The sequence below is a fragment of the Wasmannia auropunctata genome, unplaced genomic scaffold (genome assembly GCF_000956235.1).
Source record: "Wasmannia auropunctata unplaced genomic scaffold, wasmannia.A_1.0 LD336053.1, whole genome shotgun sequence".
NCBI lineage: Eukaryota > Metazoa > Arthropoda > Insecta > Hymenoptera > Formicidae > Wasmannia > Wasmannia auropunctata.
In genome coordinates this window covers 1,223,829-1,512,186 of record NW_012026837.1, presented here as the reverse complement: position 1 = coordinate 1,512,186, position 288,358 = coordinate 1,223,829, and the positions used below count along the sequence as shown (strand labels likewise).

The window sequence follows — 288,358 nt, the reverse complement described above, 5'->3', positions numbered from 1 at the left end:
ATAAAAATATGAATATAACAATTAAATATAAATATAAACTTGTATATTCCTAAAACATTTAAAATCAAGAGCAAAAAAATTTCATTAAAGAAATTAAGATATCTTCTGTAATATAGAATATTTTTGAAACTAATATACTGACATGACATATTTTTATATTAATAAGTGATTAAGTAACTAAATGCTCGTGACAGAACGTTTAGAAATATTCAACACAATGGGTTTATATCAGAGAACTGTACATCTAACAATGAGAAAGATTGTTTCTGTCAGAAGCGTGTAATCTTACCAAGGCGAGTGAGACGATAGAGAGTGATTAATATTCTTGTTCAACGTTTTGCCACATTTGCAATCCAAATTAGATATTCCGTATAGAGTGTTCCGGAAGCAAACGGGTTAATTTCATCGCAAAAACTTGAGGCCAAGGTAGAAAGGAAGGTAGTTACCTAATTATCGAACGGCTAATAATTACTATTTAATAGTGAAACCAATAATCTTATATGTAGGTTAAGCTTCTACAAAATAGAAAATGGATAACCAAAGATGTTTTTTTTTTACTTTAATTGTGATTTTACGGTATTATGTTTCGCTTTTTGTAGAAAAACATCAAATTCCTTTCAATTATTTTGATATTAATATAATATAATTTTTTTATATAATAAAAATTGTTATAAAAATTAGAAATTTACTTTGTGACAATTTTATCAAAAGATTTTATCTTTCAGAAATATTTAAGAATGACTTTATTTTACAAAGAATTTGTTACAAGATTAGTCATCAACTCATCGTAAATTCCAATAATTTGTGCGCAAACACATTTTCCCTCACAATTGGCTTATTTACATATAAGCTACCTATTTAATACGTGATAATTAGAGTTTTTCATCGCGTTACGTGCTACGCCCCCCAGTAAGAATCCATTTATGGTAACATAGAAACGGTGACGTAAAGTCATCGACGAGCGGTCACCGCCGATCGCGGAAGAAGAAAACTTTGGACAACTACGTCATCATCGCGTCCCAGTCTTCGCCGTTCCTGTACTCCGTGCGGTTAGATAACAGCAGGAAGCCGATTCAGTTGCATAATATCGATGTTGCGCAATCGATACCTTCACCTTATGCGCGCCTTATATCGTTATGTCGAGAGAGAAAATTCTGTCCGGAGAAAGGGAACGGCGATGAAGGAGGATATGTTTTGGAGAGGATTTTGCCAAAATTTAATCTTACATCGATTCGGGAAAAATTATTAGTCAGACAGTTCACGATCAAAGGACGATAAATTTTTGAAAGATGCAATTAAACGATAAAAATTGAAAAATTTAATATTATTTAATATACTAAGAAATATAATATTATTCTCTAGAAATTTTATATTGAACATATGGTAAAGCGAATATACTATATTCTTTTTTCTTTTTATTTGGTTTGAATTTCAATATCATCTTCTGCTGCATTCGATCGTCAATGCTAATAGCTTGAAAGTGAATTAAACGCACTCTGATTTATCTGACGGATCTAATCATTATTAGTTGAGTTTAACAATAAGTCGGATTAGATATTAAATGCGCATACTTCAAAGTATGCGATTATTGCTAGTTCGAAATTGTTGTATTACCGCTACCGTTAATGATATTCGAACATAGAGACTTATTTTAATAGACGCGCATGTTATCGCACGACCACAATAGACTAGCTAATATTTAAGCAGTGCGGAATAACAGCGATACTGGAGTGACTAGAATTGATATTCGCGCTCTGCTTAAAATTCCGCTCGTTCTCGCCCGCTATACCCCGGTAAACTAACAAACGTTGCGTTAGCGGACCGCCCTGAATCTCTGATATGAATTCTTGTTAGCGATCGATTCAAATTATCGCTACTTTCGTCGACCCGAAACAATATCGAGTGACTTCTCGGAAATCCCATTAAAATAAAATTGCTTACATCGATAATGGATCTTTTATTTTGATTAAGTGAATATTTTTGTATTGTAAAAAATCTGATGATGAAATTCGGTTTTTAAAAAAAACGAATCGTTGCGAATTGCAAGGTACGTGTTGTAATAAATGTGTTTGAAAATTATTTCGCGAAAGAAAGAGGTGAATTTTTTCCCTTTGAAAATAATTGCGATCTCTTCTCGCGCTTGCAACCGGTGTCACACCCGAGCGAGCATTATTGATAGTGTTTTCTCTGGCGTGTCTCGAAGGTGGCACGGGCACGTGGGCAGCTAGGCGTGTATCGATATGTTTCCGAGATATCGTGTCTGCTGGAAAAGCCGAACGCGATGAGGTAATCAATGCGGGAAACCAGTGCTAACAACACGCGTACGGAAAGCGATGCAATGGATTCGTTTCTTTTTAACTAGACCCGACAGCCTCGAGCTGTCGAGTTGAACGACTACGAGCATCAAAAGTCAATTATCTACAATTTAAAAAAAAATGCATTTTTACGTAAGAGAAGGTGGATCAAAGATCGTCCACGCGGATTATGTCTGTCAAATTTATTTAAAAAATTATAAACGTGAATGACAACAAGCCACAGTTCAATATGAAATATCATTACGCAAACGCGGCAAACGGAGTACGCTCTTGAAACACACCGCAAGCCTTGCGAAACGTCCTACGCAATCCGTATATGAAGTATCTATCGAGCAAGGATATGTCAACCACTGTTGGGATATCAACGTGCAGCATAAAGAGCGAGAAAACTCACTTGGTGTTGTGCAACTATCCAAGTCGTACATTTTCGATGAATCGTTTCAGAAAATCTCAGAATTGGCGAATGAGAGGCCCAAATGCAAAAAAAAATCGGAAAACGTGCGAAAAAAAGGAGGAAGGAGAAAAAAAGAAGCCACGGGTCAACGGCATACGCATCGGGTGTGATATAAATCAACCTCTTGATTACGCAACGTTGATTTATCGTTGGCGTTGGTCGCGCTCGTTAGACGTCTCTCTCTCTCTCGACCACGTGTGTTTGTATGTACAGCGCTCGCGAGTCGCGTGCACACGCATTCGCTCGCGTAAATATCGGTTGGGTATACGCGGTATCGTGCGGTGCATACCGGTGTGCAGGCAATCCGCGTGTGGACAGCTAATCGGCGCTATAACATCGTCGCGAATAAAAGAAGGCTATTAACGCGCGCCAACCAGCGTCGTTTACCGCGCGTTTGTTCCGGCTCGCCGGTGGCTCATATATGAATTTTAACGTCTGTTAGTCGTAAACAACCGCGCAACCGGGAAAGTCGCATGGGACTCTGTATAACAAAATGAACGTTACTGCAAACTTATTGCCGATACAAGTATTTTGTCGAGAACGAAACTCGAACCCCATGAGATTCCTCCAAAGCGTTTTTTCGCTTCTCAACGCATTCGTTGGTTTGTGTCTAACGCCGCATCTAAAATTCGCGAAACAATTTTTATCTCTGTTCGGCTATTCGTCAGATGTGTGAGCGTTTGATTCGATTGAGAAATTTACACGGCAGTAAAGTCCTGCCATTCTATTCACGTATATATCTATAATGAGTACAACAATTAATCATGTTGCAAAACGATTGTATAAGGCAAGCGGTGTCTTCGATTTTTAATGCGTTGTTACGGACGTGCGTTTTTTTTGCGCGCAAAACTATTTCTATTTGATTGTTTTTTCGCGCAAGATTCGTTCCGGCATCAATCGTTCTCTAAGCGCTCGCGGAAGTTCCGCTGTCGTTTCCTTTCTATTTGCTACGGTTACCGCCGTGCGCTGTTTCGGAAACTGTTCGATATTGCATCCTTGGTAAATGGACCTCTCTTTGTAAATCCGCTGCAGATCTTATCGATGTATCACTAGCCGGAACATTGTCTATGATTTAAATGTGTCTATCGCAACATCGAGATAACGTGATGTATATAATATTATGAATTACGTTTTTCGAATAATATACTTGTGCTTTCTTTTTTAAATAATTAGAAAGTGAAAATTACATAATTCATTATTATTATATTTTTCTCTTCCGTAAACTCTTACATCTCGGAATAAAATCACGCGATTTAATTTTTCTGGCTCACTAAAATCACGCACTACCGGAGAAATTCTTGATTTGTCAAAGTCACGTAGTTTACATTTCGTTCCTCTCGGGGCGTAAATATTTGACAGGAAGTAATAATCAATTAAATTACATAAATACTTTCTCGATCGAGATAAAATAGATCGTGTTCTTGAAATCTATGTTAGATTCAGTGTATACGGTGAGAGAGATAATGCGTTTGCCGAGATTGATTTCGAACACGAGAAACAGAATATTCTTGGTAAAATTAAATTCTTTAGTGTCAGCTATATTAAAATATATATCGGACGGGGCAGCAAGTCGATTAGTGAACGGTTTTCATAATTGTGTACTACGTTGTGGCGCGTTGTTGCGTACACAAGGTCACTGCGCTACCATTCGCGCTCCGACGCTCGAGCAGGCAGGTAGTAACGGCTGCTCGTGTCCGTATTATATTCCCGAGACGCGCTTATTCTTCACAATCGATTAGAAATCTGTCTGCTCAACTATCTAATTAATTCTCCGCGTGATTACCGTTTCGTATACGTGTGTCAGGCTTATGGAGATTCTCGAAGTTAGATATTTCGTGGGACTTGTTCCCTCGGAGTAAGAATTAGAGAAGATAAAGGATGGAGTTTTAAAGGCCATTTCGTGATATTTGTGGGATACCTCTTCTATTGACGCTTGTATTCGGATCGTATCGATTAATAGGCGAAAAGCGCGCGAGAGGCATTAGCGTGAAGTAACGCCGAGGCCGAGTACCGGTTGTAACGGTACGTTACTGTATTGTGCATTATCTATAAATTGCGTTTCTCACTGTGTGTACATGCATAGACAGCGCGTTTTTCTTCAGCCTTGAGAACACCGCGGGTCCGTTATGCACACGCGTGCTTATCTGCGTCTCAATCGCTATTACTGCCGGTATGAAAGTGCGAGTCCATAGTGAAAAGTATGACACGCTAATGACATAAGACCTCGACCGGGCGGGGAGGGCGGGTTTACTCAGGAAATTAACGCGTCGCAATTAATTCTAGCACTACGAAACTCAGGAATGCATTGTTTCGAAACTTTAACGACACATCAAACAGTTCCGTCTCTTTCGATATCGCGATTAAGAAGCTGCAAGCCGCGTCGCTTCGCGCCTTGAGATCTCTGAGATATTGCGGTGTTACCGGTACTCTCCGAGAGATTCCTTCTTAAAATGCAAATGAGAAAGCTCGATGTCGCTTGCTTTCTAATTTCCTAATTTTCATTCTAAGTATTTTAGCAATTAACCGCAGTATTTTAACTTTCTGATACAGTCGTTAGATGCACTCTAAGTGTTCTCTTGTCAACTACGTTTTAAATTAAATGGAAAAATTTGCAAATTGTTGATGAAAAATATACTCTATAAAATGGAAAATTATTAAATATTAAAACTATGAAAAAATATACTCAATGTTTCTTGTAAAAAAAAATACATGAAACAATATTTTGAACTTTATTCAATTATTTTAACACCACTTTAAGAAGTAGATCTTATATTTTTACGAGATAAACTTAGTTCGTATAAACTAGAGTTAAACAGAGGCTAAATTCTGCTCATTTACATTTTCTCGCTTTTATAAAAAATCTTATCTCTTTCTACAATTCGATGTGACTTGCGTTGTTTCCTGTTTAACTTCTAATATTCCTGATTGAAAAAAGAGATATCCGCAGTTTGTTAGACTCTAGATAAGACGTCACCGAGAGAACGAGCCACGCATAAACGTCGCGGGCGCGGAGAAAGTCGGCTTAAATAATATTGCATTCGTGGGTTTTTTTTTTTAACAAATGCGCCGCCAGCATTACGTCAGGGGTGCAGTCGCTCGAAGTACGCGCACGTAATGCATCCGTGGAAGCGTGGGAGCCGCGGGCCGCCGAGTATGAGTGCGAGAGCGGCTTCCTCTCACGGCGCGGCATCGCAGCCGCGCTTTATCTCGCCGTTTATAAATAAGGCGACCTCTCTCTTTCTCTCGGTAGAAGAGAAGGAGGAGAAGGTACGCGTTGCTCAGTTCCGGCTTCCAGTCGCCCGAGTCTCTATTAATACTCGATCCCCTTAGTCTCTCCGTTCTCTCTCTCTCTCTCTTTCTTTCTCCTCTTCTCTTCCTCCTCCTGCTTTACAGCCTCTCTTTCACCTCGTCCGTCGATCCGTTATTCAATCCTTCTGTCTTCCCGCCACTTCGCACGCGCGCTTCTTCCATAGGTAATTCCCAAGGAAGTCGTACAGTCGAACGGGTCCGTTTTGGACGAGAGTCTGTGTTAGGATTTAGCTGCTAAATAAAGGCATTTAGATATTAAGGAACGAACAGTTGTAATAATATCTTCTCATTGTTCTCTATAACTTTGTTTGTCGTAGCGAGTTGTAGACTATAAAGTCCTTTTCCAATTCCCTTACAGTTGAATAATGTAGACGATCTCTTTTATGAACTATTAACAAAATAATGGAAAATCGTAATTTAGACGACTGAAAGAAATGAAATAAATTTTCATTTTCAAGTTTTATTTCTGTAAGAAAACATTAGGATGTCTAGTTTTAAATATCGACGGTTTATATATATTTTTTATATTTACCTATCGCGATGATCCATTTTGTATCGCTTTATTTATTTTAATTAATATTTTATAATATCAAGTTGATATTATAAAATAAAAACAAAAGAGAATACTTGTCCTTTTCTCTGATACCTCCAGAAATTTTCGTTTGCGGTATATGGTGCCGGCTAGGTAAGCGCATAATCGGGTTTACGGTCCAACGCACGCACGCACGCACGCATGCACGCACGTACGTACGTACGTACGTACGTGGTCCCGCCGTATAGATAACACTGTTGTTCGACACCATTGTAACCAACAGGCATTTGCGTGAGGCAGGAATGTCCACGGTCACGTCTAATCACGGTTAATCGGTATTCTAATCACGCGGCCGCAACCAAATCGAGATAATCGATCGCGGTCAACGCAGCGATCCCGCGCTCGTGCACTCGAAGCAAACGCTCGAACAAAGCATCGTAACGTAATTAAGTGATTACGATTAGCTATGGGCGTTGAATAATTTTCTCCTCCCGTGATTCACGATACAAACACTTGATAGCCATACCATATGCTCGACATCCGGAAATGATTGTAAAGCGGAGAATCATAACTCATTATCTCTTATTTTTTAAGTTTGAAAACATCTTCAACAGTTTTGTTACTGATATCATCGCTTTTCCTACTTTGCCGGCTCGTCTTTAATCGCTGATCACAAATATCGTATTTTTATTCTCTTTATTAACATTATTTTTTATTATATATTTTTATTATATATAATTAAATATTTTTATTCAAAATATGTCGACACATAGCTTCTAATGTTTTCTTTATTTTGAAAATTTCTTTTCTCTTAGAAAAATTTGAAAAGAAAATGTGTTATACGTATATTTAAAAAAAACTATGTCAAAGTCAATAAAAATACACACTAGTCGAGTGATCAGTCTAACAGTACGTGTTATATACATATACTACAACTTTGAATTAGATAATATCACTGACGCCACTTATCTCTAATCTTGAGCACTAAAGATCCCGCTACTTCTTACCGCTTTACTCTAACATATTGGAGCAAGTACGTTACAATAATACGACAGTGAAAGCGATTTCTATAATATCTTAAACACATGTAAATCTCAGATGAATATATGCATTATATCACGATAAGCTAACAAATGTTACTCTAATCCTAACGCGTCGCGCGCATATTTTTTTATTATCGGAGAATCTTCGTTTATTTTAGAATGTCGGCAATAACGATGGAGTGTGAAAAATGTAATTCCTTTCGCGTTGAGAGAAAGAATATAAATTGCACGTAGCGCCGGCAGTCGTGACTTCGCTAGTAAATCACGGTCGATTTATGGATTAGCAGGATGTCATTAAACTAGTCCTTTCAAATTAGTCTCTCCTCTGTTAAGGTCGCAAATCGACCTCGAACGGATAAAGAAGATAGAGAGGAACGGATAAAAAAAAACGTGAACTATTGGCGAATCTTATTTTATGCATTTCTTTAAGACGACAAAAAAGTCATAAAGCAATTTTTTTAAATAAATTACAATATATATGTAAATAAATCAAGATAATTCTTATACATAAATGAAGACATGATGATGTTTGCAATAATGTGTATGTGTGTTATAGATATTTTATCGATTGTAAAATTAAATGAGATACAGATATATCGTTGTAATATTCGATGAGTATAACGTGCAACGCATTTCACCATCAGGATTAAATTATGAACCATTCGTTCGTCGAGCAATTTTTACAAGGAGGCATTTAATGCATCTGTTAGCATTTAAATGGTTAATAATGTAACGAGCATTCGTTTATATTAAATTTAAAGAAGTCGGATGTCGTAAACTCTTTATTACAATTACAACACGCGTCAGTAAGGACTAATTTTCTTGGAAAGGATATCTAAAGTACGCCGGGGATAAAACCGCGTTCCGGACAAGCACGTACAAAATGTTTATGATAATTGCAAATTACGAGAGAGTATGAGTATCAAGATAAAGAGCCGGCGTGAAATGCCGACGACAATATCTCGCTTCTGCGTTAAACACGTGCTGGATCACGTTGTTTTAAGAGCTTTCAGGAATGGCTCGCGCATTATAATTCTAAAGAGTACAGAATAAAAGGTACATTAAAGACGATAAATTCTCATTATAAATTTATCGCTTTGCACTTGTTTATTTTGTTGAAAAATTCCAGATATTAATCATCTGCTTGCATTTTGAAAGTAATAATTCCTCTGTTATAATTTATTGTCACATTTATAAATTCAACATCATTCTTCTGACTGCTTGTCGTCACAATCTGCACATTTTGCATATTACAATTTTATCTATCAAACGCTATTAATATTTAATGTTAAAAGACGTCTTTCTTGAATTTTAAAGAGCAGCTTACGCGAAGAGAGCAAAGTAGGTAAATTAAATACGTAGAAAAATTATAAAATCTTTGTTAATAATTTCTATTAATTAAGAATTCAGTATTTTTTTCCCCGGAGGAAAGATCGTTAACGTTATAGAGTGCTGGAGTTTAATTATATTTGTAATCTAGAATCATAATAACTGAAATCGTACCATGAAGGCTTAAATTTTTCACAAATATTTTACCGGGTTCCAAAGACACAGAGCTCGTACCTGAAAGGTATGCCGCGGTAACGGTGAAAGGCGAATAACACAAGTGCCTCCGAAGTCGCATAGTTTCCGTCTAATAACAGTGGCAACCGCCGAGACTCGTTATTACAATTATTTTAAACGTGAACCTCTACCGACGTCCCGTCTATTACCATTTATCAGTCCGCCGTGTAATAGTCATCGGTGCGTAGAGAAGGCAGCCTTCTTTCATTCTTTTTCGATTTACGTAACGAGACCGCTTGTGGGGACAGTCCGATAGCCCGACCGCCGTTATTGCGGTTCATCAATAATACAAATCTGTTGCGCTAAAAGCAGACCTGTCCCATTCCCGCGACAGCATCCGCGCGCGCGGAATTGATCTCGTTATACTCGACGCTGCGAGCGAGATCCCTATTTACATGTCGCCGCGAAATAGCATCATGAATTCACGCTATATCCGGCGATCGTTTCCTACTCCTCTCTCTCTTGTTTAACGGATTCGCCTATTTAGCGTTTCATTTTATAATTATTGCGAGTTATGACATCCGTCCGGCGCGGTGAATCACGATGCGACATCTTGCCGATATCTGTGAAAAGTTGTTCGTTGTAAATAGATTTTGCATAGTCGAACGTAAAATATTCTCGGTTCGGCGAGCGGAAAAATTTCGGATTAATCGTGTAAACATATTAGAATCGATTCTCTCAGCAGAACAGCCGAAGCTCGATACGCTCCATTGTAGCGGTTTTCAATTTTCTATACACGATCGGTTCTACTCTGTAGCACTAAGCTCCAGCTGCTGCCAAGACTTGATATCGCCCAAATGGATACATTGTTCTAACCACGGTTACAATATGAGAGCATTCGATATTTGATTTATCCGAGATCAAACTTGGAAACGTTGTAAATCTTCGAAGCTTCGTCACGTGAAAATTTTTCCGATATATTAATTTTTGTTAATAAAATAAACTAGATCTACCAATATCAACTATATAGATTGTATAATAACATTATAACATTTTTATCGTATATTTTCAGCTCAAGAATGAGCCACGATAGTCGAGGCTAATGTATATCCTTGAATACGATATTGAAAGGCTATAGCATATGTATATTATGTACTTTGAAGTAGCGCGGTTTAATTGAGAAGTAGATATCGGAAAATTTTATCGCGTTACAAGGATACAATATTAATCAATTAGGAGAACGGCTATGTCGTAAAAATTATGCAAAAGAGCGCAATTTTTCGTAATGCCCGTTTTTAAAGGATTAAAGAATTAAATAAACGAGAAATTGGCGATTTGTCTAATGTATAAGAACTCTACATTATTACGTTATTCCTTTTAAAGTATCACGATTTTTAATATGTTAATTTTTAATATTTATTTGTGATTTGAAGCCAAACCAACGTCTTTTAAATCTAGATGAAATTTTAGAAATTCCAGTCAGGTATGCTTATGATGACATTTTTTCACGTTCGTCCTACGTTGAGGTTGCGGGATTCGATGGCAGGGCAAAGATTAGACGAAGGCAGGGAAATCACATCGGAAGACGTTATTAATAGGCCCGATCGTACCGCGTGGGAACCGAATCACTGCTGGAACTAATTGTCACGGGTGTGTGCGACTCACGGTCGGTCAGGGTCGGTGAGCGCGGAGGAGTTCCGTCGCGACCGGAAGTCTCCGCGGGCTTTTCAACGATGCCGAGGAAACGGAGCAGCTCGCCACGACGAATAATGCTATCGTGTCATCGGCACGTCCGTTTCACGATATCGCTCATGGTTTTCTCGTGAGTCAGAAAGAGGCGGTCAGTACGTACTGGTGGATAAAGATCGCGAAGTGCCCAACCGCAGCTTGACATAAGCTTGATGCGCGTGCGAAAAAAAGACCGATTTTTATCAATTTCGCAGTTGCACAGCCCGCGATCCTGTGGGAAGAGAAGATTCACAATGGATGATATCTTGCAATGTTCTGTTATGGATATCTAAAACACGATCACTTCTTTCTTAATTTTAAAATGGAATCCAGAGAACAATTAGGGAAGTTTTATTGTAATTTATTATTATATTACACCTATAGATTATTGAATTTTAATTAAGTACATCAATTAAAAATATATAACGTTTTATAGACTTGACTTTTATAGACTAACACACTTTTACAATTATACAATATTGGGGTATCTTTTGTTTTTTGTATACATAAAATTAATAATTAACATAATATATTACATGAAGACTCTCTTTTTTCATGTAATATATATAAATTTTTCCTTTGTTCTTTTTGATTTGTAACGCTCGTGGTTAGAATGGCGAGTTCTTTTTATGGTCGCTGCCACTCGTTGCGACGGATAATTTGTCCGTTAAGAGCATTCTCGAATTAACTCATGTTCCCTCTTACTTACGACGAGCTCGCGCGAAACTATTTTCGCTACGCCTCGGGTACGCGCGCAGGAAGCAGCAACGATTTCCACAAGATGACGTAATTTCTCGCAATGAGTCCGACAATGAGCGACGAACGAAGCCGACGCGAAAATTACGAAGAAGAGGAAGAAGACGACAGCAACAAGACGACAGCGAAGTACGACGACGACGACGACGAAACGGAGAAGGAAGTGACGCTGCGCAGAATCACGCGGACTTACCGGAAATAATCTCATCGGAAAATAACGCGTCATCCATGCTGGCTTTGCAAGGAGCACGACTCGAGGCACGAACGTTGCAAGTGCGTGCGCGTGTACGTCGCGTGACGTTCTCTTTTCTTTTTTCTTTACAGCAATAGCAGCGACGACAGTTTTTTGCGCGTCGAGCGTTTTAACGCGCTATTGCTCTTATTTAGATAATGGCGACGTAAGTAACCGCCAGTGGCTTGACGGTAATAAATGATAGTCCGCTTAGCCGTCATAAACTTGCTATGAACCGCCTTTTAATTTTCGCGAAACTTTTTACATAAAATAAAAATAATGTGTCTCTTGTTCTAAAACTGCAGTGATTAATCAGAGAAATGTAAGTCAATTTATTATGATTTTATAGGTATTTCTTTCTACCAAAATATACATGGATACAAATGTTTGTGCGAGATACATAGAAATATATATAGGTGTTTCATATTAGTAAGAAATGATATTATTAGTGAATAAACAGTCGGACGGTTTCTATTCAATATGGTGCCGGACCTAATCTTATAGTGTGCAGTCAAAATTCGCCAAAAATGAATAACGTAATGACAAAACATGAAAAATTCCATCAGCGAAGGAAGGAAATCGTAAAATGCGAGTGATGGTTACACCCATCATTATCACTATTATCACGGTAGATGTTATCGCCATGACTACCATTAAACACCGCGACGACGAGTCATCGGAGTCGGTTACTCAGCTTGCGGCCGTGCGACTCTGACCGACCTCTCCCTCTTTTTTTCTTTCTTCTCGTGGATAGAATTCGAATGAAGAACTCGATTAACCGGCGTCCAAACTATTCCGGGAAGAAATTCCTGCGCGCGGACGGAAGTCGGAATATCTTCGTTCGCGCGCGGCATCATCACGTTCGCCAGATACACAAAGCGACGTTTACCGAGAAACAAAACGTCGCGTTCGTAAAGAATGACAATTAGAGATGTCACTATTTTTCCGCATTTTAATTATTGGGTCAGATAAATGCAAATGAAGTTCTCTCAGAGTAGAAGCGAGTACGTACTTTGAAGCGAAAAATATATTTTACATTCCATTTGAAAAATCTTTAATATTATTTATAAAATAAAAATTTAAAATTACATAATTGATTTGTAAAAATAGATATCAGAAAGGATATTTTACTGAAAAGAAGTTTCACATTTATACACTAATGTACCTACATTCATTCATGCTTGAATCGCTGAATAATATGTTTCGTAATAAGTCCCGTATTTTTTTTTTCATCGTACGTAACGTTCTTCTTTTTCTTTTTATTTTCATATCTCTTGAAATAAGCGCGAACGAACCGTCTCTCGAGACCCTTCCCTCGTTTTCTCGTACTTGACGCAAGTTCGATGCTACCTCACTCTACCCCGGTCGCCACCGCCACCATCACCATCACCACCGCCCCCGCTCCCGTCCCTCGCTATGTTCCCTGGAAAGAGGAGAACTCTGGAAATCCTGGCGAGGAACGTTGGTTCCGGTGGGCGGGAGGCGGCGGTAGAAACTCACGAGGGTGGGAAGGGCGGCCTCCCCGGCTGGGAGGCATTTCATTTCCTTGGCGACTTCCGGCAAACGCGACGCTTCCGCCATATCGGGGCCGACGCCGACGCCACCGTCGACGTCGAGTCTGTTCGTGTTCCTGCGCTCCCTGGTTCCGGTTCCGGTCTCCCTCTCGTCCGCGTTCACCCCCGCGGTGCCCACCGTCGTCTCGACTCGAGCTTCCACCCACGCCCCCGGGCGCACCGAGTCCTTCCGCTCCCTCTCTCCGACGTTCTCCTTTCGCTTCCGTTCGTGCCACCCCCTGCACCTCTCGGCACCACGCTTTTCCACCGCCCCGCTGGCGGTGCTCTTCCTTCCAACTCGTCTGCGACACCCGCTACGCCGTTAACGTTACTAGCACTATTACCGTTAATAGTGTCGTCGCTGATGTGGTCGGATCGAAAACGTATATCGTTTAAAATACGCTCCCTTTCGCGGAAAAGTGCTGGGCGATACTAATATGGTAAATCACTCTGGTAAACCTTTATATTTCTTGGTAAATCTATTATTCTCGTAATATTATTATTTTCAGTAATATTAATTCAGACTTAAAATTATTTGTTAGTAACTGAATATTTAATAATACATAGAAATAGCAGGCAATTTTTACTATGGTTTTTTTCAAGTTAAGTGTGTAATATAATTTTAATGATATTGATTGTTAACAAATAATATTCATTGATTTGCGTGTTTGCGGTAACGAAAGAACAGCCATTATTAGAATGAAACATATATAACAACGATGTATCTTCAATAAAGAAATGAATAGAAAAATTGATTATTTGGAGAACCTATTTGCCTCGCGATGGATTATCATGGTATGTCTTTTCGAGATCAATTGGGGGTGGGAGGAGGGAGAAAGGGAGAAAGGAAGGGTGGAAGGAAAATCTCGATCAATATGCGACACGCGTGTTCGATTATTTCGAGATCCACTTAACTTCGCCGACGCCGACGTCGACGCCGACGCCGACGCGGACGCCGACGCGTTGACGAGAGCGCGGATATACCTCCTGCCCCTCCGGTTCTCCGGCGGTATTTCGTGTAACGGGAGAAATTGGTATGCCCGCGCGTGTCGCGGGATTACGTATTCCCGATGAGAAACCGAGCGGTTCGTGCACTTACCCCGGATGTACGTGTGCGCAGCGACACACCGCGAGGAACGGGCCTTAAGCACCTGTCGCGCGCGACGTTTTCTTGACATCGCGATGCCAACGAACTCGCCACGATACACCCGGAATACATTTCGCACTGGGAAAAGGATCGTTTCTTCCAAGTCGAGTTTACTCGAAAGACCGGCTGTCGACAGCCGTTGTCTTCCCTGGGAGGAGTCTGCAATCATCACTAGAGATTGGAAAAAAAATAGGTTATCGATGAAGTCACTCGCGCGTCTCATTTGAAAGGGATACACACGTATCCCTTTCTTTTATCAAATATATGGAAATAAAAATAAAAACCGTTAACTAAAGATTATATCATTATATCATATCTGTAATTTTTCTGTGATAAAAGAATGTTATTATAAGAAAAATATATGTTTAGAAAAATAATTAACTCTTTGATTTAAATAGAAGTAATATGTATAATTGATATCTAAAACGTTTATCTGACAAGTAGGTGGCCTGCGCCTTTTAAAACACGTTAGGGACATTAGCAGTAATTATTTTTATGTGAACGTATTAAACATCGTTATATTTTCTGGTTTTTTTTTATACATAAATTAGTTTGTATTTTTATATTGATTTTACTACAAGCTCATCTAAGAAATTAATTAATTTTAAATTATGTTATGCCATGCACCTAATTATGCGTGAAAGAATAAATGTCGCTTGGATTATGTCGTGGAATACAAGTAATTCTGGACCGAGTATATAGGATTCCGTCGTGACGGAATTAACGACAAGATATAGTAAGCGATTAAATTACGTCGATTTACGCACACGCGAAGCGAGATGAACGCGGGGGGAAATAAACGAGACAAACGAGAACCTGTCACTGAGAAAGTCGTTGTTTTTTTGTGAGAGAAGTCAGAGAAGTAATTATCGAGGAACAGGCGCGCAAGGGAGGACGGCGAACGCGAAGGAACGCACGTGTGTCGCATTCACCCTCGGCGCGATGGGGGTAACCTTTCACACAGCCCGGAGAATATAAGTTTCCTCGAGAGCGGGGGAAAGAGGACGAGGGAGACGTTTCGTCTCCGGAGCTCCGGGCCCGTCTCCTGTTCCATAATGTCCTCTCTGTAATACGAGAGAGAGAGAGAGAGAGAGAGAGAGAGAGAGAGAGAGCACGAAATTGAGGCGTTTATATCTTGCGATTAAGAAGTTTTGTAATATTGTATTTTTTTGCACGACGTCTCGTCGATCTCTGTCAAAGTGACGCTTGCGAAACATCGCGGGGAAACCGCGGCCGAAGTCGCGCATTATGTCAACGGTGCTTTTTGCCGCTAAACTTTCGCGCGACCATCGCAATCGTGATATTGTTACATCGAATTCTAATACGTAATATTTCAAGAACTTTGATTTTAAAGCTAATAGATTTTTCGGTGAATATCGAGTTGATTTTTTTTTCTAATATCTGAAAAATCTAATTAAAATTATGACAGGCAGAAGTGTTCTGGGAGATTCTTTGTCTTAATTGTACAGTGTTTATCATTATTGAAACGATACTTGCTCACTTTAAATTTTCTGTATAAATATTTTATTTCGCGCTTTTCCGATTGTACTCGTTTTCTTTAAATCGACTCCCCATAGACTTCACGTTCTAAAACTCGTCGATAGGTGAAGTGAAACAGGGAGTCGTATATATTTACCTTGGGGACCCCGTGGTAGGTTGTCGCAGGTGCAAAGAAAGGAGCCATCCTCGAGAGGAGGAAGCCTTTCAGAAATGTTGGGCGGATTCTTCCGACCCTTCGCAGGATGGACATTGAACACGTTTAAATTCCAGTGAATCGTTCGAACAGGTATCGCCCCTCGCGTGGTCGGGGCTGTGGAATTTCTCGATCGAAACACAATACGGAGATCACATCACTTTGGCCATATCGCCGGCACTCTTTTCGTATGAAAGGCTATCTTGTATTAAAAATGACCAGAAAAGCTGGCGCAGATATAAAAAATTATCTTTTCTGAATTATCAAACGTTTGATTTATATTTATTTCCATTTTTTAAGAATTTATTAGATTAATAAAAAATCGAAGCAATTTCTATTCAAAATATGTATATAAAATTGTGGATGTTTTTTTTTTTTTTCCAAATAGTTTGAGTTCTTGAAATTGTATCTGGTGTTTAAATTAAAATTTCTAAATTGGAAAATTTTATATAAAATAAGAAAAGAAATAATATTCTATATGACAATCGATCATTAGGCGTTTATCGCGATAGTTGAGCATATTACCTATGTCCTATGATACCGAGATTTTTCCGTCATTGTGTTTACGGTCGTCACGCATCGGTAGACACAAAATACATCATTAAATTATACAACGTGGTCGTAAGCCGAACTCGAGTCGGCCAACGAACACCGAAATCTGGAAAGTATTTTTCGATGATTTACGAGGGACGCGTTATACGTGCCGACTTGGTTTCCGGGCTACGAAGAAAGCACCGAAATTTTGGCCGATACTGTGGACGTTGCGTCTCGACGACTGCTCTAACAGCAGTTAGAAAAGTTAACGATCGGCCGTGAGTGATAAACGACCTTGTGAAGTTTTAAGACAGCGGTTCGAAAAGAATTAGATTTTGATGCCACGTAGGGACTTTAGAAAATTTACAATATACGTTTATAATAACTTTATTCGGATTATCGTCTGCGATTGAATCGTTGTTACAAAAATCAAAAATCATATTTCGATCATAATTCTTATTTTGGAAATGAATCCTTTCTTTAGCAGTTGCATTGCTTGTCATCCTTCTATAATGTCTGCTTATTAATTATCTAGAAAACTAAATTTAAAGTTAAAGTTGAGTAAAATGCATTTAAAATTAGAAAAATTATTATATTGAATGCAATCAAAGAAGAATGCTTTCTACTTTGTCTCTTACGATTAAACTTGTACAAGAAACTTCTGTGAAGAGGGGGGCGAATATTCTCGCGGGAGATAGTTTCGCGCGCGATGAGTTTCGGCAAAGCGGCATTGAATTTTCCGTCACGACGAGCGCGACGTTGTGTCGCACGAAGACAGGGGGGTGGTGTAACGGCAAGTGTATCGACCCTAAAGTGCACAACCTGCGACACCCTGAGATCAGGGTGTTTTCTTCCACGGGGTCGCCCGTAAAAATGGTGGAACGTCCCCGGCAAGAGAGGAGAGCAGCGCAGCGGAGTATACGTCATCTGACACTCTCGCAGGTCCCCAGGGTGGGTTAAACGGTATCATCCCCATATGGAAGGGTCCGTACCACGTCGTAAACCACACGGGGCACCATCTGCGCTCGTTTCAACGTCCCGCTACCGCCTTTTCCATGGCATGAACCTGTCCGCGTTCGTAAAATGCGTCAACGACAAAGTACACGCATGATGCAACACGGATACGTTCAGTAGCTCGCACACGCAGGACAGATTTATCATCATACATCTTCAAAAAATTTTAGAACAACAGCATTGCGCGAAGATAGGGGAAATACTTGGTGTTTTATAACGGATATATTCGATAAATGTGACATCACTTATTGCAAAGAATAGTTGAGATTATTCTTTTTTCTGTCAAAGTTTAATTTTACCTGAAAGTTATTTGATAAATTTTAACATAGCGTACCTTAATAAAGCGGCGCTGAATAACAAAATTAAATTGGAATTAATTATAAAATGAGATTTTGCTACTTATTTTGCGTATTTATTTGCATTTCTTTGCAAATAAATACGCAAAATTTTTAGTTTCAATTTTAGTCTTAGTAAAAAAAAATTTTTTTTGTTTGCTATCTCGATTTTCGAAGAGTGATGTTTGTGCACCGAGTCATATTACATGTGCTCCCCTAAACAGGCATGCATGTGCGTCTTTGCGACAGTAAACTCCAGGAGGTCCGACGTGTAGGCAGGACATTCCGCGGGCTGTGGTACACGTGGGACCTCCCTGCATGTTGTTGGAAAAAGGGCAGACAAAAACCACGGTTTGTTTAAAGATCACTATTTCCTTTCAGGCACTTTGCCATGCTCGTTCTTTTCCCCTCATCACTTTCGTGATGACGTGATCTGTCGATTTTGCGAGCTTGTTACTTTCCTCGTTACGATCTCAATCGACAATATAATATAATCAATATTTGAAGTATACTTGCTATACACTCGAATCTTAAATTTACGTTTTAAAAGAATGAACGTTATGCCGGATGAAAGGACTAGATTTTCTTAAACACGCGCTATGAAACCAGTTTTTAATTCAATTTAATTTCGTTATCTCCCTTTGATAGACGGGTCGCTGAACGACACTCTGATGACGAATAAATCCACGAACACGACGAGATGCGTAACATTTCGAAATAATTGACTGACGCCTGGCTTCCTGTCTGCGGTTGGCAGGATCCGGCATGTCCTGAACGTTTGAAACGTGACTCATGGATCATGTCGCAATCGCAATCGCCATTATATTGTAACTGCAACATGACTGACGCCGATGCAGATGTTGACACGGCGCCTCATAAGAGACCCTGTTGTGTGTCGCGCATAAGCGGACTCTCGCGCTCTTTTGTCGTCAGATTTTATGGCGTCTAATTCACCGCGTTGGCATACTGCCCTACCGCCTGATGCATATTTCGCCTGTGTAGAACGATAATGTTACGTTGCACCACGATGTTGCAATATATATTCACCCAATTGTAAATTAGAGAGCAAAGATACATGTATAAATATTTTATATACATCCAGATTTTATATATTTCTTGAGTGTAAAATGAAAGTTAAATTATGCAAAAGAATGCGTTAAATATATATATATATATATATTTGATAGAAATTTTATCTATTATAATTTTATATTTTGTTTAACACGAATATTTAAATTTTAAAAAGTGTGCATGCAATATTGAATATACATACTGTCACGTGCATAATTACACATATTCCATTATATTGACGGTTAATTCAAAAATATGATATGGTTTCCGCAATTAGTAAATATCATGTTACTAGGGAGTAATCTATACGGAGGAAAACATTATTTTCCATTAGAATCTCTCAGTGCGGATTGAATTGCGTGGAAACGTTGCATATATATCTTTCTCGGACGAAACCCAGTGACGGTGACGGGATAATGGCGAAACAGAGAGAGGGACACCGCGTCGGTTTTTCAGCGACTAGAAAGGGCGTAAGTCCGCCTCCGCCATGTGTTACACGACATGCGGAACGGGAGAGAGATGGTAAAAAAGCATCACAGCGCGGCACGCAGGGGTAGAGAAGGCAAAATGGATCGAGGGTGTTGCGAGGGGTTGAATTATAAAGATGAAAGCCGTTGTCAATAGGGAGGTCCACCGCCACCCTTCTCTTTATCCTCTTTTGCACCCTCTACGGGACCGAGAGAGCGTTCTGTCTCTTTCCGCCGTCTCTTTTTCGCATGCAGAGTGCTCTCTTTTTTTCCCCTCTTCTCTTTTCCATTTCTCTCGCCGCGCGCGTATACGCTCGTCCGCTCTTCCACCAATAATAATACGACCCGCGTCTCTCAAAACCGGCGCCGGAACCGTCGTTCCGATAGCGATGAGTTTTCAGATCTGTCTACTGGAAGATAAGATACGCGCTGCAATAATCAAACGCGGCGGCTGAAACTTTGCAACTGCCGGTTCCTAGCTTTACGCGCGAGGTGCTGCTCTCGCATAAATACGTACGTGTCGAACAAAGTTCGGATAGCACATTGCTCGTCGACGACTCGTTCTTCCGCTCCACGCAGCGTCGAGTATTTTTATCGCGTGTTTTCAGAGTTTCTTCTAAAAATAGTATCGATAAGCAATTATGTATTCTATTCAATTTCTTATATTTCTAGTGAATTTTCAATTATATATAATTGAATTATGTTATACATAATGCGTCATTAAAGCGAATTAAATCCGATTCATTTTTTTTAAGACTTGGTAAGCATTACGAAAGTGGCGAATTTACTTCGATGAATTAAACAATTATTCATTCGACAAGCTATTGTGTTTCCCATATGAAGTCGCGAGGATTAAAGGAGAAATAGTTAACGATAGGTAACTTCAATGTTTGATGAAATCATGCGATAATGAATTAAAGCGACAGCATCGTGAACAGGATGTTGAAATAAGCATAATGCGTGTAACGCGATATTCGCACTTTGTAAGAGGTCAACGAGATAGTTCTTTCCATGACTTTTCCATCGCGCACGTGATCCCGGCAATAGGTCAGGCTACAAAGACCGGTTCTTTCCGAGATGTTCGCGCGATCGTAGATCACAAGAGGATCTCGTTGAGATCGTCGCCATCGTTCTCCGACTACAAACGAATCTCGTTAGAGATCGTTGCCGCGAGGCCGAGTCTGTAATTCCTATCTGTAATTTCAGGGCCGTACTTGGCCACACGCTTTTCTCACGACTTTATGCATATATATCCGACTTTGATTTTCTTCCAGTATATCCGGCTGAATATTTTTATATTCTACTTTAGTCTCTGCGACGAGTTATTAAATAGAAATTTTACTACGGTTAAATGTCGGAAAAATTGAAGTCACGCTCGTTCTTATAAATTTTGAGTATAACAATGTAGCACGAGTAGTCATGATAGTTATTTAGATTCTTCAAAAACTAAAAAAAACGTTTATATGAAAAAAAATAAATCTTTTTAAATTGATCCCCTGTTTGATGCTGCCCGATGCTGAGCGTCAATTTCGCGTGGTTTATTTTTTTTTCGCCGATGCAATAATAGCCAACTGCCCCTTTGAGGGCGTGATGCACGCAAAAGGGAGGACGATCGAATCGGTCATTCGTTTCAACCCTTGACACCCTACCGACTCGGAAAACGAGGCGCGCATCGCGAGACGGATCGGTTCGCGACGCGCGCCTCGAAAATCGGCGTGTAATTCCAATTGCCGGTTCGAAGCCGGCCTGTGTTTTCCGACTCTAAAGGGGGAAGAAACGCCAGCTCGGTGGCGGCATTGTGGCGGCATTGTGCCGGCGATTATGCGTGTGCAACGCTGTCCGGGGATACGTGGGAGCGACCGGGTGCGAGCCGCGAATCCGTGACGAATTTACTTCGGTGACGTTCACCCTAAACGGGATATTCGTAAAATCGCTAGTTGATCTGCGAGATTACGATGGAGTCAAACGTGATTTTTCTTTTACAGAGAATTGTATACACATACATATCACTACGAACTATTATTTATTTAATTATATATTTATTTAATTATAATTAATAATCGAATTAATAATGTATGGTATTTTTTCATGTTAATATTATATCAGTCTTCTGTCACATATTCACTTTTATAAATTTTGAATATGTTATTTCAACATTTGAAGTAATTTCAAACAAATTTAGATGTATTAAAAAAAATATATATATATATACATGTCGAAACATCAAATTATTAACTTAATAATAAGACATTTCAGTGAATGCTTTATTAATGATTTTTATTATGTCATTAAAGCTTAAACTAAAGAAAGTTTAAAGATATCTTATTTTAAGTGTTTATATGAAGTGTTTCGTTGAGCAAAAACGATATCGCTAGCTTCGTCAACACTTAATTGTCCGGAAAGTCAGACGCACTGTCGGAGGAGGAGTTCGATCTCCGGATCGTACTCTCAGCGGAAGGAGAGTCTGGCAAAGTTCGTTAAGGGAGAGAAGACTCGCGCGAAAGAGGGAGGGAGAGGAAAAAAGAGGAAAAAAAAGAAAACGAGCGACGGGTGAAATCTCGCGGGAGAGAATAATGACCCGTCGATCCGATCGACGATTATAAATTGCGGCACGCAGCTGGAACTATCGACGCCGTTGCTCGCGTACGGATGGACGAACGATGTACCGGTCTCTTGCCGGATCGATCGATCAGCTGACCGTCATCATGGATCCGTCGATGTTTCTCCTCTGTCATTAGATGGACGAGGAATTTTGCATGAATATCATTTGACGGACTGTGTGTGTAGCGTTTAGACAAAAACGGATTCTAGAATGGAGCGAAATCAAATATGATAATTTGTTTTAGTCCGCAAGAAATTGGACGTGGAATATTTTTCTTGTGTCAGCGTCGCAAATACATCAGGAAATGTTTTACTAAAAATTTTGTTTCAATTATCAGATATAATTTCGTAATTAATTTTCGCTTATTTATTTCGTCTTCTTCCCATTTTCATCGAATTCAACACGAAGTAGTAAGAGGATATGATCTTTGACCTATCTTTTTAAGAACTGTATCAGTATATTTATATCTTTTATAATATAAGTTATACTTTTTTAACGATCAGCGCGTGCTGAACGTTTTTTTGCCATCCACGGTGGACGTATTATACGAGTGTCGTCGATTGCATACACAGGACGCTTTTAGTAAATTGAGCGTTTGCGCGTCGTTCGTGCTCGTGCGTACAAAAATCCGGCGAGGCCCCGTTAGCCTAATTAGCCGGTTGCATCTCCCAGCCAGAAGATCGTCGCGTCGCGCCGCCCAGCTCGAAAAGTGAGGAGGTGATTCGAGCGGAGTCGAGCGTGCGAAGAGGTCTCATTCGAAACAATTGCTGCCGGTCCATCAAGCTTCATCAGGGTGATTAGCGAACGACGTACCCCGCGGGTCGTCCCTTTAGATTAGCCACAGCAGTGTCCTCCCGCTCTCTCCCGGTCCCTCCCTACCCCCCTCGTTCGCTGGCCGCCGCGCCGTCGTCTCCACCTTCTCTCCTCGCCTTCGTCTTCTTCTCGTTCTCATCTCGTGCGATCGTGCCGCTCGTTCCAGCCACCAATGAGCGTTGCATGTCGGTCAATGACACGCGCGAACACGCGGACAAAGTGGCACGTCGACGTCACGCAGAGGTTCCTTCTTCCAAGCCCATTCCTCTCCTTCCTCTCTCTCTCTCTCGTGACTCCTCTCTTTTTCTTCTTCTTCTGGTATCATCGTTGCCTTTTTATCGTCCGGAGCGTGTTTAAATTAACGATAGGAACGCCGAGATGAGAAGAGAGAGAAGAGGAAGCGTACATACGGAAATCATAGGCTACTCCTCCTTCGAGAGAGTCGTTAAAATCCGCGTCACGATAAGATTGGTTTCATCAAGTATTACATCATTAGGATTCAACTGCTATTATTGCACTTATCCGTAATGCGGTGATGACTTTAACCGATATTTAATCGAAGTCTTACAATTAAAACTCAATGGGAGCTAAGGCTAAGAAATATTTGTCGAAGAAATATTGACCTAAGATTTCTTCCTGAGTGGAGATTTTTCATTATAGCATATGCGTTATTGCTTTTTGGGATAATAATTTATAGAAGTAGCCTGTCTATAAAAACAAAAGCGCACTTAATTTTCCTCGTTTCCTGAAATCATCTCAACCACTGTCTATTTAAGTTAATAACTGCGATGCGATGGCAGGATTGGAGAGGAAACGAAAGTATCTTCCGCATGCAAGAGCAACATTGTAGACTGTAATGCGTTCTTTATTTTTGCACTTCTTTATTAGTATGTCGCTCGTCCCGTCGCTGTCATTATCCCGTTAATAATGTATTATCAAGATAGGAATATCCGTCCATATATTTTCTTTTCCATTTTGATTTTTATCCGCTCGAGGACATGTTTAAAAGACGAGCAATTATATTATATTTACATAAATACGATTACAGTAAAGCTAAATTAAACGTTTTTATAATAATACGTTTTATACAGTCTACGTACGGATACATAGATAAATCCTTCTGATTGCTGTTTCCACTATGATTAAAGTAACGATGGGAAGTTAATAGGAACGGAGGAAATGAAACGTATGTAAAAGCATATTATATTATCGATCATTTAGTTTTATTATATATCTGTTCGCAAAAGTGCATAACGTTGTGAATTGCATTTTATGCCAAAACAATTATCTTAATCTTAACATTTTTTTATCTGCAACATATGACATGCTTTCTGGACAAATAAATTTTTTGTTCAAAAAGGGTTAATATATTTTACTATAGAATTACTTTTTTAATACAATATAAAGATATTCATATATGTTTTATTCATATATGCTTTTACGTCTAAATTCGAAGTCGATTTTAATAAAAAAGGTTCTGGTACATACATTCGATACTGTCGAGTAGTGTCGTTATTCAATAGAAGGCGACGAAGGGCGGAATCTCTTTGAAGAAACCTAAATTAAACTTTATGAGTTCGAAGAGTCGGTTATTGATGTGGGAAAAATCGCGGTTAGATCTCAATGATAGGCTTCGTGGATAAGTTACGTGGAATTAACCGCATACCGCTATGTGATCCGTTTATTATATAAATTAAGCGTTTCCAATTTAATATTTTATTAGCACACGTCTTTTCATCTAAATAATATAATGTAATAAAATACAATTATTATTTATTATTATTTATTTATTTTTCGATGAAAATTACCTGCTCGAGAGAACATGAAAAACATTTCTGCTTTTTAATGATGCCCTTTAATGTTCAAAATGATGCTTGTCACACGTCGTTTCTGACGGGGCTTTAACTGTCCATCGGACAGGCATTATCAATGCACCCCGATCGATTTTGGTGGTTCGATAGTGCGACGCGGTCGCTATTTCTCGGCGGGAGCCCAGTTTCCTGGACCAATGACCACGCGCGAGAGGGAACAGGGGAACGGCAAAAATCCATGGGGTCTCTGCCGACCAGGCCGGGAATAGTCCAACTACCCTCCTGCAGGATAAGCCGAGATTGATTTGGCGTTGCGAGCGAGAGAGGGGAGAATGACGACCGGCACCCCCGGGGGACCGATCCCAGCTGCGCCAGGAATGACTAATACGCGAAACGCTCTCGGGGTGCGTTCGCGTCTAGGGGGCGGTAAGCGAGAGATGCAGGGGGTGGATGCACCGAACTTGAGATCGACAGTTGAAGCGGACTTCGCACCCTTTTCTCAATTTTTGTTGACGAAGAGGTCAAAACTCTATCTAAATGGACTCCAGTGGAGTCATAATTTTTTGCGTATAACATTTAATTGTTAGTTACACGATTAATTGCGAAAATTTAATTTTGTTGGGAAAATCTTATTAAAAAAATCTAGAGATTTCTATAGAATGCGCATTCCTTATCTGACATTTTCTCTACTTGAATTCAAGATTATTTGCAACGTAACAGTTTATCAGCATCGACGCTTGTCCGATGATACTGCATGCGGTCCCTTCTCTAACGTTCAAGTGGCAAATGCTTCGGCAAGAAGAAAGATATCCCGATGCACGAGCGGGCGACGCGCCACCGAGCACGTCGGACTAAGTGGGAACGTCTCTCCGACCATTACTTCACCTCGTGCTCGAGCGGATTCTGACTCCACGGGTTAATTCGACGGGATTGCGGTGACGGGGAGGGGCGGTGAGGGCAATCAAACGACCGATTGACAGAGAGGAGAACCGAGATAGAGGGAACGTGCGCGTGCACACGAGAGAGCCGACGGTTTAGAGCGAACTCAGGGAACGCGGAGGAGAGGAGAGAAGTAGAGAGAGGTTTGCTCTCGAGATATGTGGGAGCCACTCGGTCTCTTCGTACACACAGATAGTTTCGAACAACTTTAATTGATTTTAGGGGGACACGCGATCGTACCGGAGCGCGACAGTCGATCGTACTCGTTCTTGACCATACGAGTCACGAACGCGCACCGACGGACGGACGAACGTTTTCGGTGAGATAAAAATCTGATTGGCTTTAGAAACAGTGAGATATTTGCAGCTCGATAAATTTTAGCGAACTCGAATTGTCAATCATGTTACCAATCTCATCTGTAATATACTTTATGAGATGATTGATTTATTGATTACATTTTTCAACGCGGTGTAATCAAACTTTTCGCATTATCTCGTGAAATATTCTAATTAGCCACATTAGCAAATATTTTCCTTCTTACATCCGATGTGCTTGTTTTATTCCGAGTATGATGAACGCACGTCGTCGCGCCGACATGAGCCAAAGCTCCCGATTTCTCTAGAGACGCCGCGGAGCGTTGAATGGGCAGCGTTCGTAGGTTCAAAACTAGAACGGAAGCCGGTGCCCTATAGTTCTCCCCACAATCGATATGAGCCAACGCAGACCGGACTTCCATCCCCTGGAAACGAGGTCGCGCGACTCCCAAAGGGTGACATAGGGAGAAAGAGACGGGAGATGTGTCGAGAGGGGGCCCGATGAAGGTTCGGTCGAGGGCTGAACTTGTTTGTCGGAAGCGTAGGTTCCCTGCTAATGCCCTGGTTAGTACTCCGGTTTCCTTTGTGCCACCCCACATAGGCAATGGCATCGTCCACCCCTCCGGACCCAGGTCGGTTTCATCCCCCGCGCGCGTTCAAACCATGTGGTGCACCCTTCCACGCGCGGCCACCATGGTAACACACCCCCTGTTCTATGCAATCTAAGTCCCGTCCACGCGCCCTATTTAAGCGGACCACGTGTCGGGGAACAGGGGAAAGAGGGAGGGTAAAATCTCGCGCGGAGAAATCGATTTTTCAAAATTTCCTCAGTAATGGCGTAGCGCAATATAATATGCAGTAATCAAATGTAGCTCTGTATTTTTAAGAATCATCTGTCGCGCTCATCATTATTACTGCTTATTTAGATTAATTAAATTTTCATTTGTCCATTCGTATGTATGATTAGGCATGTATTAGGCAAATTCTAGCAATTTCGTTAATTTCAGATTAATTAATTTAATTTGTAACTAGTACTGAAGGCAATACAATAATATTATCTTATTCATTACTCTGCTGTACTCCAGAAAAAATTAATATTTTTTACATGCATACAGAATAAGCTTATATCATTTATTTGATTATTTTTAACAAATTATTGATCATAATTATTTTGTATTTATTGTTTATACGTAATTGGGGAGGGGGAAAGGGAGGAGAGAGATCCTATTTCGTAACGAGACACGCGTGCCGCGGTCTTCTCCGAGCGAAAGGGTTTCTACCTTTCAGAAGAACGTCTTCTCCCCGTCTCTGTTGGCCGTCCGATGCCTGTTCCTATTGTTCGTAAACGGGCCTTCACACCGGCGCGGCGCTTTACATGCCGCACCAAGCCACTCTAAATGATGAGATTTTCGCCGGCAGTCGAAAAAGTGGGGGGAAACGGGGAACGTGAAGGGCCTGGAAAAGGGAATGGAGCGAACGAAGCCGCATTAAAGTATTGCTCCGTCCCGCTTTTGCCACGGCTTTTGCGTCGCTTTTACGGTCGCGTGGAACAATGACGAATCCCCGACGTCATTGTGGCCGTCCCTGGTGGAGTCTGAGGAAAAGCGCAGGAAAGAGAGGAAAGCGTTGAAAGGAATTCGACGGGGGCGAGCGCGGAAGGGAGGAGGGCAAACGCCGCGGAGGCGGCGGAGGGTTGCGGGCGGGCGAAAAGGGGGTACGCTGAAAGAGTTGGTGTACGCGTCGGGTGACGATCACTCGCCGCTGATTACATGGACCATTGTGCAAGGACAACGGCTTCGGCACACGTAGGAGTGAAAGAGGATAGACCGAGGAAAGGAGCGCGGTACTTTTGCGCGATTCTTTGGATCGGAAGGGTGATGAAAGACGCGCAGAAAGGGCGAGTCTCCGTTACGCGAGATATTGTCGTCGTCCGCGTGATTAAGACGCGCGAGGAGATAAAATTTGACTCGAGATGTGAATCTCATTAATACGTTTAGCTGACGAACTGATATACAATTGCAGCAATATTTTAAAGTGTAACATTTTATTTACTTTATTTATTAATAATTTATTCAGCTTAAAATGCAAATTTTGCAACGTTCAATTTTTGTGCCTTGCGTGAATTCTTTTTCTATATAATTATCTATACATGAATGTTATATACAAACCTTATAGTCGTTTCACACACACACACACACACACATTGCCTCTTCTTCCTCCTTATAATTTGTATTTGCGACTTTAATAAATCAACAAAAAATGTTGAAATATTACAAAGATTAATTACATGTTCACTGCTGTTATTACGATATTTCTTAATGACATATTTAATTGAATAAGCCCTTAATCAACTAATTTTAAATATTTAACAGAAATTCTATTATATTTCAAATTTATATACTACAGATTTGTACAATTATAGACGTACCCAAGTTAAACTAGAATAGGTTTTGTTTGTTTCTATTATTTGGTTTTATGGCATGACTATCGCAATCGTGGCGACATCACGTTAAAATGGCATCGATCGTCGCGCGGCAAGAGGAAAATCAGATCCTCTATCGGGTATCTTGATTGGAAGGGCGTGGTTTCCGGTATTTAGAGTGTTCCCCGATCCTCGACGTGCGTACGCACTTGCGTAACGACTTGGAGGAGGAAAAGAAGGACGACGACGACAACGGCGGCAACGACGGCGTTTTTCTCGAGCGTGGGAATACTTATGATCATCGCGTTGCGCTCGAGTCGGAATTGACTAATGTTAATTAGCTTTATCAGTCTAATAATTTTTGCCTGACTGTCGGCAGATCAATAATCCGCCGCGTCCTTCTCGTTTCGAAAAGCCAGTATTTCCGTAAAAAACATAGGATGGCTTTAGATATTTCGAGACGCAAATATCGGAAAAGTAATAATTACGATGAAGTAAAATCATTATATATTCACAAAATTTCTCGAATTATGTTAATTAGCTTTATCGCGCTGGCAAAATACCGATAATTTGTTATTGTTAGGAAACCACCTCGATTTTAGGAAATTAGTGGAATTTCCGCGAATAGATTATTTCGAGATTTAATAGCTATTTGAAGAAATAAATACTGCAAATATTGAGATTAAATGAAATAGTTGAATAATAGAATTAGCTATTTTATTTCGATATTTCCGATTGAATTGGTTTATCTCATTAACCACAATAATATACTGACTACATATTAATAATATAACGTTATTTCTAGCTATTTCAATAAATTAGAGAAAAAATTTTTATTTTAGCCTACTTATAACATAATTTATATAATGTGCAAAAAAGAAAAAAAAAGAGAGATATTTTATCTGAACAACATGCTCTCAGTGCGACCGTTCGCAGATTAGTGATATAAGCAATGAGATATCAGATTATTGATCATCTGGAGCTACTGCTAAGATATCGAACGGTACACCCGTACATCAAACGTCGCAGCCGTTCGCAAAGAACCAGTCGCGAAGAAACCGGAAGCGAGTCGGATTCTTACATGGAAACGCCTCGATCCAACGCGGCCGGGCAGGTAGGACAAGTAAAACGGGTGGGGCTTCCGCCGCGCGAGAGATCGTCGAGATCGAGATCGATCGCATCGATCGTGCGCCAGCGGCAAGAAACACCCCGATAACTGAACGAGCTATATCTCGGGTGACGCGAGCGTCGGCGTTGCTCGTTCTTCTGCCTGTCGTCGATTTGCCCTGCTTGTTTTCCGATCGGGTGGGAATCGTTACGGCGGCGAACCGCCGTTTGTAATCCAATTAAGAAAGCGCGAACTGCGTGCATGACGTAACGGAATTACTTTCGTTACGTAAACGCGCGCGTCTTCATTTCCGCGCGTCTGCAAGTGCGCGGGATTCGCGATGGAAAGAGAGAGGGAGAGGGAGATAGCGGAACCGAATTCGTTTATTCCCTTCGATACGTTTCGCGATATCAAGAGGGTGATAAGTCTCCCTGTTACATGCGCGAGTCTGTTACTTTCGTCGATTGCGAGATCGTTCCTGTGGCAATACGATCCGTGTAACGCGCGCCGTGCAACACGTAATCGGAAAATCGCGGCTGTTATATATGGTCTTTTACACGTGGATTTCTATTATATATGTATGTATATTTTCACTTTGCCTGGAATAGAGGAAGAACTTTAGTAACACCCGCACATTTTTCTAATTGGTGCACGGAGATACCGCAGCGCGATTTATTATACATACATTACTGAATTATATGGCTAATCAATAATATCAGGCGCATGAACGCTCAATTTCTTGAAGGGGAATCGGCGAGATCTCGACCTCGAGGTTCTTCGTATCCTGGGGAAAAGATTCGATATCGCGTAACGGCTTCCTACAACCAGGTGCCACTTCCTCGTTCTCGGAGAATCTCGTATAAATACACCTGCACGCAGGTGGACGCGAACGGAGGAGTCAACCGGGAGAAGAAGGTGCGTCCGTTGTTAATATTCTGACAACGCTAGCGATGGAAAGATATGTAGAAAGCGCGATCAAACATGACAAAATTCGTGTCTTCTTATTGAGGAAATTATACAAAATTTAAAGTGACTTAAATTGACATAAGTCTTTCCGCGTATATCTGAATGCTGCATATATTATATTTAAATTTTTACAAGTATACTTAATATTTTACTTCGCATTCTAACATTTTTGCATGATGTACCATTTATTTTCTTCCTGTCCTATCGAAATGTATCACGTTTGGTGCGCAGATTTTTACAGTTTTTGGAATTATCTCACGTTCCATATTTACGCATACAATACATACGGTTTTATCTTCCTCGAGAGATTTGAAGTGAAAAAAATGTATAGTTACTTACATTCCACAACGTAGCTTTCTCCCAACTTCTATATACATTTTTTTCTTTTTATTATTAGCTCTACCATGTCATTTCGTTTCGCCGCGTTAGAATTTTCGCGTTCAGGTGTAAGCGGCGCGGTTACAATCGCGAGGTGAAGCGATAATGCCATTTCGCCAGTAAAGGAGCGCGCCGGTCTTGCCTTACGAGGCGTACGTGGCGCGGCGATGTACCGTACACGCGTTTAGGTCGATCGGCAGAAGCGCATAGGAATCCGGGAAGCGGGACCCCGGGGGCCCCGGTGTCCCTCATATCCGCGCCGCACCGCGCCACGGCCTCCCAGCCGCGAGGGTTGGCGGAGGAGGGCACCGGGTACCGTTCTGTCCCCGGGAACCTCGGTTCACCGGGTCGGTTCTCCCGGTGCCTCTGGCTCCCCCCTGGCAAAAAGCAGCTCGTCACCACCGTCCCTCGTCGCCGTCGTTCCCGCGAACCACCATCCTCGCTTCGGCCGACGTTCGAGCGGATTTTGCCCCTGAAGGCGCGCCGACGCGCTTCTCACCCGTTCTTTCCGATCCCTCGTGAGGAGGAGACCCGTGTAACACGAACGATTATGAATTCGTAATGAGAACGTGAGAAGAGTACGGATGGATTGCTGTTAAGGCCGATCCTGCTTGAACGTGGCATCGGTTGTTAACTACCGTGCTTGTGTGCGACTCGTTATCACACATACCTATGCACTTTTTATGAGTTATAATACGTTATTCACGTAATATCTTGTCCAGTATTATAAAAGCATGCATATTATTTTAAAAATATAATTTACATAAATTTTTCTTCGAAACAAAAGGGCAACAAAAAAATTAAGTACAATATATAAGATTTAAACTGTCTTTTATGTACAAATTTATATTCGCAATTTAACTTTGTAGTCGAATAACTTTGCTCTTGGCGAAGTTTAAAGTAAATGTCAATATATAGAAAATACATTTTTATGCTATTAAGAAATAATTAATTTTTATATAGTGTTATAATTTATTTGCATGTATAAGAGAGAGTTTATTTGTTTCTACAATTTAATTTATTTAATTCTTTTTAATTAATTATTCCCTCCGTAAAAACGGACATATTTCTATTTTAATTATTCAAAAAAAAAATTGCGCGATCTTCGAGGAATTCTACACGTATCTTATGTCGATCCGGATCAAGAAATGCGAGATATTCAGCGAAAAAGAATCCTCTCGTAGGCGGTGGAACTAATGGCGACGATCGCGACTCGAAAGCCTCCCGAGGATCAGGGGAACGCGGGTCCCCGGGTCATTCCAACGGTGTTTCCTCACCTCTTCATGGTAGGACCGTTCGATTCCTATGCTCGGTGAAAGCAACGTATTCCCCGTAATGACTTCCCCGGTCGGCGCGGTAACTATACCGTCCACCCGGCGGAGTAATGTCTGGTAACACTGGTAGTGGTTACTAGCAATCGTCGTTACGGGACTCCAGACGTACGTATCGGCGTGCTACCGAAAGAAGGATTTCTTGTAACTCACCTCACCTCGCCTCGTCTTGTCCTGCCTCGCTTCGCCGCCGCGATCATCGCGTACTTTATTTGCCGCGAGCTTCCGCGAATTCTCGCGACCGAACTGTGACCATCTGAGACCTCGTGGGAGTCGCAATAATGATGTTTAGAACGTATGATCAAGAGTTCCGTTAACGTAATTATTTGTGCAGTAAAGATGTCGCGACGATATTGATAATCGATCATCCTGAAAATTTTCTCAAAAGTTATAATTTGTTTGCGCGAATTTGAAAATAAATACTATAAAATTCGTATAAATTCGTGTGAAAGAAAGGAGGGGAATATTATTGGAGAAATTGCATCAACAATATTATAGGAGCGAGAAGATATTTTGTGCAAGTACCGCACATGAGAATAAGAATAGGATAAATTCCTGATGTTGAAATATCGTTAATTGCATCGGCGGACACTTCGCTATAGAATATCGATGACCGATAGTCATTTTTATCGCAATATCGATTATCTAAAAGCGTCAGCTGGACGGTATTAAAATTGCAGAGAAATCAAGACGCGTCATTTCGCAAGCCGTGAAGATTATTAGCGTCGACAAAAATCAAGCAGTACTTTAAACGATCTGCGCGCGACTGAAATATGTTGGCTAGACCGATAAATGTTGAATATTTTTGCAAGTACGAAGCTGCCACTTGTCAAGCACTTAATAAAATATCGCATCTTAATTTTAGAAAAATCCGTCAGTGTTTTATACCGAATATCGAATGATCTATTTTCTTGGCTATACAAGCTCAATCTGATTTAATAGAAAACTAATTAATTAGCTAACACAAAATTTGATAGTCACAAATTATATTTTTAAATTTGAAATAAATAAATTTAATTGAAAGTCGATAAATTAATATGAATACATAAGCATTAATGTCATAGATACTTTGTTTCTTTTATAAATACAAAATACTGTGATACTTTTATTCTTGTTATTATTGTTTCACAATACATGTTTGATGTGTAAAATTACATTATTAGTAATATTTATACAATATACGGACAATGTTTTCTCAAGTTGGTTTTTCTTTGCGAAAGACATAGTCATCTATCGCGATATAAGATAAACGTGGGTCGATCGTCTCGCTCGAAGAGAAATAATCGCGCGAGAACGACGCCGGCCGGCGTCTTACCGGAAGTGGCCGCTACTCGATCCACCTCGTAGTACTTGGGAGGGACCACCACCTCCGTCACATCACCTCCATCACCATCTCAGAGAGACGGAAACAACCGAAGACGAGCATGTAGCTTTTTATGCGAGCAAGAGCGACGAAGAAACCGGGGGTCCGACGTGAAGTGAGGAGAGGGCACCGGTACCGGGGGAACCCGGACGGGAGTTGTGGAGGGAGAACGCCACGCGTGATCGAGTTACCTGGACGAAGTGGCGTGGCACAGGTGAGGTGAGGTTGGTGCACGGACTGCGGGACAAAGAACCGCAAGAAATACCGATACCACCTTACTCTCCGCGGCCCGTAAAGTCGTTGTCGCGCTCGAAAATCGGGCATCCTCGAAGAGGCGCGCGTTCGTTGAAGTTACAGAAGAAATTTTTAACTTTTTGCTTTTCAAATTAATACATCGATATTTATGAAATCCGGATTTACCATAACATTAAATTAGAGAGATTTAAAATGAATTTAAGTTTTTAGCTGGCAATCAACTTGATCATAATAACATAAGAAATAATTTTGATTGTGACAGCAAAAAAATTAATGATATTAATAGTGATAATAAGATTCATGTTAATCTCTGAAATCTTATCTTTATCTAGAATATGTTTGATGCGAGATCTACAGCGTTATTAAAATTAATTTCTGCCTTATAAGAGGAGAGAGGAATATTCGTGCGCTGTGTCTAAGCTTTAACTTCATTTTCTCAAACTGGAAAGTCAATGTAATTAAGATATTTTTCGAAATGACTATAGATATTTAAGGGCGTTGATGTTATAACGCCGTTCTTCAACGATGCGTTCGTACCGAGATTGTGAGCGCGCCTTTATGGGTCTGCTGACACGCGAGCCGACGAAGACATCGATACATCGAAACATTGATACCTCGACGGCGTTCCCTCATCCTCTCTTCTGTGGTTTACATACCAGAAGGGTAGCCCTGTATCGTGTCGCGACCATTATGTCGCGAAACCTTCGCCTTACCGCGATTCAGTGAAACATTATTCTTTGAGACGGTTCTCGGCGCGATGGATTTTCGAAATACGAGATCGAAGTTCGGTCAAGTGACTTAGTCTTTTCCTGCTTCTCTCGAATAAAAATTTTCTTGGACGAGACGCGACTTTTTACATTTTTATAATATTTGATTTTAAATATTTTATTAATTTCTGAACTAAAACAACAAGAGTAAGATTTGTGTACCCATCTGGATAGAAAACCGTATGGTCTTCAATTTATAACAATGCGGAAGTCATTGGCATTTCGTTTTCGTTAAGGAAAAAGTCAGATTGGTTGAAAAATCTTATTACACTCATCGTGTGTGTGTGTGTGTGTGTGTGTGTATATATGTGCGCGGATGCATATGGCCATTTTGTACGAGCGGCGGCGTCTACGTTCCGTTATCGTGCTCGGGCTCTCTGCGCGTTCTTGGCGCGTTTTTCGTCAAATAGCCGAAGGCGGTGGCTCCTCGTTACCGATTCCGTGCACCCTGTACGAGCGCCCGATCTCTCGTTGCGCGCCTTCTCCTTGTTACGGGATCGCATGTACATGTACTTTGTTGCACCGTGTCCTTCTCGTCACGGCACCGACAAAGGACCCTTCAATTTTCCCCCAATCACGTAGGAAATTCTCTCGCCGCGCGCCCGTCTCGCTTATATCTCTCATTGTACCGGGTGCGTCTTTTGTACCGGGCACAATTATCGCCCGGTTACATAAAGTCCCTATACACGCGATAAAGCCTTTCTTCCCTCGGACGCCCCGGCGTCCAACGAGATCCTCGTTGTTTCTTTTCGTGCCTTCTCACTTTGCGAATTTTAGGCGACGTACGCGCCTTCCCTCCTCCTTGGCTTGGCCTCCACGTTCGTGTTTCTTCGTGACACGCATTGTGCCGGCCGGAGGAATTCGTGCCTGTCGCGAGAGACGATAAGTATCACATGTCAAGCGAACGTCCTGACTCAGGATCATTAGGGCTACAAAGATACTTTAATCCTCGCGCGGATGGGCGCGTTATTGCACGAACGCATATTCGAGGCCTTTTAAGGCACCTCTTGTTTTACATTAACTATAAATCTGTGTTTTACATGATCATACTCAAAATTTCTATCCTTTTTATAATTATGCAGAAGTAATACCGTTTAATTGTTTTTTTTAATAAATAAAAACTGCTATCTTTTATTGAACTATTTTCTTATTTGTGAATTTATAGAAAATCTTTCCGGAAAGCGTTATTAAAAAGGGTCAAAGATTTAGATTTTTTCTTTTAGAATTTAAGTATTTAAAATTTATAAGTGAGAAAATCAAAGAGATTAATCACTCTTACAATCACATCTCGATTAATTTCATTGTCCTTTGTATTTATTCTGATCCTTGTTCTAAGAGAGATATAATATCTATTATGCGGTATTGCAGATTATTGCTCCCGCTATCGTCTCGCGGAGCGAAGCTAATCCACGCATGCAAGTCGGAATGATCGACGTTTTGAAGCAAGCTCGCAGGTCGGTGGCAAAAGTCACTGCTATTCGAGGGCGTAGAGTGAAGGAACGAGAGTAAATTCAACGGGTGGGAGAGGCGAGAAAAGAAGTGTAATGAGAGAGCGGAGAAGTGGGACGAGGGAGGAGAGAGAGGCACACAGTCGCAAATTGTCTGAATTAACGGGCACGGGTAGGGTCGTTACGGGGGTCGCGTGGCGATGAAACTTTGACGTACGACGCGACGCGTCGCGCGTTCGATCGTCGATCGGATCGCATCGCGTACGTCAGATTTCTGTCATCGTCGCGATCGCGCGAGGGGACTTTGCGACGATACGAGGACGCACGTGGCTCCACCGATTCCGCGGAGCCGCCGAATCGCACGAATCGCGCCGGGTCGGTCAAAACTTTTGCGGTTATCTCTAAATTGGCGCAAACCGAGTCGAAATGATCTCAATTAGAGAGTTCGGGCTCGCGAACAGGCCCGACGAATCTTCCTCCGGTCGACTCGGAGGCGGCGTGCCGGGCTCGAAAGAGGTCGTCGCGTAATTGGGCGAGAAGTTATTTTCAAGCGGGTGCTCGCTCGACCGATGCTCGGTGCTTGCTAGAACGTTGAAATAAGAGAGACGATGAGAAGGGAGGCGAGATGGAAAAGCGCGGGGTTTCCATCGACAAAGTTTATTTCGGCTCGGCGGATTATCGAATGTGGATGTTAGGTTGTGTGAATTATGAAATTATATCTATGTAGCGCTTGGCCAGCGCTCTAAAGTCTAAAGTATGTAGGTACATACTTTAGATACGCTAGAACATATTCTGCCCTATATCGAGATATTTTTTATATTGCTATCTCGGTATCTACGTGGTCTACCTAAGTAAAATATTTTTTACGTTATTAATAATTTCTTTTAATTTCATTTACCATTCTCAATTGAAGTATGTCTGTTAATTAAATATTGACGAATAAGTATTGTTGAATAATCATACGAGCGAATTTTTCTTCAATCGCGCAAATCACGTGGAGAACCGCAAAGCGCTAAGAAAGCCGACGTACAGATCAAGCTTTCGGCTCGACTCCGTTTAGGAAGTAGGCTAGCCCCCTCCTAATTGCAGTTAATTGCCCATTCGTTGGCACTCGCTTGCTCGCGATCAGCGGAGGTTATGTAGGGCTACTCGATGCTTACGTAATGACCTCTCAGCCAATATCCCTGAACACAACCTCGCATCACAAAGCACCGTGTTTCAAATTCGATGGAAACGAGCGGTTCACGAGATTTACAGGCTTACAATATTCCATTTCAATATTCTTGTTTTTCGAATTATGAGAAGTCCGAGATTGCGAACTCGCTTTTTCGTAAATCTTCATCGAATTTTCATGTGGATTGACGTCCAGCGGAAGTAAGTTTGTAGCGAGTTATTGATGAAAATGCAGATTGCTCGCTGCTTGATCAGAAATCCGGATGCAAATAAAATGGAATGTGGCTTTATTACAGTTTAGTATTAACGAAATGTATTGAATATAAATTACATTTAGCCGCCTTTTAAAATTGATCACTTTTGAATAACTGATTAAAACTTACTTTAGATTTTTTTTATTATCCCTGCGTTTATAAAATAAGTACCTTGCGAGATAAATTTTTGTTTCCTAGAAGAGATGGAAAATTATTGAGGAGTAAATTGCAGTTACATAGTAAATACGTTCTTTCCGTTTTAATATTTCGGGGTTTGCAGCGCTCGACCGCGGAATGCGAACTGACGCGCCGCAGCTCGGGTTAAATCGCGGGCCTTCATTGATTTTCGTCTCTCCGGGAGGGCGCCGGGGGTGTTAAAGCGCTACAGGCAGTTTTAGAAGCCGGAAGCAAGTTCTAGCCAACCCGGAAATTGCCTCCGCGCGGCGGCCTCTGGCGCGAGAGATAACCTTTGGAAAACCTCTCGCCTCCTCGTTCCTTCATCCTACCTGTCTCTCTCTCTCTCTCTTTCTCTTCATCTTTCTCTCTGCTCGACGGGCACACAGATAAGGTGCATCCCTACGGATGTTCTAAGTTTCAAACGATTTGTGTGGAGATGATGTGATCGAAACTCTACTTAACGAAGTAAATTTGCAATATCTGCAGCTGCCACGAGAGATTTCTTTGTGAAGATAACTAAGTTATTTTTTTTACTGTTTCTACGCGTGTTTCATCCTACATGAATATAGTAAAAATAGACTTGTATATAAACAAGTAGTACCTCTAAAGGAATTAATCTATAATTAATAATGCAATTTTTATTTAAAAAAATATTATGGCATGACAAGATAGTACGTCATTTACCTTAAAAGTAAAACGCTTGGTCGCGCAATAGAATTTCTCAAAGAAGTAGAAAAGCATTTCAGATACATTAATACTTATTTTGTATACTCATTTAAATTTTACATAATTTTACATTAGACAAAATTTGCAATGTTATATTTCTTCATTATATTCTTCCTTGAGAGGAAAGCAAGAAGAATGCGCACGTATAAATTTAAAACGTTCTTATTATCAAGAATTTAAACCAGATTGGTCAATCGGGCCGCAACCAATCGTTCTCGGGTTAACCATAACTTCGGCACGGCAATTCATCGAATTAAACTCTCGTTATTCGTGCGAGAGAAGTTCTCGCTTCGTATACCGCTGTCTTTCCATCGCTCCTTTCGATTTCTATCCTTTAATGCCCTCCCCGACCTCTTCTCCAAGGGTTACTCTTCCGAGAATCGTGGTCGTTATCGAAAATAAAGTGGATTTGATCGAGCGGACCTCGTATCTCAAACGAGGAAGGTGTGCCTGCACGAGATTTGTTTTGCTTCTTCCACGATTACTTTTTCTGAGTGAAGGAATTACATCGCCAAAATGACGCGGTGAAAACGAACGCGCGTTAATTCCGAGCTACAGCGAATAATATTCGTAAAATTTAATCTTGACGAAAGCTAAAAATGTTTCTAAAATAAATACGTGCTTAACGTACACTTGAGAAATTTCTTAATACTATAGTAAGAATCTACGACAAATATTTAGTTTAGAGACGGACAATTATTATACACGGCGTAATCGATATGTCTCATTTGAATCGAATTTGATACGAATTTATTAATTCAATTTCTTTTTATAGCTTTATAATTATCGAGTTTTTCAAAGACGATCCTCAGTTAACGCGAATACTCTCTGGGGTAAGGGGTGAGTTTATCGGTCGTGACGCGCAAGGAGACTGAGAAAAAAGCGAAGGTGAAAGACAGAGAGAGGGGGAGCGCGAAGCATTTGGTCGAGGGAGTTTTCAGCCACCCTCCGGCTCTTCCTGGTCGTTCGCCAGGGATGCCGGAAATTGAGCAGAGTCCCTCGCGCTTCCTACTTCCGCATACGTCATCGATTCATCCCCATCCCCCGCGCTACGGCCCAACTTCCTCCTTCCACCTTTCTGCCACTCTCCTCTCGGATACCCTCGGAGTCTGGATCCCTCTCCTCTCGTCGACGACCCCCCGCGTCGCTCTCGTCCTCGTCCTCGTCGCCAAAACGAAAGCTTTGGCAGCGACCGTCGGAACTTGGCAGGGATCGATAATCATGGCGACGGCGCCGTGTTCCCGTCGGATTTTCACCTCCTAAGCTCGCCGCCGCTCGTTTGCACGCAAACACCCCCAACATGCTGCTCTCCCCCCGTCCCCCACCCCTCCTGCTCCCTTTTTCCGCCACCTCCTTCCTCGGATCACCCAAGTGCGGTTTATGGCAGCAAGTGTACGCGCGACCACCTACGTCGAAATAACGACGGGTGATTTTATCCGTGGACGAGTATCAACTTACGAGAAAATCTTCGGGTAAACATCGCTGATTTGTTTCCGATCTTTTGAGAGATTGATTAAAACCTTCTTCATTAAATCCAACACTATCATATTACTTATGACTAAATATTAGTTGGCGAAGCGCTTTCTGTCTTTTGCAAAAGATTTCATGTTATCCGACATATCAAATTTCTTTTTCATATAAAAACATTAATCATTATTTTTTAGCATGATTATGATTGATTTTAATAATACTGTGCCTTGGATTTCTCACGTTAATGAAACAATGAAGCTCTTGCAAAGTGCGGAAATAAAAATTTATGAGCGTGAAATAAATAATTGATATATTAATTTAAAATTCTTGCAGAGATTCATTTTCTTTTGGAGGAGTTATTTATAGCCGTCGAGACGCGCGCGCACCAATTGCAGCGAGTAATATATCCTGTTGTAGGAAATAGCTCCAATAATATGGTTGCAATAATATCTTATCATGTAACTCGTTTCTTTCGCAATCGCGCCGTCACGGTGAACGAAAGAAATCGACCGCACGATGCGATCGATTGGTCGCGAAATCGCGACCAATCGGCGCAAGAAACTCGTGCGCGTTCCACCGCGCGGTACTTCCGGTATTTCCGCTTACGTCAAAGCCGGCTATATATCTACACCGTCCCCTTTTGCACGCACACGTCTACATGAACACACGTACGTATACACACACATACCTCCTCGGTTCATTTTCCACCGACGGCTCTCTTCTACCCCCTACTTCCATCTTCTCGGCTAACCTTCTTCCGGGTGCCACCCTATCCGTCACGATCACTCAAACCACCTGCCTTCGCTTGACTCTGTATTCATATTCTTGCATGTGTGCATGTGTGAGTGTGTGTGTTTAAATGTGTGGATGTGTACGCGTCGTCATACAATAGCGCGCAAATCTGCTTCAATAAAGGTGGCACGGAATCCTCGGAATATCACGGCGGGTTAAATTGAACACCTCTCCTAACATGGCTACAATTACACGACCTACTTTAAGCGACACGCAGACAAAAGATTGGAGCGACGGCTATAAAATATGAAAGCGATATGAAAAAAAAAATTCTGAATATTGTTTCGTGCATTTCCACTGTGTGATTCTGTGTGATTCAAAATATGAACATTTGTATCGAGAAAAAAGTCAATTCTAAAATGACCAAAATATCGACAGAATCTGTAAATGAATCGTTCTATGTCACATTTACTCAAAAAAGAAAGATCAGATGCTTTAACTTTACTTTTGCGAAATCAATGTTAGTTTAAATTTCTTCAAAGTATTGAAATTTTTTTGTCAATTCTAATTCGATATTAAGAGAGAGAAAGGATAACACAATCTTGCTGATTACTTCTTATCCTCTCGCGAAACTTCTCGCGATTTCACAACCCACGCCAATGTGCCCGCGCTCGTTTGCAAGCGCTTCGATCCGCGACTGCTCCCGCATACACACGGGACGAGTAATCGATAATAAGTTAATGGCTACGTTCGTGAAGCACACGGCGAATGTCGGGGCTATCCAATCGTACCGATGACAACTTCCGGTCGCCGTAACGACCATTCGACACGCGATAGCGATCGTGGGGACTCGCGGCTCTCAGCGAGAGATCGCCCGATTACGAGGACGAGTGGTCGGTTGCTCCTGGCGATGCCGGATCTTGAAGTAGCTGACTGGATGCTGCAGCATCAAGTTTTGTATATGTTACACAGATTATAAACTTGAGAAATAGATCCCAATCAATCCAGATCTGCTTCGTTCGCTTAACGATTGGTTGTATTATAGTTGCTGACTGGCAAGAAAAAACATTTTTTCAGCTCGTTCTCTCTTATCATATAAATCGTGTTTCATAAATTATGTAAAAATAAATATTTGATTGAAACAATTAAATATTGAAACTTTATGATATTTTAGATGTCATAGTCGAGAAATATATTAAAAAATACGAGATTATATAATTTATAAAATATGTTATTACAAATAATTTACGTTTGTATCGTCATTTAACTGTTGATATGAATACAGTTTGAAATATGTATAAGTTCAATGAGCATATAATATATCGTGAACGCGGTATTTTAATTCTTCTTAAACTGTCTTTGATACTTATCTAGTATCAAAGTATCGTAAATATCCTCGCGAGCACATCTGGCGATCCACTTTCGGTCAGGTGGCTTCCACAGCGGCTTCTTCCTACCGTTCGGGATTACCAAAAGTGGTTATGCGCGAGCGCAACGCCGCTGGAAGACAAGAAAGAAGAAGAAGAAGAAGAAACGGCGGCCGGAGCACGGAGGCAAGAAGGAGAAAACGACCGGTGGAAGAGTGGAGGACGTTCCGTTATCGCTCACCTCCGCATAACCGTACCTCCGTAACGGAGGGCGCGATCCCAGATCACCTCATGTCTCTTCACCGAGGAAGGCCGGGTCATCTAGCCGTAACCAGTGCGGTCCGACCGTCTCTGCTTTTTTTCGCCGCCGTCTGCCAATTCTCTTTGTCTCTCTTTCCTTCTTTCGCTTTCTCTCTTTCTCTCTCGGCTCCTCGAGCCAAGTGAATCGATTAAGAGTCGTAATAGCCAGAGACGCGCATCTCGACCGCGTGTATTTCTACTCGACATGCCAGGGAAAGAGAGAGACAGAGGAGAGAGAGGACCGCATTCTCGATGATCACATTTTCCGGATCTCCGGAATGCCTCCCGGGGCCGACCGATCTCTTTCGCGCAGGGCGCGATCCTTTCCTTTCGCGCGAACAGTACTTCTGTGTACGGATTACGGTACGTGTGATATTTCAATCGCCAGTCTCTCGGATCGTCTTGATTCCGTTGGCCGTACTTCTTGCTGGAACTTTGTGGGACGGTTCGGAGCGGTTCGAGTTACCGAACGAGAGAACATTTTACTTCCGTGTATCGTCCACTTAATGAGAATTCCTCCCGACTTCCAGCAATTTTGACGTCTCCTAGCTGTCTCGGTCGATGCCGAGTATACCTTTGGTGTTTTGATGCCATGCATATTTGGCCCCAAGTAAATCCGGAGTAGACGTAGCACTGAATATGCAAAATGTCAAAGGAATAGCGATGTTTTATCTCGTATGCTGTAAGACGCTTGCAGGGCATTTTTAAAATAAAGAAATTTGCGTTTATTACAAGATTTGAAGAGAAATTAAAGTAGCGAGAAATTCTTTTTTGAAAAATCTAGTATCGTCGATTCTCACGAAGAAACGACAAAATATTGTTGGTGAAAAATCTTTTCCAGAATGCATTCTCTAAAACTTCACGAATGACGAACTCCCTCGACAATCGATGTCGTTGTACTCGAGATAGACGCTATTGTTTCCGGCGGATTGTCGAATGTGGCGCGACACCCCCGCGACTGCCTTTATGTCCACATGTAACGGCTCTCCTCGTGACGTTCGTTTGGCTTCCGGGACAAGCGAGGGTCGCCGAAGACCCGGAAGTTCGTCCAACTCGGCGCATTAACCGGCCTCTCGTCCCCTTCTTCTCTCCCCTCCTGCACGACGAACGAAGGCGTTATGGCGCCTTTTAGGCCTTCGGGAATCCGACGGCCTCTAGCACCCGGAAGTGGACGAGAAAACGATCCATAATACCAGACCCGGTACGCTCGTAACCCGAACGTTAAGGAATTTACCGCCGAAATTATTCTCAACCCGCAATTACGCCCGAGCGAGCCGCTTTTGGACTGTACACTTCATCTGCCTCTGTGTGCGCGTGTGTGTTTCTGCCGATCGTGTTTTAACTTGCCGAGACCCTGCGTATCATGCACGATACATTAGGCGAAGTAGTCGTTTCTTCGAACGTGTTAAAGCACGGAATTGTGATATCCAATCTCGTTAAAAATAATCTCATATTTTAGACTCCCTTTAGACGTCTCTTGGATTTTCATGTTGTTTTTCGAAAAAAAAAAACCATTTGAGGAATATTTGCACGAGAAAACAAGAAAAGATATTAAGTATAAAGTAACAATCATAAATTCATAAAACAGTCATCATTATAAATGTCGATTTAAAGAGAAGGGATACATTATTAAACACTAGATTAGATATAAATTTTCATTTGAATATCATGCAGTATAAAATTTTTAGTGTTTTCTACATTTATCGATATTTTTCAGTTCTAAAAATTCAGAACACTGAAAGCTCTTTATTATAACGACGAATGTTTAAAGCGCTTAAATATAGTCCTTCTTTTCACTCGCAAATCCAATCTCGAAAAGCGATATGCTTCTGATGGGTTTCTTTAAAGTCTGAAGACGAATAACAGAATCTGGAGACTCCGACGGTGTTTTATTTCTGACATGGCGCATATAGATTTTGTCATTTCGACCTCTCAGAGATACGACCTCTTTATCGGGCGTGGAACCGAATCACAAAGTTGATTATTTGACTTCGGAGGTTTTTTAAACGACTTATTTTCGTCCACAAATGACAAATTCAGTAAATAAATCAATAGTGATATGTAATCAGCGTTAAGAGGCAACCCAATGCAATCCGACATCAGTTAAAGTTTTAAATGAAGAAATATTTAAAGCGACATCGTCGTAATCGATAACCCCACATGATGAATAAGATAATAATTAATACAGAATCTCCCAAATTTATCATTTCTTACTTATGAATTCTTTGAAATTTATTTTTTATTAATAGAAATATTCCGAGATTACAACAATAATTCTTTTAAGTGATTGGAAATTGATGATTTTAGAAATAGATGTTTTGTTCGATTCTAAAACATATATATTATTTTATAGAATTTCAATTCGATAATTACCCATTAATCCGTATGGAGTCTGCAAAAGAGATAACATTTAATCAAATTTTTGTTGATAAGAAAATGTTTTTGTAGAACATTTATGGGTTAGCGAATGCGTAGATGAAAATTAAGGAAATATATTCTATTTTACATATCTTATAATTCGATTTTTGAAAATTTCAAATAATTAGTGCCTTGACATTTTTACTGACTATTTTAAATTGATCGTAAAATCCGTAAGAAAGCACTGGGATTTAGGGAAACTTGCGTAAAAAGTCAATTTGCGGACGATTCCGCAAATTGATCTTGCGCGATCCGCGAGTCGAGAGGATCGATGAAACCGCGATGCTTCCACGGCGGCGATCCGAGAAGTCGCGATGTCGAAAGCCCGAGGAATCGGATTGGCTCACCTACTAGGGATCTCGCCAATCGTGGTGGTTACCGAAGACCTGGTCCCCATTGGGAAAAATCTTTAAGGTCGCTCCGCAGGAACAGTTAGTCGATCCGGAAAGCCGTTATATCTCCCAATACCACACGGCGGCGGCAGCGGCAGCAACGGCAGCGGCAACGGCGAGCCTTCGTGCTAGCTTCGGGGAACTTTCCTCGCAGATGACCTTCGGCTCGCTGCGTGTGAACCAGTCGGCGACTAGGCGCAAAATTCCACATCGCTACCACTCAAATTTCCTCGCGTACCTATATACGTGCCGGGAATGTTCTGCAACTACGGCTCGCGGCTATTCCGTAAGGTCGAAAGGCCGAAAAGTAGCGGATCCGTAAAATTCCGAGCGACAAGCGGCTCGATGAGTATAGGAAAAAACAAAATTTGATAAGAACTTTATTTACGAATGGCTGATTTTGCAAGAAATTAATTTATTTTATCGATGTACTCATTTAGAACGTCAATTGAAACCTGAAATACTCTTATCCGATTTAATATTTTTGGAAACTATAATGAGCCGCGTTAATGCATGCGAGTTAATGAATAATAATGTCACACGTCTCCTCGGAAAGACAGGAAATAATAATTATTACTTTTCAGCCATAAAAGTTGCTTGCGGGCATCAGACCGGTCGTCTGATTTAGTTAGGAAGTTGCCAGAAGTCATTGATCCTATCAATCAAGGACAACAGGAAACGGATCGAGATCCTTTTACCGCGATTTTTTTAATGCGTACAAGCGAAAAAGTGTGAATGTCGCGAAACTTGTGCATATTATTAAGACGCTTTTGCTTTTTTTTACACAAAAGAAAATAAGCACGCAGGAGAGAAGTTGAGAGAATCCGTTGACCTTACTCGATGCGACCTTCGAATTCCAGCAACGTCAGCAACGATATCCTCGATACTTTTTCCTCGATGTTCCCATTAGAGTATCGCGAAAGAGATATGTATTATATATATAAATCTCACACAGAAAATCTCATTTTCACAGTTATTTTTCCGATGGAAGTTCTTAATGCCCGTCCGGTTTGCTGTGGTGACATTAAAAACAGCAAAGACAAAAACATATTCAGGTTATATTTAATACTACGATTTATTAACAGTAATAAGGATAATTACTTGACGATGTAGATACTTAAAGATGTAGATTTCAAATATAGTTTAATATACATATATCAAATAGATACACGTATAACAGGTTTTGTTTATGCTTCTTTTATTACATTGTCGATTACCATCATTATCGACGTGATTATCAGCCGACATTTGGAAATTGTGTTAATTTTTCATCATTCTAAATAACTTTGACAAATGCAATTGATATAAAATATTCTATTTTTATTTACTTTATTTAATTTTAGGTGGCTGCAAGCGCGTGGTTAGACTAGCAGCGCAACTTAAATTAAAATCGCGAGACGAACGGTAAAATTATGGGATGATGTTACCTAGCACGTGCAGAAAGTATGTCAAAGAAATTCGACTATGAGACACTGTTGCGTTACTCGATTATTATGCTTTGCTTGATGTGAATTCTAGGCGCTATAATCGGTTGCAAAACCGATGGTCATCATTACCAATAGTTCTCATCGCTTGTGTCTAACTCCTCTTGCATTTTTTTTATATCGCTTTACGCGCGTAAATATTTCTTTCTAATGTGTATATCTCGATACTCAGTTTATGTTGAAGAGTCACGTATATAATATATATATACAGAGATATACTTTGAGATAGTTGAGCTTTGCGAGAATTTGCGTCGTTAGCTACTTTTGACGATATGTGTTTCTTCCGTTAGCCGTGTATAATCGAATTAATTTCTAGATTATCCTAACTTTATCATTTAATTTAAATTAAATTTATTAGCGAAATTTTCTTAGCTAAACTTTCATTTAATGATGAAATTTAATTTGATAATATTTCCTAAGCTTCCAAATTTACTCGTTTTACTTCAGATTTAACATAATTTACGTTTTTGATCATAGAAATCGTATTAACTAATTTCCCATTAGAGATACGAAACATTGAATTTTAGTCCGATGAAATAAAATTTCGTTTATTATCTAATGGAGTCCTCTGACAAACTCTCTTGAAAACTATTGAAAACTTTTCGTACAATAATATCGAGAAATTACAGACAATTTCCACAAATTAATTTCGCAACATAAAAAACACGCGTTTCTTTTAGCATTTTTGTGCTTATACATATGAATTATCAGGTAACAGTTCTCCTCTTCATGATGTTCAACAGACTCAGCTGCACAAGTTAGGATACGAGGTGTAGTCCGCGTTCGACCTAGCAAGTGACAAAGCGCGACGAATTTCACTTGGCGCGCCGCAATAGATACGGACGGACGCGCACAGACGCGGCAAGTAGATAGGAGCACCTATATGCGCGACCGGTGAAGTACCTGTTACCGCGCGCGGCGCCCGCGCCGAAGCGCGCGCGCTTTGCCGCGCCGCACCGGGGCTTCGGGCGCCTCGGAGAAGGCAGTCTTCACTCGGGCGTGGGAAGCTGCGTTGGCGTTACGTTACGTTACGACAATTGGCCCTAACGCGCTAGACGCCGAGCCAATTAAGAGAGGAGGCCTCTCCTCTCGTCGATGACGCCACGCGGCAACGATCGAGAATGCCGGGTCGTCTCTCGCGGATACGCGAGAAGCGATCCTTTCACTTTCCAGCCACGAGTCCGCACGCGAGAGCCGATAAGGCCTTACTGTCCTTACCGGAGGAAATTTCAACAGCTAACGGTTATCAATACGCTACTCTCTCAGCAGGTTACTACGAGGAGTTTGTTCAAGCTCCGGCTTTTGATCGCGTGAGCGTATAAGAAATTGCACGGTTTCGTCGATTATAGAAAGGTTGCGGAGCATTTTGTTATCACGTTTTTTTCTTTCTTTCTCAAGAGCGTTCCTTTGTCTGCGCCAGATTGCTACTTAGAAACGAAATGCATGCATCTCACTTTTGAAGAGAGGATGCAATTCACAACTTAGCACGCGATAAAATAATTTTAATACTTTCATGATATGCGTGCGTTATTACCGTGGTACATGTACATACGTAAGTAGATATACACACGATGAATTAGAGAGGCAAATAACTTCTCACAGTCGGAAGGAAGTGGCGAACAAAGCGTCGTTTCGCGTACCTACACAAAGGTGAGGGAGGACAAGACGAGAGGATAAAATTCTACGTGCAAAAATGGAGAAAAAGTCCTCCCAGGGAATTCCAGCGAGTTCCTTCCTGGTAGCCGTCACCTCTCCCTCGGCCCTCGTTTCTTCCTGTAACGAGGAGAGGACGCGAGAGGAAGAGAACGGCGACGGCAGGGTGATGGTGGAGGAGGGCCGGGCTCGCCTCGTGGGCGACTCGTGCGTTCCTAAACTGCATTCCAGCCTGCGTTGCCACGTCTCGTTTCACACACGTGGACACGCGTGCACACATTCGAGTTTCACAACACGTTCACGCGACACATACGCACACATAATGTATACGTACAGCGACTTACACGCGGAGGATCGCAACCAGGAGCGACTTTTGGGTGGGGGTGCACCGAGAGCTCCGACTCCTCGTAAATATTCCGGCCAATATATCCCCCCTTTCTTCTTTCGCTCTCTTGTTCCGCGCCCTCCTCGCGTCTCGCTTCTCTCCTTCCGTTTACCGCCTTGTTCTTTCTTTTTCGCGTCGTCACGTCCGCGAAACTGCACCGTGAGTCGAGCCAATTTCGCGTCGTCGTCGCCCGACACAAGTGAATTCTGGGACGCTTTTGAGCGGAAAAATTTGGAGCGCGCGCGACGGAAATGTCTCCGCGGCCCGTCTTCGCGAACGATCTTGCGAAAATCCTCCCGCCGTCGTCGTGCCGTGCGAAAGTTGCCACACGATACGAAAACCTCGTGGTGCCTTTATTTGTTATTCTCCGCTCAGAAAAAAATATCAGGTGATAGTATAGTCAACGCGACAAAGAAATAGGGATTCTCTTCTTTGCGTCTTTTTTAAAAAAGAAAGAGATTGTAAAGATTGCACAAGTTTTCTTTCACAGAAAAGATATGGACAATTTTGCTCTTTCTTCCATAATATAATTTGTATTTTATAATCTGCATTATGAGAGAGAAAGAGAAATGATTTGTTAATAAAATTTTTTATAAAAATTTTATTAAATTTTATAATCATGACATTGATTTAAAAAGATAAGCACAATGTCTTATAATATACAAATAATTTTTGGATTGCTAGCAAGAAAGAAAAGAGCATAAAAAATTTAATTTATACATGCTGTATGCACAATTTATTAGTTTGGAGTAGAATGTACCTTGGTAATTTTAGTAGAAATTCACACAATCTCTGTGCGTTTCAAAAACGTATACATCTATTGAAATTGAATTGTCGCGTATATCTAACTGCGCTCTTCGCCATCGCGGAAACATTTTGAAAGTCGATCGAATGGAATTTTAATGGCGCCGGTTTTGTCTAGTCGAGACGACGCTGAATTAGTCATATTTCCATAAGATTTGCATATGCGCTGCGCGCGGAGAGAAAGGGAGAATGAGAGAAAAGGAAAAAAAGAGGGAAATCGATATCAAAAGGAAATAAAATAAACTCGCGAAACGGCGGTAAACAAAAGGCTCTCTTTTTCTTCGCAAGTAAATCGCGATACTCCGTATCTCACAGATTCGGTATATTGAAAGCAAATATCTTTCCCGGTTAGAAGCTTTTCCGCTTATTTACTTCTTTTTACGCGTCTCGACGTATCGAACGTAAATGTTGTCCTTTGATAAAGATCAAATTGCTTTCTCGAAATTGTTACAATAGAAAATGATTTAATGTCTTTGATGCGGCCGACAGACTTTTTTCAAAATTATGAAAATTGTGTTAGAGATGTTTCTTGATTGATTCGCGCTTTGAAAGTACGTGAAAGTACTCCACGTACGTTCGTAAGAAACGTCGTTCTACGATCTCAAGGATACCTCGGGACGGCAAATGATAATAATCGCAAACACATCCACATTCGCAGCTTGTGCGGATCTACTTTCAACGCGCACGTGACGATGACGAATCCCTTAAGCGAACTATTATCGGAGACTCACCGAGCGTGACAGGATTCGCAGAGACAAAGGCTAAAGACTCGGTAGCACGACGAGGTGTTCGAAAGCAGGTTCGGAGAGCAAGGTGAAGGAGGTTGTTCTAAAATCCCTTTAGACTACGAGAGGATAGTCGATCGGTTAATTTCGGCCTGTGTTCGATGATACTCTAAGGAGAGTATCGGAACTGTGTTGGTTCCGTAGCGGTTTTGCGGCGGAAGGATTACGGATAGATGGCCGGAGGTCAGAGCGAGTCGCTCGGTCATCGCGCGCGCACGAGAGAGAGAGAGAGAGAGAGAGAGAGAGAGAGAGAGAGAGAGAGAAGAGCCATCGAGAATATTACTCGCCGGAGAGTTCGTTACACACGAGCTGGCCTCCAGGGTAAAATTATGCCGGAAGAAGTCGGAATCCATCTTTTTTCCTCTGTCTCTTATGACTACGAACACAAGCGCCGACGGTTGCATTCGTTTCGTTGCGCGAGCTTCGGAAACGAATACGACGTCGGCCTCGAAAAGCCTTCCCTTTCTTTCCTCTTCCGCGAAGAACCAGCGCGGATGAGCTGGTTTTGATTAGAGCGCAGACACATGTTGCTGTGAATTGCTCGCGCGCTTTTAAACGAGAATTATCATCCAAGTGGCAAATCGCACTGTCAGAATACCTTTATTCCACACGACGATACGGTATAAAATTAGATAAGTCTTTGCGCATAAATCAAATGGCCGTTGGCGCTCGACGTGTTGAAGAGTCTCGACTACGCTTTGAACTACCAATTAGTCTCATCTATTTCCGTTCGTATCCGCAGTATCTTGCCAAAACAGCAATGCTGGAGTCTCTTCTCCAAATGAAAGTACAAAATTGACGATAAAGACCGAAATACATGCTGCAAATTGTTAGCTATTCCCTTTTAGAGCTGTTGTAAGTAATTATTGCAATAACGAGACCAATGTCGCAATTAATTTCCTAAGCGACAATGGCGCAAGATAGAATTAAAAATGCTAACGCAGGATTGACCGACGCATCAACTTCAAAATTCCTTAAAGTTGCAATTATTTCTTGTGGAGCAATAATTGAAGCAATAGAGCTCTTAGTATCGATCAGACAATTAATTAATTACTTTATAGATATTGCAATTTATTATTAATTTTATTACGTTACAGCTATTATCGTTGTATATAGCATGTGTAAGCAATCGTTTGACAGTTTCAGTGTAATATATATTAACATCATGTTATACCTCTTCATTATATTCTTTACATTGTATTTCATGTTATACATTATATCCGCGTGATTGAGGCTTAAAGTTTGCACGTATAGTTTTACCAGTGCTTCCATCTATCTGCAAGACCGATGACTGGTTTCTGAATCACAATAGAGCATAATATTAAAATGATTGTATTAGGTATAAATGTTATTGTACGTTGAGCGCACGTTAAGGAAGCATTAACAAATTTTGATTTATTTATTTTCGGATGACATCCATATGCTTGCGACAAAAGTACGATTTACAATTAGTTTCAGCTTTGAAATTTGTATCATTAAACAAAGCGTTCTCTTAATATGAAGTAGTAAATGGAAAACAAGATAAATCATTTTTTTTTATATTTTGATGATTCGGCAAACGCGCCATAGATGAGCTCGTCATAACCGAGGATCTTTTGGAAAAATTAACAAACAAGTTCCATAAAATCTTTATTATTCAATTACGTGATAATTGTAACAACAATAGCGAGGGAAACAGTATTCAGATAGCGCAATTAAACAGGATAATATCCGCTCATAGTGTGCAGATGGATAGATAATAAGTTTATTGAAATCCGTGGGGAATCCGTGAGAGATTCATAAGATTCCCCCCTGCTAGACAATCCGCAGCAACAATAGCAACAGTAACAATGTGCGAAAATAGCGTCAATTAACGTCGAGATTAGGGCCGATGCCTCTCACGTGGCCATCGCGCGGAGATCTACGATGCTCATGCCGCGCTTCCGCGTTCGCTAATCGGCGGATCTAACCCATCGATCGCACGATCCGGGATGACGCACACTCGCGTAATGCGTTTGCAAAGATCGCGACGCGTCAACGTTCTCGGTAAAGAGCTAGAGACGGTTCGCCGCAGGCGGATATTTGTCACGACAAACCCATTGCAATAGGCGCGACTTCTCGACGAGACGAGCCGTGTTATGATCTCACCGTAGCTCACTTTCTTAATGCGCAATTTTGCACCGAATTCTTCCTCGTTCTCGCTGCAAGACTATAATCGCCCACATCTCACACGCACGATCCCGCGATCACGTCAGACTGTTCCGATGAGTGCGTATTTAATATTAACGTTTATTTGCGAGGTATCATAGTCCAGCTTAGCATGTGCTTTGATCCTTTCAATTACGGGACATTTGTGGTATGGATGGTGCGATAACAAAAAGTTAATAATAGCCTTATCGAAGCACTTTGTGCCTATAAGCTGTAAAAAAAGGAATAGGAGAAATCCACTCACAGTTTTTTCTTATTCATAAAATTAAGCTTGTAATTTTATAGATTATGTACATCGTATCTTTATGTTTTTAGATTACTTAGACGTATTCCAGCGAAATGGACATAAATTATACATTCAAAATTTTTATACTTCTGCAAAAGAAGTCACTCTCGTGATAAAAATCTCTATCCCGTTTCGTACATTTTTAAATAAAAAATAATAATAATGTTGTCGTAATTAATACCTAAAATCTCTAGAAAACTTATACGATTGATTATTTTAAAATTAAAATTAAAAAATAATCAATCATACAGTTTGTCGTCAAATTCGAATAAGTTTCTTTGTCACGTTCTTTTGAAAGCGTTATTTTATCAGCTCGCTTCAAGCTAACAATAAGCAAAGAAACGAGTGGCAATAGCGACGCAGCTCTTAGAATGTCAAACCGCGACGTGCGTACGCGGGTGGTGTGCCGTCGGTGGTTTCGGGATGCACCACAAGTAGAGTGCATGCGCCGTAATGCGGCCGCGACTGCGGCCGCGTCGTCGGTCCTCCGACGCTGTCGCGGCGCGCGGCGGCCAGTAGCGATCGCACGTAGCCGCCGCGACCGTTTATTTTGGATCTCCCGCGAGTTCGATGACCGACGACCGCCGCGAACGGCGACGACCGCGAAGAGGAAAGGCGCTGCTCCCAAGCGTGTGCACGCGCTCGCCCGTGTATAAGCCCGCGTGCAAGCGCGACGACTGGCATTCGTAATTGTCGTCCGGCCGTCCGCGGGCATCTCCGGCGTGCCCGAGCGCGAAGAAAGGCGCGGACGAAATTTCGCGCGAGCCGAAGTAGCGAGCTGGGAATCCGGCGAATTGCGAAGCGGTAATTTCACGAATGGCACGAATAACGGAAATCCACAGATATCTTTCGCGAATCTCGAAAGATAACCATCTCAAATGTTCTTATTATTAATACAATCGCGATCGAAAGCGTTCTTATATCAGAGATTTTTTTCGTGATTCTCTTGCAACAGATCGAATAATTTGCGAGATGTATTTTTTTTATAGCGACTGCACATTTATAAATTTTTATCGTAAAACTTTATAAACATTAATCGTAATCGAATCTTTTTCGTATTGAAATATACTTTTTACAATATTTAATAGAGTTTATATTACATTTTCAAATATTTTTTTATTTAATACTTGGTATCTGAAACACGCATTTGCACGCGGCATCTCATCCGATCCGGATCAGGGTGCATTCTGAGAGAAGACACAGCCGGGGTCAACGAAGGGCCCAACATTTTCGGCATGAAATCTCGAAACGGGATCTCGAGCTGTCGAGACGTGGCACCGGCTTGCTTCAGAGACGGTAATCGTCACCGATGATTTGAATGACCATGTAATTCGACGCCGCGGCACAACAGGCGGGCGTTTGTTCAGGTTCGTCCGAGGAGGAATCCTGCAGCTGCAACTGCGAAATTCAAGAACAGGCGACAGCGACACCACCGACGTCGTCGCCGGGGTTGGCGGGGGGGGGAGGGGAGAAAGGAGATTGCAGCGGGTGGTGATGCCGATGATGGTGAGGCTCTGACGAGTTGTGGGAGGGGTAGACGAGGGGAAAAGATTTTCAGAGGGCACGCGCACTTGCGACCAACCCAACCGTTGGAAGCCGTTGGGTGAAAGAACAAGACGAGAAGAAAGAGCAGATGCCTCTGTTATTACAGGTTTCGTCTTTCGTAACGCTACACCTCCACGCTCACGAGAGTCTCTATGAACCTTTCGGTATCTCCTCCCTTCCCCCTCCATATATTTTTGCAGCGCGCCATTTCAATTCCTTTCTGCTGAATTGACCTAGTGCCGTACAAATTGAAAAAAAATGAGAGACATTCTTCATCGTCGTTCAAACATCGGTCCCCATATTTTATTTCCTCCCGAAAGTCCTGATATCTTTTTGTTCAATATATACCTTTACTCTTTTCATACTATTAATTTTGTTATTTATAATCAATTTTTATCAAGGTTATCTTCTAACAAATTACCTCTATTAGTAAGATCATTTAAAGTACCTTTTTACGAGTTCATAAAATTGAATTTAAAACATTTAATGAACACTAATAAAAAGACGAAGTTGTTTATTCGTTTTGATTAAAACTCCTTCAAGGGGCGGAAGTTCACGTTATTAAGCGAATCTCATTTTACTCGTACAGCGATCAACATATCGGATACCAATTAGCCTCGATATATCAGTACCTGTTAATCGATCTATCAGGCTGCGCTGCGTCTTTTCACGTGACAGTTCCGGCGGCAACGCGAGATCGACTGGAGTGACCAGTTTTCCATTTAATCTCCGACTCGTAAGCATATAGCGGCCAATATCGTGGAATATCGTGATGCCGAGATACCGATAAGTCGGATAGAAAGGGCATAAAGCGAGAAAGGAAAGAAGAATCGGTAGGGTGGCGAAGGCACCGGGATTTCGTGCGGGCATTCAATATTTCGATCGATGGAAGATTCGATCGACGGAGGCAGCCTTTGATCTTACAGTACACACGCCGCCCACGTCTGCCCACTTCTTCCCAGGTGCACGGTGCATCTTCATCCTCATTCAAGATGGCAGTTCTTTTTTTTCTGTCCAATCCGAATACCTGCGCCCGCTCCGCCTCCCCGTCCGATATCTCGGAAGATCTACGTGGCTGAAGATACGAGGAGCGATCTATGACGAGGAACCGATTCTATGGCTTAATGCCTTCCGCGCGCGGCATCTCTTTTTGTCGAGGGTGTCGCTTTTTCGAGGAGACATCGGGGAGTATCCGAGAAAAGATTTCATAGTCACAAGAATTTAAGAGAGTTTTGAATATCATTTATTAGATTACGTATATTTCTTTGTCATAATTAATAGACGTAAACAGCGATATTCTATGATAACTTATAATTCGCGTAGAAACAATATTAAATAATATTAAAAAGAGGGATTAATATTTAAAATTAATATTCTTACTTATATATTATTATTTAGAAGCTTTACTTGATTCTCTGAATTAAATGTAGTTTCATATTTGATGGAAAACTCTTTTCGAATTTATTGAGGAATTCATGTCTACTGTCAAACGTCGTTTTTTTCCATGCGGGTGCATTTTTCCCTAATAACTTTCGTAACAGTCAATCCGCGTCTTCTCGATTATATCGTGAGGCACGTTAAAAATTCTCCAATGTTAAGAAAACGTTCTCGGGAACGTGACTCGGTGAATCGTGATTAATACACCAGCGTATCCTACGGGTCCTTTAAATCGGGCATTAGCTGGCTTCCTCGAGCGTGTATCGCTGCTTGGAAGGATTATAAATAATTTCTGGTTGCGAGATATAGAAGGACTAGAGGTTGGGAAGGGCGTGTAGGAAAAGAGGGTAAACGGGAAGAGGAGCAAAGGATACGCGCCGAAATCAGGTCCAAAATATCCCGGCACGCCCACAAGAGCCCCATGGTACGATCTTGTGTTGGGAGTTGGGATAAGGTGGATTACCGTCTCTGGAATCTCGCCTTGAATGCAGGTGTCCTGACATCGCGTATTTCCTCAATGGAACAACCGTTGGGGAAATATGCGAGGTTTCGACACACTGCCGAAATTATTCTTTTAGCGTATTATGCGCGTAATTAAAGAATGTTTATTTGCCGAATTTAATATTTAAATACAAATATATTTAAATGCAATATAATATATATATGTTTTATATATTTAGATGAAATAAGGCTAATATAAGACTAATAAAACAAGATCATTTCTTATTAGACAGGAAAACCAGTAGTATTTAAAAACCATTAAATACAGTTGGTTAAATAACATTTTACTTAATTACTCTCTAAAAAAACTCCATTATTCACATAAATCATATTATTACTTATGTTACGTAAAATTATATTTAATCATTTATGATTTTTACGAATTTATATCACAGTCGTATCTCGCAGGTCTAAAGATTGTAATTTATATTACGCGTGATCTGAACCTGTTTTGTACGATTAGCCGACGCGAGGGACTCGCCACGTCGAAGGTGATCAATCGTCGCACCTTTTTCCATCCTTTCTTTTCTTATTTCCCTCGTTTATTTTCGCGAAGCGCAGTCTACGTCGTCGCGCGACTCGAAACGTACGCGACTCGAACATCCTGTTCGCGTCGTTCCGCCGCCTGTAGCGCATTCAGAGCTCTCGTCCTTGTTTTTCGCTGTGGCAACATCCGCGGAATTGACGTCTTCGTGGGTTAAGGCAGGCCGATAAGACCACGAAAAATGGAAAAACCTGTTCCTCTTCCTGTGTCGGGGATGAGACGGCGATCATTACATGCTCGAACGCACACAGGAGTCTTGAGCGCGCACAGGATACCCGCCTCCGTTCAGGTATCTCAGATATACGGACGGAGGATACAAGCGGAATCTTGATGCGTCCGGAAGCGTGTACCGGATTCGTTTTATTTCCACGGTCACTTTTTGCGCCTTTTGCGCTACGCGGTTGGTCGAACCGAACCGGCCACTGGCCACGGTGAATAGAGAAGGTAATTTCCTGCAGTTTTCCGAGGATGTTAGACAAGAGAGGGTAAGAAAGGTGCAGGTGGAGATCATTCTCGGTCTCGGTTATAACTATAAGGTACGTTATAAATGTAAGGTACGGAAGAAAAAGCGGTACAACGAATTAGGAATCTGCTTCAAAAACAGAGCAAATTTTTCATATATTATACATCCGTGAATACACACGATATACAATAAAGCAAAAATTTGGAATAATGAAACATGAATAATTCTATTTAAATAAAAGGTAGATTTTAAAACACATTTGTATTTAATCTTAGATATTAGTTATTTTTTGTAATATTGTTATTACGCTGTACTTTTTAACTTTTTAAAATGAAATGACAGTGCATTAAAATTTTCAACAAAGATTGGAAGCGAAGAGAATCTATACGAAATTGTGAAAAGACACAGATAATGTAACACTAAAAGATACGAGACCATATTTTTTCTGTTAATTCGCAATCACAAGCAGCATCGACAAACAATATTCGCAATGCAAATCCTCTCGACAGATTCACCGTCCATTCGACAGTTATGCGATAAGAAGTGAAACAGATAAAACGAAAGGCGGAGTCCAAAGCTAATCCAGTGCGGGGCCTAAACGCCAACGTGGATTGAACGTTCGCGATGGGTAATGATAAAACTCTTTCCTACTTTCCCAGCCCCGATACCTGTAATGATCGTCGACCGGCGGCGAGCGCGATTACGCGGCATTAAGCCACCAGTTTCCAGTTCGTGGCAATTATTTATAGTCCCGCATCCCTGCCCGGCTTATCTGCATATCGTAAAACGCCACGGCGAGCCGGCCGGAGACACTCTGCAAGCCCGGACCGGATGGCTCTCGCAAAACGGATGCTGAAATCCGCCGGGCCGCGTGCGTGTACGCATAAATATGAGAACACGAATGTGTATATCCATGTAAAGTCGGAGTGGCTCGTAACTGCGCCGACGATGAGGGGGGACCCTTGAAAAAACGGCACGGTACGTTAAATTATGTTTCTGTGAACATTGTAGTGAGCTTTAATTCATACTACCTGTTGATAGGGCGTTGAAATTTATCGTGGTGCATCGGCACTCACGATTGTTGAAGAAACGCGAGATTCAACTAGGAAAACTACACTATCAGTTATTTCTTCAATATCTTTAATATTAATGAGACGATCTTATCACTGACTTCCGAATAAACTCATTTAATTCTTTGACAATCATTTAATTCTCGTTAATCAGATAAAATTTGTTAAATGTTTGATATATCGTGATGAAAAAGAGATGCGATCAATATCTTGCATAGCTAGCGTAATTTTCATAGAACTGTCCATAATCTCAACATATTATGTATTCGATTTTTTTTCCTTTTCTCGTTATCATACTGCAGTGTTTATGAGCAAATTGTGACATGTTTGATAACTCGATTCCTGAAATCGTATTCTGTAAAATTATGCCTTCGATAAATTAGAATTTAGATTGTCAACGTCGACATGATTTTAATATTCCACATAGATTGATGTCTTTTAATGCTAGTTAATATCGTGCATAATTCTCGTACGCAGATTTCGACTTGACGCTCCATTAGTTCGTCACTGCAGTGCTAGCATGCTTGGGTGATTTGGATCCTAAGGCGAATCGGGCCGAGGCGCGCAAAAGCCGCAACGCAGAGCTGCGACTAAGAGGCCGTTAATGAATGGCTGTAGTTATGTATATGCGCGAGAGAGTTCCTCGGAGAGCGATTAAATCGCAAGCGCAAGGGAAATAATATCGGATCTGTTCCGTGAGTACACGTAAAGAAACGAGAGCGCCTCAAAGTTGGTTTTACGAGATCTTAACGCGGAGTTAATAAAACCGTGATAATGACGATCAACATTTATGAGAGTCGAGCGGTGATTTAATCAACTAGCAACGGCACGGCGCGGCGCGGCGCGGCGGCGATGCAGCGCGACGAGGCGAGAAAAACAAGATCGCCCGCTCGCGCGCGGACAGATCCGCTAATCTCCGTGCGCGAACACTCGATCTAATTTATTCGACCTCATAGAGTATTCTGAAAAATTGAAAGTAACTTAATGGACACGGCAAACGGTCGTTTTCATAACCTGATTTAATATCAATCTGCGGAAGCATCATTTATGTAGATAACGTATCTTATTGCACGAGGTTTTAACTCGATCTGAATTAAAGGCAGACAGACTGCCTGTATCGTTTCTCATCGCTTGTTTTCATAATGAATTGATAAAATTAGATTACATATTATTTTCGATAATTTATAAAATTTGCATTGGATCAGATATGATCACGGCATCGGTGCTGTTTTATTGAAATATATATTCGTGCAGTTTTTTTTTATTTATATATAGATTTACTTTTATTCAAATGTATTTGTACACATCCGCCCGGGTTGCAAGGGTTGCAAACGACTCAATAACAGAGGAAAACTCATTATTGTCCCTATCCCGTCTCGTTAATCGGTGTCGGTTAGCAAAGCCGTTCCGCCTCAGGTAAAGTCCGCGTTAGAGCTACCGTCTCGAGAAAGAAGGACGAGATACACACGCCCGCGGAGTCGCACCGGCTAACGAATGAACCAACGTCGGGCGAGAATACAGGCTTTTCCCAGGGCGATTATAGTTCCTGAGCGACAACGTGCAGTCGCACGGCTTTAAAGTATCGTTATGCGCCGCGGCGACGGCCCTCGATTAAGCGCCCGCCACCGCCACCGCCACCGCCGCCGCCGCCGCCGTCACATTCCGATCCTCCCCTTCTCCGCTCTCTCTCTCGCCGAAGAAGCCAACCGTGCTTCCCTCGGAACGGTCCAGGGATCCGGTATTACGAGAGCGCGCATTATCACGCGTAACAGCCGATATCCGTCATCCAGCGCGATTAAACGCGAGACGATGCGCCTCCGACGTGACGCCGCGAGCGACCATCAGCTCGTCCTCGACGAAGAAGACGCGCCGGCTACTTGTTAAAATAAGAGCAGTAGCTCGCCCTTCTGGCGAAACATGCGTTAATCGAAATTAATCATGCTCCAATTGATTTCCCGTTTAGTTCCGAATAGAAAAATATTGCACCTAATCTGTTAATACACGAAGATTGAAAAACCGATGGATAATTTTAACTATCGATTAATGATAAACTGTCACAAAAATTTTATTTATCGTGCGTTATCGATGCCAACAATTTTAATTATTACTGCTGAAATTCATGTAGTATAATCCCTGCGATAAATATCATGGAGATACAGAGAGAGGTGTAATTACACGACTTGTTGCAATGCCGATTCATCAAGTCTTAGATCTTTCCTCGTCATTCGCAAACAATATTGTTGGCTTTCGCGTTTAATTTATCGGCATTGCTCGGCTGACATGAGTCGCGTCTTATCAGCAATTATAATCGCGCGAGCGATCCCCGGGAGCGAGTGCGCGGGCCACCGCGGGTGCTCTGCATGCATAGTGTAGCCCGAGGTCGAGGACCCTGCGCGTCTCAAGTTTACCTGCGACAGTGTGTTTACAGCAGCAGCCGCGGGCGTATTGAAGGAATTTATGCCTAAAAGGAAGCGGTTGGCCGGTCGGTCGGTGCCCGCAACTGTTCGGAGGCCTCTGACCGAGACGATCGCTCCTAGTCGTGTCCTCGAGATTGACTGGGCGTTGGCTCCGAGGTCCCCGTCCCGAGCTGCCGCTCTTCCTCGTGTAATCGGTCTCTCCTTCTACCTCCGGGGAACGAATCTCCGTATCTAAACGATTCGCGCGCCGGACCGGGCCTTCCGCTTCCTTCTCGCGGCCGATTATCATCGATCGACGTCTAGTTAAGAGTATACGATACAATCGCGTCGACGTACGATTGTATTCACACGCGGGACGTTCCAGGAGGAAAGATTGATAGGCTATTTATAATTGATTAATATTGATTATTCTAACTCGAAGGGAGAATCCAATTTTGAATAGACCACGTATGTCGTTAGTATAAATTTAAAAAATATTACCAACAATTAAAATAAAAGAGAATCACTATTTAATATTCAAGATTTTAATATCAATGTTTTCTTGACAGTTTGGATAGTAAAACAGAAATAGCATATTTCTCTATTGAAGTTTTGATAAGCTTTCGATCTTTTTGAGCCTCAATGTACTTTGAGCCTCAATGTACTTTGCAGCTTTGCATGCAAATTCTGATTACTTTATTATATCTTGTTAACTCTTCTGAAAGTATACCTGCGCTTCCAGCCATTTTCTTTACGATATCAGCTCCGAGAGAATTTTAGTGCGCGTAAAATATTTATAATTCTCTCTCGTTACGCCGTTACTCCTTTCGATCTTTAAGAGCGCGTCTCGCACGATTGTTGGTAAATTGATAAATCGCCCTGAGGCTTAGGATGAGAGATACTGTCAAGTCGTCAAACAAACTGCTCGGACGATTTACCGCTTAGTTCAATCCTACAGGCTTGAGAAGGGGTTGAGCTTGTCTTCTAGAAGATATGTACGAACGTCACTTCGCGGTCACCACGAGTGTCGTCAGGGAATAGTTTTGCTACTTCTGTACATAGATACTTATACAATTGTACAGTCCTTTTGACACAAGTAAAATATAGAGTGAAATAGAGAAATTGTTGATTATTGTAGGAACAGTAAAAAATTGTAACGAAAAATCGTCTAATAGTAATGCATCTCACATTGTGCGAATATTACACGGATTAGTGTTTATTGTAGCTTTATGATCTTATACTACATTTCACAAGTTATCTAGATTTCCGAAAAATCACGGGAAATTATGTCCGTTCGATTTCCAAGTTATTTGTAAGAGTTGCATGTAAAGGATGTAAAGGACTGTTGCTAAGGTGCATCGAAGATTCTTTCAGTCGCAGGTATTCGATCATAATGCGGTCACGTGGCCGAGGCATTTAAGAGAGGTCTTGGGGGTATACGAACTATGAACTGCCTATAGAAATCGTACAGCCTACAGAAATGTTCTCTCCGGATCCAAGCAGGTGTTCCATCAGTGTATGGGAAAATCCGGCAAGATGATCTCTACGATAAAAAAAGAACTCGGACGAAGATGTCTTGAATCAGTGCGCTTCAAATATTTTCGAAACTCGAGGATTCACTTTTTTTCTGGCTAAAAATTGACGAATGTGAAACAACGATTGAGAAGAAAACGACAAACAGCGACAAATAGCGACAAGCGTCGCTTTAAAAAAAAGACTATTCTGTAAAAAAAAAAGGCTATTCAATGCATCGATATTTTTTTCCGTCGGAGAGGAGAGACTACAGAAAAGAAAATGAAAAAAAAAAGGACCGCTGCAAACTTTGACGAGAACTCCGCGATTCGGCGAAATTACGCTTCCTTTGAAACGTGATTACGGCATAGAAATCGCGCTCTCAATGCGTCTTCTTCGGACCGACTCGAAATTTCATCCCTGACACCGAGGGCTGCATGCCGGGAAGCGCAGTCTCTTTTTTCCAGACAGTACAGAGATCAGTGCAAACGGCGTTGCGTAGTTGTGAATGGCGACTCATTTGCATAAAGTTTCGTGTGTAAGCCGGGGGTGCGTGAAACGAGTCCGCGCTGCCGCGCTTCGCGTATATATCGAGGGGGCCACCAGTTCGCAAGATTAATGGCGACGTGCGGCAACGGTTAGCGAGTAACCCTCGGTGACTTTGCGTGGCTTGAGTAACCAGCTGCAGTAATAAATAATCAGCGAAGTAAAGTGCCGTCATTGAATATTTAGGAACATGATTATTTCGTCGACACAGTAATTTTGTGGAAATAATAATTTCATGCCAAAGAACATACGTCTCTGATGTCCAATATAAAAAAAAATAGTCGCGTAGTAATTATTACCCGATGAAATACTCCAATTTCAATAGATTCACTATCTTATTTATAACATTACATATTAGAATTTATTTTATTACTTGTAACACTAAATTACACTAAAATTTATTTTATTACTTGTAACTAAAATATAATGCTATACAACTCATGATTTCGGACAGCTTTCCGGGCAATTCCCATTGCACCGCGCTATATTACACCAATAAGGGAGAGTGTGGGTTTGTGCCGGAGAAGGGTGTCTCACTGCCGAGTATCAAAACGCGGTAAATCAGACGTTTCTCGCCACCGGCAACCGGGGTGGAAGAAATCCTCTCTTCTCGTTCATTCTGCGTCATTGCGGGAATGTACGAGCTGAGGGACGAAAGGGGCTGACGAGGGGTCGTAACCAGGGCCAACCCTGGTCGTGTGTCGGACAATGCGTCGACTACCCCCCCCTTATCCCGTCGCCCGCGCAAGCACCTTCGGAAGAAGAAGCCTACGAGATCCCGCCGACCGCTTTCCCACGACTCCTCCTACGACCGTTACAGGTTTCCTTTCCAATCCCTTTTTTGCCTCCACCTCGGCCTTTCTCCCTCTCCCGCCGCGTTGTCGGCTTCTCTTGCTCCACGTGCAAGATCGGGATGAACTTACCCAAGCTATACGAAACGCACGTGTGCGCACGCATCATCTCGTTGGTTGACGAAAAGAGAGAAAAAAGAGATACCGAGGGTTGAAGAGGAGGAATTTCGAGTTCTAGGACTCGTTCGCCACTTTACATGTGTCCAAACGGCGAAGGGTTGATCTTAATCGCATGCGCCATCCGGAAATGATGGAAAGGAGATCTGGAGTAAAAGAGCAGTCACTGATAATGATACTTTTTTTGAACATTATCATAAAAAAAAAGGATCAGTTAATTGTAATTGTGATAATCGTTTTAATAATAGGGCTAATTTTTATTGGTCCATTGGACTATATTTTAAAAGAGATGAAGAAGATTCCTGAAATTTTATTATTTGTCAAATGTACAAATGTTATTAATTCTATTAAGATGTTTTTTTAATAAAATATAGAAGAAGAAAAATACATTTTAATTTCAAGAATGTAAATTAATATTTTTCTAAACTGATTCATAATCTTCATTAAAATACTCATTGTATTTACTATTCTATATACTATACTGTAATGTGCGTGTATAGTATTTTTGCGGAAACGAGAAATAACTAATTGTTCCATGAAGTTTCGATTACGCACGCAAATTCGTCAGCCCAGCGTTTTGTGTCTGTTTCTTCGTCATCGAGAAAGCGTAATCCATTCACGAAACTGAATGTCCATTCGAAACGTTTCTCCATCTCGTGTAGCAATGGCGGGGAAAGAAAAAAGTCGCGCGACTCCCGTGACACGCGACATCCCGTAATTTCGATGGCACGCCATTTATTGGACCACTTTCACTCTATTATTGTCAACAAAAGAGCCCATTCGTTATTATCGGCAGCATCATTATTCACCTTATTGCACATTAAGGCTCGATTAGGACTCGCAGGTGGTCGCCGTCATGGAAATTGCTTCTACGAACTTTCTGGGACGCACGTGTACGTTAATGGTGATCTTCGTTTCTTCACGAATTCGTTTTTTGGAATTCCGTAGGAGCTTCCGCGCGTATTTCGTTGCTAACGAGAGTACCATATTTCTGATTTCTGATTTGACGGGATTTCGATAAATGTAATACGATATTAACAATGGAGACATCTCGTTATAAATTGTATATTTCAAGACTAGACCACACGATGCCTGAAAAATGTACAATTCTAAATTTCTTCTTGAATTTACAATTTAAATTTATCGTTTTTTTTTTAATTTTGAATTAATTATTGAAATTAATTATACTACTTATTGAATCAATTTGAAATAAATGACTAAGCAACTAAATGAGATTTTTTTGAAATGATCGATGATAGTGATGTAAAATTAAAAAATTTATTAAAAAATTTAAGAATTAAGATATTAATTTAAAAATTAAGAATTAAGATAAATCGAGTCGTGCACAAAATCAATTCAATGCTAGGAATTCGGGGGAGGGGGATGGGCGAGGTTATTGATAGCTGCTCGACGTTATATTTATCAACCACAAGATTTTGAAACTTTTTGGATCGCGGTCGAACGACATGCCTGCTGGTAAAGGCAAGCTACCTGATCGCACGTCGTAATACACCGAAGAAAGGTGCGGCGAGTGGCTTAGGGAGGAAAAAAATTTACGGGTAAGGGAAACACCATGCGGGAATAAAAGGAGGCACGAGGATGAAACGTGCCAGGATATATAATATACATTCTAAGTGTCCTTTGTGCCTCTCAGGGTTTGCGCAAGAGAATTTTCTCACACAGAACTAGAAGGTTATTGGCCGCGAGCGATGCCCTATCCCAACAACAACAGGAAACTTAGAAACGGTCCTTCCAGAAAGCGTTATTGTCCCGTTTCTTCAAAAATCAGGGATCATCGTCTTTCCTCGTTTTTTCCATTTTTTTTCGCGCGTCTTTCTCTTTCGTGCTCTCTCGTTTCCACCCTCTTTTCGACGTCAATGACATTTTCTTGAAGTCCGCTGAACCTTTCAGGCAAACGAATTGTTTTGCATCTTTTTTTCCTCTGCGAAAATGCAAAGGAATGGTTCCGATACTTTGATCCGTATCTTTGACATGAGAGTTAAAAAGGGGATTAAACCGATTCCCAATGAACGAGATGAGCGATGAAGTGAGTAGCCGTGAGACGTAAAGGCGTAAATCATACAACAAATCGCGAGAACGTCGTCCTATTAGTATTTACGGAGAAAATGTCAAAGCGACACAACCGATCGCGGACTCTTCGCGCTTCCACCGCACCTTTAAGCCGCATTCACGTCACTTACGTAACGCGATGAACTCTCGCGGAGCGTCCTTTCTCTTCCTTTTGACTATCTCCGTCCTTCGTCAGTGGCGTCGAGGCTGCGAGATCGGAAGAGACGACATATCTCGCAAGAATTATCCTCGGCAATATAAGTTATGCTTGATATCTAAGAACGCTATACTAACATAGCAGATGAAATGTATAGTTATTCGCCACAGTCTTTCTCTCTTTATATTTAAAGGCTTCCTACACATTATGTATACCGTGCTGCTGTTTTTATTTCGAATTTTGCTCGAATTCTTTGAGCCACATTTGTGATAAACGGACTCCATTTTCGTATTTTTTAGGAAGTTTAAAAAAGAATGAGAGAAAGAAAGAGAGCGCATCGAAGTAGTATAGAAACGTCTTCGCCTCGTGCGTCTGAAAAGATTTCACTGATACCGAAAATACTCGTCGTGTCAAGTGCAACATTTTTTTCTAAATTTTTCCCGTTAAATTCCTCATCAATTACGGGGATGTAATTCAATACGCGAAGATATACTTTCTCTCTCTTTCTCCATCATTTCTACGCCGTTGCGCCGCGTTCCGCGCGGTCTTCCTTCAATTCTCCGAGGTACCGTCTTCTCACCCACGACGCGGCTTGCGCAACTTTATTCTGTTACTTCACGAGGATTTGCTCGCACGAAGCTAACCTATTCCCCTCCCCCTCCCCGCCCCCCTCCCCCACCTGCTTATCCGTCGGAGCAGAGATCGGCGCGGGTGCTTTGCCGATGTTGGGTAATCCGACAGCAGCAAGAACATCTTAAAGGATGCATCCCGGATAGATTTATCGATAGCGTTATGTAGACGTGCCGTGTTCGACGCGCCGCGGATAGAGTCGCAACACGATTGAGCAGCGTGAGTCGTTGCTTTTCGTGTACCAATACGAAGAATCTGACAACGTAGCCGTCTCGCAATGCACAAAAGCGTCGTGCCACGTAAAGATGAAGACTTCATATGTACGTCGAGCGAGCTTGCGCTCAATCCACAAATGGTAAAGCCAGGTCCCTCGATAAAATCTGATTTTCGCCATTTTGAGCTTAGATATCTAATTGTAATCAATACTCGCGACGTATCACTTAATTAGTAGGATTGTCCCAAGGCATGATGTGCGCGAAATCCCTGAAGAAAGTTGTGTTCTTCGTTTCGGCAAAATACATTCGCGTCGACAGAGATTAAAAATGTCGCTGGGACTCGCCTTCAGTATTAGCCACCGGATGTGTCGCTAGAAATATTTGATTCGAGAACACGTTGTTGAGTTCACTTTTTGAATGTCGATCGACGACAATTGTTATACGAGCGAGGCGAGCGGTTGACGCGGCTCACCTGCGCTCATCCTTACAGCATCCTTTCCCTTTCGTCGCCGCGAGGTGCGAGCGGACCTTTAGCCGACCGAGCGCGGATACCGATTCGCGATGAATTATTTCATAAGCGTTCTCGATACGGAAAAGTTCATCGTTCGCCGCTTGTATGCGCGCGAGCGGGGTCGCGACGATACGAGGGGGTTGCGCAAAAGTCGACACTAAGAAGGATTCTGGAGGGAGGTGACGCGGACGGTGACGGTGATGGCGAGCACGCGTAAAAAAGCGGAAGTCGGGGGGAGATTCACGAGGGACACGATCGCGGGACCACGCAACGTTTCTCGAGTGACCTTCTCTTTGTTATTTTCATTTGTCTACGGAGATCGTTTGTGAAGATCTAATTCCTTCGTGGCCGAAAAAGAGGAGCGGGTGAACGCTCGTTTTTGACCCCTTCGCTCGCGCACTTTGCAGTCACGGATATAGCTCGTCTTTAAAAATAGAAAAACGCAGATAATTTTGTAACTACTGCAATTTTACGAAATAGTAACTTCTCTTATATCTGTGCAAATAAATTGTATTTAGAGATAATAATTTTAAAATGACGTCACGTATAAGTTTAGTTCGACTCTGTGTGTACGTGATCGTACATGATCCAAATTAAATTAATGAAGTATTAAATCGCGACAGCGAATAATTTTACATATGACCCGTTCGACAGGATCGTTTCATCATGGAATCAATATCTAATTACCGATGTCCGATTTTAGTTTTGATGCGATTCGAATTAATCACATACACGAACGTGGCGTTCGCGGTGGATTTGATTAAAGTTCGTTAGACCGCCAACAGATTTTGCTAGAGAAATCATCGCTCGCTCGTGGAGGCTATGTTTAACGGCTCGGAACGAAATATCTATAATCGATGCAATTAGGTGTCTTTAGACTGCAGTTCGATGCAAGTGACCTCGTTATAAGGAGCGTCATATTTTTGCGGATGCAAACCGATGCGAGTAACAACGTTCTTCGCATATCGTCGTTAAACCAAAAACATTCGATATCGAAACGTAGCGTATTTTTTCAATTTAAAGAATTATTAATTAAATACATCTTGAGTACATCTTCCGATCAAAATTAAATTTGTGAGATATTGGGTGTTAATAAATAGAAAATTGTGACAGAAACTGCCATTTAAAATGTAATTTTTTCTTTTTAAAAAAGAGGAAGTTAAAAAACATGTACCTAATTACAAATCAATTTTTCTGTTCTTTTCTGATTCAACTTTGAAATCTTACGATACAGATCGGCAACGGGAAATAAAAGTTTCGCGATCGCAGAAATATTTCACGAGACAATCATTTAACGAGATATCTTGCAAAGTTTACGGAAAAGCATCCGGAACATAGGAATCGCGATCGCTTGTGGCTCCTAAGGAGGGCCCGATATCATTATCATCATCAGCAGTAACAACATCATCATCATCATCATCATCATCATCATCATCATCATAGTCGGCATCATCGCGCAGCGGCGACCTGGACCGATTCGCACGCCATCCACGCGCGAGGAAGTACCGAACGGGACACGATCTTCCTCATCCTTCTCGGCCGCAAATTGCTTTTCAAACCGCCTCTTTCTGCGTGCGGTCCCCACCTCTGCGTTTGCAGTCATTCTCTTCTTCTTCATTTCCAACGCATCCGGTGATTTGCGTCCCGTATCTCTCGCACACAGGACGATCCTGACGCGCCGCGTGCGCTGACCGTTCCTTCGGTTTCCGTAGAATAACCGAACCGCGCTTTCCGATAATCTGCTTTATTATTCACGCAACGGAAATTACGAGATCGATTTTTTTGAGCTTTCTAAACTGATGCAATTATGTAAAAATATTTAATAAATAAACGAAAATTAATTCGTGATCATTACAAGTTTTATATAGATAAAGTTAAGAACCGACAGAGATTTGCATACAAATCGACGCAATAATATCGTGAAAAGTATTGCTTTTAACGTCTGCTACTAAAATTGTAGCAATTGTTGACTTTTGATTTTTCAAATTCATTAAGTTTGACATTTTTTTTTGTCCAAAGGATGCTGCCGTCGTCTCGTCTAAGATCGGTATAGTGTCGAAAATGAGGAGGATCATTATAAATCGTTAACGAGACATCATCCGTGGAAAATACGCAGGATACCGGAAGAAGAACGGCAACGGGAAGAGAGGTGAGAAAAAGAGAAAGAGAGAAAGGATAATTGGCGAGACGATTAGATCGACGAACGACCGGGCACGCGATTACGTCAGACGTTGCTTAATATCTTCATGCGAACCGGTACTCGGCGAAGAGGTCTCGCGATTGCACCAGGTGTAGACACGAACGAGAGTCGTGCCCCGTCTGCTTCTCTTCTCCTCATCCTCCTCGTCCTCCTCCTCCTTCTCCTTCTCCTCTTCAAAAGTCCGTGCACGTTTTCTCCGGATGAGAGATCGGCTAAAGGTTCGACTCCTCAGTGCGCTCGTCGTTCCGTGTACTCGCGCACTCGGGACATTTATGCGAGAGGCGAGATAAATGCATCTCGTCTGGCGTCGTGTGGGTGCCGACCGGATCTATCTTTAAGCGGCGTTGCACAAGACAAGACGGCGTGATTAGATCACAATTCGAGGCGCTCAAATGAGCAAAAAGCAAACGCTAATTATTTTTCGTAACGACGAATTTTGTCATCTTAAAAAGTATCAACGAAAAATCATCATTGCTCGACAACGAAGTTTCTTCTTCTTTTTGCCACGCTTATATTTTCAAGATAGATACAGATACAGCCTGCGCAGGTATTTGAAAGATTATCACGCATTTTTTTAGCTATCTAATATATAATGTAATAAAATTGTAGAGTTACCGAAAGAGTAAACCAATATTCGAGATTGACCTTTTCTCGGCGAAAGTTTAATAGGACACCGCTTACATATCATATATGCTGAATTTTCAACGCTAAATATTTTCGTAACTTTTATCAAAGCAAAAATCGTTGAAATTATCATAAATCCATGCATATTTCTGATAATTGAAAGACTAGACGATAAAACCCATTAAAATCGACGTTGTAAAAAGCGAAATCAAATTTGCGAAACGTGTTCAGCCAGGCTCCGACGGGAATATGTATACATATACGCGGTGACATAGCGAGAGACGCGCGGTGGGAGATAAAATCCGCGACGGGATCGAGAGAGAGAGGAAGCGAAGTTTCTTCGGCTGACCCGACGGAACGAGCTCGCTCACGCGTCCAATTGCACAAGTCCCGCTTTCCTCGTGACATAATATTATTTAACCCAGAATAATGCCGGCGTGCCAGGCGCTTCTTGCGCAACGCGGTCGCCGCCGCGCCGCGCCGCACCGCGTGCCGGTATTTCGCGAGACTGCGGTATGTGCGTTTGGAGCCGAGGCCCTCCCCTCTTCCTTTCCCCCCCGATTCTTTTATTATATAAACCCGCACAACACACCGGCTTCCACACCGCACCTCGAAGAAAAGGGGCCCGACGTTTCGAAGGAGAGAAAGAGGGGACCGTCGTCTCCTCCCTTTCGGTATTAGGAAGTCGAGCAAGAGGCCGCGATACCGCGAGAAAACTCGCGGGGTTCTTTCGCTCTGTACTCGATTGGATCGATTTGGCTTTAATTATAGAAACCAATTTATATAACAGCGGTATCGAAACTCCGAATGATCTACCACGAAAAGAAGTCTTAGAATGCGTAGAGAAGTATCATTTTTCTCACCATCTTATTGCTTACAGCGAGGAGATAAGTTATTATCCCAAAGATCCGAAGGTGTTTCTATTTTAATTAATTGCATAATTATTTTTTACTTCCCGACTAATTTTTAGATTAATAATTTGTTCTCAAATAAACGTTGTGGAAGTGTTAAAAAAATAGAATATTCAAAATTCAATATCAATAAACGTGAGAATTTTACATTAGATCTTAGAACGTAGACTACAAATAAATTATCCTACTTTTGTGTAGATGTTGCCAAGATATTATATAGCGTTTGCTCAGCATATTCACGATAGCGCTGCAACGCCTTTTCATATAAAAATCACGTAATTTCGCATTGCACTTCGGGATAATATAGGGATTACATCAAACGTATCTGCGTGCTGCAGAAACGACGATAAGCGCAAATAGCTTTCGGTAACGGGGTTGGCAAAGGGCGCGTCACGTGATAATTCTGATAAAAAGGGCTGCGTATCCGGATAATGACGGCCCAGAGCGAGATGCTTGAGACGTCAAGTTGTCTAGCCGGCGATATTCTCCAAGTAATTCCTGATATTAACGCGTTTATTCGCGTACAGCCGAGCGACCGGCGTGATGGTAGGTCATGTCGTAGTTTTTTCACAACACAGTCGGCTGTGTACGCGCGCAAGAAGATCCTGGATCCTTCCTCGGAGCTCACGGCTGACACGATTCTCTCCGCGATCTCTTCGCAAATGAATTAAAAATGATTGCGGCTCTCGTTTATTTTAAATTGATGAGAAATATTATAATTTTAATATCTTGTCCTAATTTATTTAATTTATTTTACGGTTTGACTTTTAACACGGCAAAAAGATGTAGTTGACGAACCATTACCAGTTCTACAACGTAATTATCACGGTGACATATATGTTGTTTTCTGTACATCATATATTTTTGCAAGTATAATTATTGTATCGAACAAAAAAGCACAAGTGAAAGGTTTCCCTTGATAAGAATGCTTTAAATCACGACATGTCATAATGCTATTAGCATAATTAATTATTTAACTAAAAGTCATGTAACGGGCAAGATACTTGATCTGCTGTTAGATAAATCCCGGAAGGATTACGTTAGGTTTTTGCTTATCGCGTAAGACAAGTCGAAAACGAAGAAGAACGAGAATGAAGAAAGATTGTTGCGTTTGTTTCGGTTTTTATCGACCCGCTATTTATAAAAATTTTTTAATTGCAGATTAACGCCGATGATAATTTCCGGTCTCTTATGAACTGAATTAGCAATTTTAAACTACGTGCACGTTCGAAATTTCAACATTAAGACCGAATCACCTTTTTAATAAAACAGTTATAAAAGGAGATAATGATATACTTTTCGTAAAAACTAATTTATTGAATTAGAATCGTATAATTTGCTAATAAATGAAACGCGAAGAGAAAAATAAAAAACAAAATTAAAAAATGAGAAATGAGCTAAAAAATATCTATTGATCTAAATGACAGTTCTGTTAAATTTGACAATACCAATTGTTACTATTTCCGATTTGCCGAATTTTGTTTTCCGACGGACCTCTTATTGGCAGCCATCGGTCGACTGTGTTATCCATCCTTCATTAGCATTAACTCCTCGGACCGGTGTATGACCTTACGAGGATAAAAGACGGATTTTACGCGGACGACCGAGCGTGTCCCATAGCGGGGCATTAGTATTCCAGCGGTTGTGCGTGCCTGGTTGTACGGTGCTAGTACTGGCGAGGATACGTGCACGCGTGAGCGGCGTGCCAGTGCGTAGAGCTGTGCGTGCATCGCTAACGCGATGCCGTGACTCGTCGCGTGTATGATTCGGCCCCCAAAGGTCGGCGTGCGGTACGAAACGCGAAGCGTTTCACATAACAGCGAGCACCTCGCGAATTTTCACGAAGCTTTAAACGCGCATCTCGAACGAGCGACGGTGATAACACGACGATTAAAAACTATTCTTTAACAAATAAATAGGTAGAAATAATCGAAATAGAAATGGGACGACGCGCCGTACGTTTCATTTTTTGTTTATTTGAAAATTCATTGATAAAACTAATTTTTTTTATATTGCTATTTTCTAAACAATGCTGTGTCGAATATATATATCATTCTTATCTATAATTAGTATTGATGTCGCGGATAATTAATATCCGTGAGCTATTCAGATGAACTAAAGAATTATTAAAGAATATTTCTGCGCTCAAAAAATGGTCAGCTTTATAATTTCTTTCGCAGATAATAAAGTAATAAACAATAAAATAAATTGAGACTAAAATCGTGCGATATGAAAGAGCGGTACGTCTTCATCTCTTTCATCGTCATTTCCTTTGTCCCTTCAATCGAAGGAGCCACTTACTCATTGGTCACACGTAATAATGCGTCGCGGGGTTTGCGTCAGAACACATCGTCGCGAGAGTGTCGCGACCTTAAGGAAGGAAAAAAGAGAAGAAAAGAATCTAGTTTATTTCGCAATAAATTCCCCGTCGCGAGCCGAGCCGAGTGAGCGCGCGGCGCGATGTGATTTGTGTCTCGTGCCGGCCCTAAAGGTCGAGAGTGGAGGAGAGATGCGGTTGCATCCTTCTTGTGCAACGATCCTTTCTCGATTTGCGGATTTCTGCGAGAATCTCCGACGCGGGACGACCTCCTCCCGAGAGCAGGCAAGTTGTCGAAGGTAGGCGGAGATCGCGTGATAGAGATAGGGCACGCGGGTGACTTTCTTGATTTAGAGTCGCGCTAATACCTGCTCCCGAATTGCCGAATTACTATCGATAATTTGTGGTTGGACGCGATCGAAACGCGAGATAATTTTATTGCAGACACGTCATTAATCGTGTAAATGTCGAGATAGTGAAACCTTTTTGGTCAATAAGACACCTTACAATGAAAGCGTTCAAATAATATATTTGCATCGCGTGCATGGAAATTAAAAATGATGGTACAAATAATTGTGTATATATGAGCATAAATAATATATTTATAATAAATTGTGTCTGGTAATAAATATACTGATAACCCATATGTCGGGATGAATATAAATATCGGATTGAGAACAAATTTCTTATAGGAAAATATTCAATTAAAAGAACTCTCTCTTTTTAAGAAGCATTAATTTTGAATAACAAAATTAATTCCTTTATGTAGGTTCGTGATTTTCGAAGATTAGAAACTTGTTTCATAGAACGAAAATTCTCACGAATTCCTTTGAATTCGCTCATTTTCCGCAGGGTATGCACTCTTGACGTAATCAAAGCGGTTAGATACGAGCCTTCCAAAGACGGAGGAGGCGAATTACCGTCGAGTTGATATTTGCACTAATCGGATTCACGAGCGAATATAATCCTAAACGAACACGTGAACCGTCCCATTAAACTCAAGCGGAAGTTGAAGCAAATTTCATGATTCGGTCTTTCACCGTACAACATTTCGTCGTACTTGTATTCTATAATATTATCGATATTAAAATTGTCTCCGATGATGGTAAACTTATTTTGTCTTATGATACCTACATCAAAAAAATCTCGAAACCGAAAACAATAGAAATGAAATTAAAAAACATATCGCAGACAATTTTGACACACCGAAAATTTTTCGTTATAGATAAAACATGAAGCTTCAAACGAAAACAGCGGCAATTTGATGAATCCGTATAGAACCCAGTTGCCCGGGACGCAAATATTATGTCTTGAAATAATCCGATCGATACGCGCAGACAGTTATTTCTGAGTCTCGCTTTGGTATGACATAATTTGATAATAAATTTCATATTCGCGCCATACGGAGGAATCAAATCACTGCTCTAATTTCAGCGAACTCGCTCGCTGGCTCATCATAGAGACATATGGCAAAAATATACCTGGCTAGGTCAAACTTAAATTTTTCATTTTACAAAATTATTATTAGAGGTAAACAACATCGCGCCGTGAATATTTTGCTCGAGACTTGAAAATTGAAGATAAGAGAAAAAGATAATAGTGCTGATCGAATCGAAGCTGAAAACAAAAATTAAATTTTAATTATTCAATGATGATGTAAAATATTTGTAATATGAAACGAATGAAGGATGATGCGAAATCGTACATCACAGTAAAATGTAATAATTATTTATTTATGCAGAATAAGGCATTTAAATTAATTTCGTTAGGCATGGCCACGGGAAACGCCACTGAGCGAACAAGAAACCGATGAAATCCAGGAGAGACTTGCGTTACATGCATAAACTCCTCGAGGCCTTTGAAACGAATGAAGGAACGGTCTTGCAATTACGCGTTGACGCAATAGTGCGAGGGGCGCACCGCGCTCCGAGTTCTCGCTTTCTCTCATCTTCCGAACGATCGAGCGGCTGGTACGTTGGATTTATCGAACGGGGACGGAACGAAGGACCTTGATCCTTCCCCGACACCGATCCTCTCATCGTTTTCTCTTCCTTTCTCCGTTATTACTTTTTTTTTTGCTTCCTCGCTCGTCACTCGAAGCGCGCGACGACAGACGTGGACGTCGCTCGGTTTTTCACCAAGCTGCGAACGCGTTACGTAAAGTTGGGGTTAACAACGAAATTCTCGATTTCCACAGCCGCAGTCTCTGGTGAACCGCGTCGAATCGCTGGGGATACGCGTACAGATATGCAACGTGCTCGTTTCTGCGGTCGTGCGCGACTCGCAGTATCGCTCGCCAGAAAAGAAAAAAAAAGAACACGCTGCAAAACCGCATCGACGGCGCTTCCGGAGAGTATGTTTTACGTCTTGTTTGCGGCTTGTGTTCATTTTTCTGGAAGATAAAAGGGACAAGAACGAGTGTCCTCGACACTTTTATCGCGATCCTGCGCAAGCAAGAAATTTGACAATGCGACGTAAACGCAGAGTGCTCCATTCCGCTGCGATGTTTCGAATGTTTGGAGTGCCCACTTCTCCTTTCGAAATTTAGCGATGTAGCTCTTTTCCGCACATTTCTTTATTTACAGATGCTTCACGAGAATTAAAAATCTTGACTGAAATAAAATCTTCGAGGTTTCGCTTGATGCTCGATTTTGCTCCTTCCTTTCCCTTTGAATATTTTTCGACTCTCTTTTATTTCTAATAACTCCGTGTTTCTTCCATTAAGGATGCACGAGATGGATCAGGCGGGTCGCGGGACACGGGCCTGATTGTCTGTCCATCGCAAACGGGGCACAGGCAGCACACGTAACAGGCACGCCGAACGTGTACCGGATGGATCGCTCCGTGTTCCAAGTATTACAAGAGCGATCTCCTGCGTGTCAAGACTGCCGATGTGACAAGAGGCCGTGCGCGGGACACACGGTCTCTCTCGTCGTTCTTCGTGTGCCACCTTCGCCAGGGAACGCCAGGGTGTGGCGCCAGAACCCGGAGAACGACCTTAGAAACGACCTCGTCTGAGACTGACAAAAGCCGTCGTCGTCGTCGTCGCACCTCCGGTTTCGGCAGCTGAACGAGTTTCCGCGCGGGAGGAACAAGAGCCCTGCATTCCATTTGTAATTGATCACCGATCGATATACCACAGGCTGTGCAAATGCGTAGCACACTGTGTGTTAACTCGTTTCAAACAGTTGCATATGTCTTTTTAAAACGTTCTTCGTAACTGTCATACGTGTCTATTCGCTGACACTTAATCGATCATCGTAAATAGAACAGAATCTATTATCTCATTATCGATAGTAACTATAGTAACTATGTAAAACATTCTAGTTCATTTTTTTTAAGCTCTTTCTTCGGACAAAATAAATTCCAATAAATCTTCCGTTGACTTTTTAATATTCACTTTTTGAAAATATTAAAATTATACGAAAAAAAATGTATTTATGTTAAAAAATTGATCTGGATCTTTTGGAAGTTGGAATAATTACGATTTCTCTTACGATAAGTATATTTAATAAATTAATTCTACGAATGATTGCTGAAATATAATCATCGGACGATTAGTAGCATATCCGAGTACTCCAGGTACTTGCGACTTCGCCGTCGGAATACGTTTCGGTTGCGTAGGCGATCGATCCGCTTTGGGACTCGCACCTCGCACAGCGGGCAGACAAGTTTACAACGCTACGCAACGGCCGGCGTGTCCTGTAAGTGTATCGTCGAGTACGTAACAGGAAGTAACGCGGTGCGAATATTAACGAGCGGGCGCGCACCACGAAAGCGTTTACGGCTCCGCTCTCCGCCGCTGTACACGCGCCTTCGCATTTTGCAACACGTGCAATACGCGCGCGCGCGCGCATCGATGTTTTCGCACCGCGCATTAGCTCCGATAGCGCTTCGCGGAATGGATGGAAACAATAATGCTTTACCTCGCACATTCCGAAGTTGCGAAAATTATAAAAGAAGGAAAATAGATGTAAGAAAATTTTGTATTTGCGAAGAAAGTAACTGCTACATATTTATATAAATATTTTATAAAACGAGATAAATATCTTGATTGTCTTTCTTGCGAATTTTGGAACTTGGAATAAAGCATCTCGTATATATTTAGAAGTAATGTATCGGCAAACTAAGAGATGTATTGGAATCTCCAAAATTTGGATGACAAATGTGTTATGTAAAGACAGAAAATTTTTAAATTGGGGGGGGATATCAAAATAATAAGACAAAATAAATTTTTAATGTAAAATCTTAACAGTATAGTGAGTTTTTAGAAAACATTTTAATACTTAAAGTTGTTGAAAATAAATTGTCAACCACATTTGTGAGAGACGAAACAGACAACTCTTACGAAGGTAAAGATCGCAAGGAAAGAATATTAATAGATATACACATTACTTTGACATTGGACTCACATTTTATGTGCAATTGCTACAAAATGTGCCGTGGATTTATGCTCGCTTAAGTACATTATTTCTCAGCTGCGCTTAAATTTGTCTTGGAAGGGCGGCAAGTCCAAGATCCTAGCTGTGCCGAGAAGTACTAGCACTGGAAACGAAATTATCGTGTAAACATCGATTGAATAAGATAGGTCGACATCGATATACTTTATTGATAAAATTTGCGCTTTGAGTGTAGGGCGCCGTTCGGCGATATTCCCGCTTCCCGCATAGAGTAGAATAAAGCCGTAGTGCGATAATCACGCTTGCTCGAAACCAACGTACCCGAGGCAACCGAGTACATAGCTGCCTTTCCTACTTGTTTCTGGTACTGTTTGGAGTGATGACAGACGTATAGACCGGCGGCGACGAGGCCGCCGCCACTCAGCAGTCTGCATTCGAGGCAATCGCGATTCCTGTTGCTGATCATACTGTTTACCGTGTGTACGTTCGTCATACTGCGATTTTAGACACGGCTTGCGGAAGTGCCGCGCGTACAACAAAGCCAACTTCTTTCGAGGAGGTTAGAAAACCGGAGCCGTCAGCCGTGCGACGTCTCACCAGCTGTAAATAGCCACTTGTCGATTATTCGATCATCGATATAATTATATACCTAGAAACGAAAAATTCACTCTCTCGGACGCGATCGGGGACGTTTCGCAACGCATCCGAGTGTGTCTAGTGACTTTTCGGAAACCAAATTTCGTTGCTAGATGTCACCCGCGTTCCGAAACTCGTCATGGTAGCGTTCTCGATTTCACGTCGACTGTGCACTTCTTTGAGTTTTTCGTTGTTTTATGCCTCGATTCAAAGGAAGTGTGTGTGATCGAACCGGAAGTCACGTGACGAGAATCTGATTCTCAGTTTCCGATCCGTAACGCGTTCTTCTTCTCGTCGTGCCGTTCATCGTGAGTGAGTTTTCGACCGATTGCCGTAATTCGAAAGACTGAAATATCAATACGAAGGGAAGGATTGAAGACGTTTTCACGCGGCAATAATGGCGGCGACAATGAGATGTCTTATGAGGTTCAATGTGGGATTGGCGAGCAATGTCCTTCTAAGAAATAGCATTCTTAATTGTACGTAATATTCGATCTAACCTCACATTCTCTCTCGCGGCGCGGCGACTCCGAATATCGTCCGTCCAACACATTATTAGTACATATCGGTGTACGCAATGTCATAATTTTCAGTTAATACTTCAGAATATTATATCGGAACGGATGTATATTATATACTCGATTAGAATTTAACGCGAGACAAGCGTAATTAAAATGTTTTTTTACAAGTGCTATTTTACACGTTTAAAGTAATTGTTCTTTCTTTTTACACGTCTAATGATGCATACATCTTTCAGCTGCAGCTTGCAGATTCATATATTCGGACGTTAGCCTGGGTCTACAGGGCTACGAAAATGCACGATTGAATTTTCGCAATCAGTTCTTAAATGTGGAGAATACATTCCGCAGCAAAATGGAGGAGGTGTGCAACGCAGACTCGAGTATGATCTTCACAGAAGATCTGAAGTCCATGCTGCATTTAGCCCAGAAAAAACCCGAAGACATTGAGCTTCTTATTAAGATGTTGACAAAGTTTAACAGTCAATCCAAAGAGATGAGATTTGGTACTTTCATCTTTGGTCCCGTGGTGATGCGCACCTTCTACTACCTGGACGAACCAAACCTCGCGTACACTGCTTTCAAGGATCCTAAGTTTGAGAATTTCTTTGATCAATTAATCAGTTACCAGATTCTCTTGACTCTATTATATAAGCATGGAAAGTACCCAGAAATGAGAGATGTGTACGATATAATTAAGAACAAACCAATAGATCAGGGATATGCCAGAAATTCTTTTATATTGGTTATGGCTGCCTGTTATAAGGAGGTAACATTTGTGCGAGGAATGATGATTAAATTTTATCATATATAATAATATAAATGAACGAGCTTTGTCTTTACATAATTATTCTTAATGCTTGTAGAATACACCAGAGACGTTAGAGTACGGCTTGCATCTATGGAAAGAAATAGATGAAAAGGGACACACAATCATGCGTAGAGCCACCTCATTTTTAGCAGCTCTAGCAATTAAGCAGGCTTCACCTCACATAGCTGTAGAGATCTTAAGTTCAATAAGAATGGCCCGATACATCCATGTGAGATGTTTGAAAGTTTCAGCTTATACAGATTTGAACAGATTTACTGAGATAGTGCCTATACTTAGGGCATCATTAGAGCATGACAGACCAAATGTCAACAAAGAAAGTTATTTTGGAGATGTGGTATGTATTCAGTTTAAAGTCCTTGTTTAGCGATGCAACACACGTCTTATTTTTATTGTATTTTCAGATTGAAAAGCTGCAAGTAGCTATGGCACAGGAGAATATCCCTCAGGACTTTGAACTTTACAAGTTGCTTAATTTATTGAAATCCAACGATCAAATCTTACCCGAGGTAAGTTAAAGTCAAGATAATCACTCCTATATTAATCATTGATTATTACTGATTTATCGTGTCTTTTTTTTACCGGAAATTTATTTTATATCATTTTATTTCTTTATTTTTGTACAATGTAAATATTTTGTATATGCATGTGTGAATGTGTAACAAGTTCAACATCGTTCAACATCTATTAGAACAAAAGATTCAATATAAAATCATATTTCTGCAGACTTTGGAAAATTCTCTCTGCGCGGAAATAAGGGTGGATAGATCGAAAAGGAGAGATTCTGACATGTCCAATCGTGGCTTCTCACGACAAAATTTTGGTCAAAATTTTGGTCAAAATTTTGGTCAACAGCGTCAGCAACGACAGCAGCAAACGTTTTCGCGTAATAGTAGATCCGCAGTGCAAAATATTCTTTTGTAAGTATTGTTTATGGAAACGTATCCATACAGAAGATGTAGAATGCGTCTCGAATAATTCGCGCGATAATTCATTTACCCGAGACAGTTTTAAGATTAAACAAATGAATAAATAAACATGATTTGTTTCGATCGATAACGGACAGTTTGTTTTTTATTAAATATAGTAATTTACTTACCTTTTTCAATCAACGCCCATTTCTATAAATTGATACATTTTTCACACAAATGAATAAATACACATGATTTGTTTCGATCGATGATGGTCAAAGTTTGTTTTTTATTAAATAATTAGTAATTTACATATCTTCTTCGATCAACGCATCTTTCTATAAATTGATACATTGTTCACGTAATAAGAGTCAATAAAAGATTTACAATTACTTCAAGCTAATTTAGATTTATTATACACAATTTTACAACATAGAAAAAATACACTACATATTTTTTTTACAAAGAACCATAATAAAATATTTTTAATTCACGTAAGCTGCGAGGTTTTGTTAGCTTCGAGATTATAGTAAAGTTTTTTCTCGTTATGAAGTAACCATTGTGATATATTTTCGGTAGTTTGAAATTGCGATTTTATTATTGATATTAATGACAATACCCACTGACTGTTAATTGGAGTGCAGTCTTTATTTACACATCTGTAAACGAAAAAAGATATATATATATATATGTTGATTGATATTGTATATATATGGACTCACAGTCGAGAAAAATAGGATCAATACCAACCTGAATAAAAGGGCTGCAACAAGACCAGCCCAGCTCTCAACATTACTGGGATATGTAAATACATTTTTCTGAGCTTGTCTGAGACCCTCTTTCGTGCCGAAATGACTGTACGCTGATGCGCAAGCAACATGTACAATATCAGTCATGGATGTATTTCTGCTTAGCGTCAATGCTGCTGGAGCACATTTACGGAAAATATCCAAATTTCCATCCAGCAATGAAACTTGAACTAAACGCACCCAATATCTAACATCGTCTACAATATCAATGTATACATTCATTATAAAGAATAAATTTACAAGTTTTGTTGTTTGATAATACATGGTAATATATATATATATATATATAAATGAATGTTACTTACTAGGATGTCTGAAAATAGCCTTGGTGAGTATTCGAATGGCTTGGGCGAGATTTCCCTGTATAACTTGATAATATGCTGACAGTGTGACGACGTGATAACCGTACTCGTGATGATTTTCGTATGATTTCAATTCGTTCAATACCAAAGAAGTCAAATTAACGTCGTCATGCAAAATTCCTAATGAAGCGGTCGCTAAGAGACCAGTTACAATAGGTGGTTCTATTTGTACACATTGGAATAGCAGAGTCTTGACGGCATCTGCCCCTTGGAACATGTAAGCAATCGCAGCCATCGCGCACAAGATATTGGCTTTATCCGCGCCAGTGTCTGCTAGCCAGTGTAAGGCTGCTTCATATGTATTGTACGATTCTTCATATTGCTTGGCTGTAAGTACATACTGACTTTATTTTCATCAAAATTACAATATATTTTAATAAGATAAAGATAATTTCTATAGAGATTTCCATACCTTTGAACAACGATAATGCTAGATGGCACTGAGAATTGAAATTTGCACATTTGACTTGTTTGCATAATGCCACCGCTTCTTCGTATTTTCCGATTTGAATCCAGATGCGTGCTAAGTTAATGGATATCATATCCCTCTCTTCATCCTCGCTCAGTTTTAAAGCTGTGGCAAATTGCTTAGCCGCCGTGTTGTACAATTTCAGTCGTTCCAATAATAAACCATGGGTATTTAAGGCATAAACATCATGCGGCTCGCGTTCTGAAAAAAAGAAAATGTCGAAATTTGCTTTAAGGTACAAAGAGAATATCACGTCAAACTGAATAATCTGTTAGGATGTAATATCTACTAACCCGTGTACCAAGTAAGAACGTCGGCCGCTGCAGGTATCGCGTGCATGTTTTCGATAACGTACACCAACAATGGATCTTTCTTCATTGCGGGATTTAGGAGAATAGTAAGTACCCAATGAGCATAGCCTAAAGCTGCTTGATTGTGATAACTCAATTGCGTCGAATGCCGGAACAGATCCATCGCTTCCTTTCTCTGGGTCTTGTCCGCGATTAATCCTTGTCCGATCCAGCTGTTCACGTAATTAGGATCCGCGCGTTGCGCGCGAGAAAATGCTTCGTTCGCTTTGTAGATATCTCCTACATATCAGTAACGCATATCGAACGATCGTCATAAAATGCATATAATTGTAATAAAATTTTTAAAATTATCTCCTTAGATACCTAAATGCAAGTACAACGCTCCCAAATTGCTCCAAGCTACTGCATTGTTCGACTCTCTATCGATCGCCATAATAAAACAATGTTGAGCCAGGGCATAATTTTTTATATATATCGACATACAAATAACACCCAGTACGTTCCAATGTAGCCACGATTGCGGGCAGACTTTAACGGCGTGTTTTGCAGCCGCGTAGCACTTGGCTGCCACGTCGTTCTTATTGACCGTAGAGTGGCGATCTAGTTGCATCAAATAACAGCAGGCTAAATCATGCCATAATGATGAAGAATTTTGCATGGATAATGCTCGACAAAAACATCTGAAAATAAGATAATTTATCGATAAAATTAGATTTTAAAACTTAAAAATGATACAAAAAAACACTGAAATTTTATAAGGATTCGATATATCATACAAAATTGCTGTACACATTAACAATTACGTTTAACTGATATTGATTTTAATTGATCTCGGTTTTTTTAACAAAGTCACATAAAATAGTTTATAATGTGACTTTGTTAGAAATAAAATTCTTTTTACCTTATTGACAACATGAGTATTTCATCTCCTTTAATATTTATATATTTTTCGTCACTATCACACTTCATTAAAACAGATTTAATCCTTAGATAACAATATTTTTCTGGTATAGTGATTATTCTGTTACACACGTCGCCAAGCAATTTCCAATTGCAAAGCAGATCACTGCGTATCATAATAGCATCTGTCAAACTGTCTGCCGCTTGTTGTAAATTTTCTCTCGCGCGACATAGAAATTGTTTCGCGATATTTTGCCTCGCTAGACCTAAGCACGCTTGTGCCAGACCTTTTAACGCAAGAATATGCTGTTTATCGTTCTGTAATATACTTTCGAAGTCTTCCTTGGCTTCGTTATGTTGACCAATAAGCTGGAGAAAAAAAAATTTTGTATCAACCTTGTATTATTTATATTTTCATGAATTTTACTTACCAGTTTGATATTCGCGAGTTGTATCATGGGATACAGGGATCCTGGGCTCAGCTGTAGCGCGCGTTGATACGATTTTAGTGCCGATGTGTGAGCGCCGCGTGCTAAATATGCATCTGCCAGAGATTCCCAGCTGTGACTGTACAAAGTGCAAACTTGTGATAAGGAATATCATAATAGCGCTCTGTAACACAGCGAAATAATAGCGAGTTATATTATACTTGTCATTAGGATCGGCTCTAATCACATGCTGCAATGCCGTGATAGCTTGTCCCGCGTCACCTTGATCCAAGTAGTGTAAGCCCAGTTGGAGCCAAGCCCATTTCGGCCCAGTACCTTGCATAGTTACTCTTTGCAATAGTTGTATATTGGCATCCTAAACAATATATAATATGACAATTAGAACAGCCGTCACATAAATTTGTGTTCTAAAAGAAAAAAATAGAAGATATTCATATAACGCTCACGGTATTTTTTAGAAGACGATAAGCTGTGCTTAATCCGATACCAGCTTCCTCGGAATTCGGATTGATTTGTAACGCGGCGTGGTAACACCTTCTCGAGCGTTCGATGTCGTTACTATGCTCGCGATAATAATGTCCTAGATAAAGCATGCATTCCCAATTATTGCGATCCACTTGGACGCCATTTAAGAATGCCATTAGACTGTGGTTGTAGTCTCCCATATCCCAATATATTTTACCAAACAGCAACCAGGCTTCGGAATTTTCTAAAACTAACTCGAGAGCGTTAATAGCTTCCTCGTATCGTTTGTGCTTTTGCAGATGCAACGCTTTGAGAATAAGAGCTTGAAGTTTAGTTTCGTCCTGAGATTCCAAGCTACTTAATACAGCAGTAGCATTAGGCTCGTCCAATAATATATTTGTGCGTGCATGTATCACTTGCAATTGTACGGAAGACTCGACGCTCAACAACTGAATACAAATTCATTATATTAATAAATATCGAGACATATTTGTAACGTTCGCGTTAAATAATACTCACCTCTTCGCACATCTGACGCGCTTCCATCAATTTTTGTTTGTTACTACTTCTACTTATTGCTTCAAGCAATCTCAACTTGATTTCATGTTGAAATTTGTCCTTTAAATTGGATTTTATCGATCGTAATGCTTTTCTGGAAGCATTCTCGGTTTCTTCCCAACAGTAAAGCTTACAGTGTACTTGGCTCAACATCAACCAGGCATAAAACGATTGTCCATTTAACGAGATTACTTGCTTCAAAGAATCACGCGAATCAATTAACTCGTTTGTTCTTTTTAAATACGCCGCCTTTGCAATAAATGCAGTCTCGGAATTTGCATTCAATTTTAAGAGTGTCTCGTAAAACTGAGTTATGTTAATTTCAAGTTCATTTTCACGCGATGCAGCCTCTTCGTAGTAGACACGGCATAACCATTCTATTGGACAAAGGAACCAGTTAAATGAGAGTATAACAATACGTTACAAATTTTCGTTAAAAAGTAATTTACCTAGAGGACAAGTATCCTGCGGAAATTGAATATGCATGTCTTCAGCGGCTATTAGCAACCTTCTAAATTTATTTGAATCATACAGTATTTTAAGATATTTCCTGTAATACTCTTGTCTATTCACTAGATCTACATCTTTTATTACAGATGCCAGCACATTTTCATAAAGCTCCTGATGCTCGGTTATTCTGTTACTAGGATATTCTGATAAGACCCATACCAGGGTCTTATCGATCAGATTTATCTTCTCTTTGTTAGAAACTTCTCGTAACACGCTGAATGTGCTCAACGCCTCAGACAGTACGTCATCATTCTTGATACGTAAGACAATCTCGGAAATTTTATTCACGAAATGCGTGAATTTAGCAGACTCACTAAAATAGATATTTACCTTTTTTCCTGATTTTTATACAGTCTAAGAAATTTTAAGAATTGTGATATTTTACCTATCTAACTGTAACAGTTTGCAATACGCCAGAGCCAGTTTTCCCCAATTGTCATGGTCCTGCGGAGCTTTTTCATAGTGTGCCACTAAACCTTGCCAGGCCAGTGGATTGTTCGGTTGCACCTCCACAGCCTTTTGAAGGACCAAGGACACCTGTGACTTAAATTCCTCCACCTCCTGCATGGAACGGGCTAACAGAACTAATGCCCCATAATTGCTTTTGTCTTTTTTCAAAACCTTCTTGCATTTCTTCATAACTTCCAGATACTCATTTTGCTTGAAGGCCTCGCGGGCTTCCTTCAACAAAACCTTCACGTCGTCTGACATTTTGCTCTCTGATCAAATTAAAATAAGCGTTATTGTAGATTTTATGAAAATCTTTTGCCTTTAATATTTGAGTCCATGTAACGTAATAGTAGCAGCGGTGAATAATATGTAATCACTAATTTTTAATTTGTAATGAAAATATTGAAACGCTTTAAATGATAGATACCTTATCAAGATATATTACCTTATCTTAAATCCGACTTTGCAATATTTTTATAAGTAATCATAGATATTATATTCAATCAGCTTTGTTAAATGTAACAGATATTCGTAGTAAAAGGAGTCAAACCAGTCAAACGTAATCACGTAAATGTATTTATTTAGGTATATATGTCGTGCCACTTGTACTTTTTGCACTCATAGCTTTGCTTTGTCTTTCTCTCTCCAATGACTCCAACGCCCGAATACACATTTATCTCGTTTTAAGTGCAAACGCGACAAGCCACATGTTTACAAATATCATGTGTTTCGCTTTGTAGCGAATGAAAAGTCCCTATTTCAGGAGTCGATCATGAATCTTTCGTGTCTTTTATTTTTCTAGAATTTTAAGTAATTCGAAATTTTAAGGAAAAATATAAATTCTTGAAAATCAAGACAAAATAAAAGCAAAGTAGATAAAAAATGTGCGTTCGAGTCACGAAACTCAGCCGTGCACGCGCTCGCGAGCGTGCGTGAGAACGCGGCTTGCGTGTGCGGGTGCCCCCCGATGGGGGCCCGATGTCGCGTACATGCGCGTACGTACCTGTCGTGCGAACGTGTGCGAAACGTAGGACTGTCGGGAGGTGTGCGGAGGTAAAAAGCTGCTAGAGAGCCGCCAGGAGGCCGCCCGATGGATTCGCCCCGCTCGTCGTGTTTACGTCCGTCACTCGCCTTCCTCACGACGTCCGCGCTGGTCTAGATTCACGCCATCCTCTCCTCCCCCTTCGCATCGCCGCGTATCGCCCGTGGTTTCTAACCTAAAGATCGCACCCCCACCGCACGCGAGGGAGATGAATGCCATGCTCCTCTGATAGAGGCATCACGTCGTCGCCGACATCATCGACACGCACCGGACCTCCCGTCGCAGCCCCCCGTCGCATCGGGGGACCGTCGTCGTTGTCGTCGTCGTCGTCGTCGATCGAACCGAGAAAGGCTGACGACCTAGGGAACACGGCGCTCGTCCTAAGTATAGACCCCTCCCCCGTTTTTACGCAGCTTCTCACAAGTCCCCTTGTGTCGCACGCAGCTTGTCGCGAATCCGCGTCGCGTCGTTCGCGCGGATACGCGGGGTGTGGCTACCGGCTCGTCGTTATTATTTGTATTTTCGTCCGATCGCGATATTTTAGGCTTACGCGAATCGCGGTCGCACGTCTACGGTGCGGAGGATTCAAGGTTAGGTTAAATCCTCGCGGGCATTGACAATCGATGATCGTACGACGGATTTTAAATACGCGAGTTTCGTCTTTTCTTTTTCTCCCCCTTTTTCCCCCTTTTTTCGCGATAATCTCTGAATTCCGTGCGACCTTGCGACGCGACGAGATAGCGACACGCTGTGTTTCCCGTTAGAATCTCACGTGGAAATTATAAATCTATTTGCGTTTGGAAGAGAAAGATGAAACAAAAAATAGTATAACGATTTGTACGCCAACTTATATCAACGGCTGACTTTTGTGTTTTATATATTTCAGGTACAGTTGCTATACCTATACACACAACTACTACGTATAGTAATGTCTGTCCCTCCTTCATCCTCCAACAATATATCTGACAATAACAAGCTAGGAGGTGCCAGTCCTAGTCCGATTGAGGGTATCGAGGGAGTTCCCGGGCCAAGTTCCTTGGATCCTATGCATTCAGTGTTGCCGCAAGATGAGGAATCTGAGGATTATGGAGAGGACGAGGAGGAGGGTGATGAGGAAAGTAGCGAAGGAGAGAGCGAAGTGAGCATTGGCTTTGTTTATATTTTGTTTTTTTCTCTTTTAGAGCAAACTAAAACGATAGTCGCTTCTTTAGTCTCATCTTTGTTGTAAATAACATGTGAAATGACTTTGTGTTAAATTTATAACTACAAAATTAATGATTTCCTGCTAATTAACGTTTCGCTATGTTGTCAGATTAGCGATAGTGGATTGTTCTGCGATACTGAGTGTACAGCAGAAATCGAGAGCAACAATTGCCAGTCGCCTGTGTCACAATCCCAAGCGATTCTTTCTGAACAAGTTCAGAGTCCAGTATCGCATAATTGTGTGCCATCGGATGCTGTCCAACCTCAGAGGAAGCGAAAAAGTGAAACAGAGTGCTATCTACCTTGTAAAAAGCTTAATCCAGAAGAAAAATCTCATACAATGTGAGCATTATATTTCTTGTTACACAGAATTAGGAACTTTTGTTTTACATGTTTTAAAATTCCTATATTTCTCTACTGATTTAGGACTGCAAGAAAGCTAGATGACAAAGGTAAACACGTGCGATGTGTTATTCCTACTAAGGACAATCCTCCTCCAGAAATGAGTAGTTGGCTTCTGCAATTTCAGGTATTTATATAAATGGCCTTAATATTACTTCAGCAATTAAATATTATAATAGTAACAAAAAAAAATCACGTCGATGAAGAAGATATATGATTAGCTGTATTTAGTAGATCTTTTTAAAAAGCAAGTGAAAATATTCTTGTTGCAGAGATGGTCAAACGCCGAAAGGATGTTAGCGATAGACGAACTAATAGAGAGATGCGAGCCCACGCAGGTGCGTCACATGATGCAGGTGATAGAGCCACAGTTTCAACGAGATTTCATATCTCTACTGCCGAAAGAGTTGGCGCTGTCGGTGCTGGCCTTCCTGGAGCCGAAGGATCTTCTGAGGGCGGCCCAGACCTGCCGAAATTGGCGATTCCTAGCCGACGACAATCTACTCTGGAAAGAGAAGTGCAAGGCAGCTGGTATAGAAGACTTGAAGGATCTACCACCGCCGAAACGAAAGAACTGCCGAAGCGGCAGCCATAACTCATCGCCATGGAAGCAGGCTTACATGCGGCAGCACAATATTAAAATGAACTGGAGAACGAAGCCGATCCGCACGCCGAAAGTGTTGAAAGGCCACGACGACCATGTTATTACATGTCTTCAATTCTCCGGTAACCGGATAGTTAGCGGTTCGGATGATAATACTCTCAAAGTATGGTCTGCTGTTACGGGCAAGGTAAACTAAATTGCAAATGCAAAAAAAAAAGATTTAATCGTTACGAACGAGAGAGAGGAGATTGCATGTGTTTTTTTTATTTTACAGTGCTTACGGACATTGGTTGGGCATACCGGGGGCGTGTGGTCTTCGCAGATGTCTGGCACGATTGTTATCAGTGGTAGTACGGACCGTACTTTGAAAGTGTGGAACGCGGAGACTGGCCAGTGCATTCATACATTATACGGTCACACGTCGACGGTTAGGTGTATGCATCTGCACGGTAACAAAGTCGTCAGTGGTAGTAGAGACGCGACACTGCGAGTGTGGCAGGTGGACACGGGGGAGTGCTTACATGTGCTCGTGGGGCATTTAGCGGCGGTCAGATGTGTGCAATATGACGGAAAGTTGGTGGTCAGTGGTGCCTACGACTATATGGTCAAAGTTTGGAATCCAGAACGTGAGGAGTGCCTTCATACCTTACAAGGACATACTAACCGCGTTTATTCCCTCCAGGTAAGTGCACCACACGTGTTAACTCTTTAAGATGTTTGCTTTTATCTCTCTCTCTCTCTCTCTCTCTCTCTCTCTCTCTCTCTCTCTCTTTTCCTCGGCATTGACAAGTGTCCGTTTTGTCGTTTTTCTCGTTAGTTCGACGGTGTGCACGTTGTTAGCGGATCATTGGACACGAGTATAAGAGTGTGGGAGGTAGAAACAGGTGCTTGTAGACATACTTTGATGGGCCATCAATCTCTCACCTCGGGGATGGAGTTGCGCAATAATATCTTAGTATCGGGCAACGCTGATTCCACCGTTAAAGTATGGGACATTGTTAGCGGTCACTGCCTTCAAACCCTCTCCGGTCCGAACAAACATCAATCGGCGGTTACTTGCCTTCAGTTCAATAGCCATTTTGTGATTACGTCCTCTGACGATGGTACAGTAAAACTCTGGGATGTTAAGACTGGTTTGTATATTTCTTTTTTTTTACCGCCGCTTAGAATTTCTGATCGAAAATGCGTATTGGTCGTCAAGAACAACTTGTGCTGTGTGTTCGCAGGTGATTTCATTAGGAATCTAGTTGCTCTGGAAAGTGGTGGTAGCGGCGGTGTTGTGTGGAGGATTCGAGCGAGTGATACGAAACTAGTGTGTGCAGTAGGTAGTCGTAACGGTACCGAGGAGACGAAACTGCTTGTCCTCGATTTCGACGTTGAGGTAAAATAGTGAGCTCCACCATGTGGATCCAATCGCCCCCTTTGTACGACTTCTGTACATATTTTCAATTAAGTAGTCTTAAAAAAAAAAAACTAATCTACGCTGTACAATGATTTATGTATTACATGGTGTGATTGTGATAAGACTGTGTACGCGCCGTAAAAATCGGGTAAAGTTCTTGCGCAGAGGAAGTGCGGGAGGGGGGGGGGAGAACCGAAGGGAATGAGAGTTGCAGCGAATGATCTTCAGGATTCAAGTGCCCGTCGAGAAATTATAATTATATCGTTTTGTCGGAGCGCGCGCGCGTTGTTGTCGTGTACAAACGTAAGATTTTTAAGTCTCATAAACTTACGGGGTGGGAGAAGGGGGGAGGGGAAGGGGCGGGAAGAAAAATGAGGAGCTTATCAGTGTACTTCTGAATTTTCGCTGTTATAACGATTCAGTGGAATCATCGATGATGCAAAAGTAGCAAACGTCCCTAACGAGATTCGTTGTAAGTATAACAGGTTTATTATGTGGGCATTTAGGAGCATTTGTCAACGGTGGCAGACGAAAACGAAGACGACTGAGACGTACTGAAACTGCGAGGCAAAATGACATTAATTGAAGAATCTCATACCTCCTGGAGCAAACGAGAAAAACTGTCGTCGACAATTCCGACACGTGTCATTCGGATCATACAAATCTTTTTTTTTTTTACGAGAAATTTCAAACGTTTGTTACACATATGTCGCGTTTGTGTAATTCACTGGCCGATTCGTCAAACTGTCAAAACAGCTTCGAGATTTCCTGATCATATTAACTTTAGATTTTACTTGCCTATATAAACATCGATCTGGTTAAAAACAAATATTTTTATAAACATTTACAAGCCAATATTTTCATATGATTGACTTTTATTGAGAGAGTATAAGATTTCTCGGCAATTGAAGCAAAAAATGATTCAAATAAAAAATTTAATTTTTTCTTTTTGCAAAGTACAAAAACTACTTTCTATGTCGCACGTTTCGTCCCCGTCGTGGTGCAATATATAAATATAGTGCACTTGATCGCGTGCAATATAGATTTACAGAATAACGAACCAGTACAAGTTTACACAGAGCAAAACGACTTTTTCTTTTGCCTTTATTTTTGACTAAAATTTTTGATTTAATTTCATCAATTATTGAATGGACTTGCTAAAGGGAGAATATTTGTATTAGCCAGATCTTTTACATTTAGTGCGAATTGTATGAAGAGACTTAGAAACATTGCATCAATTGTCTGACGAATTTTATATGGATTCTACTGAATCATGACATTATCGGATAATGCAATTTGTGCAAATGCATCTTTATTATTGGACCTAGGTTAGACTAGGTGTCGTGTTTATTTGTATATTGCTCAATAGTTTATATTATATAAGAATGTGTTACCTGTTGTATCATTTTTTTTTATAAGAAATAGAAAAAAGAATGTTGCTGCATATTTTAGATTGTTTTTTTTTTTTTAAATTTATTACAACTGTACACATGTTCTTGTGCTAAGAAACATATTTTGTACAAAATAAATGTTCGATTTCGACCTCTTTCTACATAGCTGTGAGTATTGTCATACTGTATATAGCGTATAATCAAACGCGTAGAAAGCGCCTCTTATTTCGTCGTCCTGCTTGCATAAATATTCGCTCGAATAAATAAAAACTCAGTCATGTTTTACAGGCTTCTAAAAAAAAAATAGGAGTCCATAGGTGCCATCAAAGATTGTACTTTGTTGCACAAGCCGTGTAATGTCGACGTGCTACGTTTCAACAACGATAATGAGCGTACAGCCGTCGCACATCACTTGGAGCATAGTGTTCTTCTCCCGAAGAGCCTCTCGCTCAATGAAATAATTTTCGCCGCATCTACAGCGGTAAAACAGCGTGCCTTCGAGAGCGGATTCCTCAAGGTCGCTCGGTGAGAGACGCGCGTACACGGGACTGTCTTCCTCCTCCAACTGCTCCTGCTTGCAGGCCGCATCGTACTTCCTCCTGGACTGCGGATTTCCAAGTACCCGCCAGGCTTCCTTGACGTCATGGAACTCCTGGATGTCCGCGGCGCTGTTTTTATCGGGATGGAACTGCAGCAAGCGCCGATGGTAAGCACGCTTTATCACCTCCCGAGAGGAATCCTCGCCGCAGTCGAGCACCTTGTAGTAATTCAATCGCATTTTCGCGAACGTCCTAATATACAGACTATAGAGTATTATCACTCTTCGTGGCTAACCTATACCTGTGGCTATCCATATATGACAACGCCATGCTTTGTGTCGAGATCTCGACATTTAAACAAATCGCGCAGAACTGTCGATTATAAAGCGAGTTACTAGCGATTTTAACTATGCTAGGGAAATTCTAGTTTTAAGATAGACAACGATGCGCGCGACTGTTCATCGCTGTTCATTCTTGCTCATCCTATTATGTCCTGTTATCGCGATTAAAACTGAAAGTTCTTTAAACAGACAAGACAACATAAGAGCGAGACTCTAACGATGGCAGTTACGATTAATTAAATATGTATAACAATATTTATAAAATCAGCTTGTTCTAACCACTAAATCAGATTTGATTATACTTATTTATACGTTATCATTAAAATTAAGAATCGAAAGATATTTCATTAATTCATGACAATCGTCTTTTTATCGTTTTAATACGTTTATCAAATCTCGATTACACTCGCGGATAATAACAAAAAATGTAAAATTTTGTATTGCTAGATATAATTTTTAGAATAAAATAACTGATAAGGATTGAAATTATGTTAAAAATGAATAGATATTTATAAATTATCATTAAAATTAAGAATCGGTAAAGACATTTTATTACTTCACCACGACAATCGTCTTTTTAATCGCTTTAATACGTTTGTCAAATCTCGATTGCACTCGCGGAGTAATAACGAAAGATAGAGAGAGGAACAACGAGACAAATGTACTTTCACAGTTTTTTTTTACATTCAATTCGTCTAGATTCAATGATTGCGATAAACGTTAAAACCTGAAAACTGCCAACGTCTCTCCATATTTGCGCCGATGCCGAACAATTCCTGTTTGAAGACCTGCGGGAAGCGCTGCATCAAAACTTCGACTTCATTCGGTTTAATTCCGGGCTCCATTTTCTGCAGGTAGGACCATAAATAATCCACGCTCGCACCAAACGGATGGATATGCAGAAACGTCGCTATAAGTCCTGCAACGTGTGTCATATATTAGTAAGTTTCAATTGACATCGTAAAGTCGCCTTTAAAATCATTTTTCAATTGTTTCTGAATTTATTTATTACCAATGAGCTTGGCATCCTTCTGGGTGACTTGCACGAAGCTGGAGGTGAGAATGTGTTGCTTCGGCGTGCGTGGCTCCTCGCTAATATCGTCGTCCTTGTCGAGTGTAATAACCTCGCTTTCTCTGGGCTCCTCCTTCTTCGTGGCGTTCAGCTTGACGGTCAAGTCCTTGATCTTCTGATCGTCCTGCGCCTGCTGCTTACGCGACTGCATCAACTGCTCCTGCATACCCTTCAGCGTTTGCTGCAGCATCTTCATTTGCTTCTCCTTCCCCTCCAACTCGGCTTTCGTTTCCGATTTCAAGAGATCCACCTGCGAGGATTTATAAATTGAAAATTTCGTCGAAAAATCCCTCCATCAGGGTCACGCTAAATTCGATTCGCATTAATACGCACCTCGTTCTTGTACGCTTCCAACTGGCATCTCAGACTGTCGTTCTCCTCTTTGAGACTCTGCAGTCTCTCGACGTCCTCCTGATTGCCGTCCAATTGATTGCGCGTTTTCTTACGTTGAGGCTCCTCCTCGGAATCCGACACATCCATCTCACCCTCGCCTTCAATTAGACTGTCTTCCAACTGTACCGCTTTTATTTCCTGTATTCATCACGAATAGCGAAAATTATAGAGTGCCCCAAACCATGGCCGTCGCTTTCTCACACAAATACATGCAAAATAATGTAATTTTCTATCTGTCGTTCAAACAATGGTATTTAAATATATCCCTAAACGTGGCTGATTTTTGTTTTTTCCTTTTTTTTTTCTTTTAATTGATGTACCGTTCTTTATGTACACGTTGTTTCGTACATTTCTGTAATTCAGAGTTTCGACACGATACCGCATACACGATTTTGTCTCAGTTTTTCATTACGGAAGTGTTTCCAGGACTTTTGCTCGCCTTTTCAGAACGATTTGGGCTTACCTGATCTTAAGAAGAAGATGCAGCTCTGAAGTACAGAAATAACAAGTATTGTATCGAGTAACGCTGTTCGAAAAAAAAGAGTGAGATAAATCCATGCTGGATAGTCTGTATAGTTGCTTTTCGATCCGAAAGTGCTAATCTCGTATTACCTTCTGTTCCATATGTTGTTCTTAATGTTGTGCGTGTTGCCGGCAGGATTTATCTGCTGTCACGGCATTCCACGATAAAATTGAATTGAAACGCACGAAGAGAAGCGTGTGTCTGACCGATTTCTTTTTTTTTAATATATATATACAGCAAGCGATTCGGTTCTCTCTCCTCAATTGTCACTTACCTGTGGTACCTTAGAAATATAATTTGCAAAACGAGCGTGTTTGGGAGATATCGTGCAAACGCGCAGAGGAGCATATTGCGACAGAGAAGATTTCGGAGATTTAAGAAATTACGCAAGAGAAAGAGGAAATATACAGAGAGGACACGCTACCAGCATGTGAGAGTGCGTTTACATACATACCGAGGATTGTTTCTTCCACATCTCGATATTCTTCCGCTGCGCCTTAGTGAAGTGATCCCAGACCTTCTTGTGGCTGGCCGCAGTAAAGACTCGTTCGATCTGACTGACTGTTGATGACATGTGGTCGCATGTTGCATACAAAAAAACACAACAAATCCTCCGTTGATATACCTTTTGCTTGAAACTCTAAGCTCGGTAGTTTCGTCTATGCTTTTTAGTACTCATTACGCATACTCGTTATGTTAAACGTTTAGCTTATATCGTGATATTCCTCGTACGGGAACACGGTATCTCGATCCCTCCTCTAATAATCGGAGCGTGTTTTTCGTACAGTATGTACAGGCTACGGAGTCTCACAAAGTCTCACGTAGATTGTGCCGAGTGTTGGAGCGCATCTAATCTAACGTAAAGTTGGTTTCACCAAACATCCCGCTCTCATTGTTCGCCTTTCCACCATACTGCGGATAATGATAACCCCGAAGACTTGCAATCCGTGGACTTCCTATGTTAAACGACTATTTTGAACGATAACGAATACGATCTCGTGCGTTATTAAACATATTTTGTCACATGATAAGATGATATTATGTGTAAAAGTTTCAATCTGCAGTTCAAAATAATCTTTTGACAATGGATGCCCCCAGCCCATCACCTTTACTCCTTAGCATTGCCAAGCATGCAACTTTCAAGTACACTATGACTCTATGAGATAGAATTTGCGACAAATCGCCTTCGTTCATCATTGGTTTTGTTGGATCCTAAGTCCGAAGAAGACAGGATTTTTTCACCCACCTTATCCACGCCTACTATCTCTGATCCTTCCTACCGAGTCGCCTCCGATCGTGCATTGACCACAAACAGAATTCATAGACGAATTTGCCATGATACACTTGAGAGATTGCTAAAATTAGTGACGAAACAGAGAAGTACTTTGTCGGTAGGTATCAAGAGTAGGTTTTTACATCAAGCGTGTCACTTGATATGCAAAAGTCGGTTTTCGGAATAATCATACGTCGAAGATCGACAAGCTTAACATTCGATTTGACTTTGTACCTGATTACAATCGGTTGCCGTACCTTAATGTCACGAATCGTTTTTCTTAATTATCACGTAACGGATGTGAACGTACCTTCGTAACTGGCATAAGAAAAATCTCTGCTTTTTATCGGAACTCAATTTGCGTGGACTGTGGACGCACGAGGATTCGTCGTACACACAATGCGAAGAATGCAGCGACACCGCTGTCGTTTACTTTTAAGATTATGAACGAGATAATCACGATTTTTGTTGCGTTTACTTTATATCCAAATGAGGATTTCCTCTATCGGTTGTTGGACTCTCTTTATGCCAGAGTGAACTTACCAGCCAATGCGGATTTTCTTAGCGCACACGAAATATGTACGATAGTATGGAGCTATCTTAGAGATAGGAAAATAAGAAAGCGTGTAAACGTACATTGTATGAGGAGTCCTTGCATTCTTCCTTTCATTAATTCTTTGGCTTTTTGCAGCTCCTCCTCGTAAGCAGCCTTCTCCGTCAGGAGCCGTCGCACGTGAGAGTTCGTTGATTGTATCATGGAGTAAAAGATGTTGGCGTTACGTTTGATGCAGTCTCCTCGTTCTAACCACGTTACAACAATCTACAACATGTTCAGATTATGGAAATTCAGAGCAATTACTTGACGTAATTCTTCTAAAAAATAAGAAACTGGAAAGTGAGGTATATTATCGTTCATTATCGTAGAATGACTCACTTGTACTGCTTTCATAAACGTATCATCTTGTTTAATTTTTTCGCAGATATTCGACGCCTCGTGGTCTGTATAGTGCACCACCGGAGGCGGACTCGACGGCGGCCTCTGTCTCTCCTTTTCCACTCTTTCTCTGTGACGTTGTTCTCTTTGCAATTGTCGTTGTCTGCATTCCCATTCGTATTGATCGTCTCTCGCCTAAAATCATTAACGATTATATATAAGTAGAATTGAATTACATAATTAATTAATTATACATTTTTAGATAAACAATTTCCAAAGGAGTTAACAAACCTGAGCGAAATCTACGTGAAGTCTACCGGTATTTGCAGGTTCTCCACTAGATCCTATTCTTACTCTGTAACCCGACAAATAAATCGCTGCATCCACACTAGCTTCCAAGACAAAGCGTATATGACAGAAGTTCTTCTTGGAAAGGCGCAAAGTAGTTATCTCTCCACACCGTTCGAATATTTCCTGTATTATAGCTTCGGTAATGTTTTCCGGCAACCCTGCGCAAGCAATTACGATTAAAACTTAAGTAAATTTATTTATATTATTCGATGCAATGCTTACCTCCCACAAAAATTGTTCTACAGCCCGGTGGCCTCTCTCGCGTGGTAGGCGGCGGAGCGTTCGGATTTGGCGGGAACAACACGCAACTTTTGCAGTGTATGATTTCTTTGGTACCCTGAGGCGTCATCTGAGGCGGCGGTGGCAAGCTCGCGGTCATTATCTGCGCCGCGTCCGTCATGATCTGCTCGGCGCCCAGTATCTGCGCGCCTATCATGCTGCCGTCGTGCGACATCATGCCCATGCCCATCGGATTGTAGCCATGCGTGTGGCTCATGTGCGGACCCAGTGTCATCTCGCCCATCATGGGCGCCATCGGACCCATGGGGCCCATACCCATCATGGGATAGCCCACTCCCATTCCCCAGACACCGGCGGCAGTCGGCTCCATCTGCGTGCCTATGCTCGGCGCGTTGTTCGTACTCGCCGACGACAAGACTTCGTTGTTGTTGGAATTGTTCGCGTGATTGTTATTGTTCTTGGAGGAATTTGCATTACTTCGCTCCTCGACTCTTCGATCGTCCCTTCGATCTCGGTCGTTCCTCTCCTCCCTCCTGTCGCGGTCTCTGTCGCGTCTGTCGCTGCGCTCCCCCCTCGACCTTTCGCAAGACAATGTACAAGCTATATAACTACATGTCAAGTGGATAAATTGTACGTGGCCTATAATTTTGTTAACTCAACGTATGATTCGTCAATTTTTCCATACAGTCCCGAGGGGACGAATAATAATGGAATATAAACCTTCGGTTGTCTCGTGCTTCGCGGCTATCCCTGTTCTCTCGATCCCTTCTATTGTCATTCTTGTCGCTTCTCCTGTCACCGCTGTCGTCCGAGGTCTCTCGCACCACCGGGGGCTGATTCTTATTCGTACTGAACTCCAGAGGCGAGTCGTTCATGCCAGGCAGTGGTATGGGCGGTGGTGGCAGCGGCGGGAAACCTTGACCCGCTAGCTCCATAAAGCTCTGTGGTCCCGCTATGGGAGTCAGCGGACCGATTGGTCCCATGCCTGTGAATCGCGCGATCGATGAGAAAACGGCGTACGAGATGACAATTTGGGATCGATTTGGAGGAAGGTAATAATAAACCAAGTAACGATTAAAGAAATCGGTTGTCACCGCTTACCCATGGGCGGCATAGCGGTTGCCGGTACCCCGGGGAAGTTGTAAGCCATTTCGCGCGAGACGATCTTCGAATTCTTCCCACAGAAAGCAGGAGGCAACGGAAGTAAACACACTGCTCCGAAATCGCTCTGCTCCGATGTCGCGACTCGAAAGTCGCGGATATGGCGGCGGTGAATTATACAGGGTGGCCACAATCGAACGCGATTATGCGGCGGGGGGACGGTAGTACGTGCGAGCGTGACAGATGACACCACCTGACGGCCGCGACCGCGCCGACCGTACTAATTACCATGTCCTCTGAATTTTCTATTTAGGCGTAATCGTATTTTTGTTTTACTCTTAAATATGTGCGACAGAGAAGAGGGAGAAATCGTAGAAGCGATTTTGTAACTGCATGCATTCATGTTTCTCTCAAAACATGAACATGTGGCCGCATCTGACGCAGGATGCTGGAAGGAGCAGCTGGGAGCAGCCTCCCGCACGTCACGTGTCGCTCCGTCTTGGTTGCCATTTAGCAACGGCCGGTGTGTAAACATAGATGGCTGCCTCCAAACATCAAATCTTCTCGAGACGTTCTCGCGACGCCTTCTCGTGTGACCATGTGCCCGAGGATATACTTACCTCTTTACATCTCACATCGAGTAATGACTAACGAGGTTTGACCGAGGTACGTATTTTCTGTCTCGTCGAAGTTCCTCGGATCGCGACTTACGTATTATCGTACATAAATATCTTGCAGTAGTACATTTGTTTACGTGAGTAAATTCATCACAGAAACAAAGCAGAAACGAAAACAATACATGCGTAATAATGAACAATAACTATGCTTTCTCAAATTAAACTGTGCTTTTCAATTAAATTTGTTCAATTACGGCTTGATATTATGGCAGTTGTTTTGCTTAGAACATAGTTGTTCTATTAGATTTTAGCCCTAGATACATTTGTGGTAACAATTTAAAATTAGAAGATATACATATCTTTTCTCCTCCAATTTTATAATATATAAATTTTATGCAATAATGTACAGAAAAATCTATATACATGTAGTGATGCACATAGGTATTTGCATCTCCCAAAGCTTGATAAATATATATACATTTGTGGCAACAATTTAAAATTAGAAGAAATATACATATCTTTTCTCCTCTAATTTTATATAAATTTTATGCAATAATGTACAGGAAAATCTATACACGTGCAGTGATGCACATATTTGTATCTCCCAAAGTTTAGATAAATATATATTTTTTTCTATGCATATTTTATTGATACAGTTTTAGCTTTATATTCTATTTGAATCTAATAATGATAGGAATCTAAATTTAAAGCTCTTTAAAATGGAGGGAAGGAAAAGAAAATAATAAATATGTAATTATATGTATAAAAAATAAATATTGCCTGTTGAAATAATTCAACCAATTCTTTGCTCGTAAGTTGAAGCTAATATTACATAATCAATTTTTCACAGAGAAAGCATGTACGTCGATTAATGTCAAAGTTAATCTGTATGTAAAACATATTTATATGAGAGAATTATTTTCAGACTCGAGAGCACAAGTATAAAGTGTCATTTCACTTTATTTGAATCAATCATAACATTCAATAATACATAATTTAACTGATAAATGTATTTTGTGTTTAAATTTTTACATAAGGACATGCGTTTTGTTATGTTACGATACACTCGATTGTAGGTAATACCTAGTTTTCAATATCGTAGGCAACTATGTCGTGTAGAGTTTTGACAAGATTCGAAACACCTCAACGCCCCCTTTTTTTTGTAATTTACATACGTAATACAAACAACGACTCCAAGTAGCATATGTGTGCGATTGTATTTACATGAGTAACTTCGTTATCGCGCCTCGGCATTCTAACAGGTAATTTAACGTATTTTATTTATACGTACTTTTCTTTAACCACCCTTAAGTATCAATGGCAAGAACTTGCGTTTCTTTTTCTTTTCTTTCTCCCCCTTGAAGAGCTGTATAACTGCGACCGAAAAGATGATGCCTTGAATTACGATGTAACTTACAAAGTATGAATAATATTACACACACGTTTCGAATCCTATTGTATTAAGAGTCAAATGATGGTGCGCATCGATCGTCGCATTCATTCATCCAAATAACATATGTACATAGTATATTCCCCGAGACCCAATCTCCATACCCCACCCCCGTCCCCCAACGTAAAGTGAACAGATTAAGGCTCCAGCAGGCTATAGGCTACATTCTACAATGTACAATATATTATGTACTTTGTTAGTTTCCGTTTTCGCGTACAATGTCTGGCTGTGTAATGTGTGTAGTAAGCGATAGCACCAAGAGACTTCCCGCTTCTGCTTTCTCGAGCTCGAATACGATTCTTTTCGTGACGGTTTTACACTAATGTGATTTAATTTAGAAACCAAGTTGCGCAATGATTAACATTTATTTCATTCAAGTAGTTCATTAAACTTTGCAACGTATCCATCATATAATAGACATACTTATTATAAAACAATACATTTTAACAAAAATGTATATAGACTTATACCTTTATGAAATGTAAAAGTTGGATAAAAATAGTAGGCCTTGCCCACCAATATCTGTTAAGAGTTATGTTTCCTTGTTTCTCGTACTTTGTGTATTAAACGCGGTAATGAACACTTAACGGTGTTCCGTACCGGGCTGACAAATCATGGATCGACACATCTAATGTCTTTGTATTACATTTGATATATTATGCGTTTGATATCACCCATGGCCCCAGCATGTTGTATCGATAAGTAACATAATAATCAGAGAATATGTATATATTTTTATATATATATATATAATTAAAAAAATTCGGGTATAAAAAACGATATATGTACATATATATCATTCTTTAAACCGTGAATTTTTAAATACACGAGATGTGTCATCGAGTCGCTTTAAGTGATCTAAGACTTAAGCGTTACAGATTTGTCTTCCTTTTAAAATGAGAGTCAGTCTAAAGGTCTTCCTTATATCTGACGTAAACTATTCAATTTCGCTACTTTATTCGCACATCATCACATCCGTAAGAAAACTTTTCTTTCGTATCATGTAGTATTTTTTTCGTACAAGCTTTATATTCGCGTTCCACAATTATATTGGTATCATAAAACGTAAACAACATACTGTTTAGTATTCAATTATCGGAAAGACTGCCTATATAATAAAATAATTAATTAAAATTATTTTGCTTTGAGTCAGGGTGAACCATCAAGTGACAGATAAATTGTGCTAGAGCAGATCAATGTAGTTGTAATGACAAGATTATCAATAAGATAGTAATCTCAGTGAATAATAGAATGTGTTAATTTCTCTTAGATATTATAATAATATACACGATATAATAAACTCCTCTAGAGAGAAAAAAGTGTTATACAAGTAAAAATATAAATAATTATGAGATATCTCACTGACGTTACTATATTTTTGATAAAGTTCGCAGGAATCTATAAATTTTGTCAGTTTGAAAAACTGCCTTCATCTGCTCGTTACTTCACAACTACATGATTAAGTTTAAATTTATTTTCGCTATTTGTGTCTCACAATCTCAAGCTATTCAACACATTGAATTCAACTTCAATTCAATCACTTAACATAAGAACAAGGATCCCCATTACCCCATTATAAATAGTGAATAGATCTTTTACTTCGATAGTTATTATCGCTTTTATGTCCATCCAAAGTTAAAGATTATATTTTGCACTATGCTGCACAATGCGAATATCACGGACATCGTTTTAAGAAAGATGGTTGGTCAAAAGCGAAGAAGCGTGATTTATACGAAGGTTCCACCGTATCTGATAGTGAATCTTGATTTCTCAAGAATTAGAAGAATATTTGTAGAAATAATGATGTTTATACCAAGCCATTTAACGTTACGTTACTTTATGATAAACTTATGTAGAATTACTTGGAGAAATTATGCTCTCTCAATTAATTTTTTTGATACAAATTGACAACGCCAAAAATGTTGACCTCCTTTGTTTTATTGCTTCTTGTAACATACAATATGGAGTCGAGAGGAACCTTGAGTGGCATGCATGAGTCGAATATCTCTAGTCAGACGTTATTCAATAATGTGTTATAATTTGCTCCCATGCACATCACACCTCCAGACTTCACTCATGCAGCAAAATGCGCGCTTTTTTTTAATTATTTCTTTTAATATAAAAAAATCTATTTCTATTGACTTTTAAGCTCTTTGCCAATACTGTACGACACAATTTTGTTCCAGTCGATTTTTGTTCGCATTACTGGCAATTGCCTTCGCAGCGCCTTAAAGGTGGTGTCGGACATTGTTTGATAGTTTTCGGAAATTGCCGTTTGATAATCGTTTTCAGATTCCTCGACAAACCGTATCAAATCCTTCGCCGTTTGCTTCTCATTGGAGATCGGCAGGCTCTCCTTTACATCTTTGCTACTGACCAATTGTACATTTCCGTCTTCGTAATAATGTACTTGTACTTTGAGACTACCTCTCATCTCGGCGTTACCCGAATTTGGGGTGAAACTGACGGTCCACACCGAACGCCAGCGACCGTTCCAGAAGTTTTTAGGTTGAAACTGATGATCTTCTATGCACGCCGTTAGCGTTATGTTTCCTACATAAAAAAAAAAATGTAAATTGTTAATCCGCGACGCCCGCTGATTTATTTCAACAATCAATTCGCAATCGAAGTAGCAATTACCTCCAAGAGATTTTCCAAAAACTGAGCAAGCGCCATGTCTATAATGACTTTGAGTATAATTCGTTATCTCTTCTTGAAGGGCTGATCTCCAAGGCTCCGCAATGGGATCCGGCTCGTAAGATTCGTAATCTTGCGCCTCCTTTCTCAGGTGATCATATTTAAAACTTTGCTTACTCCGTGCGTCGTAAAACCTCTGAGAACCCAAGTCATTGTGTTCTGTTATGAGCGCTGGGTGGTCACTTCCGTCTATCTGCGTACGACGAAAAGGACCGAGTTTTAATTATTTTGTTTATTTTACACATTTATTTTTCCTTATGCTAAGTAATACAACTGTTATATTAATCTACAGTTTAGAAAATATACAGTTTTGTATACACATTTGATTTGATAGAAAGACAGATGTAAGCCTAGAATTTTTCATACTGTAAAGTAAATTATTCGCGGTGGAAGGAGATTTAAAAAACACTGTGGCATTACTCCTGACATTGCACATGTAATGCCTAACCTCAGCTAAATTACGACGGTTCCAAACTATACAGATGTCAAGGTAGCAATCGATTGTGAAAGGGCAAGGCGAAAGAAAACAGTCTTCGTTTGTACATTCAGAGATTAGACAGCGGTACGACGTGTCCACATTGCCTAGCTAGGTCAAAAGTCTATAACCTGGCGCCGCGAGGGTGACGGGTTATTCTCTCTCGAGAGCCGGTGTTGCGAGAACCGCGGAGATGTCGTCGCGTGGCGATGCCCTGGAGCGAACGGGAGTCCCGAGGAGGGCCCGATAACGCGAGGTAGATTATAGACAGAGTGTGTAAGGTCACCGTGGTCGCGCCTCGCGGGCTTTCGGAATCGATATACACACACTTAAAGGGAAAAGAGGGCAAACGAAACGCGCGAAAGGGCGCCAAGGGCCCAGCGAGCCGCGCCGAGCGTCGAGTCGAGCGTAAGCCGCGCCGGGGAAAGACAGGGTCGGCGTACGCGGCACCGTCGGCGGGGCCACCTACGATGATGACGATGACGACGGCGATGATGATGTACCTTAACAGGCGTGAGCTGGTCCTTGTTGTACTGAGCGAAGGCCCCGGACGCGCCCTCCTTCAACAGGTTGTCGTTGTTCAGCAGGACCCTCACGTCGTTGAACACCTCGTTGAACTCGCCCGGCGGCGAGTGCAATATAAAATCCGAGACTATTCGCACTTTTTCCTGGTCCGGAATCACCGCATCTCCGTCCGCCGCCATCTTACCTTTCCCACTGGCAGGCACGCACACTCCGCCGCCGCCGCCACCGCCACCACCACCACCACCACCACCACCACCACCGCCGCCGCCGCCGATGTCAAAAGCGAGGGTACGGTGCGGTGGTCACGGACGGGGTCAGGTTGTACTTGGTTTCTCTCGCCTCCGAATCGTGGCTCCGCTCGCGCTGCTTCGCGTCCCGCCTCGTGGCGCCGCTCGCAGCGGTGTCGATGTATCTATCGGGTGGCGCGACTGGCGCGATTCGGCAACTCGCCGGTTTTAACGGCCGGTTCACTAATTGTCTGTTCTTCCGTGAAGAAGAAAAGAAGGAAGGAAAAATAGTCAAGTCTCAAGTATAATCATCCTCCTAGGAGTTTGCGTGCTCTTTTCCATCTCCCTTGTGTCGTAAGACTGAAGAATTCCTCTTCCATTATTTTTTATCTTTTCCGCTACTTTTGATGCTCTACGCGGAGATGATTCATATCGAGCGAGAATGAATCACATATCCTCGGAGAGGACCCTCGCAACGCGGAGACGGGCGGGACGCGCGCGATTCTGGACAGATAACGTACGCATTTATCTCGTATCTGGCACACCAGAGCGATAACTGATGATAACTTGTACATGTATATTTATGTACATACAGCCCAGCATAGTTCTCAAATCAGAATCGCTCTTCCCGTTTGTAAGTACGGGAAACGAAATGATACAATAAAAACAGTATATACATTTTATAACGTTTTAATTTATAAAAATATTGTTTTTCCAATTTTATTTTATTTTATTGGAATTTATTCCAATATAAAATAAAACATTCAATTCCGCACATACCATAATTACGATTATATAATTACGATGATAATTTTGCATGCGACTTACGCAAACGCTACCCGATATATTGCTGTCAAAATCTTCGCACGAAAGAAAATAAGTATCAGCGGCACGTGATTTTTTTGATAACACAGCAATGTAAACAGCGTAAAATTAGCGTGAAATCGCAGAGTGTTATCGATCACTCGAATTTTCTCGTCCATAAATCGGTAATGGAATAAAATCAAAGAGATAATATGTTTATAATTATTCTTGTATAAATGATTGGAAAAATAATTGTTTCGAGAATTAACAGCGTGAAGGATATTTTATAAATGTAAGAGTATGCAGATTGCAGGGAGTAATAATGGCGTTTAATAAGAAAATTCGTTCTTATCTCTCACGCGTATAAAAATTATATTTTTTTTATCTGTTCAAAGCATTTCGCGAACAAATATAACGCTAATTCTATGCTGCACGTTGAATTTTCAGCGTGTTAGTCAACGTCGTCTCGAGGTTCTAGACAATACTCTTCGTCGGGTTTGAGAATTTCGATTGATAATGGCAGACGATCCGAATCGTGACATCTTGCCGGTAAAGGAAGGTTCCGGCGCGGACACGATCATCAGTGCGATAGGTTCGTATCCATTTGTATCTGGTCGTAATCCCAGTTGGATAATTTACAGCCGACTACTCGATACTCCTTTATGATTTGCAGCCGCATTTCCTATGCAAGCGCGAACATAAATTTCTCCCCGCGTCATATTCCAGAATTGAAATCGATAAATAATATTACTACGCAAATTTTCTATTTATTGCGTGTAAAGTGCATGTTTTAATAATGTTTTAATTATCGGAAGATCTTAGAGAACGTCATCTCGTTTGCAAGCTCGATCGCTATCAGCTGGAGGACAAGTATCTACGTTTACTTGACGAGGCGAGCAATCTGAAGAAATTATCCAACTGTCAGGAGGATAAGATCAAGCGACTCGGGACGAAGCTGATTAGACTGGCCGGTAATCCAAGATCGTGCGGAATAGCGTTAGATATCGCCGATGACAGGAATAGAATAGCCGTTCTGGAGCTTGAAAATACCAAGGTAGAATGCCTAAATAACGGCGATTCTTTCTTCCTCGTTATCACGATAACGGGACTTTTACCCGGCAGAATGACGTTTACATTGATTCCATCGTATTATTTCCGTACGGTCTAGATATTAGATTGTCTCGCGACAGTTTTAACGAAATTAACGCGTGCGAAAGATGATACGATTATGAATTTAATTTTAAAATGGATATTCCAAAATATATTTATTGTTAAATGTTTCAGCTGAAGGAGAAAATCGTCGTGATGAGAAATCAATTGTTGAGTCACACGATGAGCGGCAGGTCGTCGTCGCGCAGCCGTAATCTCGTTAGACCATCGTCTTCCGGGCTTGTGTAAGTATATGTGCGCTTCACGGATGTACCTATGACTCATTATGCGCGGTGCATTGAAATACTGAATCGGCCTCCCTTTAGGACGTGTCGAAGCGAGAATAACCGCGTGAGAGCGCCGTCCTGTCAATGCATCGTCGGGGCAGGGGACGACGATAACGACATGCAAAATTACCTCGTTAAAATCGAGGTAAAACCAGCTTGAGTAAATCCCGTGATATTTGCACACGTTTTCACCTTCGTATATTTTGTCTCATCTACTTCATTCGCATGGCACAATCAATGTTATATTCGCGTAGGCAGAGTAAAACGGGCTTGCAGAATGATGTAGAATAGCGAGAGAGATGTAAAATATATCAATATAGCACGAGTTTCTTCGCACGATTTGATATTACATTCGAGAGATTACACAGCTTCACAAAGGCACAAGCTCGCTCGTTATTAATGTTACGCGCCATAATTCTTGCTTAGCGTCCAACTTTTGTTCGCAGAAACTGGAGACGCAGAAGAAAGATATGGCATGTCGTATAACGGAGTTGGAGAAAGAGCTGGTGCACGTGACCAATAATCAAAAGGAGAAGGTGGCAGAAAATGTAGAATATATACGAGTGTGGCGACAAATGAAGCAACTGAACGACAAATTGATGACGACTCAGGAAAAAAATTCTCTACTGACCACCGAAATTAATAATTTGAAAATAACTCTTGAACAAACGACGAGGTATACTCAGTATCTTTTATTTTTGTAAAAATTGTTAAATATATATAGTGTGTTTCTAATTTGGAAAATCTCGATTAGAAATAATCAGGAGATCGCGGCCGTTCTTTCCTCGGAGAGAACGCGCATAGCCGAGATCGATGGCCAGATGTTGAAGGCAAAGACGTCACAGTTCACGTTACGCGAAAAAGATGACCAGATACGGGATCTTATGAGCGAAATTAAAATATTGCAACAACATAACAACGAACTTATTGTGCTGACATCGAAAAATGGGCAAATCGAAATGGAGAATATTGAATTAAAAAAAAGACTCTCCGACGACGCTCAGCAGCAACAGACTTTAAAAACAGCATTTCACAAAGAGCAAGTTGACATTGAAGCGTTAAAAGCTACTAATGAGCAATTGCTTACGAAATTTCAAGAATTGCAGACAAACATAGATACCTTGACGGTTCAACTAACGGTTAGTATATATACCCGCTGCATATATTTTGGAAATTGTCTAATGCTTGACTAATTCTCATTTAAATAATTTTTCCAGTCTTTGCATACGCAAGATAGGAAGCACGAGCAATATGCGTGCATGGAACAATGCAAGAAATGTTGCGAAATGTATGATAAATTTATGCAGCTAGAAAAAACTGCCGGCATTCCTCGGGAAGATTGGCAGTCGGCAGACAAATCAGTACAGACGGTTAATACTGGCACAAAGGAACAGGGTACAATGATAATTTCGAATAATGAAGATAAAACATTGGTGCAGTCGCCGTCGAAGGAATGGAAGACGAATCAGGAAGCAAATGGCACGAGCGTTTTGTCTCGAGAGAAAATATTAAAACTATTGGATCAGGCACAAATTAACACACCTTTGGATGCATCGAGGATTACTCCGAAGGAAGAGTACGCGAGCATTTTGGATGTAGCTCAGAGGCACAGGCAAGTCGTACCCCTCGAGAAGCTACTGTTTGGTGATTCTAATTGTTGACAGAAACTCTACCGTTTGGTATTAACAGTAAATATATATTTTATAAATATAGTGTTTATATATACATATATTCTTATACAGTACAAATCTCTAAGAAAATTGACACATTGATATTAAATATTGTGCCAATGCTCTTGTGAATGTATCTGTGTGCGCAAATCGTGAGCGACATGTTTTTTACTCAAGGATTTTTTCTGCATATTCCCCTGATTCAATAATTGTAATTAGTATTTTATATTTTGTATGTTCCTTGCGTCATAGATTAAATATCTTGTGCATTAAAGACAACCTTGTGTGTTCAAAAATCTACGAAGCAATTTCTCTTATGTAAATATATATACATAAATATATATATATATATATATATATATATATATATGTTATCTTATTTATTTAAATAAGCATATGGAGCTTAGAACATATATTAATATTATGTATGTCTAAGATATGGAGTTGTAACAGTTTTTTGTATAATATGTGCATTATAATATGTGCATTCTATGACGATTTTGTATTTAATTCTGTTTTATCTTTTATACCTTTTAGTGTTATTAAAAATTAAAAAGTTATAGTGCCAATATTATCACTAGTATCTATTACAGTGATGGAGAAATGTCATCTCAGGGTGATACATCAAACTCTGTAAAGGAAATATCACAGAAAAGACTCGCACATTTGGAGAATTCGAACACGTTAGATCAAGTGATTTTGATTTTATTCGACGCTTTACAAGAATGTTTATTATTTATTGATGAAAAATTATCGTGCCATCAAATATCTACGATTGGCAATTCGCTAACTGATGTCAACAATAATGATTTTCCTGTGATAACTACTCGCGATGTTAAACAACGTGATTTTTGCGCAGGAACAGCGGAAAATTTCGGTAATGATAATCATATAAAAACGATCTAAGATCTTTCTACAAATATGAATGGTTACAATTCACAAAAGTGCGAAGTGAGCGATTATGTAATAATTTTAAAAACTGTTATGCAAATTTAGATTCTGATTATACAAGCCGTTGTGTTCAATCGACTGCCGTTTACTCCAAGATTTATGATTTTGCTTGTAAAAAAAAATCTGCAAGCACCTTAACGAGAGATATCGGTTTATCGAAAGATACATTTGATTCTACTTTCTGTCCTATAATTCACAAAAAATCATCGTATCGAGATATTAGTAAAGATATCTGCGTAAGCAATTATAATAGTCCCTGGTGAAGCATTAAAATTGTAGCACAGCGTAATGCCGATGATTTTTATTTAGGCAGAAAAGATGATAAAGTTAAAAAGATTAAAATCGCCCAAATGTAATTTAACGTGTCACTTGCGCAAAGCGAAAGATCCGCTGTCCCTGCAGGAGAAGTGTAAATTACCTTGTAAAATCGAATGTTTGAAAGACAGGATGAAGTTACCCACCACGGTGTACCCAATGGAATGTTTTCCTTTATTAATTACTGACAGGCAAGGTCTCCTTGAGATTCACATTTCACGGCTACAACTTTGCACATCGGTTAGTATATTGCATCCATTTATTTTTGAAGTGGACATGAACTTAAAAGAACATGATCATGTTGTATTCATTAGGTCACAAAAATCCCGAACGAAGATGATATATGTAATCTTCACATTTACGTAAGCTGGGATATTTGGGACGAGAAGACCGCTTACACGCCGAGACTGAAGTGCCCCAATCTGATCTTCAACTCGTCCTCCGTATATCGCATAGCGGATCTCTTTTTCTTCTTCAAGAATGTGCTGTTGGACTACCTCATCTTTCGAGTGAATATCGTTCGCCGAGATGGTACCAGCTACACGGTCGCCCGAGCGAAGGTTTCTATCAAGGACATCTTGGATTATCCGCAGAACAAGTTGCATTACATCGTTCCTGTGAACAGCGTCATTGCTTGCTCCTTTGGCGTTAATTACGGCCAACTGTCATTGTGGGTCCGGTTGAGCTGTAACGTTGACATGGTCGAGGCTTTTAAGAAGCAATGCGGCATAACCTCGTTGAAAGATGTGTCTCCAATAAAAAAGAATATGTTCCAGGAATCTTTTCCTTACAGACGTCCTACGAGACAAGTCACTGACGAGGAGTCGTTTAAAGAACAACAAAAAAATGATAATTCGGTACCCGAAGATTCAATGTATCAAGATACCCAATCGCCATCAGAATCAAGTAACTTTGAACAATTATTATTTGTATATACTTGCTTTGAAATTTCATTGCGAATTGATTTATCAAATAATTGCATTTTCTCTGTATGATTAAATTGATTGGGATTGTTGCGTTAGCAGCAATTATATTATAATCAATTTTTCAAATATTATATCTTAATGAATTAAATTGAATTAATTATATGTATATATTGAATTGTTAAAATAACATCCATTATCAAAAATCAGATTTTCAATACGAAAATGACAATTCGGATGAGGAAAATAATTACAGCAACTCAAATAATAAAGAATTATCTTCGCCCGTTAAGATGAATAAAATGTCTGAGGAAGAGAGTGGAACGATTAGAGCGAGAAAGTGAGATTTTTTTCGTTATCTCGTTGTATTTTCTCACGCTGTTTAAATTGCTTGCAAAATTTATTGCAACTTAAAAAATAATTTTAATCAGTCTAGATTACAAAGCGGGTAATAGTAAGGCGCGTAACGAACATAATACTTCGAGGGATTCACCGAGCGTGACGGAGTTCAAAACTTTACTCACGAATGTAAGATATGTTTAGCATGTTACGGAAAATTTTTGGGATTTTATGAGAAATAGTGAAAGCGTTTTATTTGGAAATTATCGAGATTCCGGACGTATTTAGGGCATTTCGCTGCTCAAAGGATCAAGCAGCACAATCCGCGATTTGAGCGAGGTTCTCTTGGATAAAAACTGGGAGAGGTACAAGCAGAGGAGTCTGCTGACTTTTGCCAGTACACTTAGTAATTAATTACGTCTGAATTTACATATGCTGATTGAATAGCTCGGTACTGAAATTAGTCGTCCGAAAACAGTTGCAGGAGCTAAGTCGTTAAACGTGGAACCGCAGGATTACCGAAATGACATCTTTACTTACGTACGAGACTGCTCCTTTAGTTTTACTTAAGATGTTCCATGAAAAGTGCTGGATTACAAACATAAATTTTCTGTGCTAAAGCTACCGAGTTTTCTTCATACTGTCTAATTGTTTAACGATAAAAGTTAAATAGTAAAATAAAATTTATTACTAAAGTAAATTAAGCTTTAATATTTTTGAAATTTAATTAAATTTTCTTTAAATTTACGATTTTATTGTTGAATGCAAAAAATTAAAATAATAGAATTTTCGTTGAAGACAGATTATCCATAAATTCATAAAAAAACTACATATGTTACCGTAATAAAGTTTAATACTTAATGTAAATAAATTAGCGTATTGTATACCAGTACATTTCTGATGAAAAAGCATATCTAAAAAAATTTTTTACCAAAACTATCAATTTCCAAATATGCATGACATTGAAAACAGAGTGAATTTATGTAATTCTGATTCACACTGATCTTTTTCAGCGCCATGACAATGATGCGATAATCATAGAAATAGTGAGCATGCAGCTCTTGGATGAAAGTTACGTCATGCAGGACGATGAGATAAAGTTACTTTATGTAGAATATTCTTTCCTCGGAAATCATGGCGAAGATATGGAGACCATTTCCGTGAAGAAACCAAAAACGGGTGCTCAAGAAATAGTCTACAATTACAAGAAAAGTATATCCCTTTCTTATATGCAAAAAGAAATATATTTTTTAAAGACGCGTTCTTTTCAAATATGAATTGAACGGAAAGTTTATTTTGGTTTTTGTTAAGAAATGACATTATAAATGCAAAAAATGAAACTTTCAGTTCAATCCGATATAACGTCAATTATAAATGAGAGAAATTGTATATTATTTAGGAAGCAATGTAAATAAGTTATACAATAATTTCATAATTTTAGAATTTTGGATAAATGAAGTGACACATCCCGTACAACGAGAGAAGTTGCGCGTTATGTTGGCCGAAGATATAAGTCCTAATATCAATTTTACTATTATTAGCGAACCATTACCCATCGAAAGGGAAATTAAAGATTGCGAGGAAATTGGGTGAGTGTATATGATTTGTTTTATTTAGATTTTTTATAGCGTTATTACAAATATATAAAAATTAATATTACTTTCTCTTGTTCGCGTTTCTCCCGTTTATGATATATAATTTTTAACTTTATGGTTGTATAAAAATTTATTTTATGAGATTTAATATTTGGTAATTGAGAGATTTCTGTTCTTTCGTTCTAGTTATGCAACTTTTAATCTAAAAAAATACGCGCTTGGTAGTGAAAGCAAATATATATTATTGCCGATCAAGGATAATCAGAACAGACAAATTGGAACACTGAAGGTAATATATTTTTTTTTGTTAAAATTCAAAGATTTTGTAGTAATTATTAAATTTAAATTCATGATAGATCTCTGTGTCTGGTATGCATGCCATTCGACAATGTTTACCAAAAATAAGATAGAGCAATTGGAATAGATGCAGATAGTAATGTGGGAGGCGAGTATTGCATGCACTTAGATTATTAGAAGATGATCGAATTGAAGTCGAAAGAGCAATGTTCTGCCTCAAGAAGAACTTAAAACTTTTAATTATGTGAAAGTTTATTTAAAATTGTCTACATATTTTCTAATACATTAAATTATGTTGTGATGTCATATTGATAAATAATATCGATACATTTATTAATCTTTAAACAACACGAGGCTCGTACTTTCATGAGCTTATATAAATTATTGTTGGTTTACAAAAGACTTTATACTTTTTAGCGCTGAATTTTTTAATCGTCTTTCTATCGACCGTTTTCTTATATTTTTGTTGAGATGTCTAAATCTTTTCCTTCTCTGCTTTATATTGATGCAGCGTGTTATTTAATTGCAACGTGCTATTTTGCTGTACTGTATTCGTCGAGATCTCGGTCGCGGTTCCGTTGTCCCTGTTACCTTTCTGAAACAATCGCACAATCTCTCGATGCTGCCTTTTCATCTCTGACGACAGTTTAGTACGACGAAATATATCGTTGTAGATATTTGTAGCTATCTGAAACTCTCTGCAATCCTGCGGGTTATGGGCGATCGACCAAACGCCCACTATCGTGTCGATACCTTGGCACACTCTGCACGCACCTGTGTGTAGGTTGTAGGTCTTTTTTAAAATTTTTGACTGGTTCCTCGCGTGTAACATTCATTAAATGCGAAATAACTAATTTATTTGGTCGCGCGAACATACCTGCGAACACCGCTAGAGATTTTGTGCGATTGTCAATGGCGAGCAGGGAAAACGGTCCACCCGTGACGAACGGTGCGTAACCGGTCAGATTCCACGTAGAATCCAACAAACCCTGATGAGCGGGCGGAGGTAGCAATTTCGCGAGCGTCACGTTTATGGTACGATTGGTAACTTTCATGTCGATTCGCACTCCACCCTGGGTAGTTACCCACGAACCTGATATCTTGCAAGGCAAACCTGTTTCGGATGAATATCATTAGTTTAGCAGTAGTATTTTGTTTTTTAACATTATGCTCTTTTAGATTTCTAAAATACAGTTTGAATTTTAATTTTATTAATAGCCTATAAAATGTATTTTAGCTAGTTGAAATTTTTAAAGAGAACTTATTGATATTTAGTATCAAATAGCTAATTAAATATTGAATTGAAATTTAATACATTGAAGCAGATTAGGATTATGCCCTAACCTTCTATCTGTTCATTTTCAGTGGCTCGATTTGATTTAATTTCCTCCAATTCGTCGACAATCTTCTCCAATATCTGATTAGCGACTTCCTTGGTTTCGTTTAATGTTGCAGAGATATTCGCACGTTGAATCTTTTCCGTTGCCTTTACCGCTATCACGGGTGCAAGATTGTCGCGTATTTGGCCGTTCTGGTTGGCTTGTTTTTCGTTTGCGCTATCGTTTTGGAATTGTCCACGGAAAATTTGGGCGGCTTTTTGTTTCGCTATACGATCCTTCTCAATTAACACTTGCTTCTGACCGTCGTTATACCAACTCTGTTTGATATCATTTTCTCGATCGGGAATCAAGACATGTTCTATTGGTCGATTGGCAATTGATTGAGAAAAAATTGGAACGTGATCGATAATTTTGCGCATGGTTTGTCCTGCGGGAATGACGGCATGAATATAATCGTTGGGTAAAGATGCTATCGCAGATCCAGTATCCTCGACGTATACATTTGAAGTGCCGGGAATTTTGCGAAGGATATGCGGCACATCCATCGAAGTGCCGGAATAAAGCACTTGCACTTCCTCAGGTTTACTTATCTCCGGTATAATACTTAAATTTGAGTACAAACGAGGAACATTTAGATCCTGATATTGCAGCATGTTGCTAGGAATCTGCTCGACTTCGATTTGCGGGCCGACAATGGTATTCGAACTAGTAGTAAGAATCTCCGCCAGATCAAGATTAGAATTGATAAAATTCTCGGTAGGAGATTCCATCTCGTTGATGTATATGCTTTCTTTAGGTCGATCGATGTTTGATTCAAGAAACTGATTATATGCCAAATCCTTCTGAGTTACCCCGGGGACGTAATACAAATTTCCCGAATTGATTTTCTGATCGGTCAGTACCGGCAAGTACGTAGGCGCATAATCGACATTATCTTCATTTGCTTGAGCGATCACAGAACGACCGATTTCCCAAGGTTTTATTAACGACTCATAGTCGTAAGTGAAATCCTTGTAGGAATCTCCGTCTGTGAATTGCTGTTTGAATCGCGAATGATTGTCTAATGATTTGCTACCAAAGAGAGAACCATTTGAGATTTGCCTGACGAGTCTATCATTTCCTATCTCTGTTTCATCTCCATTTGATTGTATTTTAATTGGTTTTGCAATGTCGTTGTCATAATACTCGGAATATTCAACTCTTCGATCGCCGGGATCCTTTTTAGAATTTTTTGTTCGCATTAAACGCTTGATCATCTTTTTGTTTGTTGGCATTCTAATTTTTCGGTGCCTCGAACGCGAAGAATTCACGATATTATGTCTTGAGTGACCGTCATTATTATTAGTTACAAAATTTCGTTCAACAACGTTACTTTTAGTCGTAGAAAATAACATATTTTTATTCACATTATTTTGATTCACTCCAATATTAACAGGTAGATTTATTTTCCGTCGTTTATTCTAGACAGTAAATGTTAATTAAATTAAGATTTTTAACTTAAAAAGAATATCTTTGCATTTTAAAATATCTCAAATAATAAGATCTTTCTTTTATTCACCTTAATATGATTTCGTTTACGTAACCGAGAATGTTCTTCGTGCGGTCTTAATTCATGTTTATTTCTCTTTCTCTTCCCTTTTCCTTTACGATTCAACAATTTATTCAACTTTTTCGTACTTACCGTACCTGGTTTAAGTACACTTTTCATTTGGTTTACCGGTAAACCTTTTCTAGAATAATTACGTAGAGTCCCGTTTAGATTTACCAACTTCTTTATATTACGTTGCAATTGCGGCGATCCGAGAGCCTCGTTCGCCAATTTCTGTGCTAGAGCTTTAGTTTCTTTTTGTTCAGGATTATCAAACGTAGGCTTCAAATCTATACTTTCGAATCTTTCATTAAGAGCTTGCTCGTTCAAATTCGATCTTTTTATCATCGTTTCCTTTTTGCCCGCATTATTCTGCGTGCGGAAAGCATCCTTTGCAGGCGGGATAATCGATTGCGTGGCAGACACGTCATTGCAAATTATTCTGACTAATAATGATATTATCATGACGAACCTGTATAATCGTGGAAAAGAGTTTTTGTGTATATGCATTGTATTGCAATAAAATTGTAGTAAATACCTGCCAAAAACGTACGGTGCCAAGCATACCTGTAGCGTTTGCTTGTACTCCTCGGTATCATTTACAGTGCATTTGCTATTCTAACGAGAAAATCCCTCTTGTCTCTCTCCTGTTTTTGAGATTGATTTGTTAATCGCGGCTCGAGCCTTACGTCTTCGCGCTTCATCGGCAAAGCCGAGAAATTGCACAATTCTTGGCGTTCCTCGTAACCACATCGATAGATGTGTAGATAAAAATTTGCGAGCGATAATCGAATGATGCTTTCTTCTCGTCAATCTCGTCGCAGATATCTTCATTATATTGAGGGCATTTTTACATTGAATTTAGCTTCTTGTTTTGTTCGTGGCTGGTAAATACAATTAAAAAAAACTGTAACTATAAGAGAAATATGAATTTAATTATTACTTTAATGTTTCTCCGCCAAAATTTTTTATCACGTTTAAATGTTGTTAATCGCAACAGTTTTGCTAGGATATATATATAATTAATATATATTTAGATGTATAACTTATAATTTAGATATTAAATTTGCAGCGTTATACTACATTATAATAACAGATTTGATACGCAAATAGATTTTATCTGCTCCTAATTTAAAAGCCGCGTGTAACGAAAACGTCACAGGTGATTAGTAGCAAAAAGATAGTAGTCGATATAACGTTGCTTGGATGTGTAGCCGTCTTGGTATTGATTTGGACCCGTGAAGAGAAATCCCTGGAGAGACGTGCAGGCATTGATTATTATTAGAAGCGGCTGAAACGCGGCTGATCGACCGCGCTACGAATTAGCACATGCAAACCCCATAACAATAGTTCTGTAGCAGTCGCGTTCCCATTTTAGACGTTTTGTTTGTTCAAACAAGAATGGTTTGTTATAATAAAAATAAAAACATTTTATTCTATGTTGAGAAAGAACGCTGTGAAAGAATAGGTGGTATTTTTTAAATTATCTTAAAAAATTTGAATAAAAAATAGAAAATAAAAACATTAAATAAATTAAAAATTGTTTAATAATATTAAGACTAATGTAAAAATTAAGAATTAAAAAAATGAATTATTACTAATTCGGTATTTTTTTAAAGATTAATAAGATAATAAATTGTGCATGAATATTTCCAGAAAAGATTGGAAGAAATGTACGATTACTTTTAACGCATACTCTACAATTAGCAGAAAAAATTTAATTAGGCAATGACTACATCGACCTAAATGTAGCCCAATTTAAAAATATATAGAAGAAATTTTATTAGCCTAGGACTAATGTAATGTGCAAAGAATAGAATTAAGGTATCGCGATTAAGGAAGAAAGATTAAGAGAGCGATTCGAAGCACCACGAGGATGTTATCGATGGCGGTGAGGAGGTAGAGAGAAGAAGAAGAAGAAACTGCGCTCGAGCATCGGGACGCGTTGTCGCTGGCATTGGTAGCAGTCTCGAGATAGCCGTCGGCTGGCTTCCTCACTGGCTCGGGCGATTTATTCGGGGATTCTTAGGTAGTCGAAGTGGCAAACGAGCGACTCGGCGACGTCGGCGGGGATCGATGTGGAAGATCATACGTAATCCAATTGCTTTCCCTTTTACGTGCTAAAGCCTGATAATCTGAGGTTGATGAGTGAGAGTCTCGAAGGTCCTGGAGGTCAGTGCACAGCTCTCTCTCTTTTTCTCTCTCTCTCTCCCCTTTCTCTCCCCTCAGGACAGTTCTCTTCTTCTTTCTCTCCCGATCGCGTTTCCGTTTCTGGCCGTTGTCTCTTCTTTCTCTCGTTCGTCCCGTGTCAGCTCAGCTCGTTGGTGCTATTTTCGCGCGAGTGTGTTGTGCAAGTGTCGAACGTTAGCATTAAGGTGCTGATTCTTATGTAGAGCTCATTCGATAGGTCAAGTCGTCATCTCTCACCCCGTTCGTTGGGGATATCGTCACCTCGCTTCGTTCAATTCACCCTACGCTCCTGATCGAACATACTTTGCCGTGAGCAATTTACGTGTGTTTATGCGCAAGTATAAAAGATCGTTAGATTATTGGGAAAGCAAGCGCCGTCGTCTTCAGTATGTTCAGTATCGAGAAATCATTCATTCAGTTTAATGAATGCTACAGATATAAACACACAATAACAATCTATATATCTACATTTTTATGTGCGACGACTGAAATTAGATTTACATAATTGATAACTAATGTCATTTATAAAATCTTTTTTATTAACATTGGATATTATATTAATATTATAATCTGCCTATAATATTTGAAGCGAATGACACGCGCAGTTGATGACGGGATAAACAGATGTGACAATAGTAATTTTATGATGCATGGTCTATTTGTCACATTGCCCGATTTGTTTTAAATGACAGGTATAAAAGACTGACATTCTGCCATGCGGAAGCGTGGCACGTTTCTTGTAACGAATTTCGCGATAGTCTCGCTGATCAAGGAAACGGTGTGAAGACGTACGAAGTGAATATTTCGCTGTAGCGAGACAGATACATATTAAATGTGGCTAATTAGTTTAGGTCTGGAATCCGGTGTCGCCGTCAATTAAATGTCTGTTCGCGTCGGTTCTAGTTTTCGAAATATCACACTTAAGTAACTGAGCAGCTCGTTCTATTAAAACAACTTATGTTCCATATTAATTTTGAAAAAAAAAAAGAAAAATAACGTAACATAGATACTATTAATTAAAAAAATAAGGCGCATAAAATTTTTTTGGAAATTTAATTTTAATTTTAATGTAATGGCATTTATTTATACAATCAATTTACTTCCTCGTTATTTATTTGGTAGAATTTTTTATTTGTTACAAAATCATGTTATGCGATTCTTTTATAATCATGCTTTTACATCATGCGCTACATTATAGATATGAATGTTTGCAGAATATCTTCGGCTAAATCCTGAAGACTGTTAAGAATAGGAATTCTTCTCGCGAATGACACAAGGAGACGGCCAATCATGATAATGTATACAGCATGAAATTTCTGGCTAAATGGAATTCTGCACAGCTCTCTAGTCGTGCTCAAGGTGCTTCATAAAATAGCTGCACTATTTTCCTGGCACGGTTTCACAGAGTCAAGCGTCCAATGAATCAAACCGTAAGAGAAGGCCAAGTTTTTAGTTTCGTGTAAACAGAGTTATACATATGCGCTGACACTTTAGGAATTTGCGCATAGATTTCATTTAGCAAAATGCGCAAGCATGGCTTACCTTGCGGAGAACAAGTTAAAAGTTGATAATGTAATTACTTTTACTGTATAACTTCAAGCAAATCAGTGCATATAATATTCATAAAATATTGAGAATTTTTTTTTCTTGACTTGTCAGGTTTTTCATGATAATCAATTATCATCAAGGAAATTATTATTCGATTTTATCGGTCGCAAAATATTTTTCCTGTTACATTAACGAATCATTGGACCGACAAACTTATTTATTGTTATTTGAAGATATGAGTTATTTATCTTTCGTTTTTTTAATTGAGTCACTGCCAGAAGTAATTATACGTAAACTGCTGATCTTTGATCACGACCTGCATTCGAGAAAGAGTTCTCTTCCTATGATAGCTCCGGGGCCATGTGTTAGGCCACGTGAAGTAGCGAATATATCGTTCACTGACACAAGGCCAGTATATTTTCATTACGGCGAGAACGTCGCGGATTAGCGCACGATTGCTTTTATTGCGTCAACGATCGCAGTTGTGATAATGGAAGCTGATATATAATTACAACGCTATATAAATTATTTTTTTATTAATTTTAAAACAAACTTTTGTAATTAATGTAAAAATTAACGACGCGAAATATGTATTTCAAAAATTGAGATTACACTGAAGTTACGATCTGACGCGCGCGTAGCGCTTCTCCCCGAGGATGAATCATTTCGCGCATCGATCCCGCGATTCAGCGGCTTCGGTGATGTGAAAATCGAATAGCGGAAGTGACCTGATTAACAGAGAAACAGATGAAAATGCGGTCAACACCGCGACGAGCCGACGGAGTCAGCCAATCGCGACGAACGGCTACGACTGTCCGCGTGTCGGAAATAGATCTCGAATGTCTCAAACCAAAGGTTGATCTACTGAGATGCTTACTTTAATCATCCGTGAATTACGCGACTTATTGTGGTTGGCTCTGATCATTAGGTAATGAATTACGGCACTCGACGATAGAATCAAGAACTGTCGTAAACGCCACGATTTTCCGCGGGAAAGAGAGAAATCTCCGTTTCTCCCGTCTTGATATCCGTTTCCGTTTTAAAACTTATGCTTTTTCTTTCACGCTATATTGCAATTTAATTGAGGTATTGTCAGAACTACTAATAGTTCTTTCTCGATTCAGAAAGATTTTATTTTAGTTGTAAATGTTTTAGTCAGTTGACTTCTAGTTGGCAAGTATCATTACATTTTTCATTTTGAATGCGGACTTAAACAGATATTAGACAGTGCGATTGATGATAACTTTATAAGATTTCTGTGGATAAATTTGCCGTGTTTTCTTGGTTCTTTGATGTGGATAAGTTACCTACTGATCGAAAGAGAGAACTTCGAGAACTTGCAAGCTTTCTTTGAAAATTTATCTGGAGAACATTTCGCAACGATGCGTTTAAGATGATAGTATTGTAATGATACATTAGCGTACTTATACATATAGATATATAAAATAAAATTCTTTTATGTAAATAATTTATTATAATGTATATAAATTATTATTTTTTAAATAATTATTGAAACAACAAGATATATTTGTTGTTTACTATCTATTATAATGATATATAGCAATTAATATACAATAAAATTAATTTGGGTGAAGCTAAAATTATATCAATCTTTGTATATCTGTTTCAGAATAATAATGTAACATTGAATACACACAACGATGGCATTTAATTCACGAATGAGTACTACATCCAAAAGAAAAAAAGGTATGTAATTTTTATTGTATTTTGCCAGAATCTTGTAAAAATATACTTTCCTTTTCTCTTCAATCAATTATTACGTGCCGAGGAAGCAAATCTATATAAATTTATCTGTCTGTACAATAAATGAATATAAATATGTTACGCGTTAAAAGATAATAAAAATTTATTGCACTTTATATTTAATACTATATTGGAAACTTAGAATTGCGAGGTTCAAATTTTATAAATTATATAGTAAAGATATTTGAATATTGATACTTTTCTACATATATTATTTATTATTGTATTGTTTTAGAATTTTCATTGGAGTTATCTCGTACCATCACCGGCAGAACGACAATTCAACGAGAAGTAACTGAAGAAGGCATACGCTTAACAGGCAGAGTGAGTATTAATCATAAAAAAAATAAGTTTCCATTTTTCTCAGCTTATTATGTTTTCTATATTTTTCTACCTTTTTTATATTTACATTTAAGATAAAACTGCTATACATTCTATGATTTACAAAGAGAAAAAGTAAAAAAGAGATAGATCAAATACAGCTGAAAAAATGAAGAATGCTAAGATACTAATGCTAATAATCGTATATGTTACAAAAAAACTTAATAGAATAAGGAGTATAAAAAACGAATTATAATAAATTCTATTTTTTATTTCTGGTTTCTGTAAGTTAGTCAGGTAATCGATAATAAAATATATCACGCGATGTGATAATAATTACGTATATTACAACCAAGAGAAAAGTTGCACGATTAACTAATTGTAAGCCAAACCTAATAGGGTTGGGGGAGGAGATATTTCGGTGCAACATCGCTAGAACGAAACGCTGCTCCGCGAAACGTGAAACGCGCCGACATAACGCATCCCTTGTGTGCATCGCGCAAAAGAGAACGATTTTAAAAAAAGATTGCCGTACGAAAGGCAATGAGCAAAAAGGGGAGGACAACGCGTGAAGACGAAAGACACGCACGCGTATCGCGGGAGTGCTCGAAATGGCGATGTGTAGACTACAGCTTTTGGCAGCGAATCAGGTATTCCATCTACCTCTGTCATGTACCCCATTTTCGGTCTCCCCTCGATCGCAATGGTTCTCAGATTTTTCCAATGGACTGACGTAACGTGTCAAAAACGATGATGCCGTTGTCAGAGACACGTCAACCACGCGTACTGAACTTATGTTCAGAGACGAAAAGCTCTAATATCTTTGTATATTTTCTTTTCATTATTTAATAAAGTATGTTCCAAAATCTGTCTAATAAAATACATTCGATATTATAGAAATTATATAAATTTTTATAACTTGTTATCTTATTATCGATTACCTGACGAACTTATAAAAACCAGGAATGAAAATTGTAATTTATTTGAATTCATTTTTTATGCTCCTTACTCAATTACTCTATTAAATTTTTTTGTAACATATATAATTATTAGCATTAGTATTTTAGCATATACTTTATCTTGAGACATTTCTGGAAATGAGAGATGAACTATTTTTAATGCAAACTGGAGACAAAGTCCGAAGGGTTTACACGATTTACGTTTATACGCGAGGCAATTGCCCGGCGGTTGGTTTTTATTCCCAGTCTATTTTTGATCGCCTTTCGCGTCGTGCAGCTTCAACAACAGCCAGATGCGTTTATCGGTCGTCAGTGAGTTATACGAGCGATCGCGAATTCCGCCCACGAAATGCACACGTCTGGCGCCTCGTCGTCGTCCAAGAGAATTTTCCAATCGAAATCTTGATTTCGAGAAAAAGCAGACAAGAATATAAAATAATTAATTTACACGATTATTGTAATCTTTATAATCAACTGTCTACTTGGTCAAATTCTGCAATCGACGTTTAGTTTCTGTAATCAGTTTCTTATTTTAATATTGTTGACAAGAGTTAATCACAACTGTTATATTTACTTTTGCGTAGATAAATAATCTTATTTCTTTCCTCCGGGATTAAGTTTAACTTTTCATTGAAGATTAATTCCCTCTTTCATTATGCCAAAAAGCTCTATTATAAATTGGTATTGACTTTGCACTCATCGCAATTCGTTCGGCTTCTTCCCTGAAGAAGCTAACAGTTGTTGTAAATCACCGCGAACGACCGCGGAACAAAACGTTGAAATAGCTTCAGCCATCCATTAAGTCGCGTGCGTGAAAATCGTTCGCTCGGTCATAAAAAATATGCAAGTGCATTCTGGATGCTCGTGCATGTGTGATTTTTCCTTCATCTGCCAGCGGACTGGTATCGAGTGAACGTTTGAGTTTAAATGCCATCGCTCATTCTCATCGTTTTTCATTGTAATGCTTTATCGCACTTATCCCGCTCGACATTGCCAACAAAGCGTCCGCGCACTTGTTTACGAGGGGCTTAACCATCCAGAGCAAACCACCTCTTGCTCTTTTTAAACTAACATTGTGTCAAGAATTTTGCGATTTATTACCAGGACTCGCATCGTTAAAGATGCTTAAGCTTAAAATGAAACTCCACTCGGTGTACCATTAATATCCAGGAAATTATCAAGCAATTAATAAAATTTACGCCTTTAAATTTATAACGAGGACATAGAAAGTTATTAAATTACATTAGAAAAATATGAAGGAAATATTAATTTTAATTCTGGGGATAATATTCCTATTAAATTGTCATGTAGATTCGAAAAAGTTGTTACCGAAATTTTTGTGGGAAAACCCATGACTTTCGCGACGCGAAAAACTTCCACGTGCGAACTCCTGAGCGCCGAAAATCCAGTATGGGCCATGCACGACTTTACGGAGATCCGGGTCCGTGTACTCCGTTCTAAAGCTGTATTGGAGAAGTGTAAGAAGGGTAGGCTATTTCTGGTCGTGGGAGCCGAGAGAGAGACTCGCTGTGCAAACGGCTCTTAGCCACTTCGTACGCAGAGAGTAGTCTCGCTTTCGCCGCGTATCGCCGATATACACCTTTCGGGAGGACCGCATCTTGCGGAAAGCCGAACGATGTGACCGGTGTAGTGAGAGTGAGGACGTTTTGCTCGGTGATCGGCACGAACGAGGCATCTACGCCGGCTAGGAAACCAACAGAAATTGTATGGAAATAATGGAGAACGCGTGCATTCGATTGCACTGGAACGAGAACCGAATAGACATGACATCGAATAGACGAGAATAATATTCGCGTAAGAAGAAATGATAAGAAGCAAAATAATTTTTTATTTCTAATAACGAAACAGAATAGATCAAAATTACTTCGAAAATTAGTGTTTAGTAAAAAAATTTAGAAAGAACTTTTACTTCATGAGATTAAATATTGTCAAAGAGTTTGGAAAATTCCAAATACTAAAACAAGTGATTATTAATTGTTTTTTTTTTACAAAAATTTTTAAAATGTTTTTAAAATTATTTTTTTAAAGAACTGCTATTAAATTATCTACATAAAAGTGCATATATGAAGTTCCATTAATTAATAAGTGGATTAATTGATAAATTAAGTTTGCGGTTCGTGACATGTAATGACGTAAGACAGAAAGTGTTTGTTTTAGAACTATAAATATGAAAAGTAAACCGTGAAATCCTCTAATATAATGTCAGTCTACAGGTGACGCGTGTGCGAGATATTAAGCAATCAAAAGTAAAATGTCAAACGTTAAATGCCCGCTCTGAGAAAAGAAAGAATAAATAATGTTGAGCAGATGTAAGCATAAGTAGTAAGACAAGTTTTTTTATAAACGGAAATATGCTAAAACCGTACTCAATTTTTTGAATTAATTATAAAGGCTATATTGGAAAATATTGACGAATGATTTAAATTAAATATTTTATTCAAAAAGAAGGAAAAAATTGTGCGTAATAAGGTATATTCAAAATCGAGATGTGTAGATAAATTGAAAGAGATCAAAGCGAAATTCAACGATATCGCGGCGGAGGCGAGACGGAGGCGTAAGGCGTGCAAATGATCGAGGGCGCAAAGTCGTGATTTCCGTCGTGTGAATGCCAAGTTTCGAGCTGATGTCCATTTGTTCGCATCACTGGCAAAAAGGTTTCGTTGACGTGTGGGCATAAATAACGCGATTGGACATTAATTCCTGAAAAAAGAAGCGGTATAAATCGATCTTTGATTAAAACGAGAACTTTCGTATCGCGTTCCTATATGATTCGCACGATTCATGAGATCGTCGTAAGTTTGAGTTCAGACAAATCTGAATCAACCAAAATCTCAAAAGTTTTAACATGTAAAATTTACTTTTATTTTAATATTTTAATCACAGATAATATCATAATCTCGAATTACCGTAAAAAGGTATGATTAAAAAGAATAATTTATTGTCTATCTCTATAATAGATTTTGAAGTCCACGTGACAACATCTATAATTGTTAAAAAAATTATAAAATATTACTAATGATCTCATCGAATATCGAATAATTATCTCGGAGGGAGACAATGTCCTTCTGCAGGATTACAGGTAGAAGTCGGGGTCTCCCTAGACCAAACTATTTTCCGCTTCTACCGCCAATAAGTCCAGCGGACGCGAAGCGATTCTGCCGCATTACTGGCAAATCTTACGGCTTGCCGACCCATCATTACATTCCGGTGCTGTTGGGCGCGCATCCTCACGACAAGTCAAAATGCAAGATCACGAACGCGTCGGGTCTCGGTCCGCATCACTACACCGCCGGTCTGATCGTCGGCGAAAAGAAGAAGCACGTGGTGCTCAAGGACTATCGTTACGTCTTCCCGATCCTGGAGGGCGAGGGTGAGCAACAACGTGCTCTGAGAGAGCTTCTAAACGCGAAGCAAACCCCGATTGAAGAAGCGGAGAAATTCGTGTACACGGTGGAGGAGCGAAGATGCAGCCTCGTGTTCCCAGCGAAGTTGGAAGCCGCCGTCAGGGACGGGGATGTCAAGGACGTAATGCTCTCGAGGGATTGCGATACCGTTTTGCTAAGGCTGAAGCAGGGCAAAAATGTGTCTGTTGATTTTAAGAACTTAGAGGATTTCGAGAATCTTTATGACGGCATGGGACCGCGCGAGGAGGTGCTGAAGGAACGAGAAAAGCTGGAGGCCGAGGCTAGAAAACGAAAGAGGAAGAAGCAGACTGTATTGAATTATGCAAAGAAGTTCTTCGAGGAGAAGGAGAGAGCAGCCGACGAGGAAGAGCTCCAACGTACCAAGCAGCTTAAACTAAGAAGCATCAAAGAAGAGATCAAGGAGGAAATGGCGGAAAACTGGAAATACGTGAATGCGGAACAAGCGAGATTAACATCTTTCGATGTCGTAAATATGTCGAATGTCTTCAAGGATACAACAAAACCCATTTCTAACATATTAGACTGGAATTCATTGCAGAATAATATGAAAAAATCAACCGGTATGCCGACGATCGAGAAAATGCCAATACCTGTAATGGCTGAGCCACAAATTATAGATCAAGAACCAATTTTATACGCTAATCCTATATCTGATAATGAGTTTGTAGGTGGTTTCGAAGCGGTCGCAATCGCAAAGCCGTTGACGCCTTTAATCGCAAAGCCGGACGTTACGTTGCAGAGTGCGATTCAAAGTATCCCGCAGGACGATCTCGAAGGGAGTGCGAACGTGACGGAGAAGCTTTTGCAGGCTGGAGAACAGGCGTTAGAATGTCTGCCTAAAATGGAGGAGATACCTGAAATCGTACGAAACCTGCCCACCGGCAAGAAGATTACGATGCATAACGTTAAGGGTCTCAAGCTGGATATTAAATCGGCGGAGAGATTTGTCGCTGGCCAAACGGTGCAAACACCTTCCGGCACTATGTTTGTGCCCGGTCAAACCTTGCAGACGCCTCAAGGTCCCATCTTCGTTCCCGGATTAACTCTTAATACGCCTGACGGTCCTCTTTTAATCCCCGGACAGATCGTGACTGTGAACGAGTTGGAAGGAACGAGGACGTCGGTGTTTGTCGCCGGGCAGACCCTAACGACGGAGCGAGGTGAGCGTTTCGTCCAAGGCCAGACATTCCACACAAGCGAGGCGGGGAGTAAGTTTGTCGAGGGTCAGACCGTTTTGACGGAGGAAGGCCCGAAATTCGTAGCTGGTCAAGTGAAAATGGATAGTACTTTTGTCGCGGGTCAGACCGTGGTCACTCCAAATGGAGTACGTTTTATGGCGGGTCAGACCGTCACGGATTATCGCGGCGAACCGGTCTTTGTGCCAGGACAGAATGTGCAGATCAACGGCAGGCACGAATTTGTGCCGGGTCAATGCGTCGAATCACCGAACGGCGAATCCAAGTTCGTTCCTGGACAGACATTGCTAACGGCTGAAGGTCCGCAATTTGTTCCAGGCCAGTACGTGACTACGAAATCGGGTGAGAAACATTTCGTCCCTGGTGTTGCTAGAGAAACGGAAGATATCCCGACATTTGTGTCAGGAATGACTCTAGACACTCCGAAAGGCCAGAAATTTGTCGAGGGCCAGGTGCTAAAGACTCCGGAAGGTATGGTATTCTGTCCAGGACGAACCGTTATCACTGAGAAAGGCTTCGAATTCATTGCAGCGAGCAAGTTCGATGAGGTAATCTTCCAAAACGCCGGTCCCGTCGGTATACCTGTGGATCCAAAGACTGCGAGTACGGTATCAACTCTTCAGCAGCGCGAAGTCTTCGGTCACATGGTGCAGACAGAGAAGGGTATTGAGTTCTTTCCGGAAAACGCGAGAAATTTACCGGAGGGCAGAAGAATCGTGCCTGGCCAGTTGGTCACCGGCGACAAGGACGGACCGCGTTTCGTACCGGGTGTCATGACCGAGGATGGCTTCCTGCCGGGTCAGATAGTTACGACAGAGAAGGGGGAGGAATTCGTGCCTGGTCAAGTAATTGATACTAGCAGTGGACCGAAATTTGTGCCTGGTCAGATAGTTGAGACCCGGACTGGACCCAAGTTCGTGCCCGGTCAAACGATAAACACGCCGGACGGACCACGTTTCGTACCGGGTCAGATCGTCGATACCAAGGTAGGGCCGACGTTCATCCCCGGTCAGGTAATCTACACCGAGGAAGAAGGATCTAGATTCGTGCCGGGACAAGTGGTGGACACGCCGGATGGGCCTAGATTTGTACCGGGTCGCGTAGTGGAGGCTGGCGAAATGGGTGTGACCTTCGTGCCGGGTCAAATCGTGCAGACGGAAGAGGGGCCTTGTTTCGTCGCTCCCGATCTCATTGATACGCCTGAGGGTGAGCTGGAATTCTCTGTGCAGGGTTTCGAGGTTACTCCCGAGGAGTTACGACTGCTGCGACCACAGCATCTGCACTACAATCCGCGTTTTCGTCATCGCGGCGAGACCAGCATAGATGCTAAGCTGTTGCACGAATTATCCGAGGCAGGATTATCCGTGGGGCGAAAAGTTGCGACGAATCTGCCTACGGTGGATGTGGATGTGGATCCGAAAGCGATGGCCTTAGAGCAGGCTCTCGCTGCGACGACAAAGCTGGGTCTGCAAGGTAGTACGGCGGTAAAGTTGGCACAAGTCATGTCGACAATTGCGCAGTTAGCGAAAAACATCGCCCTGCAGCAGCAGCAACAGCAGCAGAATTCAGATACTGCAAATGCAATAACGTTGACAAACGGTAATCGATCGCCTGTTATTGAAACTGAAGAAATGAAAACAAACGATGACAATAACGTCGAATCACTTCGGGGTATAATAAGGGCAGCGATCTCAGCAGCTGTCTTGATAATATCGGATGATCGACAAGTAATATTGGGTAATAGCAACTCTCAAGATTTCGTCTACTCCTCTGTCAGTGAATCGTTTAACATGCTGTTGCGTCAAAACGATCGAGACGTCGATCAATCGGTAGACGAAATCCTGAAAATTCTCTTAATTCCGCAAAATCGTAGTTTTCTTTGCCAAAGCGTACTGTCGGAATTATTAGACACCAAGAAATTATTAGACAGCAAAGTAGACATTCTCAAATCGACTGTAAGTTCAAAGCCGTTGCGGAAAGATGTCGTGCTCGACAAGCTATCGATGGTTCTCGAAGAGGAACATGGCTCGGATTTGATCGGACCGGCCTTCCGAACCGTTTCGAAAAACGATCCCGAGCTGGTGTCGCTTGTTTTGGAGAACGTGTCACGACATGTGGCGGCCGTGGCAACTGAGAAGGAGGCTGCGGAGACGGTTTACAAGGCGATCGTCCAAGCAATCCGAGAATCGAGCGAGATTCATGTAAAGGAGCTGTTGAACACCGAAGGACCGGACGTTCGTGAGATGCTGCTTCAAGCGGTGGGTTTAGCACGAGCTTTGGGAATGTCTGACACGGCAAACAGCTTGCTGTCGGTGATAAGCGACGAGAAATCTACCCGGGCGCTGGCGAACGACCGAGTGACAATGGACGTATTGAGGAGATTGGCAATTATGAGAAAACTCGCGGAGGAGCGACCACCTTTCTTAAATGCTCTTGGACAGCTATGCAGTGATCCCGAATTGGCTAGAACGGATCCGCGATTGCGAACTCTCGTGAGAGAGAGCGCCGCGTTAATGATAGTACCCGAAGAGACACCGTTAATGTCTTCGGCCGACGTTCCAACCGCGTTGCTACGCGCCGACAACAGTCTGGCAATGGAAGAGTTTCTACTGAGAAGAAGCCACAAGCGATCGGCTATTTTCATGATTTTGAAACAGGGTATGCAAGCGGTCGTGCCTAGAGAGGCCTCCAGGTCAGTGTTAACCGGTGAGGTCGCCTACACCGTCCTCGATGAGGATGGTATACATCACTTCGAACCGTTGCACGTATTTTCGGCGCTCAAGTTGAATCGTCCCGCCGCTCATCGGTTTTCCATGTATTGTTGCCCGGTAGCAAAGGAGGTGGATATTGACGGCGAGATAATGTCCACCACCTTCACTGGCACGACTTCGATTGCGAGCAGTCTGGATGGCTCTGCCAATGGTAGTTCTAACAAACAAGAAAGCAACGGTACTGCAACTCTGTCAAAATCCGAGCAATCGGCTGCTTTTTATTCAGTTAGCAGGGAGAACACGCCGAGTCTGAAGAGATTGAATGGTGCTCGGCAATGGAACAGCTTCGAGCGGGTAAAGTATTAAGAAGATGCAGACTGAACTGTAATTATGTGATGAATATTTGATTTTTATGAACCTTTCGTCAGAAAGCCAAGAAAATTTTATTTCACATAAACTTGATAAATTATGTTTACGATTAATCAAGAAAGTGATTTACGTTAAATCTTGCTAATTGATTCTCTCAGTGTTGAACGGTTCCAAAATCTATCTCTATTTTTCGACAATAATTTTATAATTCAATTGCTTTTTACAATTTATAAAACATCATCTCTATCTTTATTTCAAGGTACACTTGAAAGAAAAAGTCGCGTACAGTTTTTCGCTTCTATTTATGCCGTCGTATTTTTGTTACAGGGATCCTCGGAAAATTATGTCGTCGTGAAGGACTACGTAGCGGACACCGATGGATTCGCCGTAAACGTCGGCGACATCGTCGAGGCCATCGAGCACGACGGTTCGGCAAAGTAAGCAATTTTTAGTTCAAGGATAATTTAAAAAGAGAAAAAAGATGGTAGAGCTTCTCGATGAGTATTGTCACCGCGTTGCCTTTCGGATCGTGCGCGTACACGTGGGTGGCAACCGTTTCGTGGTGGATAAAATCCACCGCGCGATCTAAAGATAGCCGGCACGACTCATCGTTCACACGCGCGTAGGTCTCACGCAGCGCGTGTCGACATGCCTGCGATAACGATTGTCCAAGCTGTTTATCACCGATACCCGAGATCTCGGCGGTACATGCGGAAGCGATAACTGAGAGATCAGAGATCGGACGAGCGCATTTATGGCCAACAGGTGCATCTCGTCTATTAGCGCTGACGCTGATCTCCTCTCGCGAGAGAGCGAGCGCGGATAATATCGGAGCTTGAAGGCAGCTACTGTTTGTATGCGTAACCGCGGCCGCAATTACATACTTTCGCGACCACCGTCGAATGCCGTAACTTCTTCGCACGACCGTAAGGAAAACCCGGGAGCTTCGGTCACAAGCTAATCCGGATATCGAACCGTAAGACGCGGATCATTGCCCTGCGGGTGTAAGACACGCTTCTGCTTGCACACCCGCCTGTGGTGTTCTATTTTTATACCGCACGGTGGTTTTATTAGCATATCGGTATGTCCCGTCTGACATATGACGTAAAATTTGTAAATACTTTGACAGACGGAAAATACCCACAAAATTTACAGTCGCATAAAGATCTCGCGGTGGTGATCTCGATTGTGCAAGAAAATTGGCGTCCACGCGCTTGCTTGTACAACGGGTGAATAATCTGCGAATGGTCAAGAATAAAAGTCTCGCGAAACTGCGATCTTAAATCGTATGGGACTTCTGGAATGAAGAAATATAACGGCGGAAGAACCGTGCTGCGTGAAAATTACGCCTTGCTGTTACACGTCGTAAAATTAGCACACAGCACATGGCTTTCTGCTATATTTGCAAAATTAACAAGGTGGAACGGTATTTGCGAAATATAATTCGCAAATGGCACCCTCATTCTACCACAATGCTTGCGAAACATCCGCTTTAACCCCTTTGCACGTTTAAGATTTACTCATTGTAATGCGGTTGACTTCAATAACAAATTTATGACTTAACAAATATAACTTTTTTTTTATAAAATTCTCGTCGCACAACGGACGAGATCTTACAGCGGATGCTTCGCGTTGTTGTAGGAAAGCGAGGATGGATCCCGATCTGGAGGTCGAAGTCGGTGATATCTTGGATAATTCGGCCGCCAAGCACAAGCTTTCGATTCGACCACGTCGAAATCACACAGATCCGCGTGCTCGAAGCAGCCCGAGCGTCGACTCGAGCCTTCAAAGGTACGGCGTCGAGATCGAGACTGCAACGTTCATTTATATTTCCATCTTGGAAATCGTTTGATAACGCAACAACTAGAATTACTACGTTCCGCATCCACTAATTCTGTCGCCGAAAGCGTAAATTAGTTCTTCGATATTTCACCCCGTTCTCGTAACAAAGTCTGACCGATTGAAAATAGAATAATGAAGGCTGCGACATTAAATTTTGACTCATCAAGTCACACGTCACCATCGACTTCCTGTGTTATAAGATAACGATTGTCGTCACCGATAAAACGCCGTCTTCTTTCTTGTATGACGTAAACAACAATTAAAGAAATATGTATAAATTTTTAAAAAATTAACACAGATTTGTTTCGACAAATTAATAATCACAAATAATTTAATGAAGTATCGTTTAACTTCAAAATCTATATTATGCATTAATAGATTAAATATACATATATACAATGTTATATCAATTATAATACAACGAATATCTTTATAGACAAACGTCACAAAACTATGGTTTTGGCCAAAAATGCAAAATAATAAATTGCTATAAAATTTAATATTCAAATACTACTAAATCGAATATTTATGATGAGTGATTCTCGATAAATCTCTTTACTGTTGCATCGTTAGCACGTTGCATTTAACGGAATAGTCAGTCGAATTCCTGCGGCACGTGCGCGTTTTTGGATCGTTTAAATACAGACGAGACAGAAGCGACCCGTTGTCATGCAGCTGCATTGAGAGCAAATTTGGACTTGCACGATTCCGAAATAAATTCAACACCGCTGAATTATGACGACGCTAATGAAGATTAAGCATTTATAAACGTCCTGGGCCATAATATCTCGCGCGATCGTATCTCTGCGTGATTGGCGGCAAGCCAGTGTCAGTAGAACCGATCGTGCACAACTTATATGCCCAAGGAAACCTTCGAATGTCGAAGAGGCATTGTGTTAACGAAATCACGGATGTTTTGCATAAACTTGAACATATTTATAATTTTAGAAAATTATATTGTTAAATTAATTTAATATGCAATACATTTCATTATTACTAAAACGATATTCGAATTGATAAGAGACAGTGCAGCTCTCTATAATCATAAGAATGAAAATGTTACAAGATAAAACTCCTGTGTAGCTATTCGAGCACGTTCGCCAGCGGATTTTGCGTTCTGTGAATGGACGATGACTTCGATGACAAGATGGCACGATGCCTTAGTCATTCTGCATAAATATAACTATGCGACTCCCACGCTTTCGAATATCTATCTATATCACCCCTTTCGATAACATCCGATCCGATCTAGTTTAGTTATTAGATGAATTTTAATTGATTCAAAATTATCAGCAAAAGTATCAAGAACAAAATTGTGAACATTTCTGAACAATGATTTTTAAATAAGTTTTTAAATATTAAAAATGTACAATTTGAATTGCTAGAGATGATTATCAGAGATGATTAATGATTCTCAAGAAAATGTGTTTTATCAAAGTTCAACAGAGTCTAACAAAGAGTAAAATTTGTTAGAATTTTCGCAATCTTAGAAAAACGAAAGTATTTATTGTGACGGAGAATACTATTTTTTTTTTACAATATGCAATTATCTAATAGAATTTGTTACTTTACAGGGTATACGTTCGTACATCCGACGGAAGGCAAGGATGGTTACCTTCATCAATTTTAATGCAAACGGCGCTTAGCGAAGAGACTTCGTCAATGAGTCGGCCAGAAGATTCTCATTATCGACGAGAGTATGTACACGTACATTTTCAATTTTTAACACAGTTTTTATAATTTTCAAGTATATATATTTTCTTTAATTATATTTTATTCTGTGTCACAAGCTTAAAAATATTAGGATATTTCTAATCTTCGCTATAATTAGTATAATTAAAACCAAAATATTTTAACATTCGCTTTGCTTACAGGGCTGTCGTGAAAGAACTGATCGAAACGGAGGAAGAATTCGGCAAGGATATTCAGCTCGTCGTCGAACGTTATCTGAAACTCCTCGACAATCCTGGCGTTCCGCGAACCGTGCGAGACAACAAAGAAGTTATTTTCACTAATCTGAAGCAAATAGCTGATTTTCATAACACGTATGTATCTACGGTAGCGATAGGAAGACACAAAAGCACTTCAACATTGTCAGACGAGCATTCACGGATACATTATACAAAACCTGACACGTTTATATTTTCTTTAATTGATTTTTATTCATTTTATCGGTGAAAACATGTTAGATGTACACATTTATTGTCACACGCAATTGATCGCGAAGTTTTGTCAAATAATACCGTATCTTTTCTCATAGATTCAGTACAGTTGTGGAAATTATACAGATTAAGCACTATTATTTACTAAATTATTTTATTGCGTTAATTACATAGACATGAATGTTTTGTTTTGTTATTATACAACTGCGAACACATCGAAGAAACACATGCACACTCGAATAATCTTTTAATTTAATGTACATTTGTTATTGGCTGATCAGATATATTACCAAAAATTGTCACACACTCCGGTATTATACACGATTACATCATATACGCATACAATTCTCCACACATTATTCTTTCACTTATAGCGGAATACGATGTATAAAGCGTAAGTTTATAGCCAAAGCGTATTTTGTGTGATAGTGTGCTTCTTCGTACATGTGAACGTGCCCCAAAGATTAATCTATAATCTAAATCTATATTATCGCTTTTTAAGAATTTGATTATAATATCCTTCTTAATGGTAGACATAATTTGACACGTAACAAGTCAAATGTTAGTATAAAACTGCATAAGCTTGAAGTAAATATAGACATTTCTAATCTCGTTGAAGAAAATTATCATGTTACTCACGACATCGTACGACATTAATAGAAGTTAATTTGATTACTAACTTCGACCAAAGTTAATTCAATGCTCATCAATGTTGATCTTGCTGTTTTAATCTACATTTGTAGATTCTAATTTCTCCGTAAGATTTGTTTCCACCCTCTGTAGATCAGTAAATAATAATTGACAACCAAAATATACCATATTTTTGGGATTACCTTGCATTACGTATCGCTCCTAAGTGAAGCGTGTCGCATTCTGAAGATGACACAGACTTCCATTCCGTAGCATGTTAGGCGTGGTGTGACTTTGGCATGATAATTAATTCCGGCCTTACTTAGATCGTTCGGCAGGGTGTTGATCGAGGGCGTCAAGTACTATGCGGATCAACCACGTATGCTTGGAAAAACTTTCTTGAGATTGGTAAGTGCATACATCTTGCTAGTAATGTTTATTATTAAAATAATTTTATGTTAATGTTCGCATTAGCTAAAACTGCTAAAATAATCATTCTGATTATGTTTGTAATTATATTTTTAATTCTCTGCGCAAGAGCGCAAAGTGTTTTTTTTATATATGAGAATTGCACTTGTGGAAATATATAAAGTATGAAATGAAAGTTTTTCTATGAAAGTAAACATTGTGTCGAAGAATAAATCTAATATTACGTAACTGACGCTTGAATCGAATTGTTAATTACAATAAGACGCTATTCTATTTCAGGAGAGAGACTTTGACAAGCACGTGGCGTACTGCAGAGACGAACCTGCTGCTCAGGAATTTCTCCAGACAAATAACGAAGTACGCGAATACTTTGAGGCAAGTGTTTTATCATGATAATTGCAAAAATTCAATTCTTACTAATTTGTGATAATGAATAAAAGTGTTGTTCCTTTTAATTAAAATTAATTGTTAAGCTTAATTGACGAGACTGAAACGTGAAATTTATTTTCGAAACTTAGTAAATAATTGAATTAACTAAAATGAAATGAGAATAACTTAAACGCGCAAATTATAACAAATTGGTATTAATGTAAATATCAAGAGAATCGCAAACTAACATTTTATTTTTCTAAAAATATTCAATGATACTTGTGTCTGGATGGAAAATCAAATATTATTTATTATCAAAAAAAGTAATAAAATAAAAATATTAGAATAGATAAATATCAAATATTGTATATACAGTATAAATACTGTATTATATTTATATAAAATATCATGTATATATAACATATCTTAAAAAAGATTTATTATCTATTAATAATAGTTTTTAAAAGCTTTTAACACACATCACGTAATTGCTCCAAAGCTTCGAAATAAATGTCCTTTTATTTATAATTTCAATGCGTCACGCGCGTTCCAAGCTTTTATCGGAATTCCATATTCGATCGCCGCAGCGGTATGGATTGGAGAAAATGATGTAATTATATAACACGCGGGGGATATATGCGGGCGTGTGTCCAGCCCTCAAAATAGCTGAGTTTATTCTTAACGGACGGAACATCTTTCGCTTCTCTTACCTACGACTGATAGTGTCGAGATGCGTGATATTCGGAAAAATGTGTTTTTATCAAAATTCAGAATACGTCCCAAATAATGTCGTATAACGTGATAACCCGATAATACGATAGAAAAAGAATATTTCTCGTTAAATATATTTTGCTATAAATTCATAAATATTCATTTTAAGATTTATATTTATAATTTGTAGGTCCTTTAATGTGAAACTACTCTTTGAGATTATCCGTTAGAACGATCAAGGTGGTCTTGTTCTCAATGAGACTCAAATTCTTCCCTAATAAGTTATTTTTATCAAGGAAGACGTTTCAAATTTTTTCATTTGCGAATTTTTATTTATGCACCCTTTACATCCACGTGTTAGGAAATGAATAAGGGTAAAGGGATTGCTCAACTGCTGTGTAAGAGATGCAAAGACATCTCGGATCTCTGGACAGAGTGTATCGATGATCCGCGCAATCTTCGTGTTGTTTTCGCGCGCGTGGTCAGTCGTACACGAAATCGTCCGGTGTCTAAGTATAGCCGTTGCCGTATTGGTCTTCCGAGTATGCTGCGGTGGCGGTTGCGAGCACCCGAAGATTCCTTCTCAGTGCCGCGGACCACTGACCACCACACCGTCCGTGTGTGAGAATCTTCGCGCGATTCGCGGAATTTGATCAGGAGCCGGACTCCTGTGCGCAGTCCGTCTGCAAGCAGCCACGCGGACGACCATACCTCGACGAAATACCTCGACCGATAGCGATCTCAGGGTGTTCTCTCCTTCGTTCAAGGTGCGCGTCCGATGGTGGTACACAGTTCTGCGTTCTCCGTTCTCCAAACGTTGTCACTCTCGCTACCAAAGGTCTCGCGTCAGTCCCGCATCATCGTCATCTCGACATGCGGACGCGGTGACCACGCGCTCTGCGGGGGTGACACACACCCGCGTTTGCATGCAAAATTCAGTCACACATCCAAAAATACATGTGTTCATGCCAGTTCTTCCCGGTGTCGAATTACGGTGTCGGCAAATTTGTTCGTTGCGACGCGAGAATCACCTCCAAAGAGATACCTCAATCTTGCTTATCCCGAGAATGTGCTGTGATTTATCGTTTCCTTAATTTATAATCGCTCTAAATGCGAATGACTTCTTGAAGTAGATAGACACACATAAATATCGATATTAGTGTATGTGCGAGAGAATTTCAAGCTTGACATTAAATTTATCAAGAAAAGATTGTAAGACTGTAAGGAAAATGTAGCGTCAGTCTTTAGAAGAACTCTCAGGAATTTCAGTGGAAAAAAAAAGATTTGAATTTCCTATATTTTAATTTTGTGTAAAATTTTTTGTACGTAGAATTCACATAAAAATTTGTTTTAAATATCTATCTACGACGATGACAAAATTCCAATCATTTATGTTATATTTTGTTTCTTATAGGAGTTGAGCCAGACTCTGGGTGATGATAAGAGCATATCAGAACATTTAAAGCTCCCGATACAACGCATAAACGACTACCAGCTCCTGTTAAAGGTATGTAAAATAACATTTATTTTCATTCCATTATTAATATCTATCTCGCGATAGTAGCGACATTAATTTGAATTTGAAAAAAAGAGAACAGTTCCATTTCAAAAAGAAATTATTTAAAAAATAATGAGCAATACAAAAATTTTTAGTTCAGTCGTCACATTTTTTAACTAATAAAATCAATGTAGTGATAATACCAGACAACCGAATGTACAGATATACAGCACGACCTATATTTCCGCTTGAATTTTATTGCGCCTGACGGAAATAGCGCGGCGCTAAACCGCTTTCCACTTTGCCTTGAAATCGTGTCTCCTCGATATAATTATCACAGTCATTCATTTGAAGTATATACATATTACAGATTAATGAGACGCGAACTGTTTGTATTTTAAATTTCACATAAAAAATTCGATATTTTTCATTAACATTTGTCTTTTAGAGTATGAAATTAATTTAACAAATATTAATGAATATTCTATTTACATTTATTTTTTTTAACAAGTATGGAGGAATTCTAGATGTAACAGATTACATATCAAGAATGTTGAGACAGTGTCGTGCTTGTCGTGACTGATTCGTCGAAGCCAAGTAGATTAATTTTATTAGCAAGTGGGCTAGTTGCCCAGGGAAAATGAATATCGAGGCAGCAACTTTTGAAGTCTACGTAAGAGCGATTCGTAGTTAATAGTTTTTGGTCTATACATTGTTTGTTGATAGTACCATTGCAGTCCGCCGCCGCTTTAACGACTATGTGTTTTAAAATAAGCGTAGTAAACATTAGCCAGAAGTCTGAAATAATACCGTACTTAATTATTACTCGACATCAACAGGTTTGCTAAATTTAGAACGAGTGAATACAACCGTATTTTCTCTGTTAAGAAATCCTTCCTAGTTCTCGCGTTCTTTGATACTTTAGATTAAAATATCTTCGTAACTAGACACTGCTAGAAATGTATGTGCTAAAAAGACATCGCCGAATTTGTCGAAGAATAAATCTTTCGATAAATCTGGACTCTCTATATAAAAGCGACACTATAGAACCTTTCTCGTTTGTACGAATATATGTGGGCGTTGTACCGATTTAGCGAGCTAAAAGCGTGCACTCGTCTACACAGTAGATTAACCATCGAGTCACGATTTAGCTCTATGGAAAAACTCTCTCTGCAAACACGAGACAGGTGCAAGCGTAGAAAATTGCGACAGTAATAATCGTATCGATGTATACGATACAAGTTAATTCGGTCCAAGGATGACAGTCGCGACACTGCGCAAAATTCGTGCGATCGTAGGCGGACGGAGATAAATCTCATTTCGGTTCATCACAAAGTCATCAAATTTTTAGTACACAGAAAGAAATTAACTATTAATTGTTTTCCATGTTATTGTTTACAGGAGCTGGTGAAGTATTCGACCCGATTAGGTGAAAACTGCGACGATCTACAAAAGGCGCTAGAGTTGATGCTAGGAATCCCTCATCGAGCGACCGACAATAAATTCATAAGCAATATCGAAGGGTACAAAGGGAATATTCACAAACTTGGCAGATTACTTACGCATGTAGGTATACGCGTGTATCAGAAGATAATAAGTAAATTAAATGTGGAAGAGAATTAAAAAAATTATATATATTTTTAGGAATGGTACACGGTTATCGATAAGGAAGGAAAAAGCAAAGAAAGATACTTGTTTCTGTTCAAAGCACGAATTCTCGTTTGCAAAGTTAGACGGATATCGGAGGACAGATCAGTTTTCATCTTAAAGGATATTATTCGAGTAAGAGAAAATCGAGAAAACGATTGTGATATTTATGATTGAAGCATAAAAAATAATATGACAAATTCGATCGCTTTGTTTTTTAGTTACCGGAAGTAGAAGTGAAGGATCATCCCGACAATATACGATCCTTTGAACTACACAATCCGGCTGTGTCAAATTACCCTATCACTTTGGTAGCTCACAAAGACCCCGTGAAAGCTTGCTGGCTCAAGGAAATCCGTCAGTACGCCAGTGATTTAGTCGCTCTCGCCGAGCACGCGGCCGATGATCTTCAAGTAACTGAAGAAATACCGGAAGGCAAGGACGAGCTCAGGAGCGACGAGAAACCGGTGCCGGTGAAAATCGAAGCACCTCAAGCGAATCCAGGATTACCTAAAGAGAATAATCCAACGAAGGAAGAAGCAAAGACGAACCCGGGTTTACCGAAAATAGACGCGACTAAAGAACCCACGAAAGTTGCGGAGAAGAGGAAAGATTCCGTCGGCACGACCGATACATCGGAAGTGAAGAAGACTAAGGTCGAGGAAGCACAAGCAGACATGTCTCGAAGATATTCCGCGAGTCGATACAGTGCCTCTTCGAAAGTTGTGGAAGGTGAGAACTCGTTGATGCTCGTATCGTACCGGAAATTTTTTGTTGTAATTCGGTTGTCGCATGCGGAAGCTCGTTAAAGCTGGTGATGTAAATCGATGTTGCGCCGAATGTATGCCGTAGTTGCAACGCTTATTATTATTTATTATATTACGTTTATTTGTAAAATTCGAGAATGTCGAGAATAATTGAGATAATTTAGATAGATAATTTTCTTTTTGAGTTATCTGTTTCGACAGAATGCCGGTAAATATCGCACCGTTTTGCTCTCGAGTATCGTACTCGGAAACAAAAGATAATTTTCTAATTCGAATTCTATGGCCGTACTATTTGTCAAGTAGTAAGGTAGTTCCCAACTAATACCCCTATAGAGTATTCATCGATATCGAGCAGTCGTAATGGCGTGTCCTCGTACATGGAATCGGCGGCGTCCGCCATCGAGACGAGAATGTCTTCCTCGTCGCAGGGGATGGGTCGGATATCAGAGACGACTTCTTACGAGACTGCGATCGGTGGTGCAATAGCGGATTCGAACGTCGAAAGCAGAACACCTGCCATAAACACCGATCTTGGCACCGATGTCAGCAAGCCAGTATTTATCAAGACGATAGAGGGATGTAATGTAGAACGTAAGTATACGACATCGAAGCTTTGAACAATTACGTTATATTGTTAATAATTCGGAGCGCACAGAAGTAGCGTTAAATAATCGTTAGGAATAATACATTTCTCTCACGTTTCTCTCTTCGATTTTCACAAGATATAAGATACATTTTTACTGTTTTAGCGACGCGACCAAAAAAGGCATTGATACACGCCATAGGTAAAGTGACACGTACTTGCTTAGTTTACCAGCGTTCACTGTTCTCTACATTTCTTGTATCTTTTCGTGTTCTTCTTATAGTCAATAGAGCAAACTGCTTTTAGACGTAATATCACATTGCTGGTTAAACACGCTTCACTGCTAAACCATAGATGTTCGCTAAACACAATATCTACACTAAACACACACATTCATATTTCATTACACTGGTACGTTACTCTGACACCGATATCATCTCTACACACACACAGATATTTACATTGACATATCTTTACAGTTCACACTATATCGCTTCTTCAGTGATCTTTCACAGATAGTAAAACAATTTTGAAATATTTATTTAGAAATGTATATCCATGTATGTGTATATTATATTTTCAACGAAATTTTTTATAGCAAATGAGCAATTTTTTATTAGTTATATCAAATGATAGTATCTTTTGATATGCATTTTACATTTTAAAATTTGTTCTCTGATGCACATTCATATTTTCATGAATCACGATGTCAAAAGCAGTGTTATGTGTCAATCATACTCGATGTATACGCATATGTAACAGTCAGTTCGTTATTGTACTGAGCACATATAATAATTATGTTAAATCCATTCTGGAATCATTTTCACATTCCTCCCTATCTTGATGCTGAAAGGAATCCACGTAAATTGTACGACGCTATTTATTTTGAGTATTTTAGATACAGGACAGTTGTATCGGAATTGACGGACTCGCTTCTCATCATTTTCATTTCCTTCGGAATCACGACGCGTCGTTGCTTTGCGCTAATTTAAATTGTCTCTTATAGCTGGAGAAGTCGCCACTTTCGAGTGCACAATGTTAACCAGCGATCCGACCGTCAGATTGCAATGGTTAAAAGATAACAAACCAATGGAGGACAAGTTGGCTGATCGCGTCACCACTACAATAACGGATAACATGTGCAAGCTTGAGATTCAGAATGTTCACGAGTCAGATTCCGGCATATACATAGCACGTGCTCTGAATGCAAATGGTGAAGCGACGTGCACCGCTCAATTAGTGGTTCAACAATGTAAGTTATAATGTTATGATGTTACAATCTTAAACGCGATAAATAATTCTATTTATTTATTAATGTAAAATATTGTAGTGAGCCCAGAAGAGAAGAAGGCGAGAGCAGAAGCAAACGCTCCTATATTCTTGGTGCGCCTGAAGGATACCGAGCTTCTCGAGAATACCTATCTACGTTTTATGATTAAAGTCAAAGGAGATCCTAATCCGGAAATAAAATTGTAAGTTTCAAATTTTTTTTCTAATACAAGAACGCTCTATTTGTAAAATTTATATTTAAACAAAAATAAAAATTTGATTTTACTTCACAAAAGAGAACAAGGGACTCTTTCAGCTAACAAGCTGCATAACGAAAATTTAAAAGATGTGCAGTACACTGCATTAGAAAAATGTTGAAAAAATTGAGACATTTTTTTCAAACGTCTGTTGTTTGCAAAAAATTAATCCATTAATGTACATTTCTTTCTTAGTTTCAAGGACAATACCTTGATCGATGCGAAGCACGAACGCGTGAAAATCATTCGAGACAATGCCGAGAAGGGATTTTATGAGCTGGTGATTGCCGATGTTCAAAAGCAGGACGCTGGAAAATATTCGTGCACAGCTATGAATCGCTACGGCGAGGCCACGTGCGAGGCAGTGGTGACGGTGACAGATGAAAAGCCGCTTTTCCAGGGGCTTCCTGAAGGTCTTCTCGAGCTTGGTACCGAGCCGCGATTCATTTGGATGCGCGACGGCCAGGCGTTTGATCCTGAGGAGAGATTTAAGGTTCTTTTCAAGGATAACGAAGACACTCTGGCATTGGTGTTCCAGCACGTGAAGCCCGAGGACGCTGGTCTTTACACGTGCGTAGCGCAGACCAGCACAGGTAAAGATTATATTAGTAATAATTAATAATATTAATTTAATATTGCTGTCGCGTTACAGACATTATATTAATACGTTGATTTATGACCATTCTCGAATACGTAGGTAACATTAGCTGCAGCGCGGAGCTGACAGTGCAGGGCGCTGTGAATCAGTTGCTGAAGGATCCAGAAAAACCGAAACTTCAAACGGAATCGAAGCAGTCCGAGGTGAGCGCCGGTGGTTCCGCGATGTTGGATCTGCAGGTGAAGGGTTATCCCAAGCCAAACATCAAGTGGACCAAGGATGGCGAGGAGATTATAGCCGGTGGTAGAATTAAGTACCTCTGGGAAGATGAGGAGTCCTTGTCGTTGGTGATTAAACAGGTCACCGCTAAAGACGCCGGCGTTTATACTATCAAGGCGAAGAACGAACTCGGAGAGGACAGTACACAGATCGAGCTGATCGTGAAATCTGCGCCGAAGATCACGAAGAAGCAGCCTGATATGATGATCCTCGTCGAGGATACGGGCACGATGACCGTGCAAGTGGAGGCTACCCCAGCGCCGGATGTGACTTGGTACAAGGACGGTCAGTTGATTGAGGAGAGCGATCGTATCAAGATCATCAAGGAAAGCAGCGATACGTACAAGCTTGTAATCAAGAACGCCAAATTGACTGACGCTGGTTCATACTCGATTGTTGCGCGAAACGAGATCAATCAGACGACAGAGATCTGGAAAGTCGGCATCAGATGTCCACCGAAAATTAAAAAAAGACTGGGCGAGCCTCGAGTGATCAACGAGGGCGATACGTTGAATCTCTTGATTGAGGTGGAATCTGACGGAGAACCGACAGTCAACTGGTACAAGGACGGGGAGCTTCTGACCGCGAACGACCGCGTGAAGATGACGAAAAACGGAAACAATTGTATACTCACAGTCAATAATGCAAAGGTGGAAGATGCGGCGATTTACAAAGCCGAGGTGGTGAACAAACATGGAACAATTTCGGACGAGACGAGAGTCAGGGTATATAATCAGATCCTATTTTGAGAAATAATAATCTTTTATATTCTGCTCAACTAAAATTTATTTGGAATTTGTTAAAAAATTCTGCAATTGTTTTTTTAAATTTTATTGCAGGTACGCGGTATACCGAGATTCAAGACGAAACTGTGCGACATTACTGCAAACGAGGGCGAATTAAACGTTGAATTCGTGGTCGAGATCGAGGGCTTCCCGAAGCCGAGTGTGCATTGGTTCCTCGGCGATGTTGAAATCACGGAAAAGCGCACAGAATACACTCGCGTGGAAGAGGGCGACAATTACAAGCTGATCATCAAGGAAGTGAAGACCGAATTGAGGGGCCATTATACCTGCAAGGTGCAGAATGAGTATGGCGAAAATTCGAGCAGTTCCAACTTGACAGTGAATACTCGGCCGAAGCTTTTGAAGAAATTAGCGGACCAGAGATTGAAGGAGGGTGAAACGCTGAAATTGACATTTGAAGTGTCCGGCACACCGGATCCGGAAGTCAAGTGGTACAAGGATGGCGAGGAAGTGACAGCGGACGCTAGAATCAAAATCACCAGGGACAGCCAGCGCAGTGAGAACTACGATCTAACGGTGACGTTGTTGAAGGGCAGCGACGGCGGCTTGTACGAAGTGCGAGCAGAAAACGAGCTGGGTTACGTCACCAGCAAGAGCAAAGTCATCGTGTTGAGTAAGTTTCCGCGTCTCTTCATCTTTTCTCCTAACTCTGGAACTCGACTCCGTCCGACGCGAGCCTAAGTCCGGTTATAAAATTGTCGTATCATCAATCGTCAAATTTAGTACAATAATAACAAAATGATATTAATCCAATACTAAAGAATTGTACTTTAAAAATTATTAATTTCCGTTTTCCAAAAATTGTATCGCAATTTTTGCAACAGCAATATTTCTTTTGATGTGAAAAATCATAGTTGATATTACAATCGAGTTCTAGAGTTAAACATAGGGATAATTTTGGCAGAGTTAAAAAAATATTACGACGAGGGCTGATATCGTGATATTTGCCGAAACGGTGGTCATCAATAAAACAGTAATTGCATTTCTAATTTTTGAGAAATCGCAGCGGTAAAAGTCGTCGTATTTCGACAACGTTCAGTAAGTACTAAATGTATAAAGCCGTACCATTCCCTCTTCACATTTTGTTCTCCCGATATCAATAACATCTTGGGAATTTTTTGGACGGCCTTTAACAATGAGAGTCAATCGATAGATTTTTTTTCTCGATAGATTAGTTTCTGTAGTTGTGTAAAAGATCTGTGTGTAGAAAGAATTCTCCTGATTTCTTTAAACGAAAGGGAGAAATATTTTCGACGCGTCACATTATTGACGTTGACGCAAAATGTGTTCTCTGTTTTCTCTTTTCATATTCTTATTAGCCCATTCGTAGATTATCACAATTGACTTTGTGGTGCTCCGAAATTCTTCCGATATCTTTTTGAATCTCTAAGTGTCATAACATGTTGACATATCACGTCTTGAAACACATCACGACAAAGACTCGAATGAATGTACTTCCGTAGCTGAGACGGAAGATGAGAAGGTCGAAAAGTTAAAACCTCCGAAAGAGATAGCCGAGGAGGTGAAGGTGGAAGAAACGCAGGCGAAAAAATTGGTGAGGGAACAATTGCCGCAGGAAGAGACTCTGCACGCCGAAGAGTCGGGATCAGAAGGTAATCATGTGCGGTAACTTGATTAGCTATAAAATTAGAATGCATAAGAGTGAGAAATGCAGAGATTTTGACTTTGGAACGCAACGATCCAACGACGTTTTGACAATTACAAGAGCATTCGCGACGTCGCACGCTTCAAATAAGGATTTCTTTACACGCTAGAATAAGCACTTTTGCTCTACAACCGAATCAAAACATCTCTATTAGATAATTAGTATTAAAAAACACTGCATGCTAGAGCTGAATTACGTTTTTTGCAACATTGAATTTTTGAAATTTTCTTGTTTGATTTTTCTTATGCTTTCATTGACTGAGTATATCAGAATTTATGATTAGAAACAGAAGCCACTTTTGTTATCGACTGTTTCTTGAACGTTTGTTTAAGCGCACAATAACGATTTTAGAAAATTAGGTACATTCGTGTAGTGCACATTATAATTCGTATTGTAATTTTATCACGCATAAATACGCACGCTACGTAATTTAGCAATATCGAAAAGGTAATTTGAGTTATTTGGCGGTAGAAACAATATCTGATAAATTTAGGTCGCGTCAAACTGGAGAAACAAAACATCCAAGTAGTTCAAGGGGACAATGAAACAATCACGATCTCTGTGGCCTCCACGACATCACACGAAGCTATACTTACAGGTAATCTTACGTATACCACGCATTATCATTCAACCGAATATCCGATCGACATAAAAGTTTAAAAGGCGTCTTTTAAAATCCTGTAAAGTCTTTTAAACATTTGTGTTGTCTGGATATTCCATAACTAACAGTCACACAAACAAACAGAAAAATACGAGATGCGTCTCCTGAAAACTGAATGTACTCAAGTTCGCTTTCAAAGATAGTTTTCGCTTCAAAATTTTCATCATCGTCTACTTTTAACGTAGTCGAATGTATTTCTATCTGACGCATTATAACATACATCGCGTGATTTAAGTAATAAGCGTGCAATTTATGGAAACAGCTCTATAATAATTCCAACTCTTTAGTAATAATATGAAGAGATCATATCTAAAGATATGGACATGTTACGCGCAATTGTACGCGGATCGCTGGTAGTCGAAGGTATTAGATCAGACCGTTCGCAGGTCCCGGCGAAAGCCACACGATCAGCAAGATGACGGCAACCAAAGTTGAGTGTCGGGAATTCGGTGTTGATTCGGGGCCCCACGTTGAGGAAGTCGCTTCTTACGCTTACACCGTGCAAGAAGAGAATTCCAAGCCGCAAAACGGTGTGCTGATCGAGGAATTCTCGGAAACTGAGGAGAAGAAGTCAAATTTGGGCGTTAATCGGGGCGTCACAATTGTCTCAGTTTCCGACGACGAATCGACTTTGAAAGCCCTATCGCGAGACGTCAGCACGGAGGACGTGCAATTGGCTGATCAACTCCCGGAGGATCAGAAAACGACGAACGGCATTCTCGATGAGCTCTTCTTCAATGGCACGCCAGGAGAGAAAACTTTGGAAGATATTAAGTTACATAAGATCTCCAAGATCACAGAGACCATCGCCGAGGAGCGTTCTCTGGAAGAACCATTGTCGGCGGAGTTGTCGAATCAAACTCTGAAGCGAGAAAGTGTAGATGTGAAAACGATAAATTTGCCCAGTCAAACCTCCACAGTTAGCGACACGAGTCCGGTGAAGAAGGTCGCGGAGAAAACTCTGGATCGACCAAACGCAGCGCGACAGTTGTCGAAGGAAACCGCGAAGTTCGAGAAGACAGAAGCTTCGGCGTTGTCAAGCGAAACGTTGTCGAGACAGAATTCTCAGAAGGCACAGCTCGATGACGACGAGGAGATCGATGAGGACATGAAGGATCTTTTAGCTCGTGTTAAACGACAACGTAGCGTGTTAGATGAGATCCTCGATAAAGAATCGGACAGAGAGTCAGGTACGACCGCGCGGTTCCATGGGTAGCTTTAGCAGTTAACTCTAATCTCTCAGCACTACGACTCGTCGAAACATATTGTTGCATCACCTCTACCTATGGTTGACAGATTCATCTCGCTAATTCTCTCACCTTTTTCTTTCTCTCGCATGTGATACTCTCACAATTTCATTTGTATAACAATTCGCATGCTCGTGTGGAAACATAAATATCTATAGAAAGTTTATCGATGGGAACTTATAAAAATGTATTTTTGTAATTCTTAGAAATCTTATTTGCTCTTTCTTTATTGATGTTTATAATATGTTAATGTATTGATATATTTAAGTTTTTAAATATGAGATTAATTATATAATATTAATATTCACAATAATCAATTAATCAATATGTTATTTATGCTTCCATGCGCAATATTGACTATCTGTATCTTTGGAATTTCGATTTTTATAGTTACTCTTCGCCAACTTAAAAAAATATTGAGGTAAGATTGTGGCTTTTATTCTATAAAATATGATAGTCAATTTTATAATCTTCACTATGCGGTTTTCTGAGCACCTACTACTTTAACCAAGAGCTAGGTAAGTATATATTAAGAACGTACAATATTTAACAGATATAATAAAACACAAATGACAAAGGAATAGATTGCATTTAAATTTATATCTGCACATATTTTTATTTTAAAAAATGAGACTATTATCTTCGTTTATATATACAATATCTATATCTATAAATTTTAAAGAATTATTTATATTAATAACTCTTGGTAATTTTAAAATAGTTTATTTTAATTATGTAAAGTTAAGATTTAAAAAATTAAATATCAAAATTAATTGATACAAAAAAGATACAATGTGAAATAAATTAAATTATAGAATGTCACGTAACAGTTTTAAATAATAATATAAATTGAAATATATCATATAATTTTCTCTGCAAAAAAGAATTTAATTGCATAACAACGTTCTTTGGCCAACCATACCCCGATGCATTCTATTACAATTTACTACTGATACTGAGATAGGATTTGTTTAAACAAGGCATGCTTCCTTGCAAAATCAACTTTTTGATAAATAATAACTCGTTATTCGCGTGTCATTCCTCGCAGCTCCGCCTCATGTCGTGAGCACAGATCTCACCGATCGAACGATTTTCGAGACACAAAACACGAAGTTCGAGGTGAAAGCCACTGGTTTACCAAGACCAGACGCGAAGTGGCTTAAAGATGGTAAGGTTCTTCGAGCTGGGGAACGGGTGAGGATTACAACTTCAGGAGAATCGTATGCATTGGATCTCAGCAAGGCCACTCTCGAGGACGAGGGTCTCTACATGTGCGAACTGACGAACAAATTGGGCGAGGAAGTCGTGGAGGGTTACCTGATCATCGAAACCGTCGACCAGCTTAAGAAACCGAGATTTACTGAACCTCTCAACGATGTCGATGTTGCCCTCGCAGCTAACGGCGAATTTAAAGCTGTCTTCACGGCCGATCCGGTCCCGGACATCACATGGTATATTATTTACAATATATCGTAGATTATAAGAGATTTTTTTTTAGTAAAAGCAGGATTTTATTTAAATAAAAATTATTTAATAGAAATGTTAAAATTCCATTTTGAAAAATACAATATATTTATATACTAGAACATAACAGGCGCGCGCTTCGCGCGCGCTGCGTATTGAAAAGCAGGTAACACGGCAATTTTAAGATAGGACATAATTAGAATTCATTGTTTTAATCGAAAAAAAAAATGTTATTTTTTTCAGGTACTGCAAAGGTCACGAAATTCCGCCTGATGATTCCAGAATTAAGCAAACTGTTACTAACGGACCGGCAGCGGATAAATTGACGGAAAGTAAAGTCACATTAAAAGTACCGAAATGTACTAAAGAAGATACCGGGGAATATACTTTGAAATTAAAGAATAAGTGGGGTGAAGCCGAGAGTAGCGTAAGTAGCTGAATGTAAGAAACATTTAATTTTTAATAATTAACACACATTTAATAATTAATAAGATTTTTGTTTTTTTAGGCATTTTTGAGTCTTTTATTGAAACCGGAAATTGACAGCTTTAGAGATCATTCTGAATCAGTTGACGAGCGTGTTGAATGGCAAGCTATTATTAAAGGAAATCCGAAACCCGATATTAAATGGATGAAGGACGGCACGGAACTGCAAAAGGACGAACAATACGACATGGAAGAAGATAAGAGAAATTGCAAATACAAACTCATCATTAAAAAGCTCCGTCTAGAAGATGAAGGCACCTATACCGTTATAGCAAAGAATTATTTGGGTGAAGCAAGTGCTCAAGCTACTCTCACGTCTCACAGTAAGTAAATCAAATTCTTAGATCATAACACACGCAAGCAATGGAAAAAATATTTTGTTGATACTTCTATTTGAATGGATTAAACAAATTCGAAATAAAAACACATTTGCATTTTTTGCAGCTGAGGCTCCGATCTTCCTGAAGGATCTGTCAAAGATGCAGTGCAACGATCGCGAGGACGTCGAACTGAAGATTCGCGCGACCGGCATTCCGAGGCCCAGCGTAGAATGGTTGAAGAACGGTGAGGTCATTAAGGAGGACGAAAGGTATCAGGTGATGACTCACGTGGACGGCATAGTGGACAGTAGTCTCTCTATCAAAACCTTCTCTGCGAAAGATGTCGGCACAATAACATGTAAAGCGAGTAATGTCGCCGGAAGCGTGCAAACCGACTGCGATCTATCCATGACGTTGGCCGCGCCATCGTTCGGTAAGGCGTTACCGAGATCGGCGGATGTCGACGAGGGCGAGCCTCTGGAACTAAAGGCCAAGGTGGATGGTAGCCCAATACCCAACGTCGCTTGGTTCAAGGATGGCGAGAAAATCACGCCGGACGATCATGTGAAGATCAGTACTTTGCCGGACGGTACCACTAAGCTCACGATCGACGAGGTGAAGCCTACTGATTGCGGCGCCTACAAGCTCGTCGTTGCGAACCCCAGCGGCGAGAATTCTTCACTTTGCGCCGTCGCTGTCACGCGTGAGTAAATTTTTGTTCGCTTTATTAAAATAAGCTTAAATAAAATCTTTAATATAATATTTGTAATACGATCACTATCTTGATATAAGATTTGCGTTACAGCTGAACGAAGGAGACCGTCGTTCACGAAGCCGCTGGAAGATACAAAGGCTGTAGTTGGGCAACCGTTGAAACTGGAAGCTCAAATCTTAGCGTTCCCGAATCCGCAGGTGCAGTGGTTCAAAGATGGAATACCGTTGAGACATACGAAGGAGATGTATTTCATGAACGAACCGAACGGTCTTATTGGCTTGAAAATGGATTACGTGCGTCCAGAGGACGCAGGGACCTATTCGGTAATCGTATCCAACGCGCTTGGCGAGATCACGGGTACAGCTAAGGTAGAAGTGGAAGAAAGAGAGAAGAGACCAGAATTCGTTGCGAGTCTTCAACCGCAAACCGTTGTCGAAGGTTTCCCGGTGAAGATGGAGGTGAAGACCGTAGGAAAACCAACGCCCGAACTCAAATGGCTACGAAATAATGAAGAAGTTAGTATAATATTGATATACATATATTTTAAATTAATATTATTATTTCTCAACAAAATATTCATAATTGAATGTGTTGTCAGATTGTCCCGGATAACAAGCATGTAAAGATCATCAGTCAACCGGACGGTAGTCAAGCTTTGATTCTCGATAAGGCAACGCCAGAAGACGTTGGCGAGTACCAGGTAGTAGCCGGCAACACGGAAGGCACTGCGTCCTGCAAAGCTAAGCTGGACGTTGCTGGTAAGGTGAGGCCGGACACGCCGGAGGAGAAGCCGACATTTACCAGCCCTATGCGCGACGTATCTGTCGAGGAAGGCCAGCCGTTGATGCTGGACGTGTCATTCATCGGCAATCCAATTCCCGACGTGAGCTGGACGAAAGACGGTGAACCGGTCGAGCCGTCGGAACGCGTGACGATGAGCTGCGATGGGAAGAAGGTCGGTCTGCAAATTGATCCGTGCAAGCCAAAAGACGCGGGCGTCTACGGCTGCCGACTGAGCAATCCATCGGGCGAAGACACCACCAGCGCAAACGCCATCGTCCGCAAGGTCTACCAATCGCCGACCTTCACACAGAGATTCACGGATCTACAGCAGCTGCCTACATTCGACGCCAAGTTCCCGGCCCGTGTAACCGGTATACCGCAACCGGAGGTGACCTGGTATTTCAACGACAAGCCGATCCTAAAGGACAATGACAAATACAAGATAAAGCGCGACGGTGATTCCTGCTGCTTGTACGTGAAGAATTGCGCAGACGATGACTCGGGACGATACAGGTGCAGGGCAGTTAACAAGGGCGGCGAGGCGGAATGCGCGGCGAATCTAGCTGTAGTAGATAAAATGTAAGATTTCACGCAAGAAAAAAAAGAGAAATTTTTTAGCTTTTCTACGTATGTTAACATGTACATCTGTAATTTCAGCCAAAAAATGCAGAAGGTCGAGCCGCCGACATTCCTGAAGAGGATCGGCGATTGTGAGGTCTACAGAGGTATGCCGGCCAAGTTCACCGCGTGCGTCACGGGATACCCGGAGCCCGATTTCGAGTGGTATCGCAATGGTGACCGGATTTGGCCCACTGATCGCATCAGGATGGACCAGGAGGGTAGTCTGTTACGGCTCACGATAGTTAACGTGGATGAGCTGGATGCCGGAAAATATGTATTGAAAATATCCAATCCTCACGGTGAGGATTCGTGCAGCGCCGAGATGGTTTACGAATGTAAGTAAATGCGTAATTTTTATCTTCGAGGATATATGTTGCAAGATTTTTAAAATATTTCATTTCGCTTGATATTTTTTAATTTCAGCTTTGGAACCACGCGCGAAGAAGCCTCTGGCCGATCAGTACGCGGATTATGATAAATACCAGAAATCCGGAATTCCGTTGCCCCTGGCAGATCGTCCGATCATCAGCCGTATGATGGATCGACATCTTACCCTTTCGTGGAAGCCGTCCATCCCGATCGGGCCGCGAGTACCTGTGACCTATTTGGTGGAGATGTGCGAGCTCCCGGATGGCGACTGGTTCACCGCTCGCAGTGGTATTCGCAGCTGCGTCTGCGACATTCGCAATCTCGAGCCGTTCCGCGATTACAAGTTCCGCATTCGCGTGGAGAACAAGTACGGCATAAGCGACCCATCGCCGTTCGCACAAACCTATCGCGCGAAATTGGAACCGGAACCGCCCAAATTCTTCCCGTATCTACCGCCTGGTATCGACTTCCGTCCCGAGACCAGTCCGTACTTCCCGAAGGACTTTGACATCGAACGACCTCCGCATGACGGCTACGCTCAGGCGCCTAGATTCTTACGACAGGAACACGACACTCAGTACGGCGTGAAAAATCACAATTGCAATCTCTTCTGGTTCGTCTATGGTTATCCCAAGCCGAAAATGACGTATTATTTCAATGATCAACTGATTGAATCGGGCGGTCGATACGATCAGAGTTATACCAGAAATGGCCAGGCGACTCTGTTCATTAATAGAATGCTTGAAAGAGACGAGGGTGTTTACGAGGCCGTCGCTACAAACGAGCATGGCGAGGCCAGACAAAAAGTAATTTTAAAAATCGCCGAGTATCCCACGTTTATCGAAAGACCCGAAGAGACTATCGTAATGGTGAGAAGAACCGGCCAATTGACTGCTCGCGTAACTGGCGTGCCCTATCCCGAACTCAAGTGGTACAAGGACTGGAAACCCATAGCTTCGTCTTCCAGAATTAGAGTATGTTTTGTTCATAATTACGTCCTAATTTTACAATGTCCCATTGCGTTTTTAAGTAAAAAATATCTGTTTAATTTATAAACTTTAACTTTCATTTTAAAACTGTTTTAATTAAAACGATATTTTTTAAATTAGATTCAGTTCACCGAACCCGACATTACGACTCTCATTGTCAACGATGCCATCGTGAAGGACGAGGGCCTTTATTCGATTAGCGCGGGTAACGTGGCTGGCTCGATATCCTGCTCGGTGATGCTGCACGTGGAGGAGAGCGAACACGAGTACGGATACAGGACGTACAGAAAGAAGATGGACATAAAACCACGCGATAAGCCATTTGACGACATGTACGATCTGGGTGACGAGCTAGGTCGTGGCACTCAGGGTGTGACTTATCATGCGGTCGAGCGAAACACCGGAAGAAATTACGCTTCTAAGATTATGCACGGACGTGGTGATCTTAAGCCGTTCATGTATAACGAGATGGAAGCAATGAACAGTTTGCATCACCGCAAATTACTACGATTGCACGATGCCTTCGAGACGAACGATTCAGTCACGCTGGTCATGGAGTTGTATCCTTTATTATTTCCGTATTTTATTTGCCTTACATATAGCGTCACAGTAAATGTTGAAATAATAATAAAATACTTTTTCCGATATTAATTATTATTAATTATTCTGATTAAAATTCCGTTCGTTTGATATATCATTACACGATGCAATCAATGTTCAGCAGAACGATCCTTAACGATGATAATTTAGAGCGGCCGGTGGCGAATTAGTGGACAATCTCACAAGACAAGAACATTACACCGAAATAGATATCGCTCGTTATATACGCCAATTATTATGGGGTTTGGAATATATGCACGGAAATTATTATGCGCATCTTGGTCTGACGGTGAGTTATTTGGAAATCGATTTTTTTTTTTCAAAGAGATATGAAAATTTCGAATAATTAGTGGTTTGTATAATTTCTCTTTATATCACAGCGAACGAATAAAATTTGAAATTTAAATATAACGGATGTGACTTATAAAATCTCTTTTTATAAATATTTTTCCTATGAAATCTTATCTTTGCTTATCTATGATTAGTATGTTTAATTCATTATATTTCTCTTTGCAGCTCGGCGATCTGCTAGTTTCTCATGCTGGAGGAGATGACCTGAAAATTGGAGATTTTGGACTCGCCCGCAAAATTTCGCAGGCAAGGCTGATGACCTTGGCGTACGGTATGCCGGAATACGTCGCACCGGAAGTAACTAATAACGAAGGTGTCAGTTACGCCGCAGACATGTGGTCCGTTGGCATAATTACCTACATTTTACTATCGGGTATCTCGCCGTTCAGAGGTGCGAATGATAGAGAGACACTGAAGAAGATCAGAGAAGGCAAATGGGATTTCGACGAACGATGGAAAAATATCTCGAACGAAGCGCAAGACTTTATTCGCAACTTATTGGTGTACAACATCGATAAAAGAATGGACGTTAGAACTGCTTTGGCTCATCCGTGGTTTAATTACATTGACAACTTGCCGTTAGAACCCTACAGAATACCTTCTGAAAATTTGAAGAACTATTATAAACTTTATCGGTAAGTAGATTATCTTTTAATAACGTGTTTAAACGCGAAAATTAATTTTGCAGAAGTAATTTAGAATCTCGTAGATGTAACAGTGTTTTTTCTTCAAGCAGAATAAAATTTTTACTTGAAACAAAGGATTATGCGTGTAAAATATATTTGTAAAATTTACTGCACAAAATTTGTAAAGCCAATACTTGTATTATAGAATTAATGTTATTTATTATTTTAAGACTATTTGATTGCGAACGAATATATTTTTATTTATAGCGATTGGTACAGTAATGCTTCGTGCCGCACGTGGTATCGTAGAAGCAAACTGGAAACAGCCTTTGACGATCCATCACGAATGGTATATCCACCTGGGCATAAGTTTACACCCGAACCCGATAGGATTCACAGTCCGTTGAAGAAACATTCACCTAGGACATGGGAAAATCAAATACCATCCAGAGAACCGATTGACACAGAAATCGGAATAATCACGAGCGAGAGCCAGTAAGTAAGATGCTGTAAAATAAATATATTCGATCTAATTTTAAAAATATAAAAATTCGGATCTACAATTTTATTTTGATATTAGATTTAGAGAATAGTACGTCTTTATAAAAAAATATATAAATAATTTATAAAAGGCATACAAACTTTAAAGGATACATAATTCTTTATATAATATATTTAATGTAATGTTACACATTTTTTGTAATTTTTTTCATCTTTTTATTTATATTTTACAGTTATCAGAACGGACCGGACACATATCTTCTTCAGCTGCGGGATACCGATTTCCCTGTACGACTACGTGAATACATGAAAGTTGCGTGCAATCGTAGCCCCGGATTTTCTCGTTCTATTACCGAAGACAACGGCTTTGACTGGAGGGTAGCTATAAAGAATTGTTTGAAATTAAAAAAAATATTACCTCGAAGACTATTTATATAACTATTTATACTACTATTACTTAGGCACCCATCATACGAGAACGTCGTCGATTCACGGATGTTATGGACGAGGAGATCGATGACGAAAGAAGGGCACGTATCAATCGATACGGATCGGCGGACACGTTTACGCTTAGACGTTTGAAGAATGAATTGGGCACTCGATTAGACAGTTATGCTGAAGCTGAGGCAATGATGGAATCGAAGAAGGATGGTCAGCTTCCGTTCTTCCGCGAGAAGCCGCAGATCTGTCCTGTCGAGGAGGGAAAACCGGCGCATCTCACCTGTCTGGCCGTAGGAAATCCGAAACCACTGATACAGTGGTTCAAAAACGAAATGGTCATACAAGAGAATAATAGGATCAAAGTGACGGAGGACTCTGACGGGAGATCTATACTCAGTTTTAATCCTACGAGGGAGCACGATATCGGAATATATAAAGTCGTGGCAAGAAATCCGATAGGACAAACGATCGTCAGAACCAGAGTGTTGCAGGCAACAGTTTCATGCGGTCCTGATTCTCCAGAGGTAAAGTGATTTTTTTATCAATTTATAATTTATAAATGTATTATAAATGTATTTTCATTTTTGTGTTGTAAAATATTATTTTCAACTTTCTAGGCTTCTGATGTTTCGGATTCTGAAGTCCTTCTGCGATGGAAGCAACCGAAGTACGACGGCAACTCGCCCGTACTTTGCTACAATTTACAGTACAAGGAGGGTGATTCAATCACCTGGATAGACGTTGCCTCCAACATCGATCACGAATTCTATCTGGTGCGCGACCTAAAGCAGGACACGAGTTACAATTTCCGTCTAGCGGCGCGTAACCGCATCGGTTGGAGTGAGAAGGGCATTCCGTCGAAATTAATCAAGACGCGACCGCCAGGTTGCCCGAAGGTACAGATTACGCGGGCGATGAGGCATCTACAAGAGCTGACCGAAGCCGGTCAGGAGATCGTCCTGGAAGAGGACAAGCCGCACATCGATTACTCCATAGAAAAGAATCCGATCGAATGGTCGGTGGAGCCGCAGCTATCCGCCAAGTACAGTTTTATTTCGGAGCTGTCGCGTGGACAATTCTCCGCGGTAGCGAAAGGCGTGGATAAGAGCACGGATCGCGTGATTGTCGCCAAGATCTTGCAATTGAATGCCGAGACGGAAAAGCAAGTGAATCGGGAATACGAAGTATTACGTTCATTGCGGCACGAACGGATAGCCATGTTGGAGGCCGCCTATAAGGCGTCAGGTTCTCCCGTGGCGGTGTTTGTCATGGAGAAGCTTCAGGGTGCCGATATACTCACGTACTTCTCCAGCCGGCACGAATACACGGAGAACTGCGTGGCGAATGCTGTTACGCAGATTCTCGACGGTCTGCAGTATCTTCACTGGCGCGGATACTGTCATTTGGATATTCAGCCAGACAATGTCGTGATGTCATCTGTCAGGTCGGTTCAGGTGAAATTGGTCGACATGGGATCAGCTCATAGTGTCAGCAAATTGGGCACGATGGTGCCCAAGCATCTGGGCCATCCCGAATACAGATCGCCCGAACTCTACAACGATGAATCGATCTACCCACAAACGGACATTTGGATGGTCGGTGTGTTGACCTACGTATTATTATCTGGCGTTTCCCCGTTCCGCGGTAAGGATGCGGATGAGACCAGGCAAAACATATCCTTCGTCAGATACAGATTTGAGTACCTTTACAAAGAGCTGAGTCAAGAGGCAACCAGATTTCTCATGTTGGTCTTTAAGCGCGCGCCAAGGTTGGTAATAACTAAAAAGAGTGATCAAGATTAATATAAAGATTTATTATAACTAGATAATTGAGCTTAATATTAAATATGCAGTATAAGCTTTTTTTATATCTAAATTAAATAAACATTTTTTTTACATCTATTTAAAAAAATGCATTTTTTTCTCAGCAAAAGACCAATAGCGGAGGAATGCCACGAACACCGGTGGCTACTACCGACCGAATTTATGATTAAAAAACGCGAGAGGGCTGTGTTCTTAGGCAACAGATTGAAGGAATATAATGAGGAATATCACGAAGAAAAGTCAAAAACAGCTTCCGACAGTGACAGCCTAGCGAGCGAGAGTTTGTTAGGCTCCAAACAGAAACTCATCAGGTCAACCAGTATACAAGAAGAACTACGGACCACGTTCTAACGAGAGCTGCAATTTTTTATTTATATTTATGTACACGTACACACACGACACGCACACATGCATACACATATGGCTGTACTACTTCGCGTACATGCCCAAGTCTATAGCCGAACAAAGTGGAAGAACGACGAAGAAATGAGAGATACAAAGAGAAAAATCATCTCTCTTCGTTTTCTCTTTTGTTATTATTTATTTGTTACAATTCGTAATTATAACAAAAATCGTTATCGACTGATCGTCAATGTTTCGCCGACTTTCGTCGATAGCCAAATTTTCAACCGTCCGTTAATTCGACAAGTAGATACAAAGAAATTGTGGTCTATTCATTTCAATAAATCAAAAAGTAAAAAGATACATGGAATAAATAAATCGAATTTTTTGAATTCAATAAAAAATATTGATCAAGCATATTGTACGAAAATTATAAATAAATACCTGACAAAATAGCAGTGTGCTCTTGTAATTTTCAATTCTTATTAGCGTGAGGTACTTTATATATTTGTACATTTTACACAAGAGATATATATATATATATATAAATTATAGTTATTTAAATATATTATTAAACACCCACTTTATTTACAATTGCTCGTTGGCATTACAATGTTTCATTAAGAGAAAAAAAAAACATTGTACACGTGATGCACTTTTAATTTTTATACGTTTTTATACGTTTACATTTCCTTCATACATAATATAGATAATAATTAATGTATATTAATACAATTTCGCTATAACAGTCCGAGAATTGAATTATATAAAACTGAAAGTGATATCAACACCTTTCAGGCAAAAAGACTAGCAAAATTGAGTTAAATCAAAATCAACCTAAAGCACATTTGAGCAAGTTCTGTACTCATACACTAAAAAGAGGCACGAGACCAATTTAAAAAAATGTAAATAATTATTTGTTATTTAAAATGTTACATTGTAAATCATCTTTTTGCATATTGCATTACATAATCTTTAACTTTACTTCGAAAAGATTCTTTATCCTTAATAAACAAATCTGCTGCATCTCTATTTAAAGGATCATCAAAGTTTAGGAGATCCTGAAAGAAACACAAGTATATAAAATATATGTTCTCAACACAATTGCACTAATCCAATTAGTTATGCTGCAGAAAATGCTCATATACATACAGTGAAAAGAGAATTTAAACCCCATACGACGTCTTTCAGTTTGCGTGTTGGTGCCCATCCCATGCCATCAATGCTACTTTGTCTTAAAATGGATAGACATACATCACCATCCTCGCTTATGTTAGGATGCCATAGTTTCGTTAAGCATTTTACCACTGGCGGCTGAAAAATAGAATTGAACATAGCGGTAGAAGCATTTGGTCATAACGCTCAGCTCCATTTTCATACTGAGAGCTTTCCAGCAAGAGAAGTCATTCTGTTTTTATCTTTCACTGAATATCAGACAAAGACCGAATGACATCTGTGCTGATTTGTGTCTCTGCTGGAAAGCTCCCCTCGCCTTTTTTCTCTCCTTTTTCTTTTTCATCCCCTTCCTTTCTCTTTCTTTGTGATATCTTAATGTGCATTATAATTAAGATACGGGACACTCTACAACTGATTTAATAGATATTTCCAAAATAACTATATGTACAATCAAGCTAACATAGAAGAAAAACTAGAAAATATAAAATTACCGCCATGTTGTACTCTTCGCTTATGTAAATTTGAAAATAGAAATGGCCACCAATCCAGTATCCTTCATCTGGCATAATTAACAATATAAAATCATGAAGACAATGTGGATCGTTAAATGTGACTTGACAAGTTACTGGCAATGTTTGCTCCATTTCCTGCACCTAAGAAAAATAATCGATGAACATATACATAATTAGAATTCGTATGTCATATCGTTACGACGATACGCAAGAAATATTATATCAAATTTACCTCTTTGATCAGTAATTTATCTCGTATTGAGACTCGCCTGTTGTAGCTTTTTGAATTTGCTATGTCATTGTCCTTTTTGAGTTTTCCCCGTAACGTAATCATATTAAGCTGCACTAAAAACTATTATTCATAAAAAGATTAGGATCACCGTTATCGTTCAATAAATTTGTTTGTAAAAGTCAATATAAACATTATATAAAGTCTTCAAATTATTTTAAGCAGGACTACAGGGTAGAATTTGCATTTAAAATAAACGTAATACTAAGGATATTATTGTCAGTTCGTAACAGAAAAAAAAAGACCAAAACACGGATGCAAGTTATAATAGTTTAACATTCGTGAAATATAAAGTCTTGATATATGTCGTAAACATATTAAAGAGATATTATGACGTCAAAGAAATACGATTATTATCATTTGTAAAGGCATTGCTAGGTTAGAAAAATAACACATGCATTATATGATAATGTAATGTACCTTTCGTTGCCAAATTTAATTAGCCTCGATACTGTATCACCTGAATCTCATACATTAAAGCGTTTGTAAAGGAGGCTTTTCCATCTCTGCTTATTTTCAATTATTTAATTGCGCAAGCAAATCTCTGAGAAAAATCACAAGCTTCAACTCTCGGCGTCATGAATCATAAATGCCTTATCACATGAGGTTATACTAAATTTTAGTCCCACATCGTGATCGTACTCGCGTCACTCGCGATAGTCGCGATGTTGCGTATCACGTCTAGATATCCGTATATCATGACCATTAGTTTTCTAAGGAAATAACGAAAAAATTATATTTATCCAAATGTTTTAATCTAAATCTAAAAATAGAAGAATTTTTAAAGTGATAAAATTTTAAAGATAAGATTTTGATTTTTCGGGTCACTATATGTAAACTTAATCTTGAAATATTTTTTTATTAGATTTCGAAAATAGAATTTTCAAAGTTATTAAAATTTCTAAAATTATTAAACTCTAAAAGCAGGATTTTTACAATTTCTAGACTTTAAAGTCCTTATAAAATTTGATATTAATTATATACATATAAATATATAATATATAATTTATACTGTTGTTAGAGAAAGCGTCTCTCTTTTATCGAGACAGTGAAAATCATCACAGGAAAATGTTTCAAGTTTATTTTCTGTTAAGCAGATTCACATTGCTTCGACATCTAATATCCAATAGGAAAGGTTGTTTCCTGGACAAAAATATCTCTTATGTCGATATCGTGTACAGTGTGAATCCTGCATAACGGAGTCTTCCTCTTTGGACATCGTAATTGAATGTTGGATGCAGTGTGCATCTTGCTTTCAAGTGTTTACGAGTGTTTACAATTATTCGCGTACATTTATCCACTTTTATCTATCAGACTTCTGTCTTTTTCTTCTATTTATTAAACCTGTATCTTTTTCTTCTCGCTATTAATGAAATAATATCAAAGTTTACATACAAGATTCTCTGAAAAATAACTTAGCTGTCGTAGTTTGAAAGATTTCGTGCATTTAATTAAAGTCAATAACTTTAAAGGATTAATTAGTTTAAAATTCAAATAAAATAAGAAAAATATCTAAATTTAACAACTATATCTTATAAAGATATTTATAAATATGAATCACCCTTTACCACCTTCGGAGGATATTCTGAGAGAGATTCTACCAGAACTCGAAGAACCTGTATTGTTTAAGAATATGTTGCAAAATTCTGATGGCTCCTATGAATGGAAATTACTTGAATGGAGTCTGACAGAATTGGTTCAGAAGTTCGGAAATAATCCATTACCATTTCGAATTGGTAATCACAACAAGCGTACAGTAAGTTGTAGCAATAATATGTTTGCATATTCTTTTAACGTTTTTATCGATATCTTGATTGAGAATTTTATTAATAATTTAACTCAATTGATTTGTATAATAGGCAATCTTCAACATAGCCATTGGTGCGTGAGTCCACCTTCACATCCGCTTTATTTATCGCTGCAAGAATTTATTGATTTACAAAAAACAAAACAGAAAATGTGGTATTACTGTGATTACAAACATATAAAAGAGTGGCTCAGTGACAACACAGAAATTATAGAATCTTTCAATTGGCTCAAATTTGGGATTGACAAAGAACTTGGTAAAAATGGACTGCATTCTACTTTTTGGATCGGAAGCAAAGGCTCTCATACCGACTGTCATTGGGATACCTATGGTTACAATTTAGTGGCACAAATATATGGCCGGTTTGTTTTTTAATGTGTATTTTTTTAGTTATTTATCTTTATTATGTGCTTTTATATTATGCCTTTATAATTATATTTGCAGAAAACAATGGTTGCTTTATCCACCTAATGCTGCTCTTATACCAGTTAGACTTCCTTACGAAGAGTCAACTGTATATAGCAGATTTAATATTTATTGCTTGAGTGAAGAGGAAAAAGATTGTTTATTGGATATACCAGATAAACCAAAATTAATAACCTTAGAGCCTGGAGATGTTTTATTTGTGCCTAATGGTTGGTGGCATTATGTGGAATCTTTAGATCAAATCAATGTGAGCGTTAATATGTGGGGAAAACTGAAAATGGATAGTAGAGCACGAGTCGAGGAAGCTCTGGTTAAATTGATAGTAGCCAAGATGGGAGACTATAATGAGTTTCCAAATAAGGAAACTATATATTATACAACAGAAGTAATTACTTAAAAAAAAAAAACAAATATTGATTAAATGCAAATAGAATTTATTTAATTTGTAATATTATCTCAATAGGTCGAACGCGCTGTTGTTGAACGCACGCGAGAAGAAGAGGAGGAAGAGAAAGAGGAGGAGAAATCAGAAGCAGAAATACCTGCAAAAAGGCTTAAATTACCACATACTGCAACAGAATTAGCTGAAGAATATCCTTATTTTATTAAGTTGTTACCTGACGCAGAGGAACACGAATTCAAAGAATTTATTGAAGAAAGATGGAAAAGAGATAAGGAGAAGTATCCGTCAGAAGAAACAACCGCATCTGGAGATTATGTACCTAATCCTCAATATGATTCATTCTTTGAATCTCTTATCAATGCCCTATGTCATCCAGAGGTTATTAGTAAAGCAGCGAAAGTATTGTTAGAAAGACATTACTAATAACGTCACTAGTATTTATAAAAATGTTTTTTTAAATTATCTTGAACCAGGCAGTGTTTCTTATATTTATAGATGCTGAGAACAATGCAAATTTCATCAGCACGTTAAGTTTCCAAAATAATTGAGGTTTAATGTGTAAAGATTGCTTTTTTTGAGATATTTAAATTTTTTCTAAAACTAATTAACGTTAAAATTGCGTAAAGTAAAATTTTGATCAGAAGACAAATGTATTGTTTAGAAACCCTATGTAATGCAAAATTTTTTAATCTATATGCGATTATATATGTGCTTGCCTGATGTATACATAATGCATACACATATCAAGCAGAATCTATATTATGACAAACATACTACATTGTGTATATGTATTGATAGTCACAAATTATAAATTATAAATGACTTCATTCGTAACGGTTTAATTTGGTTTGTAGCATCGTTTTTAGCATCTAAAAATATACAAGCTACACATTGTCTGGTTCATAATAATTTTTGATAATAAATATAAACTAGTGTAATCTGTGACGATTGAATTTCTATTACATAAATGTAAGATTACATGTAAGATAATAACAATTTTTTTTTATTACTGTAATGGTATTATGTATATCTAGATATCGATCAGTCATGCCAAAATTCTAAAATTTACTTATCGAAATTATAGAAAATTTATTAGAACATAACCGAATCTTTAACTATTTTGACAATTAATATAAAATGGATACATATTTAAGTGTTAAACTTAATGTGCGAATAAAATGAGTCTTCAAAACCGAATAATTGTATTCCGTCTTGTATTCATATTCTCATACTCTTTCTCAATACTCATAATCTTCAACTCTCTAATCAATCTTTTAAATAAAATTAAAGACATGGGATGAAAATTAAAGCATCATCAAATACTGCTTACGATAAAAATAAAAATAAATAAATTCCTGATTTTTGGAATTAAAATGAAATATTAACAAATTACATTGTATCTTCAATTATTCAACACTTCTATCTTACATTCCTAATTAGTAATTATATTTTAAAACCTTATCGATTTTTAAGAATTTAAATTTTGCAGTTAAGTCACAAATTTAAAATTCTAGAAATTCTTGGAATAGTAATTTTTTCAATTCTCTAAAAATTCTTAAAATTTTCCATATAACACAATCTGATCATTTCCAATTTTTAAGATATTTTATCGATTTTCATAAATTTAAATTTTTATATCAAAATTTTGAAACTTTATTGCGATTCTTAGAATTTTCTTTAATTTATGAGAATACATTATTATATATATATACATATATATCTCTCTGATACATTAAATTTTTTTGATATATATCACACTTGGACATAAGTGCTGTCTAGAATGTGTGTTATTCAAATACATATTAATATATTTTATTTATTCTTTTAAACTAAAAAATACATATTAAAATAATACACACACACACACACACACATATATTATATATACAGAAGTTAATTTCTATGCACGTCCCAATGGATTGTGCTGAAGAGGCTGCGTGAATTTTAGTATCAAAGCTATCATATACCGTCAGTTTTCTTCGAAACGGCTGCGGTGAAAAAATCGGGCCAGGCGCGATTAATTAGTTACTAAACCAAAGTTAATTTCAATGCACGTCCCATCGGATTGTGCTGAAGAGTCTGCGAGTATTTCAATATCAAAGCTGGCGCATCCTCGAAGAATGGATGTAGCACGGACACGAACCACGTCGACATTTTCGTGCTATGATTTGATCGACAATGTTATAAAATAGACATGGTACGTAGTTCCTTTTTTGAAAACGTGGACGTGGAGTGCTAGTGTACGGGGGAGATCGCCGGTCCCACCCATAAAGCCGACGTGGCCGCTCTCACGTTTATATTTCTGGCAATAGCAATAATGCAGACGATAAATTATTAGATTCACTTGGTAATTATATTTACCAGCTGGTCGAGTTTTTAATAGTGTCTGAGCGGTGCACCGTGTGGCGTTTTAAATGTGATTTTACCGATTTTGCAACTTTTTGCCAAGTGCCTAGTTACAAACACATTTTTGGAGGTTAGAAACGTGTCTGTCAAGCCTGAAGAAATTTCATTTGCATGTAAATATTTATCTCTACTCAACGATCTGAACATCGTGGAGTAATTAATGGATTGACAATGGGTCTGTTAACGGTGTTGAAAAAATTGAAGCAGAAGGAGAAGGAGATGCGAATCTTAATGTTGTACGTATTCGCATTTGTCTACCTACTTTATATATTCAGCTTGTGGTTAGTTTACGCGTTAACAGGTTAATAAATATTACGTTTACTGCGAATTTACAATGCGTCAATTAATTGGAGACAATAATTTGAAAGTGTACGTATGTTCCGTCACTTGCTTTTAACGATGCGCGTTATAATTTCAGGGGCCTGGATAATGCAGGCAAGACGACAGTGTTAAAGAGACTCAATGGTGAACCAATAGACACTATATCGCCCACGCTTGGCTTTAATATCAAGACACTGGAACATCGCGGGTACAAGCTCAATGTATGGGATGTGGGTGGACAAAAATCACTGCGTTCCTACTGGAGAAATTACTTTGAGTCGACCGACGGGCTTGTTTGGGTGATAGACAGCGCGGACAGAAGGAGATTGGACGATTGTAAAACGGAATTGTACAAGCTTCTGCAAGAGGAGAGGTTAGAGGGAGCAAGTCTCCTTGTATTCGCCAATAAGCAGGATATGCCTGGCGCGTTGTCCGCGGCTGACATAGCCGACATTCTGGAGTTACCCAATATAAAGACTCACCACTGGCAAATCTACAAGTGCTCGGCTGTGACAGGTGAAAATCTAGTCGACGGTATCAATTGGATTGTTGACGATATCGCAGCAAGAATATTTTATGTAGATTAAATTAATTTAACAGACATCGATATGGCAATACCTCGTTAAATGCTGAAATTAGTGCTTGACAAATTTTTCTAAAATGATATTTATACTGTAATATATATCACGCTGTGAAAATATGTAACACACACAGTATTATAAGGAGATTCCACAGTCTTTTTCGATTCATTTATTACATAGCAATATAATGTACATTTTTCAAATATTTTTTGATTTTTTTAAATTTTTATTTTCTTCCACGTTAGTTTTTGTGTTTCTTGTATTTTTTTTCGTCTTTTGTTCGTTCTACTTTCTGTTTTTGTTCATTTGGTTCTTAAGTTTCCTTTTGTTTAATTTTAATAGTTCAGCTGTTGTTTCCGGATATTCTTTTAAATAAAATGATTTTAATTGTTGTTGATCGACAGTCTCTTGCGGCCCCTCGAATGCTTTCATAATCTCTTCAACGAGCGACGTCGAAAGCTTTAGCATGAACTTCTGTACTAGCTGCTTAAATTTTACTGCAATAGAAAATTGTTGGTAATTTTTTTTAATACAAGCGATTGATTTCTCGTCAGTTTTGAGAAAATGAAGAAAGAATCTAAAGTAAACTGTCGCGGACATGCCTTGTGGTATATTTGTATCGTTCAACGACATCACGAAGAAGCCAAAGTTGCGTTTTTGCTTCTTTTGTTTTGGTAACATTGCCTCATAATTCGCCCTCTTCAGAAGTATTTTCCTAACATTCGGCCCAATAACCTGATAATTGCTCAGAATACCGCCTAATTTGACTGCGAGCCACGGTCTGAATTTTCTGATTGTCTCCAAGTCATGGAGGACATCTTTATTCGTCCAAATGTTTTCCATATCCAGAAGACGTAAAGTACTGTCGGGCGATTGGTGCGGTGTAATTGCGTGAATTAAAGCCGAAGCACCTTGTGCCCCTAAAGGATTGTTTCCCAAACGTAATTCTTGGAGCGTTTTGTTTTTCGATAGATCTTTTGCGATGATTACAGCATCGTCTTTGATAAATCTATTCCCTTCAAATCGCAAAAAATAAACCCTTTAAGAAAGGAGCAAAAGTCTTTGGAATATTTTACTTCACATTTTTAGTCATTTTCTATTTCGTTCTTTATTGAATAAAAATATAATGAAATACATGCGAACTTTGAAAAAATTGGGTCATCCCTCAAACGAAGAATATTCTTAAAAATGATTCTTTTCTTATTTCTTTTATAATTATTTGTAAAAAAAATCATTAATATAGACTTTCTTAAAATGTGATACACATATTTACAACTTAAATCCAGTTTTTCGATGTTGCGCAAGCGTGATAATAGTCTGGAAAGATGATGCACACATTCCGTATCAAGTGCGTTCCAAGATAAATTCAGGGAACGCAGTGACTCATTTTTCTTGAGCCCGTTGTCCAGAGCTTTCCACGTTTTTGCGTTATACAGAGAGTTCCAGGATAGATCCAAATGCGTCAAGCCTGTGAAATGCGAGAGCAGATTCCGCAGATCTTCTGAGCACGTCTCGTCCAAATGATTGTCAGATAGATTAACGCTCTCCAAATCTCGATTATTAGATAATGCGGACGCGATGTATCCAAAGCCTTCGTTTCCGATGTCGCAGTTGCTGAGATCGAGGATTTTCAGGATTGTGTTCTCCGATATCGCGTCGTACAATTTTTTGGCGCCGTTCGTGCCGATTCGACAACCCGATAGCGACAAGTCGGTTATCGTGTTGTTTTTAAGCAGTAAATCGTTTAGATATTTGCACGCATTCGAGGTCAGTTTATTGTCCTACAAGAAAATGCAGTAGTTAATTGAAAAAAGGATATTTTATTAATTGCAAAGTAACATTTGCATTACAGTACAAAAAAAATCCAGAAATTTATTTCTACTTTATAGATAAGACTTTCAAACAGATAATTATCACTTTTATGGTATTTTAAAATTTTATGTAGTCTATAAAAGTTGTTACTTATAAGCTTGTTTGTTGTACCTTCAGATCTAATTTTCGCACAAAAGTGTTTTCAGTCAAAGCTTCGCAGATTGCTCTCATTACTGGTGACTTGAGTCCGTAATACCGCAGATTTAATTGATCGGCTAAGAGCATTTTTCTCAACGAGCCGATCGGTCTCAAATCTGTACGTTTTACTGTATCGTAGAATTTTTGCACACCATCCGTGCTGTAAATCGGTGGGTGTTCGCGTAACAGCCAGAAAGCTGGTAATAATCCGGGATCGTTTGGAACTCGATACACCGTGTACGGATTCACTAGTTTCAGTTGGGAATCGCTTATGTCTATCTCGCGCAAACACGGATGAATTGAACTCTCAGTGGAAACTCGGTCGCTCGCGATAACTTCAGATTCCGGCGTGATCGGCGTTTCCTCAGACGCATCGTCATCTTTCTTTCGTTCAATCTGCCTTGCATATCGTAACATTTGACTAGAGATTTACTCGAAATTAAAAGCAGATTAGTCCTGTCATTTATTTACATGTGGTAGCTTAATTGTTAAAATTACGGCATATACCTAATAAAATTGAATTGCGAATATCGAAATATGTTGAAATACAGGACATTCTGTATGTTAATGAAATGTTAAGCTACCAAGTTACCACGCTTAAGTTACACGGATCAAATGTCGCAGCTGTTTCTTTGTCTCCTCAGCCTTGGCCGCTAGTTCCTTCGTCCTTTTCGCTTCAAATTTCATCATAAAATCAGCCAGTATGTCAGTCTCGTCAATTATTTCTGATTCCGCTTCGACGTCTTTTTTTTCCTCTTCCACAGCTTCAAATTCATCTTCTGACTCCGTTTTTATGTCTTTCTCTTCCTCTTCCACTTCGGTATCATCTTCATCATATTCAGTCCATGTATCTGTTTTTTCATCTTGCAATGCTTCGGCAACATCTTCGAGGTCTTCTAATGTCTAAGCGATGTTTTTGCAAATTTATATAGGATAAATTTACAATTCTATCTTAATCGTTATTGTGCGAATTACAATTTTGACATCACATGCAATTTTATTTTTAATGTAAAATTGACAAAAATTGTTCTAACGTTAATTTTTTCAATTATCGCGAAAAAGAATGTATATCGGAAAGTATGTCATTATAGTTTACATACTTGTGTGAGATCCATATTTGTGGATAGTAAATGTATTACTTGTTCACGAAATTGATAATATAACGAAATCTTGTATAAATATCATCGTATTAAGACATAACACATGATTCCTAAATTTGCAGCAGTTTGCTATGTGAAATTAGCTGCAGATTTACGGAAATTAAAACAGATAATATTATATCATAATTAATTATAATAAAATTATATCATAATTAATTATAATAAATTCTTTGTCTCTGGAATAAATTTTAATTCTCAAATTCATAATATGATAAATGTATTCTATAAATGAAAGCTGTAAGCTATTGTTTCGCATTCGTTTGCTCGCGAGAATTTATCTTCTTTAGGATCGATCGGCGGCTTATACTATCGCGTTTCACACGCGAGTCACAATCGTTCATCGCGAGATGCATGATTCATCTACCGGGTATTTGTCAAGTGGCTCTTCTGGTCCATTGTATTGTAATTTCGGCAGATCGTTCATTCAGCGGTACGTGCTTCGTAGTCACGAGAGGACCCGTCCCGTCTCGGCAACGACGTGATAACCCGCCGTGCGCTTTGTTAATCTCGACCGCGCTTTCGATGGTAATGGCATCGGTATTATCTCTAATGAAACAATCGTGACGGGCCATTGAAATTGGCGCCGCTGATAAAATCCGCCGCCCATATCTCTATCTCTGAAGAGAAGCGAATGAATTTGTGACTTCTTAATTGGCTGGCGAACAATGAAGATAATTTGATAATTTATCATAATTTTTTACATGACTTTTCTCCTCTCTGCAAAAATAACAAAAATAAATATAAAGTACCTTTGTTAATTAATTGTAAATATTTAGATATTTATTACCGCGAAGGGAGAATTTAATCACAATAGTTGATAGTTGATTTAAAGATAACATAAATTTATAAATTTGTCAATAGATTTATATCGAATGATCCATAACTCCTTAACATCTGTTAAGCATAAGAACATATAATCTTTTTTTTTTATTTCACGTTTTACTAATAAAATAAGAAGAAAAACTGTTCTCTTTCTCTCTCAGTGATTTCATTGCCGGAAATGCATTGTCATCGACGCATTGACACAAGGATGCAATAAATCGTAAATGCCATGTTGAAGGGTTGTACTTTTTATTTGAAATCCTTCACATCGTCGTAAACCTATGCGGGGGAGAGGGGATAATGGGAGGGAGCTTATATACACGCATTCATTTGCACATTTCTCGATATCAAACACGAATAATCACAACGCGTGAATGTTGTCGATAATTATTTATCGTCGATTAGACCAAAAGCATTAGTTTGACAGATTTTTACTATTGTCGTTTCGCTTTGAGGACGACGAAAAAATCATGTGATAATGATCAACTATTGCTTATGATCTGAAAATAATTAATACGAGACAATAAAATAAAAATAATATAATATATAAAATAATATATAATATATATTTATATATATATTTTCATCGTCTCTCACTCTCTTCTCTATATGTATTCGTACAATAATATAGCTTTCTCTACAAAATAAAGTATCTATTATAAAACTTTGTTCCTTCCTGCTGTAAATCTATGTACGCCTAAAACGAGCTTCTCAGTTTAAACTAGTCTGTTGTGGACACTTCGCTAGGGGATACGGAAAATGCTAGTATATAAAAAAGAAGAGAACGAATTGCACATCTAGGGGTAGGTCGATAATGACTGGAGATGAAAACGATCTGGACAATGTGTACTTACGATTTATTTACATCGTTCCACGATGCAATAGCGTCACTATATGTACATCGTTTGTTTTTATTCTGCATTCGAATACGTTCTAAAACTTATTACATTTACGCCGCTAATATAGTTCTTTACAAGTTAATGCGCCGCCGCGATTTAGCGTATCGTGTAGCACATTCTCTCGCAATGGCAGTATTTCTCATCGCGTAAAAATCACGTGTTTTCGTGAAAAAATATAAAACTCGAGCAAGTGTTGAAGTAAATGAACACGCGGTGTACCATAGTAATGCTATACAATAACGTTGTTTCCTCTATGAGTATCACAATAATATCATCTGAAGGAACGTTTGAAGCCCACATTATATCATACAAAGCACACTTTCACGTACGATGATCGAGCGATTGTCTGCACGATTAATCGCAATAATTCCAAATAATACTTAAAAAAAATTCTCGTATTTTTTGTCAAATTTATTTACACGTTACGTCTCCTGATCTCGAATGGAGTGCAGTTTCGCTTCGACAATTATACACGACAAACGTACAATACATCTCGTAGATGCGACGGTGCCATCCTATTTTTCAAATTATGAAAATAAAAAATGCTAGCAATGGCAATATATAGTAATATCAAAAGGGTATTAAATATAAACATATAAAATCGAGGCGCATATAGGAAGGAGGAATGGCAACGCCGAAGGGGATGCGAAGGAAATATAGAGGCTTAGCGAAATTAATAAGTACGAGCTATGTACATATGTACAACTGATAACAACTGATTATTATCATTAAAATTATTTATAATTGTCGATCTTTTATTGTCGTATAGAAACACGAAAGGGTCGGACAAATAGAAAAAGAGGAAAAATTTTAATAATTTAACAAATTTTGAATTTGAAAATCTGTGCTAATATTTTTGCTAATTATTTTACAATTATTAAAAAATTGAAAATTTTAATAATCAAAAATATTCTAATAATACTATGAATGAAGCGATCATAAAAAGATGCGCTTCGTAGAGGCAATGAAAATTTATGCATTATCTTATAACATAATTGTATTGCTGAGCCCTATAAAAATCGTGCGTTCTTTTTCTTTTTTTTCTGCATTTCTATCCCTAGATATATACCCTAGACAGTGGCTCAACTTTCATAAAGAAGAACCTCAGGAGAGAGCCATCTCAAGTTATCTCGAAATCGAGAGTCACATTTCCCATTATCACAAAAAAAAACTGATCGTCCGAGTAAGCGTTCAGTCTCTAGCGTTACCTTCTAATCCCTAAGAATTTTCATTAATGCATTCATGTATGCAAGAAAAATCAAGAAAATCACTGACACTATCCAACTGTTCTTGACATTACTTTAATGATATTTAATCACACGTGTACCGTTAGCACTTGATGCGGCCCCGACATCTGACTGGTACCTGGCTGCTGATGAGGGTACGGCGGTTCTTGCAGTCTGGGCTTGATGTAAGGCTTGTGCGGTCCTTCCTCATAACTAAAACTGGCCGTATTGTTCCTAGCTTCCGCGCTGGGCGGTTTGTAGAGTGGTGGCAAACGATGTCTACCTTCTTCAGACACCATTTCGAGACTCTCCTCGGTGCCGGTCAATGTGCCAAGAGAAGTGCCTGACAGAGGTCTTACAACGGACACACGGGGTTCGGAATCCTGATCTTTGAGCGGATTGGCATATCTTCTCAGATTTTCCTCGTTCTGAAGATTATTCGACTTTTCGTCCAGATCGCTGCGATGGCGGTGCAACGAGGTCTCGCTGCTGGTAGTCGCCGTCAGGTTCGATCTATGCCTCATAGTTCTGAGGTACCAGAGGCTACCAAATAGCGCCAGCAGCAGTACAATCGCTAGAGCGCTGCCCAGAACGGTCACGTAACCACCGGCATTGGCTGCACTCGCCGAACTAGGCTCGCTGAGCAATGCTGTTTCTACTTTGACCTCTAACACAGAAACCAAAACGAGAGGTCTAGCTAGTGGACGACTGAGCGTTTCACCGAGATCGCGAGCCGCGTCTGCTGCCGCTTCAGAGAAGATGGTTACTTCCACCGTGTCGTTGTCGCCAGGCTTCAGATCGCATAGCAATACTACCGACTGTGGCCTTCGTGGATCGGCCAGAAGCTTCCTCAGACGACGGCATAGTAGCTCCACCGACGTGCCAGACGCCAGGGTGTCCCTCCGTAATAGTATCGTGAGTCTCGAGCAAGTTGACCCGAGCGTGGATTGTCCGGGCCAACAGGACGGTGGAGCTGGTAGCGCCGGTGGGCCGACTCGCCTTCCAATTTCGATGGGACGACACTCGCCCCACGCCGGACACGGCGGTGCCAGGCAACTTTCGCCCGGACTAGGAACGCAGACCTCGTGAGCCAAGCAAGAGGTGCCATTCAGACAGTTGCCCGGCCCGCACCAGACGTTGCTGCATTGGTTCTTACTGTTCCGGCATTCGCATACGTTGCAGTCATCCTCCCACGTGGCGGCCGTGCAGCCAGGTCCACCAGCTGTACGAATCTCGCATCGCGGACCAGTTCTGCCGGGTGGACAGATGCACGAGTAGCTCGCGATGCCGTCCACACACGTGGCACCGCTGGTGCACGGATCGCTCGCGCATTCGTTCACGTTGATGCGGCAATCCGGGCCAGTGAAGCCGGGCGCACATTCGCATCTGAACCAGTTGTCACCGTCCACGCATTTGCCACCGTTCAGGCATGGCAATGGCTGACAGTCGTCCACATTGCGCTGGCAGTTCGGCCCTTCGAAGCCTTCGCGACAAACGCACCGGTAACTGCCATCGACTGTATTCACGCAAGTCGCGCCATTCGCGCAGGGATTACTCGTGCATGCTGACGGCGACGCGATGTGACAGGCCGCGCCTTCCCATCCGCGCGTGCAGTTGCACGTAAAGCTATCGCCGTGATCCTCACACTTGCCGCCGTTCCGGCAAGTACCCGGTTCACAGTGGCCGCCGTGCAGCGCGCACGTCTTGCCCTTCCATTCGCCTTGGCAGATGCACGTGAAATCTGCCACGCCGTCCACGCAGGTACCATTATTGCGGCAAGGTTGTGTCAAGCAGTCGTCCACATCTGGAACAATTCATTTATATATTACATTGAGTCCAATTGACTAAATATCGCGATTGATATTTTCATTCTACCACATTTCTTAAATTACTTACTTTGGTCACAAAGATCTCCGCTCCAACCTTCCCTGCAGATGCACTGAAACGAGTTAAGCAGGTCGACGCACGTGCCACCATTTAGGCAGGGATTGCCGCGACAGTCGTTGATGTTCTCGTGGCAATGCACGCCGGTGTAGCCCGGATCGCAGATGCATCTGCCGCCGCTGCATCGACCCTTACCGCCGCACGGGGTACCTTCGCTGCCGCATCCCGACTGCCCGTCGTCCAACACGCCGAATTGCGGATTATGCAAGGCCGGCTCCGAGCAATTTCTGCCTTGCCACTGTGCCGGGCAGTGACAGTAGTAATCGGTCTGCGTGTTAAAACACGGTGCCGAATTGCGACACGGGTTCGGGCTGCAATGGTCGCGATCGATTTCACACTGGTAGCCAGTGAATCCCACCGGGCACACGCATTCGTAAGCATTCACCAGATCGCGGCATTCGCCGCCGTTCTGGCACGGCTTGGACGCGCACTCGTCGATGTCAACGTCGCAATCTTTGCCGGAGTAGCCGGGAGTGCAGCTGCAATGATAGTCGTCTACAAGGTCGATACAGAGCGAACCATGCTGGCACTGGCCGACGCAGTCGTTGATATTCTTCGTGCAGTTCTTGCCGGTAAAACCACTCCGGCATCGGCATCTGCGAAACAACGAAGCTTGTAAGTGACAAAGTTGTGACTTTCGAGAAAATCGTTTAGACGAGAACCTTAGTTAGGCTTAATATAATTTGGTCTCTTGGATTTATTAATTGCCGTCCGTCTGTTTCATGAAAAATTAATGGATCCTTAAGTCATATTTAACGCAATCGCCCGCAGTCATGCGATACGGTTTTCTTCGCGCCAGTTATTTTACGAGCAGGGTAGTAAAGCAAGTCATTACAACGTTGTAAATTGAACAATAAAGACGCATTATTATTATTATTAACGCCCCACATTACGAAGAAGAAAATCTATCATTTGTACATAACGCAATGTATTTCGAAAAAATAGAAAGACGATGGAAATTCCAACTTGCGATAATATCAACTTGTTAAATACACAGGGCATGAGATATATAATTTTGATAATTCATCTCAATATTGAAAAGATAAAAAGTTCACCATTAAAAAATCTTCCACAAATTCATAATAATTGACAATAGAAGTGATATCTACCTATAATCTCCGGCCAGGTTAATACAAGTGAGAAAGTTCTTGCAGGGTGACTCCTTGAGCGTGCACTCGTCCACGTCGAACTGGCAGAGCACGCCTTGCCAGGCGGACGGGCAGTTACAAACGAAACTGTTCTTGCCGTCCACGCAGGTACCGCCGTTTTGGCACGGCTGCGAAGCGCACTCGTCGATGTCGATCGCGCAAAATGATCCGGTGAATCCCGGGGCGCATTCGCACTGCGCGATCTCGCCGAGCTCGCGACAGATCGCGCCGTTCAGGCATGGGCTGGATGCACACGGATTGTCAACCTTCTCGCAAGTAGGTCCGGAGAAGCCCTCCGGGCACGTGCACCGATACTGATCGGGCGCGGTGTTTTCGCACGTGCCGCCGTTCTGGCACGGCTCGTGGGTGCCGCAGTAGTTGAGATCCTGGTCGCACAGTATTCCACCCCAATTCGTATCGCAGATGCATTGCCAGCTCGAGCCGTTGCAGTAGCCGTGCTTGCAACCGGGATAGGGCATACATTGATCGCACAGCTCACCGCGCCAGCCATGCCGACATTGGCACTCGCCGCTGACGTTGCAGTGGCCATGCACGGGATGGCAGCCCTCCTTGCACACGGCTGAAACAATTTTTGCAAATTAGACGACACGCTGTGATCGCGCTCAATCCGGAGCGCTTGAGATTCTAATTATGATCTGCAATAATTTCCAACAACTTCGCTAATGACTTGTCGCAGCAATTCCGGCATTGTTTCAGACACGTAACACTTTTTCATTATATTCGTTTACTTTCTAATCGTTGTAAATAAGATTCAAGTAAGGTATAACTGTATAGTCATAAAGAGTAATATATTGTACTATGCGTACTCTTAAAAGAGAGATCTAAGTTGTATCCATTGATCATACGTAGCTATTGAACGAGAGATTCGAAAAAAATCATCTCGAGATGTCTACGGACATTTGTGGATGGTGACGTAGACGGATTAAGTCTCTTATTCGTCTTCCGTGCGCGACATGCGACACGTAACAGTCATAGGGTCGGGACAAATGTAATTAGCGGAGATGTAATGAACGAAACTGACGTACGCGTCGAGCCGACGAACGCGGAAGGACCGACGATTGACGCTTTTTATGGTGTCTCGAAAAGGAATACGCACGATTACCAGATATCTCTTGCCGGGTATCTCGCTATTACCAGACGCGAGAGGAAGCAACAGGTACGCTTGTTCGTACAGGTGGTTGGACGAGGAAATCTAATTTCGGTGCGGTCGGGATACCATGTCCTCGGAAACGACGAAGCGCAACGAAGATGCGCAAGCGACGATGACGACTCGGTTTCTTCCCGTCCTCCCGCCAGAATAAAAAATAAAAAACAAAAAAAAAGAGAGAGACGGCAGGAAAAGAGGACGTACGTGACGGGGATCTCCCCGGGACCGGGCAACTCAATTAGCCGGTAGGACAGAAAGACAGATGAGAAGTGACAGAGAGAAGGATTATCCCTCCAACCGTGAAACGAAAACTCATGCCGCGCGCTCGCTCGTGTGCCCATACGTATACGTATGTATGTCCTTTCGGGATTTCAGAGTCGGCCGTGTACCAACACCTTTACCGTTACCGCGTGCATACGCGCGATTATCGTACACGGGTACGTACGTTCGCGCGCGTATATACCGCCCGCGGCATTCTTAATGATTAATAGCCCCGCTCTCTCGTCCGGCACGGACAACGGACATTTACGGATATTTATACGACTGCATCGCGATACTTCGGGGCCCCCTAAATGACGATGCATTCGCGACAGTCTTTTCTTGCCACGATGCACCACAGCCGCGGTTCCCGCGAGATGCATATGCTAACGTTCGTCGTCATCGTCGTCGTCGTCGTCATCGTCTTCCGTCGTTCGCCGTCGAGGATCGAGCTAATCAAGCCTTGCCCCATGCTTTTACAATCTCCAGAGACTCTCTCTCGCGCGCCCCGTGCGAGTAGTCCTTTCGCACAGTTTAGAAACTATATAAATCCCCCCTGGGCTGAAACGATCGCGCTGCTACTCGTATGCCTACGGCTCGCGGTTGATTAATACACTGGCAGTTAGGTAAATTAACTTGCGCGATTCGCCTTCGCGAAGCTCTCTTCCTTTTTCCGCATCGTGCGGCGTGCGCCTTTTTGCACGGAACAGCTGCGCGAAGAGAGGCGGATTGCCGGACCGGAGCGCGGCGCAGCGCGGTCTGTGATTTTTCGCGCGATCGTACTTTGTACGCGTGATTATGACTGGGCTGCGCCACTCACGCGGAAGCGTTTTCCAGGAAAATTCACTCGTGCTTGCATGCGACGAGAGAAAATTTTTTAATCGTCCGTTGCTAATCCGCGCGTTGAGAGGGTCGTTGTCGTGATGCGACCCTTCCTCCCGGAGTGTAATTATATTTTTATTACGTGCAAGATAAAGGCTCGTTTCTTCGCGATGAATAACGCATGGGCAAGCACGTTATTAATTTCATGAATATTTTTCCTAGTCTAATTTTATCGTCATATAACAATTGTCGTTAAGCAACGGTGCCGATGTTTTTACAAATAAATTTATGCATTTTGTGTGCCGAGCATACGGATCTACAACCTATACCTTGTTACGATTGCCTAAACGTTAAAAGAACACCATGCATGCGCTTAACATATACAGATTCTACCTCTATCGCGCGCGACCAGGTTGGCGCATCGTGTGAAGAGGATGCACGAGTGAAATTCTCCTATTGACCTTTCACAGCGCGACAAAAATGTCGGAGCCAGTTCTCTCTCTTTCTCTTTCCTTCTACCGTCTCTCGTAGCGTAGAGACTCGCGACTCATCGCCTTGCACGAACACGCGATCCTCGCCGATAGTTTCTAATTGGGGTTCGCGCATTTTTCCGTCCGTCTAAGTAGGACGTGCTTGAAACGATAACTCGATCTTTCTGCGTTGTTAAACGCGGGAGAAAAACTTTTTAGATGTCACATTTTATGTCAAGAAGACTCGATCTTTTGATGACGATCAGAGGTTTATTTGAAGCTGCAGGAAACGCGAAAATGTTGCAACGTGACTATCGCTGTCGCACGTGTCTGATAGGGCAAAAAGCGGATTATCGAGTAGCGACCTGAGATGATCGTGGCTGCTGGTTATCAAACAGTAGAATCTCAAAGTTCACAGTGCCAAGGAAAACGAGCAACATCGAAGTAACCATACGTTATTTAAATTCCTTTGGCATAATATCATGAGCGTATAAACTTGCGAAATGACAAAGTAAGTAAATTATTATTTGATCGCAGCGAGATCTTAGCTTTTCCCCTTCCTTACAATATCCTAAAATTGATTTAATTATACAGTAATAACGCGTGTATAATGTGTGCAGCTCCTCGAATTGTGTCTTCTTAATAGCGTTTCGATATAAAGTCTCAAAATCTGTATATATCTTTCGGAGAAAATATATTTACAATTATCGAAACTTACAATTAGCAAAAGATAAAAGAGTTTCATACCTACTTTTATTTTTTTATTCACATCTCGTTTTTAGACTATAGTACTAGATAAATCCTTATTTTAGTGTTACATTGTGCAAATCGGACTGTTCTGAAAACGAGTCGCATGATTTAAATGCGCCGCAGCGCAGAAAGAAGACTTGCGCATCTATCTAACGGCCGGAATCGTCAAATGAACGCGGTCGGGGTCTCCTCGAGTCGCCGTCGGTTCGCTTGTGATCGACCTTATGCGTGCGTTATGCCCCGTCACAAAGGGGAAGGGATGACAGTAACCACGGAGCGGTCACGGCGAGGCGGAAGTAACGATTAAGCAGCGAAGAAAGAGCTGTTATATTGGTCGGCGCAGCATTGTGCGACGGGACCTGGCGTGATGTGTCGCTACCTTTGTAGCGATCGTACGACATGCGTCTAACGTCCGCCTCATTGAGGCACGCTCCGGGATAATTCGCGTGTTTTACGATCCGTACGGGACCACGCACGGCGACGCTCATCTTCCTCTCGGCTAGACTCGCCACGGCGACTTCCTGCGCGCTAAATCGCGGACGTGACGGAATCGCGTTCCTCGGGAGACGGACGAGAATCCGGAACGGTAGTAATAAAGATAGAAATCGCGGAACGTGGAGGGCAACAGTTTCATTCGTCCTTCCGTCGTTTTTCTCGGATTCCTTTTTGTGTCGTCCATTTCCGTGTCCGTAGTCTTTCTTGGATTACTCGAGTTTTGGATGAAATATATTACCCGAAGTCCTCAATAAATTAAATATTTTTCAAGATAAAAAATTAACATTATAATTTAAGATCTGTAATGCTGCTTATCTCGTTGATTGTCATTTATGAATTCTTCAAGAGCATGTGCAAGATAGAGAAATTTTTTAAGACCAAGATTTTTTATATTAAAAATTATCAAATTTACGCAATGGTTTGATTATTAATACGATGATTATTAATGGCTCGTAATCAAATTGCAAGCCTCGTTAGGCTGAGAGATACATGCGCATGTGTGAGAATCGAGTTAAACGATACCCATAAGCGGTAAGCCCTGTCGCGAGATTTCACGCTCCAATGAACGATTAATTATTCCCTTGGCGGTGCACGGGAGAAGGCAAAAAAATTAATCTGTGCCGCATACGCCATCGATATCGGAGATACCTTATGCGTAACGAGATGATAACAATAACGAATGGAAATACAGTGTGCGCATTTCGCAATGTATAATTATTGTATCAATTACAAATTCTCCTGAATAAGAAAATTCTAAGCGAGTTCGTTAACTAAGCAAGCTCTTTTCAATTTTGCATAAAGCGCATCTTTTTTGTGCGGTCAAGGGAACTGTCGCTATTGCGTGATTACGAAATTAAAATGCAATGAAGTGAAACTCGAATACGATATCGAATAATATATAAAAATTTTACGTAATACTTCGATAAAAGTAATTTATCTGCAAAATATTTTCCATGAAAGGACTCAGAGAAGGGTCAAGGAATACGTTTACAGACATTTTTTGCCTATGCGTTATACCGTGTCCGGTATAATTAATAATGCGCATGGTAATACGTGGTTATGCACGCGGTAAACGCGGGATTAATCAGCAATAATTCATTCTAAAGTCGATGCATACCTGTGAGGTGCTAATACTGAAATATGTTAAGGGAATTCTTTGCTTCTTTTTCGTAACGAAATGTATTTCTATGTGCATTTAAAAAAATAACGAGAATTACTATTTGGAGACAAAAATAATTTATCAATTTATCGAAGAATATTATTTTCCCAAAAAGGAAACGTTGAGCGTCGCAATTAATTTAAACGAATTCAAAATACTTTAGCTAAAATAACGTATGGCTACGCAACAACTCGATCTTGAATAATCATTAGTCGTTGATCAAACTTAAACTCACCTGTCTCGCAGTCGACGCCTTTCCATCCCTGTATGCACACTTTGTCCCCGTTTTCATCGCAGGTGTAGTGGCCAAAAATGTCGTTTCTAGGTCGGCAGAATTTCGTACAGGTCGCATTGTAGTAATGTTCGGCGCACTGGACCCGCACCCGATATGCTAAATGAGCGTTTCTTCCTTGATGATTGAGAGTGTGCCACGTGGGTCCTGGCAAAACGATGCCACTGTAACTCGCTTCTTCGATCACGCCGGCGCTCACCTCGTCCCTCGCATGCAGGATCAACGTGAACTGTCTCTGTAACAGAATATAGTAAAACCATTTATCGCAAAAGCTATACAAAGCAACAGGTAGTGAAAAAAATGTTCAGCTTAAACTGTTAAAAACTGTTTCGTTCCTCTTATTATTTCATATGTGTAATTCTCTCTTATTTTATTAATTTTAATCATAGAGAATATTATTTTACTTCTTAAAATAATTATTTGAATAAATCTTTAGAATCTCTTAAAGAATGTACAAACGTATATTATGATTGAGAGAGATCATCTCTTATATTTTGACGGATCTATCCGGATCCTCGTCTACAATCCGACATTGCCGTGACGCAACAAAGTCGGATTAAATACAGAACGGTGATGTCACGGACGACAAGGGCTCATTTGAAAGAGGAAGGGAGGTGGTTTGATGAAGGCAGCAATTAACCCTTGCCCAGCTTGAATAATTCCTCGCCAGGCATGGCTCTAAGTGGGACCTTCGGAGCCTGGTGCTTTTGCAAATTTATACAGCGTCTGCTGACCTTTGGGGGCGGTTTAAATTATATGATAGTGTAGGGTTACCAATTTCAGGACTTCAGCTTATGTAACCGAGAGTTACACGAAAGCGCATTCGTCGTGCGAAACTATGCGGTAGAAAACAACTTCCGGTGTAAGCGGGATGGTGTAGAACATATTAATTCCGATGTAATGTAAATCTGATAATGAAACAAGATGAATACGATGCCGAAGCGTGTCATCTCCTGTTCCACCATCGTGTAAAGTACATATAATAAAATTATATAAATTGCCTTGTTTCTTAAATTATACGATAGTGTGATTTACACACTATGCGACATATATATACTTACGCAGGTAAACTCAGCGACATACATAAAGGGCATCGTGGGTAAGGACTTGCGATATTACCGTAAGCCCTGTTGTAATGATTAGCGATACACTGATAATGCCTGCATGATAATGCAAAACTGAAAGAATCGCCGTTAATCAGGATAATTACAACGCCGTTTGCACGAGTATCGACATGACAGTTTCGTCCTTTATATAGCCAGCTTATCTCCGCCATCGTGTTGCGTCGTTCGCTAAGGGGAACCCGATTGGTACCACCAATCAAGGGCCGTGAGTGAGCGACGGTCGGCTAATGCAATAAATAAATTCGAATCGTGCTGCCGCGCGCGGAAGACGCGACTGTCCGTTTCTTCGTGTAGCCGCGCGCCCCCGATGGGGTTACACGGGAGTCGAGCCGCCGATGCGATGGTAGAAAGCTGGAAGTGTTCATCTGATGGAACCGGTCTCGGCGAAAAAAAGATCAGCGCGCATTGGCGTCTCGCGCGGGCGCGCGCGCGCGCGTACATGTTCGCAACACGCCTGCATCGGTATAATGAACTTGACGATCCTCGGAAATTAGACAATGAACGCGGAGTCTCGACTTCGGTATTTGCGAAGTAATAATTGTGAAAACCTCGTCACTTATACGCACACTTTGAAATTTATGTTATATCGACAAGCTAATATTATTATAGATATTTGTTATACGTATAAATATACATTTATTAAAATAAAAATGTATACTTAAACACATTTATTTAATGGAGGTAAATTGATTGCAAAAAGATTAGATTTAAAATTAAAATTAATTTTGGACTGATAGATTTTGGACTGATTTAACAAGATTGGTTGATTAATTTGGCTAACAATAAGTAATCTGTTTTCATTAGAGAAATCCATTTTTTGCGCGAGTGTCGAATTACTTCTTGTTGGTGACTCTTCTTCCGCTTTTGGCGTCGTGCACTAACTCGATTAATTGTATGCTCGTGATTTAACTACTAATTCATGAACATTTTCTCGACGATCGAAATTGTTATGCATCGTGCCGAACGATTCGCGCGAGTTAATTTATCAAAGAATTAGGAAAATTTTATTAAATTTACAAGTGTCAAATCTATCAAAATAGAATAATGATAATCTAGTATGTTTCTCTTATTTCGACGATAGAAAAGGCAACATGCTCGATGATGCAATCTTTGCAGTACAAAGAGCATATTGTGGCCAATCCGCGGCGAGTCAGACGTCTCGCGCTAAACGTAAAGTCAGCTCCGCTTGCTGGCAGTACCTAGAGCAGATGAGCGTTAATTGGTGTTAATTGGTGGCTCGCTCGAGGGCCGGCTTTCCCACGCCCGCGACTTTCGTGCTCGCCTTTTTTTTACACCTTATATACATATACATATATATATATATATGTATATATATATTCTAATGCGGCCGGTCGGTGGGCCGTCGCGCCCGCTTCCCCGTGAAAAGAACGTTCTTTGTGCTCGAACATCGTGACGCTTCTTTTGTCGCGCCGCTCTTATTCCTTCACTACGCTACAATTGAAACGTAAATGGTTTAAGGTTAAGGTCGGAGGAAGTGTCTAATATCGTGTCAGATTTTTCGGCCTCGATAAAGTTTTTCATCATCGGCACGATAAGTCGGGATATCGCACATAAATCCTATTGATACGTTGAGTAAATGTTCGGAAAAAACGAACAATGAAATATATATAAGTAAAATTATTTATTTAAATTTTAGACAATATTCGAAATATTTATTTCACACAAAAATTCTTTGAAAAGACTTAGGAATAACAGCTACGAATTAAGCATGACTTTTCCGTTTCTATTTCCCGATTATGCAAAATGAACTTTAAATCTTCGTTGTACCTGCTCGGAATTACTATATGGAAGCGGTCCTAAAACAAAGGAACGCGTGATGCGCCAAGAGAGGAGAACCAAGAGCTACCAAGACGGTACGATTATGAATCTAGGAATTCACGTGGGCGTTTCGCTACTCCACTCGTAGCTTTATAACCACGCGGGCATATCTGACGAATTTCCCCTTTCACCGTTAAATACCGAGTGGGAAATTGAAAGCCAACTGGTCAGTCATGCAGATGTATTCTCGAGGAGCATCCACATCAACTTGTGGCTGATGATTTAATCAAAGTAGCTAATAATCAAATTTTCCTCGGAACGCCGAGAAATACATGTTGGATAGCAAATAAGGAACAAAATCAATCATAACACAAGGCTGAGAAATTAAGACTGTTCGATAAATACGATATGATAAAATATAAATTATTAATAAAAATAATAGTCATTGCAATTGAAAATATAAGTTATATATTCAATCGCCATTAAAAATAGTAATTATTAATTTTATTATGAATAATTATCTCGACCTTAGAGAAAATATAATAAATGTAACGCGGAAGAAAGAGGAGCGTGGGATGCGCATACGTGCTGCTTCGCGGTCGTATGCGTCATCTCGTATTCCACGGTCGTCCAGTACGTAACATGAATTATCCTGTTTCTCAAATTGTGCGACGCGGGGTACACGCATAAACCATTATTTGAATGCGTGTCAGAGCGCGTAAACAAGTCGAAATACCATAAAGCATCGCGAGCAAGAATTCGTTATGATCATGCCATGTGGATGCAACTGGAAATTTTTCTTTTTCACAAAATAATTCACGGAAAAAATTGAAAAGCAGGCAATTCATGCGAATTAGACACAACCTTCGATACCAAAAGAACCTCTCAATATTGGAAATTGTCGGCACGATTGCACTGTCTTTTCAAGGGACGTGGAAGGAATCTCATCGACCAGCTCGCGTAGGCGTAGGAAATTAATTAAGCTGAACGGTATTCTTGGAGAAGTCGATGCACGTCTATTTCCTCGCAATGGCCAATTAATTAATTTCCTGTGAGACCATAGTCGGTTCCATGTTAGCTAACGTTAAGGTTTCTAAAATGTTGGAGGATGTTCGCGTACACTTTACAGACTAAATATTTAAAACTTAATTTTAAAAAGTAGAATAAACAGACGCATAGCAAAAAGTAATCATCAATTTTTATCAAAGTAAAACTTTCAATGATTTAGAGTGTGAAATGCAACAGGTATTAATCTCAGCTGATTCTTATAATTTTTATTCTCTACTTTATATAAAAGGAAGTTTATACATTATGCACAGTGTAATACACTTTCAGAGTCCCGAGTGTCCGACGATTTAAACGATTCGCGGTAGTGTTCATTAGGAATTTTATTCGCGTTGTATATCTCTCGAGTTCGATGGGCAAACCCTCGTTGGCGGTCGGGTCGGTCCGGAATTCGTGCAATCTGCATGTCCGGCATATTAGAGCATCACGCGGCGGCGCAGGCGATTCGAGGCGAGTCTAAAGAGATCGAAGGAGGCGAGCGGACACGTGAAGCACCGTAGAATCCCGCTGCGAGGCTATCTGGCCGTTTGCCTGCCTGCCTGCCTGCCTGCCTGCTTGCCCGCCTGCCTACCTCGTCCGTCAGTCTATCGGGCCTATGACTTACGTACGCGCGCATACGCGCCCGTGTGTGCGTTCGTTGGTAGGCTCGCGGGCTGGCAGACAAGCAGGTAGATAGGTACTTACGTACGCCGGAATAGAGTGCGCCGAGTCTCCTCTCTCTATGTCAGGCGACGTGTCTTAGGTTTCGCGGAAAAGATCGAACGAGCCGTACGTGAGGACGCGTACAAAAGACGACGGTGTACGATCGAACGAGGGTACCGAAGGGTACGATTTCCCATGCGATCTCCTCCCTCCGCCTGGTCACCGCGTTAGATTTCGCGACGCGACGCAACGCGGAGCGTTCTCACGCATGTGTCAGAGAGTAATCGCGACCCCTCATTCCGACGGGATTTACAATCGGCCACGATAACGTGATGCCAGAGAAAACGATCTCCACAAAGTTAACACTTCATTTCTAGAATCCCGATGTGATTGGGAGTTTGATTGTCATGCAAACTCGAGAACTGAAAAGTATTTTAACAAAGTCAGTTTTAAATAAAATAGATAAATCTTTATTTGTGTCTGTTTCCTATAGAATAGAGTATTACATAACGCAGATTGTCCTCGAGAAAATCGTCGGGAAGATAATCACGTACGTGTTCGACTCGCAGCGGAGAATCAATCTCGCTAATTGACCAAGCCGGAACACGCAGTAGATAGAGCGTCGCGCCGTAATTGAAAAACGTGGCGACGCCGAGGAACGCAATGGGTGCTTTTGCGGCCGGCGATTCTGGTTCGTTCGCCAGAGATTCCGTCCGGTGCACCGTCCGATCGCGTTGCGCGTCGTCTCTCTCTCGGTAGCGCATTCCCTTCGGCGACGGAAATCTCCGTTCTGTAATCCCGGCGGCCGTCCTCGCTTCCCAATTAGCCGGATGGCTAATAAATCTCGCGGTGTACCCAGAACTGCAGAAAGACTCTTCGAGCGAGAGGGTAGGAACAAGAATAAGAGGGGAAGAGCAAAGCGATGTAAGAGGTAGGATTGAGAAGAGGAAAGGAAGACGAGGAGGAGGAGACGACAGGAGGGAGAAGATCCCGTCGTCGTCTTCGTGGACGAGGAGATGCTCGTAGAAGAGAGGCGTCCACTATCCGCGAGGGCACAAGGCCAAGTGCACGGCGCGCCTTCTTCCCGCTTGCAGGAACCAAAGTGGAAACGCCGCGGATGGCGATATGCTGATGATCGTGCTGGTAGTGCTGGTAGTGGTGCGTTACCTGCATAATATAACGCGAGTCTGGGATACGCGCGCTATGCCTCGCATTAAATACTCGCCTCGACCGTTCGACCACCTTCACGTTACTCCACGAATGTGCTTTACGTCGAGTGTATATACGGGCGAATTGGCGTGGTATTATAATAGATGCATGGCTTATCTTTCGTAATCAACATTCATTTGCCACGTACATTACAATGTCAGAAGTAAAATTCAAAATCAATGAGGATAAAATTGGAATGAGATTAAAACTACAGCTTCTAAAAATCAAATCGAAATCCATTTCTGTCATTCAAACAAAAAATAAATTATGACAAACGACAGAAATGTATTTAGTTGTATGAATTCTTTTACATACATTCTGACATTGTATTGTATATATTATATGTAATATCTTCTACAAGTTCGTATAGAAACTATACGAATCAAGATACTCTCGGAGAAAATGCGAATCGGAGAGACACTGCGTGCTGCCAGTGGTTCGTACGGACGGTCTCGACAGCCTTTCGCGGGAAAGGAGGAATAGGGAGAGAGCAAGGACAGAGAAAAAGAGAGAGGGACGAGTTTGGTATGCGCTTCGCGCAGCGGGTTCACACACGACCGGCCCAAAGGAGAGGACTCCGAGGCCCCGCCGTTTCCTTCACCACGCTCGTCGAGCCCCCCGTGGACGCGGAGATACTCCAAAGCGAAGAAGCATCGCCCAAGTGACAAAAAAGCATGGCGACATTTTTTCCTCTCGTGTACCCTCCTTGCCTTTCATTCCCTCTCTTGTGTAACACGCCGTTGCATTCTGCACCTGCTTGTGTTTGCGCACGTCCACCCACTGCCGACACGTGCGTGCGGATGCGTATACAATAACATAACGCGGTCGAATGTAAATCTTGTAAGGGGGAGAAGGGAGCTGGATACCGTGATTGCAACCATCCTCGGGGCGATCGCATAAAGAGAGCAATTTCGGAGCGGCGAGAGAACAAGGAGGACCGGTTCGCGCGCGCGGAAGTTTCGACAAATCGGCTGCGCTTCCGCATTAAGAACGTGCAATTTATGCGTTCCCCGTGAACTCACCGCGCGATGAATCCCGCCTCAATGGGCACTCGGGAGCCACTGCTCTTCAAGAAGAAACCATGCGTTCTTGTAATTAAAAAAATAACGCAACTGTCGGACATTGCTTGTCTCTTCCGTTATTCTTTAACACAGCTCAACTATTTTTTAATTATTAATTAATTATTTTTCTCGCATAATCCTATAATTAATTAATAAAAATAATTTTATCTTGTAATAAATTAATTTGTTCCCTTTTCTATCTTGTAATTTCTAACACTCATCACAGATATTATTTTGAGAAACCCATCTATGTGAAAGCGCGTAAATGAATCACATTTGCTCAGCATAAAAATAAGTCTAATAACGATTAGACAATGCAGGCACAGGAAATATCTTGCTCAATAATCGATGACAAATTGTACAGGTCGTTAAATAAGTATCGGCAGCATGGCTATTACGTTAATGGAATTAAGATTAATGTCGACATGTACGTGGGAGTACTGCGAGCGCGTGTTGTGTCGTTGCGATCGCTGATTTTCGTTGAGAGATTGTCTACGCCAGGAAGCCGATCAGTCAGGAACTGGCAATCAGGAAATCTTTAATTCGCGCGAACGTAAATCTCGATGGCGGGACCGATGCGGCCGGCCGTGATTGCAACCCCCGCGGGCGATCGGCGCAAAGAGAGCAATTTCGGATCGCCGGTCTCTTCCCCTGAAGACCGGTTTGCACGGAAGTTTTGACAAATCGCTCGCGCTTCCGCATTCGAAATAGTGCAATTTACGTGCGATTAGAAAAAGGCTCGGCGACGCGCAGGGATGCGCGACGCGAACGGCGGCGCGATGTAAATCCCGCGAGTGTTATTCATTATTCGCGTTAGCGTCGCATATTAACGGCGCTAATATATTTGAACAACCGTAGGTGCCGCTCGCGGGCTTAGCGCGGTTTATTCATGACGCTATTAAGTGCACGGTGTGACCAGCAGTTGCGAATGGCGCAGCCGGCGAGCAGCATTAAATAAAATAAAACGTTGAAAGTTGTCCTCTTATAAAGAAGAGATCATTGTCATTACGTCATTATGTTTAATAACTAGCAAAACTGTTTTCAACTTTCGAGAGACACAAAAATAAGAAATAATTAATTTGAAGATTTATTTTAATAGGTTTATAGAAGAATATTCGAAGGACAAAAAGGGATAATTTTTCATGTAAACATTGTAGTCTCCAATCAAGGATAAATGCGAAGTAAAAGAGAATCGATTCCAAATTGTGCTCGTAGTTTTGAAACACGCGGTAGATTGGAAGGGCAACGAAGATATCGGCGGGAATGGAAAACGCTTATAAGGCCGCGAGGCTCGTTTTCGAGACACGGATGTACACCTGTTGGGCCCCTGACTCACGTCGTTCGATCCCCGTGGCGTTCCGCGACGCGTCTTCAAACGGGCTCCTTCATTTTCGTTCCCCGCTCCGCTCCCCACCGTTCCCGCTGCCGGCCGCCACCGCCGCCTCTTACGTGATGAATGCCGCACGGTCGAACATCGTTTATCATTATACGTCCATTATCGAAACTACGATTGTCGGAATTAATCACGTGCTCGGGGAAAGGAGATTAAACGTGCCACGGACACGGTTTCCAATTCAATCCGGAGAGACTCTTTCGCTTTTGTGTTTCGCGTAATCGTGTGCCAATGCCACACTTATAAGAAACAATTTTCATAACTAAAATCTCTATTTTTTTAGGCGAAACTTTCCGACAATCATTGCTGATTATAAATTTACCAGTTTCGGTTGTCTTTTCGCACAAAATCAATTAACAGCAGTACGAAAAAAATAACTAAAATTCACTACTTGAACAATTGGATACGCGTTATTCTAAGCACAATTCTGCAGCGTCCACGTGGATCCAGCGGCGTCTCGTGGCGTTCTACCATTCATAGTGGCGCCTAGATTGGAGACATTGTACGCGCGGGTGTGTATGTGTTCCGATGCGTTCAACACATCGGCCAGTCGATGCGTGCCGGTGCATACAAAACGCACGGACAGGTCGCGTTATATACATATACGCGCACCATCGCATGTGAACCGTATAGTCGAGTTCATAGAATCGCATTGGCAACGGTCGAACGACAAAGAGAAATTATCGAGAACGAACGGGGATAAGTCGAGGGGAGAGAATGAGAGATGGGAGAGCGATTTGTGTAAGGATGCAGAGAACAGGCGAGAGAGAAAGAGAGATCGAATCACGAGGAGGAGATGCGTGGCCGGAGAAAGGAGACACGGAACACGTTTCTTGGTTCGAAGATGCATATAGCTCCGAAGTGGATTGTGCAAAAGCTCGACCGTATACTCTCATCTCGCCGATCGCTTCTCGTACCATTATGCGACTGCCGAAGACAGGAGAGAGATGCTTATCCCATCCCGTATTCCTTAAATCGGTATTGAAATTAGAAGCAGGGAAAGTCGACAACGACGACGAGAGACGACGACGACGACGACGACTACGATTACAACGTTTGACGTTACTATCGCGACCGCATCACGTCCGCGTAAACTAGGTCGCTATTAGAAAACTCTTGCGATTGCTGGCGATATCCGCATATGTAACTTATCGAAAGTTACACACGTATCTAGATGGATATCTAGTATCTAGGACTATCAGTAGCATTAGACCATGTTTTTCCGTGTATTAAACTCAACGATCCAATTATTTTATCGTGATGAGTTTCGCGTATACGAAACACCGAATTCGAATTGCAATTTTCGCACGTACACGCGACTGCAGGTAATTCGCGTCAAGTGGAGAAATCGTTCTCAAATTATTTTCCGATTTCGAGCGAGAAACGAGAACGATAGATTTAGATTGAAAATCTTGGCACGAATAAACGCGCGATCAAGGCACCGATGGCTCGTTCATGGCTGAATGATGAAAATCATAAGATTTATACGAGAAGGGGACTCTCTCAAGCCAGCTTCACTAAGCGCAGGTGGCTTTCGGTAGCCTGCGCGAGAGTGTTCGCCGCTCACTCGCGTCTCGGTAGTCTCAGTACTAGTCGAGAGGACGAGATTATATATACCGTATTCAATCAGCGGAGACGATAATGACGGCATTATCCGCGGAAGGACGATGAAAGTCAGGCGATTTACCGTTTTCCATGGTGGATACGCCATATGAAAACCGTTCTGTAGCTATTACATGACGCGAGTACGCGAGATACCGAGGCATCCGGGCTTTTATCTCCGCGCCTGCTATTCTCCTCCCGTCCCCTTATTTTAACGTATTTCGTTATGCGCAAACATGCCCACATTCTTGCGCACCTGTATGCTTTCTACATACTTTTTTTTTTCTTTATTGCGCAGCAGCGGCATCATAATTGAATTAGACCGGCGAAACGCTAAATGATCGAAGGCAGCGCGTCAAAAACGAGAGAAGGAATCCTTCACGAAAGGAAAGCAATTTAGGGGTTTCTGTTTATACCACTTGCGCGGTGATTCTTCTGGAGAAAAGAGGGAGGAGGAGAGAAAGAAAGAAAGAGAGGGAGAGAAAGGAGGGAAAAAACAGAAAAAACGAGGTCTCGTAGAGTCCCTTTGTCGCGCGATGGGTCCTCTCGTCGAAAGATACCCGCGAGCGAGTTATGAAATATACAAACAGAAAGACTGGCGCTCTTCAAACAACTCAGGACGACGCGGACGCGTGTAGGTAGGTACACGGGTGCGTTTTTTCGAATGCGGTGCCCTTCAGGACCCGTCAGGCACCCACCGAACTCATCGTCGTCTGAAGCAGGCACTCTCGACGGTCCTGTGAGTATACCCGGCTCGCTAGGGGCACGCCTGCCTGCGCACTTCAACTTCTCTTGAGAGGACTGTTTGGGCATCCTCGAAATCGCTCGTACATTATGCCGTAATTACGTTAGACGACGATGGCGGTCTGGTCGTAGGTGGTGTGCTACTAATTGGGTACCAACAAGACGACTCTCCCGGCTCCCGAGAAGAATTAAATTTTTCTAGCGCACGATAATATATTATAATCTTGCATATTTTATGCTAATGTTGTAACAATGAAGTATTAATGATATTAAGCAAATACGTTTTTAAATTTTATGTTATTTTTCGAGTCGCGTAGTTTTCCTTCATTGCTTTTTAAATACGAGATTATCTTGTGAAAAATGTGAGAAACGAATCAAGATTAGTATAATGTCTCATAGAAAATTCGCGATTTTTGAATGCACAAGGTTATTTTATTCATACATAAAACGGCTGTTTACGGTCGAACACACCGATTCATAACTGAAGAAAAAGCGGCAAGGTAAATTCAACGTGGGTGAACGATCGTAAAAATTTCGCCGCGAGAGTTCATCGAGAGCCTGGTGAGAAGGAGGAACGCAGCGGGAGAGATGGAGGAACTGACGATGAGGAGTTGCCAAGCGACTGGAACCAAACTGGAATTCTACGCAACTCTCGCGCGGATGGGAGACCAACAGACCGGAAATCCCTCATGCGGATTCGATAGCTCTCTTGCGCGTCTCCTCGCCTCGCCGTGTAGACAAAGGAAATCGGGGCTAGAAATTCGCGATTCATCCGACCGGCGATGTAATGCGAAGTTATAACTCGCACGACTCTTACTCGCTGCTGGTCGTTAGCCTTATACGTTGCGAAAGAACGGAACGGCGCGGCGTGCCGTTCGCCACGATTCACACTCGGCCAGCTTTCGGCGATTTCGAGAATGGGAGACTCGAACGAGAAAAGAAGGCATACAGTCACCGGTATACCCACACATATATTTACAATGTCGGCCCCCAGGGGCGGCGTCGCTAATGAGACGCCGCCGTTCTCCGTCGGCGTCGTGTCACGGCGTCGATGATAAATGATCCATGGCAGCCGATTCGTAAGCCCGAATGTGTCGTCCCCTCGTTACGACTTCATCCTCTCGCCCGTCCATCTTTCGGTGCGACGTCATTGTGCCGGTGACCAAACAAAATTACGGTCCCGTATATACACTGTATACGGCGTCATTAATCGCGGGACATCGAATTAAGGCCTCGTTGCCTCGTGCGTACGCGGCGGTGTAACGGCGACGTTGGGATTTTCAGCCGACGCACGCGTTCTCACGGATATTAGATGATGCCGCGCGTGTTTCGGCACTCGAGCGACTCACAGACTGCCTTTTCTCAATCCTCTCGACGCGTATTTAGCGTTAAATGCGAACGTCTGATTCTCATCTGACAGCGTCAACATTGAATCCATAGATATTAAATAAACAATATTGACGAACGTGTCATAATCATAAATGGGAAAGTACTTGCCATAGCAGATAATGCTCATAAATCAAAATTAAATATAGAACATGTTCGCGAAATTTTTTTAACATAATATTGCACAATGCTTATATTGCACCATCAAGAGAAAATGTGGATAACAATTATTGCTTAAAAAAAAACATAAGTTCAGAAGCAGAATATTACGAAGTAACAACTCACCGTCCATCGGAAGGTGAAGTGGAGTTGTAGAGTGACGGGGTTGGTAAGGGTGAAAGTGTTCGGGCCGAGGGCGTGACTAGAAACGTTGCCGAAGCTACAGGAGCCGATGGCAGTGACGTTCGACTGGTACTCCTTGAGACAGAGCCAGAAGGCTGTCGAGCAGGGCGTCGTGCAGGGCGGGAAGTCTCCTTTTCCGCCCCCGCCTCCTCCGCCGCAACATCTACCGTCCACCAGAGTGCCCCTGTTGTTCGTCAGCGAGAGGATCTGCACCTCGAAATATCCGCTCGCGGTTGTCGCCTGCAGCAGCAAACAAAAACAGTCTTTAAAATTAACGTAATTTATTATTAGACCATTTCGCGTTTCAATGTCGATTTTATTATCGTTATAATGATTAATTACATCATATTACGTTGATTACATTTAATGTCTAATAGCAAAAAACACTTTTTAGGATTAAAGAACTTCTGCCGTTTCAGATAAAACCAATTTATGCTTAGATGTTATACATCTAAGCATATAAGAGTTGCGCAACGATTTGTTAAGTGCGGAATTACTCGCTTTTCATTAACTTGTCAGGAATTTATTTCGTAAACCGTGAAATTTAGGAAAAGTGAACGGTAAGAATAAGGGAGAGGAAAAATGGGGAACCCCTTCTAGTATTATGAAAGACTTTTTTATAAATTCGGTTCCCACTTTTGCGCCAAGCGCGGGAACCTGAAAAGGCCTCGGGTTACTGTCCATTATTGCGTATCGTGGAAACGGAAATCTCATATTAGCATCTCAGGAGGAGAGAGAGAGAGAGAGAGACAGGCCTCAGGCGAATGCACTGAATGCAGCAGTAGCAGCAGCAGCAGCAGCAGCAGCAGCAGCTTCGGGCCAATCTCGGAAAAGAAATCGAGCAGTTTCGAAACTGCAATCACGGCCGGGCAATTTTCGTGTTCGCCGCGATACTGCGTGCCGTTACGCGCGATACGCATCATACGTTCTACATATAAAGTATAATGAATGATTACTTTTTCACTCTTGCGAATCTGAGCTCCTTATACGTAAATTCGGATAATAACATGCAATCAGTTTAATAATCAAAATGTATAAATACGTATCAAGACAAACATAAAAAAAAAAACTAAATATATATTCACAATTTGTTCTATTTTAATATCCTTTTTTTAATTTTGTAAATAAGTCGTCCAATTATTTAGAATCGATTAGAAACACTTTTAGAAATTAACGTGGTAACGATAGCCTATACAAACAGGCTTTCTCGAGAAAGTAATTTTGTTATGGTTTAATTCACTTAAAGAGCTACACGTAGGAGTATAGGATCGCACTATACACCGCGAGCGTGTGTATAGGGTATGTTCAATATGGTACACGCACACGTTCGTATGTGTGTACGTATATACATGACATACGTAATTATTGTAAGAGTAAGATCGAAGGTAGAAAGCGCAAAGGATCGTCTGCTGGCCTTTGCTTTCCATAACGCGTTTCCCTCTACGTTATATAAGCCCGTCTCGCGAGTGACATTTTAACGGGTCGGCGCGGCGCTGAGCTCCCGCGGCTCCGGTTCAGAAGACGTCGGGAATAAATCAAAGAATAATTGAAAAAGCAAACCATACTATACGCGATCGACCGCGTGACGATAATCGCGCGATTCAAGAAAGGCGGAGCAGCGAAGGGGGCGATAACACAATGGAATTCGTATAATGAATTGGATCTTTTGTGCGTTCCGACAATACGGCCACGTATAGAAATTCGCCCAAGATATACTAGCCGCGTATAATTTCGTGCCTTTTGACTCGCATAATGATATGCGTGGTAATGTACACTTGGAGCAATTTGGAGAAATCGTTAAAAGAAAACGAAAAGCGGCACGTGAATCAATTGTTGTTTTTGCGAAATCAATATCTGCAACTCCAGTATTTCAATAATAGAGTTGAACCGTATTTAGAGACAATTCGAAATATTGCTATTTGCTCCATCGTGTGTCATTCATAGCTCGCGGTGGCACGGAAGGAGGCTCATTTTAATAAATTTCAAACGAGCGTTTTGTGCTTTACGATCAAGCTGTTGCTCGCGAAGACGACCTCGCGTATATGCGATTCCATCGCCATAAAAATAATATCGCGATTTATCTCCGCGTTAACCCGACCCATTCGGCAATAGTAATAACTATCCCCACAGCGTCTTGTACGTCTATTAACATCGCTCGATGCTTTTTGTGTGTCGGAAAATGGAGGATGGGCCGCAGCCTCTCTCTCTCTCTCTCTTTCTTTTTCGCTCTCTTCGATTCGTGTCGTGTCGCGAGACGACGTTCAACGTCGTCGTCATCGTCGCGGTTCTCGTTTACGACGACGGATGTCCGTACAGCGATAAATCCCGTCGTACGAGTTTCCGAATGCGCGCGGTGACGAGAGCCGCGCGTTTGTTTGGAAAGCGAACGCTGTGTGTAACGACGCGCGCGTACGCGTTTTATTAGCCGAGCATACTTATTCTGGAGGCTCTCTCGGCTTCGCCGGTAACCTCCTGCCTCCGTGCGGTCCAGGCGATAGAGCTCTTTCTCTCTCTTTCTCTCTCGCTCATTCTCTTGCTGGCGAGCGAACGCGCGCGAACGTTTGCAAACGCGCGTTCCGCAAACTTTGCACAGTCCGCTCACGTGCCGACGAGAAATTGTCGGGCGACGAGCAAGCTGAAGATGCTTTAAGTTAGCCGACACGGAAGAGTCTCTCCGACGAAGTCGCGGATGGGCGCTTACGGAGCCTCGGCCGGGAGATGCTCAAGAGAATCGCTCGCGGACGCGACCAGAATGTCCGACGAAATTTCGGTAACGGATTGAAAAATGTGACAGGAATTTCCATGATATAATATTTCAACAACGTATTGCATTTTTCTTATAAAATAACGCAATGCTTAGTAATGTAAGTGCTATATGTAATGCAGTGATACGTTACATTGTACTGTAAATAAAAAATATATAAAGGCAAGTTATTAATGTACACTGCATATATTGAAGATTCTATTTCAGTTTCTTCCTACAAATATCTATTCGAATCTTTATCCTCCAATAGTTTCTCACATCGTCGGAGTTGACCGCCACCCAACGATAATTGAAGTTCCCCGGGGCTGTCGAGGTGTAATAAAAGTGGACACCTTCATATTAACGATCACTTCCCTAGCTATCCTAGTACCTTCTGAGGAGCGATTATTTCTTTCGTCTTCCGCAGCGACGCCCGCTTTCGCGGTTATTAGGTTGAAAGTTCAACCCTTTCTAACCATATATTATACAAATATTGTAATAACTCCATTGTCCAAACAGGTTTCCACGATTTGCAAAAAATAAAAATTTTTATTTCTACGATGTTTCTACTTTCTCAATGACGAAATCGGAAAAAATATATATACAATGTTTTGTAAAATTGAACATTCTCAACAATGAACAGGTTTGGTGATCTTAAGTTCCGAAAATTATTTTTTTGAGTTAAATTTCTGATCACTTAATAAAACAGAATATTTTAACATTTTATTCTAAAAGTGTGTTACCGTTGCCATCAGCATATGTACACCTTTGTAACCTATCGCAACGTTAATCATACAGTGTGTGTGTGTGTGTGTGTGTGTGTATGTGTTTGTGCACACAAGCTAGTAGGGTGACGGCCTTCAATATACCTACATGCTGGCGAATTGCATACGCGTGAGTTGTATTGCATGCGCAAGTGTATGCGTTCGCTCGCACAGCGGTCGGTCGGTCGGTCGGTCGGTCGGCGTTCGCAGAGAAGAAGAGCCTTTCCTTTCCGCATAGTCAAGGTGCAGCGAGCCATACCTCAGTGCGCCTACTTTTATATACACTCTCGTGGAACTCGCGAAGTACGAATAATTCGCCCGTGCGGCCGAAAAAAAAACGCTCGCGGAACGCATACTGAGGAACGACTCTACCGTGTCCTCTTCAAGTGCGTCTTCCTTCTTCCTTTGTTCTCACCCCCTTCCAAGGAAACTCATTTGCCGGTGCAAACCGCGCCTTCGCGAAAATTAGAACTGCAATGCCTGCGCTTTCGAAAAGTCCGCTTGGCGCATTCGCGCGATTTTTCCTAAGCTGGCTAAAGAACAAATACGAAATTCGTCGTAGTTCGTGAATTTTTCCAGTTTCATCATCAAATGACAATGAATGTATGGAAAAATAAAGAAATGACAATTTTTATTTAAATATAATATTTTCTTGCGCAAAGTATCTCGACATTATTGGTAGCATTCGGAATTAATCGACAATATTACGAAAAAAACAAGATTATAGAATTCAATGCATAACGATTTGTGGGTGATAATTATTGCGCTTAACTCGAAGATAAACAGGTTTAAAAAGTGGATAAATGCAGAAAGTAGGCTGTACAAATCGATTGTTATCGCCGATCTCATTAGCGTGGAATAAACGTGCACGGTATATATGTAATTATGTAAATACGTAATTACACCCGGCTATGATTATGTAAACTTACGGAAGAGAAGTGTTCCTTTAATATCTTAATTGCGAATCCGCTACCGTCTGGCGACGCAGTGGGACGCATCGATGAAAGTACCCGTATCTTATCATTAGATGTTAAGACGCTAATTGGAAAACAGCGACGCGTCTTCAAAAAATTTCCATCTAAATTAGCTAAATTAGCTAAGTGCCTCAGCGTTGTCTTAAACAACTTGCATTAAACGGTCTCAGATAATCGATACACCCAAAAATAGAGGAAAAAGAATCGTGACAGGGCGCGGCGCAATAATTTCCTAAAACTAATTACGCAAACATAATCTCTCATATATCCCACATGCCAATAAAGTAGTGGAAATTACACATTTTTTATCATCTCTTTATCTCGCCAATAATCGCGAATCAAATGGCTCGATCGATCATTTCGAATTGCATGCAGAAGGAAAGAAAGGACAAGAGTGAGAATTGGCAAAAAGAAGAATAGAAGCGCGCAACAGAAACAGCAACAACAACAGCAACATCGCATCAGCGACTGACGCGATTTCGGTTTCGAAAATCGTCCGGGCCTTTCATTTTATCTCTGAGCTCCCAAGTCGTAGGTAGTAATTACCGGTGGCCGCTACCTGCCCGAGTGAAATAGACCTACCGAACACCATTTAATTTTATACCGTAGGATCTGCACGGACAAATCGTTCGGGCATGCGTGTGCGTGTGCGTGTTGGTCACCTGTATTGCACGTTTCTACACTCGTCTCGTTTCTACACTACGTTCCGTTGTGTCTCGCACGCTCGCGCGCTCGCTCGCGTTTTACGGGCCTGTGTTGTGCGTTGCCCAGTACCACGGGCTTAGGCCATACCCCTGCGGTCCATATATCTCTCTCTTCATCCTCTCCGCGAGAGATAGGGAGACCTATACTTAATATTATTTGCTACCCACTCGCCGGCCCCACGGCAAGCCCGCCAGACTACCTTTAACCTGGCCACAAATTACCGAAATAATTAAAAAGTCTTACTTTGCGTGGGAAGTTTCGCGAACCCCCCACCGCTTTCTACCTTTATCATCGTACTGGTTGGGTAGGCAAGAGAGATTCGAATCGAAACGTTCGAGCCTGATTGAAAACATTTCTCTTACAGGCCTATTAAAGACCGGATGTTTTACTCGAGATGTTTCTCGACGCGGCGTTTCCTCTGCCATGTATTCTTAGATTCTTATTTAATGAAACAGAAAAATATCATCGTGAGTCGTTTAATTTAATTGTATCTGTTTAATTGTATGTTCGACAGTCTCGAAACCGTAAAGAAGCATCACGTGATCGTGTAGTAAAATTCGCTGAGCATTCGATAAAACAGTAATCGTTAAAAGCGCTAAAATTAATAATCTCGTGGAGATAATTCTTCGAAGTGGGCTATCATTTTCACATTCTTTCATTACTGAGGCAATAATTTGATTTAGTCGTAAAGAGCACATTTAAGACACTCCATTGATCGGGCAATAAAATGCAAGTAATATCTATCCTTGCGATAATTATAAAACAGGTAGTTCTCGTTTCGCCGCCGCTTACTGGCAGAATTAAATTTTCATGACCACACATGCCTGATATTTTCTCAAATGATTAAAACAATTATAAAACCATAAAAGTGTTATCCATCGTCGTACGGTCTCCTCTCACAGGGGACCTACCAAGAGAATGTTTTTGCGAATGTGCACGTGTAGTATATTTTGCTTTTCTGATCTCAATTGGACACGATTGACGAGTGAGTGTATCGTATTCGTCGTGGGAAGACTCATAAGTCAACTTGTCAATTATTGCAATCAAAACGACAAGTCGTTATCGATGAGTTCTTTTTAGCAGTGGCTAGTTGAGGAACGTTGAAACCCGATCGAAGACTGGACTAGAAAGATCGGCTGCAGTCTCCTCAACCTGAACGTTTTCTACCTGTCTGCTTGCGAGGATCGTGGGTCCGAGAAACGGCGGGAACAGGTGTGAGTCGGGGTTGTGTTTCGTGGCTTACGCGTCTTTACGCCAAGGTGTTTATATGCAGACAGATATATCAGTTTCGTTCTATTAATTAATAAGTGCGTATGGCGTTCGATAAAATCTCAAGAACGATTACCTTATTCCAGTTGAGTGATTATCGCTTCGTATATCGCTTTCCTTCTCAAGGAGGAAGTCTGTTCTCGCGTCCCCCATAATTAATTCCGAGTGAGTAATTGCGACTTAATCCGACATCATGAAATTTGTGCGTTCTTACAAAGTGTTTATAATGAATACTGAATTACAGAGCAACAATTACAGGAAAGTTTGTTAATCTAAAATTTATATATGTATATGAAATTTGTATCTTAGAAATTTCTTTTTAATATTATAAGTAAACGATCATAACAAGATTTATGATCGTTTTGCTTATACTCAATCAAGAATTACTGCGGACATTACTCTCGAATTCACGAAACCGTAAATCGCATTTTATCCTGGCTCGTCGGTTTTATTTTGCGGTTGCGCCTTTCGCGGTAAAGAATTGGAAGTGTAAAACAATCAGCCAAACTGCCCTGGGGCGTCAGCACAAAAGACCGTCGCAGCGAAAAGAAAGCGGTGTCTGCAGTCTCTAATCACCGGACTATAGATTACGAGGGCGATTATTCCCGATTACATGTTGTGTAAGTACTCGCGACAGTGGCCAAGGTGGAACGATTATGCCGGTAAGTCGAGTGGGGCGAAACGCGATAATAAATTAAAAGGAAAAACGTCGCCCGCGTTGATGGGGGCGACTAAGCGTTAAGGCGCGCACTTAATCATAATCGACGTTGCTCGAGTTCAGTGAACACGAAAATGAGCAACGAGCCGATCGTACGGAGTCCCCGTTTGAATTTCAGATAGTCTCATTATTGAAATTTCCGAATAAAACAAACTGCCACCGATAAATCCCGCTACGTCATCCTTCTAAACGGCCGGCCGTTTGCAACGCATATTTCTGTCACGTGTGCTATTCATGTACGTGAAATGTAACATGCAAAATGCCCATACTATGCATTTAAGATGAGATGTAAAGGGGAATTCGCGTTCGATGATAAGTGCTATATCATTCCAACGAGTGATTTGACTTGTTGGAGAACTGTAGTGCAGCAATTATAATTTATAATATATAATAAGAGAGACGCGGTTGAGTGCTTTATTGGTTTTGCATGCAAAGATATAATATGGCATATCGTGTTGAAGCTACATCTTCGCGGAAGATGAAGGGATATTAAAGTACGTATCCCTAACGTCGACGAGACACTTGTTCGAAGAACGCGACGCGAAATGGAGTAACTGTTAATGGACTGTGTCCAAGAGTTTCACCAGTCACACCTGCTGACGTTTATCGAATCGTCATTCTTTTGTCCACGGCTGTCGTCGACAGAGGACAAGAAAACTGAAGGCGGCCGATGAAGCACAGAAGCATCTGCAAAAAAAAATGCGTCTTTCTTCTCGAGGCGGTATTCGCCGCGGTTCCCGCACTGACGAACTCTTTCTCGCGCTCGTTCTTCTTATCCATTATTTTCGATCGAATAACGGAGATGATTGACCAAGAAAATCTGATTAACACCAATCAAAAGAAATCGTGCCACTGTTTGAAAAAATATAATTGGCCCTAGTAAGCATTTGACCGCCCAAATCACCATCAGGAATATGAATACTCTCTTTTTGTCGTCTCTATCGCGATAAGATTTAGTTTTTATGTATTAATAGATACTTATACAATAGAAATTGAGTCGATAAATAAATTGCGAGCGAGAAGAAGCTGCGAACAAACTGCGGTGGAATAATCAGGGGAATTAATATCCATATCGTCACGTGCTGCTTCGGCAATTCCCATCGTGCGCTGCAGCCTGTGCCGTATCACAGAATGGCCCATTACGTTCGGCGCGTTTCGAAACTCGTGAGGAGCATCCGCGGCGTGTTTCCACGAACTCGTAAAAGGTCTTCGTGTAGGTTCGCTCGGCAGCCTCCGCTTCTTCGCCTGATGTTGCCCCTTACTACCGGCGAACCGACGGGAAAAAGGACTCGCAGGCACGCACCTGTGCGCCGCAGCCGCGCGGCTGCCGCGGTCCATGGGGTACCAGGACGGGGCCCCAGCGCCACGCCATGCCACGCCACGCCACGCCACGCCATGCCACGCGGGGCAACGCCACCGGACCGCATTATCTGTCTATCTGCCGAGCATTCGCCGAGGCTGCTCGCCTCTTCTCCGCCTCGGGGCTGATTTTTATAGGGGATTCGCGTGACCGCCGGCTAAACGCTTCGCTTTAACCCGGCCCCGGCTCCGCTTCGGCTGCTGTGCGCCCGTTCTCTGTTTTCATCTCTTCCCGGCCTGTGCCCTTCGTTCTCCCCGCCGCCGCGGCTTTTTCCTTGGGCCCCGTCTCGGCCACCGCACGTCTTCGCCCGGCGGCTCTTGTCCGCGCGGAAGGCGCTTCTTCTGCCCCGAAGGATTTCCTATTTACACCCCGGCCATCATCGCGTTCCGCGTTATTTCCGTCCTCCCACTCTTTGTTCCTCTTTTTTTTCAATTCTCGCGAGAGATTTTGTTTGGTTTTCTTCTCTACTTTTCTTGCACCATTAGCAATTTTTTTTTATTTTTGCCGTTGCACATGGTGTAAGTCAAAAAGCATCGCGGATCTTGTAAATTGTGTCATACGCATCCTCCTAGTTAACCGAAGTTTTCACTTTCTTGGAGCATTTCTGCTCGTCCTTTTCCTGACATCGATAATTGGCCACGCCGATTGGACGCGGAACGGAATGGTAGCAGAGATAAAAAAGAAAAGAGAAGAGTTGAGAGATGCGCGAGAAGATCCTTGGTTCTCAGGACGAAAGCGGAAGGAGGTAGGCGCGGCGCAAGCTTAACAGATCGTCGGTGTCGTCGTCGTCGTTGAGCAAGAAACGCAGGTAGCGTAGGACGTATATACGTCTTGCTCGGCTTTATCTTGCGTCTGTCACGCGGAAGAACTTGAGCCATCAGTCTACGCCGCGGCGAACGCGTAACCGCAGATTTTAATTGAGACCGCGGAGATAGATCGAATTTAACGAGCTTACGTTAATTAGCCGCGCCTCAAAATATCGTCAGAGCAATAACGCTAGCGCGGTGCGAAGAGAGCCCGTAATCGCGCGAGCGTGTAATTACGGTCTCGGTGGACCGCTTTCAGGTTCTTCTAAACTCGGGGTCCCAACGAGGTGCGCCGGAATCAAGGCGGGCGATCGAGGCGATATTGTGCTCGAAATAATCGTGTTCGAGATTCCGCGAGTCAATCGGCTAGTTAATCAATCACGCTCGATTAATTATACCGCTCACGTCGAATGAAACTTTCTTGTCGAGTCTACAACTTTGTCTAAAAGACTGTAAGAACAGTCTGAGAAAATTGCGATAGTGCACATCAGCAAAATAAGATCAGCAATATACCTATGTAGTTGTACTATATTTTTTAAGATATTTATCAAGAAAAAACTTTGTATAAAATTTACAGAAAGGGAAAGTTAGAGATGCGTTGCTAAAAACCATCTATTATTGTCTGCCGTTACGCTAATAATCATTACTTGCTAATACTGCAATAAAATATCTTTTATTTTTCGATAATGTTTGCATTAGATAATAAATGCGTTAGATAATAGCTCGCAAGGAGAAATGTAAATAGTATTCGTTTTCACAAGTAGCTGCAGTTACAGCTACTTTTCTCGAATTATCAATCAAGATTATTATAATACTTCAATAAACATTAGTGAGAGTAGGTAATAACACAATTATGTAACACGTATTCGCGCATGCGCCGAGCAATAATAATGTAATCGTCAAGCATAAACGTCAATAGGTATAATAATAATATGATGTAGAATATCGAGAAAAATAAAGAGAGGGAAATAGTTGCTAGTTATTCAAGGATAGAAAAAAAAATCATTGATGCATTTAATGGTCGGAATCGGAATCGAACAGTGCAACTGCATAAATCGTGTTTCTTGTATTAAATGAGAGTTGATGATAGTCCATGGTGTGTTCAGCGGATAATTAAGCCGCGGCGATGGGAGACGCGATGATAATTCATCGCGGCGGCGGCCGATAAAAGTCGGACCGAGGCAAATCTCAGGTGCATCCCGCTGCATCTCGTACGTCTCACTACACATATGCAGACGAATGCGGATCGATCTCAGCACCGGGAATCCATAACGGGAGTTTACGATAATTGTCGGAGGCCTCGTGCAATTTCAAGCTTAATAGACCGGCGTCTCTCTTTCTCCATCGCGCGATCGTCCGCGTCGTCGCGGAATCTCCGCCGCGGAAAATCGCGATGAGAAAGCCGGCTTGCTGATCTGCCAGTCCGGCGGTTCGATATTCGTTAGTCAGGCCGCATCAACACCTTCCGATCCGTAAGGCCGCGGCTTCCCGTGAAATCGTCTTTAATCAGACGGTCCGAAGTCGATCGCGCTCGATTAACCGCGACTGCGTGCCGCAGCTCGTCGAATAAAAATCGAATAAAATATCCGATTTGTAAAGAACTGAAGGTTCTAAAATGAAAAAAAAAAAGTAAAAATAGAAACAGCAAAACAAATAATGAAAATGCAAAATTGAGAAAGAATTTCTATTACTATTACATATATCAAGATATTTCATCTTTTAAATAAAAAAATTGATTTATATAAAATTAATTACAACATATCAATAGTATCTTAACGATATACATTAGTATTTACAAAAAAGATAATTTCTCACATGCCATATGTTTCAGAAATGATCTTTAAGTATAGAGCACAATCGTTTCATCATATACATCTAAAAAAATCACGCGCCTACTTCCGGGTTGATCTCAATCGCGGGCTCATCGATCGCCGTGGCCGAAGGAAGCGTCAGCTGTGCACGTGGAAAGTCTCGAGAATCGCGCAAGAAATTGCGCGGAAGTAATCGCTTTGCAAATTACAACGCAACCGTGCGAAGGCTAAGTTCCCTTTCTCAGGTTCACATATATTTCTCGCGGATTTTTTTTTCACGATCAACTTCTCGTATATACATGAATACATAAACAGTGTGCCGTATGGTGAAATTCACGGATAACTAATGTTTTCCGTTAAATTAATATCTTTCGGAAACTACTTGTGCACTTTAAATAATTAACAAATTTTTTTTAGTTATTAAAAGACGAGCAGTCTTGATGATAGAAATTCTCTCAAATTTGATGTTTCTTTCGAAAACAGAATACACACGGAAGGGCACGATCGGAGAGACACACATGGGCAGAAGGAATCTACAGGCGCGGGATATGCGCTTCTTCGGGCCACTTTCGGGGAACTTTTTTCGCATCGTGTTATAACGGTAATTCCGCTCGGACTGTAATTGAAAGAGAGCAGCACACACAACGCGGCAGCAACAGCAGCAACGGCGGCGGCTTAATTGCACTAGGTCGAAATCATCGAGGGAACGACGGACGGACGGACGGCGAGGGTACCCTCTTCTCTACCGCGGCCCGTTCTTCGAAAGTCGTTTATAAGAGAGAGGGCCAAGAGAGGAGGTGACCCCCGATAACTCCAGGTCGGAGCGAGGCAACGCTCCGGCTCCTAAGCTCCCATTATTCGTCGGGTTCGACCGAAATTGTCGATCGTTACGGAAGCGTGGATTTGCTTGCCTCCTCGCTGGCGAACACACGCATCATACTTTAACCCGGCAATTTACATTTGATATTTATAATTTAATCATTTTCGCTCGTGATTGCGGCTCTTTCCCGAGATACCACGGCGAAACGACGGGATAGCTACGAAAGAAACAAGTTATAATCATTTTTATTTTAGCGTGCGCTGTCTCTAGTAAAAAAAATATTTATTTTTATAATTAGAAACTGTATAGATATTTGATATGTAGGATCAACTTTAATATTAAATAGAATTAAGCTTAAACAATTTATGATTGACGATTTAAAAAATATTGGATACGATTTTATTCGAAATTAATCCCGGAAATTATTCGAAGGAATAAAATAAGTTGCAGTAAAACTGCGCGATATTGTCGTTTCTGGACAAAGTTCTCCCCTGTCCAGAGAAAGTACACAATACGAGGAGGAAAGACGCAGTAAGAAAATTATAAAGTGCCAGTGACGGGGCAACATCCGCAAAAAAACTATACTTACGCCGTAAGTGCGTAATCTCTCCTGGCTGAGAACAAGGAGAAGGATGTAACGCCGCCCTCCTATCCTTGTGCAATTCACGAGAGAGACGCGTTAAGCTAGTAGTCGTCCAGCGACATGCTACGTACCAACGATCACGAGGACAACGTAAAGAGATGCTGATTAATTAAAAGTAAATTCTGATCATAGATTGATATCCGACCGAATAAAATAAAATTTAATTTCTGTGATGTGAAACTCAATCGCATTTCCAAGCAGTCCTTGTACGCAAGGTGTAGCAATAATCATAGTTTCTCTTAATTACTAATTCTATCAAGGATTAAAAGTTGTTTTTTCCTGATTCGATTAAATTTATAGTTATTTTTCTATTTAAAGTATATTGAGAGTATATTAATCCGTAAAAATATACGTGTACATATTATATTATATTTATATCAGATGTTACTTTTAAGCAAAAAATAGCAAAAGAGTTTCTTATCGCATTAATATCAAGAGTAACTTAATAAACTACATCAAATAAATCACCGTCTCTCTCGTCTCTATTTATCTAATCGCTCCAGTTTACAGCAGTTTGCTCGTGATTTGCTGTTATGTAACTCACTAATATATAATCGTTTTTTACACGGTGACATTCAGGCTAACATGATTTAGATAAATGCAATAATCTTCTTAATTAATTAATTAGATCTCGCAATATATATTCAATCGTAATACCTGCTATAATATATCGACGAATAACTCAGCTATCAACTAAATAGTGTACTCGTGTAAGCGGGTATGTATATTATGCAAAAGACGGCTTTGCTAGTATAGATATGAAAGCAATAAAAAATATGCGGTAGAAGCAGGAACGTGAGAAAATGACAGAGTATTAAGTGTTTGTTTCATAATTTGTAGATTTATGAAATGCTTCACTGTTCATTTTTAATATCAGGAATCGATTTCGTCATTGAGTTAAACTGTGATACAAATCATTTTTTATACATTTAAATTGTATATGCTAATAAAAAATTAACTTGGTCTTTCTCTCTCTCTCTCTCTCTCTCTCTCTCTTTCTCTCAATCTACTAAGAATAAAATCTACGTTTTTTTTTATTACTTCTATGCAATTAGTTTTGTATCATTGATCGTTCCCCCTAAGGCGGAAGACTGTGAGATCAAAACACATGTACGTGAGAACGGCCTCGCGTCGCAGATGCTGCATCACGCACGATAGCACCTTGTGAGGTGATGCAACAAGCGGTAAACTATGAGCATTTGAAAGGAGTCAACGCTATGCGCTGAGATCGCAATGATCTATAATGGTCGCGGAGACTGGTATGGAAATCTCGCCGCACTGTCTTGCAAATTAACTTCCGATACGCGATGGTAGCAGATCTTGTGTAAATCATGGCGATAACGAGATGGCATTCGTGAACCGAGTATAGGTATTTTCTACTGCATTATTATAAATCAATAATGGGATATGCACAAACGTACAAATATCGAAATCATTGATACTCATTTGGCCGTTCAATTATAACCGATTTCCTATATTTTGTGGACAGACGCATGTTAAAAGCGATTTTTGCTGCATAAAAGCAATTATATCTATAATTAGTAAATAATAAAGATTTTAATATTTACGCAAGTAATCTACGAACAAAAACTTATTTGATAGACGTGCAATGAAAACTTGCGTTCAATCATACATAAATGTGTATCGTAATGGCCTGTCACAACTGTTTATTTTTGCGAATGTACGCTTCGGGGTATGTATGCACACTGCGTTGTGTAGATATGCTTGCATCATCTGTTCGAATACCCGTTGTACCGCTGCATTGACTCTTTTTTCCCGATCTCACTTGTCGCTGAGCAAAGCGAAAGAAGGAGATACTTTTCACTCGACTGCGTAAAGCTTTACTGCTGGCGATCGAGCAAGCGTACAACGTTAACGCAATCGTGACTTAACGATCGCGTAAACAGTCGTTTCGCATAAATTAAAAAGTACGCGTTCGCGCTGATTATGTCTGATTATGAGTATAAATAGTACTTGTGAGATCTTCTCGCATGGTGTGCTTTTTACGGCTTTTAAATGCCGGCTTAAATGCCTGCAGCGAAAGATATTGCAGTGGCTACGGAGTTTACATTATCAGACTGGAGGTTTCAATTATTTTAATTTGTATGTTATAAAGTCGTGTGTGTGTGTTTTTGTTTCTTAAATATATCGTACCAACTTTTTAAATATGTCGCGTGCCTCGTCTTATTCTATTCAATTCATGTCATAGATAGATGATAAAATAATTGAGTGTAGACTTGCAGATTTGCAATTGTAATTTATGTCTGTGCATCTATTTGACAAACTGCAATTTTCAAAATTAGAGTGCTATAGAAAGTAATGTCTATCCAGCTTGTTCAATCCTACGTAAAATTTATTCTATTCATCTATTCTCTGACAAGCTCGTTCGTATTTGCACGAGTTGCACCCCGAGGGCGACAATATCGCTATTATATTGTTTGACATTTCAAATGAATTTTTTCACCCGTTTCGAAACGCCAAGAGAAGCACGCGAGAGTATCTTCGTGAATCGCAGGAAGGTGTGGAGTGACGTGTGTCGCGATGAATACCTGTATGAGGTGGGCAAGGAACAGGACGTAGGTGGCGGCCGCCCTCATGTCTCTCCCTGGGGAATCCCTCGACTACCGCATATCATCGATATCCCCTGCTGCTGCTTCTCGGCCGCTCCCTCGAGCACTCCTCCGCGCTTTCGATGATTCCTCCACTGTCCTCTCGTCACGCCGTTTGAATATATATGTGTATCCTTCGCTCTCTTTCTCTCTATTTCTCTCACCACTCTCACCGAATATTATCGATCTCTAATTATCGGCACACTGCACTCCGCAGATCCTTCCGGTCCGCGCACCAACACCGAATATCCACTGGCCGTATGTCCTCCGCGTGGAGGGTCGATCCTTTTTCCTTTCCGCTGAGCACTAAACACTCGTGAACACTTTGTGAACGAATGCAGGAAGACTCGCGTGCGTTTTTCTCCACTGTTTCTCGTCCGTAAAGATTCTCGAATCCTCACTTTTTCCGTGCATAGACGACACTCAAGGAGGAGATAAAATTCGCGTAAGCTCCGCGACACGACAGATACCTTTCGCTCTCAAGAATACTCCAAGCACGAGCGGTTACTACGAATCCGCGATAATATCTTCTTTTCTCGCGCCTCTTTTTTTCTTTCGTTCTGTAATGCACTTGTTTCGTCGTTCGTTAGTGTTTTCGTGCAGGACTAATTGCGAATTAATTACGCGATTTGTGTCTTCAAATTTATTGGGCAGGAGAAAGCGATTACGCGCGCAAAAGCCTAATGATTGCACGCGCTACTCCAAGATTTGACACCTGCTTTCCTCGATGCGCGCACAAGCCACGGCGTTCAGCACGTGTTCTATGTGTATGCGCGATATGACAGTTTGTAGAAATCGATGCTAGTAGCGGCATGTATACTCTTCTTTGCCGGATATGTATAGTTATGAATGGATCTAATTACAGCGGACGATTCCACAATCTATAAACATGCTACAATATATGAAAGACGAAAACAATTCGGAGCTCGGGCTGTCAGATAATTCCAGTGACATTCCATGCGTCAATTAATCCCTGATGCGCGACGGACGAGGAGGAAATTTTCGCGAAGAGTCGTTCGCACCCTGAATAAAAGCCGAATTTACTTATCGTTGCAAAACTTCGCTCGTCGCTCACTGTTTCACTCAGACATGTAATACTCTTGTGGTTCTTTTTGAAGCAGCGATTTTCTCAATATCTCGGAAGAGGAAAGAGATATCTGGGCACTATGTTGAGAGGACGAAACGTGTGACACTGCTCACGCACACGCGTGACGCACCGCGAGAGTCCGCGAGATCGACCGTCCGGCGTCGGCGCCGCCGCGGAAACGCGCGACGAACAGGTGTGTGCACGTGTCCAAGATACGTGCTAGCGTGTGCGTATACGGTGTGCAACGTGTCTTCGTTGTGTGCGTGAACACGCACGCACGCCGCTTAGTAGCCGGCGTGCATAAAGGTGTATGTGTATGTACACGTATACGCGTATGTGTGTGCATGAATATACGTATGCACGTCCGTGTGTACCGTTCCTGTATCCACCACTGTATCGTGTGTGCACGCTGAAGCACGGAAACGCAGTAACATCCGCGGGGTACACGACTCGGTCGCTCCGGGGATACTGAAGTTGGAGCCGCAGGCCGGCCTGCGGGCCTCCCCCCTATCCATCGCGGCTCGTCCCCTCCCTTCTGTGCAGCCCCCTTCTCAAGTCATTCCACCTCCGGGAGCACGAAGGACCCCTTTACGTGTACCCCGCGTTCGCGAACTCTGTCTCGCATCCTCACGGGGTCCTCTCTCTTTTTCTCCTCCCGCATCACGACTTTACACACGTTCGCCGGTGCGGCGCTCTCCCTCTCTCGTTCTCTCTTACTCTATCGCAAATCCACCTCGCGGCTCGCATGTGCGCACGTGCGTGTGCATCGCCACGTTTGCTCGCGCGCGCATACGTGGCTGTGTGCGCGCCGCGCGAACATCTCGAGGGCTCTTTGCTCTCTCTTACCTTTCTATGAGGCATTACACGACGACGTACACTTGTGCCCCTCGTGCCGGGATGCTGGGCCCGGCTGAACACGAGCGAGCGCGCGTTCGTATATAAGTCTTACAATCGGTTTCATCACGAGCGGCATCGCGAAGTCGGTAACGCCGCGCGGCGCGGCCGTTGTGTATTCTCACCTCTTCTCTCGCGATCGAGGTGAGAAACGCGTGGCTTAGGCGCGCTCTTCGACCGCTGCTCGTGATATAAATTTCGCGGGGCTGCTCGTGAGGCATCGCGGTCTGAGGTCTGCCGTCCAACGAATCGCATCGCTGCTGGAACGTCAGAGTAATATAAATTTCGTCAGTATTGTGAAAGAATAGCGAATCGATGAACGTAATGAAAATTGTGGGAATAATAAGAATCGCGTTTGTTTCTGTAAGCGAAAAATATATCAAAAATACTAAAACATGACATTCATACAAATAATAATCTTAAATAAAAATTATCTTCTTAATATTAACATTTTCGTAAAGGGTAACGAAATTTTTCAAAAAAAATTAACGCGTAATGTTTCGCCGTGATGATCCGTCTTTCTCAATTTAAAAAATCAGAAAAAATCGCAAGATATATCGATGATTGTGTCGATATGCTGAATTCGAGAGTTCATAAAATAATCGACAGGTTACTTTCTTTGTACATTGAACACCTTGTTTTACGGAGACAATAAAGTGTTTAAATGTCGCTAATAATCATCGTATCAGAAATCAGTTGTTTGTATCAGAAAGGTTCCCGGTAGGCTCCTTCAGCTGGCAAGACAAAATTATATATATTTACGAAGAATGATTTTGGACGATGAATAATGGATAAGTCCTGTGTCGCGTGTCCATCGTCATTATGTGGCTAGCGGGTTATGCTCCTCGCAAAAGAGAGATACCATCGCTGTCGCGTCGTGACGATCATTGAATTTCTGCCCCATATACATACAGTATATATCGTTCCACGTAATTCGCGTGTCGGGAATATCGTGCGAACTGAGAAGCCGCGGGCCGAGTTAAATGGCTATAAATTATCGCTGCAATAAGAAACCTCTTCGCTGATCTCCCCTTTCAGGAACTACATAGTAACGATGCATGTCACTTTTACGTGACGCGACGTCTAGTAATCGGAGAATAATTAAACGCATGCGGATTGATGCACAGTACTTTCTTGAAATTTCTATGTAAATTAACGACGTTCATTAAAATTGTTCATAATAAAAAATTCGTAGATAGCTTCTAAATTTATATGTCCAATTAAAGCATTCGGGCTATTAAAAACATTTATAATGGACGAAGAATAATTTTGTTATCTTTTCTAAATTATTTTACTACACAATGAAAATTTATTAAGGTAAGATCGCGCGTTTCAGCCAAATTATGAGCTTAGAAAAATTTTTGCAAAACACTAAATATCAGTGATAAAAAAGTGCAAAAATATTCAAGAGACAAGAATTGAATGACAAAACTCTAATATTTGAAATAAAATTTCATGATGCTCGCGGCAGTTTGGATTAGCGCGGTCAATACAATTACGGCGAAGTTATCTTCGACTGAAAGAGCCTGTATGGATAGGTATAGTGCAACGCGGCGGGGCTATATCTATTCTCTCTTTCTACTCTTCTAGCGGCAGTCTCTTGAATCCGACGGCGAACCCGGTGTGGTAGCGCAGCAGGATGGTGTACCTACCGTGGTCCACATGGGCGGATGGACGAACGGCGAACATCAGTAGTGGGATGTTGCGCGATGATGCTGCTTGGTCCACGTTCATCCGTCGTTCTTTCCTTGTCTCTCTCCCTTCTCTCGTTACAGTCTCTCCATTCTCCTCTATCCTTCTTCATCTCTCATCATCTCATTCCGTCCCGTTCTGCTGTCCTTCTCTTCTTACTACTAGGTACGTCGCTCTTCTCGTTCTCGCTTATACTTTCCGCCTTCCTCCAGCTTTCCATCTCTTTCTTTTCCTCGTCTCGGAGGACTTGCTTACTCGAGGGCCTCGAGTTAGCCGGCGGGCATTATGGTGGCTACTCCGTTGGCTTCTCGCGTCTCTCGAAAGCTCACGAGAGAGTGTGCCCCCCTGAGGGTCAAGGAACTCCCTCGGGAACAGGTTCACCTCCTTCCCCGCCTCTCTTCACCCCCTTCTCTTTCCTCTCCTCCTCTTCTTCCTCTCTCTCTCTCTTTCTTCTTTCCCCTTTCCTCACTGCGCCGCGCACTGCCAACCCGCCCTATGCCCCCTCCGGTTCGTACCTTAGGGTTTTACTTATTTTCTCTTATTACCGCCGTGGGCATGTAGACATGTTTCACACATACATCTGTGAATCCAGCCCGTACGTACACGGGGTACGGTCCACCTCGAGGTTCACCGGACTCCCTCCATCATACTCAGCGCCGTTCCCTATGTTCCTCTCGTCTCCCCGCTCGGTGCTTCACTCAGGTACTCCAATATGTGAGCACATTATTACAGAGGCGCAAGAGGAGCGGGAGGGAGGCGAGAGTCATGGGGAGTTTCTCTCGCGAGGGAGCAAAGACGAGGCGAAACGCACACGCGTTCTCCCGGTAGATGAGGAAAACGCGCGAGTGAGCGTTCACGCAAGGGTGTTTAGGTGCGGTTCCCTCCCCTCGCGCGACCCTTCGCATACTCCTCTTCCTCACTTCCCCATCCTCCCTCCGACTGTCCCGAGCCGAGCTCCTCTCCGAGAGCCAGATACGAGATTCCACCTGTGCTGCCTCTGATACGCTGCCGTTGCTGCCGTGCTCATCCTCCTCGTCTCTTCCATGTCTTCTCCGTGTCGTGAGATCGTTTCGAATTTGCTGGATAGCTCGTCCTTTCTTCGTTTCTTTCTCTTCTTGTTTTGCCCACGGTCTGGACTTTTAAGAAAACAAGAAAAAAAAAGAATTGGAGGATTATGGCGGCGTTCAGACGTGTGGATTTTCGGTACGCAGTACACATGAATCGATGAACGGAAGAAATGCAAAGGCTTGTAATAAGGGCATTTAGCGGTCCTCGCACTTTGCGATTCTCTCGCACGTCCTCGCCTTTCGCCGTCTCAACTGTCCGTTAAGAAATTACCTACCACTTCACACACGCATTCGGCGGCTTCCTTGTCTCCGATCTCGTTCTCCCGCGCGAGATCGTTCCGAATTAGCCGAATACCGCGCGCATTTTTAACAGCTCGACGCAAATGGCACGGGACGGAGGATTATGTGGGCCGGTTCGGCGATCGTGAATATTTTGATGTTGCAGCGACATTGGCGTGGCAAAAATGAAAGAATCATAAAGTCGCCTTTGCTTGGCCGCTTTTCTTTTTATCAGATTTCGCTGGATTTTTTCTCCAGGGATATTCCAGGATATATCAGGATATATATCGTCCGTTAAATAAACGAGCACTACATATATTATCATTTTAGTATTTACATATACGCTAGGTATGTAATTCGAAGAAGTACTTTTGCAACGAATCCTATATCTATACTTTTCTCGCGCGTGTTATCGACAGAATTCTAAGCATATTATTCTCCTTGCCTTCTATTTTCATTATTCATGAATTTACGTTTAGGTTTCTGAAGGGCTTTCGCAAAAGCGGGAGATGTAATGGATACGCGACGGGGCGCAAACCGCGCGGAGCGTACACACACGCAGAAGGATTTTAATGATCTTTCTTCAGGCATTCGTCGGACTATAGATACCAGATTCCACATGGACCGCAGCCGTACGTTGCTTCGAACTCGGCTGCATTCGCAGCCTGTCTCGAGGACACGAACTTCTTATGTACTCTTACTTTCTTTATTTCTTGTAAAACTAATATGAACATCCCGATTGGAGTAATTATTTGCAACAAATATTATATACTTGACAATTTCTTCTGATATATTCGCTTCAATTTATGCACATATAAAATATTATATGTGATATTTCATAAATATCATACATTTTCCAACACATTTTCGTCTCATCTTTCTGAAATACCTTAAATAAAAATCACCGACATTTCTACTATTATTGTTTACACTACTTTCACGAGAAATATGTTGATAATTTTAATAGAGATTTCATTCAATCAGTTGTAATGAACATCTTTAAGATGTACAAAAAATTTAATGCCGCTTTAAGATTTCGTTAGAATTTCATAACTGTCTAGATGTATGCTGGACAGATTCGCAGGCGTGTCATGAACTCCAGGATAGCTCGGTTTCTCCGGTTCCGTTATCCCACGAATACCCGTCAGGTGTCCTTTTGACGTCTCGCTAATTGTTGCTGAAAGCAAGTATGCCCGTTACATAGCCATGAGGCTGGAATAGCATGATAGTTCCTTTTCTTCGTATGCGAAATTATGCAGATTCTCGCGAACGAAGCGAATCAGCGAATCGATGATATGCAAATTTTACGACGAACGCGCGTAATTAGCGGCGCTTCGACGAGCGCGTAAATAAAGTAAAACTTTCTCTGCTCACTATTCATTCGAACCTTATTAAATAATTGCATGGCATTCGCCACGAAGATCGAGCACGTGAATAGTATTCATGAATAGAAGTAAAAGTAAAAACGCAACTGAATATTTTTTTTATCTCTACAATCCCGTAACGATACAATTACCAGAAAATCAGTAATATCATGAATTTCCTAATTTATAAGATACACATAGTTGCATAAACAGAAATAGCATATCTTCAGCATACAAAATTAACTTTCTCTGTTTCTATTTTTGTATACCTATCTTAATATCATTAATGATTGTCTAATGTAAATATCTATTTCAATAATTTTATTTGCAATTCTTTGTAATATATATTCTAATATTTCCAAGTATCTCGTCGCGTGAGTATCTATTTAACTGATGCTTGACGTATGTATCTTATGATGTACGATTCAGTACCTCTAATTCGTTCTTTCAGAAGATATATTGGCAATCACAACAGAAAAGTGTAAGGATGCGGCATACCGTTAATTCAGTGACGCTGTCAATAACGATTAGACGAGCGGCCGGTACGAAGACGAAGATATATAGACGGATAGAGGGATAAAAGAGATTTATCGTTCCGACTAAACGCGTCGGCATATCGAGTAAAGCGAATAAAGCGAGAAAAATCGACGTGAATTGTCAATCAATCGAATTAAAAAATATAATGTTATCCCATACGAGAAATCAAGTTTTTTCCATTGCAAGTTGTGTACACTTTGGCAATTAACCACGACTCTACTCGCAATCGTGTCTAGATACAGATTATGTAAGGTCAGTCGTTGCAAAGATTATTTTTGTTATCGTCCCTTTTACCACGCGCCTTGATCGTAACGAGGTAAAATGTTATTAGCAAGATAATTAATATTCGTCTACGATCCGGTTTTTGGGCTGGTCGGTCCCAGAAAAAATTATAATTACGGTCCCGTGAGAGTTTTTGGCGTCGGAACAGGATCGCGAAAGTAAGCCTCACCGCCCCTCAGCGGGCGCATCGCAAAACGCTGCTTTTTATTGCAGTCTTAAGAGGAGGCGGGCACAGATATTTGGGCGTGTAATAATCGAATGACGCCGATGAGACGAACGGAGCGCGCAGAGGGTGATCGTTCAATTTTCTGCACTGGCGAGTCACAGCACGCACACGATGAAGCCGCGTGGCACGGAACTTTACACGGTATAGATATATAATACGTGTGTGCGTTGAGGCCTCTGGTCGGTTTAAGGTTGGGTCAGTGAAGCCCGCACGATAAGCCCCGGCCGAGTTAATTAATGTTAAAAAAAAGCTCGAGATAAGAATAAAGGGTCTCGTGTGTGCGCGTTCGTATGGCGCACCACGACGCCACCGGACCGCCAACAGGCCTCTCCCCACGAGTCCCATTCTCGATATGCATATTGTGCTCGTTAAATTAAACAATCGCACGGGGATCGAAGTAAAAATTCAAGTAAGGACCTATCTAATCTACCCGGCGGGAACGGGGCTGGTTGTCCGGCAATGGCCACGTTCCCCTGGTAGCTTTCAAAGACGATCGTTAGAATCCTGAACAGCGTCCAGTGCGTCCTTGCAGCTGACTATCATATGATTTTTTTAATGCTTCTCAAATTGAATAAAATTTTGAAAATTATTCGTGTCCAATATTAGTAAATTTTAAATTTTGTAAGTTTTTGAATAAAAAAATTTAACTAACTATAACATGAACAGAATTTCAAAACATACATTTCGCAATATTAATAATTAAATATAATAAATTAATTTTGGAGATAATCACAGACAATAGTTCAACACAGCGAAAAATTTTGTTTGGTTTTGTAAGCGTTACAGATTAACATCTAAAAAGAATACAACAATTTCGCTGACTATTGATCACAGATGAGGTTGTCGACAGTGACGTTCTATTCTAACTTAGTTAAAATCCCATTAGTTTCGAAAGATGCCGATTTTCTGGAGGACCCTTTCGTCGTGTCAGACATGTACATGCCACCGCGGTGATATATTGAAAACGAGCAAGGTGACTGTTTAACGAGGCGAGCCGTTCTACTCTCTCACACAGAAGACCGTACTCGGATGTGTTAAGGTAGGGGGATCAACAGGTGTCTTTTCTACCTGTCGCTAACGAAAACTTATCGAAATCCGTTTAGTGACCATAAGGACTAACCATTGAGAGGGCGTGAACGAGGAAGAAAGACGTGACAATTAGGGAGAACGAAAACGAAGATAGATCAGAGAAAACAGAGTTCGAGAATGGAGAGCTCGAACGAAAGTGAGAGGGCCTCAGAAAAAGAACGGAAGGTGAGAGAAAAAAGAAAAAAGAGGACGCGATTAGTGGAAGCGAGAGAGTGGCAGAGGCTCCCACAGTTATTAGAGACTGAACTGACTGAAGGTTTCCAGGTTTAAGGGCTAACCTGTGCTACGTCGACGGTGGAAGGAGTCACCTGTCAATTACGGACAGAGTTCTTAGACTCCCTCGTACCCGGGCCCGATCGTTATCCGCTCAGGAAATTGAGCGTTCAGACCACTCGACGGACTCTCCGCTTCTCCTCTCCAGTGAAAACTCCGAGGGGCCCCACCGAGTTAGACGGCGCGATCGCTTATTAACGATCTCGTGCATTTCGTGCAGTTTCGGTGTTAACGAAGCGCAGTCCGGTGCGTTGCGAAAGAGCGAAAGAGGAGAAGCGAGTTCCGTGAATTTCGTTTTTCGAAGCCGATTGGAAGGCCGGGAGAGGTTTGTGCCAAAAAATTATGCGATACTTGAATGAATCACGGGATCAAACTTATGTAAGAGAATATGTTCCTCGAAACACAGCTGATGCGTATCTACCGTGCAAGTGCCTTAATTAATGTAGATCAAAGTGTTAATATTCATCGCATAAAAACTGCAGGCGAGACTAATCGCGGCAAACGTACTTTTCGCAACGCAACGAAATTCGCTTCGAGATCGTACGCTTCTTGGAGTTACGTCCATTGAGAACGCATGAGTTGCCGTTGCCCGACTTTTATGAAACGCCAGGATTTCTCGACCGCGAAAAGAATTCTCGCGGATGCACGCTTAATTCTTTATGTACGCGGAAGTATCTGACACGTAGCTGCGTATTAAATACGCAGCTGCTACTGCATCGCCGCAATTTCGTGACGTGACTATCGCTCAAAATTTTGAAACCGAATTTGCAATCACGGCGCAAACGATCGACGTAATACGCGTTACATAACGGCACGAAGCAAAGCGGCACACGATTGTGGTTACCACGTCTGCACATATTCCGTACGCCGAATATTCCCGCATTAGTGTGTATTCTTCCATTATCATTAATGTATTTATTCACTTAACAATATTTCACGAGCTGTTGGCTATCTGATACGCACACGGCGTGTGTCCCGAGATTCTCCGGTAATAATAGACAGAGATAAAAGTACGATTTATTCGTGGGAAACATCCGGGCGTTCTATTAATAATCCGTGTTAAGCCAACGATCGCCGGTATCTCACAGACACGGTCACTTCCCTCTTCCATTCTTTGGTCCGCATGAAGAAAATCTGCGCACGCCGAAATCGCGCGGTGCGGATTGAAGCCGCGATTCTTAAGAATGCCTCCGGTATACGTGAGCGGCGTATGGATCGGCTGAATGGCGATCGGCATCAAGTAGTAATCAAAGAATCCCATTAAATCGCAGGAATTTCTTGCGGCGACCAGCTTCCCTCTTCGCTCCCTCTCCTTCGCTGCCCCTCTCTCTCTCTCTCTCTCTCTCTCTCTCTCTCTCAATCCTCTTTTCTCGTCGTACGAGTCACTCGCGCGCGGTAACGCGCAGTTAATTTCTGCGTAAACCAGCTTTTAAAATTGGCCGCGCAAAATCATTGCATCTCCCAAGTGGTCTCATCGGCGCGATCGTACTGCCATGTTGCAAGGGTAAGTGAGAATGCGAGTTTTATAAATATATATATTTTAATTCGAATTACCTCGCAAGAATAATAACGGGTGAAGAAGCAAATTGAAAGAAAGAATTGCGAGTCGAAGTTGTAACGTGACGAAATCAATCTTAACGAGAATGTTACAAACGACATCACCATGATATAATAATAAGGCTAAAAAGTAGTCGTGAACGTGATTCGACTTAAATCGAGATGCACGATCTCGAGAGAAGATTTCCGTTCGCGCTTGAAACGGTGGAGAGCAAACAAAATGATTCGAGGCAATGATTGTTCGCTAAGAAACTTGTACCCTCCATAGAATATATACTTCAAAATTCACAATTTTTTATCACAATTTTTCGAAGAAAAGACTGTGGACGAAATCGCCAAGATCTTGGTGTGTGCTCAAAAGTTAATAAAGTTAATAAGACCGATTTAAAAAAAAAGCAGAATGGATTGCCATCGCATTGTAAGCGATATCATGACGTTTGCATAGACACGGACGATGTCACGGTCATCAGGATTAGTACGGTCCGCTACATCTTCTCCGTATATCTCCTGCCATCTCTCTCGATTCTCCTGCCGGATCCTCCATTCAATGGACCGCTCTCGCAAGGTTCTTATGGCGGTACTCACGCAAAACGCCGCCACGTGACGGGCATCCGGATCGCCGATGACCGATGAAGATTCCGGTCCGTGCACGATGGAATCGACGAGTAATCGCTGCGATGCCACACAGTGCATTGGCCCACGCAAATCTAATCTTTATTCCTCTCGAGAGATTTATGAGAAATACGCGTAAACATATAGCGGCAAATAAGCGACAATTTTTTAAAATGTAAAACTATTTTTTTATATATGTGTTATATGTGGTATTTTATATATCTAACAATTTTTTTCTGATATAATACTTATAAAATGTATTGTGCATAACACAATATTGATTAAAAAATTATGGACAAGTTACGAATAAATATTCCATATTAGTTAAATTAATACGTAAAATTAGGGAATTTAAAAATATTCCATGTTAAGACAACTTATTATTTTCGTACGTATGGATTAATCACATGTGCCGCCGAAAAGTAAGGGATTATAAAATCTCTCTCAAAGCTGACTTCTCCTTTCATACAATTCTATTCCACACGTCATTCCGCATTATATGGACGAATAAACGAACCGGCCTTTCATACGCTATGATGTCGGTTTTCACCGTTCGGAATGTTCTTAAGACCGCCTCAGAATCTAGGTAGACGTTCGGTAGAAACTAATGATCGATGATAGAGACTTGTGTTGGGCGTTATCTGCGATCAATGTCAAGATTATAATCGCGTACCAGTTTCTCGGCGCGATTTTCATTAAGTGTCTGACCGCGGCAAATAATGTAAATTGTATGGGCTTACATAATCGGCACGCATAATATACCTAAAGTAATAATATTGTCTGCGCAATGAAAGCGAGGAAACTGTCTTAGCACACATAACTCGACTCAATATACATATGTATATTATTCACCGCCGTCCGTTCTAGATACAGAGTACGAACTGTTTACTTCTTTTTCTGAAATCGTTTTCAATGTCACTAAACCGGTAATCATTCGCAATGTCACGTGGATATTAAATGATAATTAAATGACCATTTTTGGCGAACTCCTATATTTAAGCATAAATCAATTATGTAATACTTTTTTATGTAATATTTTTTTTATATTTCTATATTTTTGGGTATTTTTTATATACTTGTGTAAATTTATCTCTATTCATAAAATTCGCTCAATCTACGATCTTTCTTTTTTTGCGAATCCATGCAAATATATTAAATAATTCAAAAGGTAATAAATTCAAAATGTAGTAAAAATATTACACACCGCGCAAAATATGAAGTTAAAATGATCGAATCATTTTCTGATACTGGCAATTTAAATGTCACGCAGGGAAGACCACTCGGTTCATCTTGGACTTATCTTTCTCCTGAACTGTGGAGAGCAGAGGGGGAATATAATCAGGTCCGGTTCTCCCTCAAAAAGCACACATAGAAAACACGCGGCTTATCTAAATATATCCTAAAGTGGAAACGTACGAAACGTTTTAATTAACTAATTAACATTTTTGGTATCGTGTCTCATACATCTCGATTCCACGGATCAAGTCATGTGTCTCATCGCATTCTTCGTAGATTAACATGTTTTCACGTGATGCTCATTACAAGATAATTTTTTTAGTTTGACAATTTTTCCTTTTTTTACATCGTGATCACAAATCGCATGCAATTGTCACCGTAATTATTGCGCGATTAATATTTTCTTACGCGATTTTTTGTGTTTATTTCAAATTTGACAAATTTCCAAAAGATTTTAAGATTTAAAGAGAATCACTAAAAAATAAAATTTTGGTAGATTTTAATAAAGTGAGTTGCTGCGCAACGAAGAAGATAGGGAGTATTCTGGATATAATATTAAGAGTTAAAAAATTGCGCTTAGGATTTATCTCACCTTCACAACTTCGCGAGAAACTGTGGCTCCTCGTACACGGGTCCCTTTCAGACCCCCCTATACAGATCCACCCAGTCCCGTCGAGCCGAGTTAATCGGCACGGACCTCCGCAAGCACGCTTCGCCACCTCGACTCGCTTCAAGAGCCTCCAAAGCTGGTATTAATAATCCGACGTTGAGTCCGCCATGCTTCTTCATGTACTTTTTCGCTGCGCTGGTCCGTCGCTTTTCAGTCACGTTAATCTCCCCCGAATTCATTTAATTCGCAAGGGAAACACGATACGTAAACGATATAGCGCATTCTGTAAATTCTGTAACGACGTACCTCTATATACGTACGTCCAATAAAATCTCTGAAATGTGCGTTACGCTACGCTATCCGTCTGAGAATAAAACGAACATACTCGTTGACCTCGAGCGGAACGGTCATTTTCTTTTCTCAGAAAATTCCATCGAACGAGACTCTCGATCGATGAGATCAAGATTACGTTGTTCGATCGAAGCGTCCACATACGCGTAATGTTGCTCAACGGCGCGAATCGTATCTTGTTATTCGGCTTATTTGTATTTATGTGTCACAAGTAATCGTCTATCGTTACTTGAAATGTGAACGCGAATTGACGTGCGCGCGAACACATAGCGGAAACGTTATATTACGTGGAACCACGGAACCGCGTCGGACAAATTGTCTGGCACGATTTACCGTTGCGTTCGATGTATCGCAAAGTGTTATCGTATTTCAAGATTAGGCTGTCGCGGGTAATTCCGTATTCAGGATTTCAGTCTGAAAGCTGGAGCCCGTATGGAGGCAATGAAATATCGCATATAGTTTATTTAACGTTAATTCGACGATATAACGGTCATATAAGAGCGTACCTTCACGTTTGCGGAGGGATTTCGCTCGTCGGTGAAAGTTTTTCGAGGGGCCTCTCTCTCGCTCGCGCGGGCCCGCCATTCTTTCACCTATCACATCCCGACGTGGGAGGCCAAAAGGCTGATCCGTCCGAGTAACCGGATTAAGACAGCGTGGATTAAGAAATGAAGAAGAATCACAATGATTTGCCACAGATGAGAACTATGCGCACGCACAGCGATATTTCTAGAAGCAACAATTATATATAGCAGTATTGCGGTTTTTATTCTTTAATAATTCAGAAAATTCTTTAATATTGGTTTAGATTTTGTTCGTAGTGTAAAGAAGATAATTCTTTGAGTTACAAAAATTAAGATATCATACGAATGAGGATTAAGATACCGTCGTCTGGCAACATATAACGTGTCCGTATATTGAAAGAAAATTTAGAGACTGTATTAGTTATGTTACATTACTAAATCTAACAGAAATAAGTTTATAAAAAAAATGTAAGTACCATCTGTATAGTAGAATTGAGCGTTCATTCGTTTAGCACACGTCGCTTCGCCTGCGCTCGAAGATGTAAATTCTCATCACTTGATCCGCTTATATATACCAGCCGATATTACTTTCAGCTCGCTCTATAGAAGGTCCATAATATACACGTGATATGAGTGCGACGATAGCATGGAAAACGAGGGCGCCGGCAGCTGTAAAATTATATGGCATCTTCTTTGTGCTTTCACGAATTCACAAACCGTTTTTACGGCCGCCAAGAACTCCTCGTAAATCGGCGGTACCTATGTAATATTCCGCCGTAAAAGGGTAAGCGTAATAGGGGGAGAAAGGTAATAAAAATTCTTTGGCAGCAGCGACTTTAATGAAAATATCGATCGAGATGTTAGAAAGATTCGTCGGTTAGCGTTATATTGTTTATTAATTTACCATGTTATTTGTCTTCTCAGAATAGATATTGCACATATGTGACGTGCTATAAGAATATAACTTTAGATATAAAGAGAAAATTATATATGGAGAAAGGAGCAAAATAAAAATCAAAAAATTCTATAATTCAACTTCTTTATGTCCTTATTATTTAATTATTTGAAATCTACTTATTTAAAGCTTGTTTATTTCAAATTTAATCTAGACAAAAAAAGTTCTTTTTTACAATTTGATTACAACTGAACGGTTCAATGGGGAAAAAAAAGAATGAATGCTTTACATTCAAAACCGACATGACTTTCTGTGTGTTTTTTTTTTATTTCGTTGGCGTAGATTGATACAATTACATCGAATAAAGCAATTCGTGCCGTGTCCTTTTTTTATGTAATTACATTAAATCCATCGAAAACCGGCGTATCCATTATAACGGTTGACCATTAATATAAACGACTCGATCATAATGACAATGCCCTCCTTCCTTGCACATACAAGTGCTATTAATACGAATTAATATCCACACGGTAAGCGCGAGCCTATAGAAAAGCCGCAGGTATAGCAGTGAATCGTTTCGTAAGGTGCCAGGGCGGTCTGCCAAGAGCTACTACTTTTTGTGTCAATTAATATTTCGTCACGGATCAGAGGCGGCTAAAAGCAGCGTCTAGAAACCCTTCGAGGCCTCACGGTCCATTCAAGCGTACTCGTCGTTTCTTTAAAGTACGGTACATCGATGCCACTCAGCTCGATTTTCTTTTCTACCCTGAGAACCGGCTTACCACACGATGAGTTTGATGAAAATGGTATTTCGATTTTTCTCGAATGTATTTTATCGTCGTCCCACGATAACGAAAACTGCCGAGTGGTTTACGCAAATCACTACGTTGTAGCTGACGGTTGACATTTTCGATGCAATATCATTATGATAACTTAGCGCCTTATTCAGGAATAATTCATTAATTGTGCTAACGAAGTGTCACGGGAATTATGATTTTATGTTAATAGTATCGCTCAGTTTCCCTCCTCGTTTACTTTTATCGCTCCGACTTAATTTCTCGACCACTTACGTGCGCCTCATTGCCGCTGTGCTCCGGTATGCGAGGCGTGGAAGACAAAAAGTGAGCCATCTAATTAGACGCGATAAAAATGTTAACGACATTCCAGATGCGCGCTATTTCGATACAGTCGACCGCGTTCTCCCGATGAGGCCCACGTTCTCGCGCGTACGCCAACTTACGTATGGTGCGTAATGCGACATTATTATTTACTCGCGATTATGCAGAGTAACCGGGTAGCGGGCCGGTAGATTAGTAGACCGTCCGACGGTGACTCTGCTATTGAACACGATATCCGGCTTAATGACGCGCCCGAGGAAAAAGGACGAGTGGAAAGCACCGCACATATCGTTGCGTCAGTGTGTGGATTGCTCCGTGTCAGAAATCCGCAGATCTTAATCGATACGCGCGAAGATAAGGCGTGCAGAATGTTGCATATCCGCGTGCTCAGGATCCTGTTTCTTACAGCCCAAGGATACGCGTAATCTCCCAGGATTCGCTCGCGCGGGAAATCGATGACGTCCGCATTGCGGGATGACTCAAAGCCATCGGTATTCCGTTGGCTTTTCTTTTCACTCAAAAATTTGCATGCCGTTAGGATAAACTTTATCGATATAATCATAATAAAAGTGATGGCTTTCCCGAACTTGACGGTAATAATTTTGAGTTAAAAATATGTTTCCTACTTCGTGTAATATATAACTGTACAAAATTAATATTTATAGCAAAGTAAATTTCCTGTATCATTATTTGATAATTAAGCTCCTAAAATTTGAATTTTACTAATTCCCGAGAATCTGATTATTATTAACGGAAAAGAACGATTAGAATGTCTCACTGAAGCAGGTACACCAATTTTACATGCATTTTTCAAACTCTAGTTGGTCGGTCGCGTAAATTTACATTGCGGCCACTTCTAATGGAACTGTCGATACGTTCCGCGCGCGCGGATGATTATTCCTGTCGCCGACCGACAGAGTCAATAAAGTCAGAAGCAAATACACGCGCGACTTAACAGATTTCAAGCAAGTAACCACGTTTCATTACACAACGTGCGGCTCGTATCTCTCAGCCGGGAAAATAACGAGCGAGGTGTTTCCACACTCCGATACGTCTCTAACGCACAGACATCCAAGGCCAGGGAACAGCCTTCTGCACTCAAGGATAACTCGGGATTCTATCCTCCTTACGCGATTTTAACTTCTGCTGCCATCCGGGGGCCATTAAATCGCTATCTCTTTGCGCGAATCGACTGCATTATCGCCCCGTTTATTGTGTATGTTTTGCTATGAGAATGATGCATCGGTGTATTTTTAGAGATTTTGCAACGTTGCGTTGCAACTGATAAAACCTGATAAACGTACTTCGTCTAATTCAAATTGATTGTAACTGTAGCTTTCGTCTCATATGACTTATTGTGAGAACGGCCAATCTCGCTATCAAACCATCATAAAATGTAACGGTGTGGTCGTAAATGATGCAATCAAAAACATCGGTTTTAGCGGGAGCCTGTGAAACGCCTCTGCGTTGATGGCTGCTTATTAATTACTACGAGAAGTCATGTTGAACAAACGATTAAGCGTCTGCTGAGCATTGTAGCCCAAAGTGTTTTTTAACATAAAACATTTCAAAATTTTTACGACTTCTAAAATAGGAAAGGTCCCGTCCGCGTTCGCTTTAATAAAAATTAGATTGAATGGAGTATGTTATTATACTCAATGAACATTTCCATCTTCTGGATTGTCATAAATTTGTATTTCGGTATGAGTTCAGTGCACGATCTATGCGGAAACAAAGCATTGTTGTACGCGTAGTTATCTGTGTCCTTCATAAATTTGTGGGAAATAGAAACAAAATCCATCGCTGTGCCTTCAAGAAAACATACGTTAAAAGTTTTAATTGTTTAAACCGAGTTATTTATTTATGTCCAACACGTTTGATGATTAGACCCATCGAGATATATTCAGCTGGTTTGTGTTCCAAGGATAATAATGAAATCCAATATAGAAATCGTGATACGTTATAAAAAAAAGATTATATTCGGATACAATGATAAGATCGCAAGGATCCACGGACCGGAAACGTTGTCGGGACACGCAGATCGGCGATCGTCGGGTTCTCCATTAATCTTCTCAGTTTCGCTAAGAGGAATGGAGCGGAGAACTAGAAGGAACGAAGAGAGGGTGGACAAAAAGGCGATCGTTTCAGTTCGAGTAAGCGAGGTAGCGTGCCCTGAGGGTTCTCCGCGGCGCAGTCAATGTAAACGGGGTCGGTTGCATTGGCGGTGTATGGTGCCGGCGCTGATGCTGGCGCTGGCTGCCAGCACCGGCACCGGCACCCAGGGCACTAGCATCAGCAACATCGACAACGGCAACGGCAGCGACAGCTAGGAAGCCCAGCGGCGATCCGAGAGCTGGTTTATGAATGCAGTCCTCGCCTGCATTTATACCGGTAGCTGGAGGCGCTTATAAATAAAGAGCCGGGAGGGGGGGGGGAGAGGGAGAGAAAGAGAGAGATGAAAGGATGGAAAAAAGGGTGAGGTATCAAACGAGCGAGAGAAGGAAAAGTTAAAGAAAGACGGAGATACGGAAAAAGATAGAGAAAGAGGAGATGGAGAGGAGAGGAGAGGAGACGGGAAGAAAGAGAATGATGAAATGAGCGCAATGATGAAAGTAGCATGTGTGTGCGTAGTGAACGCGCGGATTCAATTATTCTGCGATTACAACGCGACTGGCGACTGGACGGTCGGCTGACTGCTTGGCGTCGATCGCCACTGTGGTGCCCCTTTGCGCTACGTGTATCTACGTCGAGGTTGTTATACTGGGTGATCGGTTCAAGTACGATGGAGTTAGCGCGTTGTTGGAAAGTGTTAACGACCTTTTCGATGCGTGTTATATGAAGCTCTCACGATAGAAAAGTTTATCGCGTCTTACTTGATCATTATTCAGTTACTATAGCTAAAATGAAAAACATTTGCAACAAAAGATTTGCAAAAAGAACATAAATAATTTAGAATATTTTCTAAAGTAAATACTATCGAACTATATAGAGTTCACAAAAACGTGTCATTTTTTTTCAATTATAATTTTAAAGACATCTTTTTATTTAATAATTTACTCAGTCTTTTTTTACTGTGCCTTATCGTTATATTCGTACGATGTGTCGTATTCACATCTCTATTATAAACATGTGTAACAACTGTCTTTGTGAAAGATGATCACCTTGTATAAGTGGTGACTAGCCAATATTCTCTCCACACATTTCCACGCTCGCTCCCGCAGTCGCTTATGTTCAGCCCTATCGCGATCACGTCGAAACTATCGCGATCTGTTATTGCATACTGCCTACACTCTACGCGCGTCATACGCCGATAAGCCACCGGCAAATCTGATAACTTGCTAGTACTGTTCTCTCACGCGCTTGAAATCGACACGCCGGAGATGCTTCATGTCATCGCCACTACTTGCTGGACGCAATTATTGATGTTTATCATTTAAATATTTATAGTTCGTACACATGCCACTTGTTACAAATGATAATAATAAATATGTGTACAACGCTTCTGTTCAATTCAAATTATTTCTAACTTATTCCACAGTTAATTGTTTCCTGATAAAGATTTTTCTCGCAATTAAACTTGATACATTTTAAATAAAAAGAAAGTATATTCTTAAATTACGTTTTTAAGCTATGTTCTTCTTTAAATAAAAAAACACATTATACTAAATTGATAATTATATAAGTTTGTCATTCAACTTATATCAGCTTTTTATTTATGTAAATAAAATCGAATGTAATAAAATTCGTATCTCCCATTTCGAGATGAATCTCCATCTCTGCTTTCGATAGGCATATAGATACGGTGCAGATATAGTAGACGAGGTTGCTCTCGTCTTTATCTCGGCCTTAATTAATCCCCGAACGGATCCTCGAACTATCGACAAAACGAGAACCAACATCGGACCACCTCGGCGGAGCAGAACCGTCGTCGTGACCCTCGGCTTGCCGCGTCAGGGATAGGAGCGCGTATAATTACGCGGAAAGAATCGAACGGGTCTCTCTCTTCTCCCCGTCCTTTCGCCAAGTCGAGGGATCAAAGAAGGGACGATACCCGCGGATGTGTTGCTTTCGACCGGTCGACGCGTCACGGTTTTGACGGGGAAACGAGTTCGGCACTAGCGCATCGCTTCGCTGCACGATGAAGAAGGCATTCTCGGACGAATTTGCGTGAAACGACTCGACCATTGCGTATCGGTTTTGGTGCATGGGCCAAGGATAAAGGTAGCACCAGCAAGAGCGCGCGCGCAGCGGGCCCCCCTGGAGGAGATGAACAAATTCGCGAGAGAAGGAGAAGAGTAGAAGAACGAAGAAGACGAAGAAACGTAAAGAAAAGATAGAGAGATGAGAAAGAGAGAAAGAGAGAGAGAGACGAAAATCAGGAGGTGGTAAAGGCAGACAGGTACTCATGGACGATCCAGGTAGCTCAGCGCGCCAGCAGCCAGCGGGCCAGGTACTCTCTCTCTCTTTCTCCCTCTTTCTCTTTTCTCGGGGCCAGGCAGCCTTGAGCCAGTGAGACTGGTTTCTGTTTTTGCTTCCATAGGTTCCATCCTTCGAAGCTCCTCGGTAGTCCATCCTTCTTCAACTCTTTTTTCCTACATTCTCCTCCTTCCCTCCCTTCTCATCCTTTCGATCGTGTTAGCGCGTCTCTTCCCTCTCTGGTATATCTTCCGCCGATTGGTATCTTCCTACATCGTTTCCATCGCTTCCTTCGTCTCGACATACTTTCGATCCTCATCGATCCTTGTAACCTTGTCGCGCGGTCAATCGTAATTATTTCGGAGTAATTCTGATTGTGAGTAAAAGAGTCACCCTCATAATGGAGTAATATTTTAAAACGCACGTGACGCATGTTCTCGTAATCGTAATTTTCTTTTTATCTATTATTTTTCAGAGAAATTCTTTCCCATTTCGAGAAGAATGACTCCTGCAAATTTTTTAAAAATAAAACATGATATTCCGTTTTTATCATCGATATAAATTTGCAATTAAATACGCATAGATATCAATATGGCAATACATCGGCAATTAGCTTCGCGATGACGTAACCGCGACAACTCGTTCGCCGATGCCCCCCGGCTGCAATAATGGAAACAGCGTTGGGAACACGCAGCGTGAAGACGCTGGTGATCTCTCCGTGGCTTTTAATTACGGCGCGCGCTTTTACGAGTTAAGCGTGGTTGAATCTAAAAATTCCACACGTTCCCGCCGAGAGCCCGGAGGTCGTAGACGGGGCCCCATAAAAATTTCTTCCGGCGAAGTATGACCAAACTCGACGTCTCCTGTTGTCGCTCTCGACGCGGTCCGTCCTTCTTTCTCGCGCGCCCTCGCCGCCTCTCATCCACACATTCGTTTTTCTTTCAGTCCACTCGTCGCCTCTTTCGAGTGAATTATCCGACGCTATTAAGAGACCGAAAAGAAATACGTCGAATGACGTCACGTCTCGGAAGGTTGAGCCGACAATGCTAGAGAACTCCTGTTCCCTCATTTAAGGAATCGGTCCGATTTATACCTGAACGAATCAAACGGATTAACGCCGACGCACTGTATGCGACTGAAATCCTTTTAGATCCTAATCTACCGAATCCCTCCACGACATGGGCATATGATTCCGCAAAAAGTTATCTGTGACCTACCATCTTTCCTTAACGACATCATCAATGTGTCCACTGGACTTCGGACTATTAATTAATAGCGATGCGATTATCGCCTATCTCGCTATAAAAATTAATTGTTGAATTCAAAATTAATTATTTCCTGTCTCAATTATTATTTCCTCGAATGTTACAACCGATCGGTATCCGCGACAATTTTTTCGCATACAAATCGACTTTAAAGAATCACAATGGACGTCCAATGACGATAAAGCAATTTCTTCCTTTATATTTTCTCTTCTTTTTCTCTCTTCTTCTTTCCTCTCTTCTTCTCTTCACGTAGCACTTTTTCTTTCTTGCTCCCCATCGACTTATTCCGGTGGTACACGCTGGACAGGTTGGAACGATCTGTACAGCTTGGATCGGGACTCGTGGCATTCCAGAGTCGGCTTCTTCGTGCAACACCACCCTGTTGTCCGACGAAGAAGAGAGGAAGGGTAGGCGTGCTTTCTTGGTTCGGCTGTGTCTGGAATCTGTTCCCTCGTTCTCGGACAGCGCGACGGGAGGGATCAATGAGGTCCATCTTGGCATTAACATTGAGTAACAGTACCCGCTGCATACTAACTGCCGTATTATCACCCCACCACGTCTCTCATTCACCTGTGGCTCGTCAACATAATCTAATACTCTATAAAGAATGCGTTTCCTGCTTTACGAATCCGAACTACTCCATAAACATGCTTGGTGCTCCGGTTCAGGTGGCAGTTTCAGGTTTTCTTCGAAAATCTGAATAACTACAGAACTAGGAAGTGATGTCATCACAGAATGTATGCACACATTTATTGATTTGACGATAATGTAATGATATCACCGTGTTAAGTAAGTTTTATGTTTTGTCAAAAAATATCTCATAGATGTTTATTATAAATTTCATTAAATAAGTAAAAGAAGATCGTAGCAAAATCTAAATCTGATCATATAAATCTTGTAATATTCTTTTTTCTCGCGTATTTGTTATATCTATTTTTTGTATGAAATTCAAAGCGAAATAAAATCTTGTCTAATCTAATCTATGAATTTCAACCTAAGTATTTTTTCAAATAACGATCCATTTTTTTACTATTTACATCTCTAATTATTTTTTAATTATATTTCTTGTCCTGCTTATTTTCTATTAGATACAAAAATTCGATTGTAAATGTGAGCGAGACGGCAATTTCGATCACGTGTTGGAACCGAATGATATCCAGAATCGAATCGATGTTTCTTTTCTTCTGGTAAGGTCGTTAAACGCTGAAAAGTGCTTGTTTCATTCACGAAACGTCGACCGCCTCGAGCGAGAGACGCGAAACATATGATTTTGAAGTCAAGGTGCTCGAATCTGCACGGTATTTTGCAAAGTACGTTATAATATGAACATAAATATTGCAAAAGAGATAAAAATTTTAAAAAATGCAAACATGGAAAAATGCAAAAATATATTTTGACCTCTTGTTTCTATAATAACATTATATAAAATATGATTTATTAAATGTTTGATTAAACATATCTATTATATATTGAAAAAATATCATCGTCTTGACATTTCTTTTGGCATATATGACAAATATAAAAAGTGTTAATTATTTTTTTACACATTTTTACATACGTAATAAAAATCCAAATTACAAAGCTGCAATATGCGATTTCTCGATTCGATTTTTTATGACGAAATCGTGTCTTTATCAAGCGAACACGTAGCTTCTATATATACTTCCTGCGGAGGAATCGCGAACTCTTTCTTCCCGTGACACGGCGCTGACCCCTTTAAGAATGTTGCTCACTGGGTTCTCGGCTCGGCCTCACCCGTCATGGCTATTACTTATTGCCGATCTCAAGGAGATTCGCTTCTCGTGTATTGTTTATGAACGACGAGATTGCAGCACGACGAGCAGACGATCGCGAAATGCCTGTTGTTTGCAATGTCGTGGTTCGGGACGCGCTGCACGGCGCATGACGAAGTAACTCCGCTCGATTGGAAGCTTCTCGATTTTTACAGTCACGCGGATAACGATGGTGAACGATTCTTCATGAAATGTTAGCCGCTATCGGCGACAGTCGAATGCGGTTAATTGGCTTTTTACGAAGCAATGTTTTATTTTCACGCGAGTTACAAGCTTAACTAAGAATATCATTTATCGATACGTCGGACGCGCAATCTAAAAGCTCCGCATGTAAGTGTTATACGTTCATTCAATGAAATAAATGTCTTCAACGAGCAAGACAGTTTTGATCCGATTTTTAATTATTTTTAACATTCCACAGTGGGGTGCTTGTTTGACATTGCGGAAAATCGAACGTCTTGATGCTACCAGCGCTTTCTTATACAGCTGGCTAGCTGATATTAACGTACGTCAAGCGATTTATGAAAGAAGTGAAAGCACGATGTAAATCAGTGACGGCATGGCGCTCAATTAAGTAACAATTTATTGCACAATTACGTACAATTTGATAGGGCGCAGCAACATTTTACCGACGGGAAGATCGTTGCTAACCAACTGATTACTACCTTTCCAGCAGCGCGATCGCCTTTCGGTATTGCCGATTAAAAGTGGAAAAAATCAAGTAGAAAATTAGAAAGCAATAGCGCGAAAAGCGGAAATTAAGTAACATATAAGTATAATCTATGTATAATATAAATATCTTTTTTATATATACACAATACATATATAAGATACTGTATTGATATAAATATTACTTGTGAGTTGCATCACAAGTCATGTTCTTGAACCTAGAACTAGTACGATAACGTTAAAATTGCCACTCATACGAATAACGGCTACACTCTATTTTGTAATAGTAAAACTCGCACGTGTGATCTATGAAACGTTTTTCATTTGATCGCCTGAGGACAACGAAAATGAGAATACTTACGGCAATAGAGGGGTTATAACGAGGCCACGGTAGACTATTAAAAGGACGGGTTGTGCCGAGAGCATAAGAAATCGAGTAACGATATCCCGTCCTGATGAGCGTAATAGGCGGCGCCTATTATCGGGATATTCGAAGACCGTGAATAATTCGCCTGATAATACCAAAGTAACACAGACAAAGACTTCAGCCGCGGCTGTAGTTATATACTACACGGTTACGCACACCCGTGCGCTTGTTTCGCTTCGTACTCCTAATACGAACTAATTGGATGCCGAGTTAATCATAGTTCCTACGTTCGAACATTCTGCTGGCCCGCCCAATTATCGCATCGGCTTCGGACGCGCATTAATTAAGTTATTTTTAACACCTGCCGCCCTGCAGTTCGCCGCAAACGGCGTCGAGCACGAGCTGTAAACTCATATAAACCGCACAGCCCCTGCGGCAATAATCACGTACAATACCGTGGACGAGGTGTAACGTCGATTGTTGACTTCAAACTTGCAAAATAAAAATGTATTGCGCACAAAGTTTATTTTATTTTAAATTTAGTTAATGAGTACGTCCGCAATTTTGTCGAATAAAATCAGGATTATTACTCATGACTAGAGAATAATTTATGAATGTATACCTAATCACTGCAGTATATGAAATAGCCAATATTACGATAATAATATATCATTTTGGTATTTCCGATACTTTATAATACAGTATACAATAATTAGAGAGTATCCTAATTATCTGTATCCTTGTATTTTTCATGTAATTGTTGCTGACAAATTTTGCAAGAGTGATAATTAGAATTTGCAATTATGCCGGCGACGTGTGCGGCTAGTAGCATACTTTGGCTTGAAAGTTCCGGGCTGAAAATCGTAACCGATGGGCAAGCGAAATTGCTGGGTCATTAATAGCGCAATTCGCTCGAGCGGAGAAGGGAAGGCAAGAAATCGCAGAGAAAACCCGTATACAGGCTCGCGATCGCGGGGACGATAACGCGCCTATGATCCCGATAAATGGCAGTGCGATAATTAACACGTGAGAACCAGCTCCTCTTATGGCACCATCGTCGGACGCGTGTATACGTGTGTTGCGATCGTCCGCGCTGTTACACGCGCGTAAAAGCGAGCCCGTCTGTGCATCGCCGTGGTCTCGTCGTCAGATACACGCGAATAGTCGACCCGAACGAACTCGTTCGTTCTCACTCTGCTGCAGGAAAGAAGCAACACATCCTGTGCGACGTAGGAAGAATAATAACGGTACGACGCTGCCGTGGATAAGGATATAGAGATTCCACAGCGAGGCGTTAGGAGGACCTCGTTATAGCCGCTGTGCGTCGTGCCTTCCGCCATGAGTCGTATATACACGTTCCGCACGACACGAAGGACACGAAACGCGCGTGGACGTAGGCGTCGGACGTCTCAATTTTCCGTTCCCTTACCGAGAAATACAGAAACCATCATCAAAACGCAGGAAACTAAGAAATCTAGAAACTGCTGCTGGTACATCTTTCAACGTATATTCCGATGTTACGGATATCTCGTACCATAATTGAGCAAGTGAAAACTTATAAATCATTATTGCGAGATTTCCTGATAACTTTTAGAATCCATATGTTATATTCAAGCAGAATGCAGAAAGGCTCCTCTCGAAGCCATAATTGAACGTGTGTAAATATAAATAGAAACTAACAAGAGTCGCATACAGCCATCTTTCCGTGCAGTTTAACGTGTTATTGCCTCAACGCTTCAATCAAATTGCCGATTCCACGCCTCTATCTCTGTATTCAGCATCGTGTTTCACGGAAAGACTGACAAAAACTGTATAAAAATCGCCCCTTCGTTCACCCCGAACATTCTTCGGTAAGAGCAGGGTACCGCATCCGATATGAATCGCAGGCGGACACAAAAGAGGAAGGATATGGTCAACGACGACGAGGAAAGGCGAGGAGACCGCCGGTCACTCTTTTTAATTGACGGACACCACATAATTTCAGGGTGGCCCGGTTGGTCCCTCGGCCCCACAGCGGGAAAGGGAGAGGAGAGGGCCCTGTGGCGCTACGGCCACTGCAACGCCAGAATTCCGTGGAATTCCGAGACTCTATGCGGACATGCGGAGGGCACGAGACGGGTCTTCGGGGGCCCACGTCTTCCCAAGGCGTCATCAGCTCGCATTCGCGGGCTTAGTCACGCTACGCAACGAGCTCTTTCGCGGCTCTCTCGCGGCACTCTCCGACGCGCTCTCTTCTCACACATTCGCTCCACCACGATCGCCATCGTAGCGGCCACAACACTCGAGCTATTACGTATCGTTATTGGAGCTTAATAGGCGCGCCGGGCCCTTCGGTGGATATGCCGATTATCGGGTTACCTCGATGCCAATCTATGCCTGCGAGGCCCATAAGTACACGTTGTTATGCGTGCGCCTACTGTACGGACGCGAGCACGCCGCTCTTTCAATGCAAACGTATACAGGGACGGGTTTACGTGGAGAATAACGAAACTCAACAATTTCGGTACGAAAGATAATCATACGAGAGATCATCTACGAACGTCGTCTAAAATCTCCAACTTGAAATATCATTTATCAAAAATAAATTTGCTTTCATTATAAATATTACCTTTTACTATTTATTCAGTAATATATTACGTAATGTATAATGGAGTGAAGTTAGATATTTATCAAATTCCATCCATGTTATTGACATAATAGCGGTCTCGCGTTCTGAGTTGACCGAAAGGATCAAGTTTCAAGTCCCTCACTGACTACGCGGAATAATTTCGCTCACAAATATTTGCCAATTTTTTAAAGCAATGTATACGTATTCCTCCGTATAACGGGAAAGACCTTCGTGAAACACCTCTTTCGCTGTCGATCAGCCAAAAATTATCAGTCTGCGAAACATTAACATCCGCCCCTGCGCCAAGTAGCATACAGGTGCATTTCGCTTCGAGGGATGTAGACAGAAAAGGAAAGAGAGAAAGAGAGAAGAATAAGCGCAGAAGAGTAAGCTCTCGCAGATGAAAGAAAAGCTAGGATCGAGTGAGTATATCTTTCGATGACCGCCCCGCGCGCGCTTGTTTCGCGATCGAGATGTAACGCGGTCCATGTCGTTCTGGCAGATATCACGGACGGCGACGTAATGAAGGTCTTCGTATCCCTTTACGAGATGATTGCGGAGCGACACATGGCACGGCGCGTGGCATCTTGTCACGAGCATATGTCTCGTGATACGCACGTGCTCAGAGAGCGATCGCGGATATCGGAGGAAGCTCGCACGTGATACCAATCTTGCGCGTTTACATTAATAGTAATCCAACTTGCGTTTCGCTTATATTATTTGTATGCGCGTGGGATTGGTCGAATCTATTCGAGGTACTCAATAAGAAAATGGAGCAGTGCGTCGATAAAATTTATCAAGCATCGTGGTATCCGGTTGATTTAATTACCGGTCCCCACTGGCGAGAAGTATAATTTCGCTAATTAATTCTTCGTCACCTCGGCATATATCTTAACGGTTAATGATATCCGCTCGTGTGTACGCACGCACGACGGTTGCGACACGCGAAGCCGAAGGTGCACTTTCGCGCAACGAGTTAACGTAGCTCCCGTTTACTGTGGGGAATGTTCCGCGCTCGATACGATCGGCGGACGAAGTCACCAGATATTACGAGGCCAGCGGCAGTACCTCCTCTCGTCCACAAGGAGGTACACGGGGAGTAGCTTTACCTTCGATCAGGTTACCATGCATATACGCTTTAACTGGCCTGCACGGTGATTTTTAATCAGTGGGATAACGCGTTGAGCGTACGTCGTGAGATTGACAAGATATGTTAGCACCAGGTGCATTTCGCCACGTATTCTACAATCTAGAACATCTGATGATTGATAGGATAAACTTGCAAAACTGTCAAGGTTACTTACAAGACGCTAGATCTTGCAATTATTTCTTTTCGAGTTAATTCTTGATGTAATAATAATCAATTACAAATTTAATTTCTATGAAATTAAAAAGAATATTGCATCTTTCAAAGAAAAATATTATTAATATACGAAAAGATAAATTATATGTAATATAAAGAATGTATAATATTTTCAAATAAAAAACAAATAGATAAAAAATAGTTTATGTATTGCAAAACAAGTTAATAAAAAGAAACTCTATTCGGAGAGTAAATTTATTTCTTTTTCATTCTATTAATTTTTAAGATTGATAAAATAATCTGCTTCTATCATGTGATTACGTAATTCTTTTTCGTGTATAAATTATTCAAATAAATACAATCCTTAGGTATTCAACAAGTAAAATTTCTTATTTTATTTATCAAATGTGCTTTAACATCTATTTTACGCAACCTAATTTTCTAATTAGAAGCAAAATTTCACTTGTGCCGTTATATTAAATCTCTAGCTTCTCTGATACGAATTTATCTTCCGTTCTATTGCCGATCCCCCAAGAGCGCCAGATGCATCCGTGAATGTGAGCGAGTGGGTGCTTTCGTGTTGCGTTTTGCGCCCGCGGGAGTGTTGCATCGCTGACGCATCTGGTTGTAGCGCATTGGAGGAACGAGGAGAAAACGAAAGGACGAGAAAGAACCCTGTGTCTCAATGGAGATCCCGTGGTACGCACCTGTGCGCTTTTCAACGGTGAATGGAACGTCCCTACCGAGGGGAAAGGCTCGAAATGAGTGGCTTGCGTCGCCGCCGAAGGGTGCGAAAACGCCCTTTTAAAGAGACACGCGCGTCCACGCATCTGTCGCAATCATCGCGGTATTGTCAGCAAGCCAGAGGTGATTTAAATAGGGTTAAGCTCTTACCCTATGCGCCTGTTCCCCCGATTTGCACCCTCGATCATTGACATAGGCGTCAATAATGTCTCGTAAATTTCGTGCTGTTTGTCTTAATTTTTCTTTTATTTATATTTTTCAATGTAGTGACATGACAGTAAAAACTCTTTTATGCATCTATAATCTGTACAATTTAAGAACAAAATTGGAATAAATGTTTGCAATACTTATACCAAAAAAGTTGTCAGCGTATACATATGCGTATAGTGCTCAATTCTGTATAGTATAGTATTTAAGATTATTTGGGCTTTGACGTGCAAACTCTTTCAAACTTTGACGTATATAAAGTTATTTATTGTAATTATTTTAAATATTATACTTAATAAAAAATTACTTTCATAATTATATATAAGATATTATCTATAAGTATAATCAATTCGACGCCTATGAGACGACTCCCTCTGTCAGTTTTCTTTCACAAATTTTAGGGGTCGTTCATTCACACATTGGAATCCCGCACGTGTGCCCCACACATCTTTGCCTAGCGTTTGTATATGCGACTGCTTAGAAAACCGCGTAATCCGAGAAGACAGTTTACGCATATGCATCACGTGCATTTCCTCTTTCTCTCTCATATCTCCTCTCTCGTGCGTGCGAAATCTTCCATTTCTATCGTCTCGCCTTGTATTTCTTCGCGTACACGACTCTTCCGGCGCTAAACGTAAGACGAGATTCGAGGGCTATGAATCCGCCAACCAATCGTTCGAATGCACGCTTAAGCATGCTTCGCGTACAACGTGATAAGTATTTACCTGTCCCACGATCCTGTCTTGTAGCCCGATCCCTCAAGCTCGCCAAGCTCGCCCAGATTTTCACCGAACGGATTAACGTCACGAGATAACGTTATACGATCCGCGTATACATTTTACTAAATGTACGCGCGGTCGATTTCCTATCTAATGAGAAAAATTAAAGCAAATAATATCATGGACAACATTATTCTACATCTCTATTTGTGAGAAGCATGAAAAAAGTAATCGAAAAATAATCGAAATATCTAATTTATCGATTTAACTCGGGCTAGATTTGTGGCTAGATAGTTAATTCTCTAGCCATGTAAGACGAAACCGAGTGGAGGTTATCGATTGCCAGTTCTACAGGCACTTAAGTATAGTACACGCATCGCGCAATGCATATTTACTCTTGGGAAGCTTGTCGCTAGCAAACTGATCTCTTAAACGCCCCACACATGATGTCATCCAGATGGTCAGATTGAATTTCGTACGCGTAGCGCGGTTCAAGATAACGCGTACCAATAAGACACGTGGTTCCTGCACCTTTGCCAAAATCTTTTTATTTTAGAATTTAAAATAGACTCACTGTAGATAATGCAATAAAAAATACGGTAATGTTTGTTCATTTTTCATGCTGGAATTTCTGCTTTATGAGAAGAATTAATAAAAAATTATTTAATTATGCGAGTATATTAATATATTAATATTATTTAAATTTTAAATATATCGTGCTAAATATGCAAAAGGGGATAGGCATTCTACTGTATTCCTATAGAATATTGTCGATGATCATCTATCTATGACGAAGCACTTGGGAGTTTGAAAGAGGATCACAGAAACATCGAGGGTGCCCCGCCGAATTACACTTCATCATTGACAAGGGTTGATCCAAGCAGGATATGAGATACGAGAACACTTGTCGTCTCTCATGCACGTGGCGAACGTGGCTCTTTTCCACATCCTGTCTACCTCGATGACGAAAATCTTAAAATATCTTAAAATATTCTATATTTATACATTACTTGTACATAAAAAAATCTTGTAGATACTTTTTACAAAAGATTGCAAATAGCACAATTGTAAATTATAATACGTCTTCAAAAATCAACTTCAATTAGACAGATATATTTCCTGTATCGCGTACTAATATTTTGAAAATTGTGTTTCTCTCCCGCGTTCACTTAAAATACGCGTAAATTACAAATTGCCCGTCGTTCATCAGTCAACCCCCGCAATTTCTAATTTACCGCATGAAGATTGTACGAAGCGAAGAAGGAGAAGCGCGTTACGCGTTGCTTCCCATCAATTTCAGTGAAGTAACACGAACGGAAGCCCGTGCGCAAGGCAGGGTCACAGAGGAGCAACCGGTATAAATCTCGACGGGGCATCTTTAATTCCGTCGATACGGTCGAGACGATAAAACGGTCCGGACGAAGATACGAGCAGATTGAATCCCTGCTAATTACGGTTAATTACGGCCGCCTCTTGACTCGCTCTCTCCAACGAGAATATCCAGAAAATTACTCGCACTGCGAGCAATTGCTACCAGTCCAGAAGCGTGATCTGCCGCGGTGACGTAGCCGCCCGGCGTGCGCTCGAGTGTATCCGAAAACTGATGTGCACCCTCTCAGGATGCGCCATCGGCGTATCGCTTCCGCAGTGTTCACGTCCAGGCAGCGTAACAGACGCCGAACGAGCGTGGAATCGATTCGTCGAATACCAAAGTGGTAACGCGACGGTGGAACGGCGCGGCGCGCAGCAGCCGCGCAAGACCCCGGAAAACCGGCGAGATGTGTAACGGAATCGTCGATCAGGCGCCGTCCGGCTCGATGGATCGGGATCGATAGGTCGCACCGATGATTCGCTGTCATTAATTTTCGATCCCGCGGATCGGGAGAGATTCCTCTTCGCGCACAAACGGACCAAGTCTATCACTCGCACGTGTGCAAAGTGAAATACGTACAAACGACGATAATAATGATAACAATAATGTGGTAATGATCATTCTCTCTCTCTCTCTCTCTCTCTCTTTCTCTATGACCGTAAATATCTGATTAGGAACGTGGGGATTATTGAGAATCGATGGAATCGCGCCGGGATACCGAGTTATTAATTCCAATAACTTCACAGTCGGTATCCGCGTGCGTTCTTCGATCGATTAAAAATCCACCTGGCGAGAGTATTCTTCAGTTGTTGCTCTTGCAACTCAATGATTCATACGATATTTGCAATTAATAATGACAGTGAGGCTAAGGTCTAAACCGCAGCCGAAAGTAGAAACAATCATTTAGAATGCGCGTCGATGCGCGGGAATCAGGTTATTAATTATCACAGCAGTCTTTGCTTGATATCATTTCACGTACGTATTATCTGTTTATTTTGAAGTCACGAAGTAATCATTCTCGACGTTCATAATTACAAAAGACCTTGGGATGCTCGCAGCGGTGTATGAAGCGATCTAACATTAGTGTTGTATTTTTGTCGAGATACATTTCTCTGATAAATGTTTCAATAAATTATCTGTTTAGTTAATATTACTAGCAGAAATGGTGATTATGTGCAATTTTAAATTTCCTTAAAATTAGGAGATAATCTATAAGCTATCTAGAAAAAATTAGATAAATTATAATTAAAATTGCTAAAAAATAATTATTTTTTAAATACTTTTACCACATATAAATTTATTGAATTATTTAATTCCTTCAGATTCTAACTCATACTTAATTTTACTTTTTTTTCTAATGTTTTAATAAAATTACATACTATATGTTATCTAAAAACTCGTTTTTAGTCGAAAAATATAAGTCTTAAAAGAATGCCATTCCACTGTTCTGTTATTTGCGCAACTTTTTACTGGCTTCCAACCGTGCCTCGCGTAATATTTACGATCTAGTTCGATAATAGCTGCAAAGATTAAAGTCAAATGAAAGATTAAAAGCCTACAGCGTTTATGAACGACAGAACTATGTCGGTCATGAAGTATAGCGTTATTAATTCTTGTAATTTCGTACATACGTAATAACAAATGTGATTTGCAATGTTCCTTGAGATCTAAACGACAATCGTTCTCGACGTAGTCGTTACGATGAAAGAGTAACGCGCACTGCTCTCGGCAATGTATGCAAAGTAGTATACCGATTTCATTGATTTCGTAAATCTCTTGATACATGTCTGATTAATCCTCTGATCGTTTTGGCGGGCGCGATCTTAATGGTCGGCAAAATTAGCACGGAAGAAACGGTTCAGCTCGGCTTCTTGACCATACGATCGTTAATTATGCGTGCCACGATCGTACGTCGTGACGAAACCGCGAAACGAAGTCGTAAGTCATGGTCGAAATAATGATAATTGATGACCGATAACGCTCGTTAATGCGTCTATAGGTATGTGGTGAACCTAACACGTCGCAACACGTCGTATACGAACGCTTGTAATTGATTCTGATGAAGCTCGTCAACGTGAAAACGGAAATCAAGATTCGATTCTGCAGTGCTGTGCAACGAAACGACGATGAGTTTCTCTGCGACGTGCGAAACCCACCTGATGGTATACCGTATACCCACCATGAAGCGAACGAACTTTTAACAAACGTGCATTACGCCGCGGCGGCGCACAAATATATACGTGTAGGATATGTACGTATCCCGACGCCGTGCGGCCGATACATTTTGCAATCAGACTTTATTACATCGCTCGATTTACACCACGAATCGAAAGTCACGATCCCCCCCGAGTTCGATCGGCCCCCCGATACGTGCAAGGTGTATCTACCCGCCTGCCTGCCTGCCTGCCTGCCTACCTGGATGACTCGATATCTTCGTACGAGGAAGGGACGGGGCGAGGGATCGAAAAGAGATGGTAGTGCGGGCCCAATGTAGTCGGCTTGTACCGTAAGGATGCGATCCGCGGCGATCTCATACTCGCGCCTGTATATGAATACGAGAGGATGGATGCAAGGAGAAGTGGGGGCAAAAGTAAGAAGGACTTACGGCTAATAATCATTAGCCGGAGAGATGCGGGAGCAGATATCAGTCGAGGCAATCATTGCGGCATTCGATCAAACGAATGCAGGGTCCTGAACCTCGCCTCGAACACAACGTAACATACGTAGGTATGTACGTACGTTTCTTCGTATCGCGTCATGATACCGCCGCCAATTGCCGATTGCCGATTGTAGGAACATCCGTGATCGCCGTTCGCGATCGTGTTGATCTCGCACCGCGCGACCGATGCTTCCGATGATGATGCGCGGTTTATCCTCCCTATTTCTTCCATTTGTTATTAATAGCGTAATTATGGGACGTTTAATTGTTCGATATTTTTCTAGACCGTGTGTCGTAGGTAATATTCACGTAAAAGATAGACCTGATAATTAATAACACAAATAGAGATTATTCTTTATAAAAAATTAAGTAATACTTTCTCAGAGTAGCTTTGCAAAAAAAAATAAAATATCTGATCGCTTCTTCAAAGGCAATATCCGTACAATCGACTACGTACATTCTACATTATTTTTTTATGAGGATCGTTCCGACAGAACAGTATCGATTTCGGCGCCCGGCATCGTCCATAATTTGAGATGGTGCATCCGTTTTCGAAAGCACAGCAATTTTATGACTACGCGACCCCTTATAGGGGACAGGGTTTAGGGTGAAGACCAAGCCGGATGAGGTAATTAAGCTTAACGCGCGCGCATCGTCTCACAAGCGAGCGAGGAAGCCACCGACTCGCGATTCTCCCGTCTCTGCGCGGCGTTCCGTCGTATAGAGTAGGTTTTGCCGCGGCCGCGGCCGCGTTCTGCGGTTTACCGCATGTCCAACACGGCCGCTACGGGGTCTGCGCCTCCATCGGCCATAAACCATCATTACGCTAGTATATACAAGCGCATAAGGGCAACTCGGGAGATCGCGCCGAGCCGCGCTGAGAGACGAGCTGTGCCGCGTCTCCGTACTTCTATCGCCGTGTCAGAGCCCGCGCGAGCAGCGTCCGTGAAATTTCTGGTAATATTTCCAGTGGAGAGAAGGACGCCAGCGTCGATCTTCCTCCCTGAAGCACGCCGATGCATTTCCTGTGTAGCAGCTCAGCATCTTCCCCTCTTTTTCGTGAGCGCATAACGGTCGCGTTAACTTCATGACGTGGAAAATGAAATTTTATTCCAATCAGGTGTTCTAAGATCTACTCGAAAATACTTTAAATAAATACTTTAAAATAATAATCTCATTTTAAGAATAATAATCTTAAAATTAACAGATGTATAAAGAGTCCGAAGATATTGATTTCTATACTCTTGTAATAATGATTTTAATATCTCTTTTTATAACATTAATATCAAATTTAAATTTTTACATTAGGGAACTTTGTAATTTTTATATACATATTTATTATATGTATATTTTTTTAGACCTAATTATGTTATAGAATTTCCTTGAGAAATACGATATGAAATCTATGAAAAATTTTTATTGGCGTGTGTATCACTTGACTGTTCAACACGGTTCACTTTGTACGTTTTCGCTGTTGTTTAGTCAAATGATAAGTAAACCTAGAGTATAAATATAATAAGCGACCACATGTAATGCGGCAGGTAATTTACGTATCGAATACAGCCTGAACAAGCTGGTCTTAAGTGTCAAGATAATTCAACTTCTTATCAAACCGGCGTCGAGCAGTTTCGTTCATTAAAGAGGCGGTAAGAAAAGCCGCGCACACGCCCCCGGTAACAGCAATAAAACGTGTTGTTGCTACCGCAAGTTCCTGCCAAACGGGACCCGGCTACTTATCAATTACAATAATGGGACTATTAAATAATAATAGCAGACATGTTAGGTGCAAGGGCAAGCTTTTATGACTGCGACTTTTATAATAGGGTAGGTGTTAGACTCAGATTTATAGACGAAGTATATAGTACAAATACCGTATCGATGTCTTAAAAGCCAGTCTTCGATCTTGTAACAACGTAAGCTAAACGTAATGAATTGAGTCTTCTATCAAATTCCTGTATATCTATTTACCATTAATTTCGTTTAAGCGGCTCACGAATATATTTCGATAATGCACATATTGCACGTTTTATGTGCAAATTCTCTCCCATGTTATGCTAATAATTACTATACTAATAAAATTCTTGTGTTTCTCGGATATAGTATAGTAGAATTATCATTAAAATCACAGCTCTGCTAACTGCCCGACAGATCGCAAAGATGTCGATTCCGACCAAGCGGCACGAGCGACAAAAATACGTCGATCGTGAGGAGCTGGGCCGAGATCACGAACAAATTTAATTCTCGGTCGACGCGATTCGTTACGCTCGCGTGTCTAGCCGCTCCACCAGCGATGCCCACACCACAAGCGTGTCATTTATTCGATTATCCGCCATTTCTTAATCCGCATGGGACCGATGTTTTTTTCCTCCATTCCTTGTTTTGTGGTAGAGCAACGATGCGTGGCTATGGATATCTAGTATCTTCCGTTTCGTATCGTTGTGTCGCGGTTCCACGGTGTTGGGCACGGGAACGATCTTCTTAACCTGTTTCTACTGTGGCCACGAAAAAGCGTGCCATACAACTGAATTTAATTGGGCTGCACGCCGGATACTAGCTACATTATTGTGTTCGATACGTATTACGTTGATGCCTGCGGCATGAAGAATCCTAGAAATTTCCACGCATTTGCGCAACTTGCAGTGGATGCTCTGGATAGCCAGATCCTATCATTAAGAATTGCCTGCCGCTTTTTCTCATTTCATCCAAAAATCCTTTTCTATTAAACGCGAATTTATAATAAAATTAATTGAATTATAGAATAGAATGTTTATATATAGATATATTTTGAATGCAAAAACAGTTTGAATATTTAAATAGTATTTGCACATTAATCACATTATATTCGAACGAAACAAAATATATATCTCTGTGGATACGCGGCAGATACAGAAATAGATATATTGACTATCTCTCAGGCTTACTCATACGCACATTGTTTCAAGTGTTCGTTCTTTATGCAAACTTATTACACCTTCCGTAGATTTACGTATTTATGTCTCACATGTCTAATAAGTATCGTATATCGCGTGGGCAACCTCCTACGTGCCGCTATTCGTCAAGAAACTCAACTTTGGCGAATACATACACGTTGTACGCAATACCATGCCGCGTTTAGGTGACGCTTATTGTTATCCGTGTATGGACACATTGTACATGCATCAAGGAAACGACAAGGAAAAGATCTCGCGTAGATATTAAACGTAGCTGTTTTTTCATCGAGAATAATGTCCAAGCGCAAGTTGTCTATCATATGTATCAATTCATCTTTTGTCATGCGAGAATCAATATGTGAGAAATCCGAGAATATCCGAGAAGTATGCATATTTAATTTAATAAGAGAGATGATTCAAATATCAAACTGCATATCGACTGGTTCGATTGGATAAGACTTTCACTATTAAATAATATCCGTAAACGTTGTATTGCGTATGCGATGTAAACAGATCATACATTCTCACGGAAGAGTTTGAACGTGTAAATATTTCAAATAACATGTAAATCCAGAAAATACGTTCTTTTAATTTTCTATTCTTGTCTATTGTCTGGGATATACGTGTCTATATCCGCGTAATTTGAAGATAATTTGATATATCGAGTCGCTGTGAGTTTCCATCAACCTTATTTCGTTTCCTGACGAGATCTAGATAATTTGTGATTAATTAGATATTATAAGCGTTATTGATGGGAACAGCAGGTCGCGCGGGCCCAAGTTGGGAATCTTGAACGATGCGAGGGACAGACGGACGGACGGATGGACGGGCGAACGAGCGTTACGGAGAGATCAGATCAGGAACGGTAGGTGGTCCATCGAGGCTTGCCAGCATCCACTCTCCGCCGAACAGTCTCGATCTGGGCATCTCCTTCAGCTCCCGCACTCTCTCTTCGTCTCGTCGTTCCGGTTCTTCTTTGCCACGTTTTCCATCTACCTCGCGCTTCCAGCATCCACCTCGCCTCCCCGTCGCGGTTCTCTATCTCTCAACTTCTCTCCCGCGTCTCTTCGTCACTCTCTTGCTTTTACTCCTTTCCCCCTCTTCCATTCTTCTCGTCGCCTTCTTTTCGCCGCGTCTTCGTCGCGTCCTTTTCTCCTCATCATTCTCAGCTCGCTGTGATCCTCCATCACCTCCCCGCCGTCCTAACATCCCGTTCCACCGCCCTTCGCTCCGACGTCAGACGGGTACACGGAACTCTTCGTCGCTGCCAACACACGATTCGACTACTCTCGACTACAGCCAGCAGCCGATACTGCGAGTATCTATACAACCAATGTCTATGTATAAACGTGTGCGGGACCCTTTCGTGCCGGTGTCGTTCGATCCCTACGAGCTATGAGATGGGACCAGCAGCGAATCCGGAGCACTGTGCACGGTCGAGTACTGATCGAATCTCGGGCGAAGATCTCTCTTCCTCCTCTCCTCCTTCTTTCTTCGCCCGATCCGCGGTCGACGTCGACGTGCGCGTTTCCTCAGTGACTTTTTCCTGTTAAGGACAAACGATGCCTCATCCTGATCCCTGTCCAAACGCGCGCGCTTTGACCCGATAGGTCGTTACCTCTCGACCAGCCTGGTGGCCCCTTGACGAGACGTGACCGCCCCTGAAGCGACGGACGGCCCGGTCAGAAGTTGTTGGTCGGGATAATGCCGCGGGCGGTACACCAGATGTGGCGTCCGGCACCGTAATTTGATGTAAACAACACTCCCCTTCCTATTGCTGACGAATTAGAACGGTTACCAACACGCGCCGTTTGAATGTTGGATAATATTGGGTCTGTCGTAAACGGTACCAATAGCGGGACTATGTTTTCGGATAATCCTATTTCCTCGTTTTACTCGGACGTCCGGGTGATAAAGGTCCTGTGGAAGAGCGCGGGATTGAAACCGCGAATAGAACGGGGCTGCAATTATCGCGGAGGTTGCATCGCGTATCCTGATGTTACTCGCCAGATGGTTCCCGCACGCGGCAGCAGGACGGTTACGCAGCGATTTCAAGAGTCTCACAGCGTCCTTATATCACTTCTCATATATACTTGAAATACTTTTCTCCACTTATGATGCGGAGATTACATTAGCGGGATGCGTGCAGTCGGCTGTAACATAACGGCGATCTCGACTCTCACGTTTCACAGCGTCTTTCTAATAAAATTCAGCTTGCGAGATGCGTCGGCGAACCGAAGGATTCCATTGAAAAGGAATCTCATAAGCGACGCAATTTGCAAGACAAAAAGAGAGAGAGAATCCGTTTGTCCCGCGGTCATGTCCTCGACCCGCTTTGCAATCATCGATAATAATTATTCCACGACCATTATAATTACTGTGGCGTGGAATTTATAGAACTTACGACAGATTCGAGAACAATGTTCAATAATTCGCAATAGTCCGAAAACAAGAAAGCAGAATCGTATCATTCGTATCACATAACCGTGTATGTACGTATGTATGTAAACAGCATAAATTAAAAGTTAGCTAGATTGGGCAACATTAGACAGCGCTTGTTCTGTCTTGTTTCTAGAATGCCAAAATCTTGATTCATTAACCCAGAAACCGACGTTTTCTTTTCACAAAATTAGTTGGGCAATAAACGAGTTAATGCGTTTAAGCATTAGCATCTTATTATTTCGAAATATTTACTCTGTTAACTACAACGTACATGTAGGGAAATTCTCAGAGAAATTTTTAAAACCAAGATCATTATTTTAAAATTTTCTTGAACAATAAAAAATGTTTCCTATTATTAAATGTCAGTATTGCGTACAAATTTAATTTATACAACATATATGTATATTGTTTGAAGTATATTCTTTTAGTTTTACTTTTTTTAGCTATATAGTTGCCCAATATTTGTCCAATATTATTTGATAGAAATTATTTATTATTATTTAAATGAATAGACTTTTACGCAAAACTCTTTCGATGATAATTATTCTAATTTAGTTATGATGTTCTAATGCATGAATTAATGGCTCAAAATAAAATTCTCGAGATGCTAGCAGTGTTAACGCACCTGTAACTTTAATATGTTTCTACATTTTCGTGGCTATCACGCCCGGCGATCGTCCTTACGTCACCGGTTCTCACACAATAATTTACCCTACCATTATTATTAATTACGACGCAACGTCTCGTAAAAGATGAGCACTTAACATTCTTACCGCGTTGACTATTTACGCGCACAGATACGCGCGCGTTTATGTACCACGTAGAACGATCACACGGGTTCTCTCTTCTCCGTTCCTCCTCGTTTTCCACGTGGATAGGCATGAGCATGAATCATCTCTCGTAGGTGCTTGCTCGTTCACACTCGTCGTCGAAGAACGGAAAAGGTGCGCGCCAACTCTGTCGAGAACCACGGAGATGACAGCCTCGACTTTCTCATTAGACGACGACGTCACCGACGGTTGAGCTCTCCGTTCTCTGGAATTCCAGAGAGATGTTACGATTATTGGTCCTCGGCAGAGGACCCAGAGAAGAGCACGGGGCGCGAAAAAGGAACGAGAAAAAGTGCGACGATTGTACGTGGAGAAAGAAACGTATCCGCAAAGATATGTTGTTCTTTGTGAAGGACGCTAACGCGCACAAGCTAACCATGAAGAACGACGGAAGATGTCCAGTATTCTGCATTTTGTTTCTTCGCAACCATGGAGGATCTTTCGATGTGGTTCGAGGGCGTCACGTTGACTGAAGGAGATTCACCATGAAAACAATATCACGTTCGTTTTGTCGAGAAACAGTTCATATGTATCATTGTTTCTTTGCGCGTATATAAGGATGCGAGGCTGCAAGAAGGTACCGGAAGATATCGCTTTCGACGTGATCGTATATCGAGTTAGCTCTTTGGAATTTGGCATGGAGTAGGTGCTACGGTTATTGGCTATATCCGTGACGACGAAGAGGCAAAGAGGGGAACGAATGGATGGATCGGAGGTAGGCCGCAGAGTGGAACAAAGAGAATCGCCGTAGCAAGAGGAGGCCAGAGTGGAGGAGGGTCACGCCTGTCGGCACGAGCTCTTTCGATATCGTCTGCTCTTCACGCAGGTCTCGTAATTACCCGTCGATCGAGTAGGCGCACTAGTCTCGCTCAGCTGACTTCTATTTCCAGACTTTTTCTCCTCGGTTGCCGCCATCGTCGCCGCCACGTCTTTCTTTTCACGGCACTCAGCTTTTTCGTCGCATCGCGCGAACCTCGATGGACCCGTTCCCACCCTGTTCACCAGCTACGTGACTGCGCGGCCCTCCTGTCCACACCAGGAGAGTTACATGTCGTCTGTCTTCAGGTTCGTTTGTGGTAATTACGGCGGGTACATTGAACCCACCGTGGTGCAGATACGCGATCCGAAAGTCTTTGTACATTAGATACTTTACATCCTAGATTCTGATACAAAACGAGGAAATGCATCTTAATGTTTACGCATTTTTTTTTAATGTCAATGAAAGTTTCTCTCAATTCTTCTTGTAATTTTTTTTAGCAATCCATAATTTTATAAGAAAAAAAAAATTTTATCAGCTTTAACTATATTGGAATTGTCTAATTGATGCATCGTTTTCATGGAGTAACTTGTACTCGTATACATCGTCTAGAAAAACGCCTGATAAAGAAACACTGCACGGTTACATTGGTGGATCGTTAATGAGATTTTGATTAGATCGGTGTGAGGGATCGAAGGATTCGCAAAGCATTGCAGTGACGAATCGTGAAAGGTATGGTTGAAAATATTTCTTAGTCATAAACGCATGGACTTACAGAATGTAAAGAAATATGTATTTTATCTCACCTTGGAATGACGATAATGACAAAATAAGAGAGAATTTAATTTTTCTTTAAAAATATGTGCCGTATGTAAAAATATATGTATAAATATATATCTTAAATACATATCATAAATAAAATACGAATATATAAAATTTATGTTTGACCATTATTCATCATTAAATCTTATAATATTAATTTCGCTACAAACTAATCTACATATTTTTATTCTTAGCAACATTTCGACAGCGCGATCGTACCTTGGCAATCACGTTTTATTATTGCGCAAATTGTTTATTGGCAAAATGTCTTGTCGATAATCTGATGATGTTAGGCCGGAGAAAAACGCCTACAGATTTTTTAATGCCCTATTGGTATTCTGTTAAAACGGGATCCAAGACGATTAGTAAGTCAGGATCAAACGTGACAGATCATTAATTGCATTTATTGAGGTCGGTAATCGAGAGGGCAGTCGTGGGTCGACGAATGAAACGAGGGGGTCGAGGTCGATTGGACGAAGAAGAGAAGCGGATGAGGATCAAGTAGAGAGAACGAAAAAGAGAGAGAGAGAGAGACAAGGGAGGAAGGATTTGAGACTCTCGATCGGATCGTGCAAGCGAGACAGGTTTCGTTCAACAGCTTTTACGAGTCCGATCGCGGCGTTATTAGTAGGACGTTTTATGGAGGTCGGATTGTATTCAGACGATGGGCAGCCTCGCGCGTTTGGCGTTTAATGTTTAGTGGCTGAGCACCGTTTACAGGTGCACGCTAGACGCGAACGCTCTTTACAAGATCATCCGAATAAATTAAGCACAGCTGAAAGTGAGCGGGGAAACGGGCGAAGAACGGGTTTGCTGCCCGCTACCGATAACATCGGGCCTGATCTATCGCCTATCATTTATTACACGCTCGTCCCTTATGTTTCATGAAAAAGTATTTTGTAATTGGGGAAGAGAGATGATGATCGAATCAACAACGGACAATTTATAAAGAATCGATCGTTAACATACCTGATCGTATATGAAAAATGCGAGCACGCTTCGTCGCGGCGCCCAAATTAAACGCGCATATCTACAATTATCTATCGATGTTTATATTCAATTTGTCTCTTTGTGTAAAAAAATAATTTGTTAGAAACTCGAGGTAGCTCGGCGAGAAGCCGAGTCGCGGTGTTTTCCTCGAGCGTCGACGCCATTCGATGATTCGATTTCGAGGGCAAATCGATGCCAAGTCGAAGATCGCCCTGCAAGGTAACGGAACCCAACTCGTCAATACCCCGTAAGCGTTCCATCGCTCGGCAAGTAATTGGCGTCGTAAAGAATGGCGCGCGCGAAAGAGAACGGGAAAAAGAGAAAAAGACTTCGGAAAACATACGAGAGTATTCATTTGCAATGGAACGATCGTCAATCGACACTACGTTTTCTCTCCCTGCAGATAGACATAAATAATAGGAAACATCGGTATTCTCTTCGCGAGCGACTGTATGTCAACTATCGATGCCGTTGATAGGATAATAAAATTACACTGCCGAAAATGCAGAGTCGAAAGAAACTGAAATACGACATTATCATAAATATTTTTCATTACGATATTATTATTGAAAACATGGCCTTGATTGTATAAGATGATTGCTTATCTTTCAATGTCAATATTGCTCTTAATGATTAAAAATATACATACGAACATCAGAAAAAGAGACATCTTATTTAAAAAAATATATATTCCGAAAAATTAATTTTGTCAATATTATAAAAATGTGCCACCTATGCTATATATATATAACAGTGTGAAAATTTATTCTTTATTATTTTGAAGCATGTAAACATATTTTATTTTATTACCTAGGTCATTCTGCGTGATATTTGCACTCTTACAATAATTAACGGTGAACACATTCTTTGACAAAGCTAGGATCTGTCTGAGAGAAGTAGCAAGGGAACATTAGTAGCGGTGTCAAAGTCGCGTTAGTCGGTGAATAGATAACCGCGTGTCGAGCTTATCGCGAAATCACGCGTAATAAAGTCGCCTGTGTTCTCTGAAATATTGGACTTCCTGCTAAGCCGTCGCGCAATTTTAATTAATATTCGAGTCGTTTCCCGTGAGACGAGTGCGAGGTCGGGCGCATGAGAAACACTTAAAAGAGACTACTTAACGACGTTGACCCGGAATTTTGGACAATTAACAAAACGAGCTTGCCTTCGTCGCGAATTTCTCCGTGGCGGACGTTTAAACGGGTAACGAGGGTCGGTTTGGCAACGATTATCGAGCGCCGAAAATCTCGGTGCTCTCATTGTACCTTTTGGTCGCTCAGTCCCCTGATGATCTGCCTCCTGTGATTCTGTACCACGCGGTTGAATACTTACAAACCTGTAACCCGCCCACTCGAGCCCGTGCTTTTATCGATGTCGGTTGTATGTACAAGCGTGACAATCGGTTGTCGCAGCGGAACGGTAGTTGATATTCCACAAGATAAGCCGTTCAAACTCGCATTCAAGTAAAACCTGCGTGAAAACGTTTTCACGCGCGTGATGTAACAATCTTGCGGCGGTAATGACGAAGCGACGCGTCCAATTTGCGAAACGAGACATCGCATTTCTTTGTTACGTTATACATATATCGCAGGCCCGGAACGAACAATTACGGTGATCGAGAATCGAGTCGAGTCATGTTGTCGAGTTCCCCGCCAGTCGGCTACCTGGCTCTCGTTGCCAGCGAACCAGCGACGCAATTATTTTGTGCAACAAAGCACTAAACGCTTAACATGCATAAATACATTTGGAATAAATGACCGGGCCTCGGCCTCGGCAGCGCAGTCCTCCGCGCGACGCGGCTTCGTATCATCCATCCCAGCTGGTGCTGCACGCTCGGACCTGCACCTACCTGCCTGCCTGCCCGACTCGGCGCCGACCCCACCGCGCCGTATCTGCGCTAGAATCGTAAAGGCACGAGTTTTACGAGTCGTCCCGTGAAATTAATACACGTGTCTCGCATTCTCTCGAATTCGGTGCCGATTATGTGTCCAGAGAGCGCAGGTCCCGGGAGACCGGTTGGCATGGTCGCGATCACTATACGCAATGCGTTCTCCAACTTTTATTCATTCCCCAGTTTCGGGTTACCTATACGCCGTGTCGCGCTCGCTAATTGATCGTCGACCATGAGGCTCTCAAGCCTCACCTCCTCATTATCGTAATGAACAATAAAGCTGGGCGGATAAAGTCGAGGGTAATGCACATCGTCGTCGTGCCGTTTTAACTATCTCGAGCGATCGATGCACCGATGAGATTAACAATAAATAATACGATAAGAGAAGGTGAAAGCTAATATGAGAAAAAACTATATTTATAGAAATTGATATTATTTAATGATGTTATCTGAGCACACGTGAAAGCTAAATAAATGTAAATCAATCTTGCAAAGTTTTGTACATATCAATAACTTTGTCGATAACTAATATGATTATAGAATATTATTTACTTGTTTTTTTATTGTTTTATCATCTATATTACTGTTTTATGGCGCAATTTTGTAATTATTTGATAATTTAGATTTGTTCAATGAAAGGTACAGTTGCGCAAGGCAACTAACAAGAAATAAGGGGAGGCCGTTCTTATTGCTATTAGATCGAGAACAAATGAAGCAGTTTCCGAACCCTTTGTTAATCTCTCTGACCGACGATTTTGTAACACGAATGATCGTAGGCGTAACCCTACCGCTCGATGCCCGTAATTGTCTGGGACGCGAAACGTTCTGGCCGATTGTTGCAACTTTTACAGAATGATGAAATTGATTTAAGTATACCGTCCCTATGACATTTTAAATTACGTTCTTTCTCGGTGAATGTTCAAAAAAGCGTGACAATTATACCCTTGATCAATCGCAATCAACTCAATTTATCTTTGATAAATTTGGAGTGTTGAATCTCAGAATATAAGTGCAACGTGCAATCTTGTTTAAATTTTATAGTAAAGTATCTTAAAAACATTTGAAGAATTGCAATTATTTGTTTTTTTTACGAGCATGTCTAGCCTCAATCGCGCGATATGATATGTATTCTAAACCAAAAAGAAGATGCACATTAGCGCTAACAATGTTGTAAAAAGCTACCGAGGCGAAACCTCCATCGACCGACATCGAAATTCAGACAGATTGTATTCGTGAATATCAGGCCCCGATATAGATAGGTAGATAGGAGTATAATGACGAGGCTGGCTCGTTCGAGCGAGGTACACGTCTATTCGAAGACACTAACTAAGATGGTATCTCGACGCCCCGCTGGGACCCTGTGATGTATCGATCCTGTACGGCCCTGGGCAGCCTCCGATGTCCGCCGTATCGTCAACGTGGAACTACGGCTCGTGCGGATTCTTATGAGTATCCGGTATAACAACGATATCAACACCGAATCGCCGCCCCCTTCAGCGACGCCACCGGAACAGCATGAATCTCTAAATATATATCTTTGAATTTTTCGGCTAAAACCTTTCAAAAAAGTAATTGTTTACTGACAAAGTTCGACGACATCTGTGCGAACGAGGAAGCGTAGGTGAGGCGGCGGCATCATCAAGAAGCAAGCACCGGAAAATATTTTCCGCAAGAGATTCGCGGAAAGGAATTTCAAATATTAACGGCGCATTTCAAAGTTATAATCGCGTTAATAGTAAATTCAAGCGGTAACATAGCCAGATTCCACGATGAGAGCTTCCGGTTTCACGTAATGTACCGCGAGTCAAAGAATTTATATCATGACAACTTCTTGGGAAAATATTAGAAGGGTTAAATATACGCTGGGGAAAGAATATTCTTTCCTTTTCATCATTAACAGTATAATCATATAATTGTATTATGTGTGAAAATGTAAAAAAATAAATGTAAAAAATTATCAGTATGTTTTTACTCAAAGTAAATTATATTAGTATATAGTGTGTAATTAAGTAATAGGAATGTGTCATACTAAAAATCAATTTGAAGATTCAAGTTATGAAAAGCATAATCATTCTATAATCGACGACTCGAATATATACGGGACAAGAATTGTTCGAAGGGGCGACGCAATGCGCAAAGGGTCGTTTTGAAACCGGAGTCCTGCGGAGGGGTCACGCATGGTCAGAGTCGCTAATGGTACGCTAATAGTCCCGCGTTTCTCCTAGTTTTAATTTATCGCCTCGCGTTTCAGCGGTCCCGGCGACGGGTCCTTACGATGATTGCGTCGCTTTATTTCGTTTTATACGAGGTGGTCCGCGCTGCTCAAAACACGTGAGGCGGCGTGACACGATGAATTTGTCACGCGTTTGGGTCAACGCTAACATATATACGCTACGGACTACTTGCTCGCTCTTTCTTCCTCTCGCGATCGGCCTCTTTTCATTATCGTTCCTCTCGGCTTCGTTCTTTTTCCTCCCGAATTTACTCGCGAGATAATGTTAATAAATTTTCTGAATCCGAGGTACGAAACAATACTATCCGTCATTCCACGTCCACGATACTATCCATCTGTTCACGACATTGTAGTGCCTCCCAGAATTTATGAATGAGTCGTCTCACAAGACTTTTACAGCATCCGCTAGATGTTTCCGCGGATAACCACGATATATTCCATTTAAATAGTAATAATTATAGCTTGTCTATAACGGATAGCGTTTTAATCACAGCTCATTCATCGACGCGGAATGTCAAAATTATGGCATTGATTCTTCCGATTATTCAAAAAAAAATAATGACTCGAGTTCACGGCTATACAGTTAAAAATTTTGTCTCTCATATATAAATTATCATAAAATAATAATTTTTAAATTTCGAATAAATTCCCTAAAAAAGATAATATTAAAAAAAAATTGTAAATATAAAATTTTGCTCTACTGTGGGAACCAACGTTCATGCTCAATGATCCGTACATTGGATCTCGAAGATCGCTAACATCGTTGTCCAACGGTGACGGAAATTGAGCTCGTGCCGTGAAACCAAGAGAAATCGCGGGCATTTCTCGATTTCCAGAAAATCGGGCTTGGCTCGTCTCGGCACGTCGATCGAGAAGGTCTCGCCTTACAACGAGAAATCGCAATGATCGCGGTGTGGACAAGGTGGGAGCGCGACACAAAGGTAGATCCGGCGCAAGCAAGGGCATGCGCGAATCCGCGTCTAATCACGAGTTTAACGCTTTTTATCACGGCTCTTCGGGCTTCTTTCGCGTCGGGATCGTTTTCCCACAGTCACCACGATACTATCGCGTACAGTCGGGGCATGAAATCAGCGCTGCTCAACTCATTCCTCCTCACCTTTCTCTCTCTTTCTCTCTCTCTTTCCGTCTATCTCGTTTCAATGTCGACAGCTGGCAGTAGCGATCGATCGCGTTACTAGACGCGATTTCGCGCGAAAGCATCGAAACCACCTCGCATTAAGGTGTTGGTAACATCGTCAATCGGTATGGGTTTGGCGCTGACTGATAATCGATGATCGTTTCTTACCTCCCGATTTGCTAGATGAAACGAAGATCGGTTTATTTATTAAATACCGGTATAAAATATCATCCGAATTACATATATAAATATATATCCTATATATATAGCAATAATCTTTAATTAATATTAAGTAGTACGCCATCAATTCAAAAGAAAGTTGAGAATCGCGATCGTGCGATTGCTCACTGGAATAAAAAAAAACAAGACGTCACGAATGGAGCTGGAGTCGGATTTTCGATGATCTAGATCTGGGTAGCACCAGGAAGCCGGGATCGAAGACAAAATTACCGGTGCCGGTGGAAGGAGGCTTCGTTCGCTCGCTTCGAGAGGTCAGAGGGCGATAGCGGTACCTTCCTCTCTGCGCGGAGGTAGGCCTCTCTCGTCCTACCGCCTATCTCTTTGCGAGAATGGTGTAGGTACTCTCCACGCTCCAGTACAGACGTTTCTCCGTTGTGCGCGAATGTATTCGTGGACGATGAGCCATGCAGTTGTATCCGAGCAGGGCCGGGGGAATGTATTCGTGCAACGAATACCTGAGAGTGCAACCGACGTTGCTCGATGACTACGTGGCGGACCAACTAGGTCTCGTGGTGATGAAACGAGACGGCCCGTCGTGATGGAAGGGAGAGAAAGAGAAAACGGAGAAGAGAGAGAGAGAGAGATAATCAGTCTATTAAAGGATATTTCTCCTGCGGCGCTAGACGAAATTTGTCAAACAACCGGCTGATCCTAATTTGTTCTCATGCGTGTCTCGATCACGCTGAAAGAGCCATAGGTGACTCTTGCCAGGAGATTGTTTCGCCGGACGATGAGTGGATAGTTATCCCGTATCGGGGCTACCAGCAGACAGGTCGATACGATAGTATAAAAGGTTAAAAATTAGTGTTACCATATTTAACCCTTTACCGATCAGCTAGTCTTAAAAGTTGAGCTAAAATAATACTGCATTATATTATGCAACGCACAGCCTATTTATTATGTGTATATATATGGCAGTTAATTAGATAGTGCTCATGATATATTACGCTAATGCTGCAACATACAAAAGTATATAAATAAGTAATTATGGAAAATATAATACGCAACTGTAACGACAGAATTTAATGACGTGTAACATATGTGATGTTAAAAGGCAAGGTCTGCTTCGTTTCTCACGTTCTGATTTAAAAGATTATTATTATGTGACAGCACAATAACGTGTGATCTCGTAATTTTCCCGTCGCAATTATATATCATATTATAGCTTTTACAAAATTACCGCAAAAAATAAAATCTTGGAAAGATAGTATCACGAATGATTACAGAGAGAATAATTCCTATATAGTTTTGTAAAAGACGATAAACATCTGATTCGTGACAGATGGCCCGCACAAATTAGCCCTTTATTATTCACTATTTAATGTAACTAACTATGATACAGTTAAGCGTACTGTTATGATACCAAGGATAATATGTCATTGTATGTTAATCGTCAACGAAAAAGACGCGAAAAATATTCCTTGTCTGGTTGGGTAAACTCATTCATGTCCATATGCTTAAAAAAGGAAAAGAACGACGGGGATATTCTCTACCCAAGATACTACTTTCAGATTCTCTTGCTCGGTTGTGTCACAAATTAAGAGAATTAATGACCAACGCCATGCCTTGTGACGACAACGACTCCCAGCAATACCGGCGGTAATTGCGTTAGACTTGACATTTATTTTACGACGGTCTTCCACGGCGGTTAACCGTCCTTAACAATCATTTTCGTTGGAAGCGACAAAGAGACTTACCGCCAAAATGAACAGGCGCGTTTAAATCTCAAGGCTGTTTCATCCACTTTATGCAGCATTCACGTTTTGCACCTTTACTTGGGAACAGAAAACACGTTTTGATCGTGAGCTTTTACGCACCAACTGCTACATGTGCAATCTTCCATTCTGGTAAATTCATGGATTTCATAATCTTTTTATGACGACGTGTTATAGTAATCGTGTCAGAAGGCATATTTCGGAGTGATGGAATGATACGTGATATGACGCGCAGGCAAATATAAAATTACTCTAATCAACAAATATGTAGCAATACAAAAATTTTCTATCTTATACATACCTCTTTAAAGTATTCTTAGATTTAATAAAAAAATCAGTATTCTTATTAATCTATTATCTATGTAAAAAAGAGAGATATAAAGATAAACTTGATTTCTATACTCTAACTGTTGATATATTCGATAAAATTCTATGGAAAAATATTTATTTAACGCAGTAATTTTATAGAATTTTATATAATTTGTTATATTATTTGACTGCGGTAAAGTGTCTGTGAAGTTAGCATTTTGTTGATTTTTAAAAAATAATAATAGTCCCAATAGCACTTTCCATAGTTCTATCGTTTCTGATAAACATTAAAAAATGTTCTACATTTAAAAAATATCGTGCTAAATTCAGGTTTCAGCACGTATCAAATATTCCGACATCGGTTAAGTTTTCCCATTCATTCCAAGTTAATTTAATAATTATATAGCAAACAAAATTGCAACAATTAATCATTTCTATACAGTTCTGAATAGTAATAATAAGTACGATCGATAAAATATAGAAGATCTTGACACAGAAATCAGCGATCAAAGAGGAGATCGTCTCTGATGCCTTCATTTCTCATGCCTATTCTCGGTAAAGTCTGTCATTATCGTAATTATGTGTCGCAATTGCTCGGCGATTAATCGAAATAAAAACAAGGCAGTCGAGATATAATTAAAATGTTCAGTCGAGTTTCGCTTTAATGATAACTGATCATCGGCGCGTGCGTTAATCGCATTTTAGTTGTAACTTCATGTAGCGTGAGCTTAATGTAACCACTATGATAATATTCTTCCCGCTGCAAAAACGGGAAATCGAGTGAATCGCGATTACGAATGACGTTTTTCATTCGTCTCTGAGTCAACCGTTAAATATACAAAATGTGATGTGCGTTCGTTTATTCGTTTGCTCTTGCGCTATTAAATCGTATACGTGGATTGAAAAAGATTGCTACCAGGAACTATAAGATCTTGGTTCGTCGATTTATACGGGGCATACAGGGTGCATCTTCGAGAGAGATAGAAAGACGGAGAAAGAGACAGAGAAAATCGGGTTAGTGACGTCGTTGCCGTTGCAACTCGCTCATTCGAGGATCCGCGAGACGATGAGGTAGTTTACCTCGAGGAAAACGATCGAGCACCCACTTTGAGAAGCTCTAAAACACTTTAGTGGAGAATGAAAGCGGTCGTAAGGGGTATGGACTATCGTAGAGCTGCACAACAACCGCAAGGTGCAAGCCTCGCGCGCGAATACCTGCTGGGCGAGCAGGAATGCCTCTCTTATCCATTACGCCGTTATTTAGACTACATCTCAGAGTATACGGGCCGGTACTTGAACTTTTCGCTGGACACGCGGTGCTTCGTGTAATCCATAATTTGCAAATTACCAGAGAATCTTGCGGACGGGAGAAAGTCTTCTCTCTCTCTCTCTCTCTCTCTCTCTTCTTCATCATGTACTCTCGTTACGAGATTAAATCAATAACGTTATTATATCAGAACGAGTTTAACTTGCTATCTAATTGGACCAGCTCGTAATCAAGCTGTCGCGTGAGTCAGGCTTTCACTCGATAATAATACAGAAGTTAATATGGTCTCTGTGATAACCGTCGATAATCGCAATAACAAGCGGCGAAAATACGCTGTTGCATGTCTATCAATGTATTGTATGCATCAAACGCTGTCTTATTATTAATAACATATAGTATATAATATTTACAATTAAAAAATACTTTTAATTTTTTAGCTCAAACTGCTGTTTTTAATCAATGATTAAATTATACCTTTAGAGATGCTTTAGTATACCTATACTCTCTACTTGACTTGATCAAATAAATAGAAGTAGAACGCGCGAGTTAATTGCGACCGGGCGAAATTAAGCATCTCTCGAATAGACGATTCCCTCGCCGAGGCGAACCAGTCTCTCACACTCGGACGCGCGTTCGCACACGTTCTACCATGATGATTAAGTTCTTCCGATCGCGCGGGTCATGATCACGAGCAGGCTATGAATATGCGGAATCAGGCCAGGCAGATCGTCACGGTACACGGAGAAGGGATTCAGAAGATCCGTTCGATGGCGATGTAAAAAGCTGTTCGCGTCGCTCGCACAAATTCGCCTCGTCAAAATCATCACGTGCTATTCGCGAGATTTATGTTGATTATTGCAACGCGAGTAACCGTTAATAACGAACAAACGCACTAATATATACAGCTTTCTCGGGACTGGACGTGCCGAGGAATCAAGGACGTCCACGTCTCTCGCGTTCAAACTGAAAAAGTCACGGTACATACGACGCGTTGATTTTCGCTGTCTAAACGTAACAAGAATAACGTGGAATAAACGAGGACCTCGACGGGAGTAGTAGGAAAGGAAGAGCGAAGAAAAGAAGAAGAAGAAGCGGTAGTGGACGACGATAAAGAAAAAGACGGAGAAGAGCGAGGTGTAGGCAAAGGGAGCCGAGTTAAGCTAAAGCACAAAGGCGAAGGAGGTAGTCGGGGAGGAAGAGGCGGGGAGGAAGGTAAAAATGTTTGAAGAAAAAGAAAGAGGAGGCGAGCGTGGAAGAGAGGAAGGAGGAAGACACGAGAGGGAGCCGGAGGAAGGCGAAGAGGGAGTGGTGGACCACGGTGAGGTCGCGACCCGTAGCCCGTAGGCCTCAGTGAAAGGCCCAACGGCGATCCGCATCCGCGGGGCTCCAAGCAGACCTAAGCGAGAGCGAGACGAAGAGGAAGACGGAAAGCGCACGCGGGAGAGAGTGAGATCGGCGAACGGAGAGCCGGCGGGCTATATGCTCTCTCGGCGAGCGAAAAGAAGATGGAGAGAGAAAGAGCGAGCGAGCGTGTAAAACCGAGACGACGAAGGGCCCTGCCAGTGAGGCAGCCCCGTGAGCTGTTTCTTAAGATCGCGTTCTTCTTAGCGAGCCCCGCTGCCATTATGGCGCACTTAAAGTGGCAATCGTGTGGAAGGCAACGCCGCCGCGCAATAGCCGCGAGTTGCGCAACCTTCGATGACCCCACCCTACAGCCTGGACCGTGGACGTTGCCGTACACCATGGAAAACCTTAGCTGCTCTATTGGCGAACCCACGCCGCCAGCATCGATTCTTCGCGATCTCGTCGGCCGCCGCGGGGCGGAAGCACTCAGAAGAAACTCAGTTTATTCGATGAAATTGAGTAATCACGTTGAATACGCGTCATAACGAAAAAGTACTATCAAAAGTATTATCACGTTACTTTATCTCCTTAACAGAGTCAACAACGAGAAAGATATTGTTAAGAACAACTGATTTTCGAGAAAAAATACGTTAAATTTTTAATTCGCAGAAAATTAATTTCTTAATTAATTATTCTCGTAAAACATTGAAAATTTTGAAATTAGCATCTGCATTGCGTCTAGTAACGCCGCGACAATAAGCTCGCGACATCGAATCAGCTGTTATTTCTGGATGAAGATACCTTTGGGAATCTCTCACAATCAATGGCAATCTAGGGACCCGGCATCTAGGGATACGGTTCTGATCAAATGATAATTGAATAGATTACGCGGAATCTTCATCCTCGCGATAGCATCGCACTTGTACGCTCGATTTATGTATTAAACAAGTCGCGGTCCGGCAACGTCATGTGGTCGCAATACGGTTAGAATCGAATCTAGTATCTATCTGTGCATTATACATACATTCGATACTATTGATATACCGCGAGTATGTTAAAATAACATACAAATAATTCTTGGAGATTTTGATCAAATTATTTTTATTTTTCTTTAACCGCTAAGAAAATGGCATTCTTAAATGCACAAGAACATTCTTATAAAAAAACTTTTTGAATTTTTGCATACATTTACATATATTACATTAATTTTCTTCGTAATTATAAAAAAAACTTTTCTTCGCAATAGAATAAGATTACATAAGGATTACATAACATTAGAAGAATATCCTTTAAAATATTCTTAAGAGAATAAAACTTTTCTTATCGCCGGATAGCATATTTCAGAACGTACATGCGGGAAAATACAATGTGTAGAAAATGGTAATTTTAATGCTAATAAAGAAGCGAGAAGAACTACAAGACCTTCGATTCGAAACTCATGAAAGGAGGAATCACGCGATCGCATAAGATTTCAGACGGGTTTATTACAAGTACAATGTAGATGCGCCAGTTGCATCACGTTTAATATTAACCGGATCTGCAAGTTTGCAAGATAGTCGATCTAATATATCCTATACAAATGCCTGCAATCGCAGTTGCATTTCCTATTCAAATTTCCATTTTTTTTCTATGGAAATAAAAGTGGAAAAAAGTAATGCTTAAGAATATGAGATAATATAATTTTGAAAATTTAGATAATTCAATAAATTATTTGACATGATAAGAGATTAGCTCTATATGCTGTACATATAAAAAGCGCGTACAAGGAAATGAGGAAATTAAGTATCTTGTGTAAAAATTGCATGTCATTAGATAATTAACAAGAGTGAATTAAAGCAAAATCAATTGAAGCATTCGCGCATGACAAATGTATAGGTAATCGTTACAATTAGTTATGGAAGCGCGTATAAAAACGCGTGTACTCTAATAATCGTGTAAACGATTGAAACCTGTTCGCCGCCTGTTCGAAGTGCATGCTTTACAAGTTTGACTTTTAACGTGAGCAATAACGTCAGACAACAATTATCCCGTTACGCGCGCGTTTAATTAATTGACACATGGCGCGGCGGCAAAAAATCCTGGCAAACCCGTCCGATTCGCAACTGATCGAGCACTTGCAATAAACCCGTCAATTTAAAAACGATCGCGATACGATTGAGCTATCGGAGCTTTGACGGAAACGACTAATTTGTATTTTAATCGTACATGCCGCGGACAGTAATGAATGGTTATCAAGCACAACAATATCAACGACAGTAATAATCATGGAGAAATTAATTGTAAGATTAAGAAATAATTCAACTCACCGGTACGATGCGCAGTATACAATGTTAATCTGTAACATACAAATTTACCCAAGTTAAAACAATTACAATCTAAATTAATAAAACTTTTTAAAAAATACGTTAGTATAAATTTGGCATCAATATATCGATAAAGTTTTGGAACGCGTATCTCGTGACATTATTCGATCGAAATTATCTATCACGACGAACATATTCTTGAATATTACATTTCGTGAATATTAATTTATCCTCTATTTTAACGAAAAATAATATTATTACGTGTTCGATTATTTTATTTTGTACCTTTTAATTAAATATTTAATAAGAAAAAATTACATAATTTGAAAATGTCTTGCAACGCGTATCTCGCGACATTCGATTGAAATTATCTATCATTCGTCGGCCGTCGATAAAACGACGAACAATATTCTCGAATATTACATTTTATTACGTGTGTTCAATTATCTTATTTTGTATCTTTTAATATTTAATAAAAAAATTACATAATTTTGAAAATTTTGTTTAAATATAAATTTCTTAATAAAAATAATTGAATCTACACAATCGTCAGAAACGCGGAACTACCGCGGATAAATAATTAATGTTTTGCAAGTGACAAATAAATAATAAATAATTACCCATGATTACTCCGCCGTTGCCTGATGCCTCCTAGACCTCCTCCTCCTCTCTTGTCCTCCGCGGCAGCTTTCTCGTTGCATTCAACACTCGCGAAAATTAACTTGCGACACTTTGTACTCCACTCCCAACATTAAAATCGCAACGCGCACTTTATAATGATAACGAATGAAAAACCGATTGAACAAAAGCTGCAGAGATTTGCTTGCACTTTTGTCGGCAGACCTCTTCTCTTGTCTCTCCGTGCTTTTTTATTGCACCCACGCGTAAAGTAAGGTTATGACCGCGCGACCGATGATCAAAATACGACAATCGACGCTTATTGTACGACACTCCCGAAAGTTGACTACTTCGTAACATCGCGACGGCTTACCACGAAAGAATCGAGCGAAGCTAGATGTTTCCGCTTGACCTCGCGACATTCTGTAAATTAAACGCAACGAATTTACCCCGACGAATTTAACGCGACATAGGGAAAAGCGCGGAACGCGGAAATGCAGACGCGGACCGACGCGCGATGCAACTTCACTCAGCTACCGCGACGATGTCGCGTTACACTTGTCGCCTTATTTAACTGCATTTTCAGCATTTTATGTTTAACAAACGATACATGCTTGCGTTTAGAGTTGATTACTATTCCGTGTCAAGACGAATGAACATGCGAATTAAAATAGAGGATAAATATTCACGAACGAGAATATGTCCGCCACCTTAGTCGATGGGTGATTGATATGTAATTTCGATCGAATAATGTCGCGAGATATGCGTTCCTGCAAGACATTGTCGATATATTGACGCCAAATTTATACTAATAGATATCGAAGCACAGTTAGTTACGACAGTATTTACTAAGTAATCGCGTTATTTGATACTTGATTTTCGAAATCTCGCATCTGCGAGATGTTTGATGAAATGACCAACAGGTATTGAATTATCACCAATATTGTTGCGATGTCGTGGCGCCGTGCGGTGAGTGTAAATTGAATTAATAAGCAATTAACGATGCGTTCCGAAATGTTACCGACGTACAGTACGGACAAATGTATCGAAAATATAATTCCAACCTATATAATATTCTCAATATGATATGTTAATAATATGTAACTTTAATTACATATTTCTAATCCATAGATAGGAAATAAATATAAACTAGAAAACAATATTAAAGCGTGATATAACAGATGTTCGAATGTAAGGAGCGTTAATTAAAGAGGTGAATATATCGCAAAGATAATTCATAATCTTATTTTCTCATATCAAGTGAATAAATCATGTAAAATATCCGCCTTGACGAACGCTCGTCGCTTTTACGATAAACTCGCGGATCGTTCGTCACGTACCTAACCGCGTAGATTGAAGAATTGTCGCGAATTTCTCTCGGTATCTCTTGCGCAGCTCGAGGAATAATGATACAACGCCAAGCGACGCGACCGAGCGACCCGCGTTGTTGCGTCCTGCCTACTCGAACCTCGCCGCGCGAATGATAACAAGATCGGCGCGAACGTATAAACATACAGCGCGCCGCACGCCGCAACAATACGAGCTCCGCGTAATAGTCACAATGACTTTGCACTGTTTCCTTCAAGCATTCTGTACTTCGCGCTTCCTTTTGTGAATATTAACATCGTCGTTCAATACAACAGTCCATTCTTCTCGATTTATTATAAGATTTTAACTAGTCTCGAGAATTCGCTATCAAAGTATCGTATAACGCATTTGCCGCGACCGTAGATATGAAAAACGCGACGAAAGATACTGAAACAGGATCTGCGCGAAGACTTTAAAAGTCTCTTGCGAAGAGGCGATATAGGTTTCTTCCGACGACGTAAAGAAAATTGCGAAGCTGATACATTTACGATATGTAAATCATAATTAGGTCTCCAATTAATGTAAACTGATGGAGCGATCCTTTCGCTTAATTGCCTAATATTTTATATCTTATACGTTACTCTTTTCTTTAAATCAGTATCAGTATTTAATAGCCGCGATATGCACGTTATTTTGTAAGTGTTAGACAAATGTACGTCAAAATTACCAACAATTTTGTCGATTCTTGTATCTCGAAAATGCAACAGTCGTTTTAAGCAAAGGAAAAATTTGCTTGACTTATGTGTACGTATATGCAAGTATCTATTAAATAGATTCAATCACGTTCAGGCACGAGAAGCAAGACTACCGTGTGATAAAAAGCGATATAGTGTTAGACGAAACGAGAAATCGTTTCTCAGGAGAAAATTATTCAAATTGCCGATGAACTCCGAGACTCCGGCAGAGCACTCTCTGCTCTTCGTGTATTGTAACAAGTACGTAGGGAGAAAGAGAAGAGCTACCTATAATGCACGAGAAGTCGAATAACTAACGTAGAACGTCGTGGGATCGTGCGACGAAGATTTCTCCACGATGTTTATAATTAAGCGGTGCGACCACTTAGCAGAGCGGAAGAAAATAGGTTTAACATCGTAATACGCATTTGGGTCGTAATAGAGAGAGAGAGAAGGGGGCAGATTTACATGATAGCTTCATCCTGTCGCGAAATGCATTTTATTCGTCCTCTTAGGTGCATTCCCCTTGAATATTATACGCAGGTTCTGAGATAACGGTCATCGATGGAACCGGAAATAGGGGGTACCCATCGCGGCGCGCTATCGTGGAAAGATCGCTGATTACAGTGATTAATCCTTAAGCGGACGCGCGACACTTAATTTGATTACGGACTATTCTTCGAGTACTGTTGCCATTGTTCGGGCTTGCACTTGTGAATACTGGCGTAAATACACTATAAATTACGACAGCGCAGCGGAGTGCTATGAAATCAGTCCTGAATTATCTTGCGCGTAATTACTGAACGTTGTTGAATTCTTTGAAAATTTGCTGTTTGCACAGTGTCTTATTTGGAGTAACACTAGTGTATATGCTAATTGACATTTGGTCATGGCAGGAAACAGCGTAATTTGTTGCTGGAGAATAAAAGCTTAAGTAAGGACCGCGGAGGGTAATATGCGAGCCAAAACAGGAGTTGGTCTTTAAGATTATCCTACGAATAAACGCTAAAAGAGCGATAAGTTCCTTCCGGTATAATATATAAAGAGTCCACGATAAATTAACGTCCACCCGTTCGATCGTTATTTCCGGTCATTCGAATACCGCTGCGATTATTGTACCGCAGTAGGCCCTCAGGCAACTCAGATTCCCAGGCGCGCCCTCGTAAAGAAACAACTACGAACGAGCTCGACGAGAAAAGCGATTCTGACGGTCGGGTCGCACGATTAAAAGACGTTTCTTTCGCAAGAAGAAAAAGGCGACTGCAGGAAGCGAGAGGATCGTCACCGTCACTCCGAGGGCACGAGACGAAACGGATGACCGACGCATCGAGAACTTCTCTAAGACGCGGACATTATGAATGCCGCTTGGTCCGCGCGGTCGGCAGCTCGCGAGGAAAAAGGAAAAGGCAGCGCAGCGAAGCTGAGAGAGGCAGGACCGACCGGCGGGGAGATACATCCGTTCGTTTTAATCGCTAATCACCAATTATCCGAGAAGCGTCCCGCGCCCAAAACCCCCAGAAGCATTTTAACGAGCCGCCGTGTCGCCCAGGCCCGGAATTTCACTTCGGTCCGAGGCCCGATGGGCTTCCACCGCACTCCGGACGACCGTCCACGGTGTTCAGAATATATCTCTCGTTCCGCTCCATGGTCCATCCTGTCGTCCGCCTATCTTGCCTCGAACCGTGTGCGTGTGTGCGAGCGCGCCCGTACCAATTAGTGCATACTTCGGCTCTCGGTGTCTTAGGGGCCCTTCAGGGTGCTGCTCCCGCCGAAATTCTACGGAATGGGATCCCTGTCCCAAACGGTCGAGAAATCTCATTGGATTACTCGTCGTCGCTCCGACGATTGATTCTCAAACGAGGGAAATAGTTTAAGACTGATCTGTTTCATTCAACGAATGAAGACAAAGAATGAAATTACATATATATTTTTATTTTTATTATATGACAAAATAAAATATATATTACCCTTTTGTATTTATAACGACAAATTAAAAAATCTTTTTGATAGAGATTTTATTCTCTTCCTTGGCAAAAATTTACGCGAGCGCATCTCTCTTATTTTGTTTCCTTTATTTTTAAATCAAGAGATTTGTTGTCGATTCAAAGAACTGACAGTGAGTGAACCGTGCTTTTCGTAAGCGCACGAAGAACACGTAGGCTTTTGTAAAATTATTCTTCCTAATGAGGAACATGGAAAGCATGAATTTGCGAGGGTGTCTTTCTCGCAGGTTTTCGTAACGGTTCTAGCAGCATCTTTCGCACCGTTGACTTTAAGTATATACCACCTTGGGAGCCAGGTAATAACTGCCAGTGGAATTAGAAACGCCGAAGAGTCGCGAGGATAGTGAATGGGATGTACGTGACCGTAAGTTGATAGGTTTTTTTTCCCCGTTTGCACATCGATGACGGCGTATGCGTGCACACGCGGAAGAAGCTGAGTGAAGACTAAGTATTTAAAATCCAATCTTCGCATTAAGAAAGCATTTTGTACGCGACGTCAATTAAATTAATCTTCTTTGATCGTTATCTCACACGTTTCTCTCACAATTCCAATTTGTTCCATACATAAAATTCAAGAACGAAGGAACGATCGGCCAGTGACACCCTACTCGTTGGCGAAGGGCCAACGCGAATAAACTTATCATACGATTCGATTTAATTGCTGATTACCACGTTTACATAAATCGCCATTCTACTGTCACCTTCCATCTGTCAATCATTCACGATACTTTCGAACCTCCAAATTTTCGGCAAAAAATTCTACCGGCTGTTTTACACAACGCTATTCGGACCTTCAAAATCTTTCGTTATAAAATTATTTCAGCTACCTCAATGGAAATATCAACGACTCGATCGAATCTATCTTAATCGCAGATACGACTTGATTCCCCACGAGAAACGTCCTGAGTTACGTCATGTCTTGTTTCGGCGGCCACGACGAGCAGATCTATCTAATCGAGATACTGATCGATAAATTGACATTGACGCCCGGTAAAATCAAAGACGTCGGCGGGCATCCTATCGTGATCAAGATCAAACTCTTAGATTTCCCAGTGTTCGAGTTTATGCGAGACGACTCGGACGCGTCAAAGCGCAGTCAAGACATACGTTTTATGGTCGGTAATTGCTGCCTATTCATTAAGCGACCGCGGGATCTGGTCCAGGGACTACGCTCGTCGAGCTTGAAGATTGGCGTATTTCGCGCGGGCGACACTTATCCCACGGCGGAGACCGAATTCGCTCTGCCAGGTTGTTTGTGCGACCAGATCGCCATGATCGGCAATGATCCCGAAAATCAGCCGAAACCATTTACGGTGAAGGGCGGCGTTCACCTCGTAGATCCGGGCGAAAATCCATCCGGCACGTTGCACATGGAACTCGTCGTCGTGGGTCTTGGACGTATCTTCAAGACGCACTACGAGCTGCGGCCGAAATCTCTCGTAACCGGTGAACAGGACAAGGAACGGGAGATTTGCGTGAAGCGATTCGTACCACCCGAGTTTCTCGACGAGAAAATCTCCAAGGATGTGGAGATTGCTCCAAAACCGGAAGTTAAAAAAGCGAAAGGTAAGGAAGTCAAGAAAGGTAAAAAGAAGAAAGGCAAGAAATGATTTATGTTATGATGTTATTTGATGTTATTCAAGAGCTCTGAAGTGCGACTTCATACGTTCGTGAAATCATAATTTCCCATTCGTCGTTATGGCAACTATCTGACAACTAGAAATGTCAATTGACTTGATACGCGCGCGGAGGGATCGTTCGATTTTAAACCCGAAACGCTTGCAAAATTAATGGCGCGATTCCTACAGGAGCTTCGTTAACGTTGACCCGGAGTTACTTTCCAAATTTGTCGTGTGACCGACAACGTGAGCGTGTCTACTTATTCCCGCAATCGATTTATTCAAAATGGCTTTGAAGAAAAATATATCAGTATTTGAAGGAGAACAATTGTATACGCTTGAAATTCTCATTGATCGTTTAAATTTATATCCCGAAAAGATTATTAATAATGGAGAGTGCGATTTGATGGTACGTATAGGCTTCGTCGATCTCAAACCTGTCGATATCATCGCTGTGGAATCAATCAAGGTTAATAACAAAAGGAATAAAAAAAATCGATTTTCTGATGAGTACATCGGTTGCGAAGGCAAGACATGTCTGCTTGTTCGGACACCGAATGATTTAATACGATCTGTAAAATCGACTCCTCTAAGTATTGAAGTGTACTGGATTCCTCGCGGGGAGGACCGTAATCCGCGAGATGATTCTGGACGTGTTCTCTGCGCAGCAACAGCATTTTTACCAAAAAGTTTCTACGATTGCATAGCCGCGGCGAAGAACAAAATAGACGGCCTATCAAAATCGCATATGTTAACAAAGAGTTACACTTTGACCGATGAGGATGGGAATCCGTGCGGATCCACATCGATGTGCCTAAGACTGTCGTGTTTCGGAAGCTCTATTATAAATCATCTTACGCTTCGCGAGAAGTCATTCATACTTCGAGGATTTCCTCTCGGTTGGAAGTTTCCTTACACGAAACTGTCCGACGAAGATGTAAACGATGAGAAGTATAAGACAAAATGTAACGATAACACATCGTTGTTGTACAAAATTCTAGATCCTACATATTCGAAATCATTACATAATCAGGATGATCGTATAGAAACAGAATCCGTGCTGACGAGACCGAAATCACCACTTCGTATATCAATGAATCAGCCAGGATTCGAAAAATTAACGAGCGCCGAGAAATTGAACGATCACAAGTATCGTGGTTTAATTTACGAGATTTATCCTGACGAGCCGACTTGTTCGTGTCTGCCGACAGATCGATCGACGCATCCAATGATGTGTCGTTCCGGATGCGTCCGTTCTTGTTGCATGGCTTTGAGAAATCCCGATGCTCTGAAAAATTTTCCTTCGCTTGCTACGGTTGCTCCCGATAATTTAAAATCAGATGAGGAACAAAACGTAAGTTATCATGATGACACTAGGAGGATGAGAGGTGGTGAAGATACAAAGAATGATTACTTAAACAAAACGTGGGACGAAAAATATACGTGGCACGAGAATGACGTTAATTTGAAAAATCGCGTAATGGGTGGAAGTGACTGTGGCGCACCAGCCTATGCGTTTTCCGAAGGAACGACCGTCATATATGAGAAGAGCAAGGAAAGGGGCGCTAACTCACTGTGCAGATCCCGACCAAGAACGGCGGACGGAATTAAAACGGCGGACTGCATTTGTTCAGGAAAAGTTTCGTCGCCTTGGAAAACGAATGCGTCTAAGTGCACGAAAAAACCGTGTGTGGGCGCAGATTGTATGATTCGCGTGTTCAAGGAGGCTCAAGAATTCGTGGATTCTCTCGGCAAAGTGCCAGGTCTGGTAGGTCTCGGCTTGATGGACCCATCCGAGAGTCCTTATTTCGGCCGAGACATACAGAAAGATTACGCCGTTCAAGAAACACCAAGCGAGAGAAAACGAGGATATCCCGTCTCGGTACCGCCAGCATCGACAATTCAGTGTCCTGCTCCTTGTAATACGCAGATTGGCAAACCCATCACCAGCATCCACTCCTCACCTTACATTGCATCCAGTTCTATAACGACAGCGATTCCAGGACGCACTGGTGTTGTACGCGAGGCAATACCCACGTTACCACCGGAAGCGACGTTACTTCCGATCGCCGTCAAGCCAAAAAAGAAGGAGGACAAGAAGGAAGAGAAATTAGAAAAGCAAAAAGAGCTGGATGTTACAACCTCTGTGCCGCTAGACGTCGATGTTGGTCCTTGCGGTGAACCGAAATGCAAATCTCGCCGGAAGAAACACAAAGATGACCGAACGGTGCCACACGACGTCGTGGTTGAGGAATCAGAAAAAAAGCTAATACAGTCAACAGCCCCCAGTACGATCGCCGCGAAGGTTACTGGCAAATTCATCGAAAAGGGACGATATCCGAAGGGTAAGCCAGGTCCGAGTGGCGACAGGGGGGGTCCTATCAAGGTTAGCAGACGAGTAATGCAATACGTTTATTCCATTGGTGATGTCTACCCTGGGACTATTTACGGCCATAAGAATTGCCTCGCTCCACGATTTAGGGTACCGGCTAACATGGGCTGGCTGTGGAATACGAGCGCAACGGTGGACAAGCTCAAGCCGCGAATTGGTTGGAAGCCAGGCGCGATCGGGCGTTACTTGTACGAGTTGTTGAAGGAAGCAAAGGGTGCTTCCACGCTGGAGGATTATCGGGGGACGAAATCGATACCCTCGCGCGCTAGCTTGCGACGCGGCAAGGTTCAGGCGTACAAGAGCCTGAGCTATGTGTCGCAGGTAAAGAAGGAGATCGAAGAGGATGCGGAACCGCCTCCGACCCTGCACATTCACCGTAAGGACGGCACGTACTACGTGACGATGTACCCGATCAGGCAAGAGACTGGGGACGTGTCGCAGCTGGAGGAGCCGATGAAGCCGCTGCAATTCAAGATAGCGCGGAACAAGGACGACGCCTCCGTCGCATCGAGCTCCACGGCGTCGGACATGGAGATTGAATTCTCGCCACCGGCGGCGGTCAGTAGGTACCGCAGGAAGCCCGATGTGATTCACGTGGACACCCAGGTCAGGCAGCAGGAGATTCTCGATGCGTTTAAACTGACGACGGTCGACTCGCCGAAACCGAAGGAGAGGAAAGGCAAGAGGGAAAGGAAGGAAAAGAAGTAATGAAACCGCCCTGCCTTTTCTCCTCCCTTTCCTCATTATTCCCGGCACGATCGTGAAAGGAAAGCGCAGCTTTATCGGAGGTTTGTATCTCACCGAAAATTTAAGTGCGGCACACCGGCGCGACCGGTTATGTTATACATCGATCCTAATTTTACATGACGCGTTAAATTCGATTACGTGCAACCTATACTTTTCGTAAGCTCAATCGACTAATTGCGAGAATAATTTGCCGAGAAAGGAAAAGATGAAACGATTACATCCTTCGTAAATTTAATATTTCGCTAAAATGGTCGATATTAACTTTTTATCGATTTTAACTTTTTACCGATATTATAAACTATATTTATTTGAAGAGATGGAGAAAAAGAAATATATTATGTTTATATCTAACGTTTATTTCTGAGCTAATCACGATCTCACATAAACTATGCGATAAATTAGCTCCGTCTGAAAGATTTATTATTTGCGCAAAAGATAGCATGTATTTGATACCGCACTCGAGGTAATTTCAAAAAATATAATTATACGATTAAATATGATACCGCGACATCTTCAAACGTGTATTTAAGTTCATTGAATATTAATGAAACCAGATATTAAACTGAATTTGAAAGATGAAAGACGTCATTGTATGTATATCGAATATCATATTCGGAATATGTAACTCATTCTACTATGTTGATTTAAATGAATTCTCATATTTTGGCGCTTGGTTTGATACAGGCGACATCTGCAGGTGACGGCAGACACCGCTTGCGCGTATCCAGAGTTTGCTAGGCTATCGACAGGAGTTAAGGTTAAGGGAAAGGTCTGCTCGTGGCTTCGTGTTCCCGGTATTTTGATTTGACAGGGGATGAACGCCACGGCTAAGGATGACAAGAACCAACAAGTCGCGCGTAAGAAGATGCTCGATTTACGCAATGTCAGCGTGGGAAAGGTTCCGCAGGACTCACCGTGGTTAAGAAGCGTCCGTTTGCATTACACGCAGGATGGCCAGTCCAAGAATTGGGACGTAATAAGGATTCACGACAGCGTGTGTATGATTGTCTTCAACACAAGTCGGGAGAAGCTCGTATTCGTCAGGCAATTCCGTCCGGCAGTGTATTACGCATCCATATCGGAGAAGCAAGCTGCGATCGATGTCGAGCGTTATCCTGCAACCCTGGGGCTGACCTTGGAACTCTGCGCTGGCATCGTGGACAAGGACAAGTCTCTCGTCGAGATTGCACGAGAAGAGTTGAAGGAAGAGTGCGGTTACGAAGCGCCCACTTCGTCATTTAGGGAAATTATTACCTATTTGTAAGTTTGAAGGATTTCCTATACTCTAGTCTTTATCTTTTCGCATTATGTAACAGATGAAAATATTTATTGACTCTATTAAATTTAGAAGTAACGAGATATTTTTGATATAACTTGTAGTACTTGTGCAGTGTAATAAAACTTTTGATCTATATAAAATTATGTGTGCTGAGAATAAAATAAATATAACCTAGAAATTCTAGAATTTCAGCATACTCTCAGCATACATAATTTTATATTCTAGATATATAAGTATTTAAAAAAAGAATTCTCGTGTTTTCCAGATCTAGTGCTTCAGCTAGTGCAAAGCAAACTCTTTTCTACGTAGAAGTCACAGATGACATGCAGATACACCCTGGTAAGTTTAATCGCAAAATATTTTTTAAAAGTAATATTTTATCAAAGTATTTAAAAAAAACATTTTTATAATGTAATCGACAAACTAATTTGAAATGTATAAAAAAATTTCCACTCCAACTTGAATCTTTTGTCATTCAAGGTGGTGGTGACGAGTCCGAAGGTGAAGTCATAGAAGTGGTGGAATTGAGCATTCCTGAGCTGAAGGATTACATGAGATCCAAAAAAGTACAAAGTCCCTCCAGTTTCCTATATGGGATGTCTTGGTTTCTACTTAATAAATCCGAGTACTGTTAAATAGAAAATAAAATTAAAATTTAACGTACTCAGCCATCTAAAATAAATAAAAGAAGACAAATTAATTTGTAAGTAAAAATCAATACTATTATTCAACCGCATTATTTATTTACAAGTAGAGCATTTATACATAAGCAATGACGAGATAGTTGCACAATTAAAATTACATAAAATTACAAGGAGACCAACATTCAATTAGTATTCAATTCGTCCTTTGTGAATTGAGAGCTAACCCATGCAAGACCCCATTTTAAATTTGTTAGTAGGAACTTTAAGGCTTTAGTCCACTGTTCTTCTGAATTGAATTGTATTCTGAAAAAAGAAAAGAAGCAAGATCAGACAGATGCTTTTTCATTACAGGTAAATTTCTCATGTGTAGGTTAAGTATTTATGAATTCAAACTTACTTAATAGAATAAGAGTTGCCCGTTGCGGAATCTTCAATTTTACCCCGATCCATCCTATATGGTAGACAAAATTCACTGTCTCCTTTTTCTACTTGTTCCTTAAATTGTTGCAAACAATCCAGAAATGCTACCATAGCTGCATCAAATTTTGTATCCCATAAAAATTTAAATCCTCCACTTCCATATAATGGAAGCTCTTTATTTTGATCTAAAGCCTCGATATAACTGTGATTGCCAAATGGCACTAAACGAAAACGCTTGAATGTTAGATTCATTTTGCGCGCAAGAGCCACTAGCAAAAGGGTCGTTTGTCCCCATGCAGCGTTTATCTCGCTCCAATCCACTGGCGCGCTCGGCAATCGTCCCAATCGAAATGAATTTATAGTTCCAAAGTGGCCTGAATGCCAAATATGAAATGTGGCGTTGAAAACGTTCGTTTTCTTCAATCTTTCAAGTTGCGAAGCTGCATACGCCAGTTGATTATCCAAACTATAAATAAAAATTTAATTTTACGTAATATAATAGAAAAATATGAACAATTACTGTACATTGTTTTAGGATATATTTTATTTACCTGCGACATTCATCGTCAGCTAACATGAGATCTCTTCTGTGTTTTGAATATTCTTTCCAATATCTGTCCTCTTCACTTTGTAATCTTTCCCTTTCTCTCTCCTGTTCCGCTATGGCATTCCTAGTGGCTATTTCTTCTTTTCTCAATGCCTCCAGCTCCCTTATCATTCTTTCTTCTTCGGCCTTTACATCCTGCAATTCCTTTGTAAGGTTCTCCATCTCTACGTCTTCATGCCCCTGATATTGTTGCTCAATTTCTAATTTCTTCAGGTACTCGTTATAATCTGACCATTCTCCTTCTGTCATTCGTAACTGCTGATCCATCAGCAGCAAAAGACTGTCTGTACATTCATCGCAAAGTGGATGATCTGCCGAACTGCTACTGCTGAGAATATCAAACAATGTTGCTCGTACCTAGAAAAATACAGATCAATTTAAATAATCAAATACATACATTACATAATGTTTAAGATATTTTCTCAATTGTCTATAGACCTTTAAGTGATGACTTAAGCTTTCCGTTTCACCAGAATCGCCAACTAACATAAATCCATTTGTACCATTTCCTGATTCAGTCAATCTGAATGGCGGAACTAAGTGCTCTATACTGTCACTTTGAGGTTCTAATTCTCCAACAACTTGTTGTTGTATAGGAACTATAATAAGATAATAATTATGTAATTCGCTATGCCAGATAAGTAGAACAAATCAAATTATCAAGTTGAAGTCTATCATTAGATATTCAAATACTTTATATATGTGTACATGTATATGTACTACACACACATACACACACGCAGTCAGAATATATATAGAATGAAAATAACACCTTCAGCACAGTCTAATCGCATAAATAATTAAGAGCCAAGATTGTTTCTTTTTGTGTACTGAATGATAGGTACTGCATGTAAAGTTTAGATATATGTATTATGTGTAAAAGTGTTGTTTACACACACAAATGTACAGTATTACATAGCTGATAGTTTTATTAATAGGATTCGCGCTTACTATATAATTAATAACAAAATTCAGAGATAGTGTTCTTGAAAACGCAGATTCGCGTATTATACGTTAGTGCACGAGCACTCGATAATGCGTATTGAGTAGCGTTATCAAGTTGAAAGTATCAAGTGGGACAATCGTGATGAATGTCGAAGTCTCTCGCCAGTAGAAAATAGAAATTACCTACGTGAGAGTTCAGCCAGAGTGTGCTCCCCAAGGTGATCAAAGCTCGAATCTAGTTTCAGCGGTTGTAGACATCGTTGGCACGCGAAGCTGACGTTTGTCTTTAAGTCTACCATATCGCGTACGTCGCTTATCAAAGAAAGCTGCACTCGTACAACCTGCCTGTGCGCGTCGTTATTTACGAATACGCGTCTGCCGCTGCCTACGACGCTTGAGGTCAGCTGATGGTGCCTTGCCGAGCAAACGTCAGTTAGCGCTGTCACATCAGCGTCGTGTCGGTATAGACGTATCACTGTATGCCGCAATTCTAGTATACGTAAATATGTTTTATCGCTTTAATATGTATGCAAGAATTATTATACGCGAAAGACGATCAGTGGAGACAATAGTATTTTACTATTTTTCTAAAATTTATATATTTATGTGTGTGGTATCCGTTGTCGGTAATGTATTGTCGGTCACATTCCTGTAGCTGCACTGAACTTGTCCGCGCCATCTATGATTCTTTCGCTGCATCAATATGCAAAGTTGCGTTTCATAGATTTAAAATTACTATTTAGTATTTACGCGATGGCTGACACGAGTTGTGTCCGGAGAATCGTTCCGCGTCTTTTCCGCGATCGTTTGCGTTCGAGAGTAGTTTTCGTGTGCGTTTTGTCGTGAGTACGTCTTGCAAAGTGTCGGACGTTCGTAAGACATTGAATGCGATCATTATTATACGCCCGTATCGGCCGTATCGCGATTTCGATATCGCGCGTCCCGCGGCTGTGTGTACATACAGAAGAAACGAAATCGCCTACGCCGTATTATTCATTGTTATTTCTCGCAAATATACATCGAAAATATGGATTATCACGCGATCGTCGCAAGGTATAGATATATCGCTATATCTGAATGCTTTCGTAACATGGAAAATGATTATCCGGATATGAATATATTGTTGCGCCCGAGCCATCTCGCATTCGGCGAGCCGGAGCGAGTCGCCGGGCGTGAAGTAGTCGCGGAGCGACCCGAGCGACTTTTCTTGCGAGAGCTAGTGCGCGAGACCGATCCGCGGGCGTAACAATATCATGACGATAGCGTGAACACACGACAGTTCGTCAAGTAAACTCCATGCAATCGTAACATTATTTAGTTGATGATGAATTCCAGGGTTGGGTAACACGTTGCTTGTAATTTCGTTACCATTTTTGTTACTTTTTTCCAGTAACGATCGTTATTTTTTTCCATTTGTAACGGTAATGCTAACGTTATTACATTTTTTATCTGTGGCAATAATTAACGAATTTGCCGTTAGCTTTTATCATTATTTTTTTATACTTTTATTTTCTTATCTATATAATTTTATCTACTAAAGAATGAAATTCATATTTTGTATAAGTAATTATTAATTTTTTAAATTATTTTTATAGGAGACTGGGAATCGCTGGGAACCGTCGGAGTATCGAGCTATTTTCAAGTTACACAGAGGGTGCTCGGTGAGTATCAATAAAATGCTGCACTCTGGTGGCGGTGATTTTAGTTGCAAGAAATTTTTGACGTGTATTTATATATTATTTATAAGGATGTATATTTAAGGTAATGAAGTTTCAACGTCAATCTCGTTGAATTATGTAAATAATAGTACAAGTAAATCTATAATTGTAAAACATTTTTTCCCTATATCTCTAGAAAACTTCTTTAAATTTAGTTAGACAAAGAAACTATATTAAAATAAATTTTTTTTCGATATTTTAAAAACTTAGAACACACGGACAATTGTGATGAAATTATAAAATTTTTAATGAGAGATAAATTATGAATTTAGTACGTTTTATACGAATAAAAATCTATAATTCTAATTCACAATCATCGTTTTAGAAAAATTTGTTATATCGAATATTTTTTACAAAAGAGTCGTTATAAAATATTTAATTATTCGTATAAAACGTTCTAAATTTATCTCATTAAAAATTTTATAATTTCATCACAATTGTCCGTGTATTCTAAGTTTTTAAAATATCGAAAAAAAATTATTTTAATATAATTTCTTTGTCTAACTAAATTTAAAGAAGTTTTCTAGAGATCTAGGGAAAAAATGTTTTACAATTATAGATTTACTTGTACTGATATTATTTACATAATTCAACGAGATTACGTTGCAACTTCATTACCTTAAATATACATCCTTATAAATACACGTCAAAAATTTCATGCTATCTTAGGATTTTATATGACGTGCGAAAGGATGACTTCCCGATGACAAAAAGTACGATGGAACTTAATATTTATATGACAGTCGGTAGCCAGCGCGAATTGCCATGTACAAGCTTATGTTAATGTTGACGAGCATTTTAAGCGATATTTCGTCACGTATGCATAAATATCGAGTGGCTGCCAAGAATCAACAGGTGGCAGCTCGTTTCTGTTTCTTCGCTCGTGCTCTCGCTCGCGCGATATAACTTGAGTTTCACGCATATTCATCACCCGACGCCCATTAGCCAGTGCGCAATAACAATTGGCGTTTTCCAAATGTAATCGCGCGAAGCTTACTTCTCTAATAACGGCTACGACCCCCATCGCTTTCTTGTCTACCGCCGATGAATTATTATGCGAAAGCTTTTTACCGGTGCGCTTTCTACCGCTCCGTACGCCGGAGAAGCGCGACGAATCGCCGACTCACAAGCACGTCGCTCAACCGGGATCTACCTCGTCGGTTCTCTCTTTCTCTTATAAATGTTACCTGAGATTAAATACAAAACTAAAAAAGATATTTAATAAACCACAATCCTACTCTCGGAATCCCAGAGCGATTTCACCGAGGATTAAATTCGAAAGTAAAAAGAAATGTAATAATTTTTAATATGCGCCTATTAGTTCAAATTTTCGACTATATATCCTGACATGAGATTCAACACAAAAGGAATATTTAATAAATTAGGTTTTCTGATTTTTTAAAATAAATTTCGGACGTATAGTTTAACTTTAAGCTTTAAAAAAAGGCATTCATCTGGTAGTTTTTTTTAAATAAATCGAATAATGTTGTATTAAATAAAAAATAACGTTGATTCCTCGGCACGATTGCATTAATTAATCATTGCGTAAGGCTTATTCCATTACTGTTTCTGCTGACTGTAGTACTTGCTAAAGAAACTAATGCAAATTGCATTAGGAAGTTTAATTACTTATCGGGAGCGAGTTTCGCACATCGGTGCGGACGAGCGAAGATAAATCTGCAAGGGTACCCTTGCATTAGCGTGCATATTTGTCATGCATCATGCACTCGAGTATTCTTGCAACGCCTCGCGGCCTGCAAGTTAGTTACAAACGTGATTGCATTAGTAAGCAACGAATACGTGAGACGAACAAACCACATCCTGCGGTTAATAATACACTATATTTCCGCTTAGCAATGCATTGCAAATATATGCCCGCGCTAATTCTTGTAATTTGCTGTTTCTGAGAATTGTGTCAACGAATCAATTATTAGTTTGAAACTGGAACGTTTGATGTCTTATAACTTGAAGATAAAACAAAGAATATTTGAACATAACGCAACATACATCTTAATATCTCTTTTTATTTAAAAGTTAATTAGTACTATATTATCCGAGGAATATTTTGCTTATTTCATTGCAATCTTAGGATAATAATTTTGTATAAGTAATTATTAATTTTTTAAATTATTTTTGTAGGAGACTGGGAATCGCTGGGAACCGTCGGAATATCGAGCTATTTTCAAGTTACACAAAGGGTGCTCGGTGAGTATCAATAAAATGTTACACTCTGGTGGCGGTGATTTTATTGCGGTACAATGACATAGGGACAATAATTTTGACTATAATAACATTTAGGTAGGATTTGCTCATAAACAAATTTAGATTTTTATTTATAGCTACTGCCATGATGACTTTTCATCATCTTCTGCTATATCGAATTTTGTTGAGAAATCAAACGTGTCCTTCCTTTCGATTGTCACAATGGACGTCCGCTCTCTATGTAAATTATCCTACCGTATCTATTTATGCGAGTTAAAATATTCGTGACAATGTAAAATGCATGCAAAATGTTAAGAGAGAAAAACATCGATCGGTCAAGCATTGATCGGTCAAGTGGCGAGATTTATCGGTTGTTCTGATCGCAGCATCATCGCGCTGAACGAAATCGTGGATAGAAATCGGTCGGAGCGAAGAGCAGGAGTGCGTGCGTTACACGTGCAACTTTGGAGAGGGTATAGCTCGTCGGTGAGCAGGTCGGTGCGGAGGGAAAGTTGAAGAAGGGTGGGCGGCGACCGCTTGGAACGGAGGAGTGCCGTTGGGGCCGACGCGAACGAAATCCGTTGAGTTTGAGCTGAGCTGAGTGAAGCGCGGGCGTCACGACGACATCGGTTGGCGTCGCGGCTGGCCTCCGCCAATCCGTCCCTCAGCGGCCATGTTGGTCGTGTACCTGGGGCGGAGCACTGAGTGCCTGTTCGTACTCTCCATCCTTGTCACGTGTTTCACGCTCGAGCTCCTCTTACCTCCTCCTTCTCCTTCTCTTCTTGTTCTTCTTCCTCCATCGCTTCCTCGCCGCTTCGCGACTTCGTCGTCTTCTTCTTCTTCTTCTTCTTCTTCATCATCTTCTTCTTTCTTCTTCGCCTTCCTCTTTTACCGCGTTATCGCACGATCCTCTCGCTCCACTGCTGGTGCAGTGCCGTGGGTGCGCCAGATCGCAGGTTGCATCCGAACTGCACCTGCGACCAGTGACGTAATGCCGTCCAGACCGCATAGCTGCTCACTTTCGAGTATAGTACAGGAGGAATAAGTTAAAATCGTGCATTTTCATTTTCGACAATGATTAAACAATTATATCAAATTATAATTATACTTTGATCAAGGTGAATAGTTTCCTAGTAAATCGCATACGTAAATTCCATACAATTGTAAGATGCACTTTCGCAAGAACAAACTCTTCTCTTCTTCACGTTATCTCTCGCTCTCTCATTGTACCTATACATCGGCTGATTTACGACGCGCTTACTTCGCCGATGAAGGGGCTCCGCGCATAAGAAAGCACCGTACGGCAACGACATTGCACGCGTACTTGGCGTTCGTTTCGTTTTACGATTACGCGAATCGCGTGTAATTGCCGGGGTCTAACTTGGCCGGCGGCCTTCAACTTCGCTTCTCCGCGGCGCGTCAACTGTCCCATAGATCTTTGCGGCGGCGAAAGAGAGCCGGAGTAATTGTACAGGCGATCGCCGCTGCTGTGCCAAGTGCAATTATAATACTGGCGTGGAGTTATACGCGAGTTGCGGCGCGCGGCCGACGACTCCGCCGACGTCGATTGCACTTCTGGCAATCCGTCTGGAAGCCTGTTATTTCGCTTCTTACGAATCAATTAACGCAATATAGGCGGTATCACTCGCGAGCCCGCTTTCGGAAATTGCTTGTCCAGTCGAAGTGATTGGTTACACGATAACCGCGAGATCGTTCCGCAATTAATTCCTCGCGACTTGTACGAGTTATTAAGTAAAATTAATTTTTCGAGACTGGCTTATTATACCTGTATGACTTTTTTTCTCACGCAATCGACATAAATTGTGGTCACGCAGTTGATGTTGAAATTATACATTGAGAATTCTCGCTGTCAGTTTTTACGCGAGCAAATTTTCTCGGGGCATCATATTGCGCGACAGCTCGAGTTTATTACGCGATGATACGTAAAATTAATTGTTTACGGGAGAGGATGATTTATAGCTTTCTGCCTCAGTAACTGAAGCAGATAAGAGATAAATGTCGAAATTAGGCGAGATAATATCCTTGTACTGATAATGATAATTGATTCGCATTTAACGCATTCAACGAAAAATATTTCGAGTAAAATATCGTGTATATTTATTACGTTCATGTATGTAGATTTTACAGAAGATGACATTGGTAGTTGCATTAACAGAGTCAGCGTGTATACATTTAATATCTTATTTTTAGAAATGATACAAGTATTGCAAATTTATTAGAAAATTAGATGCAATCTTGCTTGAAAAGAAATTGTTTCAATAAAATGAGAATGGAAAAGTTTCAAATTCCTTCGTCTTCCACCTGCTGATACAATCCAGTTACTAGTATCTCGTCCTGTTACCACCAAACAATGGTTGATTTGTGCTTTCGTAGGAGAAACAGCAGCGAGATATCACGCCTGCGTATGATTACGCGAGCCAGATCCTCGATCGCGATACCGCGCGAGCATTGTTAATAAAACCACACGGTTACGATTTTTCCAGCAGCAACTTTACTTTGTCAGAGCAACGGATGATGATCGTATCTTGCGTATAGCTACGCTGTACGCACCCTCGGCTCGAAACGTGGCTCGAACGCGCGCAATAATTTTCTCGAATAGAAGTCCGTTTAATACAGAAGCCCTCCGGGTACAGCAGTTTCTTGTTCCTCGTATCTTTACTGCGCACGAAACTCCGTTCGTTATGCCGCTCAATAGGATCTTGTTACCAGCTCTTGTTATGTAAAAATTATCGAATAGATTCCGAAGAAAACAGCTTGTATCGCACGCGAGAATGTTGTTGAAAATGAGTTGAAGCTAAGATTTGTGATTTCAACGCAGTTATACATAAAATGTTGAAATTAAATCGATATTTTTCCGTAGCACAGTAACTGCTGGCATGCTCTCTTGTTGTATATTCATTTTTAATTTTTTAAATTTAATTTTAATTCAATTTGAACCTAGATTGGTAAATATATAAATATATTTATTATTATTAATTTATGCAATAATTAAAATTGAGAAAGTGTGAAATTCACTTGAAAAATTGAATACCGCTGTACGACATTATTTCATCGCCGATCGATTAATTTATAACTCAATATCCCAATCGCTTTTCTTATATTGCGCGTATTATAGTTCCGTAGAAACTCTAAATCGATTTGCTTCTTTCGAGATGACTGGTGAATCGGTAGTTAATTCGTTGCGCGAGAAACATAGGGAACCATGAGGAATAATTAGTATGCCATATATATCATCTGCGATCGCGTTATTAGTCGGGCGGTCAGGCATGAGCAAGCCAACTGAGTTTATTTTAGCAAAGGGTTTACATCAGATGATCGAATCCGTTGGCACGCTTGGCCGGAGCTCGATCCGGCCAAACATCGGCGATTCGATGTTTACACCGCGAGTATTTATGGGCCACGAACCGCCCACGAGAGTTCGTTTTCGGAATTCGGAGCATCCCCGCAGCGAGTAGATCGACTCGGGAACCCCTCCGGTTGACCCCCTGAGACACATTCAGTCACGGAATACCCAGGATCTTAGTTACTCTAAGAAACTTTAAGAATGTTTCGCCGAACACGGCCGGGATTGATTTAGATGAAAATCGAGTCATTTACATTTCCAGTTTGTAATACTTTTGCGAATGATTCATACTCTTTCTACACAACATGATAACGAATGTTTCATTAAGTTTTGTATTGCTAATATAAAACTCGATTGCTCATTGAAGATTCAAGTTTTCGATCGTTTGTGAGTAAGCAAGACAAATATTTTCAGTACACTAAATGCAGCCACCAACCAATTTCCACATGTCGGTACATGGAAATAAATATTGTGAAAGAGAAATTTTCATGAATTATGAGATTTTGAACGCGTTGCTGTGCCATAAGTCACCGACCGTAAAAGCACCGAGTTTGACAGAATAGACGGGGTGGAGAGAAAAGTCGTTTTCGATCGAAATACCAATTTGCCTGATGGGGAAAAGAGATGAGTTATGTAGGAGCTAATAGTCCGAAGATGGATGCGTTATGGTCTCTATTTCAAGCTATATGACAGGCATGTGTGCAATATGCATATATGTATGTCCATGTGCTAATATATATGTATATATAAAAATGTACATATATATATTAGCTATAAAGTTGTGTTTTGGACAGGGGGTGGAAGCGGGTGAACGTAATGGTCGTGCTCGCGGCGCACGAAAAGCTTTGCTTCCGACAAAAAATGTTTATTTTTACATCACGGCCTAGACGGTCGAACAAAATTTCTAACGGTAGAGAAAACAAATCACTCTGAATTCGATCTGTATATTTTGTCGGGTTACGCAAACATGCCGATACATCCGTCGAACACATTGAAAGCGAATCGCTGAATTATAAGACCCTCGTCGGTATGAACGCATTCCAATGTGATATGTCTTTCTCGCAGTCACAGTTGTTCAGATTATCACACGCTAATATAACGTTAATTTGTAGAAAATAATGTATATGTTGTAATAATTATGCCTCAGATTAATTTTTTTAATTGTGAAATATTGTAAGAAAATAATACATACATAATACACATACATATATACGTATAAGATATTGAAAAGTTAATATTAAAAAATATTTAGTATTAAAGAAAAGAATAATTGATCATTGTTACTTGTAAAAGTGACTCGAAGAAAAACACATGTCACTACTTTGCTATAGATGTTTTTCATCTAGTGCTAATAGTTCCCTTTTTTTATTTAATTTTCTTCCCTCGTATTATACGCAGAGATATAGATCAATAACGCATCGCATCTTATGCATCTTGATAGCGTCGAGATATCGCGATTGCAATGTCGTCCTGCACCAGTCGCTTGTTCGTCCTAGACACCATGGTTTATTCGTAAGATCGGCGGATGCGTGCGCGAGTAGGTACATGTGCAAGTGCGATGCATTTATCGCGTTGCAACGTGCGTCGGGTGGCCTGCGCGCGGCAGGGGTCTCGCGCTCCGGACGTATATTTATGGCTGAAAAAATGTTTTATCATAATAATACGGAGATACGCGGCGTGCCGGCAGATCCCTTCTCTCTTCTCTTTCGCTCGTGAAGGTACCGGTGAAAATGAGTGCGCGAGGGGCCGTGTACTTACATAAAGAGAGGTTTGTTCCTTCTATCTTGCTTCCTTTCCTCTCCTGACTCGTAGTCGCGAGATGATAGCTTAGCGCGATTACCAGAAAATTATTAGGATATCGATTGAGGGTTCTGCGTCTCTCTGGAATTCATATCTTTCGTCTGCCCCTTTGTAAAAATGCCATGCCACCGTGCACCCGGTGTGATGGTGTTGGTTACAACATGAAATCAAGCCCATGTGCCGCGATGCACGCTAACGAGGCATAAACCGAGAATGTCGTTATATCCGTCCTTTTTCTGCATAGTTATCACGCGATACGAAGAAAATTAAGAAATTTGAGAAAGAAAAAGAAGTTGCGGTTTAACGATTACGAGAGATATTCGTGGCTGGATCGGTAGCGGAAATATTTCAAAATGTAACCTGATATTGTAAAAAACGGGCAGAAGTTTTAGTGGAATCGCACACATTCGATATGATCTTAATGCATATGCGACACGGACGACTGCCCTCGGATTGTTTCAAGATTACGATTTTATCGTTTCGATCGACTTCTCTTCCTCCGTTTCGAAATCGCGAAAGCACCAGCGATCGAAATAAAGCGCAATTTCGCGTGCACGTTACTACAACCGCATAAATGTACAGCGCACACCACTTAACGCATTAGTCGAAGTGGGTAAGGGCGCAAAATATTCTCGGTTAAGGTCGGTAAGTGCTTCGTGGTATCGTCTCTGGTTACGCGAGAAAGCCCTCTTCGCTAAAGTTACGACACCCTTACGCACGCAGTTACAGCTGCGACTCCTAATTGCGATAGCGTCCCCGCATGCTTGCGCACGCCGGCGGAATTTGCATAAATGGAAAATATTCGCGAGACGAGCGCCGACGAATCGAACGTACTTGCGAATTCTGCATATGTATGACACACGTTAAAAAGCATGCCATTAGTTGTTGCTAACTATCGAATGAGCGTTCTTTTTTTCATTTTCCACATACAATCGTCATTTACCAGATTTTTTAATCGTAGGTAAAAAAACATTTAATTAATTCTCAAAAAGAGTAAAAATATTTTTTTAATAATGTTGACACGTCTAAAAAAAGATAGCTTATTCTGTCCATTATACAAAACGGTTATACAAAATTAATTCTAAAAATATACTTGTACACGTTATAATTTTATATGCCATATATAATTTCAATTTAACGTTCACACATTGTGTAAAAAAATAGTTTTTTTTACAATATTTAAGATATAAATTTATAAATTTTTCGCTTCTTTAGGTATATACTCGTATATAATATATAGATCAGCTATAATAAAATGGGTTATTTAGATCATAAAACAAATCGCCGGATGTTTACGATGGCGCGAACGGCGACACGTGGTAAGAACGTAATATAATTCACTTTGATATAGGTTTAAACGCACATACACAGGAGAAAAGAGCGCGAGGACGCAGTTGTCGTCAGGTGCATCTCGTTTGTACAAGCGCGTACTGACAAAAAACCTGATATCGCGTAGACTTTTTATTGCGATCGGCAACTGGTGTACTTTATGTCTCTGAGGCATCTTTATCGTCGCTAATTTCATCGAACTTTTCGCTAACGTAATTTAAGACAGTCGTCGAACAAATGCAATAAATATAAATATTCATAAAAAAATGAAACGAAAATGCAATCGAAAAGTTCATTTATAATTTAAAAGTTAAACATTTCTGTGAAATTTTTGAGTAAAAGATCATAAATGAAGATGTACGACCTATACCACTCGAGATCCGATGACACGACTGTCTCAATGGAGCGCGACTATCATTAATCACCGTTCAATCACTGCAGAGTTTACATAACTTTGACGACGCCATTGATTTTGCCTACTGTTATGCCGTCTACGCCAATGCATGGGTCAGAGAGGCGAACTCAGCAGGGTTTCCGGACATTTTTTCTTGAAGGCAAGGCACGCGAGAGACGAGACGGATTTCCTATGTTTCTACCAATTACTAAAAATCCACGGGATATGTGGGAATTAAGAATACGTATAAAAAGTTATTCGTCGTTATCTTGATGTGAAACGAAGGAATTTATTACGAATCACTAATGCGTGAAACTAATTGGTGAATAATTCTGTCAATTTAAATAAAAGAAATAATTGCTTATCGTAATAAAGAAGAAAAATTGCTAGTGATTTTCTGTTTGAGTAATTGGATAAAGTATAAATAACTTGATCTACTAAAATGCATTTGAAAAATTTTGATGAAGATATAATCTCTGAATTTTACAAAGATTTATGTTGTTTTTTTATTGATTTACACTTCCGCGGCAAGTATACCTATACTACACGTCGAGTTAGCGAACGGTCGGACTTTACTTCAAATTGTGTACAGCTTGGGATAATAACGGACTTGATGTCGAAAAGAGCCGCGAAATCAGTTCCGCATTCTGCGGCGGAGAATAACAATGATTCCTCTCAAAGAATTAGTAA

General features: G+C 40.9%; 19 protein-coding genes across 37 annotated transcripts; 9 read left to right on the top strand and 10 right to left on the bottom strand.

Annotated features, from left to right (window-relative positions):
* Window positions 1–77,808: 77,808 nt before the first annotated feature.
* On the bottom strand, window positions 77,809–78,610 carry LOC105450962. The gene is made up of 2 exons (XM_011691109.1): window positions 78,135–78,610; window positions 77,809–77,958 (listed from the first exon to the last, which is right to left on the bottom strand). The coding sequence occupies exons 1-2, from the start codon at window positions 78,304–78,306 to the stop codon at window positions 77,888–77,890; spliced, it is 243 nt and encodes an 80-aa protein (XP_011689411.1). The 5' UTR covers window positions 78,307–78,610; the 3' UTR covers window positions 77,809–77,887.
* Window positions 78,611–78,725: 115 nt separating this feature from the next.
* LOC105450961 (pentatricopeptide repeat-containing protein 2, mitochondrial-like) lies at window positions 78,726–80,855 on the top strand. The gene is made up of 5 exons (XM_011691108.1): window positions 78,726–78,928; window positions 79,207–79,736; window positions 79,834–80,133; window positions 80,201–80,305; window positions 80,523–80,855. Exons 1-5 carry the CDS (start codon window positions 78,847–78,849, stop codon window positions 80,718–80,720), a joined length of 1,215 nt encoding a protein of 404 aa, XP_011689410.1. The 5' UTR covers window positions 78,726–78,846; the 3' UTR covers window positions 80,721–80,855.
* A 107-nt stretch (window positions 80,856–80,962) lies between these two features.
* On the bottom strand, window positions 80,963–87,038 carry LOC105450957 (tetratricopeptide repeat protein 37). 3 transcript variants are annotated; one of them, XM_011691104.1, is made up of 14 exons: window positions 86,994–87,038; window positions 85,926–86,259; window positions 85,480–85,853; window positions 84,992–85,407; window positions 84,454–84,921; window positions 84,208–84,362; window positions 83,990–84,125; window positions 83,560–83,927; window positions 83,022–83,338; window positions 82,641–82,937; window positions 82,291–82,548; window positions 81,822–82,205; window positions 81,458–81,713; window positions 80,963–81,366 (listed from the first exon to the last, which is right to left on the bottom strand). In XM_011691104.1, the coding sequence occupies exons 2-14, from the start codon at window positions 86,249–86,251 to the stop codon at window positions 81,198–81,200; spliced, it is 3,924 nt and encodes a 1,307-aa protein (XP_011689406.1). In that variant the 5' UTR covers window positions 86,252–86,259; window positions 86,994–87,038; the 3' UTR covers window positions 80,963–81,197. The 3 variants fall into 3 exon arrangements, with proteins under 3 accessions (XP_011689406.1, XP_011689405.1, XP_011689404.1); XM_011691103.1 differs by lacking the exon at window positions 86,994–87,038 and adding an exon at window positions 86,418–86,680; XM_011691102.1 differs by lacking the exon at window positions 86,994–87,038 and adding an exon at window positions 86,436–86,680.
* Window positions 87,039–87,225: 187 nt separating this feature from the next.
* LOC105450959 (F-box/WD repeat-containing protein 7) lies at window positions 87,226–92,195 on the top strand. The gene is given in 11 exon segments (XM_011691105.1): window positions 87,226–87,416; window positions 87,919–87,947; window positions 87,949–88,170; window positions 88,345–88,577; window positions 88,662–88,764; window positions 88,910–89,428; window positions 89,516–89,923; window positions 90,059–90,374; window positions 90,468–90,622; window positions 91,150–91,182; window positions 91,184–92,195. Coding segments are annotated over 11 exon segments (2,208 nt in total). The 5' UTR covers window positions 87,226–87,244; the 3' UTR covers window positions 91,202–92,195.
* Window positions 92,090–93,361, bottom strand: LOC105450960 (dnaJ homolog subfamily C member 24-like). The gene has a single exon (XM_011691106.1). It carries the CDS (start codon window positions 92,810–92,812, stop codon window positions 92,402–92,404), a length of 411 nt encoding a protein of 136 aa, XP_011689408.1. The 5' UTR covers window positions 92,813–93,361; the 3' UTR covers window positions 92,090–92,401.
* A 69-nt stretch (window positions 93,362–93,430) lies between these two features.
* LOC105450956 (ecto-NOX disulfide-thiol exchanger 2) lies at window positions 93,431–98,979 on the bottom strand. Its single transcript, XM_011691101.1, has 10 exons — window positions 98,802–98,979; window positions 98,421–98,685; window positions 97,683–98,278; window positions 97,401–97,618; window positions 97,110–97,304; window positions 96,812–96,995; window positions 95,357–95,463; window positions 94,320–94,517; window positions 93,927–94,236; window positions 93,431–93,833 (listed from the first exon to the last, which is right to left on the bottom strand). Exons 1-10 carry the CDS (start codon window positions 98,848–98,850, stop codon window positions 93,616–93,618), a joined length of 2,340 nt encoding a protein of 779 aa, XP_011689403.1. The 5' UTR covers window positions 98,851–98,979; the 3' UTR covers window positions 93,431–93,615.
* Window positions 98,980–99,064: 85 nt separating this feature from the next.
* LOC105450951 (protein fantom-like) lies at window positions 99,065–119,666 on the top strand. 9 transcript variants are annotated; one of them, XM_011691082.1, is made up of 20 exons: window positions 99,065–99,467; window positions 106,044–106,188; window positions 106,412–106,650; window positions 106,881–106,990; window positions 107,072–107,177; window positions 107,479–107,708; window positions 107,787–108,171; window positions 108,250–108,644; window positions 109,296–109,579; window positions 109,699–109,889; window positions 109,963–110,208; window positions 110,283–110,874; window positions 111,096–111,231; window positions 111,323–111,419; window positions 111,519–111,636; window positions 111,709–111,770; window positions 112,244–112,442; window positions 112,672–112,819; window positions 113,012–113,114; window positions 113,182–113,522. In XM_011691082.1, the coding sequence occupies exons 2-20, from the start codon at window positions 106,113–106,115 to the stop codon at window positions 113,233–113,235; spliced, it is 3,771 nt and encodes a 1,256-aa protein (XP_011689384.1). In that variant the 5' UTR covers window positions 99,065–99,467; window positions 106,044–106,112; the 3' UTR covers window positions 113,236–113,522. The 9 variants fall into 9 exon arrangements, with proteins under 9 accessions (XP_011689384.1, XP_011689385.1, XP_011689387.1 ...); XM_011691083.1 differs by lacking the exon at window positions 99,065–99,467 and adding an exon at window positions 105,008–105,309; XM_011691085.1 differs by lacking the exons at window positions 99,065–99,467; window positions 113,182–113,522 and adding exons at window positions 105,713–105,888; window positions 119,455–119,666.
* Window positions 100,361–104,770, bottom strand: LOC105450950 (F-actin-capping protein subunit alpha). The gene is made up of 3 exons (XM_011691079.1): window positions 104,544–104,770; window positions 103,509–103,758; window positions 100,361–103,421 (listed from the first exon to the last, which is right to left on the bottom strand). The coding sequence occupies exons 1-3, from the start codon at window positions 104,742–104,744 to the stop codon at window positions 103,003–103,005; spliced, it is 870 nt and encodes a 289-aa protein (XP_011689381.1). The 5' UTR covers window positions 104,745–104,770; the 3' UTR covers window positions 100,361–103,002.
* LOC105450953 lies at window positions 113,580–116,865 on the bottom strand. 2 transcript variants are annotated; one of them, XM_011691090.1, is made up of 5 exons: window positions 116,618–116,833; window positions 116,021–116,522; window positions 114,467–115,922; window positions 114,000–114,236; window positions 113,580–113,896 (listed from the first exon to the last, which is right to left on the bottom strand). In XM_011691090.1, the coding sequence occupies exons 1-5, from the start codon at window positions 116,647–116,649 to the stop codon at window positions 113,598–113,600; spliced, it is 2,526 nt and encodes an 841-aa protein (XP_011689392.1). In that variant the 5' UTR covers window positions 116,650–116,833; the 3' UTR covers window positions 113,580–113,597. The 2 variants fall into 2 exon arrangements, with proteins under 2 accessions (XP_011689392.1, XP_011689393.1); XM_011691091.1 differs by having other exon boundaries at window positions 113,734–113,915; window positions 116,618–116,865.
* Window positions 119,667–122,912: 3,246 nt separating the features above from the next.
* On the top strand, window positions 122,913–158,869 carry LOC105450954 (muscle M-line assembly protein unc-89). 7 transcript variants are annotated; one of them, XM_011691095.1, is made up of 38 exons: window positions 122,913–124,647; window positions 125,811–130,539; window positions 130,882–130,991; window positions 132,196–132,345; window positions 133,971–134,093; window positions 134,271–134,441; window positions 135,515–135,596; window positions 135,897–135,992; window positions 138,112–138,204; window positions 139,597–139,761; window positions 139,840–139,977; window positions 140,064–140,574; window positions 140,943–141,200; window positions 141,359–141,394; window positions 142,199–142,444; window positions 142,523–142,664; window positions 142,914–143,311; window positions 143,416–144,320; window positions 144,435–145,014; window positions 145,865–146,014; window positions 146,561–146,665; window positions 147,115–147,918; window positions 149,024–149,426; window positions 149,683–149,866; window positions 149,948–150,248; window positions 150,370–150,948; window positions 151,051–151,475; window positions 151,559–152,322; window positions 152,401–152,699; window positions 152,788–153,707; window positions 153,843–154,282; window positions 154,473–154,611; window positions 154,839–155,308; window positions 155,567–155,794; window positions 156,034–156,178; window positions 156,262–156,765; window positions 156,859–158,009; window positions 158,169–158,869. In XM_011691095.1, exons 2-38 carry the CDS (start codon window positions 125,911–125,913, stop codon window positions 158,413–158,415), a joined length of 17,091 nt encoding a protein of 5,696 aa, XP_011689397.1. In that variant the 5' UTR covers window positions 122,913–124,647; window positions 125,811–125,910; the 3' UTR covers window positions 158,416–158,869. The 7 variants fall into 7 exon arrangements, with proteins under 7 accessions (XP_011689397.1, XP_011689395.1, XP_011689394.1 ...); XM_011691093.1 differs by having other exon boundaries at window positions 122,913–125,162; XM_011691092.1 differs by having other exon boundaries at window positions 122,913–130,539.
* A 103-nt stretch (window positions 158,870–158,972) lies between these two features.
* On the bottom strand, window positions 158,973–161,060 carry LOC105450955 (NEDD8-conjugating enzyme UBE2F-like). Its single transcript, XM_011691100.1, has 5 exons — window positions 160,804–161,060; window positions 160,327–160,446; window positions 160,074–160,235; window positions 159,559–159,720; window positions 158,973–159,467 (listed from the first exon to the last, which is right to left on the bottom strand). The coding sequence occupies exons 2-5, from the start codon at window positions 160,426–160,428 to the stop codon at window positions 159,351–159,353; spliced, it is 543 nt and encodes a 180-aa protein (XP_011689402.1). The 5' UTR covers window positions 160,429–160,446; window positions 160,804–161,060; the 3' UTR covers window positions 158,973–159,350.
* A 391-nt stretch (window positions 161,061–161,451) lies between these two features.
* LOC105450949 (HSPB1-associated protein 1) lies at window positions 161,452–164,216 on the top strand. Its single transcript, XM_011691078.1, has 4 exons — window positions 161,452–162,140; window positions 162,243–162,552; window positions 162,635–163,001; window positions 163,080–164,216. Exons 1-4 carry the CDS (start codon window positions 161,936–161,938, stop codon window positions 163,440–163,442), a joined length of 1,245 nt encoding a protein of 414 aa, XP_011689380.1. The 5' UTR covers window positions 161,452–161,935; the 3' UTR covers window positions 163,443–164,216.
* Window positions 164,217–164,918: 702 nt separating this feature from the next.
* Window positions 164,919–166,483, top strand: LOC105450947 (ADP-ribosylation factor-like protein 2). Its single transcript, XM_011691076.1, has 2 exons — window positions 164,919–165,661; window positions 165,844–166,483. The coding sequence occupies exons 1-2, from the start codon at window positions 165,597–165,599 to the stop codon at window positions 166,331–166,333; spliced, it is 555 nt and encodes a 184-aa protein (XP_011689378.1). The 5' UTR covers window positions 164,919–165,596; the 3' UTR covers window positions 166,334–166,483.
* LOC105450948 (leucine-rich repeat-containing protein 74A-like) lies at window positions 166,461–170,480 on the bottom strand. The gene is made up of 6 exons (XM_011691077.1): window positions 169,438–170,480; window positions 168,944–169,240; window positions 168,311–168,733; window positions 167,601–168,108; window positions 166,930–167,343; window positions 166,461–166,824 (listed from the first exon to the last, which is right to left on the bottom strand). The coding sequence occupies exons 1-6, from the start codon at window positions 169,450–169,452 to the stop codon at window positions 166,613–166,615; spliced, it is 1,869 nt and encodes a 622-aa protein (XP_011689379.1). The 5' UTR covers window positions 169,453–170,480; the 3' UTR covers window positions 166,461–166,612.
* A 71-nt stretch (window positions 170,481–170,551) lies between these two features.
* On the bottom strand, window positions 170,552–210,050 carry LOC105451289 (protein jagged-1). The gene is made up of 6 exons (XM_011691659.1): window positions 208,460–210,050; window positions 193,241–193,537; window positions 180,894–181,185; window positions 175,498–176,116; window positions 174,341–174,984; window positions 170,552–174,248 (listed from the first exon to the last, which is right to left on the bottom strand). The coding sequence occupies exons 1-6, from the start codon at window positions 208,505–208,507 to the stop codon at window positions 172,534–172,536; spliced, it is 3,615 nt and encodes a 1,204-aa protein (XP_011689961.1). The 5' UTR covers window positions 208,508–210,050; the 3' UTR covers window positions 170,552–172,533.
* A 58,817-nt stretch (window positions 210,051–268,867) lies between these two features.
* LOC105450944 lies at window positions 268,868–269,843 on the top strand. The gene has a single exon (XM_011691071.1). The coding sequence runs from the start codon at window positions 269,123–269,125 to the stop codon at window positions 269,816–269,818; it is 696 nt and encodes a 231-aa protein (XP_011689373.1). The 5' UTR covers window positions 268,868–269,122; the 3' UTR covers window positions 269,819–269,843.
* A 244-nt stretch (window positions 269,844–270,087) lies between these two features.
* On the top strand, window positions 270,088–273,782 carry LOC105450945. The gene is made up of 2 exons (XM_011691073.1): window positions 270,088–273,007; window positions 273,651–273,782. The coding sequence occupies exon 1, from the start codon at window positions 270,114–270,116 to the stop codon at window positions 272,925–272,927; it is 2,814 nt and encodes a 937-aa protein (XP_011689375.1). The 5' UTR covers window positions 270,088–270,113; the 3' UTR covers window positions 272,928–273,007; window positions 273,651–273,782.
* On the top strand, window positions 273,407–288,037 carry LOC105451288. Its single transcript, XM_011691658.1, has 9 exons — window positions 273,407–273,429; window positions 273,651–273,723; window positions 273,778–274,226; window positions 274,511–274,584; window positions 274,726–274,811; window positions 274,914–274,948; window positions 278,457–278,522; window positions 280,719–280,784; window positions 287,716–288,037. The coding sequence occupies exons 1-9, from the start codon at window positions 273,407–273,409 to the stop codon at window positions 287,939–287,941; spliced, it is 1,098 nt and encodes a 365-aa protein (XP_011689960.1). The 3' UTR covers window positions 287,942–288,037.
* Window positions 274,946–277,276, bottom strand: LOC105450946 (beclin-1-like protein). 2 transcript variants are annotated; one of them, XM_011691074.1, is made up of 5 exons: window positions 277,049–277,276; window positions 276,355–276,515; window positions 275,861–276,273; window positions 275,287–275,775; window positions 274,946–275,192 (listed from the first exon to the last, which is right to left on the bottom strand). In XM_011691074.1, the coding sequence occupies exons 1-5, from the start codon at window positions 277,158–277,160 to the stop codon at window positions 275,072–275,074; spliced, it is 1,296 nt and encodes a 431-aa protein (XP_011689376.1). In that variant the 5' UTR covers window positions 277,161–277,276; the 3' UTR covers window positions 274,946–275,071. The 2 variants fall into 2 exon arrangements, with proteins under 2 accessions (XP_011689376.1, XP_011689377.1); XM_011691075.1 differs by having other exon boundaries at window positions 277,045–277,133.
* Window positions 288,038–288,358: the final 321 nt, after the last annotated feature.

What these genes read in the sequence shown, in the direction of transcription:
- LOC105450962 (XM_011691109.1), bottom strand. Translation starts at nt 78,306, where the DNA reads ATGACGAACGTACACACGGTAAACAGTATGATCAGCAACAGGAATCGC. An exon ending in TATGTACTCGGTTGCCTCGG is followed by an intron (nt 77,959 to 78,134) that starts GTACGTTGGTTT and finishes TTTCGTTTCCAG; the next exon opens with TGCTAGTACTTCTCGGCACA.
- LOC105450961 (XM_011691108.1), top strand. Translation starts at nt 78,847, where the DNA reads ATGGCGGCGACAATGAGATGTCTTATGAGGTTCAATGTGGGATTGGCG. An exon ending in TGGCTGCCTGTTATAAGGAG is followed by an intron (nt 79,737 to 79,833) that starts GTAACATTTGTG and finishes TAATGCTTGTAG; the next exon opens with AATACACCAGAGACGTTAGA. An exon ending in ACGATCAAATCTTACCCGAG is followed by an intron (nt 80,306 to 80,522) that starts GTAAGTTAAAGT and finishes ATATTTCTGCAG; the next exon opens with ACTTTGGAAAATTCTCTCTG.
- LOC105450957 (XM_011691104.1), bottom strand. Translation starts at nt 86,251, where the DNA reads ATGTCAGACGACGTGAAGGTTTTGTTGAAGGAAGCCCGCGAGGCCTTC. An exon ending in CGCGTCAGATGTGCGAAGAG is followed by an intron (nt 84,922 to 84,991) that starts GTGAGTATTATT and finishes ATTTGTATTCAG; the next exon opens with TTGTTGAGCGTCGAGTCTTC. An exon ending in AGCATTATCGTTGTTCAAAG is followed by an intron (nt 82,206 to 82,290) that starts GTATGGAAATCT and finishes ATGTACTTACAG; the next exon opens with CCAAGCAATATGAAGAATCG.
- LOC105450960 (XM_011691106.1), bottom strand. Translation starts at nt 92,812, where the DNA reads ATGCGATTGAATTACTACAAGGTGCTCGACTGCGGCGAGGATTCCTCT.
- LOC105450956 (XM_011691101.1), bottom strand. Translation starts at nt 98,850, where the DNA reads ATGGCTTACAACTTCCCCGGGGTACCGGCAACCGCTATGCCGCCCATG. An exon ending in AACCGCTATGCCGCCCATGG is followed by an intron (nt 98,686 to 98,801) that starts GTAAGCGGTGAC and finishes CGCGATTCACAG; the next exon opens with GCATGGGACCAATCGGTCCG. An exon ending in GAAGGATGCCAAGCTCATTG is followed by an intron (nt 93,834 to 93,926) that starts GTAATAAATAAA and finishes CACACGTTGCAG; the next exon opens with GACTTATAGCGACGTTTCTG.
- LOC105450950 (XM_011691079.1), bottom strand. Translation starts at nt 104,744, where the DNA reads ATGGCGGCGGACGGAGATGCGGTGATTCCGGACCAGGAAAAAGTGCGA. An exon ending in ACCAGCTCACGCCTGTTAAG is followed by an intron (nt 103,759 to 104,543) that starts GTACATCATCAT and finishes CGTCGTACGCAG; the next exon opens with ATAGACGGAAGTGACCACCC. An exon ending in TTTTGGAAAATCTCTTGGAG is followed by an intron (nt 103,422 to 103,508) that starts GTAATTGCTACT and finishes TTTTTTATGTAG; the next exon opens with GAAACATAACGCTAACGGCG.
- LOC105450951 (XM_011691082.1), top strand. Translation starts at nt 106,113, where the DNA reads ATGGCAGACGATCCGAATCGTGACATCTTGCCGGTAAAGGAAGGTTCC. An exon ending in GAAATGACATCTTTACTTAC is followed by an intron (nt 111,771 to 112,243) that starts GTACGAGACTGC and finishes GATCTTTTTCAG; the next exon opens with CGCCATGACAATGATGCGAT. An exon ending in GACAAATTGGAACACTGAAG is followed by an intron (nt 113,115 to 113,181) that starts GTAATATATTTT and finishes AATTCATGATAG; the next exon opens with ATCTCTGTGTCTGGTATGCA.
- LOC105450953 (XM_011691090.1), bottom strand. Translation starts at nt 116,649, where the DNA reads ATGATACCGAGGAGTACAAGCAAACGCTACAG. An exon ending in AGTACAAGCAAACGCTACAG is followed by an intron (nt 116,523 to 116,617) that starts GTATGCTTGGCA and finishes ACGATTATACAG; the next exon opens with GTTCGTCATGATAATATCAT. An exon ending in ATCTCTAGCGGTGTTCGCAG is followed by an intron (nt 113,897 to 113,999) that starts GTATGTTCGCGC and finishes ACCTACACACAG; the next exon opens with GTGCGTGCAGAGTGTGCCAA.
- LOC105450954 (XM_011691095.1), top strand. Translation starts at nt 125,911, where the DNA reads ATGTCCTTCTGCAGGATTACAGGTAGAAGTCGGGGTCTCCCTAGACCA. An exon ending in AGCTACTCTCACGTCTCACA is followed by an intron (nt 150,249 to 150,369) that starts GTAAGTAAATCA and finishes CATTTTTTGCAG; the next exon opens with CTGAGGCTCCGATCTTCCTG. An exon ending in ATGCGCATCTTGGTCTGACG is followed by an intron (nt 154,612 to 154,838) that starts GTGAGTTATTTG and finishes TTCTCTTTGCAG; the next exon opens with CTCGGCGATCTGCTAGTTTC.
- LOC105450955 (XM_011691100.1), bottom strand. Translation starts at nt 160,428, where the DNA reads ATGATTACGTTACGGGGAAAACTCAAAAAGGACAATGACATAGCAAAT. An exon ending in ATAAATTACTGATCAAAGAG is followed by an intron (nt 160,236 to 160,326) that starts GTAAATTTGATA and finishes TATTTTTCTTAG; the next exon opens with GTGCAGGAAATGGAGCAAAC. An exon ending in GCGAAGAGTACAACATGGCG is followed by an intron (nt 159,721 to 160,073) that starts GTAATTTTATAT and finishes TCTATTTTTCAG; the next exon opens with CCGCCAGTGGTAAAATGCTT.
- LOC105450949 (XM_011691078.1), top strand. Translation starts at nt 161,936, where the DNA reads ATGAATCACCCTTTACCACCTTCGGAGGATATTCTGAGAGAGATTCTA. An exon ending in GTGGCACAAATATATGGCCG is followed by an intron (nt 162,553 to 162,634) that starts GTTTGTTTTTTA and finishes TTATATTTGCAG; the next exon opens with AAAACAATGGTTGCTTTATC. An exon ending in CTATATATTATACAACAGAA is followed by an intron (nt 163,002 to 163,079) that starts GTAATTACTTAA and finishes TTATCTCAATAG; the next exon opens with GTCGAACGCGCTGTTGTTGA.
- LOC105450947 (XM_011691076.1), top strand. Translation starts at nt 165,597, where the DNA reads ATGGGTCTGTTAACGGTGTTGAAAAAATTGAAGCAGAAGGAGAAGGAG. An exon ending in GAGATGCGAATCTTAATGTT is followed by an intron (nt 165,662 to 165,843) that starts GTACGTATTCGC and finishes TTATAATTTCAG; the next exon opens with GGGCCTGGATAATGCAGGCA.
- LOC105450948 (XM_011691077.1), bottom strand. An exon ending in AGCTGCGACATTTGATCCGT is followed by an intron (nt 168,734 to 168,943) that starts GTAACTTAAGCG and finishes TATGCAAGGCAG; the next exon opens with ATTGAACGAAAGAAAGATGA. An exon ending in CGAAAAACTGGATTTAAGTT is followed by an intron (nt 167,344 to 167,600) that starts GTAAATATGTGT and finishes TGCGATTTGAAG; the next exon opens with GGAATAGATTTATCAAAGAC.
- LOC105451289 (XM_011691659.1), bottom strand. Translation starts at nt 208,507, where the DNA reads ATGAGGGCGGCCGCCACCTACGTCCTGTTCCTTGCCCACCTCATACAG. An exon ending in AACCTGGCCGGAGATTATAG is followed by an intron (nt 174,985 to 175,497) that starts GTAGATATCACT and finishes GTTGTTTCGCAG; the next exon opens with ATGCCGATGCCGGAGTGGTT. An exon ending in CGGAGATCTTTGTGACCAAA is followed by an intron (nt 174,249 to 174,340) that starts GTAAGTAATTTA and finishes GAATTGTTCCAG; the next exon opens with ATGTGGACGACTGCTTGACA.
- LOC105450944 (XM_011691071.1), top strand. Translation starts at nt 269,123, where the DNA reads ATGTCTTGTTTCGGCGGCCACGACGAGCAGATCTATCTAATCGAGATA.
- LOC105450945 (XM_011691073.1), top strand. Translation starts at nt 270,114, where the DNA reads ATGGCTTTGAAGAAAAATATATCAGTATTTGAAGGAGAACAATTGTAT.
- LOC105451288 (XM_011691658.1), top strand. Translation starts at nt 273,407, where the DNA reads ATGTATTTGATACCGCACTCGAG. An exon ending in AGGGAAATTATTACCTATTT is followed by an intron (nt 274,227 to 274,510) that starts GTAAGTTTGAAG and finishes CGTGTTTTCCAG; the next exon opens with ATCTAGTGCTTCAGCTAGTG. An exon ending in AGTTACACAAAGGGTGCTCG is followed by an intron (nt 280,785 to 287,715) that starts GTGAGTATCAAT and finishes CAATCACTGCAG; the next exon opens with AGTTTACATAACTTTGACGA.
- LOC105450946 (XM_011691074.1), bottom strand. Translation starts at nt 277,160, where the DNA reads ATGGTAGACTTAAAGACAAACGTCAGCTTCGCGTGCCAACGATGTCTA. An exon ending in GCTTAAGTCATCACTTAAAG is followed by an intron (nt 276,274 to 276,354) that starts GTCTATAGACAA and finishes GTATTTTTCTAG; the next exon opens with GTACGAGCAACATTGTTTGA. An exon ending in GGCAACTCTTATTCTATTAA is followed by an intron (nt 275,193 to 275,286) that starts GTAAGTTTGAAT and finishes TTCTTTTTTCAG; the next exon opens with AATACAATTCAATTCAGAAG.